Raw genomic sequence first — 233,157 nt, 5'->3', positions numbered from 1 at the left:
GCCTGTGCATCATCTTTCTGTTTTAATTCTTCATGCTATTGTAGCTGTAGGCTGTGATCATAATTGGGATTCCATTGTACTTACACAAACATCAGTAAGTGTTATTTCTTCTGTGAATGCCCAGTTTATGAAGACCATTAATTTGGGTCAGGAAGAGAAAGGCAATTTAAAAACATCTCCCTCTGCATTTATTTGTTAAAATCTTGTCTTTAACTATTGATTTTGCTATGTTTTGATGTAGTTACTGAGTTTTGTTAACTCTCCCTCACCCTCTGTTTTTGTCTGATTAGTTTCTGTAGCTGTTGTTCCTTCCTCTTGTGTTTCTTCTTCTCTCATAGAAAGACAGCAAGTTTAAAATACTCTGTTGCATCTTTTAAGATGCAGTAGCAGCGTAGAGCAATTTTATTTTATAAGGCACAGATTTGCATAACACTTGACAAATGGTCTGCCTAAGGGCTTGAAGTGTTACTGCTGAATTCAGTGGGAGGCTTTTCATTACTGCCAGTGTGTTCCGGAGCAGACCCTAAGTGCCTGGTACAGAGAGCAGCGGGGTATGAATGCATGCATGGGCTCAAAGATCTTACATAGCAAGAGGTATGTGGGAGTACAAAGGTTATGGCAACAGTAGCTCAAAGCCCTCTAATTTATCTAGGTGACTTCGGAATGGTGATGCAGATTAGTACTAGCTTGCTTCTGATGTTAACACTTACACTGAAGCACGTGTGTGTTTCCAGTTTGCAATCATACCATGTATTGATTTAGGCACCAAACACCGTTGACTACGGCAGGTCTGAGAGCTGTAATGGTGGTTTTCCCGATCTGCATGAGTGACAGGATTTTCCTGGCATGCAACCAGGGAAGACTGTGCTTGTTGAAAGGCAATATGGAAAAAACTACCCAGTAGGGAGCACATGCATCTTTTTGTCCACTTTTCTAAAAGCGTAGACAATGTGGAATAAACTTTTTTGTAAGAGGCCACTGGGCTGCCAGGCTGTGTCCGAGCCATGCAGTACTAGTATTTTCTGGCTTTTTCTCTTTCATTGTGTAACATGTTTGTGTATGTATGTGTGTATATATATACTTATTCATATAATACATGTATATATGCATGTATTGAAAGAGAGCAGAGAAGGTTGAGAATTTGTGGTGAAACTGCATTATATTCCATGCTGCACTGTGATAAAAGGAGATCAGTGATGCGGGCCAGCTTAGACCCAAGGGAGAACTCCTTTTCATACCGAGTGTGATGTTGCATAACATGCTATGTAGGAACAAAACCATCAGGCAGTATCTTGGAGTTCTTTCAGGGCTGCCAGGTGATTGTGGGCATCCAGCCCAAAGTTGATGTGCAGTCATAGCCATTCCAGAGTACTTGGGGAAAAACGGAAACCTGATGTCGTGCCTTCCTCTCTTCCCACAACTGGAAACCAAATTATACCGTATTCAGCTGTAAAGAAACTTCTTTCTGAACTTTGTAGGGTTCAGAAAAGTTCTAAAGCATGTGTATAATAAGATCATTGGAATATAAATATGGCTTAATAATGACAGTCAATTCTTTGAATACTTGGGTATATCAATAATTTGTAACCTGAAATAGGAATTATCATATCTTCAATCTACTTTACTGTAATCTTTGCTGACTTGAGCACTGTTTTTCCATGTTGAGACTTGTGCAATGTGGAGAAAAAAGCTTGCTCATAAAGAGTAGCTAAAATATTTTGTAATAAATAGTGACATTGCCTCTGTGTTTACCTGTCTAGAAAATGCATGCTCTCAAAGAGTTTGAAAATAGAAAAATTAAATTCTAAACATGGGTTTCCATAGTTCTGTGGAAATTGATCATAAAACTTGCATGACATGATAAAATAAAAATAGGGGGGGTTGCTAGCTTTTGTATATTATTAGTGTCTATGTAAAAAGGGCTGATATATATATGTATGGATACGTGATAAAAAATAGATTATATCAGAAAATTACCCGTGTTTCTCCATGCATTTTCTGGGAAAGATGAAAAACAAGGATGATTATTGCTTATTTTTGTTTAGGTCTAACTGTCTTTTCAAGAAGAGGTACAATTACATAAAGAAGTGGCTGCACTTCACTGTGGTGTCGTCTTTTCTGTGAAGATGTAAAAATGGACCGACTAGTCCTGTGGTATGTTATTACTGGCAAAAAGCAAACAAGAGCAGTAAGCATCACTGAATAAAAATAGCATCTCTGGTTAGAGAAATGTTAAATGTCGTAGAAAGTGACTTCTGGAATCTGCATTCCAAGCATTTTCTTTTAGGCACTGAGATTTCAGTCTTGCTAGGTTTTGCACTTTTGTGGCCTGGAAAGGACTGAAGAGTCATACAAGGTTTTTGTTTACAAGAAATCTCTCAAGTCACCGAGAAAACTACTCCAAAATGGCCTTCATTCAGAATGGTCATGTCAGAACAGGTCTATTCTGATGAACTTTTGCAATACCTTAAAGGAATATAAACCAGGATGTTAACAGTTTAAATAAGATAAATGCACAAGTATTATGGTAGATATAAAAAGCAAAATTAGTCTTCTGTTAATAGTAAATAAAGCTAATCATTGGAGTGAAAGCTTGCCTTTATTTATTTGCTGGTTCTGCTATCCAAGGGTCTGACTGTTACTCTTTTACATCCAGAGACACTTGAATCATCCCCTGAGCTTGTCTAAGGTGAACTGCTTCAGTATTGTGGTCAGTGGGCTGATGGAAGCAGTCCTGTAGCTGTTGTTGGTTTATTTGCTATCTGCAATAAACATTTCACTTAAAGATCTTCCCTTCATAATATTTAAAAAAAACCAAGCCAGATTTGCAAAAATAATTAAATTGAAAAGGTTTGCTTCTTCCAGAAGTAATGAAGCTGCTAAATGAAGGAAGCAAGCAAAAAGCAGAAGAGAGGAAAAAGTGAAAATGCTACAGAAGTGAGTTGTAGGATAAAGGCCTGTGATGTTTATTTTTTTTTATTACACTCAGACATAGCACAAGACTGTCTAGGGCAGGAAGTAATTTATTTGGTAATATCTGCTAGCTGGTATAGTTCATAAAAACACAAGAGAACTAGGAAAATGGTATCCAGTCTGCAGCAATTAGAAACAATCAGATGACTGGCACCCAGACTGCAAATAAGTTGTACCTGTCTGAATAGGCTGGAGCATGGTGGCACCCAGGAGGTAATACATGTGTGGGTAAGCCAGAATAAGCTGATTTTCAGCAATGAGTAGTAGCGGTAAGCTTTAGGACCAGACTAGTCTTGGTCTGTGGAAAAGTGCATATAAACACTAGTGATGATCCTGGGGAAGGGAGAAGCAGCCTATTTTGATTGCAACTTCCTCTTGTTGAAGAGCGGCTTAGCCTTACCAAATCAACCTTGAAAACTATAAATCATCAAATAACTGGGAGTCACCCTTACAGCACCAGACTCATGGTATCATGTATCTAATATTTGACAATATGTTTGATAAATGATTGATCTTCAGCTGTTAGGAGTTGAGCATAAAAAAAAAAAAAAAAAAAAGATTGTTTGAAATTTTGAGCCTCATCTGTGTCTCATCCCTCATCAGGGTGATCTCTGCTTTGCTGTTAAGAGTGGTTGTGGCAGGGGCAAGAGCTGTATTTTTTTAAATACATAAAGCTGTAAAGACTTATCATTTCCTTGTCTTGGCACCTGCAATTCTAATGCCCTTCTGTAGATATCTGGTGAGATAATCACCTACATCTCTGTTAAGTGTAGGGATTGAGAAATAGAGTAGAGCTGTAACTAACTGTTGCAAAACTGAGACTATCCATATCAGTTAAATTAGGCTCTTCATGAATGCAGCTGTGGCTACTTTGCTTGGAAAAGGCAGCCAGAGAGAGAAAGATGTGAAGGGTAGTGCCTGCCATTTTTTTTTTTTTTTGGCAGTTTCAGCACAGGCCTGGGTCATTTTTGCCGCTTCAAAAACTGCTTCTGCTTGCTTAAAGAGTTGTAGGAACAAACCCAAGAATCCTCCACTTCTTCTTTTGAGAAACTGCACCGAGTTACTTCTCCCCTACTTTCTGTTTCTGACTTTGGATTTTCCATTCACTTCTGCACAGTGAATCCAAGTCTGTCACTGCCTGGAAAAGTGGTTGCGCCACTGAGCTATTATCGAAAATTGCTACTACTTTTTCCAGCTGTGCTACAAAAACAATGAACAGTCCTTCTTTGGCTATTCATAGAACTGTGGGCACTCAGGATTGTGAGAGGAGACCTGGACTGTGCATATTCTAGACAGAGCAAGGAATTAAGATGTAAGTGTGGTGGCAAGTTTCCTCTAAGATAACTAGCTGGTTGTCATCCTTCACGCCTGCAGTTTTGGATAAGCTTTGCCTGAATGCCTGCTTCTCCCCAGACATTGCATGGGAAGCATTGGTACTCAACTTTGAGATTTGGATTCCATCCAGGGAACCACAGGCCTGAAAGAGAGACGTGTCAATGTGCCATTCCTGGGTATCTAGGTTTCTTACTGAATCCAGTGATGTCAAAAGAAGATCTATAATACAGTCTTTTTTTGGTGGAATGATCTGGGACATCTTTGAAGTGGCTGTTTAAGGCAGATATTCTGTTGAGTATAGTCCTCAGTGAAGGTTTCGTTGCATAGCATTTTGTCCATCTGTTCTGTGATTTGTTTTTATTTTTAATTTTTTTTATGATATGAAAGAAGCTAAAATTACTTTGGAATTTGTTCCTATTCCTTGCTGCTTGCCTAAGGAGGAAAGTGAAGTGAAACTTCATGACATCAATAGGAATTTCATGGATTGGCGTGCTTTCTTTTCCAGTTAACATCTGAAGAGTTGGGATTTTTCCTCATGTCTTTTTTTCCCAATCCTTTCAATGCCAACTGAAAATAAAGGTTTTTATTACAAACATTTGCTGGGTAACCACAAAAATTAAAGGAATTGCTTGTATTTGGCAGCAATTTCCACATGTTGCTGCTAGCAGTAATGGTAACTGTTTCAGCTTGCTTTTATTTTTCATGCTTTTTTAGGACAAAAGCTTTGAACTTCTCATCCCATTTCCAAGAGTGTTCTGTGTTAATGAGAACATTTCCTCAGAAACAAATGTAACCATGCAGATTATGAGATTATCTTTGAGATCTGTTATAAATATCTTTGATCCATATTTTTAAACTATCTTAAAGAAAAACAAAAAGCTGCAGAGATGCAAAAGTGAAGCAGCTTTGAACTTTTTATAACAAATGTTAAGATTATACCTATACACTCAAAATTATACCTATACACTCAAAAGACAGCACAGCTTTTTCTGTGGTCCAGTTAATAAATATGCTTGCAATTTGAAATTCTTAAAACTTATTTTTATTCAAGAAAGGTGACTTTTAAAAAAGAAGTTATGCAAGCACTATAATTTCTGTTTGTGTAAACTTGATTTAATGATTTTGTGCAATGGTCTGTTGTAGATAGTTCTGCTGCTGTCATTTATATCTGTGTTTCCTTCAATAGGCTTTCTCACTAATTTCTTATGAATTCTATTATTTAATAGGAATTTCGAGTACTTTGCTTGGTTGCAGGAAGTAATTTAAAAAAAAAAAAAAAGTGTCCCTGTCCTGTAAACCTTGCAATTTGAGAAAAATGTGAAGGTGGTACCTGTTCAGAAGTTGATATTAACAATTGCTGTATTACAGTATTCAAATTAATATTTTAAATATCTATAGTGTTTTTCATCCCAAAGCCAATTTACAAAATGTGTGTGTCAGGTGTGATCAACTAGATGGTTTAATGCCTTGGTGATATCTCTAAATGACATATTGCATGCAAATGAAAGAGCTCCAGAAAGCTGTCTTGCAGTGCACCTTGTCTGCTGTGGGTATTTCTAGTTTACTTATCTGGATAACAGTTTCTATATTAAATATGTTGTGTATTATGTAGAATGCCAGGGAAAACTGTCGTAATTATCCTGGGGAGAGGTATTATACACAAATGTAGTCACTTATGAGATGAAGACTTATACAGGACCTTATTTCACAAGTGTGAAGGAGTTTACTTTTATGTTTAGATGTCTTGGAGGCAAAGATAACAGAGTGTGATAGAATAGCATGACCATCCTTCTTTTTTTCACAAGAACTGGAATTATGCTTTGGTGTATTGGTAGAGATTGACACTGATTGATTGGGGCATCTGGTGCTTTGTTTTGGGAGGAAAAGCACTGTGCTTGAAAGGAATCCATGTCACGATTTCACCTAGAGTCTATGATCAAAAGAAAAACACAAGATGTTTCACGGGCATCTTCCAAGTTATAGCCACATGTTGTAATCTTGCTTCATCTGTCTGCGATAGCAATGAAAGATAAATTGGAGTGTGTCATAAATTGCACTTTGACTTGGAGAGGACAACAGGCAGCTGGCTAGTGTAGAGTTGATGTCCAAGGACACTAGGGACCCAATCCAGCTGCATAAACATAGATATCAGTATGATATTAAATGCCACAGAGAACATTGTCTGTTATCTAGCTGCTGATTCAAGAGGGACGTGGTTGTCCTGAATGTCCAGTGACATACTTCCCAAATCTGTGTAGATTATTTCGGACTTCATAGGGCATCTCAAATAGCACCAGGTGCTTATGATGAGATGACCAAATTGTGTCTCATAAGATGGTTGCAAGAAGGACAGCTCACCCAAGAATGTTGTTTGGATAAAAAGCATATGATTCCCATCCCATGTTTCCTTTGCTTGAGTCCAGAGCAAGTAAGACAAATCACAGAGGGGAAAATGTAGGAGATAGACCTGCCAGGTAGGTGTCAAAAAGTAATGTTCTCTGGTTTTTGTCCTTGATTTCAGCTCAAGTAAACACAGGGTATCGTGGAAGTTTGCAATGGCCCTCAAGAAACATCACTGTAGATAAATCAATCCCAATGGTATTTTAATTCTTAGGACTGAAATATAGAGATCCAGTGTTATTTTTCCTCTCTAAAATGGGAATTGCTAAACTATGACTTAGAGTCTCTCTTTCTCTCTTGAAGGCAGATTATAGAATTTTCTGCAGATCCAGAATTTGGTTTTCTTCCTGTCAGTCAGTTATCTATCTTAGCAGTTACTAATCCTTACCTTTGGAACTTTGTTTTGATTTAATACGCAGGAATAACACTTTTTTTCCTGAAGTAATTTTTCTTTTTTTTTTTTCCCCCTGATAAAAACCATGAAAACATAGTATGATGCTGCAGTTCCTCTTCAGTGAAGTAATTAGACCAGTTGTAAGAATCATCCTTGAAATTGGCCTCTGCAAACTATTCTCAGTCAACAGAAGTGGTTCTCTAAGTCTTTATTTCCATTCAGGCTGGTTATGGTCTTGACTTCCCTGTGAGCAGAAATAATTCTATATTAAATTGATGCATGCCATGTGCTTTTTGCATAACTTGCAGAACTTGGTTTTCTTCTTGAATTTTCTGACTGTGACTAGATTCATATTGCAATCACTGGCTGTAGATTTGTCCTAATTTACTAGATTACGCAAGTGTCTATATCAGATACTTTCTTCCAGTATAGGTACTCACAGACACTGATCACACCATCTCTCAATTTATTTTTTCAGTGAGGTAAACAGATTGGGATCCTTATGTTTCTCTAGCTTAGGCAGGATTTTTATGAGTGTGTCGGGTTTTGTTTTCTTTTTTTTTTTTTTTTCTTGCTGTTTCTATGACATCCTTTGCAATATGGTGGGATGAAATAAAAGAGAAGTATGCTGAGGCAGTGAAGAGGGGGAAGGGCTAGAAGCACAAACAGTGTCTAAATTAGTGGAATGAAAACGCCTGGAGAACGCGATCTGTGTTATATCTGAGCTATTACTTCAATTCTGAAATTAAATTATGTTGGCTTGGAACTACATTCTTTCCACTTCCCTGTTCTGCACCTTTGGGGGATTTATAGACCTGTTGAGCTCAGTCAGTTTGCACATCATCCTCATTTAGCTGTTGTTTCGTTCCAGAATCAATATTAAAACATGGTGCTTAAAAATGTTGCTCTGTGAGATGGGCATAATGCTGTATGATAGAAGCAGCTGAGTACATCATGGAAGTAATAACTCCAAGGGTCTTATCTTAGACTATATCTGCTGCTTGTCTTGATAAAACTATTTGAGTGTGACATTAAATTACAGTTATGTCCATTCTACCTTGTGTTTGGAGTTGTGGAAGGAAGAGGAAACGTGGTTTTTCAGGTGCTTCTTGCATTTCTCCAGTCCCATGCCAGCCAGTATGAGATGATATGAGAGATGCAGCCTGAGGTGCTCCTGCTAAGATGAAGCAGCCAAAACTCCTTGTGGTCGTGATGTCACTGATAGGAAGGCTCCATACTGATGCTGGTACAGCGTCATGTGTAATGCATACTCCTGTCCTCGCCCAGCATTTGAGAGCATTGCAACCATTCCTTAGGCATCAAGTGTGAAAGCAGGTATGTTGAAAATAATTTTTATGTACTTTGAGAACATGCATTCCATATATAGTGCACTGGGTAGCTGATGTACCTGTTTTGCTGCAAATGAATTTTCTGCAAATCAAACGAATATTTAGCTCTTTTACTTCATTTTAACTTGCAGGCAATGCTAGAGTCCTCAATACTAGTTTCTGTCTTTATCAGTTGCAGTCTTTACAACTCCCTGCTTTAAGCAAAACCTTTTTAACCTATTTCTTGGGTCAGGGCTGAGATAAAATAAAACATTCAAAAATGCTTTTTCATAATGAGATCATTCAGCTCCCAAAGTGGAACAAGCACACCTTCGAAATTGTGTGTTTGGAAGAAATACCTGGGGGAACCAAATGCATGGAGACAGTCAACCCAGTTGTATTAACATAAATGGCTCATGTACTGCTAGTTTTGACATTCTATAATCCCAGTCTTAATTGGAACTGTTTGGCTTCCTCATGGGAGCAGAGACTTGCTCATGTGCAAGAAATGTGGAATCAGGACTTAGTAAGTGCAAAGTATCACCTGGTGAGCTTGAGAAAAAGTGGATGAGTTGCCAAAGCTATTATCCAAGAATTAAATTTAAGAAACAAAACAACTCCCAAGCAAGTAATCTACCAACAAAGACTTTCTAAGAAGAAGCAATATATGGAAAGCTTTTGAAGTTACCCAGGAACCAGAGTTTTCAGTAAGCAGAGGAGGTTTAGCTACATGTCAGCAGAGTGCTGAAATCCATGTAGTTCACCAAATCTAGCTGTTCATTCTTTTCCCATTTCAGTAAGTCTGTGCAACTTTGAATACAGCAGTGTCTATCCAAGAGAATTATTTGGCCCAACTCTTCTAAATCCTACCTTAGGGAACATATTATTGCCATGGTAACATGGTCAAAGCTTCTACTGTTAGTTAAGTTCAAGATAGGAAACCATATTCTTTCAAAATGTATATTTGGAGCAAAACTTATTAAAATCATTAATATTTATACAGCAGATAATATCGTCAGACAGACTGGACACCATCTGTCACAGTCTGATTTTATTTTATGGTTGTAGCAGAGTGAACTGACAGTGTAGATATTTTCACAGAAGTCAGCTGGAAGCATGTCATGGTTTTCAGGCAAACCTGTGAAATGTTGTAAACAGTGGTTGTGTATTCATGTTATGTAAATGGAGGAAGTACTAATTTGGGGGAGAGGTCAATTGCTGTTTATTTCCATCCTGAAACAAGTTTGAATTCTGTGTAGTGCTCTATTGTACTGGAATAATTGATAATTGTCAATATCCCATTGATACATATCTTATGTATCTCTGCAGGGAAAATTGAACATTAAATGATTCGCTCTGGAAAAATTCCTGAATACAGGAAATGGCAATTTTTAAAATTAAAGAAGACACAAGCAGTTTTTGTTTTTACCTTCAGATGGTGATTTAAAATTATGATTGTTTTCTTTTCCATAGTAAGCATTCAGTTTATAGCACCTTTAGCATTTTATGTAATATTTTATGTCATTAGGATAATAAAACACCCATGATATATAATTCTGAATAAATTTTAGTGCATTTTAGGGTCTATTCATTTTTTAGAATTTTACAGGACATTCAACCCTTGACAGTAGACAGACCAGTGAGAGTGAGGTTTCAAAAATGGTGGTAGTATTGTGTGTTGAAATAGTTTTCTTGATATGTGAGTCACTGAATAAGTACTAAAATATTTTTCACTAAATATGCAGTAATTGAAGTTACAGATGAAATAGTTTAATGCACAGTAAGAAGGTCCTGTTTCTCTAACACTTGTATGTGTGAGAGACGACTTGTAAAAACGGGTCCTGAAAGAAACGGGCCTGTGAGAAACAAAGACTAAGAAAAACAGCCTGAGAAAGAGATAAAGGATAGTGGGGGGAGTGGAGGCCCTCCGAGCTAAGGAATGTCTCAAACACTCGCAAGTAATGAAACTACAGCCACAAGGTGGATGGTGTGGAGGTCGAAGCTGATGAGGCTGCCCCAATAACAGAGGATGCGGCTGGAGGGGGGAGTCCTGTGGAGACAGGATGGCTCTGCTCTGGTGCACCTGGTCAAGTTCCAAGGGGCATCTGTCTGGTGAATGCCCTTTGCTTCATTATCCACGAAATGCATGTTAAAGTTCACACCCTCAATATGCTAACGAAGATTAACAAGATCATGCTAATTACATCATCCCATGAAACACCTTACCCCTCCCCATCCATGGGATACGTAGGTATGTGGGTCGACCCAGGGGACGGACCCAAGGAAAGTGGATATAATTTGAGGGGGGCAAGGAGGAGGGGTGGTTTGGAGAGTGCAGTGAAGTGAAGAAGACGGCTGCCTCCTGGAACCCTCGCTGGCAGGATCGACGCAGGAACCCAGACCGGTGATCTCTATTCCTCTATTCCCTCCATCTCCTTCCTTTCCTTTTTCCCCTTTTCCTTCACTACCATTAAGCAATGCAAGGCATACTGTATTGCTTGCCACAACTCGTTATATACTCAGTCAATTATCGCGTGTCCAATTAGTACCTTGTGGGAAGTTAATAAATGTTTGGACTTTGAGACTTGTCTCACCGTTTTCCACTCCGTTGGGGATTTACAAATCTAAGTCACTTGTCTCCCTCGTCTGAGCAGGACAGGACAGTATGCTTTAAGTTATTAATTAAGTTCATTCCCTTTGTTGAAGTACTTAGCAGTCCAGTTTTTTACATCTAACTCACTGCCTGGTGAGGTATATGTGCATCCTTCTGTTTGATATTTATGGGCTTTGAATCAGGACTTCCTTTTTCTAATTATGATGAGTGTAAAGACTTGAACCCTTTTAATTTGTGTATTCATATGCGTGCATGCATGTGCATATTTCTCTTTGTTAGTGCCTGTCTTATTGCTGCTTAATGTAAATCTGCTAAGATTTGTTTTATCCTATATAAGATCTTGTTTTAGAAATGTACAGGTAATGAATAGCGTTCTTGACTTGAAGAACCATTTTTTCCACATATAAAACATGTTTTTAATTTCTAAAATAATATATTTCCATAAAATACCAGAGTAGTTTTCTGATTTTGCAGTTGTTTTTATGATGTACAAGCAGGTGATCAGTGTAACTCCTTAGGTTACTCTCTGTCTTTTACAAATTCTTCTGATGCATCTATTATGCTGATTCACTTAAAATCTTCCTTGTGAAAAAAAGAATCAAGTGAACTTGTCCAACAGACATGCCCAGCCTTGTGATATTCTTGCCTGTTCTCAGTTACCAGACTTTGTCTCCAGCTACACTTTATAACTGCAGCAGCTCTTTATCGGTCAGGCCACATGGAGTCATTGTTTAGATTGTGCTTTTCAATGGCAGAATTAACCAGAAAGAGGACATGATACCAGTTATAGTTATTTCGCCAACTCAGTTTAGTTCTGTTACATTTGTCCATCTGTATAACAAAGTTAAAGAAATCTTGAGATTAAAATATATTTTTCTTCATGGTATAGTGGTGAAGAGATAGTAGAAGAAAAGGGGGTGAAAGAGGGGTGTTAGGAGTATGTGCAGCTCCCTCAACTTTTCCAAGAGACTCTGTTGGCCATTAATGTAATAATCATGTGGAAAATGTAAGAGCTTTAAAGGCATCTTGATGGAGAAGAGAACAAAATCCAAGATCATTCTTTCTTTTGACTGAGATAAAGTTCAGGTCAACCTTCACCAGTAATTATTCTTGAGAATAAGATCACATAAAATCAGTGAAGACATTGCAAATTTTTTGATTTTATTAAAACTAGCTGAGAAGTTCAGTACAATGGAGGGTTGTACTGCAGACAAATGAGAGCTGCAAAAAAAGGTTTGTATATTGAGTCCTCAAGCTTGAAAAATAACTTTGGAACAAGGGAACTCTTGGATGAGATGTACAGTGGGCATATACCTGGGGAGAACAGCAGTGGCATAGTGACTCTGGGTTCCAGCATCTGTAGATAGCCTATCACACCTCTTCACTGTTCCACTTGACAGTGCAACATTACATCAGACTGGAATCATAGAAAGCTATGGCTGAAAGTGATGTTGAGAAATCACTTAATTCTAGCTTTAGCACTGTGTTGGGTGGAAGAATTTGTTCAGAGATTGGTTTGTTGCTTTATGCCTTAAAACATGAAGGTGCATGCTTACTAGGATTTTATTTTAGTGGTCTTAATTTAACGCAATCCATTTAGCCATTGAGAAGAATATGACCTCTGTAAGGCAGATAGAGCTGAATGGGGTGTGTAGCAGCTCCTAAATCATCACAGTTTGCAACCCAGTGCATTAGGCCATTGCCAATTTTAGATTACTTTAACATGCCAGATTGTGAACTGTGGCAATTCAGGAGTTGCTACATTCAGCCATCCATGCAGCAGGCTCTGGGAGGAATAACATAAACTGCTTCAGAAATTCCAGTTTAGTCCTGGACCTCACATGGATTAGCAGTGAGTCACAGAGTACTTCCACAGCAGGCAGAGCTAGTACTTTGGTAGTTACTGGTCCCCTTGTAGGACCACTTCAGAAGATTCATATGAAATTCTGTGATTCTGTGAAAACTTTTACTGATAAGTACAGGGTCACAGCCATTTTCCTCCACCTGTTAAAAGCAGTGCTTAATTCTTTAAAAGAGTGCCTATATGTATTTTTCATCCTTTTTTTTTTGTATTTTTTTTAAACTAAACGACATCAGCAAACAAGGATTTGGAAATGCAGATGGACCAGAATCTCAATTTGACATTGTTATTTTTGGTTTTAAGACTGATCTCTTTTTATTTGTACAAATATAGGACTGAATATGAGCAACTCCTAACATAATTGTTCTCCTAATCTCAGTGCTCCCAGTCTGTCTCATGAAAATCAGTGACAGGTACAGTCTAGTGTTCATCACCTGGGCTACAAATTGTATGTACTTTTTTTCGAATTCACATTTAAAGTAAAACAAGATGTTTTGTACTAAGAAAGGCCAACACTAACGAGTGCTTTAGAGACACAAAGGGGGCATACAAGACCTTAGCTGAAATAAATTTAATTGGTTCATGGTGACCTTTGTAGCTGTCTTCATGTTGTAAACATCTGCTTCAGTCCGGTTCATCTTAAATTTAGACCATCCCCACTTCTAGTCTTACCTATCATGGAGAAGTTTTGGTGTTTTTAATGACAATGTGAAAACTGTTTAAATATTTTTTTGTTTTGCCAATCTTGTGATGAGGGTTTAGGTTGGGGGGTTTTGTTTCAATATCTTGTAGTTACTGCTGATTGTGGTTTCTGATACGTATCTTGCAGCTCCTTTACTTATCCCTACTCTCCTCACCACTCAAAAAAAGAAGTGTAGTAAACTAGATTTCTGAAGCTTACCCAGTCAACTAAGGCCAACTGTAGGAGTTTCAATAAGGCCAAATGCCAGGTGCTGCACTTGGGCCACAACAACCCCCAGCAGTGCTACAGGCTTGGGGAGGAGTGGCTGGAGAGCTGCCAGTCAGAGAGGGACCTGGCGGTGTTGATTGACAGCCGGCTGAACATGAGCCAGCAGTGTGCCCAGGTGGCCAAGAAGGCCAATGGCATCCTGGCTTGTATCAGCAATAGGGTGGCCAGCAGGGACAGGGAAGGGATTTTGCCCCTGTAGTCGGCACTGGTGAGGCCACCCCTCTATGACTGGGTTCAGTTTTGGGCCCCTCACTCCAAAAAGGCCATTGAATGACTCAAGCGTGTCCAGAGAAGGGCAATGAAGCTGGTGCAGGGTCTGGAGCACAGGTCTGATGGGGAGTGGCTGAGGGAACTGGGGGGGGTTAGTCTGGAGAAGAGGAGGCTGAGGGGAGACCTCATCGCCCTCTACAACTCCCTGAAAGGAGGGTGCAGAGAGCTGGGGATGAGTCTCTTGACCCAAGGAACAAGCGTCAGAACAAGAGGGAATGGCCTCAAGCTGCACCAGGGCAGGGTTAGACTGGCTCTTAGGAAGTATTTCTTTGCAGAAGGGGTTGTTGGGCGTTGGAATGGGCTGCCCAGGGAGGTGGTGGAGTCCCCGTCCCTGGAGGGGTTGAAGAGTCGGGTTGACCCAGCGCTGAGGGATCTGGTGGAGTTGGGAATGGTCAGTGTGAGGTTCATGGTTGGACTGGAGGATCTTCAAGGGCTTTTCCAACCAAGATGATTCTGGGATTCTGTGATTCTGTGAAATATGCTATGGTTACTGGGGCCAGTTAATTGACACACTAAAACTGCCTGACTTATAGCTTAAGTCTGCTGTGCAGGTGTTTGCAAACTCCAGTGGAGGTTGTTTCCTGCTGCCCTTCATGCCTCCTCAGGACACTGGTGACACTGGCAGGACATTCTTCGAGCACATAATGTCTCTATGCATTCTTCTTCACTACGCTCCATCCAGTCCTCTTGTAGTATAAGGTGGACCTTGGGCAGAACTTTCTGTGGTGATTGCTAGCTTGTGATAGAGCTATTAAGTAAATTAAAAAAAAAAAAAAAAAAGACAACAGTGTGGGAAAGTTGGAACTATATAATTTTTCCTCACCAGAGAACTGGTTCAGGCTTTCATGCATATATATATGTACGCACAAATGATACACAGATCAAGATGAAAACCTTCACTTCAAAAAATAGATGTCAATAACAGAACATGCAGAAGAAACAGGCTAATTGTCCTGGTTTAGCCAGGATAGGGTTAAGTTTCCTCAGCAGTGGGGGGGGGAGCTCTAGCCAGGTTATTCATATATCATGCGGACGTCACATCCTGGCGCCGAAGCGAGATGGGTCGGTTAACACGTGTGTTATGCCATCGCATTTCTCACTGCTGTATTGGTAGATATTTTGCTCTGTTCATTGTTATTACTGTTACTGTTATTGTTATTGTTGTTGTTTGCTGCGTTGCTGTTGCACTGTTGTATTAAACCTCTCCTTATCTCAGCCCGGGGCTTTGTATTTCACTCCCTTTGTGGGGGAGGGGCAGCGGCCACGTGGTCTCAGACCCTGGCAGGAACTAAACCACCACACTAATGAAGAAAGGAGGGTGGAGGAACATGGTATAGTTAAGAGAAGAATGGGTAACCTGTAGCTCAGGGGCCCAACACAGCCAAAGGATGGCTTCACTTCATCCATTTTATGTTAAACATTTTAAGTGTTTATGGATCATGTCTGTGCTGGGTTTGAGTGGTGGAGTTTTTGATAGTGGAGGAGGGGCTACAGTGGTGGTCCCTGTGAGAAGCTTCTCAGAGCTCCCCCAGCTCCAAGTCAGACCTGCCTCTGGCCAAGGACGAGCCAATTAGCAATGGTGGCTGTGCCTCTGCGATAACATATTTAAGAAGGGGAACCTGAGGGGGTTGGGGACTTTGAGGAGGTTTGCGAGAAGGACACCTGTGGAAACACCGAGGTCAGTGGAAGGAAGGAGGAAGAGGGGGAGGTGCACCAGAGTAGAGACCCCCCCTGTATCCCATGGTGAGACGGCAGGGCTGCCCTCCCATGGGAATCACTGGAGGAGCAGAGATTTACCTGCGGCCTGGGGAGGACCCCTGGACTCTGTGGGAAGAAGCAGCCCCCGCTGTTGTAGCTTGGAGCTGGCAAGACTGCAACACGTGGAGGTGACCCACGCCGGAGTATCTCGAGAAGAATGTATCCCATGAGAGGGATGCCCCATGAAGCAGGGGGAAGAATGCAGAATAGTGCTTCCCCTCACCTTGGAGGAAGAAGTGGTGGACTGACTGCATCCCCATCCCCTGCCCCTGCACCACTGGGGTGGAGGAGGTAGAGACATCAGGAACAAAGTTGAGTGGGGGAAGAAGGGAAGGGTGAGGGGAAGGTGTTTTTAAGATATGGTAAAGCTTCTCACTGTCCCATTCTGTCTGTTGAGTGTCGTTTTTAGTGTTTTGAATTAAAGTGATGTCCTTTTTTGTTCCCCTAAGGAGCCTGTCTTTTGCTTGTGACCATAATGGGTGAGTGACCCCTCCCTGCCCTTATCTCCATTCCAGAGCCTTTTGCTTCATTTTTCTCCTTCCCAGCATGGGGGGAAAGGGTGAGTGAATGGCTGCGTGGTGCTTTGTTCCTGGCTGGGCCTAAACCACAATAATGTTATATGTCAGTGTACAGCCTTGCTAAATGCACTTGGATGGCCCTCAGAAAGGCAACAGTTACCCAACCCCAGTTAGATGATGTCTGTGCTAGAGTTCCAGGTTACACAGGACTGTGTTTGGCTCTGGCCATGGTAGAGACTGCGGAATATTCAGACCACTGGCAGGAAAGCTGCAGTGAGTTCCTTGGAGCTCTTCTTGACCAGTGTAATTGATAAGCTGAATGAAATGGTTTGTTTTCCAAAGGTATTCCAGAAAGATTGAATTTCACCATAATATTTCTGGCTAGCTCTTATCCCAGCCTAAATCTGATGGAAGTCTAGTTCAGTGTACTTTGCTGTTTAATGTCAGAAGAGAGGAGACATCCTGCAGTTTGATGTATGCAGAAGAAATGTCTGCATAACTTTTAAACCTGAGGACATCAGAAGTCGTGACCTGGTTCTGTGCTGGTTCTGTGAGCTCAAAATGCGATAGTGCCTCTGTGCAATGGGACCTTTTAGAAGTGGCAAGATTTTAGTCTGAGGATTTAGGGCATTCTAGTAGTGGTCACAACGTACTGCTAATGGGGAGATCTCTAGTGGTTCCTTGGGCTTCTGAGGCGCTCTATTTTCAGACCTGCATTGCTTGTTCATGCGAGCAATAGCTGCATGAAGAGCTGTGTTCAATAGCTATGAAGGAGATGTGTTGGGGCTTTTTTAAGACACACATCCCCCGAAACTTAAATGATTTTCAAATATGTGGCTTTTTGTTTAGGGTGATGGACATTTATGCCTTTGTATAGCAAATAATGTAAACAAAAGAGCAGATCTACACTGCTGTTACTACCTCCTCTCTGTCCTGACTAGCTCCCTGATGCTGCAGATGCCTCAGCTGCTGCTGCTGGTAAGTGCTACAGAAGCCTATTCAGCTTCCCTTTGCAGTCTGCCCTGTCCCCTGATTCACCAGGAGATACGGTTAGCTGTGGCTGCAGATTAGACTTTTCTCTTCTCTCCCTCCCCCTGCGAGACCTCTGTGTGCTTTGACGTCATGTGTGCTCCTTTCAGTTGCCATAGCAGCCCCATTCCCCAAGCTCCCTGCCTGTCTCCTCTGGTAGGTTCCACAATGGTACAGCCAGCATCACGCTGCACAATGGTTTCCAGGCAGTGAAAGAGCGTGATTCAGCAAGCCACTCTTTTTTTCCTCTCTTTTATTTCATTATTATCAGATATTTTGCCTCCCCTTTTTCTGTTCTGCTCTATCCTCTCCCCCAGGCTTTTATTTAATTCTTTAACGGAAAACGGTGATTTACCTCGAATCCAACTGCCCATCTTTTTATTTTTTATTATTGTTATAAATAGCCCATCTTTTCCTCGGCTCTGTTTGGAATGTGATTTTAAAAATATCACCTAAAGTCGCAGTTTGGGGGAAAGGTTTCTGGACGAGGAGAATAGCTCGCAAGCACGGAATGGTAGGTGGTTGACGCTAATATTCTATGACTAACTGCTTTTGCAGGGTGGGGTGATGAATATTGATTGTTGTTTAAAAAAAAAATAAATGGGAGAGAGAGACAGGTTAATGAAGTAAACTGCTAACCAAACAAGAAGGCTGCAGCTGTACATTTTGTGGCCAGAGAACCACCGTTTTCCTGTGTTTGCTGTGCATGAGCTTTTCTGTTTGGGCACTTTAGGTGACCAGTGGTTGTGAGAGCAGTGCAGAGGCACATCATGGAGTGTGATAGTGCTTTACCAGCTGGCTCATGTAAACAGTAGTTTATACTCAGCCTCATCACCTCTAACACTGCTTGGGGGCTTTTGGGGGAAGGAGGTGTCTTGGCTTGCTATTCAGTAGAAATGAGTGCATTACTTAGGTTATATAGTCCATACAGAGCCATATAATATTTGAATTTATAACAGTAAAGAAGAGAGAATAATAGTAAACTAGAAGATCCAGAGGACAGAGGTCTTGGCCTTTTGCAAAGTGGTTGAATGCCAAAAAAAGAAAAAACTGTGTATGGGGAGAAGTGAGTGTTTTTGATAAACTGTGTTGGATGTGGAGATGGGAGTTGTTTATAAGAAAGTGGTCTTTTAAGGTAATCATCACTCTTCTGCATCACTCTCAGATGCAAGTGAACAACTTGGCCCGTTGGGTCTTCCAGAACCACCAAGAGCTTTTAGGAGAAGTGTTTACAGCGCGCTACAGCCAGTTATTTTGCAAAAGAGAGTTAACAATCTGTAGATACTGCAGTGAAATCAATGTTGCTTTGCAGGGAAATCCTCTGGCAGAAAAGCTACAGGAAGAAATGTTGGTTTTGTTTTTTACTGCAGAGAGGTCTTATCAGAAATAATACAAATTTGACTTGGATAATTAAGTGTTACAGCATTGTTTAATAAGCAGGCGGTGCTTCCAGTGAACCATGATGGGCATGTTTCACACCATTCATGTACTGAGTGACTGTAAGCTTGTTTACATGGGCTCTTTTTGCTGCATAGCTTCATGATATCCTCAATGCAGCCTTCCCCTCCTCTGACATGTTCACTGTGAGTTTTGCCAGAGATTTGTTTAAAGGTAGACCAACACTATATGAAAATACAGATTTTGAAGAAAATGATGGCATAGAGTAGAAATTTTTTTAGGAGGAAAATGCAAATGAGTATATTGTAGATGATCAGGAGAAGCCCGAAATCATCTTGCTGGAGGACACAATGCTTCTCATGCAAGGCCAGCTTCAGAAAAAGAGAAAGGTTAAGATAGCATAGGATGCTGTTGGTACTGCACAGGACTGTTTGTCTTTACCCACATACAAGCTGTCTTTGGTTCCTGTGCCTTGGGGAAAGTGGAGTGCACCAAACCTCTGATATTTTAACCCTCTTTCAGAACACTGCTCTGTAGTCACTAACCAGGGACACTCTGGAGTACTATTTTCTTCTGCGGGGCTTCTGCCGTGTGCTCACTCTTCCTGCCAGGAAAGGCGTCATAGAAATACCTTTTCAACTGGTTCATATAAGGACTTTTTCTTTTAGGGTCGCAGATGTGAATGACAAAGGTGTTTTGACCTCAGCCATTAAACAATATTCTTTCTCTCTGATTCTCAGTAAACTGCACTCTTGAGCAATGCTCTCTCCTCCTGTTTAAAAATATGCGTAATTTGTCAGGGTCCTGTTGTAATTATGATTTTGTTGAGGAGTATTAAAATTACAGGGATGTTCGTAAATAGGATAAGGGCAAAAATTGCTTAATGTGAAAAATAAGTTGCCTTCAGCTGCCTGTCTGCCTGCTTGATATTTGAAAATGTACCTCTCATTTTTAGAAATCTACGTGTGCACTAAAGAGGCTTTTTATGAGCTAGACCTTGGGGATGAGCGTTTTCTTGTAGTTTTTTTCTCTTTTTTTCCCCACTGTCAGTGGTTGGCATGTTTGCAGCCATTATTTAGAGATTTAATAGTACTGGATCAATAATTACGAGAAAAAATATTTTCCAGCGGTGCTACAGTACCAGATCTAGCTTGTGAAAGCAAAGGGAGAGCTATAAAAATTTCCTTACCACGGTACTGGAGACTGTCATAAAGCTCACTTGTAGTTTGCAGTCCGCTGCAAAACTCATGCAATTTAAGGGAGAGCTAAAGCAGGCCCAAAGGAGGAGGGTTTTAGCATTGCTTTGGCAGATGACACAGTAATTTTATTAAGATTTGGAAGGCAGAAAAGCTGCATTTAGAGAAAGGCCCCTAGCTTTAAAATTGGTTATCACTTAAACTGTTGTTCAGTAGAAGCTACCCGGTTCTTTGGACAATTCCTGAATAACAGAAAATATCACCAGCTTGTTGATAAATTTTCAAAACAAAGAAAGTTTTTAATTTTTCTTTTAATGTCAAGCATTATAGCCCCTCCCATTCCACTGGTTGCATTTTGAGCTTATAATATCACTACTAGAAATCATGACCTAAAAGCATAGTGATTGCAATATCACCACAGCTGCTGCTCTGTTGTGTCATCAGGAGAAAAGGAGAGAGACTTCACTAGACCACAATACTGAATATAAATATAACCTGTCTTCCAATGCTGATATTCTGCTACCCGTTTCTATGATTCTTGCATGCTTACTGTTTTGAAGGCCACTTGCAGGAAAAATTAACCCTCATAAAAGGGCACCTGTTAAAAGAAAAAAATGCTGCATTTGCTGCTATTTATTTATTTATTTATTTATTGCAGCACCATCTATGGAGGCAAACATAAGAAAAAAACTCTTTCACAGAAAAAAAAATTATACTCCAAGTAACCATCTAAAACTGATGGTCTAAAAATGAAAGCAACATACAACTTTAATTAGTGTGAAATACCAGGTGTTAGGGCTATGTTACCTTACTCTTACGTTGTGATAGTGAAATTAAAGTATAGATCAAAAGCAGTACAGGGGATGGGACAGAATTTAATGGCCCCCTGTCCACTGTTTGCAAAAGTTACACAGCTTTCCTTGAGTTGCTATACTGTGTTTTAGCCTGATAGTCGTAGCTTTTTTAGCAAGATTTAGAATCAGTCTTGGTGAGTTGTTAGAAGAAAAAGACAGGAAATTAAAGTCCTTATTCTTTCCAGTCTTGTTTGTTTGTTATATGGTGAGATTTTTAATAAAGGATTTGGTACATGAACTCACTAGTGGCAGTAGAATGTTCTCATCAGCTTCATCTCTACAGAATGGATGTGAAGTCATGAGCTTTTATGTATCCTTAGGTTATCCCAGACTATGCCTGGAGCATAGGACAGAGTCAGAGCCCTTGTTACAGCAAGAAAAAGAAAAAGCAGCTGTTGTATTTTTAGGCTTCCAAGTTTTTCTTCTGCCCAAGTTAAGAAAGAAGTTGATGACCGCATGAGTGCAGACTCTTGTTCCCATCACAGCAGTGACATGGGAAATTTTGGGTGTTTTAGTCTACCAGGACTGCTGTCAGCTTTTTACATTGTAATAAACAGTAAAAGTTGGAGATCCAGAAGAGCCTTCCAGTCAAGTCAATAGCTGCTTCACCAGGATTCTACACTAAGAGGTCAGACAACCCAGGAAATTGGGAACTACTATTTGAAGTGGGATTTCAGGGTGCCTGAGTATGTGCAACTCTTGCCGCAGTTCAGTGAAGTATAGAGGGCCCTCTCTGGTTAAGCAGTTGCTTTCTCATAAGGATTTTTAATCTTCTATACTTAGTACAAAGTTTTAGTCCTCTTCTGAGCTATTTGAAAATATGTTGTGAAACAGTGGTAAGAAAATGTTGCCCAACCCTTCTGCTTAATATTAGTCACCTAATTTTGTTCAGTGGTTAGACACCGGAGTGGTACATGCTTGATTGTTCCTCCTCTCATTCACTGTCTTAATACCACAACATTTGCTTTTTACCACATTTCTTGAGGTTGTCTCTAAGTTTCTTAAGTGCAAGCACCTTGTCAGTTGAACATATTTTGTCACATGTTTTGTTGTTTGTTTTTAAGAGGATGCTAATTTGATAAACAACAGGAACTCACAGGCCTTTTATGCCTATATGTATCCTTATCACAATTTTTAAAGCTGTTCATAACGTCACGAGTCAAATTTAATTTCAATCCCCAGGTATTAATGACTGCGTACAAATTTCAACTTGTTATAGTGAAAGTTTGTTCTCTTCCTTATTCCAAAGAAAAATGTGAAGATCTGACCTGAAAAAGATAGGATAGAAACAGAAACAATTATTTTAGAAGTTTTATGATTTTAGAGCCATCTGTTGCAATTTGAACAGTCTAGAACGTGAGTTCTTGTGCCTGCCTTGGTTTTTATCTTCTTTCTTTTTTTCTTTGGGAAAATAACTGTGACACCTCTCTCCCATTTAAACAACACTTTGTTCTGCATTATTTTCTATCTCTAGCTGTTCTTCTTCACATGCAAGAAGGAAAATTTATGGTACAGATACTACCTGTAACTGTATGCATTACGGTGCTATTGGAGGAAAATCTTAAGTCTTTGTTATACGATGTTCAAATACTGACATTCCAGGCTTTCTTTACTTTTCTTTACTTTTTCTGTGTCTATCAGACTTGAAAAATAAACCCTAAATATTTCTTCCTCTTTTTTTGTGCTTAGGGCTAGTGTTAGAAACCTGTACCAGCAGCAGGCCAGACTCAAATATCAGCTATGGCAACCCATGCATGAAGTTGATGCGTTTGAACTATTTCCTATAGATGAGACATAGCACATGCTGTGGTGAGTCAACAATGTATTATTTTATTAAATCGTACTCTTTGGCAAAAAAATGATAGTGCTTAATGCCAAAGTGCATGCTGATTTTTTTTGTTATTTTATTTTATTGGGGGGGACATTAAAATTACAACTTCTAGTAATTTTTAGTGCACATGAGCGTAATGCTCTTCTTATAAATACTTTTATCAAGTGTATCATTTCTTCATTGTACAAGTAGTTATCAGATGGAGCACATTGGGAATATGGTTTTGGTAAAAGTGTGAAGATAATGAAATAATAAAAAGCAAAATCCTGCATATGCAGTGTTCTGGGCTGGATATATTCACTATTTTACACCAATTTTTGTAACTAATGTTTTGCGTCTCTTTAGTTTGGGGTGGGGGAGAGAAAAGGATGTTTTACCTCTCTTTGAGATGACTGAAGAAGACTGTGAGGAATCCCGACTGAATTTTTGAACATATATCTCTTTAATCTTGGACAGGAAAATAAATTTTGAGAATAGTGATGAAAAGCAAATATCCTTTTAAAAAATACCCTGTAGCTTTAACTACGTGTAAGTCTACTAATTTTGATCCTGATAATTTCTTTAAGATGGCTTTGATGTATCTTTGGGAGATGAGGAATTGGTTTTAGATGTCCTATGTAATCACGACAGAATTATTGTGAAATCTTGTAACTCTTGAAGGTAACTAATTTTCTGTTCAAAACAAGCTTTTTTTTTTTCCTTAATACTACCTAGATGTTTGTCAGCTGCAGTCACCATAACCAGCATAAACTGCAAGCAAACAGCTTTAAAAAGAAGCCACAGATACAAGTTGATCTGTCGACTTCAAGCAGATCTTGTGTGATTTGGCCTTTACCAGTGGCCAGTGTCAAACCTTATTCCTGTCGCTATTGTACAAATAAGGTGTAGATCCAGGTCACTGAAGTGTTTCTACTGTTTCGTTAGAAGACAGAACTCTGTAGGTCAGGCAGAGGTGGAAACACATAGTACGTACTGACTGGTGGGCAGTAGTGATGTATGGCTAACACAACAGTAATTAAATGAGTCCTCTGATGGCACTTGGTAGGGCTGCTGAAAAAACTTGAACAGTGTCAGTGAAATGAGAGAGAAAGTAGCAGAAAGCCTACTAGTCCGTTGAAAAAATCTGCGTTCTGTTAAAGCTGAAAGGGTTTCCTAAGGAGAGAAACCATACATTGGAGATGAATAGTGATTTGTGGCATGAAGAGTCCCAGTCTGGATGCTCGTGTCCTTGACTTGTGGACATCCAGTGGAAGCAAAACATTTATGTAGAACTTAAAACCCTCCCTGTATTACTACTATGATATTTCTAACTTCTTATAGCTTTTAAGGCCTACTGTATTTGTCCTAAGGCAATTCTTGTTAGCAAGACAGACTACATCTTGGTTTAATATGTGGACTCTAAAAACTGTGACACTTAACCTTTCTTATAGGAATGGTTCTGGGTGAGTTTTGAATTCATGATGAAGCCCAAAACCATATGACCATTTTTTAATATTTTTTTAATTTTAATTTCTATGTTTAAGAGCACATAGGTAACCTGCTAGTTGTGGATAATAAGAGTTTTAAATAAACTGGCAACAGCAAAGTATTTATGGTAGTTGATAGTGTTGTGCAAATAAAGGATTTTGTTAACATGTCCGTAATGAACAGTAGCTAAAGAAAAGTTGCACAGAATTTTGATGGTGTTGTGTACATGTTAATACGGTTAGCCCATAGTTGTGGCAGTTTAGTTTCTCTCACCATTAACATTTTAAAAATTGCTTATAGGTAGAAAAATCTCTTTGAAGAAACTGGGTGAGAATAATCGCCACTCTTAGCAACTTTACATTTAGTAGTATATGCAGTGTTAATCTTGGAATACAATGACACTGCTGTCTACAAGCAGTGTGACTTGATCATTTGTCCCTCAGGTCACCAAGATGTCTTTGTCCTAACATTGTAGCTATTGATATTGCTGTGTGGTATTTGAAATATGCACCAATGGCTCCGTTCAGTGTACTTCATCTCTGAGTTCAATGCACATCTAAGTCATGTCCTTCAGCTTTGTTCTTCCCAATTTAGATTTTAGGATGGGTAATCAGTACAAATAGCAGGTTTTCAGAAGCGGTATATGATATGAATCAAAAGAACTCGGAGATGTCATAGGTGGAGAATTTTCCTCCCAACTGGCATAATTTTAACAGACAAAAATAGTTAAACATTTTCAACAGAAATTAAGGAATTCAAGGTCTTGTTCTGAAGCTACAGTTCCACAGAAAATGCCTGTAGGTGTCTTCAGGCATATAATACAATCCTTTAGCATGTATTTAAAGTTTTAGGGAATTAAAGAATTAGGCATACAGTCCTGTAAACATATGTGGAGCAAATATAATTTGAAATTTGAGGCCTTGATGTGCAAATGCTTATGCTTTCTGTGCGGACTCTCTCCAGTTAATATTGGTTGTTAAGGCATACAAATCACTTTGAATGTACAACTGTATTTTGCATTCAGCCATTTCTGTTTATGAAAATACAAGCTTTACAGCAGTGGAACTGGTATGTGAAATCAGAAACCAGGTCTAAAACTCAGCATATAACTGTCAAAGTTAAATTAACTGTCAATCAACTTTTTAAAATGGTCTGGAAAAGTAGCATTTGGAGAACAAAAATACTTACCAATATTAAGCACAAAAAAGACCAGGTAATGAAAAAACTTAGGATATTTTGTTTAACATGAAAATAAGTTTAATGCTATGGGTGATGGGAGTTTTGTAAAGTTGAGTTAGTAATTTTGGTAGAAATCATGTGAGAGAGAGGTTTTGATATATCTATGCAGATGAACAAAGCACCTGGGATAAAGTAGTTTTATTTTTTTTTAAGCATTTATAGAAAGATCCTTAAATGTTTCTTGTTTAGAAAGTCTTGGCTTGGTATCTTGCAACTAGAGTTGCATATTTTTATGAAACATTATGTTGGTTTCTCTTATGTTCATCCCTGTTTAAGTGCTAAGTGCACAAGAGAAATTTTAAACTCCATCTAGTCAAGTATAGCTCCAGTGAGTTTAGTACAGTTATACCAGACTTGTAACAGAGGAGCTCAGACCACAATTTTCTCTGAGAAACCTGTGTTCTGCTCCTCTGCCTTCTTTAATAGAAAAAGCCTATTTACATTAAATTTGCTGCATATGATACATGTAAAAACTTCTTATCTGTTATTGATGGTGGCGATGTAATGAGGAATATTTTTCCCATTTGAGAACTGTTGCCTTAGCATATTTTCAAACGCTGTTTGATCAACTACATACAAAGGTTTTCCAGAAGTGATCTTTAAATGTCAACACTTTAACTGTTCACCTTCCCAACTCCTCAAGGAGGCTGGATTTTTTCCAGAAAGTGCTGAGATCTTCACTTTGAATGACAGGCTTTTCAGTGGAACCACTTGATCAACTTTTATTTTAATAAACTTCACTGGAAAAGTCCATAAAAGGGAATTTTCCTACCTTTGCATTTCTTCTTGTTGATTTTTTTTGATTTTATGTTTTTTGAGTGGGTTTTTTTGGTCTCCTCAGAATATTGTTTTGCAGGATGTTTTCACTCCCTTTTAAAATCAGATAGCATTATTTTTTATGCTGTTACTTCTCATTCTGATTCATATCCCTTCTCCCTTCATCCTTGGTTTGTCTTTACTGATCCCTGCAGCATGTAAGATTAGTATTTTAATTAAATGATACTGAAATGTAGCATTGTCAACTCTTGGTTTGGGGTTTTTAATGCTCTAGGCTCAGTGTCACATACATATGAGAAACTATGAGCTTTCTTTTAATAAAAAGTAGGCTTTTTGTCCTTATTTCTGAAAAAAAATGAAGCTGGAGTATGTGAAAGCTTGAGACTTCAAAAATGTATAACCCTCCCACCAAAATTTTTCCCTAGCAGTACCTCTGAATTTTGGGGGCATATGACATGGTTCTTAGATGTTTGGGATTGATAGTTTTAAAAAATTATTTTTAAAGTTAGTTGGAGAGTGAAGATTTGCTATCTTTCTGAATGCTTGTAAATACACGGACATAGCTCTGTGCTGTAACTATGTCTATTCCTCCAGTAGCCTGGATTGGTGTAGGAAAAGTCAAGCTATTTGCGCATTTGAACAGTGAAAATGAAATTATTCTAAAAAATTCAAGTGCAGATGTCTGTCTATGGGGGATCTCCAGTTGCTTAATTTCACTCTGAAATACTGATGGATCAAATGCTTTTATTCTGCCATGTGTCAGTCTGTGCTTATTGAAAAGGAGTGAACTTACTTTACGAGCTTAGTACTTCCCTGCGTCAGGTGTGACCTGTGAATGTATCACAAAGAATATTTGTATCTGTTGTATTTTTTGAGTTGCTGATGGAAAAAATAACTCTGTGCCACCTGGCAAGCTAGTTCAGTATTTGGCAGGCTCCCCTCCCAACCTCCTGGAAAACATCCAGGACTATTGCAGTGGAATATGGGAGTAGAATGTCAGACAAATATCTTCTGAATCTTTGAGTAGTTTTTCAGTGTGATCCCTATGAGTTGTATTAAAATAATTTTAATAGCCTGCAGAAGAATGAATGGAAATGCCAAATCAATAACAAAAAACACAGAGAATGGTGCCAGCAGAAGGGTGGAAAAGAGACCAAGACAGCATTAAATTCAGCGATGTTAATGGGTATGGCATACGAACCCATGCTATATAAAGTGGTGGAAAGTATCTTGTAACCACATGGGGAAATATTTTTCCTGCTTCCTCTTCTAAACTTGTCAGTGTTGTGTGTTGACTCTGTGCCTATTTCTTTGTGTACTCTTCTTAGTAAAAGAGCCTTATTACAATCTGTCAACAGGAGCAGAACCTGAACACACCGTCTAATACTGTCAGCTTTTCCTCTGCTCACATTCTCTCAGCTGTTGTGTGTATCAGAAAGAATGGGGAGCATTCACTCTGTGAGTGAAGAGTTACAGCTCTTGTAGAGAGAAGCATCCACAGTACCGACAGCATCAGCGATCACATTCAGGTTCACTGCACTAGGGTTTAGGTCAAGTTGTTCCAAGGCAGCAGTATGCAGGCATCAGGCTAGCTGCTTTAAGCTCCTGGGGCAGTCATTTCCTAGATATAAAAAAGGAGTAAAACAAGTGAGAGAGATACATACAGGGTTATCGATGCAATGCAGCAAGTATGACGTTAACGGCATGATCCTTCTCTCTTAACTGTTGTGTGTTGGAATGGAGCGTGGCAGACAAGTGAAAGGACAAAGGCAAATATGCATAATGGAGGACTATCCAGAAGGGTTAGGTGATCCAGAGGTTATTTAAACTGTACATTCGCAGCCTCATCTACAGCACTTGAAGTATCCTTGTCGCTTTGGATGAGGACCGCTGTGCGGTAGCAGGTTGGCAAGAAGAGAGTGAACACTGCAGGCATGGTGCAGTACTTGTGCGTTCTTAATACGCTCTAAATTCCTGGCAAAATTAATAACAGCAACTCACCTGTGATGAGTTTGAGGAAATGAAATTATTAAATAGGCATTCTTGAGCTGCTGGATGTTGAATAGCTCTGGCTTTGTTTTATAAAAATCAGAATTGTTCAGGCTTACAGCTTTTAATCACTATAAAGAAGATTAAGAATATAAGAACAGCCAGTAGTTTCACAGGAAAAATCAATTTAGAAAAGACTTCTGTCCTCAGTGGCCATTAGCTAAATATTTGGTGAAGAAAAGTGAGAACAAGATAAGCAACGATTAATGTTTCTCTTGTTGTGTCCTCCCATATTCTAGAAGTCAGACTTTTTAAGACAGAAATTGTTTCTTTGTGTTAAAAATTCTGCTTCCTAACTCAATATTTTCTGCCCATTTTGTGTTTTATGACCTCTTTTCTAGGTGCTCAATATGAAGAAGTAGTTCTGGCTGCATTGCAAATGCTGGGTTTTTGTTTGTGAGTTTTTTTGGTGTTTGTTTTTTGGTTTTGGGGTTTTTTTTAAGTGATGTCAGGTGTAGATATTAGGACTATCCCAGAAGAAAAAAAAATTATTCTTGTGTGAACCCACTGTAAGACTGCCGGGTTTTCGAAAGTACTATGAAGATGTAATAGCATCTCAATAAGAAGTTCTGATTCATAGCAGATAAGCAATCATTGCTAAAGCTCATGTTTATACAGCAGACTCTGGAGTAATTTATCGTGCACGTAGCTTTGTGTTAACATGGCTACTATCCCAAGCTAGTTTGTCTAGATCAATGCACATCTGATACAGAGACTTCCTAATCTGCTTCCTTATTGTCTTTGTTTCCAGAAAAATGTAACAGCAGCTGGGTATTCAGCTGGGAGGGTTACTTTCCTTGAAGCAGTGTATGGGGTGGGCTGAGCAGGTGTCAGTGCTCTCTGTTCTGGCCTGCCAACACTGCATGGAAGGGGAGAAGGATGGGAGGATTTTCTTGCTTTATAAACTGTTAGGATAGAAATAGAGCCCACAAGCGAAAACAGGGAGGGATTAGTTACCCTATGTTTCACAGAGTGGACATGAAGGTTTTTCTTGGTTGCACATCAGAACTAGATCACATAATGACTTATAATGGTATTCAAATGTTCCTGTCCCTGTACCCTCAAAGCAAATTTGTCTCTGAACCTAAGTGGTTACTGTTGTTGGGTTTTCACCGTTTAACTTCACTGATTCATGCCTCGTTCAAATACTGTATATATAATTTACCTCAGAAAAGTCAGAGTTAGTGTTTAAAGATTGACTCATATCCTTAAATAGGAACATTTAAAAAAAAAAAAAAAAAAGGCAAGCAAAAAAGAAAAATACATTTTAATGCTTTTCTTGAAACTAAAAAACCCAAAAAATCCTCTCTGAGCTGTTCCTGGAAAAGATCTGCATGGCTTAAACGTGCATCATAATGCTACTTAAATGCCTGCATTAATTTTATGTTAGATTTCAGTCATCAGTGTGTAGATAGATGTTTTTATGGAATTATGAATGCTTGATTTGCTGTTGTACTTAAAATTAATTTCATTATCTGTCAAGCTGCATAAAGAGAATCTGGTGGATGTCTTCCATGACAGAATAACGTCAAAAAAATACCTACATGTTTGTACAAAAGGCAATGATCTATAAATCCTTTCATAAAACCAGTGATTTCAAGGTGGTATGTACTCTTCAGTCTAACAAACCTGTAGTACAATTCTCTGCTTTTCTTTTGAGGATCTGACAAAAATACAGACAAGGATACCTGGTTGCTTTTTTAGGTAGCTGTGGCAATTGTTAATTGAGCTTACATGCATAGGCTCAAATCTATATAATTACACTGATTGCAGCAAGAATGGGACAATTTACACCAGTTGAGATTTGCATTCTGTAGGTTTGATTTAACGTTCCTTTTTAAGTGGCACTTGGTTTGCAGAAAATTTCTTCTCTGATTTGGTGGAGACTGAGTTTCTGGACTACAGACTTTCCTTCCACTTCACCCAAGCTTCATTTCTGAGCTTTTATGTGTCATTAATGTGGAAAAAAATATCTCTGGCTGTCAACATTACATGTGGCTGAAACTGTCGTATGTGGAACAGTATTGTCAAAACTGAAGTACTCAAAAACCTTAAGTGAAATGTGTAGACTCAGAAGCTGTTTGATTTTCATTTTCTGAGCTTGTAGGCTACCTTTGGGTCTCATTGTTAAGGTTTTCTCTGAAAACTAAAGGGGTGTAAAAACCTAAGATAAGCTCCAGGAAACAAACCAACTAATAGGAAAATTACAGCAAAAGTTTTTGGTGTCAGCAGTGGTGGGATAAATTTTGCAGCAAATTTTGTTGGAAACAGTTATGTGTGGATCAACTGCCCAGCATCCTTAACAGGTAGAATCTGACTTGGGAAATACTACTTTTTTTATTTTTTAAATAGTTGTCAAGATGCCCTCAAAGAGCTATCAAAAGTTAAAATTATAAAACGAAATATAGTTCTTTCCATATAAGGAAGCTTTCTGACACATTTTATTGTATCTTGAAGGTGGGCAGTTGGAAGGAGAATTTGCTGCGGGTTGCATCTCCCACAATCAGTTTAGATGCACATTGCTCCAAATCTTTTTCCACCTGAAACTTAGTATGGACTTGGCTAGCTGGCTCAGGAGTTTGTTCATCTGAATGGTCTGGACACCAGATAGTCCATACCAATTAACCAATGAAGTAGAACTTGGTGGGGTCATGGAAACAGAACGGACAAAGACAATCTAGATGCATCCCTTGTGCTGTGCAGTTTTTTGTCATAGTTCTGAGGCTATGAGGCTTTCATTAGTTGTTTGTTCTTTTTCATCAATGAATGAAAGAAACATTAAAATGTGGCTCAAATTTTGAATGGTATCAGAAGCATAGGCTTTTTGACACAAGATTCTGGTGGTATTAAGGAAAAGAAGGTAAAGCCACATGTCCCTCTCTTTCTCTTTTTCTTAAACCCCTTTTGCAGTAGTGATGAGCATCTCATACTGTCCTGTGTATTTGTCAGTGATACTGTTATCTGAGCTAGTTATGCTGCAGCTTTTCTTAAGGGTTTAGCTAATACACAGGGCCAGATGCTCTTCTTCATGGATCAAAAGTTTCAGTAAATGGAGAGAACTGCAAAGAAGAGAGCTATAATCAAGTTAGGCTTTAGTGGCCTTCAAATAACAGCTCAGTCATGGTATTCAAGTTTTCAGTGTATCAAGTCCACCTGAATTGATAATCCTTGCGCAAGTACTACTGTTTTATTCCCCACTGTAAGAGTACTTTTGGACTAATGATTAATTTATATGTAAGCTCTGTATAACACAACTGGCAAATATCAGAATAGATCAAAGCAGACTTTGAGCTGGTTCAAGCTAGAATTAGTTGGGTGTTTTCAAAGGAGCAATGTTGAATTGTGGCAGGAGAGAACATGATCCAATAGTGAAGGTAGATGCTTCTTTAACTAACAGGATGAAGGCAATAGTGGCAGTTTTTAAAATGACAATATTATACATAAAATTACTTCATAGAGACAATTGAGCACATAAACAGTAGCCCATCATACATGACAATGATTTGATTTTTTTTTTTAATAGGACAGAGAGAAAAAAAATAATATATACTAAATCTTCTGTCAGGATTTGACTGTCAGCAATAAAGTTCAAATTGGGGTGTAAGTGGTGATGACTACAATAAGTTTGAACTCTGTCCTCACACCTGGAAATATCATAGAGAACCTTTCTGGTGCTCAGTGAGCTGCATTTAATCATCTGCAGGCATAAATCAGTTTAATTAGCAAGTCTACTCTTCTCTGGTGAGAGAGTACTCCACCTGGAGTGCTGCATCCAACTCGGGAGTCCTCAGTACAAGACAGACATGGACCTGTTGAAGCAGGTCCTGAGGAGGCCACAAAAATGATCAGATGGATGGAACACCTCTCCTGTGAGGACAGGCTGAGAGAATTGAGATTGTTTAGCCTGGAAAAGAGAAGGCTCTGGGGAGACGTTATAGAGGCCTTCCTGTATTTAAAGGGATCTTATAAGAAAGATGGGGATAAACTTTTTAGTAGGGCCTGTAGCGATAGGACAGGGGTTAATGGTTTTAAACTAAAAGAGAATAGATACAGACTAGATATAAGGAAGACATTTTTTATGATGAGGGTAGTGAAACACTGGGACAGGTTGCCCAGAGAAACAAACTGGAAACACTGAAGGTCAGTTTGGACAGGGCTTTGAGCAACACGGTCTAGCTGAAGATGTCCCTGCTCATTGCAGGGGGGGTGGACTAGATGGCCTTTAAAGGTCCCTTCCAACTCAAACCATCCTATGATTCTATGAAATCTACATGGCTAAGTAGATAAACTGGGTACAAACCATTATCCCTGAAGTAGGACTATGCTATTTCACAGCAGTTGTCTTTGTTGAGCAACCTCACCCAGCAGCTGCATGCTTATGCCCTTCTCCAGTAATGCCTCGTACAGAGCTTTTGTCATCAAGCCTCAGGTTTTTGTTAACTGACCTGCTGGGTTACAAAGCTCAGTTGAAGTTTCTCCTGATCTTGCAAAGTGAGTTACTTCTATTCCACTGCCTACTCTGTTTCTTGCCGCTCTAGATAAACACTGCTGCTTTGCCTACTTTGCAATTTAAGCACTTGTATTAGAATACACATAATTTTCACAACTAATGCAGTTCTTTTACATGCTATTTAGTTGTTTTAGTCTAATGCCTTTCATCTTTTTTCCAAGATACTCTTTTTGCATGGTAAAGGTGAAAGTTAGAATCTTTGATAATGGTGAAGCACAAATGTCTTAGCCTTCTGTACATTTTTATAGCAATAAACTTGTCTTCACTTACTTATCCACTTCTTTTTAACAGAAGTGTCTTCTAAATATACTTTGGGGAGATGAAGGGAAAAAAAAGCAACGCCAAAACAGAGAAAATGTGGCCTTTCTACTAGTTATCTCCTTTCCTCTGCTTTCTGCAGAAGTCAGCAGAACTCTTGTTTTTGATCCCATCCAGAGCTCTTCGGAGGGGTGAAGAGAGGGAAGCTTTCTTTTTTATTTCAGCCATCAGGAGTACCAGTATTTTGTCTTAGACCTTGCTTCTGAAATAAATTCCAGAATCAAGTTATTCTTATTGTTGTGTCTTACCGATAAAACCATTGCACCTCCTCTGCTGCTGTCTTGCACCCATCACCTCTGTTCCTTTCCAGTGTCCGCACTTTCCTCTTAGAATGAGTTGCTTTTTAGTTTCATCCTTTGCTGGTTCTGTGTTAGAAACTGTCCTTGAAAAGGTTTATGCATATTTCCAAAAACAGATGCTCAAAGTAATACTGTGTGGAATGCTCTGAAGAACAGCAGCATGATTTTGGGTTAGATCTGCAGGCTCGTTTTGTGTCTAGTGCAGCTCAAGGTGATAAGTGTGATGTTAAAAACTTTAAAGAAAATTAAATGAATTCTTCAACATAATACCATGAAAATTCACCTCCATGAGAAAAATTCAGATTCGAGATATAGAGCAAGTTCAGACTAGCAAGTCTATATCTTGAAAAGCTTGGCTGTAATGAGACTGTCTAGTAGCCATGCTGGAAATGAAACAGACTTCCTTGCCTGAGATGCTCCTTTACTCAATCAGTAAATCCTAAATTCATTGCGTAGCATAATCTGTGAAAGACTGAAATTTTTCTTGCCACTGTCCAGTGTAGAAATCAGTAACTCTTTCAGTTAGTTCAGTGGGCACCGTGTCTCTGGCTGGGGAACAGAGACAACAAAAATGCAGTGTACCTGTGTTTTGCATGATTTCTTTTGCTGATTTTTTTTTTCCATATGAGGCACTTGCTTTTGACACTTCAAATTTATGTTGTTTATTTTCAATCCTTATGTCCTAATGCAAAGCTTCAACTTGGAGTTAAGAGTTTTCTGAGGGAGAGTGTGTCATAAATGCTTTCTGTTTGTCCATGAAAGGAATGTCTCTGTCCTCCAGGAATTTTGTGATGTAGCACTGAGCTGCAGTTTGGAAAGACTGAGTATTGCTGCTCCAAAGCATATGTAAAGATAACTAGCAGGCTCGACAGCTAAATGAAGGCAGAATGGGAATAGATGTAGCAAGGTTGAGGCAGAATGAGTTTTAAACAAAGTAAGACCTAAATTTAACAATGCTGTTGTTATGTTGGATTTATATCTGTTACATCATTGCAGTTAATGGCACATGAAGAGGTTTGTAATGTTGATTACACCTAAACCCATGGAGAGCTTTTTCATGTTGATTACACCTCCACCTGATATTGTTTACAGTAGCTTTAATGAATATATAACTAGCCATAAACCCCCAAATTTTAATTTATATTCATGGTGAACGGTATTGGTGTATCTCCTGGTAGATTTCATGGCTGTACATTAATAAAACTTTCTGCTCTTTATTGCCATGTATGAAAATAAAAAATGGTGTCAAGAGAGATCTAAGTCATTATTTGATCTTCAATACTGAGTAATACTGCAGACGGATAATGTGAAATTCATGTCTAGAGTCACTTTACTCCTACAGTAAAAAGAAATATTTGGGTTCAAAGCTGCTGCTAGGCTAGTAAGTCATCAGAATGAATAAGATTTTCAATATAGTTTTGGTATTATGAGTTTATGTTAAATATTGCTCTGTAATAAGTGATGCAAGCAACATTTTCTTTCAGTTAGGGTGAGGCCCAAGATACATCTGTCTACTTATCAAAATGCTGCAAATAAACTGCTCAAATGTACCATCAGAGAATGACGTTTCTTTGATATTACACTTCTTTTCTGGCACTTAGTGCTTATACTCAGTTGTGGTTTTTTTCATGTTAATGAAAAATTTAATGATGTCTTCCCCATAACACATAAAATGGGGAGGTAAAAAAGAAAAAAACAAACCAACAAACAAACCAAAACCAAGCTATGCTGGGGTTTATTGTTATTTCCTTTCGTGAGATATAAAATGCAGTAAATTTGTGGAATACTAAGCTATTTCCTCAGGACAAAAAATTTGACCTTTTTGTGCATGTGGTATTTTGCACTATTTTCCATGATACAGAATTTTATGGCTTAATTCACTAGCACAGTGCATCATCAGCATTTCTTATTTGCATTGACTTGTCAGTCCTGTGTTTTCCAATAAATAGAACATATAGTAAATCATAGCTGGCTTTTGAGACTTAAAATTAAGTCAGTGAATTAATTGATTTGTCCTTGCAAAGGCATGTTTGCAAAGTACCACGTCTGGTATTGTAATGTAACCCCAGGAATAAAAACAAGAAGAAGAGAAAAGGAAGCTGGTGCAGAGCAAAGATAATGGCAACAACTTTTACATGGGTGTTCTTAGAGTCCAGAACAAGGTAGTTTTGATGCTGTACGTGACATACTGCAATTTTTTTGCAGGAGACTTTCATATAATCAGTGAGGTTTTGTTAAACATTTGATAAGTCTAGCTGACAAGTGTGCTACGCTTGTAGAACCAGGGGTCTAGAAACATGGAGGACAATGTAAAGGGTGTTTGCATAAGAGGACAGAAAAAAAGCCTCCTGCTAATATGTTATTAAGCCTTTGTCATGGAAGTTGTTTGGTAGGACAAGCTAGTGCCATGGGAAAATCTGCCAATGGAACCAAGTACAATTACTTACCAGCATTTGAAATATTATTCAAATTACAACTTCAAGCTGTCAATAAAGTTTGGAGTAGGGAAGCAGAAGTAGGAGTCTGACACTGTTTGTGATTCAAAATGAGCAAAACCTTTGTCTTCGACAAAGTTGTCTGGAAGATGGGGAAATTGCCATGAGGACATCATTGGTTGCATGCAGGAAGGAAGACCAAGCAAACCAGTGAATATCCTTGTGGCTCTCTGAAGTAGTTGCTCTTGGAATATCACCAGGGGGAGGTGACAAGGTACAACTGCAAAAAGAACCAGGCACAGTTGGGTTCTTAATTGCAAGTTTTCCTGGTCACATCCGCAGCAGCACTTTGTTATAACTGTGACATCGTAAGCATTCACTAGTCTGTCAGAGACCTCTTGGTACTAAGGCTTTACTGTTGCAACTGTCCTCATTTTCCCTTTGTCTAGAAGCCATCAAGGCCGTTCTGTCAAATCATTTAGATGGATTTACTCTCCCATCTTTCCATTTTCCCTTTCCCATCTGGTGCTTGGGGAGGGGTGCTGTGGGTGGCATGTGAGGTGATGCTCCAAGAGCACTGCAGAGGGGAGGGGTTAGTGGTGACAATATCTGCTGTGTGCTTGTTCCAGGGCAAGGTCCAACCACACCTGAGTGCCATTGCATCTCATGACCATGATTGACAGAAGTCTCTTGATTTTACCGACAGTTTTCTTACTGCTGTGTAAATCTAGAGAGGTGTATTTCCTTTTAAACCTTGATTTTTAAGTTTACAAAATTTAATTTAGATGAAATATTCCTGTTGGCATCAGGGAAGAATGGACGACTCCTTCAGTTTTGCTCAGATCCTGTTTGTTGATACAGACATTTGGCTTGGGTTAATGTTGGACGACAACCGTTCATGCATCTCTTTATCTCAAGACAGGGGTTTTGCTGGATATCAATTTTGATTTTTTTTTTTTGTTGCTTCACACACTGCCTCCCCACACCCCTCCCCAGCATGAAGTGTTTATTTTCTTTTCATGTGACTATTTCTGAAAACCGCCATTGCCTTCTCAAAGAGATACTAATTCTGGGCAGGGAGTAGCATGAACACACAACTGTAGAGGAGCCTGTTTAAAGATGTTAATTGTTGTAGTGTCAAATACCCTCTTTTTGAAAGATTTGTGAGCAGTGCCTCATTTAAACAGACTTTGTGGCTATTTACCTCTTCTGATGAGCCTCTGAAGTACAAGCAGGTGGTAGGGCAGGGGGAAATGGAGTAAGAAAGTCGGCTTTTCTGTTTATTGTCTGAAAATGAGCCTGGAGTTCTGTCTTTATTTGCATACATTGTATAAGTGACAGAGCTTAAGCTCATAGATCATATTTGCAGAAGATTTGGGAGTGAGAATTTGAAGAGATACTTGTTTTGACAAGTATGTTATGTCAGGTAAAAGGAAGTTATTTTGCTCAATTCTTTCCTTACAAAACCTGTACTATCTTCAGTATCATATACTTTTGTAAATCCTAAGTTGTCTTCTAAGCAAGCCACTTAAAGGATTTTATATTGTTGTTTGATTAAAGGATGAGATGTGTTGCCTAGGATTTATGTATAACATTGCAAGAGAATCTTACTACAAATTTTAAGTTATCTTGGTAACTTGGTGAATTGATCTTGGTAAATTAACCTATTTTCCAGGTTAGGAGTTGTGCCAGTGACAATCACATGCATAGGTTAAATTAGTATATAGCAGGCAAAATAGTTTTGTATGGAGGCTATTTTTTAAAATCAAGACTGCAGGGATGGCATGTCACCAAGTAAGGTAGTGGGTATTGTTTCTTGATTGATTAGACACTAAATCTAATTTGCATGTTGCCTCTTCTTAGCTTTAACGTGGAAAACAAATGTAGGATTTAGAAAACTGGGGATTAACGATAACAAGATGCATATAAAATCATCTTGTACTGTTTCAAGAGTAAGTGAGCAATTGCTGGCTTGCGATTCAGAGTTAATATTTCTAATATGTTTATGTCAACAGTTTTATAATTAAGCTTCACTTAAAATTACAATAATAATTTCATTTTCCATTCAAGCATAACAAAGCACTTAAACAAGCATTAATAAACCTCATATCAACTTAGAAAAATAAGTATTACTGCCCCTATTTTACAGCTGGGTAAACATAATTGAGAGTAAGGGATTTGCTCTAGTGACAAATACTGCAAAGGGTAGTTCCTGAACACTCCTCCAACTGTGTGGACCATAGTGGTAAAGTGCAGATAGCTGGTAGGTCCTTAACTATTAAGGTTTAATAACAAAAAATGAGCTCAACAATGTTTAATGTAGATGAAAACTCTGTGTAATTAACATGCATTGTGGCAGAAAGCATGGGTCTGAGATTTTGAGGGAAAAGGCAAGAACTTGGTCTTTTGGTTGATCTGTCTTCTTTTCTGAGGTCTTCTACTCAGTAGTTTCTTTTCTGAACAGGCTTTTGTGCCCTTCTGACACATAAATGTAGACCCTTGAACTTGAGCTGTGTGAAGGCCCAAGACAGGCTTGCAGATCTGCAGTGCATCCCCCTCTGGGAGGACAGAGGTCTCCTCTCTGTGCTCTCTGCTCCCGTGGAAGTTAAGAGCCAAGGAGCACGGCCTGTAGTGGATGACTGTCCTGGTTTTGGCCAAGACGGAGTTAACACTCCTTGGACTGGGAAGAAGCAGAGCTGGAGGGCCGGGCTTGAATTGATCACTGGAGTATTCCATATCATGTGACATCATGCTCAGTATATAATAGAGGCACGTTCTCTCTCATTTCCACTTCCGATCGGTGCAGCGGGATCTTTGGTGTGGTCAGGTTCGCTGCTGGGGGCGGGCTGTGTACCGGTTGCCAGTGTATCACCCGTACGGACTTCCTATTGTTCCTGTTGTTTTGTTACTATTACTAAACTGAGTTTCTTTATTCAACCTACGAATTCTCCTTTTTTTTGTCCCTCCCCTATTTCATGGGGAAGGGGGGGGAAGTAAGCGACTGGTTGTGTGGTGATTGGCTACCGGCCGAGTTCAAACCACAACAATGACCACAAAAGCAATTCCTGAGCCTTTGCTGGCCAAAACATCATGGTCCATCTGTTATTACACAGCTCACCTCTTCAGGGAGGAATACCTTGAATCTTGGCCGGGATATAGCACTTTGATCCAGCCCTTCACAAAACACTCAGCCCAAGCTGGATTTGAAGGACTTCATGTGTTCTCTCAGCTCCTTGAAGTATTTCCAGTTTCTTCTGAGCAAAGATTTTGTACATAACCTCTCCACAATATTTTTCTGTGCTCGAGGCATATGTCACTGAGTCGGGTGTAAACAGGAAAACAAAGCAGTCTAACATCAGTTGCATGTTAGCACAAGGAAAATTTTATATTGGGAAGTAGATAGGTGGACCTCATCAGGATGCATTTAATGAATAAACAAACCTAACAGAGTAAAATTGCTGGACTAAATAAAAGCTGACCTTGCGTGTTTTGGGGTTTTTTAGTGTAAATTCACAGGAAACATATATAACCAACCACTTCCAGAAACATATCCTAACCTGCACCACAGCAGGAACTGCAGAATAAATAATTACAGATTCCTCAATGGAAGGCATGTCACAGCAGGCAAGGAATAGAAAACCTTCCTTCCTTCAGAAGAAAAAAATTAAATCACACAGTGAGAAAGTAGAAGGAAAAAAAATAATGAAAAAACTGGAAGCAAACCAACATAGATAGTGATGAAGCCACCTGGAAATTAAAAGCCCACCTCTTCGGGAGAGGGAGAATTTCAGTGTGGCCAAAGACTGCTGATGTCTTCTGACTTAAATTACACTCTGGTGTTGCTTACTCATGTTTTTCACAAGTGTCATCACAGTACTTACATAGTATGTTCAAAGTTCACAAATACAGAAGTCAATGTCATTCACACTGAGCAACAGCTTACGTCCCTGTGGCTGAAAAGGCACTTCCCCATATAACAGCCTGTACATTGTTGTATAGTATATATAAATCTGCCTATATATATTGTAAATTCAAGACTACAAATTTATAGGTGAAACATTTTGACATGACTGAGAAAGCTGTATTTCCTGAGAGGTAATTTAGATGTGAGAACATAAGTATTTTTGACAAGTATTTAACTTTCATGCGCATTAGGACTTCAAGTACTTACCACATCTAAGCAGTATTTGGCCCTAAATCAATTATTAAATAGAATTTGTTTGCTCAAAGCCAAGAAAGCCAACTGTACCCCGGGCTGCATCAAGAGAAGTGTGACTAGCAGGTCGAGGGAGGGGATTCTCCCCCTCTACTATGCTCTCATGAGACCCCCCTGCAGTGCTGTGTCCAGCTCTGGGGGCACCAACATCAGAAGGACACAGGCCTACTCGAGCAGGTCCAGAGGAGGCCACGAAGATGCTCAGGGGGCTGGAGCACCTCCCCTGTGAGGACAGGCTGAGAGAGTTGGGGGGGTTCAGCTGGAGAAGAGAAGGCTCTGGGGAGACGTTAGAGCGGCCTTCCAGTACTGAAAGGGGCTACAGGAGAGGGGGGAGGGACTCTATCAGGGACTGTAGGGATAGTATGAGGTAGGGAGGGGTAACAGTTTTAAACTGAAAGAGGGCAGAGTTAGATTAGATATGAGGAAGAAATTCTTCCCTGTGAGGGTGATGAGGCCCTGGCACAGGTTGCCCAGAGAAGCTGTGGCTGCCCCCTCCCTGGAAGGGTTCAAGGCCAGGTTGGATGGGGCTTTGGGCAACCTGGGCTAGTAGAAGGTGTCCCTGCCCATGGCAGAGGAATGGGAGCTAGATGATCTTTAAGGTCCCTTCCAATCATTCTATGATTATTAGTCTGCAGTTAATTTTTTAACTTTGATTTGGAAAGAACAGTATCCATCAACTATTGAATTCTTGTTATGGAAAAAAGTATTCAGCTGCATCCTGTTCTTACTGGCTGCTTTACTGTTGCTGTCAACAGCATTTCTGGATCCAGTACTACCCACAGGACTAAAAAAAGAGAGCGCTCAATTTACCAGGATAATTGTATGCATGCTTAATTTTAAGTAACCGAATCATCCTGACAAATCTAACTTTAAGCAGTTGAACGGTGCCTTAATCATACTATTCAGGTTACATTAGGTTTGAATGCAGAAAAACATAATTACAACACAGCAAAAAAAAAGTTTCCATAGACAGAAATCACAGTTTTCTCTCCAGTATATGTCTTTGACAACCTCCCACACGCACAGTTGTATTTACATCATAGTTTTCTTCAACCCTAGCAATATCAGCATGTTTGTTGGCTAAAGCTTGTACTTTCTAACTGTCATTGCTTCCCAGTATTACAGACCAAGAGTGAAATAAAAGGCGTAAGTCTGAAACAGAGCTCTCATTATTAGATACCAGACAGCTATAATCCCATCTGTGTAGATCTACAGCTAGGATCTAGGTCATGTGAAATACTCCCTCCCGCCAGCCAGAAGCCCTGTAATGATTATTCATGATTAATTTTAAAGAGAGCACTGCAATATACTGCTAAGTGAATGTATTCATATTTTTAGAATCCCTCCCACTGAACAGCATTTCAAGCAGCCATTATTATAACAGTCCTGACAACTCCCTGATTAGTTCTCATCCATGTGTCTCAGGTATTATTAACATGTAACTGGTCAGAGCTCAATCTTTACTACTCTCTGACTCCCTTTCTTCATGCAGTGCACAAGTGAAGCTGTCACATGTGTCATACTGTCAAGCTAGAATGCATAACCTATTTCCACTTGTTGATTTGTTTACTGACAATTCTTATGTAAAGTGCATCTCTAAAGATGGTGGTAAGACGGTGGTGGCAGTTTTAATTGATGGTGCAAATGTCAGTTCTTGCTTCTGCTGTTCTTTAAGTATGAATAAGTGTGCTATGTATATGTCAGCACAGTGTTAGGTGTTTCCTGTTCACGTAGCCCTGATACTCTGCTGATGTCTCAATTTGCTGTGACTGTAGTGCTGGGCGCCAGTGGCCATTATGTGTAGGCACAGTCTTGACTGTAGAAGGTGACTTGGCTCTCCTGTCAGGAGTATTTGTCCTGCTCTTCCTTGTTGCTAAGCTCTTGTCATGTAGCGGTTGCTGCAGTGGTCAAACCAGGTTTCATCTCGCATACTCTGTAATTGAATCTTCTGAAATACTCCTTACAATTTCAGATTTAGAAATGGCTTCGAATTTACTGGCTGGGTTCTGTCAGATAAGAGTAGGTGTTCCATGCATTTGTTTTCTTTCATCACAAACTAGATTTTACCTGGACTTACCTTAAAATTTTCTGCTTGGGCCTTTGCCATCTTTAGCTTCAGACTTTGCCTGAACTGATGCTTTTACCATGTCATCAGTTACTACATGAATGCTGGCAACACCTTCAGGTTTTTCTGTGTTCACTAGCAAAAATACTTTGTCAGCTGATTTGATTGCCAAAAATAAGTAAATGGAAATCTTTCTCTGCCCCCACCCCTTCAGACTACATGGTTCAGACAGCTGATTATCTGATCTGATTTGTTAGTATCCGTATGGATTACTAAGTATGTTTTTAGCAATTTGGCTGTACTGAATGTCTGGTATGAGGACTGAGGAATGCTGTCTGGGGATAGCTTTGTTAAGACATCTGAAATCAAGGTGAATCATATTCTTGCTATGTTTCTCTCAAGTTTTTGTCAGGCTATCATCCTATAGAGTGGCTTTGTTCATTTCAGCTGTGAGTCCCTCCTTTTAGCAGATCTGAGCACACAGCTCCCTACATCTACCATTGCAAAGAACACATCCACGTATGATAGTGGTGAACTCGGCAATTAATGTTTTTGTTGGGCTTATTCAAAAACTCTTGTACTTCATCAAAATTTCTGGATATCGTGTAATCAGCTCTTTTTTGGTGTTGAGCATCTTTGTTTATAGTAAGCTTATAATGCATGCTAGCTTTAATTTTATATATTTATCCAGTTGATATTAAAATATAAGCAGGGAGAAGAGTGGCCTTCCTCTTGATTATAATTTCTAATGAAGGATTTCACCAGCAACTCTTCCTTGATCTCCATATATTAACAACACAACATTCAGGTAGTTTTTAAATACCTTTGATACCTTTTTCAAATGTAGGGTAGTAGATGAATTTTAGCTGCAGTACCAAACTTGAAGTGCATAGGTATACTTTTTTCATACTGAACAAAGTACAGTTGCATTCCAGTCTTCCATTCCACAAGCAGGTTTCCTTCCCCAGCTGTATGGTTCAGAAATGAGACCTGATACACAGGAGTGTACCCAGGGAGCCTACTTAATAGTTTGCATTGTCTAGGGGGAGCATATTTGCAGTTTGGGGGTTTTGTGCAAAGGTTTTCCACATCCTAAGAGTGTGCCTTTGTCGGTGTGGAGGTTGAGGCATCTACAGATAGCTTGTGGTCTGTTTGCCCTCTTAAATTGTAGTTTGGAAACCATAGTACTGTGTAATTACTCTTAATCTGTGATACCTTATACACAAGAACAGCTTGATCACATCTGAGTTCAGCAAAAAATTTGTAGGTCTCATATGGGTAAAATTTTTGGCTATTTGTGTGGGAGAAGAGACGTTTAATTTTCTGCATTTTTGCTGTTACTTCTAATACTGAGCATATTCTTGGTGGCTCTGTACAATTACAGAGTCTTTTCAATTTGTGTGACCTGTTGTTCTATGCTTACTTTCACTGGTCCAGTTCCTCCTTCCCTTACCTTGAAACTGCTTTTGTGCAGCTGGCTACACAGGCTGGTCAACATGAGACCTTTGGGTTCTTGTGACTTAAGGCAGGCTCTGCAATTACACATTGCTTTTTGCACCTTAATGCAGGAACTTTCAATACATCTTCTTTTTATTTAGTTAACCATTGCACCATAACTGTAGTTCTTTTTAATTCTGAAGAGTTTTTATTTTTATAAGGCTAAGCTATTCTTTTCTTACCTGCAGACATACCCAGAACTAGTTAAAAACAAGCATTAAGTACCTTTATATCCTGAAGAAAAGAAATCTCTCTCTACTGGTGTGCCTTCCAGTATCAGGCTTCCTCTTGATAACTTTACAGATAACGGCAGAGACAAACGTTGTGACAGACAGAAATATTCCAAGTAAATTTAAATATTTCTGTATTGTATACATCTGGTAATGGTGGGCATCTTAGTTCAAACGGTAATGTGTTGTAATTGTTCCAGCTGTTGCTTGACCAGGATAGCAGGTTGCAGTGTATTCTTCCTCTGCCTTTGTGTCCAGCATGGAAGTCAGTCATAAACATAAAGTTACAGTACATTTAGACTAGTTCATTGATAGAAGAGATGATTATACCTACTGTTGCCCACAAATGCATGTCCTTTATGCAAGAGAAACATCTCCTTACCCTTACTACTCAGGAGTTGCGTTGCAAGCTGTATGTAATAATATAAACAAGCTGTATTTAAATATAGAGATATGGTGCTTATTTCCTTGATTCTTAGATGCTCATACTGTCTATCGGTAGTGTAAGTCGCTCTGAGCTGAAGCTACCATTTAGGTCTCATTTCTCGGATAGGTCCTTTCTTTTGGCTGCTGGGTCAGACAGTGGAATAGGCTGCCCAGGGAGGGGGTGGAGTCACCATCCCTGCATGTGTTTAAGGGTCGTTTGGATGAGATGTTGGGGGATATGGTGTAGGGGAGAACTTTGTAGAGTAGAGCTGATGGTTGGACTCGATGATCCCAAGGGTCTTGTCCAACCTGAATGATTCTGTGACTTCCTCACAGGGTAAAGTGTTTTGTTCTGTCAGTCTGCAGTAAGAAACCTTTTTTTCCTACATTTGAAGCTACTCTAGTCACCACCATCCATTTTGTTTTCATGCTTGATGGGTTCATTGCAAATGGTAAAGAAAACCTCACTTTCTGGCTTTACCATTTCAAGGAGTTGCCAGAAGGAATGGAGAGACTAAATTTTTGTCGTCGCTTGCTTTATGCACACACACAAAAAAGAGTAAGTGTATTATCGCCATGCTTTTTCTGTTTGTTGTACCTGGGTCATTCAAAATAGAAAAGTGTGTGGAATGAGAAATGATTGATCAGCAGGCAAATATTAGGACAAAGCAGATAAAACAATGCGTTTAAGCTTGTGGAGGAGTGTTGATTCTAAAAATGAGTTTTAGGCACAAAGGCCAATATGAAGAAAACTGACAAAAATCCCACAGCAGTCGACTGTGCATTTGTAAATTCATAAAAATAGCAGCTGCTGGACCAGCTAGGTTCTCTGGTTCTGTCTCTCTCCTTTCCTGTGAGAGGATAAGAGGAAGAAAATGGGAATTGCATTACGTTTCCTGTTCCTGTTTATTTCAGATCTGGGAAGGGCTTCTGCTTTACTCTAGTAATTGGGTTATATACTGCAGGAGGCAAACAAATTTGCATGATTAATAGTCTATTTTGACAAATTATGTATTTCTGAAAAGTATATGGAGCATGCTGCGTTTTAATGTTGAAATAACCAGAGTTTGGTTTACTCATCTATAAATATGCTTCTCTGCTGTCATGTAGAATGTGCATAAATCACATTTCAAACATGAGATAATCATCATCAGTCAGTAAAAAAGATATTTCCATGGCAACAGTTGCTAAATTAAACAGTGCATCAGTACCTCCTCCCTATTTTTGTCCAGAAACCAACCTGATTTTAGCTCAGGTAACACGTACCTTACCGATGAGTAAGAAAAAAGTCATACCTTTTACAAAATAGTAAATTCAGCATTGCCTGGGTAAAGTTATTAGGGCAAAAATTAGGAATAATTAATTACTGTTGACAGTACTGGGCATCAGCCTTTTACATCTGCACTTATGTAACTCTACATGAGCCCTATCAAACACTTAGTATGGTCTTTCCACACACCCAGTGGAGTTGCTGTAACTGTATTTTGAAAGCTCTGGAAAAATCATCTGGCCTGGATGAAAAACTGACCAGTCTTCCCAGCTTCTGCTTGAAAGAAAAGAAATAAATGTGGAAGTGATGGCACTTCCCATGGCTTTATGGTCTTTCTTCCTTTTCTTTATATAGATCCAGGAAAATTACTGTTGTAAGGAATAAACTGACATTGTTCAGCAGACATTTGGAGGTTATTACTCCTACATGTGGCAGGTAACATGAGAGTGAGCATAAGGATTACCGGATCATGGACACTGGCATTCTGGGCTGATGTGAGGGCTGCTCCTTTGATACCATCCTTGATGGGAAATTGTAAGAGAGACAGAGGCAGGTCATGAGGGACCTTTACAGGAGCAGACAGGTGGCTCACCTGTGATAGATCAAAGATGATGTATATTAAGGTCATAATACAAAAAACATCTATGGAGTTACCTTGTGATGCTCCCAAATTGAAGACAGCTGCTAAGGAGCCTGCAGAGGGGGATGGATTACCAGCCCTTTTTAGCGCTGGTTGTTAGGGCAGCAGCCCCCAGGGCCTGGACCTGTTAGGGGAACATCCCAGAACCTCATTCACCTGGCACACTTGCCTGTGCCTGAAAGCTGCAAGGAGGGATGGCGCATTCTGCTGCCTAATTTCTTCTGTGTCTTCTTTGGATCATTTGTTCCACCTTTCACAGTAGTCATTGTATGTGAAAGTTAAATTAGTTGTGCACAGTGTCTCAGCTGCTTTTTCACTGTCACCAGAACAGTCCTGATTTTCTTTAGTTCCTTCACCAGTTTAATTACAAAGAGAATGGGAACCTCAAGCAGAATCATAGCTGATACTTCTGTTTACCTTGGTTCCCTCCTTTCAAATCAACAGAACTTCAAAGGAATGAGACCAGCACTGTGCAAACAGGGAGTCATTTTATGATGTGTCTGCAGGTTCACAGGGCAGAGACAGAGCTTGCTTGAGAGTGTTATTTATGCTTTTATCATTGTTGTGTTATTGAATGTGCCTTCTAGAGCAAATACATAGGTGGATTTATAAACCCTTTGGAAAGTTAAGTGTAATGCCAGTTAGTTCAGTTTGTGTCCCAGGTCCGTGTGATTTCAGTGTGTTCAGAAGAGGCTTCCTCAGAACACACTTGGGTGGATTTTCACTGCAGCTAAATGGAGAGAAAACCTTATAATTTGAGAAGAAGAAGAAATTTTAGAGGTTTGCAGAGAGAAATGGAGTTTGTAGGTTCTTGTCCTAAATTTACAATGACTTGGGGCATGTGGTGAATGTTTTCCTCTTCCTGTTCTTATGAATGTCATGGCAGGAACTTATATAATATTAGCTGGTGAAAAGAGCTTTGTATTGGGTTTGTTTGGCAATGTTTTGGTAGCGGGGGTGTGTGTGGGGTGGTGGTCACAGGGACGGTTTCTGTGTGAAGCTGCTAGAAGCTGCCCCTATGTCCAATAGAGCCAATGCCAGCTGGCTCCAAGATGGACCTGAGCCCATCAGTGACAGTGGTAGTGCCTCTAGGATAATGTATTTAAGAAGGGGAAAAAACCCCTCTGTGACACCAGTAGCAGACAGAAGAGAGAGGAGTGAGAGAGAATACGTGAGAGAAATGACTCTGCAGACACCAAGGTCAGTGAAGAAGGAGGGGGAGGAGGTTCTCCAGGTGCCAGAGCAGAGATTCCCCTGCAGCCCATGGTGAAGACCATGGTGAGGCAGGCTGTCCCCTGCAGCCTGTGGAGGTCCACGGGGGCGCAGATCCCCACCTGCAGCTCATGGAGGATCCCACACTGAAGCAAGTGGGTGCCTGAAGGAGGCTGTGACCCCATGGGAAGCCCACGCTGGAGCAGGCTCCTGGCAGGACCTGTGGCCCCTTGGAGAGAGAGGAGCCCACGCTGGAGCAGGCTCCTGGCAGGAGTTGTGACCCCATGGGGAATCCAGGCTGGAGCAGTTTGTGAAAAACTGCAGCCCTTGGGAAGGATTCACGTTGGAGAAGTTTGTGGAGAACTCTGTCTTCTGGTAGGGACCCCATCCTGGAGCGGAGGAACAGTGTGAGGAGTCCTCCCATGAGGAGGAAGGACCGTCAGAGACAGTGTGTGATAAGCTGACCGCAACCCTTATTCTCCATACCCCTGCACTGCTGAGTGGGGAGGAGGTAGAGAATTTGTGAGTAAAAAGTTGAGCCTGGGAAGAAGGGAGGGGTGGGGGGAAGGTGTTTTAAGATTTAGTTTTTATTTCTCAGTGTCTTACTCTGATTTGATCGGTAATAAAGTAAATTAATTTTCCCCAAGTCTAGTCTGTTTTGCCCATGACAATAATTGCTGCGTGATCTCTCCCTGTCCTTATCTTGACCCACAAGCCTTTTGTTGTAGTTTCTCTCCCCTGTCCAGCTGAGGAGGGGGAGTGATGGAGTGTCTTTGGTGGGCACCTGGTATCCAGCCAGGGTCAGCCCACTACAAGCTTCCAGTCTGTGTCTTCAGATATTAATTTACTAGTTCCTCTTAGTAGAGTGGGGACACATCAATATTTCAACAGATTATATTAACATGCTGCGAATCATGAAAAAGAAATATCAGGATTTGGGGCATCTATGCATTAATTTATTGATAACTTATTTTTTAGTGGTGTGTATTAATGGGAAAGAGAAAATACCAAAGGACAGAGATCATTAGACTTGCATGATGAAGTATTCTCAAAAAGTTTTTCTTCACTGGGATACTGGACAGTGTAAGAAGGATCATGAGTAATTTTCAAATGGAATCAAATGAAAGAGGATTATATGAGTCAATGTGTTTCATATCCAGGTACTGTATGAGGAAAATGACCCCTTCCTTTTGATTCCTTTTGCTTTGCTTGAATTCTTTGTCCTACCATCCTGAGAAATCCACTTCTTCTCTGTTTTTCTTTCTCGCTTAGGTCCTCTGTGTTTCTTTTGGTTCTGAGGTTAGCTTTTCACTCTCTTAATCCTCTCAAAGCAGTTTGCAGTTGTTTCTTCCTCACATCAAGAACCACCAGACATCTTGTTTTCTGGGTGCAGGCAGTCTGTGTGAAGCAGTTAGAGAACTCAACTCTGCTGCTTTTGGCCTGGCTGTGAGCAGACATTGGACTCGGTCTGTATGTCTTGTATAGGATAGCAGTATTACCCGCAGGGTTGGTATTTTATGAGGTTCCTCAATAAAAGGCTATTAAGTAGTTTTGCAGAAAGATATTGAAGATAAGTGGGAAGATTTGGGTTTTTGGTTATACAAATTACAAAAATTTGAGACAAACCCCTCAACAGTTCTGTCTCTTTATATTATGTGTGTGTTTCTTAATTAACACTTCTTTTATACATTTTGGTATTTGTGTATTTGTTGTTTGGTTTTGGTGGGATTTTTTTTCTTTGAAGTGCTTGTCAGTAGGAATTTCTCTCAGGAGGTTAAATAAGTGTGGTGGTTTAGCCCCTGCCGGGGTCTGAGACCACGCGGCCGCTGCCCCTCCCCCACAAAGGGAGTGAAATACAAAGCCCCAAGACTGAAATAAGGAAAGGTTTAATACAACAGTGCAATAGCAACACAACAAACAACAACAATAACAATAACAGTAATAGTGATAGCAATGAACAGAGCAAAATAGCTACCAAATACAGTAGTGGAAAGCACGATGTACAAAACCACGAGTGCACCACGCTCCCGCGCCAGGAAAAAATGTGACCTGCCAGGATGTGACGTCTGCATGGTATCTGAATAACCCGGCTAGAGCTCCCCCCCACTGCTGGGGAAACTTAACCCTATCCTGGTTAAACCAGGACATAATCCACCCCTTTATTCTATACCATGTGCGTCACATCCAGCTGCCACTTAGCAATTAGCATTGACAAAGAAAAATTAACAAAAGCACAGTATAACTCACGGTGTGTTTTCACCCACAATCAAGTCCCCTTGTGGCACGCATCGGACCTCTCCATCCTTCTGCATCACCCACCAGGTGCACCCAGGTCCTTGAGCAAAAACAATCCCGTGGATGGGTTTGCCTTTGCCCGGCGCAGGACTAACCCAGACCATTTTTCCCAGCAGGTCCCTCATGCGCACCACAGGGACTCTATCCCCGTCCACAACACGTGGAAGTTTTGACTGAGCCGGGCCAGCTCGACTGGCAGATCCTCTTGTGTTGACTAACCAAGTGGCCTTTGTCAGATGTGTGTCCCAGTGTTTGAAGGTTCCACCCCCCATTGCTCTCAATGTAGTTTTTAACAGTCCATTGTAGCGCTCGATCTTCCCGGAGGCTGGTGCGTGGTAGGGGATGTGGTAGACCCACTCGATGCCGTGTTCTTCTGCCCAGGCATCTATGAGGTTATTTCGGAAGTGAGTCCCGTTGTCCGACTCAATCCTCTCTGGGGTGCCGTGTCGCCACAGGACTCGCTCTTCAAGGCCCAGGATGGTATTTCGGGCGGTGGCGTGGGACACTGGATAAGTTTCGAGCCACCCAGTGGTTGCTTCCACCATTGTGAGCACATGGCGCTTGCCTCGGCGGGTCTGTGGCAGTGTGATGTAGTCGATCTGCCAGGCCTCTCCATACTTATATTTCATCCATCGATCTTCATTCCGCTGGGGCTTCACCCGTTTGGCTTGTTTGATTGCAGCACACGTCTCACATCCGTGGATGATCTCTGCGATGGTGTCAATGGTGAGGTCCACCCCTCGATCTCGAGCCCACCTCTATGTTGCATTTCTGCCTTGGTGGCCCGAGGTCTCATGGGCCCACCGGGCTATGAACAGTTCACCTTTACGCTGCCAGTCCAAGTCCACCTGAGCCACCTCAATCTTAGCAGCTTGGTCCGCCTGCTGGTTATGCTGATGTTCATCAGTGGCTCGACTCTTGGGTATATGGGCGTCCACATGGCGCACCTTCACAACGAGGTTCTCCACCCGGGCTGCAATGTCCTGCCATACTTCAGCGGCCCAGATGGGTTTGCCCTTGCGTTGCCAGTTGTTCTGTTTCCATTGCTGCAACCACATCCACAGGGCACTTGCCATCACCCACGAGTCAGTGTAGATATAGAGCCTCGGCCACTTTTCTCGCTCAGCAATCTCCAAAGCCAATTGGATGGCTTTCACCTCTGCGAACTGGCTCGATTCACCTTGTCCCTCAACAGCTTCAGTGGTTTCTCGTGTGGGATGCCACACTGCAGCCTTCCATTGTCGGTGTTTTCCCACAATGCGGCAAGACCCATCAGTGAACAGGGCATATTGTTTTTCTTCCTCTGGCAGCTCGTTATATGGTGGGGCCTCCTCAGCACGTTTCACCTCTTGTTCTGGTGACATCCCAGCATCTTTGCTCTCTGGCCAGTTCATGATCATTTCCACTAATCCTGGGGGGGTCGCGGTTCCCTATTCGAGCCCGTTGTGTTATCAACGCAACCCATTTACTCCACGTGGCATCTGTTGCATGATGTGTGGAGGGAGCCTTTCCTTTGAACATCCATCCCAGCACCGGCAGTCGAGGTGCCAGGAGGAGCTGTGTCTCAGTGCCGACCACTTCTGAGGCAGCTCGAATTCCTTCGTACGCTGCCAGTATCTCCTTCTCAGTCAGGGTATAGTTAGCTTCAGAGCCTTTGTATCCCCGGCTCCAAAAGCCTAGAGGTCGGCCTCGGGATTCCCCATCTGCTCTCTGCCAAAGGCTCCAGGAAAGGCCATTCTCCCCGGCTGCGGTGTAGAGCACGTTCTTAATCTCCTGCCCTGTCCGGACTGGCCCGAGAGCCACTGCCTGGGTAATCTCCTGCTTAATTTGTTCAAAGGCTTGTTGTTGCTCTGGGCCCCATTTTAAATCGTTCTTCTTGCGGGTTACGTGGTAGAGAGGGCTCACAATCAGGCTGTAGTTTGGGATGTGCATCCTCCAGAACCCCACAGCGCCCAGGAAAGACTGAGTCTCTTTTTTGGTGGTTGGTGGGGCCATGGCTGTTATCTTGTTTATCACCTCCATTGGGATGTGGCGACGCCCATCTTGCCATTTTATTCCTAGGAACTGAATCTCCCTTCCAGGCCCCTTAACCTTCTGTTGCTTGATGGCAAAACCAGCCTTCAGAAGGATTTCAATTACCTTCTTTCCTTTCTCAAAGACTTCCTCAGCTGTGTCCCCCCATACAATGATATCATCAATGAACTGCAGGTGTTCCGGAGCCCCACCTTTCTCCAGTGCAGTATGGACCAGTCTATGGCAAATGGTGGAGCTGTGTTTCCACCCCTGGGGCAATCGATTCCAGGTGTACTGGATACCCCTCCAAGTGAACGCAAACTGTGGCCTGCACTCTGGTGATATTGGAATGGAGAAAAACGCGTTAGCGATGTCAATCGTGGCGTACCACTTGGCTGCCTTCGACTCCAGCTCATACTGGAGCTCTAGCATGTCTGGCACTGCAGCACTCATCGCTGGCGTAACTTCATTCAGGCCGCGGTAGTCCACGGTCAGTCTCCATTCGCCATTAGGTTTTCTCACTGGCCATATAGGGCTGTTGAAAGGTGAGTGAGTCTTGCTGATCACCTCCTGGCTTTCTAGTCGACGGATCAGCTGATGGATGGGGACTAGAGAATCTCGGTTAGTACGGTACTGCCGCCGGTGCACCGTCTTGGTAGCAATTGGCACTCGCTGCTCTTCGACCTTAAGCGACCCCACCACCAAGGGGTCCTCTGAGAGGCCGGGTAAAGTGGACAATTGCTCAACCTCCTCCAGGGCAGCTATACCAAAGGCCCACCGGTACCCTTTTGGGTCTTTAAAGTACCCTCTCCTGAGGTAATCTATACCTAGGATGCACGGGGCATCTGGGCCAGTCACAATGGGGTGCTTATGCCAGTCCTTCCCAGTTAAGCTTACTTCAGCTTCTAATAGGGTCAGCTGTTGGGACCCCCCTGTCACTCCAGAGATGCAGATGGATTCAACCCCACTGTGGCTTGATGGCATCAAGGTGCACTGTGTGCCAGTGTCTACCAAGGCCTTATATTCTTGTGGTTCTGATGTGCCAGGCCATCGGATCCACACCTTCCAGTAAATCCGATTATCCCTTTCCTCCACCTGGCTGGAGGCAGGGCCCCCTCTAATCCTGCTCACCATCACTCACTTGATCTAAGAGTGACTCCTGCAGGAATGATTTCCTGGTCCCCTCAAGAGGGTCAAGCATACTGTTGGCCATTCTATTCTGTCTGGGGGGTTTCTGACTAGACACTGGAGCTGCATCTCTCTTGGAAGACTCCCCTTTCATGGTGGTCTTCCCTTTCAGTTGCTGTACTCGTGCAGCTAGGGCGGAAGTGGGCTGTCCATGCCACCTTCTCATGTTCTCCCCATTGTCGCGGAGGAAGAACCACAGGGTGCCCCGTGGTGTGTACCTTCTACCGCCCTTCTCTTGGGTGGGGAAACGCCTGCTTCTAATGGCTGAGACATTGGCCTGTGCAGGCGGAACATAGGACATGTCCTGTTCCATTTTCTGGAGCCTCTGAGACAGTTCCTCTACGGCTGAAACCAAAGCATGTTGGGACGAAGGGAGACTTCCCTCATAGTGCCGGAGCTGCATAGTCACTTCATCCACTGTCTGATTGTCTCGCTACCAGGATGCTGCTGCTAATGCTTTGGAATGTCCCTCTGGTCCACTTTGCAGGAACTTCCGCCACATCAGCTGTGTACAAGGGACCTGATCTGGATCCAATGGTGACTGCTCATCATTCAGATCACCATAGATCATATCAAACACAGCCATTTCCCTGAGGTTTTGGATGCCTTTCTCCATGTCGGTCCATTTGCCTAACCGACATAGAGAATCATCCTTGTAGGGGTACCTCTCCCTCACAGCGAGCAGGAGTCGCTTCCAAAGGCTGAGGGTTTAAGCCTGTTTCCCTATTGCCTTGTCAATACCAGCCTGCTTGGCTAAATGTCCCACCTGCTTGGCCTCTCTCCCCTCCAATTCCAAACCAGCAGCTCCAGTATCCCAGCACCGGAGCAACCAGGTGCAAATTTGCTCGCCTGCAATGCAGCTGTAATCCTTCCGCATATCTCGCAACTCACTGAGGGATAGAGATCGAATGATTACCTCCGGCTCTTCCTCCTGCTCTCGTGATGGGCCTGGTTCATTATCACCCTGTGCACTGCGAGGGGATTTTTTGGTATATTTGGTTTTCCGTATCGGGGCAACTGATACTGGCACTGCTTGTCCCTCCGGCTCAGCTGCTGTGCTGGTGGAGGCGACCGGTATTGGCGCTGCCTGTCCCCCTGGCCCAGCTGCTGTACCAGCAGGCTCACTTTCAGACCCTGCAGCTCTTTCGCCCCCTTGAGGGCAGTGAACAGTGTTAAAGATGACACGGTAAGCATGGGCAAGCCCCCAGCACATCGCAAGGATTTGTGTCTCCCGGGGTTTGTCAGATTGGCAGCACACCTTTTCCAAACACTCCACCAGTTTATCAGGACTCTGCACTTGTTCGACAGTGAGATCCCAAAGCATTGGGGGTGACCACTTACTCAGGCACTTGCCCATCTTCTCCCACACACCTTGCCATTTATAACTATCTGCCCCCGGGGCAGGTTTCCGGGTGGTGCTATTGTTGGAGAAGTACCGCATGGCCCAAAACAAGATCAGGCAGACATTTAGAAAGCATTGTGCCGCGAACACAGTGGCCAGGAGGCTCCAGGGATAGCTAAAACTCTCAAAAACTGAGAGAATCTCCTCCCCTGGCTCACCCATAGAGGGGGTGAGACCCCAAACAAAAGACCAGGCAACAAACAGGTAGCGGTGCACCCCCACAAGCAGCGAAACGAGCCCATTATAAGCAGACAGTAACCAGTAGAGCAAAATACAGCCCTTGCCACATTTTCCACCGACAATAAATGCCACTACTAGGAGCACAGAGTGGATATGAGGATTAATCCAGCCCCACCACGCAAGCAAATTGCCCAGCATTGCAAACATTTCTTATCAAATAATACAAGTAAAACAGAAAAATTACACCTAACAGATTGCTCTAACACACTTCTCCTTTTGTCCTTATTTCAGTCTTCTCCAGCCCCGCGTTGGGCGCCAAAGTTGTGGTGGTTTAGCCCCTGCCAGGGTCTGAGACCACGTGGCCGCTGTCCCTCCCCCACAAAGGGAGTGAAATACAAAGCCCCAAGACTGAAATAAGGAAAGGTTTAATACAACAATGCAATAGCAACACAACAAACAACAACAATAACAATAACAGTAATAGTGATAGCAATGAACAGAGCAAAATAGCTACCAAATACAGCAGTGGAAAGCACGATGTACAAAACCACGAGTGCACCACGCTCCCGCGCCAGGAAAAAATGTGACCTGCCAGGATGTGACGTCCGCATGGTATCTGAATAACCCGGCTAGAGCTCCCCCCCACTGCTGGGGAAACTTAACCCTATCCTGGTTAAACCAGGACAATAAGAAACTTGAGTTTTGTTTCCATGCACAGTTAACATCATCTTTCTGCTGTACGGCACTAAGTGATTACGGTTCTCCAGGATGGTTTCCTTTTAGTATATATTAACTGCTTTTGCTATAATGAAGCAAAACCTCTGAAAAGGAAGAAGCAGTTTCTAACAACAGGAAATATTTTGCTTTTCACTCTATCTCATCACTAGCATGAACTATTTTAAATTTTGAACCAAAATTTGCAAAGAAGAGATCAGAAAGGCAGAGAATAAATTGATACTTTTTCTTTCCATTTTGTTCCTCAGGTATAAGCTAGAGTGACATATTTTGAATGTCTCTACACTGAAAGAGGAAAGTGCTTACTCTTTGCTATTCTCTAAAATATTTCCTATCTACAATGCCTTTCCAAACTATCAACCCTCTCAGTATCTCTTTTTTTGGCTTGTAATGCACAACTTTGCATGGTGTCATCCCATCAGCATTCTGTTTTGTTTCACCTCCTTTATAGCTTTTTCATGTGATCCAGTCCATTTTGTGCCTCCCTTCATCCTAAACTGGAAAATTGGGGACTGAAGAGTGAATGGCAGAGGCGGACCACGCTTATTCCTGCAGCATTAGGAGGACTGACAGGAAGCTGAAGTCTGCATTGTCTCAGATCTGTCTCAGGCAACTGTTAGGTAGGCAAAGGTGGAGAATGTAGACACTAAGGCATTCAGAAATCTCTTGGTTCCCTTCGGGGGCAGTTGGAGATGTAGAGTTGGACTTCCTTATGGGAGTCAAGTGAGGAATGGTTTGGTTACTACAGAACAACTTGGAAGGAAGAAAACTGTCACATGTTGTGGGTTTTAAAATCCTGTGTGCTCCTGACCAAAATGGGACTGTTACCAGACTGTCTGATGTATGATAACTTCTGAAACTAGCAGAATGTTAGCATGTCTTAATTTATTTTACAGCTGCTTTTTTTTTTTTCAGCTGAGAAGTAATACTAAATTTAGCCATTGTTGCTCTTTATTAAGAAAATGAAATGAAAAGTCTCAGCTGCTTTTAACTGCTCACTGCATCTCTAAAACAGCTAATTTTCTGACTCCATCTGACTCTGTATGTAATCAGTTGCGCTTAATCTGCTGTGTATGAGAAGAGTTTAATGAAGTTTATCTTGGCAGGAAGAAAGTCTGTTAATATGGATATTCTGAGTTCGGGCGTTGTGCATCTGTGTCCTTATACATTTCCTCAGAAATCCAAGAACAAACAATTGTGTAAGGCTACTGTTTCCCAGGGAGTACGTTTTCCTTCCATACTGAGCCTGTCCATGTTTTCTGACAGCTGGGTGCTCCATTGGATTAAATTTTAAGAGGCTGCTTTTCATTATTAAGCTTAGAGAATCGGGGACACTGATGATAGCTTAATCAGTGTTATAATTAAACAAACACAAATAGCCTGGTCTTGAGGTTCCTGAAAATAATTATGTGGAGCTATTTCAGGTTTAGATGCACTAATTGAGTTTGGGATGACTTGACCATTTGTTGGTTTTACCAACACTTTGAGAAAAGTGACTTTTTTTGGTGTGCTTTTTGGGTTTTTTGCCTGCTGAGGCTGTGCCTCAAGTTATGTGCAGAGTTCACTGACATATTCAGCAGTATTAGGAGCTTCAGGTAGAGTTGTCAAGTAATTTAAAACTCCAATTCCCTGTCTCCATGGGGCACATCACTGGGAAATCAGTCACGTGCTTCCTACCATTTCTTTGCTCCCAGACTACTTCAAACAGGTCTTTAATTGCCCAACGGACTTTGTGCTGGTTGCCTGTCTGCAGGTGGTGTAGGTATCCAAGGGTTGCATGAAGTAGATGAAAAAATGCCATTCTGTCTGTCCTGTTATAAAATATGGATTCTTCTTTTTCCCTTATTCAGTCTAACTGAAATGAGGGCTGAGGGAACTGGGGTTGTTTAGTCTGGAGAAGAGGAGGCTGAGGGGAGACCTCATCGCCCTCTACAACTCCCTGAAAGGAGGGTGCAGAGAGGGGGGATGAGTCTCTTGACCCAAGGAACAAGCGCCAGGACAAGAGGGAATGGCCTCAAGCTGTGCCAGGGCAGGGTTAGACTGGCTCTTAGGGAGTATTTCTTTGCAGAAGGGGTTGTTGGGCGTTGGAATGGGCTGCCCAGGGCAGGGGGGAGTCCCCATCCCTGGAGGGGTTGAAGAGTCAGGCTGACCCCGCACTGAGGGATCTGGTGGAGTTGGGAATGGTCAGTGTGAGGTTAATGGTTGGACTGGAGGATCTTCAAGGACTTTTCCAACCTAGACAGTTCTGTGATTCTGAGGACTCTTGAGGCAAAAGAGCGTGCAGGCAGAACAGCAGAAAGAATTGGTGTCTGGCAGTATGGCTTAGTGATCTCCAAACTGCTACAACTAGAGATGCAGCATCAATACTATCAAAGTACTGTTCTTGACTGTATTGCTTTTGTTTCTCATCTGTCCATTTCACTTTCTCTGACCAGTAAAGCCAATAACTTGCTCTCCTGTTTTAATTGATGCTTGAAGATTATGCCAGAGTTTACACTGGGCATTGGGTTTGGCTTAATTTCTGAAATCTCTTTCAGTCTGTAGACTGAAGACAGGAAAAGGAGTGAAGTAACTAAAGATATGGGAAAGGTCAAGAAGTGTTCTTGAGGGGAAAAAGAAAAGAAAGTGCAGAAGTGAGAAGGGTGTGGTCAGGAAGAGACATACTGAATGAAGAAATGAGAAGAGGACATTCTGGGCAGTAGGGGAAAAAAAAAGTGAAGTGTGAAACAGCAGTGGACAGAATAGAAAAGGAGGAGGCAATATGGCTAGAAGTAGCAGAAAAAGAAGCAGTAAAAGGCATAGTAAAGAAACAAAATGAGAGAAAATGAGGTGCAGAGGAAAAAAGATACTTGAAAGAAGGCATGCATTGAATTCAATGTGAAGGCAGCAAGCCAGTTTAGGAATGGAATTAAGGGGGAGTAAAATTGGTGAAGGATACCACCCCCTCTTTGAATTGTGTGCTTCCCCACAAGACAATTTTCTTTAAACATTTCAGAAGGATGATCCCCTTTGCCTCCTTTGTCTTCCTGTGGCATCTTCAGGTCAGCCTCAGTTTGTCTTCCATGCACTAATTCCTCACTTCGGTTGTTTACAGTCCCTCTCAGGCTCTAGAAGAACCGCAGCTGTTGCCAGCAATTGAAGAGAGTTAGTGGTTGCTTTGTGTGAGCATTACAGCTTTAGAGTTTTCTCCTTCTACCTTGCAAGAATTAAACCACTTTTGATTAGGGTAGAAGTGAGCTGCTGTTGACTACTTTTATAACTCCCAAGGCAGTCATTACTTGCTGTTGGAGAAATATGTCTTTATGATAACAATGGTCAGCAGTGATTTTTATCTTTGGCTTTTGTAAAAGTAAGCATACTAAAACTGGGCTGTCTAAAATCCTGCTTTATGTCCCTTTTTTCTTTGCACTTTCACCCCCTTCTTGGTATTTGTCAAGAGACATGCTTCTTTGAGGCAGTAACTGACAGCACAGGTGACAGAAATGTGTTTTGCCAGTCCCTCTGAAAGTGTGTATTTGTTGTGAAGACCTCATTCATATTCTTGTCACTGGTGTAATGTTCAAATACTGTGAAATGCCTCTGAGTGAGACCTGACCTCTTGGCCTGATGCTGATACTATGCTCTGTACAGTGCCTCTAAGTATTGTTTGCCTCTGCAAGGTTTAATGATGAGCAGAAGATGAAGTAGCTACGCATACACCTGTGTTTTATGTAATTAACACCTGCTCTCATATGTGTTTGTTTATTTTTTACTCCAGAGACAGGAGTCAATGAAACCACATATGTGATTAATAGAAGGATCGTTATTGTGTGTGATATATTTGTTTCTGAATTCAATGTCTCAAGACCAAAAAATAAAGAAAAATTAAGTTATTGCAAAAAGTAAACAAGACCAAAAGATCTGAAGAATTTTGGATTTAACTTCTGGACATAAATTAGGTCTTTTCTTGCCATGGGAAAGGTAAGACCTTTATTCCAGTGTCTTCTGTAAACTTTTTGCAAGACTTTGTGCCCTTTGTGTGACACAGCTGGTGACGACTCTTACTAAAGGCAGTTGATAGACTGACCACTAGTGTGATAGATAATAAAAGTTCTCTTAGTTTTTAACAGAGACTGTTATTTATTGTCCATATTGTTACCGTTATTAATGGTGTTATTGAGATGATGACTTCCAGACTGTGTCCTGTTAAAAAGTCTGCACAGAGGTACTATTTTTGGTCATTAAACAGAGGGAACAGCAGTTTAAACTACTTCTTGCACATCTCTGTCAAAAGCACTGAGGCCTTCCATGTAACTTCCCAAGTATGATTTTTACTTTGAGGTACAAAATGCAATTTACACACAATTTAAACTATTATGTTTATGTTGGGTATTTAGCCAAATTGTAATAGTTTGATAAACAATTTCTAATCATTTTCCTGATGAAACAAATGGGGTTATTTGTTTAGTTTGTAATGGATACATCTTGACATTCTCTGGTGGGTAAGGCAGAGCTTATCTCCAGTTCTGGTCATTAGAGACCCTGGGGCACATTTCCAAAAACATCTTAGCAAGTGTTAGAACAGGCAGCACCTTTTTTTGTTGTACACGCTGTTTTAATCTTCAAGCCATTTCTGCAGCAACAATTGTTTTTTCAGTATGAAAACATTCCTTCTCATCAGTGATTCTTCTGATGATCTGTAAGCTCAAAACTATTCCCTGCATAGTTCTGTAAACTCCATACTTAATAATTTTTTGCAAAGGATAGTGCATGAAAGGATTGGAATCCTCAGAGTCCAGAGCATGCTGGGCTATGCGTTCTGTTGTGGTTTGACGATAGATTCACATCTCAGAAACCTGTATTAGCAAGCGTTTTTTATTTGTTTGCTAAGCATTGCAACACTGATGCAATATGAGATACTGAGGCTCTCCACATGCCCTGAAGGAACACTCACATTTTTCTGAGTGGAGAGAACTTTGGTGGTGTTTCAACATGTGGTGTTATTGTGCATGAAAAACATCTGGTATATGAAGCAGAACCAACCTTTCACTTCTGTTTGAAATAATTTCAGCATGTAAAATGGCCTGCTGAACTGAAACCTAATCAGACTGCTCAGTCCCTTGTCATAGATCAGAACCACAAGTTTAATCAGAAGTTTAGATAGTTCAGGGTCTAAGCTGAAGAAAATCATCCATATTATGTTGAGGATAGGTGGTTATCGATATGAGAAGACTTGCCATACCATTAAAATGATCAGCAACAGTTGCACTGTCACTGGAAAATGTTCAGAGTTAATTTCAAACTGAAATCCCAGAGCTTTCATCTGAACACCTGCTGTTTAGAATTGGAATATGAAACATTAACTGTGATTGCTTCCCCTCCCCCATCCCACCTCAAAAGGCACCCAAAACTGAGCAGCTGTTGCTCCTTAAATTAGGATTATGTTTAACATTAGTTTAAAAACAGTAATACTAGGGACATGCCTATACTGCATATGGAATTCCTAGGGTTCACTCTTTATAACAAGGTGAAATTACAGTCTGCTGCTAGATGAATGAGTAAATAGAAGTAATTTCTTGTGAAACACATTCTGTGAGAAATGAGAACACTGGCTGTTTTGCAGTAAAGTTGAGCAAAGTTACAGCTCACTGTGAGGGACAGGAGAAGAGGCAAGAAATGTTGCTTTTGTTCCAAATGAAAAGGCTAGTTTTATGTAGACTTCCATCTTCAAAGCACCACATACGTTCAATGAGTATGACTAGATAAATTTATGTAGTATACGTATAGCTGGTATACATGCTAGATATTGGAGAATAATGTGGGCTTCAGAAAGAAGTGCTCTTGATTTAGGAAATGTAAAGAACAGTGTGAACAGGGCTCTGGTTTTGCCGTGGCATATGAGATCCTTCCTTTTTTAACTCTTTGATGGGATTTGGGCATGTGTAGAAGGCTTTGAAGAGGAGGGTGATAAAGTGTGATTTTTACTTTTTTTTGTACAAGAAACTGAGATGGTGTTCATTTAGTTGCCCAAGGTATTTCGTACTTTAGATTATTTTCCCATATTTTCAGTTTGTAAAATACAGATGAGTAAGATGGAAGTTTTATGAAGTCCTTAGCAATAAATGGGCATAAAATGTTATGATGTAATCTTTTGTATTGATGTTAGATACTTTTCTGTTTCTGTTAAACTTTCTTGATAACATTGGCTACTTCACTGCACAATTGTGATAGTGAAAAGACACACAGTCTGTATTCTGGTTTCTTTTATACCTTTGTATATCTGGCCTTATTTACTGTGATGAAAGCTAAGACTTTATCAAGTTAGTCTTTGAGGAAATGAGAAAAGAATTAGCCCTGGATCTTTCTGGCTTTTATTATAGTCCAGGTTTTTTTCCATCAGATTCAGGTCACTGGGTCATTGGGTGAGGAAAAAAGGGAAAGAAGGAGGATCTTTATTTTCTACCTTTATACACAATGGTTAAAGCACTTCTATATTATTTTTTTTTTTTAGGTCAAATAATTTTTCTTTTTCCTATTATCTGTAAATGGCACTAGTTGCATACAGGTGTTTAGGAAGCCTCACAGCAATTTAATGAGACATATAGAAAATTACCTTTAAAACAGAGATGCAGAAATTAGAACAAGATTCTGTAGGATTCCACTGATTTGGAGTACTTCTCACTTTCGAGTTCCTAATGAAAGAATACTTCTGAGCAGATTTTCTGAGGAGCTGATTGTGCACTGGATTTGTGAACTTTCTACTAGTCCTAGATTTCTGCTCTCACAAACAGTTCATGTAGTCAGAGCTTGACATAGGATGTTTGAATGGTGTGCTGAAGAGAATTACTGTGAAATTAGCTGTCCCCTGTGAATTGTATTCTTTTTCATACCATCAGAAATATGGTGGTAAGAACACAGATGGTATTGTTGCCTGAAATCTGAGGTGTTGTAAAACCCCTCAGCCTTGGAAGAGTTGAGCAGTTAGACACAGGACAGCATCAATGTCAGCCAGCACAGTGAGCAGATAACTATCCTGTGCCATTTCTCTGTGTGTTTCCTGTAATGCTTATTGCATTTTATTTTGACTATTTTATCTGACTGTTCCCAATATCCATGTGGATATTGTGATTTATGGTTGATATTTCCAGCCTCGTTTACTGTGAGTAGAATACCCTTGTTGAGAAATGAACATACAACAATAATTACAACAATAATCTGGGTACTCCCAGATAACTACAATTTTTACATTGCGTGTGCAGGGAAAAGCAATCTCCTGGATTGTTGGATCATTTAATCTCTGAACATGTTGAATTCTGTTAAAAAAAGGTACTGGTTGGGTCATTTGTATTTCAAACTGTTCTACTGCACTTTATTTCCACCAATATATCATCTTTTCAAATGCATCTGTTTGTAGAAGGTCTTTGTCATAGACTGTATTTCACACATAAGAAGTGATTGAAGATTGTTTTTTGAAGTCCCATTCCTGTTTTCCTTAACATGGTACAACACACATATTGTACATGACAGATCCACCTCATCTGACTTCTGTTTATTAATACGTTCCTATGGTGAGAAATAATTTCTATCTCTCCTTTCTCAGTTCTGGATGAAGCTTGTTTCTACCTTAGTTAATGTTTTAAAAATAATATTCTACAGGATAATGCCCATTGTCACATAAGAAGATGAAATGGGAAATAGCTTAGTGTCTGTATTAATTTTGTTTTATTTCACTATCAGTGCTTCTCAGTTTCTTTAATACAGTGGAATTTGTGGGGCAGCTTACTAAGATAAATTGGGATTAATTTACTGTAGATTTTAACATGCCCATTCATCTATAAGCTGACCTTTTATTTCAAGATTTCCCTATATTTGCAATGGCTTAATCTTTCTTTATCCAGATTAAGGCTATGGTCTGCTTGCATTATGGCATCCTGGCAATACAAAGATACCATATATTAGTCAAATAAACACATTCGTATCTACTGTTATCATCAGCTTTGATTTAGAATTGGTTTGCTGTAGTGTGTAAAAACTGAAAATACCACTTAAAAGTGACTTGTGTGCAATTCCAAAATTCCATGGATGGTGGTTTTGTATTTATTACTGAGAATAGGCATTTGGATATTGTCAACAGCAGGAAGGAGGAAGACTACAAGTATTGTAATAAAAACTTTTTGGCAGTTGACTGGTTAAAAGTTTTCATATAGATAGGCTGATTTATCCCAGATAACAATCAGATAGGCAGTGTTCTGTTAGATATGAATATTATTCATATGTTTTTTTTCCCCATAGAACAGCTGATGATATTTTAAAGACAGCCACACCGTGATTGCCTACGGCCCTTCCAAATGAGGCTTTCTGTGTTGTACCAGCAAAGTAATGCTATCTATTGTACAGAAAACAAACAGAAGAATAAAGAAACAAGACCAGCCTGGGATGTTTGCTCTCCATTTGCTTTTGCAAATGTTTGTGTTGATTCTATGGAAAGAAGTATGGCCTGAAGCTAAAGGAGGAAGAAAGTTCTCACTGGATGTTAAGAAATCACTCCCAAAAGGAAGAGCAATTAGTAAAATAAACAAGGTGGTCACAGAGGCATCATTACTGCAAGTAAACCATAGCTTTCCACATAAAGATTGACAAGGTGCCACACAAAGAATACAGGCTGGACTCTACTAGCTAGGGTGTGCTGTGCCTGTAATTTTACCACACAGATTAATTGTTTTCAGTGAAGTTGCCCTAGATAGTTGCAAAATGACAGGACCGCATTCTGAAATCACACCAGTCTGTCAAATTCAGTTACTTTCTCAGATTATTCAGTGAATCTTCTCTCCTATAATGTGCCTTATGCCATTACAGTTTAACTAATTGTAAAATTAAATCTCCATACAAAGTGAGTAATTTCAGGTCAGGAATGGACTGTTGCTCTGGTTTTAGTGTACCACTGTCCTTGAACAGTGCACTCTAGCAAGTTCCTAAGCATGTAAGAAATGCCATGAAAATTAATGTAATAACTGTTATCTTTGAAGTTTAAATTATTCTGCTGAATCAGGACAATGCAGACAAAGAAAAGAATCTTTGGAATAGGAGGTACATTTTCTTTTCTGGGCATTATATTATAGGCATACTAATATATGCATGTAATAGGTACCTTGGATCGTTTCTTATTAGGAAACAGAGAGAGAAGGGTAGAATTTCTTGTAGTAGTAGTAGCGCGAATGTTTGCTATAGAAACAGAAATGGCTGAAATAGGTAATGGTCTTTTTGCAAGTAGAAGGTAAATATAACTTGTGCCAGCATTGCCAAGTTGTTTGTTGCATGTGTTTCTACATAACGTCTGGTATTCTGATTTTAGAATTCTAAAAAATAAGGTTTCTAAAATACTAGAATCAGATTCTAGTATTTTAGAAACATTATCAAATATATTACATGTTCTCATTGTTTTTAATACTTAAAGTACTATGGTGTAATAATTACATTATCATGTCTCAAGGATTCTGTTACTCTAGGTATGTTCAGTCTTTTTGGAAAACACCAGAAAATTTTGCAGTGTATGATCAGAGGTTGAAACAGTTTCATTCAAAACGTTTCCTTTCATATTCAGCGAGGTAGTTGCCTTAAACTGTTAAAATGTTTTGGTTTAGTGAGTGCAGGGTCTGAGCTTCAGAAAAGACACTACCAAAATAGCATTCAAACTTTATTAGAAAACTACAGGTACTAGCTTCAGTGGGGAACCCTGCTACAGTCTGCCTTGCCTCCATAGGACTCAGTAGGAGAGGATGCAAGAAACATTCATCTTGTTGATACATGTGGAAGGAGATCTAACAAATATCTCAAAGTTGAGTCACTCAAAATATTCAGTCAAAGGTAGCTGAAGGTGTGTTATCAGCATAAACTTTGTCACTAGAATTATGAGGTATGGGACATGGCTGATGGGACAAGATCTCTGCAAAGCCAGGTTTGCTGTCCTTGCAGCTGATGGAGTGTTGAGGAAGGGGAGCATAGAGAGCAGGGACTACAGAAATTGCTTCTATAGTAGCTCCAACTCCATATATGCTAACTTTTATCAAGTAGCAATGGGAAATCTGTCTCTTTAGGGCTTGTGTACAAATGTATTAGGCAGAGTTGTCAACGAGCGTGTGCTGTGCCCGGAACCATGATGTTGTAAGTAGTTGCTTATTCTGCCTACACCAAAGTTCAGGCCTGAACTTAACACCCAAATTTCCTTTGGTCAGCTTTTGCTGAAATGTGAGATATATAAACTCGTTTTGTGTGAACTTAAGTCAGTCCTTAAAATGCTGACCACTGTTTAGTAAGATTCCATATTTTGGGGCAGTGGAGATTTCCTTGGGACAGAAATATGATAAAAAATGAGAAATAGTAAAGGAAGAACAGTGGTAAAGTGGCAGAGAAGTAGAAACAGAGTTTTATTTTTGTTTACAATGGTGAATAACATGTCCTTGTATAAAGAATTTTTTTTTTTTTTTTTTGAGACTAGAACTTGAAATCTTAGGACAACCACTGAAATAATGAAAGGACCATTTTGAAAGGACATTCTGAAAATAAGTAGTATCCTTTGCATTCCTTCAATACCTTGAAAACCAGTCAATTTCTGCTTATATTCCTGTTAACTAACAAGCAATTTATTTTTTGATACATTGAAAACATCCTTGTGCTTTAACCCCAGTGAAAAAACACCTTAATAACTGTATTATGACTCTCTGTTGTTTGAGTATGAAAGATCATTTACGGAATTCAATTAAAGAGAAAGAACCAACAACTCCTGTAAACTCATTACAATAAAGATGGAATCATTAGGGACATGATCAGATATCATAATGTGGATCTAGGAGACTGGTTGACAAGCTTTCAAGTTTTCAGTACAAGTAGAAATGTCATCAAGAAAGTATATCTGCCCACATTTCTAATGGACTTAAGAGAATGTAGGGAGAATGTCAGGAAGAAGGAACAGTTGCATGAGGAGGATCTGCTACAGGAACATAGCCTGTAGTAAAGTCAGACCAATTAATTCTTTAAAACAACCACCAAGACCCATCAAAAGGTGATTACAAGATGGGCTGTAGTCTGAGAAAAGGAAAATATATTGCCATTTCATTTTTAATATTTCAACTCAAACTATGTGTAAGCACACTGAACAACAAGAAGAAAAAAAAATTTTTTTTGAAGGAAGACTCTCTATTTGTGCTTTTCTCATTTATTCTACATTTTGGACGTTTGACATGGGTTTTAATATATACACATATTAGGATGATCAGACAGTTTCCGTTGTAATATGCTGCAAGATAATGTCCCTCTTCTTCCATCCCTACTCCCTTGTTACGGCTTTTCACAGATATTTCTTCTCAATGGATCATACTGCTTTACTGCTATGGAAAATTCTTTCTGTGGTCATCCTACAGTTTTCTGCAATTCACTGTTGTCTGTCCAATAATTGTGCTACAATAATATATCTGAGTACCTGGTATGGGACGCTGATAAACTCACACTGGCTTTTTGTAGACCAGAGTATAATATACAAAAATAGCAAAATAGTGTGTTGCATCTGTGGTCTGGTTTCTGGAACAAGAGTATCTGTAGTTCACGTTCCATTCCCTAAACCATGACTTATTACATGCTTTGACTGATGGGTAATAACAATCTCAAAGAAGGAGGAAGCCCAAAAGTCCATGTTTGAGAATATGTCCCAAGGCTCAAAGTAGTAATTTGTTCTGTGTCAAGTGGAGCTCAGCTTTAAGGGGTTACTAAATTATGACCATTTCAGTTGGTTTGATGTGCATTTAGACTGTTTGAGTGCCATTTTGAAGGTTACATTTGTTATGGGGCCTTCAGGCCACTTCCAATATTAACTAACAGATTATGACACCAGTAGGGTTCATCTAATTTAAAACAATATATCATGTAAAAAATTGTCCAACCCTCTTATGAAACTGGTAAATTTGTGTAAAACAGGGTCTTTGGCATTTTGTTTTGCAAGGGAATTATCCCCCTATACTATCCTCACCTTCATTAAATTACAATCATAGTAGAAGGGCCATTATAGGCAAATATATTAAAACCTCTGCCTTCCTGATGATGTTTTTCATACCAAGTATTCTTTTTTCACCTTAGGGAAGGTGAAAATTCACCTGAAAGATTAATGTCATGAATGCAGTCTGGGGTCATACATGGGTTTGGCATGCTAGCAAAACCCATCGTTTCTCTAACATGCATGATGCGTGCAGAAAGGTGATTGACTTACTCTTTTTATTTTTCTCCTAATTAGATTGCTTTCTAATAGCTTCACATAATATTGTAAAAGAGTGAAGGAACAGATTGACTAGCATTGAGCTTGTCCTAACATTCGCAAGCATTGAGAAGAGGGCCAAGAAAAAGCTTGTCTATCCTAGATGTATTTTCTCCCCTAAACAAGAAGAGATAACGAAGTACGCTTCCTCCCATGTTGTTTGGGTTAAAATGTGAAGTTCCTTGGCCTGATATAACAAACTGTAGTTTGAAAAGTGAAATAACAGTCAGTATTATCCCTTTCATATTTATTTAAGCCTACAGAAGGTTTTTTATTGGCTTAAGGCACCGAAAAATGTCCCAAGAACATCCATGTTCTAGAAACAAAGTTTTAAGTTTATAAAGTCACTTCGATTATCAGCTGCTTAGTGCTGATATTCTGCTGCAGTGCTGTATTTGCAGAATACGAGCAACATTATCTGTGCTGCACAAGACACAAATATAAAGGGAATTTCTGCTCCAATGAACTCCTATCCCAGAAAGCAGACACAAAGAAGGGCTTGATTTGTTGTGCATCCCAGAGAAAGGAGGTGATTGTAGCTATAATTCCATGTCATTAAATAATTTCTGGAAGGTTTCCCTTTGTGTTTTCAGTTTTTAGTGATTTTTTTTGGCAGCTGCCATTCACAAAATATTTGGCAGCATCTCAGGGTTTTCAAAGTGGTTTTGATAACCTGGGGCAGGGAGCAGAAAAGAATTCACTTTTTCTGGAGCAAGTTACAGCTTCTTCTTACTTTGATAGTTTCTTGCTTCTAATAGTCACACTGAAATCAGTGAGAATTTCCTTGCTTGATGACTCAGATTTTTTACTATAGTCTCTGTTCTTAAACTTCAGATGTTAAGGACATCTTTCAATTCAGTGTCCAGATTCTATTAAAGTTGAAGGACAAACAGTTCACTGAAAGAAGTTCCTTTTTTCTACTTGTACAGAATTGTGCTTTCACTGCTTTTGACAATCCTATAGTGACAACTGCACGCTTGTGACTACTCTTTGCTGTAGAGTTTGTGGTAGGAACAACGGAAGATAAATATAAGCTCAAAGGACAAAGGTGCAATTGGCTCTCTGTCTAGATTGCTGGTAAAAAATAATGCTGCTTCATAAAAATGAATTCTTGGAAAAAAGCCTGTGATATGGGTATACTGAGTCTCTCTGGATAGGAAGAGTCAGTATGGACAATTTTTTCTCTAAGGTTTTTATTGTCTATGAAGTTATTAAAACAATTAGGAAGTTAAAATCTGCATGATAAAGCTGACAATCTTTAAATGAGTCACTAAATAATGTCTTAATTGTTTTATGTTTCATATATGAAGGACTCGGGATCTCAACGGGGCTCACCAATGGACAGAAAGGTGTTAAAATTCAGTGAGCAAATCTGTGCTTGTTGAGTGTGGCGGTTGCTGGAAGTTTCTAGTCATAGAGGAGATGAGATAAAACTAAAAAGAAAACCCCCATAGGAATGGTAGGAGTTTACTTGTAATGTGAATGGATATTCCTCACTCTTCTGTACTGCAGCAAGCTGAAATAATCCAAAATTATGTGCTCTGAAAAAAGCTAACAGTCTAGGAAAAGCTGTAGCACACAAGGAAACAGAAGGTGATCACAAACCAGAGTTAAGAAAAGAAAAAGCTTTTTCAGAGGGAAGGGTATAGATTCAAGTACATATATCTAAAACACCAAAACATGCAGTAGTTAGTAAAGGGATATTACTTTTTCTTCCAAAGATTATAGAGGCATTTTCCAGAAAGTTTTCTGGTTTATATAAATTTGTTGACACATCAGCACGTCCAGAATAGGTAATTTTGAACAGGTTCACACTGTATGATGCCAAAAGTTCCTCTATAGTTCATAGAAGCACACAGAAAAGGGTGGGAAAATGCTTGAAATACAAAATGCTATCTCACTAGCTTTAATAGAAACACACAAAAAGTAGAAGCACAGTGAGAAATATTGTAAGAAAAGAAATGCATAATTTGGGAGCTGGAGATGTAGACAACACAAAGGTGTCGTTTCTGGAAAACATGCCTATACCATGAGGAAAGCTGCTCTTTAAAAAGAAATACCCAATGTGTGTGCTCTTTTTACGTGACCTTCAAAATCAGGTGACACTGTAACAATAAAGAAAAAAGTCTGGAGAAGAGGCATGTTCTTGGGCAGCATGTCGTGAGCAGACTGGCTGTACTGGGCACCACCGTGTGGCAGTGACAGAAGCAAATGGGGTATGGAGCTTGGTGTTCAGAGAGATTGTGTGCTGTTTAGCAAGAGGGAAGAGGAAAGAAATGGAAACCACAGAAAGCTTTCTGTAGTCTGGCAGCGTATCCATTTCTTGTGATGAGAAAATGAAGAGTTACCAGTAGGATGCGGTAGGTTAGCACATTCAGCAAATTTGAAAGGAATAGAGACAAACGTTCTCTCAGGGTTTGGCAAACAGTCAGGGTTGAGAGGTGGGGAAGGGGACACAGGGTTCTAAAGAACCCTTTTGTTTGCTTCATTAAATTTTGGAAGAGAGATTTGCTTTGTTGGTGGTAGATGCTCAAGAGACATTCTCTTGGGAAAAGAAACACCAAAACTATTTACCCCCTCTGTTTTGTGGAAGAAAGGATTTTAATTTTTTTATTTTGACTTTTTTTTGGTCTACCAGTTCACTGAGAGCTTGACATTTATCAGTATGAGAACACTAACAACTTGTTGACCTAATCTTTCACTGTATTTGTGTTTTCAGGCTGTGTGATGATGTTACAGGCTATAGCTCTGGCTGACAGGCAGCTCACATCAACCAAAGTATCTGATATGAAGGCAGTAGCTAGGGAAATCTTGCTTATTGCGACCTTCAGCTTGTTAAACCATTTGGTTTAGTGAGTTGGGAACTCTGGCAGTGAATTTGTACAGGCTTTTGGGGTGAGGAGAAATGGGAGTAAGCCAGACAGCCCCAAACAACACCTGAAAGGTGCCTCATTTTTTTCTCAGCAAAGCACTGACCTGCCCTTTTGATTGTTGTAGCAAAAATAGGAGTCTTAACGTGATTAATAGCAATAATAATTATATGATAATAAAGCATTAAAAAATGAAATGTATAGATCCATTGTTGATTCAACCAATACGTATTTTCAGCTTTCTAGTTGCCATTGCCATTGTCTGTTTCATGTTTGTTCTTTATTATCGTGCTATGTATTGCCATTTTGGATAAACAGCTCTCCAGGGCATAGATCCTGTCTTTTCGGATGCGACTGCTCTACAAAGAACTGCTCATACTGCAATTGCCACAAAAAGCTACGCCTGCCTTCAGCTGCAATGAAGCAGTAACTGAGCTTTCCAGCTGAAGCATTTAGTACTTGCTCTGAAAGCTGTGAAAGTGTGTGGTGCTATGCCATGGCAATAGCTTACGTCTTGTTCAACTGTTGTATTGTGTTGTATCCTTAATAACAAATTCAGTGAAAGATACAGCTAGTTATCCAGACAAATAACAGATTTTATTGCTAATATTCATAAAAGTAAATAACTCCAGTTAACCCACAGGTAGCTTTAGATGGCAGGCTGGATATATTGTAGGTGATAGAGTGGGACATTATAATCAGTCCTAGAAATCATAACATCGGGAGCGTGGGTGATGAATGTGTTCAGCAATAGCTCATTTCTGACTCTCTCTTAAAATTGCTTAGGACCAGGCTGAGCCTCTAAACCGCACTGGTGGTAGTGAGGTTAGAGCATTAACAGCTGATGCTCCTGGTTTTATCACCGAAGGTTACCTGCTGTGTGTATCATTGGTAGATGACTACCATGGTTGTGACTGTTACTTTACCTGTTGTCTTTGATTTTTTGCAGAAGGGTAGATGTATTTGCCCAAACAGCATTCTGCTCTGAGCAAGCCACTGCTGTAGTGGTCTGCTCCTTATAATCCAGACTGGCAACTGTGCCAAACATCTTGGCAGTACTTCAGAATGATAACGTTTGTGTTTAAGGAAGGTGATGCATTGTGAAAGCTGTCATGTTATGTTGTACTGATGGAGGAGCCAGCTGGAATTACTGAGACAGAACTCTCTTCAGTCACTGTAACCTGTGATTTCTGAACTGAAAAGCATTTTTTTTTAAGCCAGTGAAAATGCATCTTTAGAAACTGTGTAGAAAAACACGCTAAAAATACTATAAATACTGCACATTGAATATTGCATACATAGCGATCTCTGTCTCAATATGTCAACTGCAAGCATACATATGAATGAAGTTTTGTCCAGGAAGATAAATCCATGAAAAAAAGATGTAAAAAGTAACTGACTAATGTTTAACTAAGGTGCATGGTATCTGGGTCAACCAACTAAATTTCTGACTGACCTGCCTCTTCCTACTGAATGCAACCTAAAATAAAATTATTGGCTGAAGAAAACAATCTGATTATAGCCTTGAAACTTCAGCGTTACCACATTTCTTAGCAGCATTTATTATTTGGGGCTCATTGCTGTGCTAGTGTAGTTTATGCAGAGGAAATAATTGGCTTATGGGAAGTAATGGAATGGGATACAGCAAGGAACTGTTTGGATCTGATCAAGCCATCATACTGTGTGTCACCTGCTCATCATTACCATAGGACTTGTTGCTAAAGTCAATTTAGAGTTGCAAAATCACAAGTTGGCAGCCTTGTCCTTCAGGCCATTCTTTCATATGTTCCAATCTGATTTATGTTGGTATGTATTGAGAGGCCGTAATCAGGTGGCACAGTTGAATGTGGTGTGATGGGCCTTTGGTAATGTTTAAAGTGAGGTAGGTAACTAATTCTAATTTCATTGTGTCTTGCTTGCCCTCAAGTCCCAGACAGATGAGAATTAGATGAGGAAATGGAATCAGGGGCATGATGGAGCTTGTCTGCGACTGTCCACCCTAATGTTTCCTATGTAGTTTTAATGAGCTAATGTGCTATGCAGTTGCGGTTAGTAAGAGCTAACACCAGACATGGCTCTCCCTTGGGAAGTATGAGCTAGCTGCATGAGCAGTGAGTGTGTCAAGAGGCAAATCTTGTAGCAGTCACCGGTTTTACAGAACTCCAGTGCAGTCCTATGTCATTTCCTTGCTTTTTTAACTTTCTAGAAGGTGTGGTATAGTAACAGGTATGATTTTCTTACTAATGTCTATAATACATACTTTAACCTTGAGTCTTTTGAAAACTACTCCAGATGTAGTAGACAAACAGGTAGCTTAGCTGTGTTTTGGTGGGTGTTTTTCTTTCTCTCTTGAAAAAATATAGAGAACTTTCAAACATACTTTGATTGTGAGTTGTTATTTCTCAGGCACGTCAGGTATTGTCTTAGAGAGGCTCTCGAACAAAGAGCAGCTACATGGAAATACAACCTTGCTCTGTAGTGCTTTGCTTCTGATTGTGCTTGAAGCCTCACTCATTGTTCCAAGTAGTAAGAATCTAATCTTGTTTAGCATGTACAAGGTCACAGCACACCTACAAAAGAAGTCCCTGAATCAGTCAGTATTCACGTGTTACCACATACCTCAAAGAGGTAAAGAGTAACCACATCAAGAGATGATGAGAACCAGACAGTGAAAGGAACTCAGAGGAGACTGGGATTATGGTCCAAGGTAAAATGAAATATGAACCAGTAATTTCACTTTGATATTTCAGTTTTTAGATATTGTGCTGCTTTTCTTATGCAAAATAACTTTTCAAAGGGTGGAAGAGGAGACAGAGCTTCAAGAGCTCTATTGTTCATTCACATTTCTCTACCTATGCTTCATGCAGATCTTGACACCAAGAGGGTGAGGTAGTATTTAACTATGTCTGATAGTCTGAGCCCTGCAACAGCTTTTATAGTTACATTATTACATTCTCAAGTTATTAAAAAAATCTTAAGAAAGATTCCTTTGAGATTGTGAAAGGGGCTTAGAAATGCAAGTTTGAAAATCATCAGTGGCAGACCTTTTTATCTGACTTGTATATGGTTTGTTTGTGGTGGGGCTGGGTTTTTTTTTTGGAGATGCTAGGTGAGTGATGTTGAGTGGGCTTTGCTTCAGATGTCCAGCAACAAAAAACTTACTTGGTGAATCTAACTTAGTGTCTTGTTTTGGGGACATCAAAGGCAGCTGTACATGATGCTGTTTCTTATAATCTCATCTATGTAGCCGCTGTGCTTTTCCACACTTGTGGGTGCAGCATCTGCTCTCAGTAATGTTTTTAAACTTTTTGTACCATTTAATTTTGCATTTTAAACTCTAGAACCCTGGTAGCAGAAAAGGCATGTATATATAAATTAAAATCATAATATCTATTTGTGATATAGTTAAAGATATATCTCATGTAATAAATAAGATTATATAATATACTTCATTAAAGTGTGTGACTTTATTGTGCAACACAAACTTAATGAAAGATGAGTCTGTGGTCTTTACATGACTTGAGAGTTAAGGGCTTAAAAAAAAAAAAAAGAAATTACCAAATAACAAACAGTTCACCATAAAAACGTGAGTATTAGCTACCTGCTTTTGGCAGCAGCGTACAATCAGGGGAGGATGGAGACTCACCAAGTGGCTTTGCCCTTGTTGTTGCTGCCCAGAGAAGTGCGCCAGCTGCTTCCACAGTAGTAGGACTCAGACTGCATCTATTCACTGTGTCACAAGAGGAACTGTGAGTGCCAGGGTTGAACAACATTGTCCATTCCGCTATGGCATTGGTTCTTTCCTCTAGTCATTAACTAGGCCAATGGCCCAGTGCTGCAGCTTTGTCAGTAATGTCACAGTGATTTATGTTAAGATGTTAATAACTAGTAGTTTCTAATTTATTTTCATTTGCTTTGTATTATGCAGCTTTGACTAATATGTGGCTCGTTGCTCTTGGATATTACAGAATATTAGAGTGGCGATAACTTGTCTTAAAATTACAAAATTGCTTAAGCACATCTATCAGGGAACTAGAATGCTGTAGACTAATTACTTCACTGAATCTGGACTGTAAAACATAACTGAAAGGTATTAGGTTGGCACTGTAAATATGAGGCCTTTACTGCAAACTAGAACACCATTTAATGAAATAATTCAAAGCCCAGTGAAATCAGTAGAAAGGTATCTATTGAATACACCAGCTCAGTACCAGACAAAGTGTGACCTGCAGTCATTTTTTAAAGATTGTGAATGTGTTATATAATCAGAAATGAAGTTACTGAACTGGCACAAAAAATGATTCCGCCTATATCAATCATAGAAAGATTCTCTGTTACAAGATTAAGAAATTTTGTATTTTATATAAATAAATATCCAAAGACAAAATGACACTGATATTCAGGGAAGGCAGGGGTCAACAATTGCTGTCAGTATCTGAATGTACAGGAAGATTTATCTTGTCTTTGTTCCACTGCTAGCTTGTTCTTGCTGAGTGTGAATGCCTTTCGGAAGATATATGTAAGTCTTCTCCAGGCTGAGACTATAGATGTTAATTTCTTGCCTTTTATTTACTACCTTCTGGCTCTTGTTTGTTTGAAAATTTAGTTTCACAGTGACCCATTTTGTACTTTCTCTACTAAGCATGTTAAACTGTAGCCTCTATTAAAACCTGAAGTAATTGTAGAGCCTATTCCTTTTGGCTATCTTGAGATGAGTTGGGTCTAGCCTCATACTTCTACTGCTTACCTTTGTATATGTTTAGTTGCAGTTCTTTCATTCTATTAGACTCTGTTGTCTTGGAGCTTTTGTTCACAGTATCTTTTGTTTTGATAGAAAATAAATGTAGCCTTACAGATACATTTGCATCCATACAGATTCATATGGCAAATATTTTATCTCATTAGGCAATGTTGTAATGTTGCGACGTTACTGTCCATTTCTGTTGACTAGCCAGCCTTTTTGGTATTACTAAGACTAAAATACTACAACACTGATCCGTCTTTTTTCCCCATTTTCTCCTGTGTCTAGTCACTGCAGATATCATTTAATTTTCCAGATTTGTTATTTGTGGATCTTACTTTGCCTATTTTCATTTCTTTGTTTCTTTTATTATTTTTACTAGTTACTATCTTAATATTTATCTTTTCCTATTTTTAACACAATTATCAGTTACGTAAACTATTTATCTATACATGACGTTCAGGAAAAAACAAATTATTTTGAAGTATCTATATGCTTTAGGTAGACTGTGTGATGTACAGAACTCACCCTTTCCTTTATTTAATTTTTGTTTAATGTAAATCAGCTTAATTTAAATTAGTTTAAATTATCTAACTTGGGTGCTGAGAAAGGTGGAGTCCCAGCAGTAGGGAACTGTTGTGGTTTGAGCCCAGAGGGCAACTGAGCACCACACAGCCATTCACTCACCCCTTCCCGCTCTGGACTGGGAAGGCGAAGATGAAACAAAAGGCTCAGGAATCAAGGTAAGGACAGAGAGGGATGACTCACCCATTATGTTCATGGGTAAAAGACAGACTCATTAGGGGAAGAAAAAGAACATCAATTTAATTCAGATGCTAACAAAACCAACACTTAACAGACAGAGTGGGACAGTGAGAAGCATTGCCATATCTTAAAAAAACCTTCCCCTACCCCTCCCTTCTTCCCTGGCTCAGTTTTGTTCCCGATTTCTCTCCCTCCTCCCCCACAGCGGTGCAGGGGGCAGGGGATGGGGTTTACAGTCACTCCTGCTGCTTCTTCCACCTAGGGGGGGACTGTGGGTGGGGGAAAATCCGCACATTCTTCCCCTGTTCCACGTGGCTCCTCTTTCATGGGAGACAGTCCTCCATGAATGTTCTCTGGTGTGAGTCCTTCCCATGGGATGCAGCCATTCCTGGGCTGCTCCAGCATGGGTTCCCACCATGGGCTGCAGTCCTCCCAGCACCAAGCTACAACAGCAGGGGATGCTTCTTCCCTCAGAGTCCCGGCCTTCTTTGAGCACAGACATCTGCTTTGGTGTGGGGTCCTCCATGGGCTGCAGGTGGGCATCGGCTTCACCAGTGACTTCCATGGGTGTTGGGGGAGGAGCCCTGCCCTCCCAACACGGGATACAGGGGGGCTCTCTGCTTCAGTGTACCTCCTCCCCTTCCTCCTCCTTCCTTCCACTGACCTCGGTGTTTGCATAGGTGTCCTTCTCATAACTCCTCCTCACCAGGCCCAACCCCCTCTCAGGTTCCCCTTTTTAAGTACTTTATCACAGAGATGCAGCCACCATCACTAATTGGCTCATCCTTGGCCAGAGACAGGTCCAATGTGGAGTTGAAGGAGCTTTGAGAAGCTTCTCACAGGGGCCACCACTGTAGCCCCCTCCCCTGTTACCAAAAACCCCACCACACGAACCCAACACAGGTACTCACTATGAACTGCAGCAAAAATGTGTTTATGCCCAGCTGTTGTTGCTCATCATCATGTTACTGTGTTAACAATGCCCAAGATGGCTTGTTCAAAACTTGTGTGCTCTACATACTTAAGCTGAAGCCACAGCACTCTGAACATACTAATGATTTAATGCAAGAATGCTAAACCTATTTTGGAACTCAGGCTTGCTTTCAATATTGCAACAGATAGTGTGAGACCTGGCTTTAGACATTGGATTCATGATACAAGTTTGGGTTTCCCTGAGACCTGAAAGCATTTGAATTTAGTGTCCAGGTCCAGTACAAGACAGAGAAAAGATCCAAGCTATCAAACCCTGCCTTTTCAAAAGGAGTTGGCTCTCATGTCCTTATTCATCTGTCGTTAAACTTCACAATGTCCTCCTGTGTGACACATACAATTGCAGCAATGGCAGTGTGCAGCCAGAATTTTAATGAAGGGTTTGTTTTTTGTTTTGTTTTGAACTTTTTGATGAGCTCAAGTGCATCAAGAATGTGCATACCTGACAGTACAAAGAGGTAAAGGACAAAGCCCCGTGCTTGCTCTCTGTCAGAGAGGTTTTTAAATATATTGCCATCTGATGTGCTTCATTTGACTGTAGAGGTGGAAGAGCTGTAGATTCATTTCTAGCATGAGTGATCGAGCAGTATGCAGGGAGAAGTAGCTGTACTAAATCCAAGAATGGCATTAAAATAGCTACCCCTCTGAATTTGAGAAAAATGTTAACTGAATTCTTCCTGTGTACCTTAATAAATTTGCAAAGAGTGCATTTGTGATCCATTTCTTTATGGAAAGGTTACTGAGCCAATTACGATAGTTATTTTTGCCTGCCTACAGAACTCCTTATACTTGATATTGCGTAGTAGGTAAAGAAACGAGAATTTCTGGTTAATATGGATACATTTTTCAACTTACTGTCTCTATGTTGCCAAAAGCTATGGTCCTTTCAGAGGTAGTGGTGTGTCTATACTTTGCTTCAGGTAACAGTTGCATATGTGTCTAGTGTCTGAAGACATTAATGGTTTGTTTTCCATGCATATGCTTTGTCTGATGAGAAATATGCTGGCTATTGAGGGATTCTTTTGTCTTTTTCTGCATTGCAGTTTGAAATACAGCTTATGTTCCTGTAGACACTAAGAATTTGCACTCAAGGAGGGATTGGATAATACCCACTGTACAGAGAAAGCTGATAGAATCTTGGTGAAAACTCCTGTGTAATCTCAATAGAAGAGGACAATGTAAAGATGAACTCAACAAATTATTAAAACTATCTTTGTGAAAGGTAGTCTGCTTTCACATTGAACCTACTCTTGAATGGGGCTTTGAGTAACCTGATCTAATGAAAGATGTCCCTGCCCACAGCAGGGGGAATGGGCTAGATGGTCTTTAGAGGTCCCTTTCCACCCAAACCATTCTAGGATTCTCAAATTCTTGCCTAAATATTTAGCATTAATTCTGATCACCAGGTTTCCCATTATTAGCTACTTGGATACTTGGATACTTGACTTGGGTCAGCATTTGAGAGAAGAATTAACCAGAGAACGTGTAAGTTGTATTCCAGTCAGTTGTTGCAACATCAAGTATCCCAGCAAGTATCAGGGTTTAGGCATGGCCATTGTGTGAGGTCCCTAACCCTGGCAACACCATGATGCAGTGGAAACTTTTGTACAAGACTGCGTCTGCAGGACAGTATTTCTGGATATTCTAATGGACATAAATTTGATTGCTTACAATATTCAGGCAGAATTTGTTTGATAACACTTTCATTGTTCTTGTTAAATATTATTTATCTTTGTCTTTTATTTATTTGGGGTTTGATATTGTAATAGGTGTATTATACAATACACAATATGATACTCTTGTAATAATACTGTTATGACAATAGTGTGGTAAACAAGATCTTGAAGTTCAACACTTCGTAATATCTGAAAAGTTGTCTAGAGAGACTGGAATGACATTTCTTATTATTGAAAATATGTCTCACATTTTTCATGCAGGTCTTTGCACTTTTTCAGTGTTCTGTGTCATTTTGTCACATTTACATAAGAATAATTACATTGAAATCTCTTGTTACACAGTGTCTCTGATACACTGGAGTAATTTCTGACAAATAAAATGCTCTCCTATAAGACAGTGCTCTACAGTTCCTCCTTCTCATATGCAATTTTTTTCAGATTAAGCCAAGAAGATTTCAGTAGAGTGCGCACGTGCACACACGCTTTGCTTGTTTGAATTCATAAGGGCTGCAATAGACATTGCTTTTAAAAAACATGTTTTAAAAATATTTAAAAACATATTATAAAAACATTTTTTAAATGTTTTTAAAAACATTTGCACTGCAGAGCTCATGGTTGCAGTGTAGATGAGATTTTGTCTCTATTTTGGCTCTGCATTATTCCAAGCTAACCCTTAATTAATGCTGCAGACTTTCATTTTGGTGGTAACTTTCTCAGCAGATTAGTTGCACACCCTACTTGCATGCCTTTGTTTGGATTCTTCACTTACTCTGTCCTTTACTTTAACAATCATGATAAAGAAACTCTTGTATAGTGAAAAATTTCATTTTTCATTTATCCTTTACTAGCAGTGATTGATACCAGTCACCAATGACTGCTTTTCCTTCCACTGAAATAACTGGTAGAGTTTCCTTTAAATACTGATATTATAGGAAGGAATCTTTTCAAGACAAGAATTTATAGCTGCAGGTTGGTTAAATAACCATATGCCTAGGTCTGTCTTTCATTTGCAAAGTGGATTTTTCTCTCCGTGCACTCATAAATCATAAGTTGAAGTCTCAAAAAATTATTGGATATCTTTTTTTTTTTTTAAAATGCAGAATCTTTGTTCTTGTTTTTCATCTTTTGAGGCTGTTGAGTGTGTTCTCTGCTGTCTTTCTGCAACTGTGAGGGAGAGAAAATTATTTTAAATGAAAGTTAAAATTCTTAATCTGAAACTTTAAAAAGAGCAACAGATACCGTTGGACTTTGTGATAAGAGTTGTCAGCAGTAGCAGCAAAGGTGATAGGCAAAGGGTGGTCATATTGGACAGTGGCTCATATCCTTTTGAGAACAGCACACACCTGAAGTTGGAAGGGCTACACCATGCTGTGGATTTATGCAAATGAGTAAAACATTTCTGTTGCTGAGGATTATTTATAATGACCACAAAACTCTGCTTCTCTACTGGTGGTGTTTGGTTTTAAAATTGGCCTTCCATTACATCTTTGGAATCTCTCCAGAAAAGACTTGTGGTAAATTTTGTGGACTTGCGATGGTCACGTTCCTTTTCTCCGTTTTCCCTCTCCTAACTCAAAGTAGACTTCTTATAAATTCAGTTCCTATCCCGTCAACAGTGACAGCTGCTTTGTGCTCTGCTGACTCTGCAAGTCTTTGAGAAGTTCTGCTTCAGAAATTGTCTTTTCCATTCCCAGTCATGGAAGTGCTCCTACTGTCGAGCTGATGTAGTGTACATGTCATTTTATTTTTAGCTTCATTGAAATGCAGCCGGGACTAGGCATGAATCCACTAAAAGGTCTTGGAAATGGAAATGTCTTTCTGTGATTGGTTTAATGGGCCTTTCTGATTGAGAATTGGAGGTGTCCATCTTGCTTTGATGAGCTTTTTAAACATCCAATTCATTGTTGCTGGTGCTGTGAATTTCATCTGTACAACGCCTCTTTCAACATATGGACTGATAAACTGCATCCTGCTTAACAGTAAGATAGAGATTTTTTTACATCGTGGCTGAATGCTCTTCAGGATTGATTAACTATTGAACAGCACATGCTGGCTAGTCTAGAAAAGGATCTGATGATCTTCTCTAATGATTCAAGTCAAAAAAAGCCCCAACTCCCCAAAATCCCAGACATTTCACTATGTGCTTAGTGCTTCACTTTCAAATGTCAGTTTGACAGCAAATACTGCCTGATTTTTAAGTATGAAGCAATTCTACTAAATGAATTAGGCTTAATTTGTAAACTCACTGAAATAATAGAATCAGTCGAGAACTAATGTCCTGTCTGTAATGCAATAAAATTGTTTCACTGGTAGTATATGGCTGTTACTTTTGGGGAAACTATGTTCTACTACAGGACAAATGGATGCATTTGTCACAGAAGAATGGTTACTTGTCATCCACCCTTCTGTGACTGACTGACTGACTGGGTTGTTCTGCAGTCATGTGGGAATAATATCCCACAAATGTGAATTTATTTTACTCTCAGTGTATCTTTGAGGTAGGAGCTGCTGCTTGAAATGAAGCACCAGCATTCTTATTGAGAGGCTTTCAGACATTATTTGGATTATACAGAGACAAAGGAGCTACAATTATGATAATACATGTTTTAAACGAGACAGAGGCAAGTGATAAAATAAAACTTCATGTTTCAAAAGGCAGTGTCTGGTTTAGAGAGAGTAATCTCTCTTAAAGAAAAAATCCCCGAAGAAGTGAAGGGGAGAGAAATTATTCTGAAACATGTCTCCGAATTAATGAAATTGCTAAGTAGCAAAATACAGTGACACATTTTTGATGAAAGCATTCTGCCTTGGAAGGAGAAGGGTCTTGTAAGCTGTTGCTCATTGTGGCATGTTTCATTGCTACCTGCGTGACTTTCCTAAGGTCTACGAGATGTTAACAGACATAATGATTTCTTTTGCATGCCTGCATCTGTTTAGTAAGAGTGGTATCATCTTAAAAAGATTATAGGAGTTAACAGTAGCAGTGCAAAGCTGCGAAGATTATCTCTGTGGCTGAGGTTTGCTTGGCGTGTACATCCCTTGTACTAGCTGCAAAATAAAATACTTCTTGTGTTGGAGATTTCCTACAAGTAGGACATCACATGATCCCAGGACGTAAATAACCTGTCCTGCTTGGATCCTGTTGTAAGGTCTAAAATATAAACCTTAAGTTTCTTATATGGTGGATATGAAATAGTGCTATGAATTTTCACCCTTGCTGAGCTCGACAGTGTGCAATGGTTGTTTCACTCATCTTGTTCCAGGTCTGTGATTCATCTCTGGTGAACCTAAGCCAGTGGTGTTCTATTGCCAAATCTTCTGACAGTCCCTCATGAGGTACGCACTGAGCAACACTAGTGTCACTTCATGGAAGCTGGGCCTTGAAAATGCTGTGGGGAGTGTTAAGGGCCATCTCCATACAAAGGAAATGTGCTGCAGTAAGGTGCTCTTTCAGCTGCCATGTGTTTTCTTGTATCTTCCAGAGATGCTCTGTGAGCTCTCAGAGTAGGCACCTATCCCATGTTGAGCAGAAATTGATAGTAACTATGATTACTTTTGAAGTGACACTGGTAATTTAAAAACAAAACGAAACCAACACCCCCACTCCCACTTCAAGCAAACCAACCATAAACAGTTACTGGTTATAGTCCATGTCTGACAGACTTTCAAAATCCAGGGGTAAATGACCATGCAAAGGCATTTACTCTCAGAGTTTTTAAACCCAGTGCAAATGTGGTGGAAAAGTGCTTTGGGTCAGAAGATCAAGTCTTGTTGGCTGTAGTTTCTCTGCTTGTTGTGAAGCAGACAAGAAAACTCCTTGACTTTAATGAAACATTGAGCTCTTCTGTTCGGGTTGCTTAGACCTGTTTCATCAGATTACAGTAATTCAAATGCAGTGGCTGTTTAAAATTATATTTGGCGTGTGTAAAGCAACTGACACAAGAGTATACTAAACATACAGGCTCTTCATTAACAGATAAAACTCTCAAAGTTTTATAGAGGGCATATACTGGTTCATCATGAAGGTGAGCATACCCCTGCTTAACCTTTCTACCAGAGGTTAATTTGGCCCAGAGTATATAAATTTTCTGTGAATCCTTTTATATCTTTGTAAGCCTAGCATTCTGTTGAGCACTGTTCTTCTGATGCTACAGATATTATTCTTTGCAAACAGGAACTACTCCACAGAATGAAAAGTAAATTTGCAAGGGCATGTTCCATGGCGAAGAACAAGTTATGAAAATATCTGTCAGAAATAATTACAGTTGATCCTGATGTTGGGCAGGAATATAGACTGGATAATTTACTGGTGTCTCCTTTAGCAGTATTTTCTATATATCTGTTACCAGGAATTCCAGAGTTTAACTCAAAATGGTGGGAAAAGCATAAAAGCATTTGTAAGGAAAAAAGGAAAGGAAAGGTTATTAATCTTCTATTCTTGGCTTTTCACAGTGGTTTATGACATGGGCTTACTCTTCCATGACAGTGTAGAAAGCAGAGCATGCTTGTGGATACTGTTTTTAAAGATGTGGAGGCTCTTGAATGTACAAATGCTCCCTTGTTTTTCACTGACACCTAAGGATGTCTTAAAGGCCTCAAACAGCTGTTTGTAAATCATATGTGGCATACAGTACAACGCTTTGTAGAAGACAAAGGGCATATGGAGGTAAATACACCGTATAGTGGTCTGAAGTGCTTATTTTGCCAAGTTGTCTGTAGGTTAAGCAGCCTGTAGAATAAGTTAATGGGAGAAGTTGCAGAGCTGTTGGTTGCCATTGCCCTCCGCTCCCCCATTCTCTAGATTATAAAATTTGTTACAATTGTTCAGGACAGAAAGGCAAAAGTGGAAGATTGAATGTATAGTTGGCAGGCCCAAAAAAAAAGTTAGGCTGGTAAACAGCTATTGTAATTTCATGAGTCAGGTAGAAATTGAAGTGTTGATATTGTTCTTAAAGAGCGGATAAAAATACATCTTTCTAACGTACTCTTTCCTCACGGATATGCAGTTGATAAGATTTTATTGATTGCTTTGGTTAAAATTCTACTCTTGAGTATTTCAACACTGATGTTTTGGGGGTTTTAATTTACCTTTCCTCAGAAGGTTTATTTATTTCTCCAAATAAGGAATTTTCCCTTTCCTGTAAGCCTTCACTACTGTGCAGAAAGAACATCCAGGATGTGGACTCCTTATTCTTGTGTAATGGCACATTTAAGGAATAATGTATGGCTTGTTTATTTGCCTTTTGGACTATTCTCTATACCCAAAGGTCCACAGCTACAGAAATGTTCTCTACCTGGAGCTGAACAGGACATTGCAGTCACTGACTATCGCAATGCACTGTAGTGACCTCCAGGCTTTTTTAATCCAACAGAGTATACCAATGGGTGAAAGTACTGACCTTAGAAAGGCTGCAGAGGGTTTGAAAGAAAACAGCTAGTTTATTGAGAGAAAACGGAACACTCGTTGTCCCTTGCTCATGGTATCTGTGCTATTTTGAATTGGAGCATGGTAAAATGGAAGATGAGCTAACTGTCCCGACTCAGACCCAGACTTTCTTAACCCTGCATATCTTTAACTCCTTTGACAGCTGTCTTCCACTGGGACAGAGGTGAAACTTCACCAGGCTGTATTTGTTGAGCAGTAGTGGCCAGATTTGCAGCTCTCCCCGGGAAGACCTCAGAACAATTACAAGTGTGTCATCTGGACAAAATGTTAAACTTCACTGTCAGACTATCCAATCCCTGGTAAGGCATCTGGAGCCACCTAATTACTGATGAAAACAAGCTTAATAAAAAGGAAAATCCCTGCAAAAGAAGTGAAGTACTAAGAGATGTTACATGTTTGTGAAATGTTTATATTACACTGTGATGAATATACTGTAAAAATGGAGACAAAGTAATAGGAAGAGAATCACGACAGGAAAAGAAACATGTTCTAAAGGTGTTCTGTAGTTTGTTGTTTGTAGTATGTCTCCTGTGAGGGAGAACTGACTGTGACAAAAGACTTAATTTATGAAAAATGCCTGTGAGTGTTATGACAGAGCTGGTTTTTATTTGACCAGTCAATGAACATTTAAAAAAAACACTGAATGAATATGACATTTTGCATGATAGCTCTAAGCCTGGACAGCTTGTGGGTGAGGTAGGCTGTATACTGTAGACCTGACCTGTTTAGCTGTGTATCTTACAGTGAAGTTTCACCTCTAAATCTAACTCCAATATTACTTCCCTTCCATGAGCATGACCGTGCAGCTGTGGATCCTATGCAAAGCCTTATGCACATGTTTATCTCTGTGGTCTAGAGGACATTGCACACAATGATATTTCCTTTAGGCCTGTACTTAAATTTTTGCAAAATCAAGATCTTAATACACTTATAATACTCTTTTCTATGTAGCACAGATGTGCAGTATTATAGTATAAATAGAATATAATAATAGTGTAAATGATAATATAAAAGATGAGTTAGCAGTACCCAGCACAATGTGACTGTTCATCTTCAAGTGCCCGTACATTAATATGCTAACAATGATTAATCATGATAATGTGCTAAAACACTAACAAGGACTAAAAATAGTTCTGTATGACATTCTGTGTTAAATTCATTTGCTAAGCAATGCTGAGAACAGCTGCAGAAAATCACAAAGCATTCTTGTATCTTAAGTAGCTGCTTTTTTTTTTTTTCTCTCACTTGGTGAGTGGTTTTCTTGTTTTAACTTGGTTTGTTGGGTTTGGTTTTTTTTTTTTTTTACTTTGATAAATTTCGAGATAAAATGTGACTGGGTGAACTTAGATTCCTAAGTACTAGCCCTGCTGAAGCTATAACTGTGGCCTGCATGTTGAGTGAATGCATGGGATATAGGAAAAAAGGATACATTTCCATTCTTGGGTCCCCAGTATGTAATTTTAAGATGATCTGCCATTAAGCAATGCTTGAGTGATACTGGAGAGGAGACGTTAATGCTCTTCCAGCTGTTCTGCCTGGCATCATTCCCAGATCAGCATGGGAACACTGGTGCAGAGCCTGTACCAGGAATTAATTTTGTTGGAAGCAGCTTTGTTATAATAACATCCAGGTCTGTTCATACCCCTCTACATGAGGTAGAGAATTGACACAATTTCCTGTGAATCTGTGTCATAGAAGAGTTGATGGCAGCCCAAAATGCAAGACAGAGTGAACCTGTGCTTAGTAAGAAGTTCCTGTTCTGTCTAGATTAGTACAAGCAAAAGCCTTTGTTCCCTTTTCACTTCATGTCTAGTGAAACATCGCTCAGTATCAGGGTTTTCTAACAGCTCCAGCAGCAAACCAACAAGCAACAAGCATCACTGAAATGGTGAGGCTGACAGTTTATGGCTAATGGGGGGAGGATCTAGGCTGAAGCATGCAGGCTCCATGCCTCCACAGAAGTAATTTCTTTTATATTTTTGATAGGATGTATGTGCTTAATACAAAACAAAAATAGTCTTTCTGAGACTGTGTTGGGTTTGTGTGTGTGCTGGGGGTTTTGGTAGCAGGGGAGGGGGCTACAACTTCTTGAAGCTCCCCTGGCTCCAAGTCTGACCCGCCTCTGGCCAAGGCCGAGCCAATTAGCGACGGTGGCTGCGCCTCTGTGATAAGATATTTAAGAAGGGGAACCTGGAAGGAGGAGTGGGAGTTGTGAGAAGGAGACGTGAGTGAGACACCTCTGTGAACACTGAGGTCAGTGGAAGAAAGGAGGAGGACGGGGAGGTGTGCCGGAGCAGAGACCCTCCTGCAGCCCGTGGTGAGAGGGCCAGCTGTGCCCTGCACCCATGGAGGTCACCGGTGGAGCAGATGCCACCTGCAGCCCGGGGAGGACCCCACGCTGGAGCAGGGGGCTGCGCCCGGAGAAGACCAGACTCTGTGAGAAGCCTGCACTGGAGCAGTTTGTTACTGGGAGGACTGTGACACATGGGAGGGACCCACGCTGGAGCAGTTTTTGAAGAACTGCAGCCCATTGGAAGGACTCACGTAGGAGGAAGTTGGTGGAGGACTGTCTCCTGTGAGAGGGACCCCATGCTGGAGAAGGGGAAGAGTGTGAGGAGGAGTCTGAGGAGGAAGGAGCAGCAGAGACAACAGCTGACAAGCTGACCACAATCCCCATCCCCTGCTCCCTGTGCTGCTGCAGGGGAGGAGGGAGAGAAAAATCAGGAGCAAAGCTGAGCCTGGGAAGAAGGGAGGGGTGGAGGGAAGAGGTTTTTAAGAAGTGGTTGTATTTCTCACTGTCCTACTCTTATTGGAAAATTAAGTGGTGGTGGTGGTAGTGTTTGAATTAAATTGATGTTCTTTTTCTTCCCCTAAAGAGTCAGTCTTTTGCCTGTGACCATAACAGGGAAATCATCCCTCCCTCTCTTTATCTTGATTTCTGAGTCTTTTATTTTTTCCTTCTCATTCCTGAGGGGGAAGGAGTGAGCAAGCAGCTGTGTGGTGCTCAGTTGTCATTTTGGTTTAAACCATGACAGAGACCATAGTCTCTGTTGGCTAGGTGTACAGGGCTTAAATTTCCAAGGGAGTCATTGTTTACATAGTTTAGGTACAAGAAAGGACACCTATGTTCTCACCACACACATGTTTCAGAATATTTTTAAATGTGCAGAATGTGTGCAAACTCTTTATGCTTTACATCTCAGGATAAATAACACAGTTCAGCAGAGGAACATCTCCAATACACTATGTTGGATACTGAAATTATGCCAGTTGGATACTGAAATTATGCCATTCACAAACATATATATTTCATGTATCTAGTCTGCCAAGCCTGTTCCATTCAGTTTATAATTTTTCATTGTTTCTTGAGGTGTAAAATTACATGATTAGAATGTAACACTATTCCCTGAATCTTCTTTTTTTTCAAAGATAGCAGCTTCAGCTGTAAATTACAAAGGCACGTCACCTGCAGATAAAATGTTGCTGTAAATTAGAAAGCCTGAGAGGTTGTCAGAGGGAGCTGAAATCAGACACAGTTTTTGAATAGGAGGACTGAGGTAGCATCAGTCTAGTATGTCGCAACTCCCAGTAATCTGCTGAAATTATTCTCTCTTGTTATTTCAGAGAATGTTTCGTTTAAATTATGTAGTGTGGGGTACTAGCCCCTGTACAAGCAAAGTACAGGCAGCTGGCACAAAGGATTAATTTTGATGCTTTTTTTTTTTTTATTGCATAGATAGAGCCCTGTAAGTTAGAGAAACAGGCTAGAATCATGAGAAGGAGAATAGGACATTTTCTCTGCTATTCTGTTGTGGTCAATACATGGCATTTCTGCTGATTGAGTTTCAGTTTGGAAAAGTGTCTAAATCATTTTATTTATGTTGTGTTACTGCACATATCTATATATATTTATGGAAAATCAGTAAAGGTATAAAAATGCCTGTTTTCAATTTGAACTTGTTTTGTTTAAATTAGGGATGAAATGTTTTAATAACACTGTGTCTCACCAGTTGTCTACTGCAGTGAATTGTTGGACTCATTAAACATCCTAGAGGACAAGATGTCTGTAAACTCACTCAAATTAATTAATGAACACTTAAACTACCAAAACGTGTTTTTCTAGCTCCTGATTCTAACTTTCAAAAGTTATTTGAAGTTGAGGGATGAACAGACAAACTTTTTTCCAGTAGGAAAACAAGATAAAACTTTCAGTCTGCATGGCAATGATTGGTATCCTGCTTGGCAATGTCTGCAAAGAGGACAGTTTACCCAGATGCTGCCGCAGTCTGTCCAGCTTACGGCGCGTTAGCAGGCACCTACAGGTAGCCTTCACTGAAACTGCAGCGGTTCAATGGGTCATCTTTCAGGTGGGCTTTATTGTCATATTTCACCCAGGAAGGGTGAAAACTGCACTTGTACACTTCACATAAGGGTTTGTTTGGTAAGAACAAACGGCAGCTGGAGACAAAGTTTGGAACAAGAAAACAGCACTGATGGTTAGACATATTTCAGGCATCTTATGGTAACCAGTGTGGCCAGTTTTTACTTGGTGTTGTAAATATCATAAAGTATTATTATATTAAAGATCTCGTGACCATGCAGTTGGGCTCTAATAAAAGTGGAATTTTTCTTCAGTGTATGTGTTACCATTTTAAAAAGCTGTGGCGTACAGTTAGAACTCTACTTTTAATCAGAATTGTGACGGTCAGCTCAGGCCAAAAAAAGCAAAAAGACCTGTTTACTATTAGCCCCAACTATAAAAAGTAAACAAAACAAAAACTCCAGACACCAAACAAAAACCAAAACAACATGTGGAAGTAGCAACTGGTTTGGTAAACAACGCATTCTGGAAAATTTATATTCAAACTAATGGGCTGTCTAGGTTAAAAATAAATTTTTTTAAAATCCAGCATTGTAAAATACTTCTTGTGAGGTTAGGATCTGGTGTAAGATTTTCTTTTGTTTGTTTTTTTTTAAGGCTACAGTTTGTGTATTGGTAGTTGTAGGTACTTAAATAACAAAAAATCTAAGCCCTACCCTGGAGAAAAAAGTATTGAGAACAAAGATGATCAGGGGGAGGTATGGGATGACAGATGAAAAGTGTTTGTACTGATGCAGAGAGGTAAGAGGAGGGAGGTTACTTTTATAGCTCCACTTACAAGAGCTTTAAACGCTCATCGTGCTTCAGAAATGTCATGTTCCTTTTCCTATTTCCCACCATCATTCACAAATTTCTGCCCAACACAATTTAAAACTCAAAAGAACATCAAGTCCATTATTATTCATGCATCCATTTGATTTCACACCAAAATCCAGAAATATGTCCCAGAAAAAAAAACATGTTAGAAAGTCAAAAAAGAAAAAAAGATGATGCAAAAAATCCTAGATGTTACAGAGAAGTATATCAGTTTATTCAGCTGCTCATTTCTACACTCCAAAATGTTTGGATTCAAAAATGAAATACAAAAAAAGAAAACACTTGGCTATGCAAGTAAAACTGGATTTTGTTCCTTTGTTTCTGGGGCAGCTGTCAAAAGGATGGGTTACAGTGAAACCCAGTCTTCCTTAACTTTTGTTTTGTTTAGGAATTTGACCCATTCTATTTATATTAGCTTTCAGTGGTGCTTTCAGCAGGTGGATTAAAACCAGGTACCCAGGCCACTGTTCCTGACTGAGTGGACATGTCATTCATTTTGCCTTGGTTTTATTATCTGTCAAATGTGTGTGGAAGAGCTCTTGAGGAGTGTTGTAAACCTGTTTTTGTAAAACATCTAGCTCCTAGTTTTGCTGTACTGGGGGGGGGGACACCCTAGAAGGTGGAGTTTTTATCATCAGTTTTCCTTCCTGTGGAGTGTCACTGAACCTGTGTCTTCAATTACCTAGAAAATACACGAACTATGCACATTATTCCAAAGGCTGTTTGTAGCATAGGGTGTGGAAAGTATGCTCTGATCTGTAGTCTACAGGAGGCTGGATACCATGTGCAGCCAATTTCTCTTCTAAATTAGGTGTTTTTTGTGGACAGTGAGTCATTTTTGTATGGAGGAGCTTCACAGAATTCATTGCATGTTGCAGTAGCTCATGCTACTGCTTTAAAATGGAGGAGTCAATCAGCAGTCTCACAGCATTCCTTGCAAGTGGTGTCAGGTCAGTTGGATTTAAGTTGGTTTGTCTTATATGCAGCTGCGATGGGAGCTGGAAATTATATCAGAAAATACTTAGGGACAGGCATGTCTGATTCACTGGGCATCTGCTCTTGTTTAGGAAGCAGGGCTCAAACTTATTGATGATACAGGCAATTAGTGTCCTTCAGTCCATTTTTTCCAGCTTGGCATTGAAAAGTAGACAGCAGAGCTGTCTGCTTATACTTATATTCTGGACACATGGCCTTTGTGAGGTTCAAGAGAACAAGAAATCATGGAATTTCCTAACCTTCTGCAAATAGGAACAGAAAGAGGCAGTCTATCTTAAAATGCTTTATCAAGGGAGTAATGGCAAAGGTTCATGTGCAGGCACAAAAGAATACTTCTTACTCCACCTGGGTCATCACAGCAGACGCAGCCACTTGCCTCAGAGAAGGGCAGATACCTCAATGTAAGCACCTCCTGGGCAAGACTGGAATCCCAGACAGCCAGCGGGACCATCCCAGAGGGGATGTAGCAGACACAGTAAACAGTGGCTTCAGAGGAAACATACTTTAACTGACTTTAAACTATCTAGTTCAAATTCCAATTGCAAATTAGGGATAACAGCATAGAGCTTTGTTCAGGCCAACCAACCAGGTATTTATATATGAATTTTTTTCATGAATATTTACAAAAAGTGTTAATAGGTTGAGCTGCTAGCCCATGGTATTTTCCAAGTAGGTACTGAAAGGTTGTTATTGATACTTTCTAGCTGGATTGCAGCGTAGAAATAAATCAATATGAGGGTAAATGGCAAGATGAGGGTAAAATGAGGGGGTAAATGGCAAGAATATGATAAATATTAAAAAATTAGGATTGGTGCATATTATTGGTAGTGTTGACATCTCAGCTGTCAGGTCTGTGCAATTAGCAGCAATAAAAGCAGCTGCTAGTGATGGATGCTCTTATCACAGGTACCTGAAACTTTAAACTTCATTCACTGCTTCATGTAGTCATGTCCATTATGAATTGGAAACAATGATTTCTGGAAGTTCTCCTTAGTTTATTTCTTAATTCATGTTTCAGTATTTCCTCAAATAGTCTTCTCTTCAGATAGTTTCTTTTGGAAGCGATTATTGCATTTTATGATGTGACCTAGAAACTCTACTTCTTCTGGCATATCGTATGTCTTTTCCTGCTTCTAATAGTTTCTGTCTTTTTCTTGTTGGCTGGACGCTTTGCTAAAATTGCCTGAAACACCAGTCTTTTTTTCAGAAAAGCAGCCATGATATTCACTGCCTTTCTAAGAAGAAAAATAATTATTTTATTCATAGGTTAGGGGAAAGGGTTTGAGGGAATTTATGAACTCACACCTTTTGTTCACCTCAGGACTGAAACAAATTGTCTTAAAGTATTCATGTGGACGAATCTCGTTCTGTGGATAAAAAGTTTAAATGGATTTCCGCTCCCCCTGCCCCAATTTGGTAAACTGCTTTTGTATAACTTAAGCAAAAATACTACACTTGACCTTGGGAAGAGGAAGCGCATTATAGCATTTACAAGATGGTGATCAAGCCACAGGCTGTCAACTGGTTAGTCTTGTCCTGTTCATTTTGTCATATTGCTGTAAATTAAATGTTGCTGTATTCTTTTTCTAATGTATTTCCAATTACCGTGTAAATGGTTACTTTTTTTCTTTCTTTTTTTTTTTTTTTTCTTTTTTAAGGGATAGACACAACAGTGTCTAAAATGTGCCTGGCAATGTTGATTTACTGTTTTATGTTGTGTGATCCTAAGCTCTTTCTGTCAAACAGTGTAGCTTTGGAGTGAAAGGCTGTGACCAGACTGCCAGCTCTTGGATGGCACAAGCACCTCACAGACCTCTCCAGCAGAGGATCAGGTCTTTTTGAAGCAGGCTACATATGAGCATGTATTTTTTTGAATTTTGAGGACTTAGACTTAGAAGTACATTTAGGAGATAATAGTAACTACAGCTGATCGAATAAAATGTTGGTAGAAGACTTTTCATTACAAAAAGCACTTTAAACAGAATAGAAATATTTATGGGGTGGGGGGAGGAAATTAAAGAAAATTGATCAAAGACTTAATATTTCAATTCATTTGTGTTTTCCTGTACTCTAAGGAATATTTTTTTTTAGGCTTTTTGGCTTGAAATTTTGACTATTAAGGTTTTCTTTCTAGGTTAGAAATATTTTTTTAAAGTGTTGGATGTATCCCAGATTGGAAAATGCAGTTCCAATGGCGCTATTAGTAGTGTGGGAACTTGAGCTTACTAAAAGGAGTATCAGTCCATCAGGTCTGAGACATTTGTCTGCTAATGTTTCAGAAAAGTATTCATATATTTTATATGTATGTATATATATAAAATTATATATATGTATTTTAAATATGTTTTTAATAATATTCATACCTGCTGAGAAGTCTAGAAGATAGAAGCTGAGTAAGAGTAAAATTAGGCAAGGTGCTGTTAGCTTCTGCCTAGCTCAGGAAAGATTTACATTTGTGGTTAAAGTGTAACAGCACTAGGAGGTGAATCCAGAAACCCTTAATTTTGCTGGACTGTTGCTCATTCAAGTCGCAATTGCTTTCCTGTGGTATATATTCCTTGCCTGCTGCAAGAAAAGAGCTAAGTGTAATTATGACTTTTCTGAAACATCCATTGTCCGGTAACAGAAAACAATCTCCTGTTGAGCCCTTGAGGCTCAACCTTGAGGTGCCACTGAAACACATGTTAAAAACCTGAAACCTTAATCTAGAACTCTAGAGCCCTGGCATATGACTGAGTTCTCAATTTTTCATTCATGTTTACATTTTTAGTTTAGGAGAGCGAATACCAGTGCTCCAGTGGAATCGTGCAAGGGTTGTGTTATGCTTTATGAGCACAGGCCTCCACTGCAGCTAATGTGAAGATGCACTGTCCCCATGGGAGTTCTAGGAAGCACTTATGCTTTGGACACACACTAAAGTGCTGAGATTTTCCTAGAACAACAAGGGCATGTGGGTTTATATTTGCCTTAAGAGCTTTTTCTTCTTTAGATGGCCATGTGCATTACACACACATGTATGGGATGTGATTATTATTACTGCTATGCAATACTGATCTACTGGCATGTGTGCATGAAGCTTTACAAGATGTGTAGTGTTTATACTCTCCAAGCTTGTAGTCTAACTGGGATGAGTACCAGGCAAATGGGCTAATGATTTATGGGGAGTATAATTAATCGAGTGTGAAGGGCTGGATAAAACAGAGTATTTACATTGCTATTTTGTGTGACCCTAAAGAAAGCTTGAAACTATGGACATCAGAAGGTGTTCTAGCTGTGGGGAAGCTCTGGTAGTTGAGTCACAGCTGAAGAAGAAGTCAAAAACATTAGAAGACCAAGCTATGGATTGCAGCATTTTTGGAAAAATACATAGGAAGCTACTAAATGGGAGAGCTTGAGAATTACTCTTACGCTTACATTTAGGCAGTCAAAAGTAGGATAATGTTGTGTTCTTGTACTACTTAAGTACTTTAGTAAAAGTAACTTGTGTAAAATACATGTTAAGTCTGATCATGGCAATGTTATCACTTTGCGGTACCCAGATCTTCCAGTCCAGACTCCTTCAAAGTAATACAACGGTTTCTCATTTAAGTTATTCTTTAGTCCTTCTCTCTCTTGCTGCCTGGCAGTACTCACTGCAGAGTTCTGGTTGCAAAGATATTCTCAAGGATGCTCAGCTTGTTCTTGCTAGGATATACCATATCTTATTAATGACAGTGTTTTGGGGAGAGGAGATAAGTCCTCAATCCATCTGGTGTGCCCAGGCAAATTAAACTTGTTCCTGTGCTATCCTTAACCCCCTTGGCTTACTGAATCAGACACCCATATTTGTTCCTATTCACCCCTTTGCCCAGCTCTGAGAGGAGCTGGGATACATGAAAGAATACAGTTCTTGGTGTCATTTCACATTTGACTTCTATTCAGTACCTGTGAAAATCTTGATTTCATATGAAGTGTTTGCCGTTGCATGTTTCCATTGATTTTGAAAGCCTTTTATCCCTGTCTGAACTCTGGTTCCTCATTCCTTCAGTTAAGGATTTCTGAAAACTTTTGACATCTACCTGACAATTGGAGAGGCAGACAAGTACCTGTTTGCCTAAAATATCTGCACTGTACCTCTGCTTTAATGCACTTACAGCGTTTCTCTGTAACTGTGGAGGTGCCCATGCTTTTAAATGGTGCTCTGTGCCTCTTGTCTGGCAGGATCAATTCCAAATTGTTGTTTACCCATAACAGGGAGTCCTTCCCTACAGTCAGAAAGATGTATGAGCCAGTGTCTCTGTCTTGGTGGTGATGAGGAGGGAGAAATTATGAAACAGCCTGTTTTGCTTTCCATTTTCTCTTTTCCCAAACTGTTTGTCAAGAAAATGGCCCAGTTTGCCTCTTTAGCTTCTTTTTTCTTACCAAAGTTCTAAGAGAAGCTCTTGTTTGGTTAAAAGGAGCATGCTAGAAGGGCACCTCTGCCCTTACACCTTCAGCTTAGCAGTGATGTGAAGAACAGTTTTTACATTGTTACAGAAATCTTGATATGCTGCCTTCCATTTCAGTACTGTAGAGACTTTCATGTTGGTGTATTAGTTCACCTCCATGAATCACTTTCTCTCTTCCTTTCTCTTTGGTTGTTTTAACAAATGGCTTATGAAAAACTGCATTTAAGATTTTTCCATTTGGAATGGGTGACACATTTTTCTGAATAGATAGTGTCTGATGTAAAATGTTAATGCCCAAGTCCATCAAATCACTGAATCTTTTGCCACTCAGCAAAGCAGGACCAAACATGTCTTTACGCTCTGTCCACATTCTGTTGTGTATCTCCAAGGATATGATGTGATGATCTGATGTGATGAAAACTCAGGGGGAGAGAGAGAGAGAATGATTTCCTTTCAAAAAGTGAAATTGGGAAATATAAGTAGAAAAATAGCTCTGCTATTACAACTAGAGAATGACATGATGGCCCGTGAAAATGCAATATCTTTCAAGCTGTGATGTTTTTATTTACTACAAAAAGATAACCACTACAGGAAAGTATTTTGCAGCAGAGTTATCTTTTTTCAGTGTTGTTGTTTTAACTCCACCTGAGTTGTTTTGTGCCACTTGGCATAGGAAAGTAGACTAAATTTGGCACATATGATTCCTGCTGGCCATTTTGCACCTGGGAAAAGAACCAAAGCTAGGATTATTTTCATGCACAGTTCTGAGTGGGCTACACCCCAGCTGTCTGAAGTCCCTGACCATTGAAATAAGCTGCTGGGCCCTCTGTGGGGGTCAGTGTTCTGTGGGGTAATATTTGAAGTGAGCCAGCATGTCAGGCTAACGGAGACTGGCCATGGGATTCGAGAAAGTCTACACTCCTCCTCATTATCTCTTGTCCCTGTCCCTTTATTTAATCCATGACAGCCTGTTAAAAATGGAAGAACCTTGAAACAGAGAGAGATTCTAAATACATGTCCTGAAATGGCAGAGGCTTGAAAAGGCTGCTGTAGTACATACAACAGAGACGCAAAGTTTCTGTTGCAGCAAAGACAGAACATGGGAGTGCTCTAGCTGTCTTGTTTGTATCTTCTTCTCATGGTCTCTTACAGAAGATTCATAGGTAAGTATAATCATATAGGACATTACTTCCACAATAGGCCTCAAATAGGAGGAGCCTAATCGAACTCCTAAACCAGAACATCTTACCTGCTGTAACCACTAGCTGTTATAAACCTGGATAGCCTTGCTTTTCATGTAAGACTCGGTGTACTTTCTGCAACAATAAATCAGTTCCTTGGTCTAAAAAGAGATGTACGTGAAGTGCTTCTACTTATCGTCTTTGAAATTCCCACCCTCTGACTTTGATAAAAGTCACTTTGTTCCAATGCTACAGAACAAAGAAAACATAGAAAAAAATGTACTTTCTTGTGACAGTTAACCTTTGTGTTTTAACACACCATTCCTTGTTTTACTTGTATACAAGAACCTAGCAGGAACATGACTTGGTTTTAATCATTCCCTACCTGTCCAGTCTGAGCTCACAAAACTAAATTTTTGTCTAATGTGCTAGTCTGTGGTCATCTGTATAACAGGTAACTAACAATAACCTTCACATTTCTGTATCTTTGCATTAACCAGCTACTGTATTTCTGGTTTTACTTATGGGAAGAAAACAAATGCCACTGTTGCAGCAACACCACTCCACAGCTTTCTTTGAAATAGTTCTTCTCTCAGTGTTTTGTCAGACCCTAGAACTTTAATTGTATTCACTGGATATATAATTATCATTATTATTCCTTGTAGTAATGGATAGTTTTATTTCTTTTTGTTTTATTTTTGGTCTAGCTGCTAAATACAGTAAGCTAAGTTTTTTGCAAATCACATTAAGTTGGGCATCAGTGAAAGCGTAGGTGCTGTGCTTCAGTTTTTGTGTAGTTAAGGGCTTGATTAATGTAATGGCCAAATCTGATGTAGCACTTAAGGAGAAATGCCTGTTTGGAGAAAGGAAAACAAACCTATATGGGATTAGTAGGACATAGTGATTGTAGTATCAGCGTACACGTGCTACATCTAATGCGTGCCAAGGAAGCTGAAGAAAAAAACGTGCAGTTGCGTGCATCAGCTTGTAAGCTGAAAATCATTCTGTGTTACTATTTTATTTATCACAAAGCCAATTACCCTTTGAAAACTTTTACCCAGCATTAACTGCAGCTAGACTGGAGCAAGGAAACACCCACTTTTGCTGGGTTTGTACCCTGCCTAACTCTAAGGGAGTCTTGGTTTCTTTAACCTTTCTGCACTAGCATGACATACACTCTAAACAGCAGCAGTGTAGGTAAATGGATATAGTCCAGCAGCAGGCAAATTGTTGTTTCCAGTCTCGCATCATTTTAGATTTAATTATTCATCAGAAACACAGGACCTCTTCTTAGTCCATTAAGAATTTTTTCTCATATATTTAGAGTTCTAAGCAACGAAGCCCAGAACGTATAAAAATATTTTCTGTGTTTTCTTAAACAAGATGCAACTGCCTTTTGATATTAACAATTTGCAGTGATTTTGCAGTAAATCCCGCTTGCATCCCTGAGATGAGTAGTTCTAGTAGTATTTTTGTTATGGGAGTAATTAAAATTTACAAATGTTAAAGCTTAAGAGGGGGAAAAGCTTTTTAGAAGGGAAGGAATCTGGATTTTAGTTGTTGGAGAAATAAGCTGGTTTGCAGCTGCTGAATCTACAGTGTAATCTGCTCATGGCCACAGGCTTGTACTGCAGAACTAAGCCTCTTACATTTTTTAGAGTAATAGTATTTTTAGTTGTGTAGCTACTGTATTAGTATGTAAATACAAACCAAGGCAGGGTTTGAGCATCCTGACTTTTCAAACAACTGAAGAAACTGTCCCTGCTTTGAGAAGAGAGGTTGGATAATAGATTTCCCTTCCAATGTGAGTGATTCTGTGATTCTGTTACTGAATAACTGTGAGGTGTAAATTGGCCGGCTCAGTTCAGTGGCCAATTACACAGTTCTTTTAAAGTTATGGGCATTTCAGTTGAGCAAGTTGTTCCATAGTCCTAAACAGCTTTTCATATCTCCATCACACAAACTTTGACATAGGAAAGATGAGCATTGGTAGACTGAAATATAATTTTGTATCAAATAAATAAAAGCATGGCTAAATATTAATTTGCTTACCTAATTTGTTCCTCTTAAGTCACCAAAACCATAAATTTTTCCTCTAAATTGAATGAAACTCCCATAGAAATGGCTGTTTACTCTACCATAGTGCCACAAAATGAAGGTACCCTGAAACAAGATTTGTACCTAGAACTAAGTGCCCTGGCCTTTCATACATTTATCCTGAAGTTAGAGTTCTGCTTTTGACTAAGATAGTAATTCTTTTTACATGCACCTTTCATTAATGGGATGCTTAACTTCCATAACAGAGCAGCATATTAAGAATGAGACCCAATAACATACAGTTCAATGTATTAGAAATTGTCAAAACTGTTAGAATATATAATTTAGTAAAATCTATTAATTTTATTGATACTGCTTGATTCAGACAGTAATTGAGTATTTTTCTCTATGTGTTCTATAGAATATATATCATTTCCATCAGTCATACAGTGCCAGGGCCATCTGTGTGGAAGGCAAATTTAACTGAATTTGAATTAGGTTTGGAGGTTGTGCTCTGACTTGGGAGTGTATTAAAAATAGTTCTGATGTGATTCATTACATACCTTCAGGCAGTTTTACCACTGACATTTATCTAAGGAACATCTTTTTATTGATTTTTTTTTTTTAATAGAGGAAAACAAATTTCTGAGAGGGCAGAATTTTTCACTCAACTGTGCTGAGATGGTTACCTTAATTTTTTGTCTTTTTTTTTCCCCCAGAAAGAGAAAGCAGATTAAAACCAAGTCCCAGATTAGAAAAAATGCAGCAAAAAAAAAAAATTTTGCTTCTACCATTGTGGTAAAGGTTGTTATCTTATGGTAGGCAAGCAGTGAGTGTTTTACTGTGCTCAGCTCTCACCAGTTAGATTTTCTTCATTTTTTTGGTGACAATAGTAGCCATGGTCTTGCACACTTACCACTGGACATTCATCCTGTGCAAATTCAGAGTTGCTTCCAACATCAGAGTCTAATTTAATAGCCCTAGGAAGTGGCTAGTTTTTATTTTCTCATTGAATTTGCATCAGAGAATGAATATATTCAGTTACAAATGAAAAGATTGTATGGGAGATTATAGGATTATCATAAACTTTGACTAATTAATCTGATGCAGCATCACACAGGAGCAAGTTCTTTTGCTGATAGTGCCTGTTTGTAAAAGTATTATTTAGGTATGTGATATCTTGGACTGTTATAACTTGGGTATTTACACCAGGTATTGTTAAGTGTGAAAATCTGACTCATAATAATTGATTTGAGAATATACAGGAAGCTGGTAGCAAGGCCAGATTTGGAGCTCATTTGTTCCTGTTTTCTGCATGTGAGCTGTGATCATCAGGAAAACCTGCTTATCAGTCCCCTGTCTTTTAAGTTTGTATGCTCTTTTTCCTTTCATATATGTTTCCTCCAAAAGCCTTTTCAGTGCTATTCCTAAATTTTTTCTTTACCACTCTCTTCCAGCAGTTCAGTTTTAGAGCTGCTTGTATGATTCTTGTGAATTTTTATATGCCATCACTTCTCATCCCAGTGGAAGATGATCTGTTTCTGCTCGGATTTAACCTTAATAATTACCCTGTTCACGCCATTGCTTTCCCAGTTATTCTAAGACTAATTAAAATGAGAGCATAGACACAACAGTGAAACACTCTTTCTCAGTGAAGCACTCTCTTTGTCTATTATTAATCCACTTGAAAATTTCAGTTCGTATTTATCCTCTGTCAGGTCTTGGAGCTTTTTGCCAAGCAGTGGGTGTCATTGAAGCTGATATTGAAAATGCCCTGTTGTTGCAGTTCTCTAAATCAGATGTGGAAAAAAAAAAAAAGTTCTATAAAAATTGCTGATAAGTCTGAAGGTCTGATCTTTGAAGATCAATTTGATAGGATATTTGGACATATATATCCCAATCATAACTGGCAGCAATTATAGGAAAAAATTGGGCAAATTGCAGCCCTTCATTCTTGATCCAGCATGTTAAAGAAGACAAAGTCGACATACGAAATTTCGTAGGAGCCTGTGGATCAGAAATTACCATTCTCTCCCAGTATACTCTCTCACACTATGTGACTTTGGTCATGTCCTCATTATTTCATGCATTCGGGATATGAAGATGCTAAATGGAAAGATGCAGTATATTGACAATATTCTGTAACTTCTTTATTGTTCTTCTTGTTGTTTATACAGAGCAGAATAGACAAATTTCAGTAAAGGAAAAATATAGTTACAGGAATGAGACCATTGCTCAAGGTTTCAGAGAATTGATAAGCTACTGTGATGAGAGTGTATCTTTCCAGATGAAGGGGAGAGGAATTCCAGTACTGGAAATGCATGAAATGATTCAAACTCATTTTCAAAACAGGAAGTATTAATAATTCATAAATGTTAATCTTTGAACATTAGTGTTTTTCAAGAAAGTTTTTAAGTGACAGCTGAATTGATAAATTGCTCCCTCTCACTGAAATGGGACAGGATTATTTTTTTTTAAATAACTTTAAATGATTGTGCTATTTCATTCATTTTTTTCATGCTCTGAATCTTTCTATTCATGAATGAAATACAATGAGGCAGCAATAAATACTTTAATTAGCCCTTCGTAGCACAAGTGTAGAACTACATGCCTGTGAAGATAGGGAGCGTGTTCACTGTACCCGTCGTGCACATGTGATGTATTCAGATGGTAGTATCTAATAAACAAATGCTGGATTTGTCTCTTGATATGAATATATATAGTTTCCCCTTATTATTGAGATTATCACGCTTCACGGGACTAGGAACAGATTATAGCATATTCCTGGGTGATGTCCTGTGATTCTGTTAAAGCCTTCCAGTTTACAGCCATACTGTGTGAGATTTAAATCTAGTGATGTTTTAGATACAAATAGTTCTGTCTATGATATCTTCAGCTGCCATTTGATTTCTATTTAAATTGGAGCTCATAGTTTTTAATTTTTTTTTTCACATAGGGTTATTTTTTTAAATTAGGATTTGAAGGAATTGTTTCCAATTCATTTTGTTGTAGGACGTGTAAATACCTCTCAGAGCACAGCTTCAGGAGCGTGGAAGGTGGTGAGAACACTACCAGGGCTAGTTTGGGACCTGATTCATTTCAACTGCAGCAACACTAGTTTAAATACATGTCAAACAGCTGCTGCAGCATTTCTCATCAAGAACCCTGTTTCAACCCTGGATCAGCGTTTTTGACACAGATGATTTTGCTGTGGGGTGAGGTGAGGAGTCCTGCCTATCTAGACTGTAATGAAGAGAGCAGTATCACAGCAGGGCAGCTGGCTCCTTTGTCTCTCTGAATTAAAAAGTTATACGGAACTTTCCTGAGACTCCGTATTTGTCTTCCGAATTGTCACAAAAAAGCTTTAAATATGCTTTGACAAGCCAAGGCAATATCCATTAAGCATGAGGGATTTTCTTGTTGATTAGGAGACATAGAAATAAGAAGCCATCATGGAGGTATTTTCTGAAAAGAAAATGACTGTGATGCTTTCTCCAGACAAGAGACCTTGTTAAGTGTCAGCGAGAGAAGCAGCTTAGAGGCTGGGTGCAAGTGCTGAGGCTCTTCTCAAACCAGTACAGGAACAGTTCAGGCCCCTCAGGCTCAAAGTTTGCATCTCTTGGACCTAAAGCAGGCACAGGCTCTCCATTCATGATCCAGAAGCCAATTATGTGAACAACAGTGCAGTCTGGGAAGGAAAACAAGGCTCCCTAGGCCAAAAGACTGGTTGTCAAATTGCTCAGACATTCAGTGGGTAACAACATCATATAGCTTTGATGGTGAGGAAGGAATTCAAGGACGAGCAGAAAGAGTTGCTGCAGGAGGCTATATTTGAGAACTATAGTTATTATTGGTTTTCTAGTCTGCTTTGTCTACTGTCATTGCACAGTTTCCTCACTGCTCTCAGTAATTATACTAATAGTATTGATTTAATCCTTTCAGTCTTCAAAGAGCTATTTGAATAGTAATGAGATAATCCTTCTGACTCCTGGAGAGAAAGATAAACATTATTAAAAATAAACAGTCCTCTCCAGAAAAGAGAGATTTAGTAGCAGCACTGAGGGGAAGGGAAAGTTCATGCCTGAAATTGAGACATGTCAGTAGCCCATGTTCTGTTTGGAAGAATAGCTTTTGAGAAGGGAGGAGGAGTAGCGTGAAGAAGAGGAGGATGTCGAAGCAGCAGGCCAGGTAGAGGCCAAGCCTCAGTGCTATCATCACAGTGCCAGGCAGCAGTTCATGTAGAGGCTGTGCCACTGGACAGCTCAGAGGATTTTCAGGATTTTCTTACTCTTGTTTTCATGTCTACTTTCGTCCTCTTATTTTAGTGCTTCTTAGTTCTGTCTTGCCTGAAAGTAGATCATATATTTGCTGCTGAGACTTGTATGTTTTTATGGGTTCTGGCACTGAACCTGATGAAAATTTGAGATCCAGTTATGGTGTTGGTGTTTCATAGACAAGTTTTCTCCCTGTGATGCTACTGCCATCTCTGGCTTCCTAGCTGGATGCCAGCTTGGGTTATTACAAGGTGTTTTGTTGTATCAGCACTGTTCCATTCTCCCAGTTCTTCCCAGCCTGGGTGATTTTGCTCAAGGATGAAAAGATAAAGTGTCAGAAGTAGGGTAAAGAAATATTGGATGCTTATGCTCTCACCTAAAGCTCAAATCCCTAGTGAGTGAAGCTATTTGTCAGTAGCTTCTTGTTCTATAACTGCTTTATGTTGTGATACAATTATCTCAGCATCAGGTCAGGTCTTTATTTGTTTTACACTGACACTTCTTCAGTGTCTCTAGTCATGCGGTGTCAGCTAACACCAGAGAAGGTATGATCAAGGGTATTTACACAGTTGAGTATAAATGTATTTTCTGCATGAAGAAATTAGAAGTTACATACATGTTTGATTATTTACAGGGCACTGAAGGGAATCTCATACGAATTCATTATATGAAGACATACACTATGTAAAGCATGAACTCAAGTCTGTTTTGCGCTGGGTATACAGTCTTATAGACCTCTGTGCTATTGTCATGGTTTGAGCTCAGAATGCAACTGAGCACCATGCAGCTGTTCACTCACCCCTTCCCCCTCAGAACTGGTAAGGAAAACATGAAGCAAAAGGCTCAGGAATCGAGACAAGGACAGGGAGGGATGACTCACCCATTATAGTCACAGGCAAGAGACAGACCATTAGGGGAAGAAAAAAGAATATAAATTTAATTCAGACCCTAAAACCAGCAACACTTAATAGACAGAGTAGGACTGTGAGAAGCATTACATCTTAAAAACACCTTTCCCCCCCCCTCCCTTCTTCCCAGACTCAGCTTTGCTCCTGATTTCCCTACCTCCTCCCCTAGCAGCACAGGGGGTCAGGGGATGGGGGGGTGCGGTCAGTCCCGCTGCTTCTTCCCCCTCAGGAGGAGGACTCCTCACATTCTTTCCCTGCTCTAGCGTGATTCCCCTCTCACAGGACACAGTCCTCCAGGAACTTTCTGTGACTTGAATCCTTCCCATGGGCTACAGCTCTTCCCAAGCTGCTCAGGTGTGGGTCACCCCCACGTGTTCCAGTCCTCCCAGTGCTGAACTACAACAGCGGGGGCTTCTTCTCTCAGAGTCCCGGCCTTCTCCAGGTACAGGCACCTGCTCTGTCGTGGGGTCCTCCATGGGCTGCAGGTGGCATCTGCTCCACCGGTGACTTCCATGGGCTGCAGCGGGGTCTCTGTTCTAGTACATCTCCCCCTCCTCCTCCTTCCTTTCACTGACCTCGGTGTTCACACAGATGTTCTCCTTGCAACTCCTCCTCACAACTCCCACTCCTCCTCCCAGATTCCCCTTCTTAAATACATTATCTGAGAGGCATGGCCACCATCACTAATTGACTCATCCTTGGCCAGAGGTGGGTCTGACTTGGAGCTGGGGGGAGCTTTGAGAAGCTTCTCACAGGGGCCACCACTGTAACCCCCTCCCCCACTACCAAACCTCCACCACACACAAACCCAACACAGTGACAGAAAGCTATTATCATTCCTGGTGTACAGTTGGAGGATCTCAGCTCTCTAGTGATTCATTTGATATATCTTATGTACAGAGGAATAGGAGTATTGATCTAGGCCATGAAAACATATTATACTTCTATTATTTTATAAGCAGTAACTGCATACAAGGACAACATAATAAATTGTAAAATGTATTCCAGTTCATAAAATTCACCAGTCTATTGCTCTGCCCAGGGTGGCTATTAACATTGCAGTCACTCCTGTGAAAAGCTGGGGAGCTGTGTATGACTAGTAATGCATATATAATACAAAGTGTGTCTTCTCAGTAGACCCTCACAGCAAATTCAGTGAGGAACCAAATTTCCCCAATTCCCTTCCTTTCTTCACTTTCTACCATTAGACTCCATCCTGAATGTGGTATGTTTTGACTAATGATGTTTCAGTCATTGATTATTATAAAATATCATCCAGCCAATAGGATTTCATGGTGTATATATCTGCAACATGAGAGTGTAATTATCTACTGGCTTTCCAGAAATCACCGGCAATATGACTAATGTTAAAAGCTTTTTTTATATCTTTCTTTCTCCTTCTCGTTTTAATATAAACCCTCTGTGGCATGTGAAGCTCTGGTAATGACTCACCGGGCAATGAGGCAGCAATCTCAGACACAGTAACGTGATGTAGAAAAGGTCATACACTTGCTTTCATAACAGGATTATTCATTCATTCATTAAAAATTGAACACATGCAGGAGCATGTGATGCATTCAAGTTGGCAAGTATTGGTGAATACTTTCTTGTAGTTTCTTAAGTCCTGATCAGTTTGTGCAAGATGAAGTTACTCCAATTTTCACCTGAAGTAATTACATTTTCACCTGAAGTTAGTTAATTGTTCCTATTGAAGACAAGTGCTGTAAGGAGGCACATAGCACTTCAGAATCATGGCTATCTCTTAATGGAGTGATGGTTCTATTTTTTTTGTTTTTAAGTCTTTGTAATGAGCTTATATTTAAAAGAGAAACATGAAGTTCTATACTATTTATCTCTTTTTACCTAAAAGTTGCTGGATTTTTAATTGGATTGTTAAAAGTTTTGGGGGTTTTTTGAAGTGGAGTCATGCAGAAAAATCAATGTGCTCCAAGTCTTGTGACCTAGCTACCTGTTTCAACCTGATGGCATTACTGTGGGTTTTTTTTAATTGATGTCCCATGCTAGAATGCAGCTAGGAAAGAATTAGTTAGTCAGAGCTGAATGTGGTGCTATGGAATTAACTTAAAACAGCTGTAATAGGGTACACAGGGAGGCCTATTGAGTCCAGTGTATGGGTCCCTTGGCCAGTATCAGATGCCTGTGAAAGAATCTAAAAATATAGTGAGCATATAGGGTTGTCTTGAGTCAGAGGTGATTTTTTTGAGGTTAATAACCTTCAGCAGATTCCTTCTTATGTGAATTTGCCTAATCATACTAGGGCTTACATTGACTTCTGACATACACAGCAACATGAGGCAGGGAGTTTCACAGTCTGACAAAACAGAGTATGAAGAATTCTCTGCTATTGCTGATTCTGAATCTGTTGTCTGATAATTTAATTGGTTGCCACATACTTCTTTTATTTAAAAAAAAAAAAAAAAAAAACCAAACAGGGAAGAATGTGTTTTCCTTTTCACTTTTCAGTATACCACTCATTTTATGCATCTCCAGCATATCTCCATCCAGACAGCTCATTTCTAGGCTAAAAATAATTCTCAGTCTGCAGTTGTTTCATGTAAGGAATCTGCATGTGTTTTGGACCCTTCTTATTGCCCCTTTGAGTAACTTTTCTAGTTGTAAGATGTTAAGATGAGAACCAGAACTACATGTAATATTCATAAAGTGGTTGTGCCATGAATTTAGAAAGTGGTGTAATTAGTCTTTCCATTTCTATAACTTTCCTAACATTTGTCAACTTAGGACGTGTTTTTTTCCTCCCCATAATAGCTGTCTCCCATTCCCACATTGTTTAGAACGTTATTGACCTGATTTTTATTTTTGCTGATGTAGGAATATACAAGTGACATGATATACTTTGAGGTAATGGCATCAGTTACTGTAAAATTTTACAGCTGTAACCAAGTCATATTTGAGTTCATAACCTTGATGAGCATCAGAAATAATTTAGAGCCTATTTACAGTTCAATGTTCTAACTGATTTCTGTTGTTCATGAGCTGGGTAGCACCTCAGGTTGGTTTTATAATCCAAACGTAGATATAGCAGCATTGTACTTATACACCAGCAGACATACAAGATTTCTATGTTTGCTTTTCTTTAATTGCAGGTATTTATGAGCCGCCATTTCTTTTATTATTGTGGTGAACCTACTCTGGATGTGAAGATTGCCTTTTGTCAGGTGTGTGTTCCTTACAGGTAAAACAAGGTACAGTATATACTTGTACTTCATTTTTGCAGTTGGTGCCATAATAAAAGAGAAAATAGAAGTGAATTTCAGCAGCTTACTGCAAGTAGCTGCTTATAAGAATTAGAGTAAATATAAAAAATAGAAGAATGCATCATAAAAATTACTTTTCTGTTTATTTTGAAGTTTATTTTGTAGTTTGCTCATAATTATTTTTAATTTTGTTTTGCTAAAATGACAGTTAATGTTCTGAGACTCTTTATTTAGGTAAAAATAATAGCAGAGTTTGCAAACAGAACAAATGTTGGCTGTACTTCCCATAAACTTAATGATGAGTAACATAACTGTACGTACACAGATGCTTTCACAGAAATATGTAAATTAAAACTATATTATATCTTAGCCTCTGTGCCTGAGACAGAGCCTTTCACATTGTAGCCCATGACTACAATTTTCTGTCCCTTAGTCTATCTTTACTAGAAGTGCAGTGAAGGTAATTAAAATTGTGGAGTTTGTCTTGTCTCCAGTTGAACACCATGTGCTATGCAGGTTCTGGAGTCACAATACTGGCCTATAGCCAATTCTGTATTTCTGAACTACCCTTGAAATTGTTTGGTCACAATGCTTGGAAGTCTACAAGGCTACAAAGAGAAAAGTGTACTGATTTGTCCAGTTTTGGGGTTTCTTGGTTAGATTAAGTTAGTTAACATATCTGTATATACATCACAAATCTGTGTGCATGTTTTTCCATCATGAATGAAAGATGACTTTTTTGTTCACTTCCCAGTAGTGTTTTGTGTGAGAATTCTGTCTCTTCATAGCTTTTTTGGTCAGACAGGACACCAGTAGTCTAACTAGCTGGAGGGACATTAGGGACATTCTCCATTTTTTGAAGGGTGAGAGCAATGCTGCATTCTTAGAAATGGAATTATGGTAAACACTGTTTTTTTCCCTTTATATTACTTATGGGGTCCAAGTAAGTGAAAGTATAATTCTAAAAAAGAAAGGGCTATTGCTTGTGTGTAAGCATTTAATACAAAACTGACAGTTGTTGGATGGTTTGGTTTGTGGTTTTTTAACTCAGGAGTGCTAAATATTTGTTCTGCTGAGAAGATTGGCTCGGCACTTCAGGTCTAGGCTGGATCTTGGCTATTCAGTTTGATAATCTGTATAATTGCGTCTCTGTCCTTTTTATCTCCTGTTCTTCATGTGCATATGTTTATCTAACTGTCTTAATTCTTCCACTGTTTTTGAGAGAAGAAAGCATTTGTCGAACATCGTCTTTTTGTAATTTTTTGACAGAGTTCACTTGCAAAAAAAAATTTCAAAATATTTTGCAAATATTGAAAAAAAGGGTTTTTTCCTCAGATTGTATGAAAAAGACATTATTGATGAAAAAGTTACTTTCACTGTACAGAATACAGTGTTTTGTACAACTCTACTTGACGACTTTCTTGTCACTTTTACTTAGACCAAAGCAGAGCTGTGCAGAAGCATTTCTATTTCACACATGCAAAGGAAAGGTGCTCTTAATCACTATTTTTTGTGTTCGGTGCTCCTTTAGTCTTGGCATCAATCAGTGCATCATCATGTATAGCAAATGCTTTCTGTCACTGTGCTCCAGGTGCTTGATTTAGTGGAAACATGTCACTATATTTTTTCCTTTACTCTTACTCTGACTTAATAAAAGGTGTTCAGAGGCACATGCAGAATCAAACATATTTACAATGTTTTTGTTGAAGTATATATGATTAAATCAACAGCATTTTGGATGACTTTTTATCACTGAATGAAACTGATTCGTGTTTAACAGCTACAGCAGGTACCCAAAGAGGAGTCATTCAATAAATACATAAAAAAGTTACTATCCTGACATTGCAGGAAACAGAATTCTATCCTTCAAGCTCTTATCACACAAAACCTTTTCAAGATCTTCAGATTTTCAGATTTATTCTCCTGAGGATAAAAGCTGGTTCAGGCTTCATGTTAATTTATTCTCTCCATAAAGATAGGCCCTGATCCAAATAACAGTTAAGCACATAGTTAGCATTAAGTACAAAAACAGGCTCTAAAGTAAGTCTTTTGTGGCAATTAAGACCTTAGCTGTCATGGATGCTGTTCATTTGTATTGCATGGGGCGGGATGTGGGTTATATCTGTATCCTGGTTATATCTGGTCCAAACAGCCAGATCTTTATTTAGAGACTTTTCAACAGTCCCCAGGTAGTACTACTGTTTATTCCCCTCTCATTCATAATGCCAATGTGGAAATCAAATGCCCTGTTATTTACTAGTAATTCTGCTCTAAGTGTAAAGTTTGTTTGTACCTTTGGGAAACTTCTACCTGCTGAATCAGTAAATAGAAGACATTCAGGAACAACTGTTCACAAAAGACAATGTGACAGCAGAATGTTTATTATCAGTGAGAGGTAGATACTGCCACTCAGATCTTGAGGTGTCTACAAGTAAAAAGGATTCCAGCAGACAAGAGACCACAAAAATACAGTTTCCACTGAACATACATCAACTCAATAATTTTTTCATGTAGTTCAACACAAAAATTGTTTCTACTATATAAGCATGCAACAGATATCAGAAGAAGTCAGCGTGGTATAGTTTAATCCTGCCCTGTTGACCTGTTAAGATGAGAGCCTCTAGTGATGGTGTACTAAAATAGAGAATTTTCCCAATGGACTATTGCAATTTTGTGATTTGTGTTTACCACACAGAAGTCCTGCTCACACTTGGAACTTGTACATCACTGCAGACTTTCTACAAAATATAGAGTTGTGCTGAAGTGTCTTTTATAAATGTACAATATTGAAGAGTACTCCAGTGATTGTTAGTACAGCAGACATATTTTTCCTGTAATAAATATTTTGTGGCGATTTCTCTCTCATGGCCTAAAAGCTTTATGTGCTAGGAAGGAAAGTGACATATACCTAATGGTTGTCTTGACACAGAACTTATGTCATTGAGTATACTAGTTTTATATGATGAAATGCTAATTCAGCAGAAATAGAATCTTAAGGATTTCCAATTTATGGAAAAAAGAAAAGCCCTTCCTGAGAAATACTCAGTAACGTAGGTGGGGTAAGTATGCATTTTCCCTCCCCCAACCCTGTCTGCAGTATAAAAATACTTAAGTCTGGCATTACTGTACATTGCTCGCCAAATCATGTTGTGAAACGGCCATCTTTTTTAAAGGCTGAGGAAAAGGACATCTGCTTTTCTATCATAACAGGAGGGTAGGACAAGAAGATTTCTTTTTTAGGCTTATAGAATTTAATCAGACTTTTGTAAGGCTGATATCACCAACAAGTTTTGTCTGTAGGACCCTACGCATTCTTAGTGAAGTACAACATAATACAGAGTAGTATATTCTGAGTGGAATAGGTCATTAAAGTTTCAGTGCTTAATAATACCTAACAACGTCTAAAGGATACTGACTGCTTCATCCATGTTTTCCTTCATTCAGTTTTTCAATAATTTTTTTTAATCAGCACCAAGACGTGTACAGCCTGTCAGAATTCTTAAGTTTTCTAAACCACAGCTGAATAGAATACCTTTATTTAGAATACAATACAATGATTTTTTTTTACTTGGAGCAGTAGTCCTGATTTTTTTTGTCTTTGAAAAACACATCTTTATTATTAGAATTTGTATGTCACAGTATTTCCATAGAGCTGCAACAATTAATTTTTTGAACAGAAAAGCTGGACATGGGATTACTGAGATGAAATACCGGGGACCTGGCCATGCACGTTAAGAAAACATTTAATGTGAATCAGGAACATAGATTCACATGCTAATTCTTTGGTACAACATCACCACTAGTCTTTATGGCCCAGTTTAAACAATTTCATGTCCCAGAAAGAGTATGTCAGTGTTTTTGCATACTGACATTGGAACTGGTGCTGTACTGAAGCCACCAAAAGAAAACTTTAGAATGAAATTTTAGTTTGCATTTCAAGGGTATTTTTGCAAACTTCTATTCAATTTGTGCTTTTAAAAACCCAAAAAAACAAAAAAACCAAAAAGATTTTAAAAGCTTTAATTTCTCTCTAGACATATTTTTTTTTTCACTATATTCTGCTAACTTGCTTTATTTCCACAGTCATGCTTACGTGTCTTGAACAAAATGTGTATAGACTTCCTAGATGCAATATTGCATCAATGACCATTTAAAAATCACATGATTTTGGAAATCTTTTCATTTTACACACAGAAAAGATCAGCTTAATTGCATTGTTCTCCACTGATTGGTTGATTTATCTGGTCTGGTTTTTAATTTTATCCTAACTTGGATAAACCACTTTAATTACAACTAATGCTTTAATCGGATTGGATGGAGTTACTACTTTGACCAAGCTGTCTTGTTGCAGAATGTCCTATAATTATGCCTTCTATCCAATGGGAGATTAATTAGTATTCATAAGCCATCGACAAGCAGTGACCTGTATCTTAGATTTCTAGGACTGAAATGACACTTCACAGTATCAAGAGCTGTCTATTTCTAACAAAAGGTGTGATTAAGTTATTCAGCTCCTTATAGTCTACTTATAAAAGGGGAAATCTTTTCATTAGTTATCGTCTTCAGAGTGAATACTGTAATTATATAATTATACTGAGAAATTAATTTTTTTTAATACTTCATCTGTACTGTTGTTACATGCTGCTTCTTTACCCTTCTTTTTAAAAGAAGCCATGATGTGCATTGAGGCATAGCATTTTGTGTAGTCAGTCTTCTTGCTGCCCTGCTTGTGTACTAGAAGAAAGCTTCTTAAACAATACCCAGCATTTCAGTGTAATTCCAGTTTCCTGATAAGTATAAACCATTTGAAATAGACTGTATTATCAATATATGCAATAAGTAAAGAGGAGCTGTTAATTCCATCTTGGCTCTTCTATGCTCTTACCACACTATGCTTCTATGTTCCTTTCACTACTGTTGATAAATTCAGTGTGCTTCTCATTTCTTAGTGTTGTGATATTTTGGGCAACTTTTAGTGAACCCATTTCTCTTTCCTATCTTAATTGTATCTTGTTTCTTCCCATGTTATTGCTTCTTTTTCAAATCTAGGGCCTCAGAACAAACTGATTAATACAAACTGCAGTGTTTCCTCTCCTCTCATTTCTCCTGTGAGTTAGATGTGGCTGCTGCTATCACTTTCCTCTGATTTGGACACAGTTCCATGTGTGTCTTTGCTAGCTTCCTTTCTCTGGAGTTGTGCCTGAATGAGATGTTTCCAAACATCTTTACTGTAGCTTTCTCACCTACTCTTAAATCTTTGTTTCCTGTATTTTTGACTATGTTTTCCATTTGGATCACTGATTAAGTTCATGTTCATAAAGAAACCTCACTCTCAAGGAATCTTTTCTCTCTGTTTCTTGATCAGTCTTCTCATCCTTACCTTCTTTGTTACGATGAGTTGGATGTTAACTGTGTCAGTGTTGAATTCTTTGGGCATCAGGGGAATAAGGAATCATTTTGAACTAGTTGTTTTGCTGTGCAGATACTCACATATTGCTCATCTTTTAGAAGTCTGGTCTGGAGTGAAGCAGACACCTTTGGGTCACAGTGACTTCTGAGCAACATGTGATACCACAGTTACACATGAACTACAAAAATGTTGTGCCTGTAAGAAAGAAGCATTCAAAAGTAGTTAAAGCCTGCTGAACATGTGGAGGACCAGTGAAGAATATGTAAATAGTGTTTTGCTTTGTATTTTGAGTAAACACCCATGAAAGGGAAACAGAAGGCTACTTCTTGTGTAATCAGAACTAGGTAAGAGCCAGTTCTGAAGCTGCTAGGTTTTTGGTATCTCAAGAGAGATTTAAACAAGAACAGTTTGTTGAAAACCAAAACAAAAAAAAACCAAAAAAACCTCCCAAACCCCAAGCAACACTTGTGAATATCATACTCCATCTAATAAGATGTTTTAATATGATGTTTTAAAATAGAGTGAACAAAGTGTCATGGTTTAAACTCAGCTAGCAGCCAAATACCATGGAGCTGCTCGCTCACCCTCTCCTGCCTGGGGGAAGGGGGAGAGAATTGGAGGGATAAAGGTAAGGAGACTCGTAGGTTGACATAAAAACAGTTTAATAGTTGAAATAAAATAAAACAATAACAATAATAGAAAGTACAAATGGGTAATGCACAGGGCGATTGCTCACCACCTGACGACTGATACCCAGCCTGTTCCCAGCTAGTGATCCTGAAGTACCAAGATCCCACAGTCGCAATCCCGGCAGTGAGAGCCCCAGCTTCCCAGCTGACCTTCCTTTATATACTGAGCATGACGTTACATGATATGGAATATTTCTTGGACCAGTTTGGGTCCGTTGCTCTGGCTGTACTCCCTCCCAGCTTCTTGTACACCTGCACATGGGCAGAACATGGGGAGCTGGAGAGTTCTTGACCTCTCAGAAACAACTGAAAACATCAGTGTATTATCAGCATTCTTCTTATACCAAAACACAGCACTATTCTAGCTAAGAAAAATTAACTCTATCTCAACTGAAACCAGGACAGTATCCACACCTTAGAGCATACCATTTACATTATGCTCAGGTTCCATGTTTCTCGATACATTCTAACTAATCACCACTCCTTTCCCTGGTCTTTGATGTATACACAGAGATATTATTCCCTTAGTCTGTGGGCCATCCCTCCTGAGTGTATAGTGAGTTCATTTTGTCCATAACTTTGGATTCCATCTGTCATGATGGTCTTCTAAGGCAGAAGGGGTGATGTTGGTTCAGTCAGCGGAGTCAGCAGGGGAATGATGTGCAGTCTCTGCTACATTTGGAGCTCATAGCTGATGTATCTGGCACGGTCTGTGCTCACAGTCCGCAGGTCGAAGATGATCTTGAGGGAGTTGCTGGGCACCAATTGCTGAAATCAGTCCTGACTCTATCAAAGTTCTTTTTTTTAATATTAATGTGATGCCATTAGTATAATATGTATCAACTGTAGCAATGACGATATGCAATAACAGGGTGATTTAGCAATTAACATCATACAGTTCAATTCATCATCTATTTTAATCTAAAATCAAATCCCCTTGAGGCACACATCGGACTTCTCCATCCTTCTGCATTATCCACCAAGTGCACCCGGGTCCTCGGCCAAAAGTAATCCCATGTATGGGTTTACTTTTACCTGAGACAGGAACAACCAGACTGTCTTCCCCAGCATATTTCTAACGTGCACTACAGGGACTTTATCCCCATCTACAGTATGTAGAATGTTTGACTGGGCAGGGCCAGTGTGGTTGGCAGATCCTCTAGTACTGACTAGGTGGCTTTTGCTAAATGCATGTCCTGATGTTTGAAAGTTCCACCCCCCATTGCTCTCAGTCTAGTTTTCAGCAATCCATTGTATCGCTCAATTTTCCCAGAGGCTGGTGCATGACAGGGGATGTGGTATACCCACTCAATGACATGTTCTTTGGCCCAAGCGTCTATGAGACTGTTTCAGAAATGAGTCCCATTATCTGACTCAATTCTTTCTGGGGTACTCTGCTGCCACAAGACTTGCTTTTCAAGTCCCCGAATAGTGTTCAGGGTGGTGGCATGGGGCATGGCATATGTTTCCAACCGTCCGGTTGCTGCTTCCACCATACAGGTCAGTACGTAGCATTTCTGTGCTGTATTTGTGAGAGCATGATATAATCAATCTGTCAGGACTCTCTGTAATTATATTTTAACCATCATCCTCCACACCAAAGAAGTTTTAAATGTTTGGCTTGCTTGATCACAGCATATGTCTCACATTCGTGCATAACCTCTGCAATAGTGTTCATGGTTAAGTCCACCCCTCAATCACGAGCCCATCAATATTTTCACTGATGGCCTGAAGAGTCATGGGCCCAGAGAGCCATAAATTTTTCACCCTTATGTTGCCAGTCCAGATCTACTTAAGCCACCTTAATCTTAGCAGCTTGATCCACCTGTTGGTTGTTCTGATGCTCTTCAGCGGCCTGGCTCTTTGGTACATGAGCATCTATATGACATACTTTCACAACCAGGTTCTCTACCTGAGCAGCAATATCTTGCCATAATTCAGCAGCCCAGATGGGTTTACCTCTGTGCTGCCAGTTGCTCTGTTTCCATGATGTAACCACCCTCACAGGACATTTGCCACCATCCACAAGTCATTGTAGAGATAGAGCACTGGCCACCTTTCTTGCTCAGCAATATCTAAGGCCAGCGGGATTCACCTTCTCCTTCAGCAGCTTCTGCAACCCGTTGTGTGGGGCTCCATACAGCAGCCTTCCACCTTTGATGTTTCCCTACAGTGCTACAGAACCCGTCGGTAAACGGGGCGTATCATTTCTCATTATCTGGTAGTTTACTATATGCTGGGGCCTTTTCAGCACACTTCACCTCTTCTTCTGGTGTCATTCTGAAGCCTTTGCCTTCTGGCAAATTTGTGATCGCTTCCAATATTCGTGGGTGGCTGGGGGTCCCTATTTGAGACTGCTGTGTGAGCAGTGCAACCCACTTACTCCATGTGGCATCAGTTGCATGGTGTGTAGAGGGGACACTCCCTTTGAACATCCAGCCCAGCACTGGCAGTCGGGGCACCAGGAGGAGCTGTGCTTCAGTCCCGATCACCTCTGAAGCACCTCAGACCCCTTCATATGCTGCCAATATCTCCTTTTCAGCTGGAGTATAGTGGTCCTTGGATCCTCTGTATCCCCGACTCCAAAACCCCAAGGTCGGCCTTGGGTGTCCCCTGGTGCTCCCTGCCAGAGACTCCAGGTAGGGCCATTCTCCCCAGTTGCAGTGTAAAGCATATTTTTAACATCTTGTCCTACCCGAAATGGACCAAGGGCTACTGCATGAACTATTTCCTGTTTAATATGTTCAAGGGCTTGTTGTTGCTCCAGGTCCCATATAAAATCATTCTTTTTCTGGGTCACTTGATAGGCAGGGCTCGCGATCTGACTGCAATTTGGAATGTGCAGTCTCCAGAAACCCACAATGCCCAAGAAAGCTTGCATTTCCTTTTTGCTAGTCAGCAGGGACAGAGCTGTTATTTTATTAATCACATCCATCGGAATCTGATGACATTCATCTTGCCATTTTATTCCTAAAACCTGAATCTCCTGTGCAGGTCCCTTGACCTTACCCCACTTTATGGTGTAACTGGTTCTCAGAAGGATTTGGACTATTTTCTCCCCTTTCTCAAAAAATTCTTCTGCTGTATTATCCCATACAATGATGTCATCAATGTATTGCAGGTGTCTGGAGCTTCACCCTGTTCCATTGCAGTCTGGATCAGCCCATGGCAAATGGTGGGGCTGTGTTTCCACTCCTGGGGCAGTCAGTTCCAGGGGTATTGGACACCCTTCCAAATAAAAGCAAACTGTGGCCTGCACTCTGCTGCCAAAGCGATTGAGAAAAATGCATTAGTGATATCAATCGTGGCGTACCATTTGGCTGCCTTTGACTCCAGTTCATATTGAAGCTCTAGCATGTCTGGCATGGCAGCACTCAGCGGTGGCGTGACATCATTCAGGCCTACTGTCTACTGTCAATCTCCATTCTTCAATAGATTTTCATACCGGCCATATGGGGCTCTTAAAGTGTGAGTGAGTCTTGATGATCACTTCTTGGCTCTATGATCACTCCTCGCCTCTATAGTCTACGAATCAAGTTATGGATAGGAATTACGGAGTCTTGGCTGATGCAATACTGCCACTGGTGCACTGTTGTGGTAACGATTGGCACCTGTTATTCTTCAACCCTCAGCAATCCAACAACAGAAGGGTGCTCTGAGATACCCGGCAACACAGACAGCTGTTTAATTCCTTCTGTTTCCAAGGCAGCTATACCGAAAGCCCACCGATACCCTTTTGGGTCCTTGAAATACATTCTCCTGAGATAATCTATGCCAAGAATGCATGGAGCTTCTGGGCCAGTTACAGTGGGGTGCTTTTGCCACTCATTCCCAGTTAGGCTCACCTCAGCCTCCAACACATCTGCTGAGAGGTCCCATCACTCCTGAAATACAAATGGGTTCTGTCCCTTTAAAATTTGATAGCATTAGGGTACACTGCGCACTGGTGTCCGCTAGAGCCTTATACTGCTGGGGGTCTGATGTGCCAAGCCGTTGAATCCACACAGTCCAATAAACTTGATTGTCCCTGTCCTCTGCCTGGCTGGAGGCAGGGCCCCTCTAATATTAGTCATAGTATTCGTTATCAAAGAATGGGTTAGTGTGGTGTGCGCAGGTGTCAGTCTCATCTTGGTTACGCCTCATGAATATGAATCAGAACTACTTCTCATAGGATCGGGAGCAAAGTCAACCCTTCTGCTCTGTTTGGGCAACTGATTACTGGAAACTGGAGCAGCATATCTCCTGAAAGAACTCTGATTTGTAGCTGGTCTTCCTTCCAACTCATGTACCCACTCTTCTAGGTGGTAGGTAGGTTTTCCATCCCATTTTCTCACGTCTTCTCCATGGTCACTCAGGCAATACCACAGTTTGCCTTGTGGTGTGTACCGGTTCTCTCGAGTAGGGAAATGCTTGCTCCTAATAGCTGAGATCCTAGTCCGTGCAGGTGGGGAGTAGGACATGTCCTCTTTGAATTGCTGAAATTCTCGGGATAATTTCTTGGCTAATAGGTCTGGCAACCTCTCCACAACCGTGACAAGGGAGGAAGAGAGACTTCCTGTTTCTGGAGTGGGCAAGCCAATTCATCTACCATTGGTCCTTCTTCATCTCTCCAATCCATTACTGCTAATGCATTGGCATATGATGATGGTGTGCTCTGTACAAACTTCCACCACATGGGCTGGGTGCATTGGACTTCATCTGGATCTGTGGGTAGCCATGCATTGTCTGGATCATAATAAACCCTCTCCCGCATGGCTAGTTCCCTCAACTATTTGGTACCTCTCTCCATGGTGGTCCACTTACTTGGATGACATATAACATCTTCCTTGAAGGTATACCTTTCCTTCACACCTGACAGGAGTCATCTCCAGAGGCTGAGGGCTTGTGTCTTTCTTCTAATCGCCTTGTTGATGCCCCCTTCCCTAGACAAGGATCCCAGCTGCCTGGTCTCCAAACCCTCTAATTCCGTACTACTGGCCCCACTATCCCAGAAATCCTTTCACTTGTCTCAAAGCTCACTCAGGGATAGGGATCAGGTGATTACTGGTTCTGGCTCCTCCTCCTGTTCTCGTGATGGTCCTGGTTGGTTCATCATCATCCTTTACAATGTGAGGTGATTTTTTTGTGTGTATTTCTTCTTATGTATAGGAGCAACTGACACCGTCACATGTTGATCCTCTGGTTCAGCTAAAGTGCCTGTCCTCGGGGTTGGAGTGGCTGCAGTACCTGTTGCAGGGGTTGGAGAGACTGCAGTGCCTGTTGTGGGGGTTGGAGTGCCTTCAGTGTCTGTTATGGGGATTGGAGTGGCTGCAGCGCCTGTCCTTTTGTTATCAGATCCAAATACCCTCTCTTCCCCTTATGAGTACTGAATAGTGTTGAACAGGGCTCAGGTAGCCCCAGCACATTGCAGTGATCTGTGTCTCTCTGGAATTACCAGAGTGACAGCATATTTTTCCATATATTTTACTAGTTTTTCAGAATTCTGCACTTGTTCAGAGGTGAAGTTCCAAAATATTGGAGGGGCCCACTGTCCTAGATACTTGCCCACGCTATCCCACACCCCAGGACACAAAGCAAATATAGTGAAAAGATCAATGATTTATTGATCAAGTTTGAATTATTTGCAGGGGTCAGTTGGCTACTTGAAAGCTGACTTCATAAAGGAAGATAGATTGTGTCTGGAGACTAGGACAAGACTGCTGGAGAGAGATTTTAAAAAGGCAGACAATTAACCTGTTAAAAAAAAAAAAAAAAAGGGCAGAGAATTCACCTGTTAAAAATCCCACTCAAAACACTGGGTGACTATTGCAATCCTTACAGGATGGGAATGAGATAGAAGAATGGGGAACTGTGGCGTGATGTGTCTGATAAGAAAAACCTATAATACTACACCCAAACACACACACCCAAGATGAAAAAAATATTTTTTGTAGGAGATTTGATCACTATTTATGGACTTTTGAGTTCAGGGAGAGCCAGAATAAGTGAGAAGCCTGGCTTTATGGTGAGAAAAATAGATAATATTTCTGCCAGAAATGTGGCATATACAGAATACACAATGAATTAAGTAGGTCTTCTATGCAAAGATACTTTGTGTTTCTCAAGTGACAGCTTCTGTGACCATCCAAATTTACAGAGCAAAACCTATGACCATTAAACCCAAAGCAGAGGGTTCAGTAAATGTCTGTTCATCCCAGAATTCTGGCACTTGAATCTTCTGAGAAAATTACAGCTGTACAAGTGGGAGAATAGCCATTAAATTAATAACTTGTTGTTGACTTAGCAGATGCATACAGGTGAGCAGGGCTTGCCTGTATGTACATTGTCAGAGCTGGCAAGAAGACTCTGAGGATTTTACCATGCTTCAGAATTTCAATTTGTATAGTCTCAGCAACTGACTTTTAAGGTCAAATTGTAGCTTTAAGATACTATCTTTTCGGATCCTGAGGGAATCGAAGGCATCCACCTCTGAAATGTGTTGTCCTCCATACCAGTCTTTTTGTCTGAGGTGGGGTGGGGGAGCCATTGTGATTGCTAGCTCAGAACATCCTCTCTTTTGCACCCTGCTTATCTCCGGGCGCTGAGCCAACTGCAAATTAGGAGTCAGCCTTTCAGGCTTCCATCTATTTCTTTTCCTTGCCTGCATTCACACGTGTGGAGTCATTTAGTTGTTTGCAGTAGCCTTGAATCATAGCACTCTTCAAAGTGGATGTGTTCCCCATGGTATTTCTGCGTGCAGAGGAAAAGCTACTAATATTGAGGTAAACTTTCCCCTCAGTTGATGTCTACTAACAGATGCGAAGGAGAGCAATTTAGATTAAGCTTCCATTAGCATGGTTTGTATTTATAAAAGCTAAGATGTATGAGATACTGAGCTGTAAGAAATTGTGATATTTTAGGCTCACCAGTAATAGGAGGAATGGTGTTCAGAAACAAAGTTCTGTCAGTGAAATATGATACGTATAGTTCTTTTATGAGGTAGAAATGGACAAATAGAATCACAGTACCATGAAATGCATGCAGGAAATTCCTTCTGGGCAGTAAGTAACCACTGATCTTTAAATAAAATGGGATATCAGAAAACAATTCACCTCATAATACAGAAAATAACATCATTTTGTTTCCGTTGTGCTTTGCAAGACTGTCTTTTGCTCTCTATGCTGTGAAATAAAAAAAAAAAAAAAAAAGGGAAAGAATACAACTTGTGGCTGTGTGTGAGGCAGTAAGTTATTTGAGTTTCACCAGATTTTTAAATAATTGTTCTTGAAAAGCAAAATATATGTTCACTAAGCATTTAGTAATGGTAAGTATCTTTTTCCTTCATCTCAAATACTTGAGTCTTGACAGTTCATTTTCTTTCCTCCTCCCTAATTGTTGGGATATTAAGGAAATATCATTACAGATATGGCTATGTGTTTAAATGACCCAACAAGGATAGCTGTGTTTTCAGGTCTGAAAAACTTTTACTTTTCTTACTCTTAAATTTCTCATTATGGAGGAAAGAGAATGGCATTAGGTCTATGTTAGAAGTTTTCTATTAGACACTGGAAAGAGAAAATAATGGTGTGTGCATTCCTGTATATGTGAAATGAAAATCAAATTCCAGTCAGTGTTGAAGCAATGTAATTCCATTGTCCAAATATTTATGGAAACGAAGAACAAATGGCACTCCAATGCACCCTTTGCCTCTGAGGAAAGTCTTTCATGTTACACAGAGGTCTGAGAAACTATTTTGTTCAAAGTGAAAATGGTGGAGAAATTTGCTTTTGTTTCACACCTGCAATGTTTACTATTACTTTGGGGCCCCAGTATTGTAGCTTGCCCAAGTTCATTCAAAGTTCACCTGAAAATTTATTAACTCAGTGGAATTCACTTTTCTATACAGGGCTTATGCAGCTTTACTACGATATCTTAAGAAGTAAACCTGATTGTCATGTGTATGTATACCCTCCCTTTCCCCAGCTAATTCCTAATGAAGTGCTAATTCCTAGTTTCTTAAGATGTCATTATCAATCAAATTTGAAAGAAGTTTTTGTTTTAGGTGTGTATACAGAAGGGTGTATATTGGAAATTCCTAGCCCTGTGTTCCTTTCTGCTGTCAGATAATCAAAGTTTTAACTTAAGCTGCCAGTATGGAACTTGTAAGCATTATACAGTAAAACCTGAATATGAAATAGTGTAGATGGGGGGTGGGGGAAAGGGGATATTAACTGCTATACCAACACCAAGGCTTCCGGAAGGAGTTTGAGTGAGCACTGAGAATGTAACAAAACAAGACCAAAATGTGGTGTGTAGGTTTTTTTAAGATCAGCAGTGTGGATTTGAAGACTTTGAGAAGAACGTTTTAATCAGGGTTTGAAACTAAAACTAACATTGACATGCTCTATTAAGAGCACGAATTTCCTTGTTAATGGGAAAAGCTTTTTTAGCTTAATTTTAGAGTGAAATGAAACTGCCATTTCCTTGTCCTCATTTAGGAGGTGGCTGTTGGATCAACTTGGAGATGGTTCATTATTTGATTATGTATCATCTTGGTTTGGGGATCTGATCAAATGTGATTAATCCAATAATGCTATTAATTCATTGATTTAAGGATTTGATTTAAATTACAATTATGACAAGGATAGTTATATCATTCATCTCCTGGTCCTTATGAAAATAAGCAGTACTTCGGGCTTAAGCAGTAGGCTTACTATATTTTAACTTGGCTTATTTAGGCTTTGGTAAAAAGCAGCAAAATATAGATAGTAGGGTTTTTTGTATTTTTTCAGCAGTGTGGGTGTAAAGGGAGGAGGCAAATTCCTGGAGACTCTTTGGCATGTCCACAAAGCTGAAGTGTTTGTCACTTAGAGAAGGCATTCTGCTTGGAGTGAACCTTAAACTAAATCAGGCTGTCTTGAATTTTACAAGTAATTCTTGGTGTTGATATTGTCTATTAAAGCTTCTTATAGCTCACTAATTTTTAAGTAGACTTTGAGAAAAATATTAATCCAAAAAGAAAAAAAAATCCATGAAAAGTAAAACAGTTTTTACTCACACACAGTTAGGAGTGGATTGTCATAGGAATGGTTTGTGTTATGCAGAGGAGAGCTGCTCATCAGGACACTTGTGTGTTCTGATCTGGTCTTACCAGTTGTGGTCTTCTGTTGATCAACATCACTTTAATTGGTGTTGAAATGGCTGAAGCAATTGTATACTTTAATTATCCATACAACTGAGATACTACAGAGTGGTTCTTCTGAGCTGTTTTAATTAATTTTTAAGACATTCCTGGACTTAAAAAAACTACCTGTTGGAACTGCAGTAGTTCAGAAATCCCACTGTAGGCAGCATGGGATTCCTGAGGCCAGCAGTTCAAGTAATTTTGATGTGCACAGGATTCTAAATGTAGAGTGTCAAAGTATCTTTTCCCACGTAGCTCCATACCACATGATGAACTGTCGGGCAGCTCGGGAGTGAGGATGCAAACAATTGATGGCAGGCCTGGCTCACCCAAGCCTTCACACAGTTATCTGGCTTGTTAAAAGAAGTCGCTGTATCTGTACTTCCAGAGGAGCTAGCTACGAGTCAGGCTCCCTAAGGATTGCAATTTTTATGCTGACACTCTATATAACAGTGGTTTCAGAGTAACGGGTGTTAATGCTGAATATCATCTGCATTGTTCTGATAATGACATCAGAAAAAAGCATGCTGCAAATGTGTTTGTCTAGCCAGAGGGAGCTGTGCTTATTTCCTGTCTATCAGGAGCATATTATTAAAATAAAGCCTCTTCATTCCAGGTCTGGTATGAATATCTGATCTAGCCAAATTTATGCATCTCTCTTCACGTAATGGAAGGAGTTTTAAGAGTAAGGCTACACAGCGCGAATCAGATGCAGTCTGTCTTTCTTCAGATGAGAAAAATTCAAACCTCTTTGGGAGTAATTTCACTCTCTGTAAGCTTGAATTTAGCACTGTGTCAGTGTCCATAAATCTCTCACTTTCTGTGTTTGGAAAAAAAAAAAAAAAAGACCTCTGCCCTGTGTCTGATTAACATGTAAATGTAATGTTTCTAATTGCTCTTCTGAAATGAGATTTTCTGTTTGAATGAACAGCTACATTTATTAAAATGTTTCAAAGTCTCTAAATGAGGTGGTTAGAATTAACCAATGCTGTCCAGTGACAATAGGCCTTCCAGTGAGATAACAGACAGAAAAAGAGTATTAATCATCCTACGGCAAATCTGAGAATCCAAGTTCTCAGCAAGGTCACTTATCCGTTTTTAATGACCAGCTTCGTGCAAGATTAGAATGATGTCCTTTGAAACTGAAAAAATATCATTCTCCAAACTGACTTTACTTTTTTTCCCTGCTCCACCAAAATTCAACTTAGTGGTCCATAGTCACATGACATGGTTGATTATTCAGATTTTTTGGGGACAGCAGTTTACAATAGAGCAAATAAGAAAATTTAGAAGCTGCATTTGTGAGCACTGAAGATAAATGCACAGTCAGAGAGGGGCATGTTTGATTTTTGCCTCTCCTTATACAAGAGATTTGGAAAAGTCTTGACTTCCCTAAGTGAATTGTCAACTACTTGAGGACAGATCTGTTGTAATATGTTGAATGTTTGCATCCTGTGCTCAACATCATGTAGCACAGAATTCTAAATTACAACCACTAAATTCTGATTTTTATCTCAAATATATACTTTGCTCCATAGTCTTCAGGGAACTGATCTCACTAGTAGTCATAAAATGGTTATAAAGCAACTGTCTGCATAGTAATTCTACAAATTTGGGTGAAGTTACAGCTCTGCAGTGCCAGCTTCGGTGCAAGCACAAAAAGTTTACAGTAACTTGTCTCTGTGTTATGAAAATTAGCCTTTGCTTAGGACTAATGCATTTGTCAGGTCACAAGAACCCAGAACTTGGGAAGATCTCCTGAGCTGCTGAATACTCTTCATGATACTGAGCCATGTCAGGTCATAGTTCGTCTCATAAACTGCTCTGTCTCTTTTGCAACTCCTGTTGAAAGGTTCTCAAGGCCTTTATCATATGCTCAGGGAAAGTTTTAGCGCTCCTGTGGATAGAGTAAATAAGCCTATCTGACCAGTGATGAAGAGCCTAATTCCTATGTGTCTTGTCCCGCTTCTACACTGATGTAAATCTTCTCATTTTAAAATATTGCAATACAAATGAGGCAAAATCAGCATGAACACGTAACCCAGTAGTCGTAAAGCAGCAGTAATGGCAAGCAGAGGCCAATAATAGAGAGTAACCGTGTCACAAACATCATCTGAGGAATTCACTAGCTTTCTTTAATCAGTGACTTTTTATGGTTACTTCCTGGGTGAAAGACGGTTTGATACAGTCTTTAAGAGAGCATTTGAGAATTCATGTAGATCTATGGCAATGAGACTAAAATGACAAGAATTTGTATTGGAAAATCAGGCTGACTGTGTTTTATCAGTATTCTGATGTTTTACCAGCCTTGGTTTCTGTGTTTTTTTCACTCCCTCCCCCCTTCCCTTCTTCTGTACAACAGGGATTTGGGAAACAAGTGGATGTGTCATATATTGCCAAACATTACAACATGAGCAAAAGCAAAGTTGACAACCAGTTCTACAGCGTGGAAGTAGGTGACTCAACCTTCACAGTTCTCAAACGCTACCAGAACTTGAAACCTATTGGCTCTGGGGCTCAGGGAATAGTTTGGTAAGTATCAGCAGTTTCTCTTATGCTTTTGAATAGTATTTGCCTTTTGCATTTCTTCACAGTTCGCTACCCACAGACATAGTCTAAAATTGCAGAAATAACAGTCAGGCAACAGACATCCTGAGGCAGAAGGAGCCTAGTGGTTTGCTAATAAATTCTCCTGCTGGTGAGAATGATAGCACTAGGTTTGTTTTGCCACATAGCAAAATGTAACTAGCAAGAAAGTGGGAGAAAGATCTTAATCATAATTGACAACTGTGGCACTACTTCCAGAGGCAGCACAAACCCTGTAATTTTAGTCTTTGTACAGTAAAAGTCACTGAGAGCAATATAAAAGCTTGTCACATCCCAAAGCATTCTCGAGTATTCAGAATGGAGCCTTCCGAACTGAGGTAACTGCTAATGTTTCCTTTATTTCTTAAAAGAGACGTTGCATTGATGCGAATAACACAAACAAAAGACACAAATTCAGTAGCTCTCCTAAATAATACAAAAGACTTATGGAATTTGAAATTATTATGTTCAGAAATTGTGGTTGGTTTTTGCCTCTGCATTTTTAGAGATGGCTCTTAAATTTCAGTGGCTTCTATATATATGTCTCTGTGCAGGCTGTTTGATTGTTACCTGTTTGATTACGAGGCATTAGGGTAGCTAACACAATCTTTTGTCTATGACTTGATCAGAGATGAAGTCTAATTCCATCTGTCATCTTTATCACTGTTCTTTTCTGACTTTGATGTACTGTGCGTTACCTTACGGTTGGAGGCAGTGGTAAAGCAACAGGTTCCTTTAATCTAGGGGCAAGTGGGCTTCCATGGATCACTGACACTATAATTGACAGTGTAATGACAATTAGCAACACATGCTCATCTCAGTGTGACACCTCCAATGTTTAGTATACTTTGAAGCCACACAAGTCCAAAGATTGATCTAAATGATCAAGTACTTTATTTCATACCTTAAATACAAAAGCACTACAGCTTAGTTTAAAATCAGCTTTGGGAAAGAAACACACTTGTGTTGAGTACCGTTAATGTTCATTTTGCACTATTTGTCCACTTCCATATATAGCAACAGATGTTTTTTCTTCCTACCTACTATCCTCTATTTGTTTGAGAGAAAAATCAGATTTTGTTGAACCTCTCTGTGACTGAATTGCTGTAATGATCAATTATGAGCAGCAAAAAAACATAGAAGTTAAGCTAAATAAAATCAATAACATCCTGTGAATTTGTCTTTCATACTAAGAGTTGACAGGCAAAAATTAAGAATGCCTTAGGAAAGAAAATCGAATCAGAAAACAAGCAAGTTCAAGTGAAAGTTAACACAAATCCCCTAAAATGGCTAAGCAGCATGGAGAGGCCATAAAAGGCCTTTTACTGTTTGATGATACAAATATATCATGTAATCTATCATTACATGATAGATATGGAAGATAATGAACATTTTTGCTTAGTATGTGTTATGTTGTAATCTACCTGTCATGAGGCATAATTTACCAGAAAACATTAACATACTATTAGAAAAGCATGAAGAATCAATGGTGAAGTGATAAATTAATTTTAAAAAAGAGAGATAAATATATATGTAGTTTAGCTAAGGGAAGACAATACATGATTAAAAAAAAATCAGTTGTGTAAGTTTCTACTTGTGTAATAATAATAATTACACAGTAATAATAAGTCTACATAGTAAATTTAAATAGTGTTAAGTTTCTACTCTAGAAACTTGCACTATTTAGAAACTATCAGTATTTTGATGGATATAGGGTTGCATCTAGAAAAAGCAGATTAATTTAAAGGAAAAAATCTGCTGAAAAACTGCCTATTTGTGGAGTGCTGCTGGCTCTGGTGGGGGAGGTATTTTGCCCTGCTCATCTTGTTCTTTCGCAAAGAATAGCCATGAGGAGTGCCTCTATGAAAACAGTGGGTAAAACCTAGGTCGTAGTTTCTTTTAGATCTAGTGGCTCTATTTATACTTAATGACTTCTTGTTTGAGAAGCATAACAGATCTGGGGTGCAATTATGTCTCTTAGTGCCAGAACTAGCAGAAGGGCCTGATGGGTGATTTCTGATTGTTCCGTCTAGCAAGGGCAGACACGGGTAGGATAGCTCAGAGGGGTTTAAGCTCAGACTTCTCAACTCTTTATGGAGTGATAGAGTGTTATTGGTAAATGCTAACTACCCTTTCAGGACTGAGCTGCTGCCAGCAGTTGCAGCCAGTGGCCTGCTTCTTGACTAGTCTAAATTTTTGCAGCTTGGCAAGTAGAGTCTATGCTGTCTTCCCCATGCTGGAAGAGCTGAACAGCTGATGACTTTTCTGCTTTGTCTAGTACTTGGCCACACAACTGTAATTGCCACATCTTGAGAAAGAGGGATCTATTTAATAACAGATTTTTCAATAATATGACATCGAATCTCTCAGTACCAATCAGGTGCAAGATTCTCCATGCCAAGGACTGCCTCAGTACCAACTTCAGGACCAAACTCCACTTGCTAGCAACAGCTTCCCTCTTAACTTTGATGTGAGATCCCCCCATGCCCAGCATGCTGGTTGCCTTAGCACCTTGCCATATAAACTTGGACAGGCAAACTCTCTGCAGCCCAAGAGGTAATTGTAGAGGCAGAGGGAAGTGAAAGACAGACATGATATTTTTCAGGCTGCTCTGGAAGCTGGTGTTGCACAGAGTACTGAAATCTTTCTCATACAGTTCTACAAATAGATGTCAACATAAGCAGGAGAATTTCAGTGGAAAACAGTTCATGTCATGGAGCAGAAGACCAGGAAAGTGGTTATGAAAGAAGTTGAGACCTGATTTCACTTGATTATTCTGAAAATTACATCAAAGACAAAATCATTTTCTTGATATGGAAGCATTAAACATATGAAGGTCTGCAGGGGATAATAATTTATTAAACTATGTGAAAAAGATAAAGCCATATGATGTGAGTGTTAGTTACAATTGCCATTGTGCCCATGTGAAATAATTATAAACTCAGTGAGAAAGTGGTATTGGCTGTAGACATAGTGCATTCAGTGTCTTCGGAAATTAATTGTGGGAGCTTTCAATGGGATTTGTGTTAACTATGTTCATAAAATTATTTTTGCCAGCAGAAAGAAAGGAAAAGCTGCTTTGAATCTTTTGATCATGGAAGTTCCTCTTCACTCTGCAAAAACTACTCTTAATGCAAGTGTAGGCTGCTTGCTCACTGTACATCACACTGACATCTGTGAGAAAGACTATATAGGGTGTGTTTGCATAACATTATCATGTTGTTACAGGCATGATGACAATGGGACATAGCTGAAACAGAGCTTGTTGTTTATTAGACCAAGGTGCAGTTGTAAAAACTATACAGGCTTTTAACCGCACAAGTTGATCTTCAAGTCTGTGATAGAAATAGAAAACGTCAAAGGTAAAATGAGTTGCAAACAGTTTTCTGAGTTTAATTAGATACGTGCCACTTAAACCACTGAGAAAAGAGGTAGTTGACACCCCTCTGCAATGTTAGAAGGGAGCTGACAACTACAAGGGGGAGAGAGACTTCTTCCAAGCCTGCAGGTATGGATGGTTTAGATGAGGGTAGAGGGAGAGGAATTCTCATGTTCCATAAAATCAACAGAAATATGCTGATGTTGGAGTGGGTGTTTCTTTGTGTTTTAAATTAGTGCTTTTTGCCTGGAAGCAAGGCAATTGATCTGCAGGTTTTCTGCTGTGGTTTGCAAACTATCATTTTTTTATATTGCCTGTGATGTTTTTGATGCTGCCTGTGATGCCTAGAAAAATGATGTTGCACAGGAGTATTTCAAAAGCAATTTGAAGAGGCTATGATAGCTTCTGAATTTATGATGGAAGCAAGGGGAAGTCTAGTTTGCCATGGCAGGTAGTGAAGACAACACTTACAGGCTTGAGGATACAAGTAATTAAAATCTTAGAAGCAGCTTATGAAGACACTTGGCTTGGTTTATGACCACAGTGGTGCCTATACCTGTGTGCATTATCAGGAGAAACTTGTCTGGGTGTGTATCAAATAGATGAGTCTGATGATGTCTTTCAGCTGAAATCCTGAATGTTTTTTCTTGTTCTTTTCTGGAGAGTGAAGACAGGCTTTCATGCTGTATGATGTTGGACTGTGGTCTAAGGACATGTCAGCTGGACTAGGGGAGTGTTAGCTGGGAAGTGCTTTATGATATCTAGCTTATGCAAGAAATTTTTGTGTCTTGGAGTAGTGTTGGCGGGGGGGGGGGGGGGGGGGCGCAGTATGGGAGCAGGAATGATGGTTTGAGGATATTTTGAAGAGTCCTGGTAGCTCTTCAGTGAACATCTAAAATTAGAAAAATATATCATCTGCAGATATAGAGGAGACTATAAATATATTCTTGAAGTAGTAAATTGGGCAATTTGTTGTGTGTGTTTTTCTTGGAATTAGTGATTTGATTACATCTTTGAGCCTGAATATGAAGGAGATGGTAGAGTCTTTTTGTGTTCCCTGAAACAGGTAGAGTCAGCAAGTTAACTGATAGCTTGCTGTGTTACCTAAGGTTCTCCTTTGCTGATTTCATTGTAATTTGGTGGTTGAATCTCAAGGAGTACAGAGTTCTTTCAAATCAGCATGTTGTGATCATCAGCATGATGGTCCTTGTTGTGGCTTAACTGCTGATTCTTTCCCTAAAGTAATCATAGAACCACAGAATTATTTAGGTTGGAAAAGACCCTTAAGATCATCAAGTCCAAACGTTAACCCAGCGCTCTCCACCACTAAACTATGTCCCTAAGTGCCATGTCTACATGTCTTTTAAATACGTCCAGGGATGATGACAACCACTTCCCATAGTGTTCAGAGGTGAGAGGAGGAATGCAACAGATATTGCCCACTATAAGATGTCCAGTATGAAGGTTTTTTTGCTGCCGTTCTCCTTGGAACTATCATAGGGAAGTGTCCTGTTGTGTCATGATACTGGTAATGGAAGATCTGTTAAGATGGGTTTGGCTAAAACTTCCTCTAATTCTCCATATATTCATGTATTATATATACTAAGACAATTATTATAAGGAAACCTCTTCCATTCCATAAAATTTTGGTAGAGGTCTGTGAAGATATGAACATAGTCAATCAATAGAACCACTTAAAAATAGATTTTAATTTAATATGACTACCTTCTGTGTGGAATGTGCCTGTAAATGATGAAGAGGATCAGATCTTTCAGTTTGCAAAAATGCTTGAGCTCTTTTGTATGCTGGCTATCCTTCAGTTCTGGTTTTGTGTAGCACAATTGACTCCTGGTCTGAGCACAAGGTTCTAAAGTGATATCTCAATGAGAATAATGGTAAAAAAACATAGAAAAGAGGAGCTGACACTTCTGAGCATAATCAATTCTTGGCCTACACTGATCAGAGAAGATGCTTTTGATCAGGTCTATGCTTTTGCTATGGTGCAGTAGAAAAGAGACAGAGAATAGTGGACATCTCAGTGTCTTACAGTCAATGCACAACCTTATTTGTATTGTTTAGCTGGACACCGGCGTATTAAAGTTCTTGAGAGATCGATGTATTTCTCCATCCTGATCCTGCTATCCCAGTAATATTGTTTCGGTTTCTTTGTGCCAATGAATTGAAATACTGTATTCCTTGATAGAGGTCAATGTTTCCACTCGTATAAACTGGCAGAGTTCCACTGAAGTTCAGAGGTGTTCTCGCTGATGGATAGATCACTAATTTTCCTCAGAAGAGGAGAACAAAGAATACATGTCATTCAGAGGAAAAATGAAGTGAACCATGTACCCAAATATACCTAGAATTTCAGTGGCCCTGAAGGGAGCATCAGTGTTAATGTTGTCACTCCCAGTCTATCCTGTGAATCAGTACTGAGCTTATGTTGTGAGTTCAGTTACTTGCATTTCAGTTACCCACTCACACCTCGCAGACTTTTTGGGCTTAACGTTCTGTCAGCTGGCACTGCAGATTTATCCTGTTCTGTTAAAGATTCTCCAAATTGTATCCATTAGTTGAGCTTGTGTTCTCTTTCTCGTGCTGTTGTGTGCTTTGCTGACGTGCTTTGACACTCCGCTCCTGAGGAGGCTTTTGAAGACAACCTTTAGAGAGTTATACAAGTCTTTTGTGTGAGAGCAATGTAGAAAATAGCTGTCAGTTTGTGTACTGTACTGTTAGTGAAATAAGCATGTCAATTTAAACAAACTCTTTGATGTTTCCATCATCTCATATAATGGCAATGAGATTTTTTTTTTTCCTCCTGAGAACAAGTGGTTTAAACTATAGCCAGAACTTTTTTTCACTTTGGGAAGTTCTTAAATGTTGAAATACTGTAACTAAACTCACAGCGAGCTTCAAGCCTCACTCATTTGTACATTGCAGGATTTTTCTCCAACCACCAATTTGCATTCCCATTGTTGTATTATTTAGATTTTCTAGTGCAACATTGCTCTGAAATGCCAAAAATTTAATTACATGTATTCAGTTAGCCATTGATCACCATCTGATGTACATCTGGAACAGCACATTCTGGTTTGTTGTTCTGATATATCTATTCCTTGATTCTTCAGAAAAAGAAAAATTTCCCAATTGTATTTGGAATCTGGATCACCAGCACGTGAATTTTAAGGTGCTGAGAGACCCCCAGCAGGAACAGCAAAGATTGATTATCTCTGTGAATCTGAGCTCCAGAATATTGAGCAAAGGTGCTTATCTAAGTTGATCAGATTCATGTTTCTTAAGGTGATGTTATTAGAATTTGCATAGTAACGTGTACTCAGAGACAGCTTGCTTGGATATGGAGTGAGAGGAGGAGACAATGTCTTGCAATGCTCTTGCTAATGATTTAAAAAGAACTTAACTTGGATGTGGAGGAAAATGCCATTAGGATCATAAAGAACAGCTACCATATGTCAAACTACACATAACACATCTGAAAAATGAGATAATTGTCTTCAAGAATAAGCAGCTTCTATTCCATGTTTGCTTTGATCCTTACAACTTCTTCTATCTACTACTATTATCCTTAATATAAGTGGGAAAGAAGCAAAAAAAAGAGATACATCCAGTAGCAGTGTATGAAGGCATCCGAGGCAGGATGAAGACCCATTTTTATGTGACAGGGGTATGTGAGATGTAATGTTCGAGCAAGAATTATTGTTCTATCATTTTTTTTAAAGGTCTGATGTAAATAGTTTACAAAAAATATTTCTGAAATTTTTTTGTAATGTCCTTTTTCTGACTGCAGAAATTCCTAGTAGGCAGGAACTCACCATGTATTTCACGTTTGTTTTCTCAACTTTCATTTCCCTTTGCTAAGACACAGAATTCTAAAATGTAATTTAGGTTCTGGTAATCACAAACAATATGTAATAAAACATGCCACAGTATGCTCTCCTAGCAAAGAGATTGGGGTGTCTGTCTCTGAAATATTCAGACTGCCTATATTTCTGACTTTTTTCTTTTTTTCTCCTTAAAGAACCTGTAAAGTTCCCATGACTACAATAGTTAAGCAGGCAAAATCTATTCCAAATATTCTCTCTGCAAGTTTATGAAAAGAAAAAAGTAAATAAGTTGGTGTAGAAAATATCTCTGTGCAACATGTTTTTGTGAACCCTGACAGCAATACTCACTTTACTAAATAAACTACAGTGCTGTAAAGGCGCTGTCAGGCTCGTCTGAGAGCACTAACACCCATGATTTTCAGTTGGATCAGTACAGCTCTTAGGTATAGAGCAGGTTTGTTCTTAGCCATGACTGTATAAGCATCTATGATCCTGTTAGAGCCATTAAGAAATGTATCAGCTGTTTGTAAATTCTGTGGCTGCAGAGAAGTAACTGATGTTTGTGTAACTTAAGCTGTTTCTGTGTTCGCTGATTAAAAATTCAATTTAATTTACACTTTTCGCTATCAGGCAGTAACATTTTATAACTCCCTTTATAGGTGTCAGATACCTATCTGCTCCTACCCCATCAAAAACTTCATTTTGGTCACTGCCAGATCTTCCTTTTCTCACATTTGTTCTATCTCACTCCTACACTGCGACATATCGGACAGATTTTTTTCAAGATTGTCCTTGCTTCTCCTGTTGTGTCAAGTTGTCTGCCTGGAATTCAGTCACAGACAAATTTCAGTTCAAGGAGGAAATCAGGGTTGGAATTAACTACTGTCAGTGCATTAAAGCCATTGCTTAACTGAGTTCAGACTTATCCTTTTATTTCATTTACTTGAAATCCTGTCACTACTGAAACTAAGACTGTTGCATCATCATCACTGATTACCATGTGTTTAACACGAGAGCAATTACACTAAACACTTTTGTTGTCTCTTAGGGACAAGGGGTTTCTGCTCTGATAGGAGAATAGCTGTGACCATATGGAATCAGGTAGGGCTATAGGACAGAGCACAGAGCATCCAAATAAAAGGGCAGGTATCAAAACAAAGAAGCAATGGAACCAGAGATAGAAAAAACAGAGCCAGTCTGGAAGGAAATGCAGCTCAGATAATTCAATTTTCTTTGTCAGCATGTATTGTTGATATTTATTCTCTGATATTAATGTGGTCCACACATTTTCACAGTGCTTTACAGGAAGTAAAAAGTGCTTAGACAATCATAAAACCAGTGACAGCAAAAAAAATTGGAATATAATAGAAGTTGTGCAAAATAGAAAGACAATATGAAATGAGATTTTGTATGAAGCCTAGGTGAAGTTTTTGAACAATATCTGGCATGACATGAGTGGGAAAACTCACCAGCATGAGCAAGAGTTGGTGATAGAGAGTGAGGCAGTTAGGAAGGGAAGCAGAAAGGAGACTCAAAGGCAGGAGTAAAAGGAAGTGGCAAACAGGACGTCAAGGGCGGGGGGGCGGGGGGTGTGTGGTGTGTGTGTTGATTGGTTGGTTTTTTTTTTTTGCTTTCGTGTAACACTTTTCCATCCAAGATTGGTTGGTGCTCATTTACAAAACTTTGTAGCTCTGGGGTCACTAATTCAACACAAGTCACAGAAGGGAGTAGAGTTTCTAATTCAAACAAAAATCTTGTTTTAAAATGTTGTCAGAGGATCTATATGTTGAAATTTCTGGTGTAACAGGGCAACTCGAAAACTTAAGTAATTTTCAATTTTGTTCCTGTTGAACAAAGGCATTTTGGCTTGTTGTACAGCAGGTAAAACATTTGGTACCCTTACAAACCATCAGTTTTACCTGCTAGCCTCTTACCTGTGTCAAGAGATGTCCCTCAGCGTGAGAGACTGTAGATACAGAATTACCCCAATTGGATGAGAGAGTGCTGAATGAGTTAGAGCAACCTGGGTTGGTTGAGTTAGTGTCAGGGTAGGGGCAGGTTGTGGACTAGCCCTTTGGCTGGGGGAGTAAAGGTGACATATGTGACAGCATTGGCTTTCTTCCCTGCCAGAACAGCACCAAGAGATATTTCAGTATCTCCGATCTTACGTTTCTGTCTGCTTAGAATAGCCTTGCAGAGATGCAGAAATTAACTTTGGGAAACTAGAATTTGAGTAGCCTTTTAGGGTTAACCTTTTTACACTGACTATTTTTCCCTTCCAAGATTACTACATTGCAGATGATGACTTGCTAACAATACATTTTTAGTGCTTGGTTGAATTTTGATTTTTAATCAGTTGAGAAATGCAGCAAGAAAGGTTGTGAAAGAATGTTTCTTTTTCCCCAAACTGACAGCTTTTGTTCTCTTTGTCAGTCAAGCCAGCAAGTCTTTTAAATTATGACTGTGAGATGGCTATGGAAGATAGTAGCTGTTTTCTGTTTCAGTTTGTAGATCCAAAAATAACAGATTTATCATGTGACTGACAGTTTGAATGTGCTAGGTACTCCGCTTCTGCCAGGTGCACAGGCTCTGCCTCGGTGTCCGTATTTCCCCAGTAAATTGCTGTTAAATGAGGAAACTGGACTTTTTCTGGCTTTGCTGCTTAATACAACTTGAAAACTGTCCAAAGTTTATATATCCTCCTGACAGTTCAGAGCACTGAATGTGAGATCTCTTTGCCAGATTCAGTGTCTTATACTCATTCTCCAAATGCTGGGCAAACATTTACTCAATATGGTTTAACTACAAATCACGCTTTCACTTCCTTTGCCCATGTATTTTCTGCCACTGAATATTGATAGGGACCCCCAGCTCTGATCCATTTTTCAGATTTTTGCCTTGCTCTGGCTTTGGCAAATCCTTGAGCATACAAAGAGTGAGTAGTGTAGCACACTTTGGAAACCACAAGATTGTCATCTCTTATATGTCACACACATCAGGAAAAGCATTTTGGCCTAGAGCCCTTTTAAAGTAGAATGAAAAAAACTTGGCTTCTTTCGCTGACCAGGTTGGATTTCCTAGGCTGGCAGTTAACAAAAATTATTGTCAGCTAGCAGACTATATAGTGAGTTAGTGACAAGAGGAATGCAGAACCAGAAACTACTGGTTTTACAGTTCTGTTCAGAAAAGGATTCTACAACTGAGTCACTTTCAGAGCCAAGTATAAAGCATTAGCAGAGTATATACAGATGAGAAGTATGTAAACATATTTTATATTCATCATCCTCGTGAATATTTTAGTCCCCAGGCAAACTTAAATGGCACCCATTATGAGAGGCATGCCAGGTGATGTGTGAACAGTGTAGCTGTTTCCACATTGCCTTTCCTACCATATCCCTGCACCGTCTTTGTGAATGAGGATGGCTATGGGAAAAGAGTTTATCTTGCATCAATATACAGAACTCATCAGTGGATTCCAAAATGGTTCTTGTTAGGATATCACCAGCTCATGTAATTAGAAAGATAACTAAATTGAGGTTCAAGCTGCCAATGAGAGAGTCACAGAGGCATTTTTGTACAACTTGAGCCAAAAGGGCATAACCTTGTGCATCTGAGTTGTCAGCTCAGATGAGAGATTTTGGTCTGTCCAAGGTGTGGAGATTCTATATACACAGGCTTGTGGTTTGTAGCGGTGATGGAGCTGGAGAGGATAGTCACCTTTAAGAACTAATAGAGGTTTTGATGGAAGAGCACTTTAATATGAGCAAATTTGATACTTTCATGTGTATAACTCTTTTAAAAGAAGATATCAGCAGAGCAGGTTCAGCCTGGTAATAGAAGAATTTGTCAGCAAGTAATATAGAGGGCAAATTTTACTGCAGACCTTCCTTTTTCTTAATAGATTTCAGCCTGTGATTCCTCCTTTTCCCAGCAGTTTGCCAAGTGTGTAGCTTCTTTTGCCACATAGTGAATTATTTCGTTATTTTACAGTTTTACCCAGTAGTATAATTGGAAAAATTATAATATAGCACATTTGGACCCACCAGCGACAGATGTTTAGTGAACTTTTATTGTAAATAAGTTTACTAAAAACAAGCGTTCCAGCCTTTTTTTTCTGTGCAAGTTCTTTTTACCTTCTCTTATGTATGATGGGTCGATCAGCTTCCTTCAGACCACTCATCTGAAAGTTTGGTGGATAAGAGCTGTCTTAGCATGACTAAATTGCAAAATAGATTTCACAGCAAAGTTTTCAAATCTAGTTGCCCTTAGAAATACCAATTCGTTGTGCTTCCCAGTTTATCTTTGTTGGAAAGGGCTGTTTGGCTTTGACATTTCAGGTAATGACTATGGTACTTTAAACAGTATAAGTAATATGGATCAAAAATTGGACTGCAAATGTCACTGATAAGAAAATGATACTATTCTTATCCTTTATAGGTGACAGTAAAGGGACTGGATGAGTTGTGGGCTTAGACTTTGTGTTTGCTTTTTTAAGAATAAACATGAGTGCATTTGGATCTCTGAAGAAGTTCTTTAAGATCATTAATATTTAGGCATACACTGTCACAGATCTGACTGGGGAAAGATTCCTGTTGAAGTAGTTTCTTCTAGCTGTGGCGAAGATTCATCTGTTTGACTCCCATTTCAGTAAGCACAGTTACAACTGATCATATGAGCAGTTCTTATTTAATTTTTTGGTCATTTCCATACATTTTCAGACAGAAATGTGTGTAGAGCTCTTTAAATCACCTTTTCTTGTTTAATGTATGGATAACCAGAGAGCTTTGGTCTGATTTCTGAAAAATCATATTTCCATTTAACCAGGGCCTTTAGAGACCTGTATTTTGGAAGGTGGGAAATAGAATAAATATGTTGCAATGAAGTGAAGAAACCTGTATTAAAATGCTACAGGAATAATTTCAGTGACGCTATGATGAAATGATAGAGGAGACGTGAAAATTTTTTAGACAAAATGTGCCACATATCACTTCCCTGTTCTAAAATATTTAATATCTATATGTGAAATCCATAATATGAATTGGGTAATAAACTTCTTCATTTTCAGAGGACTTTATTTCAGTATCAGCACTGTAAGTCTTACAAGCAAAGTTTGAGAGAAAGCGTTTTCTAGTGCAGTATACTAAATGAAGCGTATTGTGCAAGCAGAGAGCAAGACATGGATTTTCTGTTTTTAACTGGATTTTGCCTGCCATAAAGTATGTGCACGCTGAATGGTGGGTCTGATTCTCTAAGATTTTTCCCTGATTAAACACTGAAATATAAAATAGAACCAGACATTTTGAACTTTTGCCTTAAAATCATCCAATTATAATGGTACATCTTTGAAGTTTAAGTGCTACAGAATTCACTATATCATCTTGACAACAATGTTGAACTCTCAATCAAGGACTAGGATGATAATCCCAAACAATGCAAACACTTCTGTCCTCTCTCACATTACTTCATTCCGACATAGGATAAGAGGTCACGTGTTGAATATTTGGCAGTGAGTTACCTTGCTTTGACTGCAATGTTCCCAAAGGCTCGAAGAGGGGACTTGCTCCCGTTTAAAATGTGCTGAGGTGACAGCTTAGTTGGACCTTTCTGTTTGTCTTTGCTACTTAGGTTTCATTTCATCGTGGCATGTGAAGGGGCTCCAAAGACATGAGCTGGACCACCTTGCTAGCAAGGTATTTGCTGTGGCAGGATGCCTGTGTTTGATGACTCTGATGCACTTCGGCACGTGCAGTCTTTGCTGACCCATGCAGTGCAGGAAGGAATGTTTTGAGCTCAATCAGTAATCTCTGCTGTGATGAGGAAGTTCACAGGAGGTCTGGGGCGCTGATTTATTTATTCTGTGAAACATCCATGGCGCTAGTAAAAAAGCAAATGATGACTTGTGTTGCAGTTGGGGAGGCAGCTTGATTGTATTTCCTAATCCAACTGTTACCAGCTGATTGCAAGAAGCTGCGAGCTGATGAAAACTCAAAACAAATAGCTGGAACCATACATGGTAACAGGAAAAGTGCAGCAGTCATCCATTGTGAAACTGTATTGGTTGTCTTAAGCATCAGCTCTGAATACTGTCTCAGAGGCCACAGAATTTCTCTGCATTTTGAAGAGAAATAGACCTGATCTGAAGTGTAGAGTAGCCATTCCTGACAACAGGTCTGCAATTCTTCATTAGGGTCATATTGGTTATTTTCTGGGTTTTCAGCCCACAGGCTTGGTTCCAAGCCTAATAAGGACATTTAAAGGCTCTTGTTCATTACAGTGGCCTTTGACTTGTACTGTTTAGGTGAAGCTGTTTCTGCATGTTGCTGCATGTATGGAATTCTTTTCTTTTAGCCTCTTTTAATGGAAAACATTCACTATTTTAAAAGATATTTTCTGGAGAAAGTTTTCACTCTAAAAATAGTGATTTTTTTTCTGTTTAAAAGTAATTATTGAAGAGAGGAATATGCACTGTTTGTGAATAGAAATGTATCAAAGCCTGCCTTTGGAAACTCTGAAGTTACATGACAAAAGGAGAAAGAAAAAAAAAAAAAAAAGGTCTAACTTCATTCTAAAAAGGTCTAATGAGAAGGTCTAACTTCATTCTAAAATTCGGACTGATAAGTGAGGTCAACATAAAAAACAAACAAAAAAACCCACACAAAAAATGCTACCAAAATACATTTTAAAATTTGCTTAAAGCAAAATAACTTTTTTACTCCTTTTTGTTAGAATGCTTGCCTGAAATGGGACCTTAGGTAGAGAGAAGAAAAAGCACTTGAAATATTTTATGGTTAAAGTTTCATAAACCACTTTTACAGAAACTTTGCTTGATGCAGGAAAAAGAGATTTGGCTCTTGTCGTTCCTAAAAATGACTTCTTCAGAAAGTGCAGTAGTGATAGTTATCTGAAACCAAGGGCAGGGAGTTTGAAGTCAGAGAAATTACTGTAAAAAGGATTTATATATAGAATCATCTATGCTTTTCATTTTATGTATATGTGTATATACATTTAGATGTGTATCTGTGTGCATATATAGAATGTGTCCCACTCCATATATCAGTGGTGATTGTTGAGGATGACCTATCATTAGCACTCTTGTTAAACGTGATTTTCAAGGTTACCAATCCTCTCCACTGAATGAGATCTCAGCCCTAAATAACCAGGGTATTACAAATACACAGATCAGTGATTTGTTTAACAAGATCAGTTTCAGCTTTCTTCCTTCTTGCTGTGCTGGGATGAAGGAAATAAGGCAAAATGCTAATGTCAGTGGCAAAACTACCTTACTTAGAAGGATCAAGTAATGCAGATATAAACAGCAGTGATTTATAATAAACAGAGATGGTCTTTCTGGAGGAAGGAAAAAATGACCGAAGTTTATCACTTTAGAAAGTAGTTTTTCAGAAAGATTTGAATACTATATTTGTCACAGTATATATATATGTAGGGATGGGTAAGAAAGAGGAATGTTTAGTGTCCCTTGGATGTCTACAACATTCAGTGAAGAGATTTTCTTAATATAGAAAGCTGGCGAGATTGCCAAGAGTCTCCATTTCCCTCCTGGGAGGCTAGAGGCTGGGAGCTTCCCTCCTGTTTTGGGCTTCTATTCCATCACCTGAGAGTTAATAATATTACTTTAATGAAGCCGTGGCTTGAGAAAGGGTAAGCATCTTGAAATGAATGTGTGTGCCCCATCCGAAGAATCTTGAAACTAAAGACTATAAGAAATTACCATTTGTTATCCTAGGAACCTGGCTTTAAAAGTTGATTTAAAAAATATGTGTTTTCTGTGGTTTTGGGAGTCTATTCTGGGGCAGAATATAATGGAATTGATAAATGTTAAGTTTCATTGTTGATTAAAAGAGTTACTCCTGTATGGGAAGAAGTTTAAGTATTTACTTGGTGTCTATTGAACTAGAAACTTGGACATGGAACTAGAATGCTTTTCTTTGCTTTTTGAAATAGGTATAAAAATGAATGCCTGGTCCTTCAAGTGTATGATAACAGAGCATTGCTCATTGATCATTACAGTCTGAACTCACACCCAATATTAGTGGTAAATGATGATCTGGGATCGTGTAAATCTGACTAGAATGAGTTTCATTTATTTCCTTTTTTTTTTTTTCTCCCTGCTGAAGTCAGCAAAGAGTCTTGTTAAACAGCTGAAATTACATATATCTCCTGGTAGTCATGAATTCATATTCACATCTGGCTAAAATTTTTTATCTCTGCTAAATAGGTTTGTTTCAAATTATTTACAGTTCACAAAGGCATTTTTAACACTAACATTTATCTCGCCAAATTAGCTGTAAACAGAATTTATAGGAAAGAGTTTATTTACTACATTCTCTGTCTGTACAGCTGCCAGAGATATGGTAGTGGAGGATTTTTCTGAGCTCATGTTGCAGTAAACAATCATGTCAAGACCAGGGGTGAATTAAAGTCTTTGCTATAAAAATAGGACAACTATATACATTAAAAAAAAAAAAAAAATCATGGTTTAGCAAGAGGTGTTATGATACAGTTTCCAAAGAAGCATAGGCTTTTAGATGCAATTCCAGTCTCTAATTGGAGATTGACTTTCACGCTCAGCCTTTTCATAGCAGTTCACAGACACTCATTACTCTCTCTCTCTTATTCCTGCTCCCTTGAGTCACCTGTTTATACAGCCACTCTTCTGCCAGTGATTGAAGTTTGTCTTAAGAAGGCTGATATATCATCAGTACTAACCTTGGTGTTCCAAGGTAAGGATTTTGTGTAGCAAGCACCAGAGAGAGGACCTACATGTGGTATCTGTAATTTCATTGTAGTAAAATGCATAGTTGGCTGTCTGTAAACAAAAGCTTCTCTCTGGTGAATAGACAAAAACATCAGTGCTATTAATTTATTCCGTGCAATGAATTTACGTATTGACTTCTTGAAGTAGTTGGACACCTTCCATTTGATAGAAGACAATGATAGAACTGCAGTCAAGATCCTTGTATCTCAAAGTAAATATCCCTGTAAAAAGGATTACTTTAGTTGTTCTATTTTCCTCCATGGTATGTAAAGGACTGGGAATGGATCATAAAAACCAAAGGCTTAAGAAGCCTTTGGTTTTCTGGTTTTAAATTGATGCTTTTTTACACCTTGTTTTGACAGAGAGAGAAAATTCAGAAAAGCAAATAAAGATCAAAAACTGGAGAAAAAAGGTTGCTGAGACAAACATTCAGTGTTACTGTTTTCTAACTCCTAGTCAGTGATTTTATGATGTAACTGATGAGATTAAAATGTGAGAAAAGATTATTTAAATGATCCAAAGTACTCTTACATAGCTCTGATGAGTCTCATGTAGGCTTTTCTTCTTAAAAGAAGTTGGGTGATGAAATAATATGGATTAGCTGAGAGATTTGTCTGCTGAAGTATATTTGTAATATATGTTCATGAACGATAGAGACAAAACATTTAACTGTTGAAAGATCATGGTTTTTAAATCCTATGGCTTTGCATTTTATTTGTTCAACACTTTTTAATGGAATTAAGGGTTATTTTAGTTGTGGTCTTTATGACGCCCTGTTGTGGCTGAACTAAATGAGAATGAAAGACAAAATTCCGACAGTTGCTACAGGAGATTTGCATTCTGCTACATACTATTAGGCTATAAATCACACATCTTGTTCCTCCTAACATAAGGTTTAATTGAGTGAAATTCTCTGCCCAGAATGAAGTCAAGTCAGACTGGATCTTTGATAGCCTTATCACCTAAGCTACTTCATATATGTTTTAACTAGTGACTGCAATATCTTTGTGCATGTGCCTAGCATGATATTAGCTGGGTCATAAAAGTTATATGCGTTATTCATGAATAAGAGAAGAATGAATTGTTATCAAATGACAGAATGGATGATGTTGGAGAGCACCTGGTCCAACTCACCAGTTCAAAGCAGAGTCAATTAGACCAGGACCACTGGAAGAGTCCGGCTCCATCTTTTTTACTCCTCCCAGCAGATACTTAAGAACAGTGGTAAGATCCCCCTTGAGGCTTCTCTTCTCCAGGCTAAACAACCCCAGCTCACTCAGCCTCTCCTTGTATGACAGACATTGCAGTCCTTAATCACCTTCATGGCTTATCAGTGGAATTGCTCCAGTACATCCCTATCTTTTTTGTACTGGGGAGCCTGGAGCTGGACCCAGCACTCCAGATGTGGCCTTTCCTTGACCTGCTAGCAATGGTCTTCCTAAATGCAGCCCCGGATGCTGTTGTCCTTCTTAGCCACGAGGGCACATTGCTGACTCATGTTCAGCTTGTTGTCCACCAGGACACACGGGTCCTTCTCTGCAAAGCTTCTTCCACGACTGTTGGCCCCCAAGCGTGTAATGGTGCCTGGGGTTATTCCTCCCCAGGCATTTCACAGTGTTGATAAATTGGGTAGATTCAGTATTTATTTTTACTTTTTTTTGTAAATTAACATTTTGATCTGAAATAGTTTCCCTATGAAAATGTTAAAATGGAACTACCTGACAGTTTCAGAATACCTGCAAGGGCTGCCATGTGAATTTTTTTTTTTCCCCTCTGAACATATTCGTGGAGAAAATCGCACCATCCTGCCCCTGATTTCAACAGTGGACTAAAGCATATTTTGCAAAACACCTCATCACCTTTAGCAAACAATTATTCTTATTTTTGGGATGTATTTGGTGTGTTATTTATGCAGGAGTATTGTAATTGAAATATTTCTTGTTTTTCTCCACCTGTGCAGTTTCCAAGACATACATTGCCAACACTTTTTTGCTTATTTAGAACACCTGTATGCTTTTGTTGGCTTTGTGACTAAGCTTCTGATGTTCGCATGTTTTCTGCTCTGTACTTGGTCAGTAAGACTCTGTAAGTGAATGTCAGCTAATGTCTACAATAAGCAGGAATTAATAAGAAAAAATGTTACAGGATTTTGAATATTTACTTTGATGCTTAAAAAGGTCATTATTTTTAGAACAACTAGTGGTTTGGTTGATTTATCTTTAGGAAAATACATCGTTGCTCTTCATGGAGTAGCAGAAAACTTGTGTCACGTCTTTCCTCATTCTTGGTAAACGAGAAAATCAGGAAGAGGGTCTGAGGACTGTCCATTTGGGAACGTTTTTAAGAATTAGTGTGCTTTGTGAAATGTGGAAGTCAAAATGTATATAGTTAGATTTGAACCACCAAAATAAGTGGTTCAAATTCATAGGAGGTGAAGATTATCAAAATAACTGAAGGTTGTACAAAACATTTAAGAGTTTAAGGAGAATTTTAGGAGTCCAGTTTTAAAACCCACTTTGCAAACCAGAGCCTGCATTTCTTCCTGTTTTCAAAATTTTTAACTAAGAATATGTAACAAATTTTTTCAGTATCAGAAGGAAATGGTAAAGAAATTTTGTGAAATGGTTCTGTTTCTAGGTATGTTATTGGAATTGGATTATATGGCCTCAAAGAATGATTAAATAACTTGATTCCATTAGAAATATCATAAGGAAAATACAAACTTCATTCTAGATAAAAGTGGGCAATTGTTCATTGAGCCAGTTGGAGAAGGTGTCCTTAATCGTGACAGAAAAAGCAAAAGCCTCTCCGCTGTATCCAATGCACAGAGAGTTGCTTTATGAAACAACTTTTTGTCTCATCCAGTTTTTATTGTATTTTTATTTGAAGTTACTTAATTTAGTTTTTTCCACCCCTTGAAAATAAATGTTAATTTCCTATGGAACTGGAGTTCGGAAGTAGTGATGCATGCTGTCTTCTGCTGATGTGGTACATGTTTCCTTTTGATGTTTTCTTTCTTCTCACTAGAAATTCTCTAGAAATTGTGGAAAAAGTGGAAAAAAAGGCAATAGTAGACTTGACGCTCAGGAATTTACCATGAGAAATGCAGGATATCCTTTAAGATGCATAACCTCTGTGTTTGTAATTACTGCAGTGCTGCATATGATGCCGTCCTTGACAGAAACGTGGCCATTAAGAAGCTCAGCAGACCATTTCAGAACCAAACTCATGCCAAGCGAGCTTACAGGGAGTTGGTCCTCATGAAGTGTGTGAATCATAAAAATGTAAGTTTTCAACAGGTAACGGGAGAAGTGGTATGTATATTGGTTTGTTAGAAAGAAAATTGTTTTGTTGGGTGCCTTTTTAAAACAGAAGAAATGAGGAGTAAATTTTGCTCGGGGGATACAGTCTTTCTGGTATTATATACCCACATGAGAGAGTGAGGATCTTCCATGTGCTTAATTAAAGGCTATGGTAAATGGGGGTGCTGCTAGTAGGGTTACGGTTGTAGAAGGGTTAAGAGCAGAATATGTTCTTGTCAACTCCTTATCCAGAAATGCATAAGTGGTTGTTGGAATCCTGGCTCCACCCTCTCGTCACTGAGATTTGTCTCAAAAGCAGTGTCTCTTGAGTTGGAGTACCCATGCACAAGCGTCACTCCTTGTTCTGCACTTCATCTGAAACCTAGTCATATAAATGTATTGTATAGGTTGTACAAGATGAGGGGTCGTCATGGTGAAGGTTGTTGCAAAACTACAGAAGAAAAAGGTTGTTGCAAAACTACAGAAGAAAATTAAGAACCAAAAGCACTTTTCCATTCTCATGTATTTGTGTGTAAGCTAACGTTGTGGAGCCAGGGCCTCTGAAGCCTCAACACATTGTGCCATTCCTTCTAATCACAGTGTTCGTGTTGAAATAAACAGCACTAGCAGGTTCTAGACTTTCCTTCTTCTTACACCTACCGTATAACATTTAGGATCCATAACGAATGAAAATATTCCTACACTGCAGCAAAAGAGCTATTCTACAGCTGTATGTTTATTGTAACCATCTATCTAGTAGTTAGAACTATCTGCCTGACACTGCATGAGCTTGCTTTTTTTGTAGTAGGATTTTGTATGTAGGATTGCCCCATTGCGTGGTCAAGGGATAATTAAATCCCAAGGATTTAAACTTCCTACAATTCCTTGATTTCTGCTGCAGCATGGTGCCATACCTGTGTGCCCCTTCCTTTTCATTAGGAGTTAATTTTTCAGTTTGTGACATGTTTACGGTTGCCTCAGATACTGCAGTGACTCTTTCTCCTCATGTAAAACATAAATGAGCTTGAAGATTGTGATGTAAGGTGACATTTGACACTTGTTCTCAGTCATAAATTCACATGGAACGAAAAAGGACTGACCTTAAAATAGCAAACAGCAGGACTTGTCCTGCTGCCCCACTTCGGGGCATTGACTTATCCTTTAATTTCTGCTGTGTTGATCAGGACTGTACCTGTCTCTTCCCTATTGACTCGGATGGAAACTACCCTCAGTCAGAGTAATGCACGGGGCTTTGAAAATGCAGGGATGAGTGAGTAGTAGGGACAATGATGCATTCTCACTTCATGTTTTTAACGGACTGAAAAGAGCGGAGGGCAGCAGGAACGATATTAATTTTAAACACAGAATTTTTAAAATGCTGCATAAGAGCTGATAAGAGCATCACATTGGTTGGGTCAGAGTTTTAATCTGTCTATACAGAGAAGTGGAAAGGAAGGAAAGGATTGTAAAGGCACCTGTGTGGAGGCACCAATCAGTCAGAATATGTGGAGTGGACAGAAAGAATTTTGAACCATTCCTGTTAGAAAGCCTAGAGAGTTGATGGAGATGGGGAGGGAGACTGTCAGATGTTGTCTTCATGGTGATATCACGCTGATATATCTTCTCCCTCTGTTGTCCACATAGAAGGAAATCACAGGAAATTCAGGTCCCTGAGGTCATGTTTTTCCTCCATGCTCTTTCACACATTCTTATCAGTGTCTTCCAACAGCCCAGCCAATTTAAAAAAAAAAAACAAACCAACCAACCAAACAAACAAAACCCAAACAGTAAAAAAGGAGTTGCAGTGTGCAAGATGTCTTTGCCCAGAATGTATCTACCATTTTAAACTTCTTCTACCAAAAAGTGGTGCCTCTCATGATGAAATTTGTGTCAGAGTGTGTATGTGCCCTCAAAGGAATTGAGGCCGTGTCAGAGAGAAGGAAGGACTTCTGTTTATTTTTAATAAGATGGTCCTTGATTATTTGTCCCTTCAGATGATTGTTCTTCATATTATAAGAAATTTCTGGCTGTACCACAAGGACTGCTATGCTAGATTGAGCCTACAGTTGGTCTTTAAACATATAACTTCAAAATTCAGAACACTGTCTCACCCTCAGCATTTTCTTTTGTCACTGATCATCACTAATCTTTCTCTCAGAAACCATTTCAAGTGCATCTAGAAGAAATCTTAGTGATCTGTGGTATTTTATTTTGAATGTTGTCAACTTTTCACTGATCCATAAAGTGAGAAGCGTTAGTATAAATTGAGCAATGAAAAAACAGAGTTTATCCTTTAACACACACTTCAAAATGTGTTCAACTGCTTACATTTATCACTTATTTTCATCCTTTTGTCTTACTTTTCTTTTCAGATTATCAGTTTATTAAATGTCTTCACACCACAGAAATCTCTGGAGGAGTTCCAGGATGTGTAAGTAACACAGACAGTAATTAAACTAAAGCTTTTGAGATGTGGGGGGCATTATAGTGTACCTTGAACACAACAACTCAGCAAAATACAAAGGTTATAAGCCTTCTAAAAAAAGATCATATGTAGTCTACAACGTGGGTAGACAGATATTCTGCATTCCCATATTGAGAGCACTTTTGACACTTAGAAGGTGTCAAATACCAGGTTTCCTAAGTGCTGTAATAGTGTGCACGTCCTGCTGGTGTCTCTTCTTCAGAAGGTTAGTGTGTTTGCATTTGCCTTCACGTGCAGAGGAAGGGGTTTGAGTAGTTAAAAGGGCCTGCTTTTGTGTTACTAGTTTGCTTGGCAAATGATGGTTGTTATGTGACTCCCTGATGTGTGTGAGGTTTTGAATTGCAGCGCTTCATTCGGAAATAATTTCCCATAAGATTTATGTGAAACATTTCCTCATTTCATATTTGTTTTGATACGACCTTTAACTGAGTAAAATTACTTGTCTGGGGAACTAGTGCTAGGTGTAGAGGACAACTAGCATCTCTGCTGAACACTGCTCTATTGCACAGGCACTATTGTGTGTAGCATGAACCCTCCCTGACTGAAATTTTAAATACTCAGTGTTTTATATAGTTGTACTCTTTTTATATTTCAGTCTTTCCCATATTCCATATACATTATATGGAAATATCTTCCCATTCTGTACTCTAATATTAGTAATGATAACAGATAGCAATGGCTGAAGTCAGTCAACTACTGTTCTGGTTACGGGATTTCTGCATAATATTGTCACTGCAGACTTGTGCAGAGCAGAGGAGGTAACTAGTGCTGGAGAGAAGACAAGGCATGCAGCTCACGTTGAAATGGACAGCTCGTGTTTTCCCCAAAGTCTGAGAGTGCTTTAATGTAATGTTACAGTTATCAATCAGCTGTGCTTGTGAGATATCTCATAAGAAATGTGTGTTTAACTTATTAACTTACGGCTAAAGGGGACTGGCTTAACATGCTGCTGAGGTTGTCAGTGAAGCTTATTTATCAGAAGCACAAGACCAAATAGTTGTAATGAGAATTGTGTGAAGTCATGCAATCTTAGGAGGATTTTTTGAGACATTTCGCATGGGGATGCATATTTTAGCTTCTCAGACATCTCTACTACTCTCCGATTCCTACATGTACGGTGGTAGCTGTTTCCCATAATGGTCAAAGGTCCATTTGGTGCTTGTGGCTCTTCTGTTTTCTGCACGTGCTTCCTGTTTGCCCATGTAGGGTACAGTCTCTGTCACGGGGAATGCACCAAGAAAGGGCCAGCAATCCACCTGTTTTGCTGGGATGCTAAAAGAGTGGTGTCTCTGCAGTGAGATGGTGCCGTGAGAAACAAACACCACAATGGTACCGTTGTGAGTGCACCCAGTCTTCAGCTGTGTTACTCCCAGTCATCAGAAATAAAGTGAATTTTGAAGCAAGAAGAGACATTGTTACTTCTTTGAAATGATGCCGTGGTTCCTCTTCAACACAGACAATAACCCTATGACTTTGCTTTTTCATTCAGTTACCTGGTAATGGAGTTAATGGATGCCAATCTGTGCCAGGTCATTCAGATGGAGCTAGACCATGAGCGAATGTCTTATCTACTGTACCAAATGCTCTGTGGTATCAAGCATCTTCACTCTGCAGGAATTATTCACAGGGTAAGGGGCCTTTGATTTAAAACTTAAGGCAGCATATGACATCATCACGAAGACTTTAGAAACCACTTGAGTTTCTTGTGTACTGTGGATCAAAGCCCTATCTCACAGTAAAATGACTATAAACTTACAAGTCATAGTCCATCCCCTTAGCAGAGTAGCTTCATGCTTGTGTTAGGAATGAGATTATTTGTGAACTTAATCAGACACAAAGGTAATGTGATTATTAAAAATAAATACTAAACAAATAATAAGCACTGGAAATCATCAGAGTGATTATGATCTCTGAAACATGTAGATAGATGTTATTTCTCCTGAAAATGCAGCTGGCTACATCTACCACGCATGACATTGAAAGGCTGTGAATTGAGGTTGAAGAGTGCTCCAGGATCCACAGAGGTCAGGGCATATGGAACTGGCATTTGCCATCATTTATGTGTGCTAAATCAAATTAAAAGACTGCTAAATCTCTATCAAACACATCCTCTCATTTTGCTTTTCCACGTCAGAGTGCTGTGTCTGGTAAGGATGCGGTACCTGGCTGTGAATGCCAGAGGTAGCACTGTGTGTGATTGTTGACAACAGAAGGAGTCATTCGTGTGACTGTGAGCAGGAGGCAATTCTGAATGGATTGAAAATATCCTGAGTTAACTTCTTTACTGAACTGTGCTTTTACTAATTTGGGATTTCCAGCTGGGAAAAACAAACAAACAAACAAACAAACCCAAACAAAAACCAAACAAACAAAACAAAACAAAACAAAACAAAAAACAAAAAAAACCCCAACCCAAATAAAAAAAATGTTTCTCTTCCATTACAAGAGGAAGAAAAAAAGGGCTGATAAAATGGGTTACAAAGTTGATGTTGCTTTACAATATACAAAGGTCTTCTTTCTTGGCATGTTGTATGTTTAGCAAAGGATGATAGATTTGGCTTCCACATAGTCATCCAGCAGAGGATGAGTTGAATTATTATAAATGAAGCATTAAGATATCTCCACACGTACAGTTGGAATGTCTCTATTAGGCTCACAGCATTAAAAAATATATATACTCAAAATGGTACTCTAATACTAACCTTAGTTTCTTGAACTGCTAAATGCAATTAATTTAACACCCTCAGGCTTGTGCTATCCAGGTAAAGCCCCAAGTATGCCAAGTTACAACATCTTCCGGATGAGTTTGCTAGAGAACAGTAGCAAGGTTTTGCTGTGTGTTTACAAGTATTTCTGATAGTCAGAAGAGTCCATATCACAGCTGTGCCTGGCTTGATGAAGGACAGTCATGTCTTTTCACTATCTTTTGCAGGATTTAAAACCAAGTAATATTGTGGTAAAATCTGACTGCACGTTGAAGATTTTGGATTTTGGACTGGCCAGGACTGCAGGCACTAGCTTCATGATGACTCCGTATGTGGTGACACGTTACTACAGAGCACCAGAGGTCATCTTGGGAATGGGCTACAAGGAGAACGGTAGGGCTGCAATTTCATGGCAAGTACAGTGCGACCTGAAGTGTATGGTCTGCATCTACAACTGTAAGGGGCACCAGAAGGAGAAAAGGAAAAACGTAATGGGAAATGACATCTTGAATTTAAAAGGCAGGTCATTTAGAGCAGTTTATTACTTGGGCACTGCAGCTACGGAATGTATTTGGGATGCAGTGTTGGTGAGTTTATCGGTGTGGGATTGCCGAGTAATGAGAAACTTGTTCTTAGTTACGGTTGAACTGATCAAATATAATTAGCTCTTTCTGACCAGAATGTCTTTGTCTCCTGTGGTTGTGGAACAGTGTGGGAACCACTGGAATTGCTGAATAGTGATGTGTTCTAAATTTGAGTCTGGGTCTCTGAATTGTTTGAGGGAAGAAGAAGAGGTATGAGCTGAAATAAGTAATCCTAGTCCTTCCAGAATTTCTCCAAATCCAGAGCTAGATCTGAATTTCAGGAATAGTTTCTGTCTTTATGATAGGTTTAACTAAAGTCCCAGGTTTTGCTGACAGGTTTCATGTGGCCAAGATCTAGGTATAAATTTCGCAGCTTGAGTCTTTTTTTAATGGAAAGTCGAGTTGGAGAGAAGAGGAAAAAGCTGAAGCTAAAAACCCATGCATCTCATATGCGTGTAATCTCCCTAGATGTAAATAGGATTTTGCTCTGAACATTCTGTGAGGGATCGGATACCTCTTGGTCCCTGGAAAGATTGTGAAAAGCAGGTGGGGGTGCTCACTATAGAGAAGACGGTAAGGAAGAATTCACATTTTGCAGGGGATGAAGGGAAAACTTTATAAGTGATTTTCGTTTTGTAACAAAACTGGGAACTGCATCTGAGTGCCAGGTAGACCAGACGGAAAAGGAGGGAATACAACACATAGTGGAGAAAAATCTGCTATGACTCAGATTCTGCTGTCAAAAGCTACCACTTCTCTGTTTGACAATGAGACTTTTTGATGACAAATACAGCAAATGTCAAAACCAGGAATTTATTAAAAACTCTCCTACTCAATTTACTTTGAAGAGGTTAGCTAACCTGTAGGAGAACTTTTACTAACAGCCAACTGCATCCTGTAAAGGGCAGTGAAACTGATTTTGGGAGCCAATTCCATGACTTAAGCATGAATAGAGGCATGTTCACACAACCTCTTCCAAAATTAACAAGTCTCTGCATGAATTATTTGTAATGTTTATGAATTTACAGAACACTTTTTAATATGAAAGTCTAAAAAGCAAAGAATTATTAAGCAGAGTCTAAGCATGCAGAATAATTTCTGAAAAATGAATAAACTTCCTTAAAGTATTTTATAATTGATATTTTTGATAAGTGCCTTTAGAAATCTGAACTACGCTCAGCACATTTTAGATAGTTCCTTAGCCAATATCCAGAGTTCCTTCTATCGTTAAATGAATTATTTTGAGTTTTTTTTTTTCTCTCCAGACATTTAGTAGATGATTACTATTGTTGTTATTGTCCCTGAAAGGACAGAGAAAGCACTTGCTTTTCACATGATTAAAATCGCACCAAGAAAAAGTTAGACACACTTTTGCGATGAAGTACACAGCTGGGAAGGTACTAAGAATGTTTGCCACATCCAAAAGTCCTGATGAAATGCCCATTGAAGTTAACATAGAGACTTCCTTTTACTTCTCTGGGCAATGAATCCGGCTCAAGATGAATGATCTCATCTTACTTGTACAAAACGAAAATAAAATAAACAGAGAAAGAAAACAAAATATTTGAAAATGAAGGTCAGCTGTCTGAGGAGCTGGTCTGCTTGGAGGCTCTAATCCAGCTCCCAAGGAAGTCAACAGAAAGGCTTGTTCTTTGCTTCCCTGCTCTGGCCTATGCCATTACTGAAGCTCCCCTAGTATTTTTTCCTCTTACTCTGTACACTGCCTGTATAAGGACTGTTCACTGCTTTCATTTTCTTTCTGCACTTGGTTGGCTAAAGATGCATAATTATCACCAGTTTGCTGCACTTCTGTGGAAGGTCCCAACACCGTCACTATGAAGAAAACTCTGCCACTGCCTCAGGCATGCTTTTGCTGTCCCATGCCCCTGACACCTGTACCCTCCTTTTCCCAAATGAAACATTTCACCTTTATTTTGTTTTTACCAAGAAATGAGTTGTTTGTTTCTCTGGTTTGTTTTGGATTGCTTTTGAAGGATAAAAAGGGGGAAGAAAAAGAGGAGAAACCGGTTGTGTAGGTCAAACATGACCACAAAATGAGGATTCAAAACTGAGGAACATGTAGTCTTTTAAAGCATTTGAAAGCAGGTTTTTCCCCCTTTACATGGAATATGGGTCTTTTCTTTCTGTGCATGCTGTGTCACTACCTATCTAGCCTTTTTGCTTGTAAGACTTAAAGAGAAAAAAACCCCACAACCCCACCCAAGCCAAGCAGCTAACGTAACTATGCATATTGCATCTAAAAGCTGAAGGCAGGATCAGGAAGGTAAAAAATGCTCTTAGTCTTGTTGGTACTTGTCCTGCAGAGTGTTTGTTTTAGCATTTATTTTGAGTACCTATGCAGTAAAAAGCAGAGTCCACACAGGTCAAACTCTCCAGTCCTTTCCAGTCTGTACGTAGGTACAGAGAGATACATAGAGATAGGTGCCTAGAGATAAGACAGATCCTGAAGCAGGAGTTTTAAATAACCCTTAAGGGTGGTATTTATCCATATAGCCTTTACTCGTGTGAGCAGTTCCATTTGGAACCTCTTGTATACTGCTGCAGAGATTCAGTCCTGCAGGCCTACAAACTGCCTGGCTGCAGGTGGGATTTATTCCGGATGATTGTTGTCTGGGTTTGGGTTTTTTGCTTTTGTTCTTTTCTTAAAAAAAAAAAAAAAAAAAGTTGTGTTTTCACCGTAAACTCAGTGTGTACCATGGGTCTGTGCACTTGATCTTTACTTCCTAGCTGTGGGCCTTTTCCCAAAAATGTTGATTTTCCACCATTGTAACTAACTACTGTTGAGCTCACTGACACAGCTTTTACTTATTTATTTTAGCTTTTAGTGAGACATGAAAAAAAACCCCAACAAAACCACAAAACAAACTGAACTGTTCTGATCAACCTGCTCTTTTTCCCCTCCTTTAAGAGTGAAATGTCGTAGTTAACTTTGCTTTTTTTTCCTCCTTCTTCACTTCCCTGTCTCTGCTGTTCTAGTGGATATATGGTCTGTGGGATGCATTATGGGAGAAATGGTTCGCCACAAAATCCTCTTTCCAGGAAGGGACTGTATCCTTGTGCCATTTGCTGCAGCTTCACCTATTATTTGTTCCTCTCCTCCACCCCATACCTTTTACCATATAATGACTATACCAGGACTGTAAAGATAAAAGCAAAAAGTTGAATCCCAGAGGTATGAGTAAATGAAAACAGCGCACTACTAATATGAACAAAATTGAAAATGAAAAACAGATGCACAGAATTATTTCAGTCAAATAAGCTACTTTATTTTAAAACCTGTAATCATTCCATTTTATGTAGTCTTTATGTCATACTAATAAGCAATATAGAAAACAGGCATCATGATTGCAAATTGGATACTTATTATTTACTTATTATTCTTCAAAGGAAAAATAAGGAGAAAAAAAAAAATCCTAACTTGGCCCATCTGGTTCCTGTAAATCTGTTTTTCTACTTTTATGTTTTGGAAATAGTGACTTCATAACATTTGTGGTGACATCATAATCTTTTGCTTGCTAATGCATCATGGATTTGGATTCATCTCAATGCTGTATGGGCTCAGAGTTGAGTCAATACAACATTTTTTTTCTTTAAAACAAAATGAAGAATTTGACTCACCCAGTTTAAGGCAACCGTTTATCTGCTGTGGTTTCCAAATTGGCCTGAAATCAGATTCTCTTGATTTAAAAATGGACTTTCCTTTACTTGCATGAAGTCTGTGTCATTAATTAAACTGTATTTCCCTCCCATCTTGTTCTTGTCTTGAGTGATATTATTTTTACCACTTCCAAGGTGGTGAAAGCAATATTAGAAAATGAAAACAAAAGAGGAGGTGTTTACTTAGGCTTTGGTTTATCACAGGTTAAGCCAGGCAACCTGCCCGCAATGGCTGGGAAGTGTAAGTAGTGTGTATTTTACCCATCAGAATAAAACGCAGCAACATAGCATGTTTTCCACTCTCAGAAACAAAAAGGCATATTATTTTCAGCAGGTTGGCAGAAAGACACCATAAAAATCTGGCATCAGCAGACACTGGCAGTTGGTGTGGAGAAAACCCAGCTTTTACAGACATGTAGTCATGGAAGTAATTATTTTTTTGCTGACTCTTGAGTGATTCCTGTAGTGTTTATCAGAGTCAGGTCCTGACTGTCCTACTTTCACAGCTCTGTCAACTCTCTGACAACAGAGCTCTTTCTGGTAGCCAGGTGAAGATGCAGTTCTATTTTACGAGCAAGTAGATGGGGAAACTGCAGGTACCTCCTGTTTGCTGAGGAGGAAACAGCAACACTGTACTGGCTTCCAGTCTTCCAGGAATATGGACTGGAAAGTTATCGGATGCAAAACACGACAATGAAGTCGTGAATGAATGGAGGGATTTTGTTATTACTGGATAGCTTTGAGATGTCACTCCGTAGGTGCTGAGCTTTTCCTGCAGCAGGTGGAGTAGGCTACACACCCACCTTTTGCTGTAATCTGAATGTCCAGAGCAGCTGCCAGCATTCACGAGACCTGTAATTCAGTGTGATAGTCACACCATGTTTCAGTGGTAACAACACCTCAGAAACACCATCATAACTCGTCCTCCAAATACTGTGCTCTTTTCCTCTTTCTTTTTTCTTTTAATGTACAAGAAAAAAACTAAACAATCTGTAGCATAGTTGAGGTTCGGTTGTAAGTACTGAGGAAATTTCTGTTTAATCTATTTGGAGAGAAGTCTGATTGAGTTTTTAGTTGATAAGTAACTAGAATACAGAAAAAAACTATTTCAGTGTAAAAATGTAGCACCATGGTTAGTGGGCTACTCTCCTTTTTCAACAACAAATGATAATTAAGAGTCATGTTCTTCTGCCCATTTCCAGAAAAAATAAAAGCTATATCATTTAAACAGCATAGGTTTTTAAAAAAATCATTCAAACATGAGAATTACTTTGTTTCTGTCTGGCTGTGACAACAAGCTCTTATGACATGTCTTATTCAGGGATAGCAGCAGAATATTTTTAAAATACATTTTAACATTTCAGTATCAGTTAAAAATAGCAACTGAATTTTTGAACAAATGCAGAAAACGTTGTGTAAATTGTAGGACAGTCCCACTTTTTAAATCATTGGAAATCCCATACCCTGAAATGCACTGTATGTGGGCTAGGTCATAACTGCTACCATGTCTTAGTGGAGGGTTTATTCAGGTGAGTTAGAAGCTTAAAAAAAAAAAAGAAAGAAAAGCAGAAGCAAAATAAAAATAAAAAACAAACATAAAAAAGAAAAAGAAAATGGAATCTGTACATTCATTTTTGTGGTGGTTTAGCCCCTGCTGGGGTCTGAGACCACGCGGCCGCTGCCCCTCCCCCACAAAGGGAGTGAAATACAAAGCCCCAAGACTGAAATAAGGAAAGGTTTAATACAACAATGCAATAGCAACACAACCAACAACAACAATAACAATAACAGTAATAGTGATAGCAATTAACAGAGCAAAATAGCTACCAAATACAGCAGTGGGAAGCACGATGTACAAGACCACGAGTGCACCACGCTCCCACGCCAGCAAAAATGTGACCTGCCAGGATGTGACGTCTGCATGGTATCTGAATAACCCGGCTAGAGCTCCCCCCCACTGCTGGGGAAACTTAACCCTATCCTGGTTAAACCAGGACATAATCCACCCCTTTATTCTATACCATGTGCGTCACATCCAGTTGCCACTTAGCAATTAGCATTGACAAAGAAAAAATTAACAAAATCACAGTATAACTCACGGTGTGTTTTCACCCACAATCAAGTCCCCTTGTGGCACGCATCGGACCTCTCCATCCTTCTGCATCACCCACCAGGTGCACCCAGGTCCTTGAGCAAAAACAATCCCGTGGATGGGTTTGCCTTTGCCCGGTGCAGGACTAACCCAGACCATTTTTCCCAGCAGGTCCCTCATGCGCACCACAGGGACTCTATCCCCGTCCACAACACGTGGAAGTTTTGACTGAGCCGGGCCAGCTCGACTGGCAGATCCTCTTGTGTTGACTAACCAAGTGGCCTTTGTCAGATGTGTGTCCCAGTGTTTGAAGGTTCCACCCCCCATTGCTCTCAATGTAGTTTTTAACAGTCCATTGTAGCGCTCGATCTTCCCGGAGGCTGGTGCGTGGTAGGGGATGTGGTAGACCCACTCGATGCCGTGTTCTTCTGCCCAGGCATCTATGAGGTTATTTTGAAAGTGAGTCCCGTTGTCCGACTCAATCCTCTCTGGGGTGCCGTGTCGCCACAGGACTCGCTCTTCAAGGCCCAGGATGGTATTTCGGGCGGTGACGTGGGACACTGGATAAGTTTCGAGCCACCCAGTGGTTGCTTCCACCATTGTGAGCACATGGCGCTTGCCTCGGCGGGTCTGTGGCAGTGTGATGTAGTCGATCTGCCAGGCCTCTCCATACTTATATTTCATCCATTGATCTTCATTCCGCTGGGGCTTCACCCGTTTGGCTTGTTTGATTGCAGCACACGTCTCACATCCGTGGATGATCTCTGCGATGGTGTCAATGGTGAGGTCCACCCCTCGATCTCGAGCCCACCTCTATGTTGCATTTCTGCCTTGGTGGCCCGAGGTCTCATGGGCCCACCGGGCTATGAACAGTTCACCTTTACGCTGCCAGTCCAAGTCCACCTGAGCCACCTCAATCTTAGCAGCTTGGTCCGCCTGCTGGTTATGCTGATGTTCATCAGTGGCTCGACTCTTGGGTATATGGGCGTCCACATGGCGCACCTTCACAACGAGGTTCTCCACCCGGGCTGCAATGTCCTGCCATACTTCAGCGGCCCAGATGGGTTTGCCCTTGCGTTGCCAGTTGTTCTGTTTCCATTGCTGCAACCACATCCACAGGGCACTTGCCATCACCCACGAGTCAGTGTAGATATAGAGCCTCGGCCACTTTTCTCGCTCAGCAATCTCCAAAGCCAATTGGATGGCTTTCACCTCTGTGAACTGGCTCGATTCACCTTGTCCCTCAACAGCTTCAGTGGTTTCTCGTGTGGGATGCCACACTGCAGCCTTCCATCGTCGATGTTTTCCCACAATGCGGCAAGACCCATCAGTGAACAGGGCATATTGTTTTTCTTCCTCTGGCAGCTCGTTATACGGTGGGGCCTCCTCAGCACGTTTCACCTCTTGTTCTGGTGACATCCCAGCATCTTTGCTCTCTGGCCAGTTCATGATCATTTCCACTAATCCTGGGGGGGTCGCGGTTCCCTATTCGAGCCCGTTGTGTTATCAACGCAACCCATTTACTCCACGTGACATCTGTTGCATGATGTGTGGAGGGAGCCTTTCCTTTGAACATCCATCCCAGCACCGGCAGTCGAGGTGCCAGGAGGAGCTGTGTCTCAGTGCCGACCACTTCTGAGGCAGCTCGAATTCCTTCGTACGCTGCCAGTATCTCCTTCTCAGTCAGGGTATAGTTAGCTTCAGAGCCTTTGTATCCCCGGCTCCAAAAGCCTAGAGGCCGGCCTCGGGATTCCTCATCTGCTCTTTGCCAAAGGCTCCAGGAAGGGCCATTCTCCCCGGCTGCGGTGTAGAGCACGTTCTTAATCTCCTGCCCTGTCCGGACTGGCCCGAGAGCCACTGCCTGGGTAATCTTCTGCTTAATTTGTTCAAAGGCTTGTTGTTGCTCTGGGCCCCATTTTAAATCGTTCTTCTTGCGGGTTACGTGGTAGAGAGGGCTCACAATCAGGCTGTAGTTTGGGATGTGCATCCTCCAGAACCCCACAGCGCCCAGGAAAGACTGAGTCTCTTTTTTGGTGGTTGGTGGGGCCATGGCTGTTATCTTGTTTATCACCTCCATTGGGATGTGGCGACGCCCATCTTGCCATTTTATTCCTAGGAACTGAATCTCCCTTCCAGGCCCCTTAACCTTCTGTTGCTTGATGGCAAAACCAGCCTTCAGAAGGATTTCAATTACCTTCTTTCCTTTCTCAAAGACTTCCTCAGCTGTGTCCCCCCATACAATGATATCATCAATGAACTGCAGGTGTTCCGGAGCCCCACCTTTCTCCAGTGCAGTATGGACCAGTCTATGGCAAATGGTGGAGCTGTGTTTCCACCCCTGGGGCAATCGATTCCAGGTGTACTGGATACCCCTCCAAGTGAACGCAAACTGTGGCCTGCACTCTGGTGATATTGGAATGGAGAAAAACGCGTTAGCGATGTCAATAGTGGCGTACCACTTGGCTGCCTTCGACTCCAGCTCATACTGGAGCTCTAGCATGTCCGGCACTGCAGCACTCATCGCTGGCGTAACTTCATTCAGGCCACGGTAGTCCACGGTCAGTCTCCATTCGCCATTAGGTTTTCTCACTGGCCATATAGGGCTGTTGAAAGGTGAGTGAGTCTTGCTGATCACCTCCTGGCTTTCTAGTCGACGGATCAGCTGATGGATGGGGACCAGGGAATCTCGGTTAGTACGGTACTGCCGCCGGTGCACCGTCTTGGTAGCAATTGGCACTCGCTGCTCTTCAACCTTAAGCGACCCCACCACCGAGGGGTCCTCTGAGAGGCCGGGTAAAGTGGACAATTGCTCAACCTCCTCCAGGGCAGCTATACCAAAGGCCCACCGGTACCCTTTTGGGTCTTTAAAGTACCCTCTCCTGAGGTAGTCTATACCTAGGATGCACGGGGCATCTGGGCCAGTCACAATGGGGTGCTTATGCCAGTCCTTCCCAGTTAAGCTTACTTCAGCTTCGAATAGGGTCAGTTGTTGGGACCCCCCTGTCACTCTGGAGATGCAGATGGATTCAACCCCACTGTGGCTTGATGGCATCAAGGTGCACTGTGCGCCAGTGTCTACCAAGGCCTTATATTCTTGTGGTTCTGATGTGCCAGGCCATCGGATCCACACCTTCCAGTAAATCCGATTATCCCTTTCCTCCACCTGGCTGGAGGCAGGGCCCCTCTAATCCTGCTCACCATCACTCACTTGATCTAAGAGTGACTCCTGCAGGAATGATTTCCTGGTCCCCTCAAGAGGGTCAAGCATACTGTTGGCCATTCTATTCTGTCTGGGGGGTTTCTGACTAGACACTGGAGCTGCATCTCTCTTGGAAGACTCCCCTTTCATGGTGGTCTTCCCTTTCAGTTGCTGTACTCGTGCAGCTAGGGCGGAAGTGGGCTGTCCATGCCACCTTCTCATGTTCTCCCCATTGTCGCGGAGGAAGAACCACAGGGTGCCCCGTGGTGTGTACCTTCTACTGCCCTTCTCTTGGGTGGGGAAACGCCTGCTTCTAATAGCTGAGACATCGGCCCGTGCAGGCGGAACATAGGACATGTCCTGTTCCATTTTCTGGAGCCTCTGAGACAGTTCCTCTACGGCTGAAACCAAAGCATGTTGGGACGAAGGGAGACTTCCCTCATAGTGCCGGAGCTGCATAGTCACTTCATCCACTGTCTGATTGTCTCGCTACCAGGATGCTGCTGCTAATGCTTTGGAATGTCCCTCTGGTCCACTTTGCAGGAACTTCCGCCACATCAGCTGTGTACAAGGGACCTGATCTGGATCCAATGGTGACTGCTCATCATTCAGATCACCATAGATCATATCAAACACAGCCATTTCCCTGAGGTTTTGGATGCCTTTCTCCATGTCGGTCCATTTGCCTAACCGACATAGAGAATCATCCTTGTAGGGGTACCTCTCCCTCACAGCAAGCAGGAGGCGCTTCCAAAGGCTGAGGGTTTGAGCCTGTTTCCCTATTGCCTTGTCAATACCAGCCTGCTTGGCTAAAGGTCCCACCTCCTTGGCCTCTCTCCCCACCAATTCCAAACCAGCAGCTCCAGTATCCCAGCACCGGAGCAACCAGGTGCAAATTTGCTCGCCTGCAATGCGGCTGTAATCCTTCCGCGTATCTCGCAACTCACTGAGGGATAAGAGATCGGATGGTTACCTCCGGCTCTTCCTCCTGCTCTCGTGATGGGCCTGGTTCATTATCACCCTGTGCACTGCGAGGGGATTTTTTGGTATATTTGGTTTTCCGTATCGGGGCAACTGATATTGGTACTGCTTGTCCCTCCGGCTCAGCTGCTGTGCTGGTGGAGGCGACCGGTACTGGCGCTGCCTGTCCCCCTGGCCCAGCTGCTGTACCAGCAGGCTCACTTTCAGACCCTGCAGCTCTTTCACCCCCTTGAGGGCAGTGAACAGTGTTAAAGATGACACGGTAAGCATGGGCAAGCCCCCAGCACATCGCAAGGATTTGTGTCTCCCGGGGTTTGTCAGATTGGCAGCACACCTTTTCCAAACACTCCACCAGTTTATCAGGACTCTGCACTTGTTCGGCAGTGAGATCCCAAAGCATTGGGGGTGACCATTTACTCAGGCACTTGCCCATCTTCTCCCACACACCTTGCCATTTATAACTATCTGCCCCCGGGGCAGGTTTCCGGGTGGTGCTACTGTTGGAGAAATACCGCATGGCCCAAAACAAGATCTGGCAGGCATTTAGAAAGCATTGTGCTGCAAACACACTAGCCTGGATGCTCCAGGGATAGCTGAAACTCTCAAAAACCGAGAGAATCTCTTCCCCTGGCTCACCCATAGAGGGGCTGAGACCCCAAACAAAAGACCAGGCAGCAAACAGGTAGCGGTGCACCCCCACAAGCAGCGAAACGAGCCCATTATAAGCAGACAGTAACCAGTATAGCAAAATAAAGCCCTTGCCACATTTTCCACCGACAATAAATGCCAGTACTAGGAGCACAGAGTGGACATGAAGATTAATCCAGCCCCACCACGCAAGCAAATTGCCCAGCTTTGCAAACATTTCTTATCAAACAATACAAGTAAAACAGAAAAATTGCACCTAACAGATTGCTCTAACACACTTCTCCTTTTGTCCTTATTTCAGTCTTCTCCAGCCCCACGCTGGGCGCCAAAAGTTGTGGTGGTTTAGCCCCTGCTGGGGTCTGAGACCACGCGGCCGCTGCCCCTCCCCCACAAAGGGAGTGAAATACAAAGCCCCAAGACTGAAATAAGGAAAGGTTTAATACAACAATGCAATAGCAACACAACCAACAACAACAACAACAATAACAGTAATAGTGATAGCAATTAACAGAGCAAAATAGCTACCAAATACAGCAGTTTGAAGCACGATGTACAAAACCACGAGTGCACCGTGCTCCTGCGCCAGGAAAATGTGACCTGCCAGGATGTGACATCGGCATGGTATCTGAATAACCCGGCTAGAGCTCCCCCCCACTGCTGGGGAAACTTAACCCTATCCTGGTTAAACCAGGACAATTTTCAAGTCAATACTCATTTGTTAACCTGTTTGACCCCATGAATAAGAGTTTTTTAGTGTTAGAAAGACTAGTTTGTGTATGGGTCCATATTATTTCGCCTCCCTCCATGGCTGTTGATGAGCACATTTAGTTTGCTTCCTAAATACAGGAAGAGCTGGAGAAGCATTTATGCAGTTGCAGGTAAACTTCACAGAATGATATTACAATAAAGCTTCCCCTTAAGGCCTTCCAGAAGTGGGTTTTCTAGCTGAAACAGGCAAATCTGTCTAGAAACTAAAAATTTCAGTTCTTTTAGTTATTCAGGAGAATGTCTACTGTGTGCGCTTGCTATCAATATAAGGACCTTACTCGTTTCTAGCCTGGCGTAAGAACATTCATGCATGTCACAACATACATCTAAGAAAAATTTCACAGCTGCTGCCAAGTTTTATGGAAAGAAAAATTTTTAAAAGTTAATCTTAACTAAACCATTGCACCAAATTACCATTGCACTTAGGTCCTGCTGACTTTAAATGAAATTTCATTTTTAAAGCCTTCGTGGAAATTAAAACACGGAGAAGATTAATTTCTGATCATCTCAACTACATAAAAAAGAAACTCTCTCTAAGTTACTATAAAAAAACTCTGAAATCTGTATAGACTACAGGTACCAGCATATGATAACTGTCCAGGTTAGTATAAATGTAAGTTATGCATTTGCAAAAAATATAAAGATTTCTTAACTTTATTAAAATGCTCTCTGAACACATATTCATTTAACTGCTATTTTCATTAGCAAAAAGCCAAACAATATTTGAAAATGATTGATCTGTGATTATTGCTGAGGTATTTAATCTAATTGACCTAGTAGGACGCTTGAGATACAGCAGGGCTAGAGAATTGGTCCATTCAAGTGTTGTCAGTTTGTGATGAGCCAGTTGGTTTTCAGAAAAATAAGAACACCCTCAAGCCTCCTGGAGAGTACTGGGTAGAAACTGCATAGCAGATACCGTTGTTCCTTGTAACTCACCTAAAGCAGTCATTTCAGAAAACTGTCAGGGAAACTTCTTTGTTGGGTCAGACCCTCATGAGAAGAAATCCACCTTTTGGTCGATTTCCAGACCAAAATACTCCTGGCAAGTTCTGGTAGGATTTTGTAGCCCACTTTTGAGCTTCTCTCTCAGTCATTCTTCAATGCTTATTCCACTCTTGTCTCAGTTAAATCAGAAAGAGTGTGAGCAACTAAAAACTGCCCAGACTCTTGAATGCCATTGGAAATATGTTGGAAAACTCCATGACTTTCCCCAGAGCTGTGTTCAGCTCTACCTAGTAATGTCTTCAAAATCTCCTAAGATTTCAATTTAAGGATTGGGAATGTATTTCTGTATAATTTTTTTTAAGAGAAGGGAAAATGGTCTGAATGCCTTAAAGTGAGATAGATTTGTTAGGATCTGAGCTGCTGAGGCCACAGTGATGTCCCACAGGCATACATGACTTAGTGGGGAAATAAAGCAATCAAAGAGCATTTCTCTTCAGTAGTGGGGAGGCGTGTAAAGGATGGTACTCTGTCTAGCAAGTTCATGTGTGAGTCCTTCAGCAGATCAAAGGGGAAACAGTGGTTTAGTCATAGGAATATTTTGTGATAACACCCAAGTGTCTTAAGTTTGGAGGCCTGGATTATAGTGGTGAATATGGAAAACAGAGTTCCTACTGCAAACAGCTTAGAGTCTAAGACAGTCATTAAGATAGCAAGAGAGGAAAAAACCCAAACTCATACTGTGTAGCTCTGAGCATCCAAAATGTATTGCGAAGAGAAGTCAGCATTAACAGATTAATTTAATGTTTCCTGTAGCCAGATTTTCAAAAATCCCTTTATCTGCAGCTGTCTTTGAGAGTAGTGAGATTAAAAGATGCTCTCTAACATCTGACAGAGTATTTTATTGTATTTTCCCAGGAATTTATATGGAAAAAAATTGCTTGCCTTAGGGAAAAAAATTTGAATCAAGAAAGTCTTTTAGGAAAAGATGTTGCCTTTCCACCACTCATTAGCAGAATTTATCTTTGCATTTGAAATATGATCTGTGTTTATCAGTGGATATAATCCTAGTGTTTCGGGGGGGTTTTTTAAACTTCAGTATAATAAACATCTGCACTTTTTCTTTTGTGTAGTCTGTTGTTTCTCATGTTCCCAGTAGCATTTTCTTAAGGCTTGTTTTGTCTTTGAAAAAAGCAAAACCAAAACCAACACCAACAATTAGCATCAGGACTATTTAAGGGACTGTTAAAAATGGCTGGTCTGGCAGTCCAGGTTGGATCAGCTGGTACACATTAGCCTACTGCTTAAGTGTCTGTTAGCTACAATGGCATTGACGGCTACATTTGGATTTTGTTCAGCTGGATGATTCCTCCCTATACATACAGTATTTGGTTCTGGACTCAGGATTTTTCTGAGTATATAGCAAGTGTTTGAGTTATGATGATTTTATTGGGGGAGGTTTGTTTATATGAGATGAGGTCTGTCTCAAAGAGACTTCAACGTAGCTGTGAAGATGATTTGGCTGTTGCCATTCTTCTCTTTCTTTTTTAGTTCAGGCCTAGTGCAATTTGCACTCAGTATAAGAGTTCCATCCTGTCTGTGATCTGTGTGGTGTTTGGAGTGGATCCCAGCCGCTACAATGAAGATGATCCATTGCTCGTTTCCCAACGCTCACCTTAAAGATTTTTAGCATGGGTCTGAGTGTGCAGTTTCAAAAGTGGCCAAGTGTTGAGGTGTAGATATGTGCTACACCCACTGTTGCCTCATATGAATTTCAGCCGAGGCAAGTTACTTGCCTTTTCAGGCACTGATGAAAATTGAATGGTCTCAGATGTCTTTGGGTTGTTTTTTTTTTTTTTTCCCCCTTTCTATGCTTTTTATCAGCTTTTGCTTGATGGCAACTGTACTAATTTGAGTTGAGTTTCACCGGTACAGTTAAGCAGAGAATTTAGAACTTGTAGACAAAACAGAGAGTACTGAAGTGTCTTCTGTCAAGAGCATGTCGGTATTTAGTTGTGATCAAGGTAGAGGACTGGAACACACTCAAAATCACATATCATTTATCAGATGTGAAAATATGTAAGTACACTTAAATGATATGCTAATTTGTTTGTATTGTAGCAGGAGAGACTACCTGTTGGATTCCTGCTGGAAGAGGTAAAATGAGTGTACCTGGAAAGAGATGCTTCAAAGTCAAAATTTAAATTAAGATAAAAAGAGGGTCTGAAGCTAGCAACTGCAGGATCTGCAAAACATGTTTTAAATGTTACTGTCTGTTAGATGCTGTGTAGCGTGTTTCACATTCCTTGGCAAGACTCTCTGTAGGTCTCTCTTACTGCAATGATTTTTTATGTAGTTATATTCAAAAGAAAATGGGAGATAGGAAAGGACATGAGTCATTCCTCGTGCCTCTACTCATTCTTGAGCTTGCATCTCAGGATTCCCATGGCCTTTTCTTAATATACATGTACCTTTTAATATTCTGTGACAACCCTTCCAGTCCCTCTGCAAGCTCTGCTGTTCTGAAAGGGACAGTGCAACATGAGTTCCCAAGGAAAAACAATAGTTTTTCAGCACTTGTTTGGCACTGCAACCTAAGAGCCAACCTCTGAGGAAGAGCACAGATGTGCGATTCATACTTCATTCTGCATTTTTCCAGGTGGGCCAGGCTCTGGCACCTGTCTGTCTACTGCAGATCAGTTTTGTCTATGCCAAATGAAGGTGAGCATCTGCTAGTCTGAATCCCAGAGAGTGATGGCTCAGCTTGTCGTAAAAAGGCACGATGCATATCAGTTGGAACTCACGGAAATTTTTTTAAGAAAGAGGAAAATAAATACGTTGGTTTGAAGCATCACACTTGTGATGTTTGTGGCAACTCCCTTTTGGTTCCATCTAGAATCTGTCAGAAGAGTAGTTGTACTCTACAGTGATTTTGCAGCTTCAGTTGCAGGTAGTAAATTAGAAGTCAATAATACAATATTCAAACACTTTGGAACCTGTCGTGGTTTAACCCCAACCAGCAACTGAGCCCCACACAGGATGGGGGAGAGAATTGGAAGAGTAAAAGTGAGAAAACTCGTGGGTTGAGATAAAGACAGTTTAATAGGTAAAGCAAAAGCTGTGCGCACAAGCAAAGCAAAACTAGGAATTCATTCACCACTTCCCATTGGCAGGCAGGTGTTCAGCCATCTCCAGGAAAGCAGGGCTCCACCACGTGTAACAGTGACGCAGGAAGACAAATACCATCACTCCAAACGTCCCCCTATTCCTTTTTCTTCCTTCAACTTTATATGCTGAGCATGACATCGTATGGTATGGAAAATCCTTTTGGTCAGTTGGGCTTAGCTGACCCAGCTGTGTCACCTCCCATCTTCTTGTGCACCCCCAGCCTGCAGAAAAGGCCGTGACTCTGTGTAAGCACTGCTCGGCGATAACTAAAACATCCCCTGCATTGTCAACACTCATTTCAGCACAAATCCAAAACACAGCCCCATCCTAGCAACTGTGAAGAAAATTAACTCTATCCCAGCCAAAACCAGCACATTCTCCACCCCTTATTCCATACCATTTACATGATGTTCAGGACCCACATTATCCAGTACATCCTCATTACCCACCATCCCCATTCCCACCCTTTGATATAATACACAGATAGCATTCCCCTAGTCTATGGACCACCCCTGTAAAATGTCCACAAATGCCCACAAAATGTCCACTAAGTTCATTTAGTCCATTATTTTGGGCTCCGTTTGTTATGGTGGTCGCTCAGGACAGGAGAGGTGGTGTGTTGGGTGGAATTACTGGGCACCAAAGCCTGCTCAGGTCGGGTCACTGCTGCATTTACCCTGGTTCTTGTAAGGCTTGTCTTCCATTGGTTCAGGTGGTTCCTGCTATGGTAGTTCCTGTAACATGCAACTCAGATCATGTGTTACAACAATTTAAAGGTATTTCCACTACAATCTCCATCCCTGACCCCTTTGGACCAGACCATTGGGTTTAACATTGCAATGAACTCCTTCCCTTGCCCGTGCTCCAGCTTGGATTTATCCCCAGACTACAGTCCCGTAGCGGTGTACCTACTCCAAGGGGAGCCTTATCAATGAGCCACAATCTCTCCAGGGATATACTTGCTGCAGCACAAGACTTATCCACAGCCACAGTCACTTTGAGTTCCAGTGTGGCCTTCTCCATGGGCCACAATGCCTTCAGAGATGAACCTGCTCCAGCGTGGCCCTACCCTGGCTGCAGTCCCTCCCAGGGTGTACCTGCTCTGTTGTGGACTTATCCATGGCCACACACTTTGAGGTGGTCCAGCATGACCTCACGCACAGCCACCGATGCTTCAAGGTGTGCCTGCTGCAGCATGGACTTATCCACAGCTACAGATGCTTTGAGATGCACCTCCTCCAGTGTGGACTTATCCTTGGGCCACGCAAACATAACCATGGCCACAGATGCTTTGAGATGTACCTGCTCTGGCGTGGGCTTACCCATGGCCACAGATGCTTCTGGGTGTCCTGCTCCTGAGTGGACTCATCCACGGGTCACAGTCCCTTCAACTCAAGTTCCAGCCTGTCCAGTACAGCAGTGCAGAAGCACCAGCGATGCCCTGGCCATCTGCCAGCCCAGGCGCATCGCCACTGTGGTTTTCAGAAGGTTCCCAGGCACAGCAGAGTAATATGATCAACAGTACAGCGCTATGGCAAGCAACGAAAGCAAAAGGCAGACACAAATGAACACAAAACTAACATAGAATGAGGCAAGCAAGCCCCATGACAAACACAGGAGCCTGCCAATGAATAGCTAAGCAGCAATAACAGCTATAAATTCCATCTAGCACATTCCAATCAAACCTGTCGTTATCTTGAACCCTTCCAGCCCCATGCTGGGCACCAAAAAGGGCTGTCGTGGTTTAAACCCAGCCGGCAGCCAAGCACCATGCAGCTGCTCATTCACCCTCCCCTGCCTGGAGGATGGGGGAGGAAATTGGAGAGGTAAAGGTAAGGAAATTTGTAGGTTGAGATGAAAACAGTTTAACAATTGAAATAAAATAGACCAATAATAAAAATTACAAATGGGTAGTGCACAATGCAATTGCTTACCACCCACCGACTGATGCTCAGCCTGTTCCCAGCTAGCGATCCCAGAGAAGAGATGATTCCGAAAACTGCAATCCCGGAAGCAAGAGCCCCAGCTTCCCAGCCAACCCTCATTTATATACTAAGCATGACATTATATGATATAGAATATTTCATTGCCAATTTGTCCTTTTTTTATTGCATAGAAATAACAGAAAAGAAACAGTAAAAACAAGCTACAGTGTCCAACACAGACCGCTGTATTTTTCTTCCTGAAAATTCAAGTAAGGGTGTAGAAATAGTTCATCAGAGCAGGCCTCTGCAAATCTGCAGGAGCATTCAACAACAGAGATGGAGGTAAAGGGAGGTCCTACACAGCTAGGTGTCTTTCCATTTTAGGAGGATTTGGAGAAAGAAGCTCACTGTGTTGTGACAGGCATGCTCAGTTGCCTTGAAATTTTACTAGACTTTGCACCTCAGCCACTGGGAAACAGCATTGTGTGCTAAATATTTTGGCCTACACTTACACAAATAAAATCAGGTATCATGGGTTGCTTCATAAATATGTCTATCATAGTCTTCCCAAGTCAGTTTTGAAGACATGATCATCTCTTTTCAGCTTGCAGAGCTAAAACCGGAGCTATTATGAATGTGAATGTTTGGCATTCTCATTAATGCTCTGGTCAGAGACAGAAAGTGTGAACTAGCCCATGAGATTGGGAAAGGTAACAAAGCTCATTCAGCTGTGCCTGCATCTCTGGTCTCCAGAGTTTCCTGTGGCATGCATTTCATGAATTTTAATTTGAATGTCATGTTTTTCACTGAGTGAAAACCAGAGCTTACTGAGTGTAGGTCTGAAGAACCACCTCAGTAGGAGTTTTAGCAAGGGCAGTTTCCTTATGGGCTCTCTTTCATTGCATTTTGTCAAGTGCCGGAGAACCTGTAGTTTGGCAGAAGGAGACTGCAGGGCCATTATGACGGAGTGAGGAAGGAAACAAACTGTGGTGTCTTCAGTATTAGAGTGACACCCGGGCTTTTTCCAGTTCATCCAGCATGGTAGGAGCAGCCTTCTGCAGAAACAGAAAAAAAAAAAATTGCATCCACAGCCAAGTTACAAGGGAAGTGTCCATGGAAGGTTAGCCTGGATCCTTTCCGTATAGAAACATCTTTGACTAGTTCTATAGTTCCTGACCCTTCTGCACCTTTGCTGAAGGGAATCTGAAACCTGGAAGGATGAGCAAGCACTCATTTGGGTCAGGAAGTATGTGAGACTAAAGCACGAAGAGGAACAGATGGATGTCTTATTGATGTTCTTCCATTCTAACTCTCCCTTCTCTCTTCACCATCTCTTCTGGTCACCTTCCCTCTCAAGGGCTGTGTTTGGGGGACCAGGTTTGGGGGACGGGGGGCATGCATGTGTGGCAACAGAGCAATTTCTGTTCAGCCTTCCCAAACTCTATTCAAGCCCCCGGGGAGATTTTGGAAGTTCCTGTGGAAGACAGATGATTCCCCATATGTTTTCCAAGACAGCAAATAACACAATCACTATAGAGGGTATTTGTTCACTGTTCGGCATGGAATCAGAACCAGGAGATGGACCAGAGGTTAAGATTTGCTGTATAAGTGAAATACTTCCTTTTTTGAGGAAAACACTTGCACGTTGTTTGTGGTGGGCTATGCCAGGGAGATATTTGGTGTCCTTGGAAAACTCGCTCATATTTTGAAGTATATGTACACACTCAAGAATGCATTTCAGAGCCGCTCTGTGTAATAATCTGGTTTGTAGAAATTTTGAACAAATTAAAAAATCCCCTACTCTTAGTAATCTAGGACACAGGTATTCTAATGGAGAAGGAGCTTCTCATCAAGGGCTACCCAAATCTCAGCAATTTCACTTCAGAGAGTCATGAAAAGCTCTAGGTTTAATTCCTTAACACTGTTTCATGTGATCCTAAAACATCAAGGCAAATTGCTGCTAAACTGAAGTTTTACCTAGAGTTACACAGAGGTCTCTGTGACTATAAATTAGCCTGCATTTGATTAAGGCTTAGGGATATTCCATGTGTTGTTGGAGCATTGCCAGTCTCTGTGAATATCTTGCATTTGGAAAAAACCTTGAACCAAATGTGAATTTTCAGTGCTTTGGAGTTGAGTGCGAATGTTCAGAGGTTGTGGTTTTTTTGTTTTTCTGATGCTTGTACAACCAAAATTACTCAGACTACATCTGGGTGGATGTTGGACCAAATGAAACTGAGGACCGAGGCTTAGGTTTCTGTACTGCAGTCCCTTATGGAGCTTTGCACGAGCCTCAGTGCCTTAACTGGGACTTCTGACAGCTGCTGCTGTATATGCTGAAAATCCTAACCTCCAACTAACTACTCTTCTTAAACATGTAGTGAAACTCTGGGTTCCAATTTGACTTATTTCTCATTGGCTCAGGAGAGGAAAAAGAGGCAGCAGTCAAGAAGGCACAGGTTTTTTCTCTTTGGACATTGGTCGTATTCAGATGTTCATCTTTTCTTCTTCTGATTTGGAAATTTTCAAAGAGCTTCCCTCCCAAAACCTCAGGAGTAGAGGAGAATAATCATCTCTGCTTTACACAGTTCACAGTTTAGTCAGTCACTAGTTCAACTTCTGTGTGTGTGCTCTTGAGAACAGCATAGAGCAGTAATGTCAGAAGGCAGCTTCTGAAAATAAAAAGGAATTAATAACAGATGAACAAACAACTGCTTGCTCTACCTTTTCCTGATATTTTGCATGCCATTTAGCTTGTGATGAAAACAGCAGTAATTTGCATCTCTGGGTTTGCTTATTGCTTCCAAACAAGTAGCCTTTTATTTATCTATTTGTTTGTTTATTGATGTATTTATTATGTAGTGATGAAGCTTTTCATATGCTAAATAAAGCAACAGGGAATCTTAGACCCAGGCATGTAAAGATTTTCACAGATAGGACATTTGCCTTCAAAGTCAAATCCACTTTAAACTGTTGCTCAATATGAAATTATAAGAGTAAATTTAACTAAGCAGCACAATGCTTTCATTTTTTTTCCACAGTTTCTGGCCCTGAGAGACCAGTCTGCCCCTTTTCTTGCTTCCATGCCCTATGACTTATCATAGAGCAAGGACAGCAGAGGTAATGCGGTTTCATGGTATTGGTATGGGGGAAAAAAACACCTTAATCCCGTACTGGATATAAGGAATCTGATTTTCATCTCGTGTTCCAGTGTAAATTGTTGTTAGCTTTGTTTGACCCAGCTGAACTGCTCTTCTCTGTACGAGGTAAACAGTTCATGGGTTTGCTCTGAATTTCAACACAGAAGGTACAGCTTAGTGCTTCTGTGTCTCAACTGTCCTATTTAGAAATCACCATTTCCTACCATGGCAAATGGAAATCTTATGAGATTCTCAAGACTGTTATTATGGACTGCTGGCTTCACTGAGATTCAGTGGAAGTGAGCCAATGGTCTCTAAAGCAAGCATTATTGGAGTCCAATGATCTCAACAAATTCTATTCATACTCCTGAATAGGAGGTGGATATGTCTTCACAAGGATCCAAGTTCCTTTTGTGGTTTCTGGCAGTTCAGCTTGTGAAAATATGCATGGATCTCTGGTAACTGAAAGGATAAAGGAAAAGCAATTTGCATATCCTCATTGATTACAGAGGCCAGCATTCATTTACAATTTAAAGCAGTATAAACCTAGGTAATGAATGCAAATGAAAACTTAAAAAAGCCAAAATTAATTGGTAAATTTTAATTACAAAGTTGTATTATGACACAGTAGCCAGCCTTGGGTCTCACTTGGTTTTCTGTATTTAATAGTATTGTCTTTCATCCACTCTGGGGTAAAGAAAACTGTTGGAGTCAATTTTTCTCAGCCCTGCTACGTTGTCACAAAACTGCAGAAAAGCATCTGCAGAGAGCGAAAGGCAGGTCTGTGTCTGCGGTGTGGGCTGCAGGCTCTGTGCTATAGCATGATTGGATAAGTCTTCTCATTTATTTGTTGTTCTGTTCCTGTTTTCTTGTTTACCTTCATTTCATTTTTGTTTTCAGTTGACATGTGGTCAGTAGGGTGCATCATGGGAGAAATGATTAAAGGTGCTGTGTTGTTTCCTGGCACTGATCGTATCCTTCCTAGCAGCCGTTTTGGCCTCAGTAGGTACTTCCAACCCTTTCCCCTTCAGCCCCTTCCCGCTAGACTAGTGCTGTCATTTGTACTCTACCTAAAGAGTTCGGTTAAGTCCTGCTGCAAAATCCTTGGAAACCAAAATGTCAATAAACCATTACTACCTCTCAGTAAAAGCCTTAGGTGGAAACCACAGCAAGTGTAGTATAAGGAGATGGAAAATAATGTCCTACGTGGTTCATCAGAATCACTTTCTGCAGCCAGTGACCACTTGTTCTTAGTTTTGTTGTTATAAATGTCTCTTTATTAATTGGCAGGGGGTGTGGGGTGTTTCATAAATTGCAGGGTTTTTAAGTTCAGGTTGTAGCATGGTAGGCACAACACACTGTTTACCTCAGGATGACATGTAAGAGGTTCTGTATTTTAGGAAGAAATAAGGTATGATTAACTTGGACATGACTTTTAGAAATGCTTATTTCTTCACTTGTTTGCTCTGCAAGTAGTACTGAAGTAGGAAAGTAGGAAATGGCTTCAGTTTGGGGACAACTTCTGGTTCCCAAGACTAAAATTATCACTTAACTTTGTAGCAATTTGATGACTCAAAAGGTTGCGAATTTCCTTGGAAACTGTTGTAGTGGACTTCAGTCTGTCATGCTTTATTTAAGTACGTGTAGCTTTTATGTGAAAGTAGAATGTATTTTTGACATCAATAAGAAGTGATTTATAGATAAAGGCATTAAATCAGTGGACAAGCGGTCCAAGCAGACTAGGTTTTCCTTAGAGACCATTCTGCATTCAGGACTGAGGCAACCATAATTCTTACTTTATTTGATGCTTTATTAAAGCTTTGATATATACACTCCACTATTTATCAGATTGTGAAAGTGGTTTCTTCTTGTGCACATCAACTGAGCTCTGTGCATGCTTGGTCTAACTCCAGCGATTCATGGTCCATAGGATTACACAAATGAGAAATGGAGGTGACCTGTGTACAAGTTTTCCTTCTAATTTAAACAGAGGAGTTTCCAGGCATTATTCATTTTTATGTAACTTTCCCTGAATGTGTGTGCGTGTACACTTATATACAGGTCTGTGTGTTTATACATGTTTACTAAAACAGTTTAGCACTTCACTTTTGGCCTCATTCACACTTTAAAGGGTTCAATATTTTAATTAAAATGTGGAAAAAGTAATATCTGGAGAGCATTAAAGAAAGGAAGGTAGGCAATGATGTCATTAATATTTTCACAGCATTGTCTAGGAAGATTCTGATTTGTGTTTTGGCCAAAATGTTGGATGAGAATATGCATACTGAAATGAATGGTAAAATTCCCATGCATTTTCATATGATCTGGAGCACATCTCATCTGCATATGTGAAAGTAAACCTTTCCCTTCTATGTGTTAATGTAAAGCATTAGGACCTATTTGTGCTCCATGAAGATTTGGCCCAGGCTGTGCTTGTGTTTTCTGCGAATATGGAGTGAGAAATTGAAGTGTGGGGGTTAGCATAGTTCAGCGTTGTAGTCGGAACTGGTTTTATGTTAATAGACTTAACGTTTTGTAAGATATCGTTTGAAGAAATCCCCAAGTAAGTACAAAAGAATTGAACATGTCTTACATAGCACTTCAAAAACTGGTTTCTTTGACACAGCTGCATATTTGTTAAAAAGAAATCATTCAAAGCCTCTATAATTAAACCATTATGTGCTGTTTATAATTGCAATAACCCCACAGAAATTGGCACTACCAGCTGCTGATTTGTTTGGGATTTTTCTGTAATTGAGTTCACATTCTTCATTTGTATTTATAATACGTTGCTAAATTTGCACTGTGTTTTATGTACCGCTCTGCTTTTCTTCTGCTGTTCCATGAGTGCTGATTCTGTGAACAGAAGACGATGCTGCTGCTTTCTTTCAGGCGGCTGAGCACCTCTCATGAAAGCCACCTCTCCTCCAAATCCATTCCCCTCCCTCTCCCCTGCTGCTGAGCAGACGCTGTCAGGGGTTCGGCACTTCTTGCTCCTGTGCCCGTCTGTACAGCTGAAAACCAGTCAGAAAGTTGCAAGGGCAGACCCAGCCTGCTGAGACTGATGACCTCTTGGCAGCTTCTTCCTTAAATCTGCATAGAAAATGCTTAGTGCTTCTATAAAAATGATTATTTCTTCAGATGTGCGATGGAGTTGGGCAGCTGTATAATTCCATCAGCAGGGACTGTGAGCCCTAAGAGCTTGAGGGCAGCATACTTAAGGATGTATTTAAATACAGAGGAGGAAGAGTAATTAGAAATGTTTCTTTAAAAAAATCCCTTCCTCTTCAACATAAAATGGGTGTAAAATGGGTTACGACTGGCAATGTACCCAAATTTGTTATCAGTAATTTTTTCTTCACAGACTGTGCTTCATTTCACAACCACACTGTGATTTGAAGAGAGTATTTAATACTAATTTGTGTCAATTTTTATGCATAAATGTGAAAAGCAGTTTTGAGACTGGAAGATTGAATATTCATGAGAAATGCACTGTCAGTCATATGCTTGACAGATAGTGCCATCCAGAGGGACCTGGACAGGCTGGAGAGGTGGGTCTGTGCAAACCTCATGGAGTTCAACAAGGCCAAGTGCAAGGTCCTGCCCATGGGTCGGGGCAATCCCAAGCACAGATGCAGGCTGGGCAAGGAGTGGATGGAGAGCAGCCCCAAGGAGAAGGACTTGGGGGTGTTGGTGGATGGAAAACTGACTGTGAGTCAGCAATGTGAGCTGGCAGCCCAGAAAGCCAACCATGTCCTGGGCTGCATCCAGAGAGGCGTGACCAGCAGGGCGAGGAGAGGATTTTCCCTCTCTACTCTGTTCTCATGAGACCCCCCTGCAGTGCTGTGTCCAGCTCTGGGGACACCAACATCAGAAGGACACAGACCCGCTTGTGTGGGGCCAGAGAAGGCCACAAAGATGTTCAGGGGGCTGGAGCACCTCCCCTGTGAGGACAGGCTGAGAGAGTTGGGGGGGTTCAGCTGGAGAAGAGAAGACTCTGGGGAGACCTTAGAGCGGCCTCCCTGAGTACTGAAAGGGGCTACAGGAAAGATGAGGAGGGACTCTTGATGGGGGGTGTAGAGATAGGATGAGGGGGGACAGTTTTAAACTGGAAGAGGGGAGATTTAGATTAGCTATGAGGAAGAAATTTTTCCCTATGAGGGTGGTGAGACACTGGCACAGGTTGCCCAGAGAAGCTGTGGCTGCCCCCTCCCTGGAAGGGTTCAAGGCCAGTTTGGACGGGGCTTTGGGCAACCTGGGCTAGTGGAAGGTGTCCCTGCCCGTGACAGGGGGGGTGGAACTGGATGGTCTTTAAGGTCCCTTCCAACCCAAACCATTCTGTTATTCTATGATGATTTGACTGCAAAATTTACTATTTGCCTTTTTCCAGTGGTTAAGGAATATAGGTTGTTTGATACTGTGTCTGTTCACAGAATAAATTGTCCATTTGACAATTAACTGAAAGAGCTTCTGTAGCAAAACAGAGCCTTCTTACATGGTCATGGAAAATTCACAAGCAGAAAAAGAGGAAATGCCTTTGAGTAAGTGCAGAGTGGAGTGCTTAGCTAGGCTGCAGCTCTGTTCCACTCCTGTAACCCATTTGAATTCGCTGAACTCACTTGGGTGGAGCTGAGAACTGATTCCAACTCTATTCTTTTTTAAACTCCAATTGTGAGTGAATGTTTTGCAGTGTCCAGAATCCTCATGGTCTTTATTGATCCTTGAAATTCTACTATTTCTCTACCATTTTTACTGTATGCATGTGATGCAGTTAATTGCAAGCTAAAGCTTTTTTTTTTTTTTTTTTGATGTTATATGAAACTTCCTTTCAAGGTTGACAGCAGTAGTTCTGCTTCCAGAGAAACTTATCATGAAGCTTGGATATACTTGTGCCTCAAGCAAGGAGAAAACAGCAACATGGTTTGTTGTGTTGCCTCATGACTGTACTTTTGAGTTGTCTCTTGTTCCATGTGTTCTTCACAACATTTTATGAGGGAGACTGTTACTCTTTTCTCACCACTGTGTAAATGATCTGAAGGAGTTAAGAAGGTGCCTTAGTCCTCTGGTGAGCTGTTAAAGCAAAAACATGGAATTTTTCTGAGGTTTTTTTAAACTGTTGAATGCATTTTCGAGAGACAAGAAAGAATGTGCCTTTAAATTTTGTACTTGGAAATGCTTAGGGAGACAAGTATATATTCAGTAGAGAGATGTAAGGTTAGTCTGATGTCAGCTTCTCTTAGTATAAATCACAGATGGCCATACAAGCTATCACTTAGAGAGCCTTACGGAGATTACAACTGCAATCACGTTATGTACGTCGCAAAGATAGGGGTATAGGGTTTTTCTGCACAGTTTTTATGATCATCGTGCATCCAGCTGTACATGTTACAAAGACAGAAGTGTGCCACAACAGAAGGTTCTGTAAACCTCGAAACAGGCTGGACTACTACGAGTAGATACTGCAGTGGTGAGGAGGTGTCTACAAGGGAAATAGTAATACTTATCCAAGAGCAAGACTGGAGTCCTGTGCTGCGAGATATCTGGACAGTCCACTAAGCACTGATTTGCTTGCTACTGCGTAAGCAAAGACGCTGAGCAACTGAATGAAGTGCCAGCTAAAAACAAAAACAGCAGTTGAAAATTTTAGTGAAGGTGTCATCACAGATATTCATTCAAAGGGTTAATGACAGCTACACAACAAACACTGCTGTCTCCTCTCTTCCAAATGACCAGTGGTAATCTGAAGTAATTTTATTTTTGTGCCACGTTATTTTTATTATCACCACATTTTCTATTATAGCATGTAAATATCAAGTACTATTCTTACAGTTGCAAAATATTTTCTGTTACAGCCTAATTTTTACAAATGTCCCATTCTTCTCAAAGCATTTACCTTGGCACAGCAAATGCTCTATACTTGCTGCCTTGTCAGATGCTAGCGTTTGCAGTTACAGCTGTGTGTTTTTTGTAAACTGTTGACATCAGTATGTAAATTACAGGACTGTGGAAAAAAGTATGTATCTGACACTGATGTCTCCCACAGTGAAGTTTGATTAGTTTGGTTTTTATTAACGGATTTCTTTTTTAAATAGGTCCAATTTTTTAAAAAAAGAAATATAGTTGAGCTATCAACTTTACAGTTGGTGTGACAATTTGGTGTTGGGGAGGGAAATACAAAGCTGCTTATTGTAATTATTATAATTTTGAAAAGTTAGGAGCATCAAAACTTTGTACCCAAAGCAATGCAGTTTGTTTTCATTGGTGGAACATGCACATTTAAGGAGAAAACTATCAGAAAGGTGGTTCCCTTAATATTTGGAGATTAAAAAGAGGTGAACTCACTCTGTCTGTCTGTTATGAAGGAAGAGCTCCAATTCCATTCTGTTTTCGTTGTGCCTACCTTAACAAAAGCAAGATTTGACATGCTCTAGTCCTAACCGTCTTCAGAAGAAGGACGATTAGCCAGAAAGAGCAAATCCTGCTCCAGTGCAGTAAAGCTAGTGCGGATGTGCTGCTGAACAGGTGAAGAAAGTGGAGTCCAGTATGCTGGGTAGGGAAGCATGATTCCCCACCATCACCACCACCATCCAGCCCAATTCCAAAAGCTCTGTTATAAACAGGCATGTTGGCAGAATTAGAGTTTTCCACATCTCAGTCCACAGATACTGCTGGAGAGGGTCCACAGATACTGTTGGAGAGGATTTTAGGAAGAGGCTTTTCTATCACAGCCACACCTTGGAGTAGCATGCAAGAGCAATGATCAGCCTCTGGTGATCGGTTGGCTGTTAAGATTTGCAACGGGAGATTTTTTTCTCCCCCCCCTCTGTCAGGAAAAGAAACATGAACAATTACATTAATTTATTGTTAAAGTTTAAAGGCTGATCACTGACAAGTTTCTGACTACCAGGGAAGAATGAATGGGCTTATCTATACATGCATCATAGTATGTTGGTTTTTGTATTGCAGTAGAACTAAAACATCCTACTGCAAACAGCATCTCTTCCTGCATAAACCTTGTTTGTTGGACATAAGAAAATATAATCCTTCACTCAAAAAAAAGATGATTTACACAGAGCATGAGAAGGAAAAAGAAAAATGATTGCCATTTTGAGGCTACCTAGTTTAAGTACAAAGAGAACAATATGTGGTCTAAATTTCATTTTTTAATCATGCTATTAATTTGTGCAACTGTAGAAATGCTTTTAATATTTTTTGATTGAGACAGAGAAGTATTGTAAGTTTTCCCTTATAGCTTGTTAAGTTTTCCCTTATAGCCAAGCTCCATTTCCTTGGCTGTTTGAGTATTTACAGAAATGTAATTTAAGTGAAGTCGCAGGCCAACTGAAGGAACAAAAAGGTGGTCCTTAATTCACACTTCTGAAATATTGCATCACATTGCATCAATGGGAACAGAAATAAAAGTAACAATAACCTTTCAGCCTGTACCTCTAATAGATGACTTCACTGTGAAATCTTGTTTTTCCAATAGAAATACTTTATTGTGCATTCAAAATATTATTTTCCCATTTTGTGCATTTGCTTTAGAAGAACACATCTCTTAATCTGCAGTTCAGATTCTGGTTATTTTCCAAGTAAATAACCAAGTATTTAGAAAGCAAAGGAGAACAATCTTTAAGACAGTCTTAGAGTGAAAAGAAAAAAGGTGGTTGGGAAGCTTGAGGTAACCTGAGGCCTCACTCAGTGATAAATCTTCATTCAAAAGATATGCATTTTAGAACTATTTTCTTAAATAAGCTTCTTTTCTGTAACACTGTATGGCTGTCTTAATGTTAGTAAAAATGCCACAATATTAGTGCCAGGGACAAACCAAAAATCCAGGTTAGATCTCTTCTTCTGTCTTAAGTCATACAAATGCTATTGTGTCTAGTTGACACATTTTCCTTGATCCTGTTTGGGGCAAGGGACAGTTGAGGTGATTCAAATAGCTTTAAAGCAGACATTTCATCATTTTCCAGAGTTTTGGGTTGTAGTTCTTTTAAACTTCCAGTCTGTCCGGCATTTTGCTTAATTTCAAGGGTCTTCTGTTAGCAGAAGTTTTTCTTTTTTTTTTTTTTTTCTTTTTTTTTTTTCACTCAAATACAGATTAATAATTTTTGGCCTGGGAAATTTCTGTCAGAGTTACATGATCATTAACTCGTAGCACCATTTTTTCAGTTGGTGTGCAAATAATATCTATAGTCACAATCACTCATTGGTTAGTGTAAACTACAGTAGGTTTTGATTCACATTAGGACTGTTCAATAGTAACATTTGTTTTCTGCAGAATTGCTGAAGTTAATCCTGACTGCCAGCTAGAGAAAGCTTCCTCTCTTTGCTTCAATAAGTAGACTTCAGACTTTTTTCAAAACTTGTATTTTTTAATCTTGTACTGTGACGGGTACAACCTCTCATTGTCAGGTGCAGCACAAATGCATTACAACTGGTAACTGTATAAAACATAACAATGAAATGGAGCCAGACCAGTATTCAGCAAGAACATTACTACATTCTTGTATGTTTTCATGTATTGGACCTCCATTTGCTGGTATCCAGCGCTAGTAAGGCCTAGGTCAGTGGAGAAAAAATACTAGAGTGAAAATGAGTGTCTATTTGACTGAAAAATGGTCTGTCTCCACCTGCTGGGCATGGTTTTACTACTGCTATTATTAGGACAAAAACAGGTCCTGAGTGCTCCATCATGTCAGTTTGCGTGTGTGTGTGTATAGACATAAAGAGCAAATTAATATATTTTATTTAATGGTTTTGGCAGATTTTGAACAACATAAGTCAGAAATAATAAAGAAGCATGATTATCCATTCAGATCATTCAGTTACTCAAAACCAGTCCCTGAAGTTGCTGTGACATAAAGCCTGATATTTTTGGCCCTTGGTGCAAGCCAGGGCTGCAAAAGCTCCAGTGCTGTCCTGCAGATCAAGGCTAGTCAAGAAGTGGAACACGGTGGCTCTGCCAGCTTCCTTGGCTTTGGCTGTCATCTTTGCACCGATGACTCATGAAGCTTCTTCCATCTCTTAAAATCTTCCAGTTGTGGGTGGAGGCTGCTTGTCTGTTGTCTCTTAGTGAGAGCCTTTCCGTCAGCTTAAAATAAATGTATGCAGCGGGAACTGGCCTGTTGTCTGAGGATTGTCCTTGTAGGCCCACCATGCAGGTCCAATTCTGGGATCTTTTTTTTTTTAACTTTTTCCCTTATCACACATATCTACAGCGTCTTAACACATTTTCCCTCTCAACGTGTCCAAGTTCCACAACATTTTGTAATCCCAAAGATCTCTGTCTTTTTGGCCTTCATTAAATGCCTGAGATGATTAACCTGCTCTGTACAAGCCTCTGACATGTGCTTTGAAGCAAGTCCTGTGTTAGCCCTCCCTGTTTATCAAATGGCCATCACTCGATCTGCACAGGTAATGCTTCCTGTGGTGCTTATAGAGCTTGGCTTTCTCACCCATTTAGCTTCTCTTGGCACAACTAACAGCACCTTCATTTCTCTATTCTGTTCTTCTCTGCAAAGCATTTACACACTCTATTTTCCTCAGAAAGACCTGCTTCTGACATAGCCCAGCCAGAAAACAATGAGGTGTGTTAACTTAAATACAAGTTTAAAATGTCAAAACATGTTATTTTCTAATCAAATGTTTAATGAAATGTTCAGGCTATGCTTTGAGCAACTATAGTCTTGGATTGTTGTTGCAATTCTTTAGTTTTCTGTTGAGAAGAAGATATTTTTCATGAACAACACAAGATACATACAACCTATGGAGTGTGTGTGTGGAGGAGTTATTCTACATAAATCTTTGATTTAGTTTAAAAAATAAAAGAAAAATCTTCACAAACCACTGCTATTTCTAGCAACCTTTTCCAGTTGAAATTAAAACCATTCAAAACACTGTTTCAGCATTCTTAAAGCATATGCTTAAATTGTTTTAATTTCTTTAAACACTTTTGATTAGTAAAGCTGCAATTTTTAATTTATTTGATTTTTGTTCAAATAAGACAGTTCAGGTGAACCCAAATTAAACCTGTCTTGAATTTTCAAGGTATGTAAAAATACTAAATTTCCATTTCTCTAAACTAAAATACTTTTTTGAAAATCTGAAATTGCTGCTGCACCAAAGAGATGTTTTTGCCTGACTTTTTTTCTTTTTTTTCTTTTTATCTTCATTCCATTGTCCTGATTTCTTTCCTAGATTGTGAAGAACTGTCTTTAGTATTTGGGAAACTCCTCCACACTTATGACACTCATGACAATAGTGTCTTAGAATAATAATTTTTAAAAAATAATCAGTGTGCTGACATGCTTTGAATGTTTATCTTTTAAAAGCTTTTTAGTTCCAGTATGTTTTTGACACAACTCTCTTCATCACATTTCTTAGCATCAGTGTACCCATGGCTGTATGTACTCTTCCTTTTTTTTTATGTTGTCATCAGATTCTTACCACTGTGGATTAGACAGTGTGATGTAGAGATTGTACTGATGTTATAGACATTTGCTTAATAATTTTTCTTTTTTTTGGCACAGTAAGGCTTGTGAACATGGCTGGAAGAGCTACATAACATCTATCAGAAGCCTAACTGTTATCTCAAGAAAACTAAAAAAAATCAACGCCAAAACAAAAAAAAAAAGCTCAGTACAAATTTCCTGTAATACAATTTCAAGCATAAGAGTCTGTTTCTTATTAGTCAATAACAGTTTAGCAATGTAGCTGTCACATTTGCAGTTAAAGAGAAACATCTGTCTACCGATACCCGAGGCATCATTTGTCTATAGAAAATGAGTCCCAGTGCATTCTTATAAAATCAAACAAATTGCTTTTGAGGAGTTCCTAGTTGGGTGGTTTTAGCAAAATTAGCACCCGTGAAGTTACTGGAGAGAGTACAAGCACGAAGCAGATGAGTTGAAGGTGACTTCTGTCCCGTGCAGAACTCCTTGGAGCCATCTGGGTCTCACTCTCCACAAACCGAACAGACAGGGCAGGTGAACACATTCTTCCCTGCTGTGCCTGTGTAGCCAAGGTGACATAGAGGCATGTAAAAAAAGGGAGTGCAAGTCACTGGATTGCAAGTTAAAAATAAAAACGGTAACAAGTGTTGATTCGAAGAGAGGAAGCTGTGTATTTTCTCATGGTGGTGGTGGTTTTAGGATTGCACAATGCCCTCAAGTATGTATAGTTGTGAGAGAGAGTTTTGCCCTTTACAGGCTGTAGGTCCTGGAGGCATAATGATGAACAAGACAGTGACTGTAAAGATGTTATGGAGGGAGGTAAACACCTCTGAGGATTCCCACAGAATACTCAAACAGAAATGTCAGGACACTACACTGGGGGTTGCATTTTGTTTTCCTTAACTACTGACATTCAGATATTGATCAGTGGAATAAAGTTATTGAGCAGCTGGGAACACCCTGTCCAGAATTCATGAAGAAGCTGCAGCCGACAGTACGGAACTACGTTGAGAACAGACCCAAGTATGCTGGCCTCACGTTCCCCAAACTTTTTCCAGACTCTCTCTTCCCAGCTGACTCGGAACACAACAAACTCAAAGGTATGTCTGACAAAGGGACATGGTTCACATGTCCACAGCTGCAATGCAGTGAGGGTTTTTTTCAATTTTTATTCTCTAGTTATCTTCCTTTTAATGCAGTTAGTTGCAGAGATGAATGAGTGCATGAGTTTTCTTCAGCTGAGAGGCAGACTTTGGAAATGATTTTTGGAGACCCTGGTGCTTGGGCAGCTAAGGGAACATACATTATCCCTGATGTGTTGAACATATCCCCATGGTGTTCTGTGTGATGTTTCTGTATCATGAGAACTGAGGTGTTTCTTTGCTCTCATTCTTAAACTTGCAACACAACAGAACAGTAGTACTTTCACTGGAAGATCTCAGCACTCGCACTGTTTTGTTTTAGGTGGAAAATATCTGTTCAACCAGATGCCTGCCTCATAGGTCTACCTTTACTAGACAATAGAAAGATACTAGCAACATCAGTCAAAATGGTCTTGATGTGAGGTTTAATATCTGATATGGGTGAATTTCTTCTTTTGAAAATGCTGTGGGTCAGTTTGGATATGTGAAGTAGAACACTAACTTAATTACAGTGCTGTAAAATATAAGTTGCAGTGATTTTAATCATATATTGAAGTCTTGTTTTGCTTGAACAGGGCATTGACTTTTAATTGGAGTGAGTGATTAATGTGTGTTTAGTATAGAAAGAATTTCTCATCACAGCTCTGGAACCCCTGCGAACTTGTGCTCTGTATCAGTTCTGTACCATCTGAGTACTGGGGCTGCTTACTACAGTGCCATGTAATGGTTTTCAATTGCTTGCAATTTGCATGTCATTACGTTACCCAGATTGCTTTTCCAATTAACAACTGTTTCATAGCAAGGTTGCTGTCTCAGCTCTGGAAGCAAAGTGAAAAGTCTGAGCAGATGCTTTTGGATATGTGGAATTCTATACTCCTACTACAATAAACCTGAATAATGGTATTTTCTTGGGTTTGGAGTTAATGAATAGAAATGACTGTCAAACAGTGGTGTTATCTCTTGGGTACAGGAAGCACATGAATTTGAGCATACTGAATGCCAGTTTTTAAGATAAAGTCACAGAACAAGAAACAGTGCATTAAAAAAATTCTGCTTGTGCATCACTGTATCATCCCATGCCCTGCCTAGACATTTCACCATAACATAATGTTAATGATTTAATTTGATATTACTTTTACTCACCCATGTCTGATGAGATACCTAATAATATTTTTGCTATTACATCTCTTGACATTCTTTTTCCTTTCATTTTCTTTTTCACTTACACAGGGAATAATTTTGAGCATGAAAGAGCTTAGAACACTACATTGATAGTAATACTAGAAATATATGTTATTATAATTCTTTTACATGGGTTTAAATGGTATTATATTTGTTACAAACTCTAAACTAGAAACAATTTGGGTAACAGAAGAATGAGCTTGTGGCCTGATAGGCACAATGGGCTATATTATCAGGTAAAATAAATTAGTGTTGCAACATAAAACTCAGTGTATATATAAGGCTGTGCATTTTTGTAATGCAGGATGATGTGTACCACTGATTTAAAATTTATTATGCGGGAGAAACAAGACTTAAGCAGTTCCAAGGCACTTCCATACTGTTATGTGTTGACCCCAGGCTACAGATTTGATATTATTGACTGGTACCCATGCCTCACTAAAATAGTTAATGCCTCCCAGCAGGCTAGGTGAAAAACTTTAAAACATGCAGAAAAGTTTGGATGGTTTTCTGAGCCACCTTAAGAGTACTGGTAAGTTTCAGGCTTTGATTTAGTAATGCCATGATTTTAGACTTCATTATGCAAGCTTTTGTTTTCTGATCCTGGCAATAATACAGATACCTCAAGCACATTTTTCTTGGGTATATTATTCAGGGCTCCATGTGGAATCTGTATACAACATGTAAAATCTCATCAAAGCTTGTTAGAGGACTTATGGTAATGCAGCCCTCACGTTGGCACCTTCTGACCTAAAACGATTCCTGAACTGTTCCTCTACAAGGGGCAGAAGTACATACAAACAATCTCTAAAAGGGTTGTGTTACTGTTACTTTCCTAACCCAATTAACCCTCCTCTGGAGGCAGTGATTGTTTTGTACTAATACTATGTTTATCTGATTTCATTGTTCTAGCCAGCCAAGCCAGGGACCTTTTATCAAAGATGCTAGTCATCGATCCGGCCAAGCGAATATCAGTAGATGAAGCCTTACAGCATCCATACATTAATGTCTGGTATGACCCAGCAGAAGTGGAGGCGGTAAGTGAGGTGTGACTACTTACTTCAGACTGCTAAATGCAGATATGATTCATAGATTCCTGTTGCTTTACAGCAGCTTGATAACGAGCATGCTATAAAGAAACAATGTTGTGGCTGTGGTGGTTTTTGGATTTACGTGAAATGAGATCTGTAGGGACAGGATATCTCTCTCTGTTAGATTAACTGACAAAAGATGGGAGAAGCAAAAACACCTCAAGCATATGAAGCCATTTGCTGCTTTCTTCTAGACACCATGAAGAAAAGATTTTTAATCCAGTAGCTCACCTGTTTTTTCTACCTATATAAATCAGTCTGGCAAAAGATACTATCTTTCCCTCTAAACCTTTCCTTGTGAAAAACAGCAATCATCACTTCCTATGTTTGTGTTGAAGGATCTATGTGGAAAGGAGGAGAATTAAACAAAACAATACAAAAACCTGAAGTCGGGATTCAGAAAAATCTTAGCAGGACATAAATTATTCCTCCACTGACATGGTATAATAGGTATAGGTATAAATTCAGATGTTCTCTGTAGTATTATGTATGAAATGTATGAAAACAGAGCTCAATATTTCAACAGGTTTAGAAATCTTACTTAACCACAAGAGAAAATTAAGACCCTGAACCTTGCAAAAGTAAATCCCTGCTGTTTAGCCGTATGCTCCAATTCAGTGTGTGTTCTTGAAAGTGCAGTAAATTTCAAAAGTAGACATAATGCACAAAACCCCATCAAATTTCAAGTGCACAGGATTTTTGCAGAGTATGTTACTTAGGAGTACTTTATAGGGAATGGTTCTGCTACTTAGAGAGCCTTTAGTTTCTGTGTCCTGTTTAGTTTTCTTCAAGAAAGAAGATTATCAGTCTGAAGTGTAAACATTTGATACCCTGCAATATTTCACCCCCTGGCATGTTTCACATCACTCTTGAAGATCTCATTCCATTGTTAGATACCTTTGTTGCATTCCCATGCATTTCTTAACTCGGTTTTATGGAACTACTCTGATGTCAGAACTTAGATCGGGGTCTCTCTTTAGATGTGCTTTGCCTGTGAATTTAACCGTGGAGAGCCACTTCTGATGCAGAACAGGAAGGGAATTTGGTACAGTGAATATTTCGATGTAATGATTTGACCAATTTCCAAATGTATGCTCTTAGTTTTATTTCAGATGGAAGCAGAGGTTGAATTTTTGTCATAATGAGGTTGCCGTTTTAGAAGGAAAAACTTGCCACACACATCTAGAATTACACCTGATATTGAACCTCATATTACTGTCCTCTTATGCAGACAGAGATCAGGGGTACAACTATGGCTGACGAGACAATGGTTTAATTTCTGATTGTACTATAGAGTCCTCACATGATCTAGAACAAACCACATCCTTTCTCTGGATCATGACTGTAAAACAGGAGTAATAATTATTCATTTTGCCTGCCAGGTGAATTGGCTGAAATCTAATGAGCCCAGTAGCTCTCAAAAGCCTGCAGTAATTACATTCTAGTTCACTGAGGCATTCGTCTCTCACATGCACCTCCTATCACCATAGATACCTGTACAAATGTGGTGCCACACGCTACCAAATCACATTCCTTGCATTTTCAGTACTGGCTGCATTTCATTGCTCAGTGAATGACTACAGAAGGTGTAAAGCAGTGGAAAACCAAACTGTTGTTGCTCCCATAGCACCTCAAAGAACAGAGGACGTCCTGTGAGGAAGGAACAGCGCCTTTAAATGTTCATCTTCAAATGCTCAGTGTTGTCCCAGTTATTTGTAGTTGGCATCTTTGTTCGAATTGCATCTTTTTAGATAACCCTCTGTGCTCTTCACCCACCTGGTTCTTTGCACAGTTACTGCATAGTTAACATGAGCTGAACGTCAGAGTCCCCCGCTGCTTTTCAGGTCTCTCTTAGCTTCAAAGTTCTCTTCCAAAACATGCTATATCTTGTCAGTAATATACTATAGAATCATACTAATATTTTTGTCAGGAGTACTTTGACAGTGAAGTGTTATTGAATTGCTTTGACACCAATCACTCTATGGTACAGAGATCCTTCTTCTCTTGGGATCACAGCAGGTTAAAAACCAGGAAGATTCAGGTTGTGTGCAGTGTCACCTAAATAGAAGAACATGGGATTAATAAATATTCACTGTATTTTGTCAGACTGCTAGGAATTCTAGAAAGAGCCTGGCTTCACTTAACACTCATTATTTTTCCAATCTCATTTTCAGAGAGAAAGTTAAACTCGAGGACTTTCTTTCCACGATTAACAGTTTATTAAATTCTAAATTTCCATCTGTTCATGCTGACACACCTTCAGTGGCTAGCTGTGAATCATTTACTAATTATTTTCTGAAGCAAACTTAATTCAGCTGGATTTTCTCTGCCTCTTGATTCAGCTGTTGAAGTGCACTCAGTCCGTGTTTTTCATCAGCATCCTGATGATTGAGTAAGTTTCTCAAACAGATTTGTGGGAGATTGGTGACTTTCTGTTCTTTCTCAGAAGAGTGTCCTGAGGTTCTGGGACTGCTACTCACTGGCAGTGCCTCTACCAGGATTAGTTGCTGCTTCACTGGAGAGAAAGTTTTACTTGTGCATCCATGTTATAACTTGCTACATCTGGTTTAATGTTTGATGTCTAATTGGCTGTTAGTTCTTTACAAGACACCAAGGTACCTGTATGTGATAAACTTGTTTGTTGGTAACATGAGTGATTTAGTGCTTCAAGCACGAAGTAACTTGTTTCCTCTTGGCTGTGTCCATCTGTGTGTGACCTCAGACCAGGGGAATCTAGTGTAACATCCAGAATACCTTTTGGAGTATCTTGTAACATTGTGCTGACATCCGATATCTTAAATGATTACAGTTTTGTGCAGTAGTTTACATTATGCTGTAAGCCCCGGGCTCTGAATCATGCCAATTCCCTTGTCCTACTTCTGTCTTCCTTGTTGCAATTTTGTATTATTAAGGGTATTCTGTGATTCTGTATTGGATAAAGAATTACTATCACAAGAGTCTTTGCATCTCTCTCAAATAAATACTTCATCTGCCTTGTTACAGTTGCAGAACAGTTAGGAACAAATTCAGTAAACATTTCCTAATGCCACATGTTAAGCATGTTGTGGGCAATGGGGAAATGACTGTTGTCTCATGTATTTTTGTTAGATCTTGCCAACTTTGTAGCAGGGGTGGGAGTTGGTACTCATCTTAAAACGTCCAACAAATGAGCTCTTTGAGAGTAGGTACTTTTGCTGATTTATTTAATAATCCCACTCTGTGAATTGGTCTATACTGAACTAAACCACAGAAGTTATAATAGGTTACAGCTGCATGGAGAAATAGTATTTGAATGACATGTAAAAACCTAAAAATGGTTTCTGGCTCATTAATGTTACTTTTAAAAAACAAACAACCAACCAAACCTCAGGGACATCAGTACGAAGAACAGATTGCAGTCTGATTCTTCCAGGTTGTGTACATTTTAAGTTTCCCATTCCAACTTGAATGGAACAAGTAATCTTTCCCTGTCTTGGCAAGCTATTTTATTAATGTGTGCTATGAAACAACTGCACTAGCACATTTCATCAGTGACTTTTCTAATGGATATCTGGATCTAGCCTATCTATCTAGAATTTTGGAATGTGGAAACGGAATTTACATCTGCCACTGCATCTCAGTTCTGCAGCTGAAACTGTTTCTTGATGTAAACCAGAAGATGATTCTAGATCAGAGCACAGTGTGGTGTGTTTAAATTCTCACACCTCTAGTCTAGGTCCTTTTTGTTCACAAACTATGCTGTAGTTTGTGAAGCTTATAAAAATGCCTCAGGGGAAAGGTAGAGAAATATGTACTGATCATTAACCGTTTCACTGAATGCAGTTAAGAGTTTGTCCCAGTGTGGTCTCAACTTTTTGTGCCTACCTATCTTAGCTGTGTTTGGGAGCCAGCTTTTATAAATGAAGGACAAAAGCAAATGAAAGACTACAGTCTAAATAGTTTTTTCAAACCATTTAGCCCCATTTTTCCTTATGATTATTCATGTGCAGATTTAGGTTCTGTGTTCATGATTGGAATAGGCTGACAAAAGGTTTACACAAATGTATATCAGCCTAAGGTGAGTCTATTACTATAAAGTTTCTGTTCTCAGTGTGTAATACGTTGCATTAAATTATTTGTGTTCCCTGTCTGGAATATTTCCAACCCAAGGAAGAAGTGGTGATATTTTCCCTTTTCATGACAGTCTTGCAAACTTACAGAATAGTAAAGCAATGGAAAGAGATTGAGTCGGTGTGGAGCACAGTAGCCATTCTTACTCAAACTCATGTCCTTTGCAACATTTGTTCAACTCTTCTCTGTCTCTTAAAGGTATTGTCTCATATTTTGATTATCAGGAGACCGGGCTATTCTAACGCTTTGCTGCTTCAGTTAGCTGATAAACCAGTTTATGGATTTTCCATTTGAACTCTCCGAGTATTCAGTTTTACTCCTATTTTCTATTCTCTTTGCTTATTTCACATTGAAAATCAGAAGTGCTATTTTTACTATGCTGGCCATTTTTGAAGCATTTGTCCCCTGGTATCTTTACCCCAAGATGATCTTTCATTAAAACAGGTTTTAGGTAGGCATTTGTGTTTTGTATTATGCTAGAAATGCCACAGTTAGTCAGCATCAGGTTTGGTCCTTTTCTTTCAACCTCTTTTTGTAGATTTTCCTTGAGGTAATCATGAGCCTTAGCAGTTTGCAATTGCTTGCATCTGCATTTTACAAACATACTGTTTTGGAGTCTGTGAATTAATTTTGTTACAATTGCATTTAGAGAGTCTGGCTTCTCAGCTGGTCTCATCCAAGTTGTGTAAATTGTTTTTTCCTGTTTGAGAACAAAGCTTTAGAGACAGAAATTTAAGAAAACCCTGGTCGTCTTTGACTCAATAAAAGCTCATCACTTCAATTCTCTGTTGTCTGGATTCTGACCCAAGCTGAATTACATCGCTCTGGGTGTGATGAACAGGCAGATCAGAACTCCTCTGTCAGGCAGAAAGATCAGGAGCACTTTACAGAACTTACTAGGTACTGCAGTGTTCTTCATCTTTCCCCTCTTCCTTTATGCAAGGGAGTACATTGTATTTGGGGATGAACCTATCTATTAGATTTCAAGTAATAGCTCTGTTGATCCCTGGCAAAGGGAGAAGAAAAACCATAAGCCAGATTTTACATTCTGTCTTTTTATAGCACAGACAACAGGTACTAACCACAGTTTTTGTTTTGCCTTGTCTCTTCCTAGATGAGCACTTCACCCCACTAGCTCACAGCTTCAGGAATTTGCATCTATTTCATGGGCTAGGTGCCAGCAGGTACAATAGGAGCCTTAGCTATTGACTGCAGAGTGGGCAGGCAAGGCTGGAGTGGAGGGAGGAGTGTGAGAGAGGATGGACTAGCAAAGACAAATATTCTGCCACTTCCTTAGGGAAAGTTTGCAGAGGACCAGCTGGCATCTTAATGAATTCTCCTTTAGGATTTGCAGCATGATAAGGCTTTGTGAAGCAGCCCTGCTTTTCCACAGATTGTCCTGCAAATGTGCAGGCCAGGGAACCTGACAAGAGAACAATAGGAAAGTAAGTGATGGAGATGCTTTTGGTCACTTGCATTGTGCTTAACTTCCCACTATTTTTCCTGATTACCCTGCTGGGACTTAGAAACCTGCACTGTGTTGCATCTGCCCACGTTCACTGCACTCTCTCTTTTGTAGCTCTTGATAAGCACTTTTCCATAGGGTGAGATATTTCATCATGTGACTAGAAGTTTGGTAGTGGAATGTTGGGGTTTTTTTGAGTCCTTCTCCCATAGTGTGTAACATGAGGCAGGATTCCATCCACTATCAATAACCCTGTACAGTAGGGGTAACACAGAAATTAGATATGGAGGTATTAAACAAGATGGTGTTTTCAATCAGTATAGCATTGGGGGGAATTTAGTTAACTTACTGTCTAGTTAGGTTACTCCTTCTCCCCAGTACATGGCTTTATCAAAAGCAGCTAGGCATCTGTTGTACGGTATTCATTTGGTTCAGAGGCCTAAGAGGACAGGTAACTAAAAGCATTTAATGTGACAGGAATTTTGATGTGAGCTGTTGCAATATCACAATGTGTCAGTGTGTGCTGGAGTAGACCACGAAGAGCACTGAAGACAGTTCTGGAAGTAAGCAGAGAATTTGGTGTCAAAGTTTAACCTGGAGGTAGCGACCCTCTACATCTGCCCCGATTTACAGCATTATGAATGTGAGGGGAACAGATAAAATAGCCCTGTCCAGTTAAAACGTAGAGTAGTGACACAGTTACGGTCCCTTTTTATAAGTCTATTAAAAGTTCATGGTCTTTTGCAGGCTGTATGGGGGCAGTAAAACTATTATGTCTCATTTTAATGGACAAAGACTATAACAAAAATGGAAAGTGGTAGGAATGCAATACCCTTTCTCCTCTGATGTGTAACAGCATTAAACTCTCTGCTTGGCCTTAAATGCCATGTTGTGATTCCCTGACACAGAGAGGAAGACGACATATTATTAGATGTGGTACTTGCTATTCACTAACAGCAGGAGGTTACAGAAACAGTGCTGTGACTCCCACAGACTTCTGCATAAAGACAAACCACATCCAGAGCCCTCAATAGCTCCGTCACAGTCATCATATTTACATTTAGAAACAGGCCTTGCACAGTTTTTAAGCTTACCTGTGGAGTGAGTGGGAAAGTTAGAGTTTGGATTTAGAGGAAATTCTTATGTCTAACACACTAACCTAGTTAGCCAGCTTCTTTTGAGCCCACTCAGCTTGCCACAGTATCTTTGATAATAAAGTTACAGTGTTAGGTTCTTCAGAGCATACATCATTGCTCTGAAATTAACTTGAATAGTGTTATTCACAGTTAAGATAATTTCCGTATTCAACCAATTATAACTAAAATACTTGGGTTTTAAAAATACTAAAACATACAGATAATGTGTGTTTATGACTGTGTGGAATTCCCAAGACTTGAGGAACTGCTGAAATCTTTTATCAAACTTCATACTTAATTTATATGTAGGGAAACCAGAGTCCAAAGGGGAAAAGTATTATTTACTAACATTATACAGGAAATCTATTGTAAAATCAGAATAGGAACCTATAGACCTTAATTTTCTGTTTTGTATTTCAGTTAAAGTTTCCTTCTTCCTGTATGTTACATGCAGAAACTGTCTTAGTTTCACTTTTAAACAAATATTACGTTTATTACTCTCATGTTATGAGAGTTTTTATCCCAAAATGTTTAAATTGTTTGTGAACAGAATGGATTCCTAGACATGTGCTATAGAATAGCTTCGGCTTGCCACCTGCGTGGGTCTGAAATCAAATTTCAGAACACTTGTGCTGGCTGTTCTCTAGGACTATGCTGGCTTGAGCTGTCTGGTCTCCAGTCTAATTTCTTCTATACTGTTGGCATTAGGAATAATTATGAATGGGAGAGGTACCTACTTATCAGTATCAAAATCACATTCTTATGCAAGACTTTGGCTGCTTTCTATTCCTCCCCTTAATTTTTCAATGATTACGCTACTTGATAAAAAATAAACCAAGTATTTTTTGGCCACAAAGATTTGCTTGCACATTTCTGGAAGATGCTATCTTAGAAGAATTTTTGCTGCTTACAGGCAATTGTTTAGGACTTAATCTTGCATATTTTTTCTTCACCTATAAATGACTTTGTTTTGAAGCCTTTTGAATATCTGTCTGATCTCATATTGGTTCCTACTTGGGAACAGTATTGTTCCATTCCATAGAAACAAATATAGTAGCAAAATGTGCCATAGATTATTATCTGATGTCTTCTGTTAATTGGTTTCAAAATTCATCTTTTACTGTACCTGTATTTATTTCTTGTTATCTGACATATGCCATCCATTAGAAGAGAGATTTCTTAGAAAACAGAAAGATCAGATGTTAAAAATATTCCTATTAAGCATTTCTCTATGCTGACAGAATTTTGCAACAGTAATAGATTTTGTGGGGCTTTACTCACTGTAACTCACACTGCTTTCGTTAGTGGTTTTATTTTCATAGGGTCTATATTTCACTGTGGTATCTCTGCATCTAGGACCACGCACTGAGGGGCTGACCTGTGAATTATCATTACTTTTTCTGTGCATGCCAACCTCTGTGTTACCTTTTATTAATAAGATGCTGTTTCCTACAACGCTTATGAAGAGAGCTTGGTTTGCAGTTCTCAGTCTGAGGTCCCATCCAGGATAGAAACTACTGCTGTATTGTCTTAGTCCTTTATAAACTATCTATGAGCAGCTGTTAAATACAATCTGTTCAAATGAATTTCAAGTTTCATAGTTTGTCATAAGAAAAAAAAAAATCACCCATCTCTTATTTTACCTGTAAGTGCTGAACATCCATGATGATGGAGAAGTGCTTCTGGAGAGCTCTGTGACCTTGGCAAGCAACACTTCAAAGAAGGTGTCACCTTCACTACATGTGACACTTCATGGCAAAATCAAGGCTGTCAGGCTGTGTGTCTTTTCTGGTATTCTTTTTTCTTGCTCAGCCCCCTGTGTATAGATGTATTATCTAAACTCTTTGGTGATCTGCCACAGGGTTTTTTAGCAATCAGTTACAGGGTTTGGTTTTCTGCTTAGAGGCCGATGGCGCACATCTGTTGTCTCACAAAAGAAGTTTGCAGCTCTACTTTGTATACAAGCATGGGTATCTCTTCTAGTCAGCAACATCCATCCATTTGTAGCTGATTAATTATGGAAGCTGAACACAGCTTCTGCAGCAATCTTTGTTAATGACAGTGAGAAGTAGTGCTTAGAGAAAAAAAGAGGCATTTCTTTTCTTCTTTTTCTTTTCCAAACCTATCTAAAGCTTTTTCCAGCTTGCTGTTGTATATATCTGCAAGCTGTTCAGTCATGTGTGTGCAGCCAAGTAATCTTGACTCCTGCTGCATGGTATCCTTACAGTCCAGCTGTTCAGAAACAGCTCAGACCACAGTTTCTTTGATGCATACACACTTTGTGTGGGATTTTCCAAAAGGCTCTACAAAGAGTCCAAGGAACAAATGGGCACACAAGCATCTCTTCTTCCATATCTGTAGTTAAGACGATGCCCAGCCCACTGTGGAGTCCCTGGGCAATACCAGGTGAAATCCGAGGCCCTTGGCACTTTCCTCTATAGCTAAAAGAGAATTCAGGTCTCTGGTGACAGCACATTGGTGTACTTTGGCTTGCACTGCAAAAATAAATACATAAATGGTACCGGTTAGACAATCTAGGTTGTATCAAAACACAAAGGAATTTTTATACTCACTGGTTATGAGGATCTAACCAATTGTTTAGCCTCACACCACTGATCTTTACAGCCTCCACTGCCTCTGTTATTTGTATATTGCTAATTCTATCGTTGCCTTGTATGTTGCTCCACAACTACTGCTCCAGACCCTGCGAGGCTGGGAACAGATGCAGAAGCAAGCCTTGCTCCTGCCAAGCTTTCTAAAAACAGCTCATCCTAAGGTCTTCACTGTGCTGGCACTATCTGCAGAGGGGGAGAAAGAGATGGCAGGATTTATTTGAGTGTGAGCTCCAGCCCTTTCCCTTTGCTTTCTAGCAGTGGCATACAAACAAATCCGTGTTGCTTTGAGAAAGTGAGAATACATCAGCCTCAACATATGTTTTGCTTTTTTCCTTAGTGAAAAGCTTTTCCTCCCTCGATATTAGAAAGGTATTTAACAAATCCAGTAGTCTCCTGATGTTTATCTGACCACATGAAAAAACCCATCTTTTGTGTGTTTTGCTTTTTTATTTTTTTTAGAAAAATGTCCGTCTTCTGGGGTTTTTTGTAATTTTTGTTGTATTCAATGAATGTTAAATTTAATGCAGAAATATTTTTAAAATCCATTTGCAAAATGTAAAAGCCAAGAACCACTAAAACAACAAGGTATTAATATCTTCAAGAAAAATATAATTCATTCCTCCTCTTCCGCATCCAAAAATATATTCTATTCTTTGTTATTGGTGCCAATGCAATTGCTTACAAATCAATCTGATTTGGGGAGAAAATGGCTACCTGAAACTGAAGCTAGATGCTGCCACCCATAGGCTTAATCCACACTCTGCTTTGATTTAATGCTAGTTTAACTATACTTTTTCTGAAACCTGTACAAACTAAACCATATAACTCTCAGTTGGGATGTGCTGATTTATCAGGATGTCTACAATACTGCAGCTGTATCCACATAGAAAATTAATAATGATGAACTCAGTCGTTTTTAAAGGCATTTGAGTTAGGCAGCAAAGTTATTTTTAGGCCAACCTTTGCACCGAGACTGAAATCGGGTGCCCAGGAGGACCCAGTGATGGCAGTTGCTTTGTCTGCTCTATTGCTGTGACAATACTTGTGTTAAAAACCTCTCTTCCTCCCTCTAGTTTTAGAAACTGGTTTAAAAAAACCCAAAACAAAGAAGTTAGCAGAAAATGGGTGGTCAGCCTGGAGGGGATTATCTAGGTTGATAACAAAGCTTTGTGGTTCTCATTAGGATTAATGAGGATCCTGGGAAAACAAATTCATTCCTGAAACAGTTGAAGTATTCACAGTTCAGTTCTGTGCCTTGAATCAATGAAAATAAGACATAAGGACTCATTTCTTGTCTCAGGGAACTTAGATTGGAAAGCTTCGCTTCTCCCAGCGCGAGAGAGCTGGCCTGGCCTCTCAGCAGAGCTCCACTCACCTGAGTTCTGCACAGGCTCCAGAGGTTATAGATCTTGCCTGTGTGAAGAGGAGGGATTTATTCATGTCATTATCACGCTGAATATTTGTTACCCTCGGCTCTCACATTCCTGCCGAGAGCCATGTTTTATAGCTGTGGGTTCTGCTAGCTCACAAATAAAGGTCTGCAGTATAAACACTGGTACAGAAGTAGAACATGGTGCAGGTGCAGTTCCTGATATCCTGTGGTGTGTGAAGTACAGACTTTGGTTGCTCTCCCTTGATAATCTTCACAGCAAAACAGGAGTTTGGTAACAAATGAGATTATTCTGGGCTCTCTCTCTGGAAAATGTCTGTGTTTTAAGAATGTGTTAATCTAGGAAATAATCACTGCTGCTTTTCTTGTTGCCTGTTAGCCAGTTACGCCTGCTTAAGACATAGCTGAAATAAATTAGAAGAGACATAAGCCAAAGATATTGTGCTTGTGTGAACTGAGGACAGGAATATGCATTGGATCACTTGTTCCTTTTGATTCTGTAATTTGTGTTTGGGAATTGAAGTAGTGAAGGAATCTATCCTCTTACTTCTGGGTGGGGGAGAAGTATCCCTGTTTTTCTCTGGAAAATGTAAAAAGAGTGTTTACGCTTGCTAGAAGCAATTTTACCCACAGCCTGTGCTTTTTGTAAGCCCCTCCCTGAAGCTTTTAGAAAGAAAGGTACTTGCAGGATATTTTTGTCCAACTTGGTTTACCTACTTTCCTTCTACCTGACAGAGAAGCAGTGGGTCTGTCACTGTGATTCAGACTCAGCCAAATGCCTCCCCTACTGCTACCATAAAAGCCAAGAGCCAGCGCCTGTAAGTCTCCTGTGAATTCCTAGCCCCCCTGGGTTTCCTTGTCTTCTCCAGCTTTCTCTGCTTCCCCCCCCGAAAGGAAATGCATGCTGGCCAAGTGACTGAGCAGTAGTCCAGCAGGCTCAGCTGAAGGAGCAGAGCTTACTTGCCCCATCCCACCAGTCAGTGGTGAGGCTCACCTGCACTCTTCAGTTCCCAGCAGAAACAGGGAGTCCCCACAGAGATTGCATTGATTTTGGTTGAATCTATCTTAAGCTTCAGGACTGACTGGAAGGGACCGAGAAGTGTTGTCATGCTGAGTAAGAGAACAGCTGCATTAGTTTTGGACTCAGACTTCTTGTGTGGTTGTGTCTTACCTTGCTGACATAGCGAAACCTCAGGTAACCCTGCCGAGGCCTGGCACTCACTTTAACTCATGGCATGTGTTTCAGGTTCTCTCTCGGCACCTTCTCAGGTATGAGACTTGGCAATCCAGGACTTCACCTAATTCCCCTGTCTTTAGCCCGGATACAAATGTCACTCTGCAGGAACTTCTCTTTTCAGTGGACTTGTCCAGTTCAGCTATCATAATTTTCCTGGTCCATATTATGACACTGACCTATTACTTTCTCAGTTGTATCTGTAGCATGCAAACAGCTTAACAAACTGATGGTGTTAAGAGTCTTGAGAGCAAATTCTCAACTTCTTAGTGAATCAGAAAACAACTTGGTGAAAGTGCATTTAATAGTAGGATGTTTTGAAAGGGACACAATGGCCGAGTGACCAAGATGAAAGTTAGAGGAAATACTTATGAGCGAGAAAAGTACCATAGATCTCGTTTCCATCTTCATTAGATATCCTTACCTCGGATGCTGAAGCTTCTTGGTAGAAGGAAGGAGGAGAGAGTCCTCTGCCTTGCCTGGCTGCTGGATTTGGCAGCTAGCATCAGGAAAGACAATGAACACATGGCTTAGTTGTCCAATGAAAGCAGGTATTCAGGATCTCAGAAACTCTAGTTGCCTTTGTCTCAGTAAATTCCAGGATCTGCTACTTCTGTGACATTCTCATCAACTAAAAAATACAATTAAAAAAAAAAAAGAAAACTCTCTGGTCTAAGCAGTTACTTAAAAATACACATACTGGAAAGCTTGGGAAATTGGAACATGGATCAGAAATTCTGGCAGGGAGATTTACTTCAGAATTAGAGTTACTCTGAAAAGTTTTCATAGCAGCAAGTATGATGTCTAAAGGGCAACTTAAAAATTAATATAGTAATATTACTAATTAATCAGGATTGGTATTTGTCTGGTACTCTGACAGTACTTTCTCCGCCACTGCAAACAATCTGTGTGCGGAGTTTTTGGGCTCGGTATAAACACAATGGCACTGGTGTCCTGGGTTCTATTTCAACTGCAGTTATGCCTCTCGTTTAAAAGAGGAAAAGGGGGAAGTATATTGATTTCTTCTACATAAAGAGTTGAATTCCAGAAGTGTTAATTCCTTTAATACTCAAATGTGTTTCATGTGGTTTTGCACATACAGAATGGATAGCAAAGAGGGAGAAGAGAATTTATCTTTACTTAAATAATTACTTCTAATTATTTACAATGTAACAGACAATCAACTAAATAGCTTTGTTTCTCTCCTGCAGCCTCCTCCTCAGATATATGATAAACAGCTGGACGAAAGGGAACATACAATTGAGGAATGGAAAGGTAATCTCAGTTTAGAATTATATGGGAAGGGGTACTTCAGTGGCAAAATGGCCACGTCCCACCACCAAGTGTGTCTGTGTAAAACTAAAAGAATTCCTTTGACATGAAGAATTGTCACTAGCCCTATGAACTGATGCTTTGGCAGGGAAAATATAAGAAATGTCCTGAGGACTATCATTATGTGATTATCTACACAGGTTAATGTTAACACAGGAGATGCAGATTCCAATGCTTCATTCAAGGATATCATCTGGAGAACAGAATACTGTTCAGCAGGATGATGCATGAGAATTTTACCCACAGTAAAAAGCACTGTGTTACTTCATTCCTAGATAGTGCAGAATTAAACAATTCATGTGTTCTAGTTTAACCATATTTTCTCAATTCAGCTCCAAGAAGAGGAGAGGAAGGGAATGGAAGAGAGAGGTCTTAGGCAAGTAGAACTGTCAGACTCGTAAAGACAAGACAGGGCAGACCTCAGGAGCTCATGGGAGGGCTACGACGCTGTGTTTCATGATAGCTGTTTTGTTCCTGACCACAGGCACTGGCTTCTGTTTGTAACTGTTACAATTCTGCTTTCTAGAACTCATCTACAAAGAAGTTATGAATTCTGAAGAAAAGACTAAAAATGGCGTAGTAAAAGGACAGCCTTCTCCTTCAGGTACTCAGCCCCATTGAATAACTTTGATGTGCTTTCTGTACTGACAAAAAGAGAATGGAGATAGCTGAAGCACTTGGGCTATGCTTGCAGTTACATAGATCAATTAAAAAGTTTTTATGAAATCCAGTGCTTCTAGTGGGTTGACCTTGATTAATTGCGCTCCAGCGTCATATTAATACTTAAAAATTGGTCTGTCCTGGTATTTTCTATGGAAAGATCTGTGGTTAGAGATTATATTCCTGTGGGTGGGGAGGCTTATCTCACACTGTTATTATACTGCTTATGGATGGATAACTGAACTAATACTAGTTGATATAAGCAAAGTTGGTGTAAGCAAAATTGGTGATGTTAGCACGCATCCATCTATTGGAAACACAACACTGCACCCCCCCATGTAAGCATCTGGTACCTACTCTGCTAGTTTGTCCTTTCAGAAGTCTGATAACATTACAATAGCTTGCTGACAAGCTTGGTTGACACTTCAATGAGAAGGGAAAGTTGTCTTCAAACAGACATTCTTAAAGTCCTGTCACAAAAAAATCACAATTGAATTTTATCTGAGGAAAATTCACATCAGCGGCCTTTTCACAGAAATGCAAACTGTGGCTGCCCGTACACAGAAATATCTATTTGTGAAGGGACGCTTTCACTGGCAGGCTTGAAGTGCCCAGATTTTGAGCACGGTGTTCCAGTAGCATTTATAGGTAAAACTACCTTCTGCAGAGCCTTTCCTCAGAGTAAAATCATTTAATTCAGTGTTCTCTACATATTTTCAGAGAGATATTTTTTTGCATTCTCATTTTTCACTTGCTGCTGAGCTAACCTAATGTTAGAACAAGAATGAATCATTAGTAACTGAGAGGACAAGGGAGAACATGGCAACAATGAAGGAAGTTAATAGAGTGCTGGATGGTAATATTAAGAGTGTTAGCACTAATTTTTACTAACTGGATTTTGACATCGATGAAGTAAGATGTTGAAAACAATCCATTGCATTCTTGCCGAGTAACAAACAAAGTATAGGACTTGCAGACTTAATTTACTGAACTACTGTACCACGACAGAAAAGAAATCTGGGGCCCTGACAAGTACCTGATAATCCCCATTCTTAAATCTCTCTCCCCTACAGAATGGTGGTTGCAGTCTAATTTATGATCAAGAAACACACTGTAGTTGCTGCTTTCAGGAATTAACTATCAAGGGATTTCTTTATGTGTTCTGTTTTTCCTATGTGGAAGTTTTTATTGTTTATATAAAACATTTCCAAACGTACAAAATTGCCATTTTTTACCTGCCTTTCTTTTGCTGTTCCCCTTTCACTGTTTTTGGATTGTTAGGCACCAACAACTACAGCAACTATTTAAAAATTGCTCTGAGATGAGGCTGTTTTACGAAACAATAGATTTCCTGCTTTTCACCACTTTGTGCACCTGACTTAATTTTTTTCAACTGAATGAAATACTGAAAGAATGAGGTAATATGAGTCACCAGTTCTGAGCATGAGGGAAATGAGGGAGACTACACGCACATTGCTTGTTGGTTGGTGCTCTTGGCAAGAATTCAGAAGGTCAGGATCTGGCACTCTATCAATAATCATAGCAAGCAAGCTGGAGATGAGTTTTCATGCTTACTTGATCAGAGCTTTTGGGGTGACAGCTGAAGTTGACAGCACCAAGGATAACAGTTGCCCACTGATAGTGCAGACTACTTAGAGTGCCTGTGTATCAGAGCGTTAGTCACTTAGTGCTTCCTCTTGTCCTGTAAAGAATTAGTTCATACAACATACAAACTTGAAACATGGGGCTTGGGGGGAACCTCAAGTGCCCCCCACACTCATGTCTAACAAACAAAATCAACTGTGTCTAAAACTATTCCCAAGAGATACTTCTGCTGCCTGCTCAAAAAAACCTCTGTAGGCTACCTTGTTTATTTTCAAAAGGCTTTTAGTATTGTCTTGCCTCAATCTTTTTTTGCTGGAGTTTAATTCTGTTATTTCTTGTTCTGCCTTCAGGGAACATGGAGAACAGTTTCCTTCATCTTTCTTTCTGGCAGCTTTTAGCTCACGTAAATTCTATTATCGATCTCTACTCAGTCTTCCTTTGAACTTTACTACCCACATCTTTCAATCTTACTGCTTTTCTCTACACTTTATCTAGTTGACTTGTACCTTTCATAGATCACAGTGTCTGAACCTATCTGTTTAAGGCACTAGTAATGATGAATTGAGTGGAAAGGTTTGCATGGAGGTGTGCATGTGTGTTATATAAATATGTAAGCAACATGTGCAAACAACATATGCATGTCCACATGCACACATAAACTGAATTTAATCTTAGATGGCAGGTTTTGCTTTTCTGTTCTTTCTATGCCACAGAATTGCTAAATGGTTCTGTTTTATTTATACATTCAGATGCTGTACCCCTTACCAACATGCTCACTATTCAAAGGGCTCACGCCATATCATTACTTGGCTGGGAGTGGAACTCAGCCACAACAATACATGTGAGAAACAACCACTGAATTTAATCACCCTTCGGGATTGTTGACTAATTCACATCCTTATAACATGAAGATACATACCTTTCATATACCTATATCGTCTCCAAAATACACACATTTCTATATGGCTATCACACATATATATGTGCATCTTCTGTTGAGGTGTCCTTCTGGGTTTCACGGAAGATGTATTATTTATTTCAAATTGCTTGCTTTACCAAGAAGTGCAGTAGAACTTTTCACAAGCAGTCTCAGGGCTCTTCTGCTTGGTCATTTCTGAAGCAGAGAAGCAAAGGATATAAATTGTTTTATGCAAAGATATGGTAGGAATTTACCAATACTGTTTTCTATTTGGTTAATGCATTAAAAAAAGTGTTTCGGACTAGTATTATCAAACAGCAGATATTTCTGTTACATAAAAAATTTAATACAAGGCCATAGATTATTTAGATAAGTTCTCTCCTAAGTAAATAACCTTGCAGCTATTTGCAGATTTTCTCTGCTCTGACACTGCATACTGTCTAACCTCCTCTCACACTCTCCCCTAGTCTTCACTACCCAGCTATAGTTTCATATCTAACATTCTCAACTGTCTTCTAATTTCTGGATACTGAATATAATATTATATATATATAAAATACTATATTCAGTATCCCAAATATAATATATATATATATAAACGAATATAATAGTGCTGATCTTAGTGCAGCTTATTCTTAGCAGTTCCCTTTCTTGCTGAAAAGTGCTCTTTTACTTTTCCCTTCCTGCCTTTTAGTTGCTGTCTGATTTGGCCAGTTTTGTTCCTATCACCCAAGAACTACTGGATACCTTTAGTAGCCCACTTTGTCATGTGCAGAGCCTAAATTAAGCAGCCGATGGACTTGCCAAGCATTGCAACGTTGGATATCAAGAGTTACTAATTACATGACTTATAAGAAGCTGTGCAAATCCTGAAGACAGACACGAGGCTTTTTTTGGAAACAGCAAAAGCTGCAGTTCTTTCAGTTTTTTCCCCCCGCCATATGTACCACTTTGCAGCTGAAGTCTTAAAAGCACTTCCATAGGTGCTAATTAAATAGGGCTTCACAGGAGCCTTCTGAGGAAGGAATCCCTGTTTTACAGCAGGGTAGCTGATGTGTGGCTTAGAAGAGTAGCTGTCAAGTCAATGGCAGAGCCAGGAACAGACCCCAGGAACTGTTTCTCACCTGCTCTAACCTGTGGCTCTTTTCCTCGACCCTGCAGCCACCGAGAAGCTTCCTGCCAAACAGCAAATTCATTAATGGGGGTCTTTTTCTCTTTTGAATGCACCTCTGTCATTTCTGCATGTTCACCTGGCACCCATCCCTTTAGGAACAAGTTGTTGTAGCACCAGGCAGGTGCTGAGCGTAGCAAATGAAGCATTACTGATTGACTAGGACAGCTTTTGGTTGAGTTTCTGAGTGTTGCTGTGTAAGTTCTGCTTTCTGCTGCTGAATTCTTTAATTCTGTCATTTAGGTTTGGTGTGGGTTTTTGGTTTTGTGGGTATTTTGTGAGTCTGGGTGCTTTGAGGCTGCAACAGTAACTGTCAGGTCTGTGTGCTGTGTCACACGGAATTGTGCTGAAATCTAGGAACAACCATATAAATGCACTTACCAGAAAATTATGGGCTGCACTGATACTTGCTGAAATGAACATAGCAGGGTTTATTGAATTCAGTGGTGATGAATCAGACAGAGCATAACAAAATCTTCACCTATACAATTCTGCAGCTATTTCTTCAGCTATTATGCCTAGCTAAGCTGATCGCACATTCATCAAAGAAAGCTGCATAGCAACAGTTTGGTCAAAAATTGATTGAACCTACTGGAATTCTTTTCATTTGATTCCTGGGACAGTATCTATGACTTAAAGGCAGGCTTCTGTCCAGCACTGTAAAAATTTAGAAAGGTAATATATTGTTTAGTCATTGATATAATTAAATGCAGTCATATTTTTACTATATTTAAATGTGTTTGTTATGACTGATTAGTATTTTCATAAAATGCCACATGGTTTAATAACATGTAAACATGAAGTAACAGTATTGTACTGGATGATTACTGATCAATATGAATGAGGCACGTGTAAATAACTTAGGAAAACAAATCTCCTGTCAGAAAAGATGGATGATTGCTGTCTGAAGTCACCAGTGAGATGTCATTGAGATTGCTCTTTTTGCAGCATTTACAAAATTACCTATTTTATTTTCCAAACATATCAAGATGATAAACTAATTTAAGTGTTTTTCTGATGCCAGAGTGTCTTTGTACTACTACAACAGCAGAAAGCAGTTCCCATCAGGAGCTCTGAACGTGAACGTATCTGTCTCTGTTTTGTGCATATTTATAGCAATGTGTATACAGGGAAGAAAAAGTTGAGGGAAACAGAAGAGTGGTTGGAGGTATGATATGGTGGCTTGTTTTCTCAAAGTAATGTTTTTATTGCAAACTGGAAAGGGACAGAAATCCTCTCTTTTGCCCATATCATCATGTATTTTGCCTAGGCTGCATAGATGGCTATTAATTTCTGTATTAAGGATATATGAGTTTTGTAATTTTACTAGGTGTGTTTTATTAGGTGTGTTCTCTGGCTTTCCAAGGCAATAGATGTTAATTTCTGTCCATTTTGAGGAAATGAAAATCTGTAACAGTCAGCTGAGAAAACTTCTTGGCCATAAGAATGAAATAGCATCTATCTGCAGAACAAAGATCTGTGTGTCATGGTGACTAGCAACGACTTCCAGCTGTGCAATATCATGCAAAATCACATATTTTATTGTCATTAATATTTAATGAAAATTAATGTATCCCTCTCAAACTGCAGACAGTGTTAATTTTGGTGGAAACAAAATGTTGCCTGAAAGTTCAGTGGAAAAATTGCCTATCAAACTGTTGTTTGCTGCTCTGAGAACTTACGTATGAGCTGAGGTTAATGGGCAGACTGATGGTTGAGCAGCCACAGATGCACAATTAAGTACATTCTTCACATGGCTCTGTATTTATCACAGTTATCGGCATTTATAGGACTGATAGTTTCTGATAATATTCAAAGATGTGATACATCATAGAATCACAGAATGGTTTGGGTTGGAAGGGACCTTAAAGACCATCCAGTTCCACCCCCCCTGTCACGGGCAGGGACACCTTCCACTAGCCCAGGTTGCCCAAAGCCCCATCCAAACTGGCCTTGAACCCTTCCAGGGAGGGGGCAGCCACAGCTTCTCTGGGCAACCTGTGCCAGTGTCTCACATTCATAAATCTCCCCTCTTTCAGTTTAAAGCCGTTACCCCTCATCCTATTCCTACACTCCCTGATCAAGAGTCCCTCCCACCTTTCCTGTAGCCCCTTTCAGTACTCAGGGAGGCTGCTCTAAGGTCTCCCCAGAGCCTTCTCTTCTCCAGCTAACCCCCCCCCAACTCTCTCAGCCTGTCCTCACAGGGGAGGTGCTCCAGCCCCCTGAGCATCTTTGTGGCCTTCTCTGGCCCCACACGAGCGGGTCTGTGTCCTTCTGATGTTAGTGCCCCCAGAGATGGACACAGCACTGCAGGGGGATCTCATGAGAGCGGAGCAGAGGGGAAGAATCCCCTCCCTCGCCCTGCTGGCCACACTTCTCTGGATGCAGCCCAGGACACGGTTGGCTTTCTGGGCTGCGAGTGCACATTGCTGGCTCATAGTCAGTTTACCATCCACCAACACCCCCAAGTCCTTCTCCTTGGGGCTGCTCTCAATCCACTCTTTGCCCAGCCTGTATCTGTGCTTGGGATTGCCCCGACCCATGTGAAGGACCTTACACTTGGCCTTGTTGAACTCTATGACATTTGCACAGTCCCACCTCTGCAGCCTGTCCATGTCCCTCTGGATGGCACATCCCTTCTCTCCAGAGTGTGACCGCACCACACAGCTTGGTGTTGTCAGCAAACTTGCTGAGGGTTCAGTTAATGATAATCTCATGAAGGTACATCCTTTGTTTCACAAAGTCAAAGTGATTTTTTGGATAATATCTGGTACTATTGTCATTTTACAGAGGACAGGTCAACTTGGATGCACAAAAATACTGCCAAAACTGAAATCCTGGGCTTAGTCACCTAGTCGTTAACTAAGAAGAAGAAATCAGCCGTATCTGCATTGCCACTATATGATTTGATGCCACCCATTCTACTAAACTATTTACAAAAAACCTGGGATTTTATGAGAGAGTATGGAGGATTGGGTTGGTTTTTTTAATCATCTTGTTGGTGCCTGTGTAATCCTAGCAGGTATTGGATGGTTGGGTGTTTTGTAACTCTAAGAAGGCTAGGAAGAAGTGGAGTAATAGACACAGCATGAGCTATACCTCCTAAGTCAGGCTGTGAGGGAAGGAATTTCCTGCTAACGTATTTGATATTATCCAATGTCTAAAGTTGGTATGACTAATGTTTGCCATTGTTTAAAGTGGTCTGTGTACTTACATGCCTGTTGCCACAGGGTGAGTATCGTTTCCTTTTTAAACTGTGAGAAGTTCTGGGGTTTCAGGTTTAATCACATTGGTGTTCGTTTTCGTAGCACAGGTGCAGCAGTGAACAGCAGTGAAAGCCTCCCTCCATCCTCATCTGTCAATGACATCTCATCCATGTCCACGGATCAAACTCTGGCGTCTGACACGGACAGCAGCCTGGAAGCTTCTGCGGGACCCCTCGGTTGTTGCAGGTGACTAGCCGCCTGCCTGCGAAACCCAGCGTTCTTCAGAGGATGATGTAATTTAAGAGGAAAAATTAACAGGAGTTAAGAGATGAAGAGAAATAAAGTACAAAGATTTAAACAAAACAAACAAAAAAAAATCTTTTCAGCCTGCTTCTCCTACAGAGTTATGTAATGCAGCTAAGCTCAAGTGTATATTTAACTTATAGTTGCTCTGCTTTGGTCTTCTTCCAATGATGCTTACTAGGGGGGAAAAAAAAAAAGGAACTGAAAAATCCTTTTTTTTACCCCCTCCCCATAAGATGTAAAATTAATGGCTGCAAAACCAGCAATCTGCAACTGTCCTTTTCACACTGGCATGACAAGGTGTGCAGTAGCCACTCTCAAACACAGGAGTGTGCATCTGCCTTCACTCTCTTTGTTTTAGCATCCTGCCCAGTGAGGCAGATAGGGATGTACACGCATTTTTGTTCATGTACGAATAGCACATAAACACACGTGCCAGTAGAATTCTGGCAGTGTATGCAGCTGTGTAGCTATTGGAACAGGCACATCTGCATACATAGTTAGTGTGCACTCAACTAAATGGCCCATTTCAGGTGAACTGCATAACTATATACGTGATATTACCAGTATATATTCTGTTTGTTTGCTCACTGATGAGGCTGCGTATCTTGTATGAGGATTTGTGGAAGTGTAAATAACCACATCGAATTGTGGCTCCCTCAGATACTTGAAGATGTAGCACCAAAATTTCTGCTGAGAGTTGTATATATATTTTGAAATAATAACCAGTTTGTATTGAAAGAAGAAGCCACGGAGCTTCATAGAAAAATGTTTGTTTGTGAATGTTAAGACTTATTGTTCTGATTTTTAGAGCAGATACGCCAAGCTAAGACCAGGTTAGAAGGAAGCACAGGTATCTTTGCAAGCTACAGGGAACAAGAATGAAGGGGTTTTATGCATGTCTAAGCCCAGAAAGATTTATGTCAGTAAGCAATTTTTCCTGACAAGGTTAAGTGAGTTATCATCTTAGTTCATAGATAGGCTCGCTATTCTGAATTACATGTATGCTTGTATGTTAGGGGGTACGACAGGGTTGGGGAACGGGCAGATTATGATCAAAAGGACATGCAACAACTTGTTTTTATTTTATGTCTAGGTCTTTATTAAGTTACATAGAGAAAAGCTATTTGCAGCCCCGCTCCCTCTCAGTCTGTGTTTGTGGCTTAGAGGTTGTTTTCCCTTTAAATCATTTCCTTGCAGGGTTCTCTGCTACCAAGAGAACAGGCCTTCTCTAGGTGCTTTTGGTTGTTCATTTGCTTGTGACAAATCATCTGACTCCCCAGGAAGTTTTATCAGCTGTGTTACATGGAAAAGAACCACAGAGTGCATAGGTCTAGTATTCCTATATTTGCAGTAATAGCAGAGGATATCAATCAGCTAGTGCACTGGGCTGAAGGGGTTGTAATCAGGGGTCTTGGGCAGGTTTGACAAGTTCCAAAGAACCCAACAGTGACTGAATATCAATTTGATTTTACGTAGGATTCCCAGTGGTAAGTAACAGCAAGTGTTTTTACCAGAGAATGGCAAAACTCCACACAGAATTTCAGAACAACTGAATATTTTTCCATCCAAAACAGCAATTAGCATTTTCCACTGCAAGGTCATCACTACCTGAGTTGGACATTAACTACAATCTGAGTCATCTCTCCTCTTACCAAAGCGTGCCATGTAAACTGAAATGAGCTAAATCATACTCTAATACTTTCCCAAATGTCAGAGAGAAACTGTTTAGAATATATTACTGGATATTTTAAATTCCCTAATTCTTAGGTATTCAAAGTTCTACCCAAATAGGACTGTTCTATTAGGTGGCTTGCAAGCCTGCCATTCTGGGGTGGAAAAAAAATTGAGTATCAAGTCAGATTTTGGTCAAAAGGAGGAAAGCAAAGAAAAAAAATTCTCTCCAGGGTGGGGAGGAGGGGAGGTAAAATTAAATGGATATAAAATAATTTCAGACTTGGTAGGTCTGAGCTGTCTCAGAATTGCTGTAGGAAATGTTTCTTTTCCCCAGGTATATTTTTGGTAGGTATTTATGGAAAGTTTTTTGATAATTAAATTAGGTTGATAATGTTCTAAAAACTCAGAGCAGTGATTGTAAAAGCAATAATTTACTACTGCTAAAAATATTTAGCAATATTCTCTCTTAAGCCATGAAATATAAAGTAATTGTGATGTAACTCTCACTTCAAAGCCGATGATCATAAACGTATGAAAGGTAAACACCAATGCCCTGTAGGTATGAAGGCAATAACACCAAGGGTGACTTCTTAGCAATAATAAAATGTATCACCTCCAGATTTAATTCATCATAGATATATATTAATAATATTCAGGTAATTAGTATCTGCTTTACATTCCTTAGTGTGCACCACTTGGGTGTGTTATTTAAACAAAACAAAAAAAAGTGTCTCAAAGAGGCAAAGCTGTATGTAAGAGAAACTGCAAAAATACCACAAGTATAGATCATAGAAACTTGGAATAATCACAGCTCATTGACAGTGATATTAGGGAGATGCGGCATAGGCAGTAGCAGAAAAGTCATTTATAGTAGACAGATGCTTACAGATCTCCCACGTTTCATGTATTGAAATCAAACAACATGCTCTCAGTTCCATGGTATAATTCAGTCTTGTTTGGGTTCGTGAGTGCTGCGTAGATAACCAGTCACCACAGAAGATGTCGTAGTGATCAGTGCTAAATGAACCCACAACACAGAAGTTATATAGCTTTATTCCCAGAAGCCCTGATTCCACTAAGCACCAGTGCTTGTACAAACATTTAATGGAGACTATAGGGATGCATTCACAATTTTAACTAGCATGTGCTTTTGTCCTTTGCTCAGCAGCGATTGACATCAGCATGTGCTTAAGTGCCTTGCTGAAATGGGGCCTAAAAGAATTACTGCATCTCTTTTTGTCCTCAAATTAGTTAAGTCTCCTTTATGAGAAGCTCTGTCTGGGGGAGGACACTTGGGGCTGTCCACATTGGACACTACAAAAAAGCCATCAATGAAGAAAAGCAATAGTTCTTTACAGTTCTGGTCCTTGTATGTCCAAACTGAAGTAGTGACCATCAAACAGGAATAGTATTCTTTGTCTTCTTTGTGTCAGGAAGTTGGTGCTGTCAGCTGATACCTTACAAGAATGCATGTACTCTTGAATAAAAGACTCAAGTGAGGATGTTCTGTAGCTGTGTTAAGATAAACAAAATTTTTCTTTATGATTCCAGAAGTTTTGATACCCTTCTCTTCAAGTCTATTCCCCTTTTTTCCAGTATTCTGTTCAGTTTGCTAATGATAGATGCTTTTCTTATTTTTCTTGCCAGTGATCTTTTAAATCTACCTCTGTTTAAAATGTTACTAAATAGTACTTGAGCAACAATTTTCACCTTATTCTCTGAGGTTTGCAGTTATAAGCATAATTGCCACCAGTACAGACATGTAGGAAATTGGGAAGCCAGAGATCCATGACAGATGTTCCAAGGTATTTAGGCACTAAAGACGCAATCAGAGAGGCCGTGCCAGAAGTAACATATCCTCCATCAGCATGAGTGGCAGCTGGACACCTTGGTATTTTTGAAAATATGCCTAAGAGCCTATTGGTATCTTATGTGCCTGAATACCCGCAGAATGTCCCAAGTGGCTTACTTAAGTCATGTAGATAGCCATCAGCAGGTGAGGAAAATGGCAGAAGCATCTTAACTGTCAGTAGCTGCTCAGAGCACTAGCTGCAAAAAATAGCATTGAGAAGGTAGAGAGGAAAGTTGCTGCAAAACATTCCTGCTTTATTTTCAGATGGAGTACTTCTGAACAGTATGAAAAACCAAAAAAGAAAAAAAAAAGTCAGAATTGCTCTTAAAAGACCCTTCCTCCATTTTTCTTCTCACTGATGAGTTTAAATGAGGATGAGGTATTGATTTACTTCAAGTTGATGCAAGGTTATGCACGTTTTCAATCCAAAATTTTCTGTAATTTTTGAAATCAGTCTTCAGATACTGACTTGATAGCTGGAATAGTATCTTGTGAGTTTTGATGGTATTTCATTAGAATGTAATAATCTTTGGAGAGTTCAGATATTTGAGTTGGTCACACACTGATTTATGCAAATCAGACTGTGGTTGATAATCCACCCATACTATCTAGAATTCCATGGCACAGATACAGTCAGGAATCTTAGCAAGCTTACATTATACAAAGTGGAGTTTAAATTGGAATGCAAGTACGGTAACATGTCAAAAAAAAGCTACCAAAAACCTGATCAGGTACTTCCCTAATGCACTGATGATTTTTCCTCTGGAAATCACCAGTTTCTGCATGATATTGGCCTCCAGAGATTACACAAGACAGATGATCGTGTCACTGTATCACTCTTCTAAACTTATAACCAAGAATCAATTCATATATACGGTTTTCTCTTCATATAAATTGCTTTAGCTTCAAGCTTTGGGCTAACGATACTGAAGAAATTACACTTGTTGCAGTGCCTTTAGGAAGTTTTCCAAAGCAGTGCTACTTAACTGATTTGGATTGTATTCTAATGTTTGTCAGTGAGCACCAGTGATTTCTTTTCCACCAACATATTTTCTCATGAAAAATATGCTAACAGTCAATTTTAGAATTGCCTGAGAGAGTCAGTTTCAGCATTTCTCCCAAATATTAAAAAAAAAGGAAAATGCATTTTAGGTATCCTGAAATCATTGTAAAATGTAATTGGAATATTTTAATTTAAAATAAGTTTTAATAGCCAATGTTAGCTTATTTATATCACAAACTTTGCAGTATTTCAAAGTACCAAAAATTATTTTCGTTTTGGTTCTATCTATATTTCTTTCTTCATGCTTACTGAGATTTTAAAATTGTGTGTGAATTCAAATGTGCAAAAACAAAACAAAAAAAAGGCATTTTGCAACAAACTCTGTGTGCTTCGAGGGAGAGCAATATGAAAGAAAACCTGCAGGGAAGAATTAGGCTTTTCTTTTAATAGTCTGGCAAAAAAGTGTGAGTTAGAGATTCACTTTAAATTTAGGCTTTTGTTTTTTCTTTCCTTTCATATGTGTGTGTAGGAAAGAGAGGGAGTGCATATAGATGTGATTTTTAGAACTTGTGTTCTATTCATAATTGATCCACGTTCTCAGTGTGGATAAAGAATGCAATTGTAACTTAATCACACATCTTCAAGAATCTGACGGTTGTGCCTATTTGAACTTCCACCACTTTACAAAGGACATGGTTAACTAATTGCAAGCTCAAGCTGATCTTTTTCACACACACACAGAAAATTATTGTGCAGTAGGTTTGAATATTCCACAAATATGTAATGTCTTAATTAGTAAGATGCTTGGGGGAGGCAGGGGAATGATGAAAGTGTCATCTTCACCGATGAGCTGGAAAACAGACCTGTCCAGTGGAATTTAGTGGAATCAGCTTAGTGTATTAGGAACTTGCCAGTGTGGTCTGATTTTTTTTTTTCTTTTCTTTTTGTTTTTTTAAATTAACTATTGATTGCAGGAGGTGAACTGTTTAATTTAATTTCTGTTCAGGCTCATTGACCCATGGCGAGTTTGAGTTTTAAAGAGGGTCTGAGTCGACAAAAGAATGTTGAAAAACTTTAACTGAGGCTAATGGTGCCTTTTTACCTGAGAGCAAAAAGCTGAAAAGCACATATTGAAGGAAGACACAGTCAATTTGGGAAATAAATGTATGCCTACCATGCTTATCATTTCAGATAGGTAAGCCTGTCTCTTTTGCTAATTTTCACTGAACAGGGCCATTCTTGTCTTCTGGAAAGCAAGATATTTATAATGTAAATAGTTGTATTGATTTTTTTTCCTTCCTCTGTAACTAATCTGTAATAATCCAACACACTATTTCTGTTAAATCTTTTACAATAAGGCCGTTGTATGCCTAAATATGGTTGACCTCTGACCTTTTCCTACATCAGTCACATGCTGAAAAGGAGGGTGCTGGAGGTTTCAGTGTACATATAGAATCATGTATATTTAGTAAATTGAGTAAGTGGGACTTATGGCCAGTATACATTAAGCCACAACAGTAACAAAGCTCCAGATCTTAACTAGCAAAAACAACTGTTCACCTTGCCATGTCCATCCTGTAATAAGATCTAAGTTGCACCTGCCTGTAGTTCTGCATGATCAGACTTCAAAGTATAATTAACAAGATCTGTAATGTATCAGTGTTGATAAACGTAGATGTAAAAAAAAAAAAAAGAAAAAAGAAAAAACTTGACCAACAAAAGAAAATCAACAACAGCAACAGTTCAGTATCAAGACTGGAAGATGAGACATGTCCGATTTTGTTGCGCAGTTATAGCTGAAAAGAACCACCGTGGTGTCAGTCAGCATAAATGGACTGCAGTAGTGACATTTGTTACGGAACCAACCTTATTTCCATATTGTTTTGTTCCTACCCTGTTTTCCTTTGACCAGCTGTTGTTCCCTGTGTGTAGTACAGGGGAGAACAGGGCCTCAGCCATCAGTGTTTTATGGGTCAATGTCGCATCAATGATTTTTGATTTCTGTTCGTTTAGCAATTACTGAACTAAGATGGGAATCTTGTGTTCTCCCATATGTCAAAAGGAATCCTGTCAGAGCTTCCTCATGAGGATACTCTTCTCACTGCTGTCTTGACTCCTGTCAGCTGAATGACTTTGCAGTGTTCCCAGTAAACAGCACAACACAGCAAACCATATTGACCGAGGGCTTCATTACATGTGTGTTGTGCATCTGTCCTTTCACGGGGGCTCAAAGTCATGCAGGGACAGGACTCAATTGAAATATGGTATGTACTCTATGCATGACGCCTATATTACACCTTTATGACCTTATAGTGGTAAAAATGCTGATCTTTACAGATGTGGATTTGGACCATCTTTTCTTTGGAGGAAAGTTGTAGTGAACCTCGGTCCTTATCCCACAAACCACTCGCTCCTATCCAGAGCAGCTAAGTGGACGTTCAAGCGGTGCGAGGGCCTTCTGGGGGGCCGTGCACAGGGGTGAATTTCATGCTGTTTGAATGTGATCTTGCCAAAAAGCCTGTATGACTAGCAGGGGAGACTGTGACTGTTCTATAAGGAGTGTTTGTGTTGTTCACTTTAAAACAAGCTTTGCTAATTAAAATAGTGTGTTCTGGAGTCCTATTTGAATGGCATGAAGGGTATCAATGAAGAAGATACAAAGTATGCTCGCACAACTCTCCTGGCTTCTTGTTTCTTTTCTTTCAGCCCTGGCTAGAGAACACAGATAAAGCTATAAACATGTGGAAGTTGCCAGGATTACAAAATCCAGTTAATGCTGCTTCTGATGTGCTTCATAGGCTTAATCCTAAATACCACCATTCATTTAAGAAGCATTTACAGCGCTACAGAAATGTAAAGGGATCTTAATGTATATGAGAGTCAGACTTTTTTTCTTTAAGAAGCTAAAGAGTTTATTCCCCTGGTTGAGTGCCTAAAAATATTGGGGGAAAAAATAACCATATGACTGGACAGAATAAAGAAAACTGCCAATTAAAAGCTAGTCCTCTCCCATCTCTTGCCCTGTTAAAAATGTAAATCAAAATCAAGCTGCCAACAACAACAACAACAACAACAACAAAAACAAACCACCATACCAAATGCAGTTACTATTTGGGGACTGATTTTTCACAAAGTTGAACACACTTCAAGTGAAAAAAGAACAAAAAGGGGAGAGGTGCTGCCTTTTGGAAAACATTGCTGTTTCTCAATTCTTGCACCAGCTATCTGTGCCCATTATATTTCCAAGCAAGTCAAACCATAACACACAAATGTTTTATGTTTGGATTATTTATGTGTAGAGATGAAAAGAAAAATCACAAACAGCCTTCTGTTGAAACAATTTGAAGGGGGGAGCTATAGAAAAGAATGAAATAAAACACCTTGTAAGCACTGTAAAGAAAGAAATTCTTACAGTTCTTGGCACTTAAATGCCATCTCAAACATACTGTGCAGAGCTGGTACTCTTGCTCTGACTTGCTAAAACAGGACAATTTTCAAGCTCTATTCCTCTCTCAGTTTGTAGATGCAGAGACTGGCTAAACTACAACATATAATACAAACCTCTGATTCACAGTGGCTTGAGAGTTTGAACTTTGTGATTCTCACTGAAAAATGGGAAGGATAGGGACCAGCTTTTTTGCTTTACTGGGTACCTTTTGAGACAATTGAAGATTCATCTTTTTTTGAGAGGTTTGCCCTTTTCAGGAGTCAGAATTTTTATGACCATATTTCTGTGATTTACACATCATTAAATCCAGATCTGAAGTTGTAACTGTGATTTAGCTTCAAATACCCCAGGGTCCTAAATTCCAGAAAATCTGAAGTTGTATTTGAACAGGATGGGTCTATCTGTAATGCTCCTTGGTATTGAATGAAAGTACCTTTTGTAGCAACAGACCAGCCTTGGAATTCTTCTTCGGTCAGCTTGGGTGATGGCCTAGACATCTGTTTGGTAAGGGGGAGTATGGGCTGATCAGCTGTAGCAAACCCATGGAATCGTCTGAGCTGAAGCAGAGTTGAAGGAAGGAGATCAGAGCGCCTCTGGAAAACTTCCCCTCCCTCTCAGCTTGAGGCAGACAAATGGGATGAAGGTCAGTGAACAACCTTTGTGTTCAAACGGATAAACATCCACTGTGGTGTTGTGAGACCCATTTAAAGGCACTGAGACCGGTTCACGGTCCCCTTACAGGCCCTTCTGATTGGCGTTTGGGAGTCACTTTCTAGTTTGATAGCAGAGCTGGAAGTTTCACTTCTGTGGAACCTCTGCTGGAGGTTGTTCAGTTTTGGCTGTGTTTCTATGTGCGTGCTGATGCTTAGAAAACAACAATTGTGCAGGCTCTATTCACTGCCTTGTGCTGGGACTCTCTTCAAGTACCTACAGATAAAGACTGAGATTATCTTGTTTTACAACATGCCCTCCCAAACCCTCTGTATAGCTTGGAGCCTGAATGGCAAATCTGCTGTGCTTCCAAGAAAACATGATTTTTGGTATAGTGTAAGGAGCCAGGGAGGAAGTTTAGCTGGTTAAATTAATACTGATTTCCTAATGTATTTTGTCTTACTCTGAAATTGACTGCTGGGAAGGAGTAAGTGCTGTTTGCCTCCTGATGTTTCCATATGATGTTCTGTCCACATTCCAGGAGCATTTATATATGGAATCGTAATTAGGGTGCTAGAAAAAATAGCTCTCTTTCTGAATATGTCTATTTAATGGATAGACTGGGGTTTTTGTTAAGTCCCATTATGGGAAGTGGCTGACTGTTGCTGTCTGGAAGATTTTAGCCTTTTTTGCGTGATAAGCCTGGAACTAACAATGGGGGCATTTAATGTTTCTCTAGACTAAATTTGAACTGTGTGGAACTATTCCCACCTCTACTTTACATCTAACATTGGAGAATAAGGGGAATTAACTTTGATTCTTACAAACTCACAAGACAGAAATTACAAAAAAGTAGCTGCTGCAACAAAATACCCCCTTCTTTCTTCAGAACAATTAATGGTTTAATGTGTGGATGAGGTAAAAAGCTGTATAATGACCCCTTCCTGCTGTTAACCCTAGCTACGTAAAGATGTGTCTGATATCACAAGATTAAGCTCTGTTAGTGATTAAGAAATTCATGGCAGATACTACAAAAATGTCTTTAAGTCTTGATTTGTTATCAACAAATGTTCAGAAAGATTACCTCTGGAATTTTTTGTCTTGGAAGGCATGTTTATGCCTGTGTTTTGGTGGATCTGTCCTTGCCATTCTATAGATGATATTCCTGCCCCTGGACTAGTCTTACCTTTTCAGTTCAGTTGCATATTAGAAAGGAAAGGATATGTTTTAAGTGTTCTCATCAGAATGCTAAATCACAGCTAGAATAAATGTTCAGTTTTGGTTTTCTTTTTTTTTTTTGTATGAGTAATTTTCCCTAAGTACTTTAATAGAAAAAGTAAAAGTCCTGGAGGTATGTCACCACAGGGTGCTGTTAAATGTGCCCACCCCACACCTGTTTTCCAGAGAGCACTCTGCCTTTCAGGGAAAGATTTATGGATGTAGGTGTTCAGGGGGGAATGGAGACCCTTTCTTAATGTCAGCCTCAGTCCAGAATTAACAGGGTTTGAACACAGATAAATTCAGAGTATGTACAAAAGTTCTCTTCAGTAAAATTGGAAGTACTCTAGAGCCCAGCACGTAACTGAGTGAACTGAAGGATGAAGCTCTGGTTTTAAAATTGGTGAACATTATGAGAAATAGTCCAGGAATCAAACCTCACGTCTGAATACCACTGAATTTCAGAGTTCCAAGCAGTAAGAACATTGTCCAAATTCTTCTTCAAAAGCCTAATGCCATGGCACACATCAGAATGCATAACTCTCTTCTCTGAGCAGGAGTCCTCTGATATTTTTAGTATATGTCTTTCTGAAATGTCAGTTAGTTGAAGAATTATTGTGATTCTCTGCATAAAGGAAACCACTAATTTTTGGCAATGTGCAGACCTCTCATCATTTTTTTTTTTTTTTACCAGAAAGGAGAAAAGTAACATCTCCTTGAAGAACACTGCAACACAATACCATGCTGCTGACTGCAGGTGGGTCAGCAGGAGAACGCTGGCCAGGTTTCAGCACAGTTGTTTTACATCAGTTTTAGCTTTCTGACTCCCTTTTGTCACGAGCACAAGACAGGGTTAGTGGACATGGCAATGAAATTACAGCATGTATTGCTAAAATAATTAACTTGCCAACAGTGTTCTGTGATTTCTGAAATATATGAAGGGAGTTTTAATTTCCCTTTTTGGCCGTAATTAGCAGCATGAGCAAATTGACAGGATAACCAAGCTGTCCATCAGTTTTAGCATTGTTTTTTAAGCAGTTAGCACATAGACAAAGGTGAACACTCACATGTATTGCAAAAATTCACTGCCACTATTATGTAACACTGAACCCAGAGGGACTGTGATTCCACATTAAACTTCCACTGTGTTGCAACCAGTTCACGGGACCATCCAGTAACTGGGGAGAAAAAAAAAAAAAAAAAAAAAAAATTAGAGTGTCCAGTGCAATGAGGTTTTTTTAAAGCTGACGGAGGAAGGCAACCATGGTTATTTCAGCTCCTGCTCTGTGTTAGATCAGGTCCCTTACCTCAGGTTAATGTTGCACTCCTTTCACTCCTCTGAACGTGGTATTGCAGAGCTGTATAGACACAGCTCCCTTCAGCAAGGAAGCCGTACCATACAGGCGAGGAGTGCCACCTAAAGGCAAAAACGTGCTGAAGGCTCCAGCAGGAGCAAAATTGAGCGAACACTTCAGCCTGTAAATCATCTGCTTGCTGCATTTCTTCTCCAGCCAGACTGACCCTGGACAGTTCATCGTGTACTTGATAGTCTGGAGCACTTCTTGGACAAAGCATAATTCTACATTTTCAGTAAGTTTTCGTTAACTTTTCTTCATTTTCTAATAAATTTTGTGTATGAGTATGTGTAAATCGCTCCCCTGTAGTGCAGGGGATGAGAAGAAAGACGGTCAAATGAGCAGAATTGAGGGGTAGATGATGATGGTGCTAAACCAATTGGGGGTGTGGGTAGATTTGGCCACAGTCAATCTTTTCAAAACTATTTGGAGTCCTGCAAATAAAAGGCCACAAAGAGTTTAGGCAATTATCTTTTATGAATTTTCAACTGTCTGGTCTGTGTCCTACTTGAAATTACATAGTGAAAACTTCTTCCAACAGAGCATACGTCCAAATAGACATGCTATGTAAGCAGATTTCTCTTCCCTTTAGACAGCTCAGACAGCAGTACAATTGGACAACACTATCATGCTGGGAAATTGCTTTAAGTTCTTTTCTCTGCAAATCTCTGCTCTAGTCATTTTCTCTTTTTATGTCCACTATAACAGAAAGGCATTCTCTGAACCATACATTAAATATGCCTTCCTTCAATTTCTGGTAATATTAAAAACAAGATGGAGCTTTCTGACTTACCATAGTACCTTCTGAAATCTGTGCAGAACTTTTTTCTGGTTAAATGACTATATTTAACACAAAGCAATTCCCAAGCAGGAAGACGTTGCCAATCTCTGTTTCCTGTTCTCTGAGGACTTCTCTTTGGTGGACTCTGCCCTGATGCTATATGGGCTCTCTCCAGCCATTCCACCTAGACTTAGTGAGGTAGGATAGATTTTTAAAAAAGGCATGTAGTAAAACTGGAAAAAAAGTAATTACACATCTGTAACGGTAACAGTTTCCTAAAAAAAATATTGCCATGGTATATGAAACTGTCATTGACTCTCTCTCCTGTGTTTCTTGCTTTGGAGACTGATGAGTCTTATGTCCAGTGTGGTATGTAATGTGGTTAACATCTGCCTTGTTATCCAAGAACATAGAATCATAGGATGGTTTGGGTTGGAAGGGACCTTTAAAGGCCATCTAGTCCACCCCCCCTGCAATGAGCAGGGACATCTTCACCCAGACCAAGTTGCTCAGAGCTCCATCCAGCCTGACCTTGAATGTTTCCAGGGATGGGGCATCTACCACCTCTCTGGGCAACCTGTGCCAGTGTTTCACGACCCTCATCGTAAACGATTTCTTCCTTCTATCTATCTGAATCTACACTCTTCTAGTTTAAAGCCATCATCCCTTGTCCTGTCCCAACAGGCCCTATGAAAAAGTTTGTCCCCATCTTTCCTGTAGCCCCTTTCAGTACTGGAAGGCTGCAATAAGGTCTCCCTGGAGCCTTCTCTTCTCCGGACTGAAAAACCCCAACTCTCTCAGCCTGTCCTCATAACAGAGGTGGTTCCACCCATCTGATCATTTTCGTGCCCTCCTCTGGATCTGCTCCAACAGGTTCATGTCTTTCCTGTGCTGAGGTCTCCAGAGCTGGATGCAGCACTGCAGGTGGGATCTCACCAGTACCACCAAACTATAGAGAGATCAACTTTGTCATAATATTAATTAGTCCTTATCTCTATAACAACTTCTTTAGCAGTGGTAACAGTCAGCAGTGGCAGACTGAAGTTGAAAGAAAACACATGACTACTGTGAGTAATACCGCTTTAGGCTGAACTTTCCTTTAGATCTATACAATTGAACCTGATGCTCCCACACAGAGCAAACATAACATTTTAGAAAACATTCATCTTAGCAAGTGATGCAGTTTGTATCTTCTGTTTTTATATCTCTAGTGCATTTATTTATTAGGGGCTACTCCATCAGCTCAGGAAATGAGCTCTTTTAAAGATAATAGCATTCAGTAATTACCACATCTCTCATTTCACCATGTCAGAGAAGCCGCTTAAAATGATGATTATATTACATTCCTGCTACATTGCCTGTAAGAAGTGTATTACAAGCAAGGAAAAAAATGTTACAGCATCAACATCGCAATCTTGCTGTGAGGAGCTAATGACTTTGCACTTCATAGTGAAGTGCATGCAGGAAATTAATATTTTCATTGATTTGACGGCATAGGTGATGCACAGTTAATATGCAGGGAGCAGCTACACAATATTGTAAGTGCACACAAGAGAGGTATTTTTTCTTCACAAAAGAGCATTAACTGGCAGAGCAGTCAGAGCAATAACAACATAGCAACTAACTGAAAAACTGCAGTTAATTCACCAAGCTAAATGGAAAATATTTTCTTACCAAATTTTTTGTAAAACAGAATCCAGTAAAGCCTGTCTTAGGCAATGAGTTTCTACCAGGTGCTTCTTCAAGTATGAATTACCTACTATGTGTGCTATCTGTGTGTAAGTCATATCACAATGCTTAGTATGTTCAAAGACCAGTTAGGAAAGCAAAAATAACAGCAGTTGATTTAAATTAGTGTGGTGTTTTGGGGAAATATCCCTGGAAACATTTTGGCACAATAGATTTTTCATTTTTTTGTTACAACACAACACTGAAATATGGCCATAGACTTGCCCCCAGGTCACTGCAATGCAGAGGATATTTTACATTCTTTTCTTTTTATTCTTTTAACTACTGAGGTGTACAGTTGTCTCAATAGTAGTAACAAATTAATCTAGCATGGTGGCTTTTTTTTGCAATTACTCAAGTCTTTATGTGAGAACGCATTGGATAGTTTTAGGAGTTTTTATGTTGAAAGAAAATAAAGCAGGTTGTTAAGAATGTGGGATGATTGTTTCAGCCAAGCTGTGCGAATAACCAACACTAATGAACTGATACGCTACCCGACTGCTGAGCAGCTGGATGAAACAGCTCTGACACTGTAAGTCACAGTTCTGTTGTTGATGCCATGTTCAGCATTTTGAACTGATGAACGAACGCCTGACAGCCATGCTGGTTACAGTCATCACTCTTTTAGGAAATACCATGTTTAACGAGCACAGTAGAACAAAGCAACACCTGCTAATTGGAAACCGTCTCCCTGTAGGCAAATGGTTGTAGATAATACCAAATTCACCTTCAGCCCAGGTCAGAAGTCGCTGTTGGCACGTCAGGCTTTTGGAACCTTGTGTAAGATTACCCCTGAAACACTCCCCCACACGCATGTGCATCAGGGTCGAGAAGAACAGAGAGCTGGAGATGGTCAGCACGTTGTTCCACTGCGTGAATACAGGCGTGCTGATTCTGCACTGCACAGAAGCAGTGGGCTGCCCAACATTCCTCTCCATGCTGGGAGGACCTCTCCATTTCTGCACGGTGTTCTGAGAGCAATTGCTGGCTTGGGGTTTGTGGCCTTTGATGTCAAATAATTTGACTTGTAGGTTTTGCTTCAGTTGGCACATGATGTTTTCCCTGAGGTTCAGTAATGCGAACTGGAATGTTTATTGTCACACAGGCTAGGAACTAGTCTTTGATTTGCCCATGGGAGGCCTCTTCTAACTAACTCACATGGCTCTGACCTACACATTCAGATAGTTTGAAATTTAAAAGACTAAGGCAGGCAGCTCCTAAGGCTGGGAAAGAAAATTACTATTCTTCAACTCAGCAGGACTTAAAATAGCAATTCAAAGAACTAATGTGGTGGTGATAAAAGTATGGGTGGTGTGCTTTTATCCTTTGAAGTACCCTTTAAAGTTTAACCCTTTCCCTCCATGTTCTTGACACACTCAAATCTCATCCTTCCCTTTCAGGACAAAAACACTGTAGGAGCAGAGTTTACTAATGTGATACATTACAGTCTCCTCCTCATCTCGGTCACGGATGCCACAGCAGCGTAGAGTTAAGACCTCAATGAGAAAGGGAGACTCAGGTACTTGCTGCAGTCAGACCCCATGTGTACATTCTCCTTCACTAACAACACTCACCAGGTCCAAGGCTGTAACCCTTGTTCAAGCAAAAACTCCTCCTTTGCTGTCTAAGAGATTTAGCTGAATGAGGAGGTCAGAATCAAGGTCAAACCTTATATACAGATGGAGGCAAAGAAAGAAACTGTTTAACTGCTGAGACTAAATGTAATTATTTTCTGTAAAATAACTGAATAAATAGCAGCTCAAGCAGTTTTGGCTCATTTTTCTTTTGTACTGATTGTGACTGATTTTGTTCTGGTGTGAGGAGGAGTTAAATGCGCAGTTTCTCTACAGCAGTGCAGTCTAAGAGTCTGACAGCCCCATCCCCTTCTCTGCTCCCTGAACTTCAACTCTAACTGCCACCAGACTTTTCAGAAAAGTATCGTAATTTCAGGAAATGACTTACCTATGTCTCCTATCCTGAACTAACTATATTTTTTTAGAAGGAAGAACCAAAAAGAAGCTCAAGATTTTAAAGTTCCTCTGTATGAATAACTAATGTATGTGATTGAAAATAAAAGGAAGTCTTTGAAATCAGAACTGTAGTGTGAACTGCTTCATACACTTTCACCTCTCAAACCCTGCTTTTGAAGAGTATTATTATTATCAGATGCAATGCAGTCATGTTTGGCAATTGCCCTCTGGAGAACAGCAAAACAAGTAAAAAATCTTTGCCTTGCAATTTAGAGATACTAGATGTAGTTAGTTTCTGTATGGTGGTAAACATTTGACATAAAATTTTCAGCCACTTCCTTGACAAGAGAATTAAAGATTGAATAAGGTACTGAACTAGAAAACAATTTACTGCCAGCATTAATTCTGTGGGTTGTTTTTTTTCCTAATACTTTGGTATTCAGAAATGATATAAAAATGTTAGCTATACTTACTTTACCACTTTGATTGCAGCTGTTTCTCTAACAATTCAAATCCATTTACAACCACAGCATTTTCTCCAGACATTGTTCATAAATACTTTTTATACAAAGCTGTACCTTTACTCAATGAGAGATTGAATTAGAATGGAAATAGGAAGTTACTCTGATTTTTTAAAAAAAGTGAAGCGCTTTACATGTTTTATATTGGCCATTTTTATCTTACATTTTTGGTTAGGATACTAGACATAAATGAAATGTCTAACATTTCCAACAGTGTTCTGAAGTTTCACCACCACTAGGATATTTTTTCCAAGCGATAAAAATTAACTCACGTTTTATGGAGGGAAATCTGAAACTCATCCTATATTGACATTAGATTTTTATAAAATTATTTACATCTTTAATCAAGGACAGATCCACTGGCACAAACAGCACCACCACAGTGTATGCTATTGTTTTAATAATTAACTTTTTTTTTTTTTGGCTGTTGGGATGTCCATTTTGTTATCTACAGTGTGCTCCTGTTTCATGTGTTATGAGTGCTGCCATACATTGAGGTTGGCCACTTCCATAAATGCTACAGCTCTTTTGTGACCAGTAGCACCCTGTGATTCATCAGTTGTCTTAGTAGAAGTGCTACAAATCAGCACTTCTGTGAGCACACCTTAAACAAGCTGTAAATTCAGTTTCCTGTGTTTGGAGCTAAACTTCACAGGATGGCTACATCTCCACTTAAAACCATGTGCAGAAAACCAGTCATCTCCCTCTTCCCCATCTGGTTTTATCAGAAATGAAAGATTATTAAAGGTGTCACAAATGACAACACTAAGATGTCCATTAAGGAACTTCTGTTACGCTGATGATGCAAATTTTTTATTATCCCACACACAGTCTGAATTAAAATTTGTCTGGGCCTCCCTGTATTTAAGAATCTGTGAAGCCAGATATTAATTATCAGTTATAAAAAGAATAGCTTGCATTCCTACAGAATGGAGAAATAGAGGTAAGAGATTGTTATTGTTTAACTCATCTATGAATGCTAAAGCATGCAGGAGATAGCGAGACTGAAGGTAAATTTAATTACAAAGAGAGTAAAAGATGATACAGAGAAAATACATGTATAATAATATTGTGTATAAATCATTCCAGAGTTTCAGCCACACTCATCTGTTTATTTAAATAGCATTACAGCCCCATAGATTCTGGAGAGAAACATGCTATGCCACAAAGCTGTCTGTTCTGGTGTTTTGAAGGAGTCAAAGGTTTTGGTTATAGCATCCATGCTAGTGGTGTGCCAGCTGTGCCAAGAAGGCATTGCTCCACTGCAAGTACCTAAAGCATATTGTATGAAATATAAAACAGGCTTAACACCCAAGCATGCAGATGGCAAAATATTAGACTAAAAGACTGAGTAGCATGCTAATTTCAAGTGCATTTCTTAGACAATCTGATTTTGTTCATTATTTGCTTTACCAATGAAAGAAAAGATGTCCAGGGTGAAAAGGGAGCTACTTTTTTTTTTTTTTTTCAGAGCAGAACAGTTGTGCATCAGACTGCAGGCTGCAAGGAATACACTGCAGTTCTGCAGCATTGCCAAGATAACATCAACAAAATCAGCTGAGTTTCAGATTTGTTTTCTTGAACAGTTAAGTCACTTGACTTAAAAGTGCTGTGGAACAGTCTGTGGTCTGCAGTAAAGTGTGTTTCTGAGACAGAAGACATCTACAGTCTTAAGCCAGTTGCAAGTGGGCAGTACACTAAAATACCTGCTTTTGGATCACTGTTTTGCTAATATTCTGTAATAGAAAGCATTCCAACAGTGTTGTAAAAATTATCCTCTGGACCCCTTCTTGGATAATAGTTATACAACTAATGGTAACAAGCTCTACTCCGAGCTTTAGCAGGCAGTTAATCAGTGCAGCTCCATTGACTTCAGTGTATTTATGGCAATATCAGTAAATGATCTTACTTGCAACATCTCTCTTCACAGAAAAACCACACTGCATTCCATTTTCTAAAACAAAATAATTCTTGTTACGCTTCCTATGCTTCATACTGTATTTGAATGTCGGAAGTATTAGTTAGGAAGACAGCAAATGACACTGGCATTGGAGTAGACTAATGCACTTAAACAAAACTGATTTAAAATGAGATTTTCTAGGTATAATATAAAGTGGATGATGTACTGTCCTGGTTTAGCCAGGATAGGGTTAAGTTTCCCCAGCAGTAGGGGGGAAGCTCTAGCCGGGTTATTCATATATCATACTGACGTCACATCCTGGCGCGAGCGCGGGAAGAATCGGTGATTGCGTGGGTTGGTGCAGCCGGTTCTCTCACTGCTGTATCGGTATATACTTTGCTCTGTTCATTGTTATCACTGTTATTCTTATTGTTATTGTTTGTTGTGTTGCTGTTGCTCTGTTGTATTAAACCTTTCCTTATCTCAGCCCCGGGGCTTTGTATTTCACTCCCTTTGTGAGGGAGGGGCAGCGGCCGCGTGGTCTCAGACCCTGGCAGGGATTAAACCACCACATGTACCGTTGGTGAAAGCAACTCCTGCTAGAGCAGGACAGAAAAGAGATGGAAAGAGATGAGCCAGTGGGTGGAAACACAGAGTATATTTCAAGTCAAAGGGTGAAACAAGTCTGTAGAGAATTACAAACACATAAGCAGCAAGTTTTAGTTGGGCACAGAAATGGCCAAGAAGGCAACCAAGAATGAAGTCATCTCATCCCCACTCCTGGAGCAAGAGTGGTTGTGCCACAGAATTCTGACCTCCCTGAATCTGGAAATTCTTAGGGAAGCTGCAAGAAATGAGTGTGTATATAGGACCGTCAGAGCAGAGTCTAAGTGCAGGATAGCATCAGACAGGCAAGACAGGAAACTACCATGTGCTACTGCAAAGGATAAGTTTGTTTTCTGAAGCGTTTAAGTCCCAAAAGCAGATCACATTGTCACTGCATGTGGGACATCAACTGTGAGTCAGTTATCTCCAGAGAAATCTCCTGTACCATGTCAATTTACACCAGGTAAGAAAACTGAAGGTGTAGTGATACAACAGAAAACCCCTGCTCTAGACTGGAGTGGGTCAAAGTGGAAGCTAAGGTGTACAACTCAGATGACTGCTGATTTGTCGATGGCTCACAGCTATGGTATTTTTTAAATTCTGAAGACCCCCCCTACTGAGGTTTTTTTTTTATTTCCACACAAGAAACGCAAGGACAACTCTTAACTAAAAAGGATTTGAGAAGAAAAAATACCCACCCACATGGTGGAACTTTGAAAGGAATTCCTCCTTTTTTGCCTTTTCCAAATTACATCATAAGACTGCTCTGGTCCTCTCCTGTTTCCTTTTTGTAAGTACTTTTCTTCTGAATACCATTTTATGCCTAGTGATACTCAGAGAACTCCAGTTTAGGGCCCAACAAGCAAGAAAATCTTGTTTTTTCTTAATTGCAAGGTATATCTGCTTTTAGCCCCCAAATTTGAGTTGTCTACTCATGGAAGAGCAACCACAGCATTTGACTTGGGTGTGCAGTCACTTAGTCTGCTTGAATAATTCCAAAGACTGAATAACCAAACTACACTTGGTTTGAACAAACATGAGCCATCCGCAGGCTCATGTTTATTTACACACACTACTGATCGGACCACTTAAAAAATAAGTTCACGATTTACATGCAGAGAAGTCACAAATCAGAGGGCAGACTTCTCCAGCTAAATACTTCAGAAGCTTTTGAGCTAATGTAGCTTCAATTCTCAGCCTTGTTCCACCTACCAGGTAAGTTTGCTCGACACAGACTAGCCTACTGTTAAAAAGAAGATAGTTGATTCATATTAAAACCAAGTGATGTAATGTATGCTTCTCTTTAGAAGAAAGAAAAACGACAATGTAATAATGGAACTTGTCAGGCTTATATAAAATACACTGCTCATATTGGTATAAGGCAGCCATACCAGCAGCAAATATAAATCTTAAAGACTATTTTTAAAAATACTAATATATTTCCCCAGGAAGTGTGAAAAGATAAGTTCTTCAAATTTTCAGTGATGTCCAGATAAATTAATTTTCCATAATTCATGTTTTTACTCCCACTCTTACACAGCCCCAAAAATGTAGTTATTTTCCTCTGGTGACTTCATATCTAATGTATTCCTATGGCTATCTAGCAATGATAAATTCATTCAGATTAAAATAGGAAATGAAAAATACATTCTTTCATGTTTTGTTTCCTGCATGTGCATAACGTATGGTTAAGTTTGCTTGTTTAAATCTCTGCCTGATAACAATGGTTCTATTTAAAAGTTGTAAAGGAAATAATTGACACCAAATAGTTTCCTGTAATAGAAAAGCGACCTCTCCCCAAACGCATTCAGCTAAGGGTTTGGGCCAGCATCTGATCCAACAGTACATGCTAAACCCCCTTATCTTAAGCTTCATTTTAAACTGTCATACAAATCAGGTAAGTTAGAGATAGACTGGGGTCCACTGCATTTGTGTGCATTCCCCTGATTTTTTATATATTTTTTTCAAAACAGGAGATTAATAGAGGGTGCTAGACACCCTCGATTAATTTTCTTTCACCTTGTTTTTTTTTCTCCTTTATCTTCCTAATAGTTACATGAAAGCCGGCCAGCTTCTGCGCCTGTGTATGAGGCTTCCAAGTCAAGAATCTCCATGCGTTTTTAAATTATAATGACTCCCTAAAACCCTTAAAATACTAGCATTTTCCAGATTGACAGGCAAATACTGTTCAATGGGCAAGCCTCACAGAATTACAGGTATATCTAGATTAGGCTTCTTCAATTTTCCCAGTTCATCCCTGGCTAAATACAGTCCTGTCACACAGAAGGATGTGCCCATTCAGTCTCGGGGGGGGGGCGAGCTGTCAAAGTCATGACAGCTCACACCTTGCTTTTACTGACTGCAGACCCTTTGACACTGGACAACTGCTGTCTCCCACATAGGTATGGAGCTCCAGTTCTCCAAAATCCTTGGTGCTGGTTCTTTAAAGGACCATTCACTATTGATGGTCTGTAAAAAGGGCAGAGAGTGTCCCTACTAAGGAAGAACAATCTCTGAACACTTAAATGAAAAGTTCACAGCTGGGGAGATATGAAGGAAAAAGTAGAGCATCCACAGGCAGAAAAACAAAATACTGGGTAGTCAGAAAAAACAAGAGTCATTACAGAGATGGGCTATCTCTATGCAAGTCTATAGATGGAGAAGGGTCAGTTTTTCCTTAACAAGACACAAACATTCCGTAACAAGAAAATGTACTACTGCTCTGTTTCCAAGCCCAGAAATAAGTCTGCTGTTCTTGAAGCTGTCAGGATACTTCTCTATGCAGTTTTGTACATGAGGCTCAGAAAATATGTTGTGGAAAAATACATACCACTATTTTTCTCTGTAAATAATGGCAGTTTCGCAATTCTGACCTCAGGTAGACATACTATGATATGTATCACAGGGGTCTAAGTGTTATTTGTAGTTGTGCAATAGTATAATCCAAGCAATAGGAGCACTCCGTTAATGACAACCTCTATACATTTTTTTTCCTCCAGCTTTAACTGGTAATGTGGTTACAATTTGCTGTCATGGCATGTTGTACGATTTGAATATACCCCTTCGACATATTTTGCATTCATGGTAAGTGTGCCTTCCCTGAGGCACTATTATTTTCTATTTCCATGCAATGGGATAAATTACTGAGAGACGTGGACAACACAATCAAATTCGAGAGCAAGAACCAGAGAAAAATTACACATTTTCTACTTAAATGGGAATTAAACACTTTTAAAAGCTTCTTTGAGGTCTATCATTTTAGCATGAGATTATTCTTTGTACCAGTGGTAATAAAGTACAGACAATGTCTCCCTGGTGGCTCTGTTTTCTCCTCACTCAAGTGTCATGGCACAGATTGTGCTGTCCAGACACACAGAAGACGCTTGAATTAGCTGACTCTCCTATTCCCAACTCTACACCTCTCATGGATGTACCCGCCCCCAAAGCTGCTGCGACTGTGGCAGACAAGCACTGTGCCTCCAGCCCTGTTACCAAATAAAAGTCTGTCTGAGAGCCCCCTGACATGCTCCTCAGCCTGTCACACCACCCCACGCTCTGACCCTGGTGACACAGCTCTGCACTCCTGCCACAGGCTTCACACCCAGCCCTCCCAGGAACATCTCCCTCCACGGGCCCCCAGCACACAACCAGCTCAGCCCCAGCCACTCCAATTCCAGCTAGGTGCTCCAACCTTTGCAATGCACATCCAGTTCCTTGGCTACCTACCTATCTAGCCCCAGCAGCTCTTGCTTTCAATCAGCAATCTTTACACGGAGAGGAAAGGAGGCAGAAGGAGCAGCTAAGGCCTGAATTCTCCTTACCTGTTCAGGGTGCACGTGCTGTCTTGGATGCATGATACAAGAATGTTTGGTGGTTTTGCTGGTGTACAACCTCTGTCTCTGTTCACCGATGATATCGTGCCGTGGGCTGCTGTGGTTCACTGGGGAAAGAGCTCACGAATTTCATGATGCTCTGAAAAGGAAGGTACCACCACATGCTGTTGCATTGGTCTACTCTGTGTTGGTATTTCTCCTATTAATGGATTCAGCCATCACCATGTGATTAATGATGATGACTGACTGTAATTGACATAGTAAGATGCATTCCGTGAGTGCAAAGTAGTTGGATTGTAATTAGTCATGTGATAAGTATATATGGTACATTTTATGCTTGGGTTCTTAAAAATACAAGCTGCCAAACAAAGAGAATGAGGTACACTTTATTTGATTTTTAGGTGGCACAGGTAAATTAGTTAAAGTCATGTCAAGCCAAAGAGTTGCAACCTCAGAACAATGGATGTTACTCAAAGGATCAGAACATTCTTACACTCTGACTGCACTTGTACACACTAAATTCTGTTGCAAATGTAGCCTGAAATGCTCCTTGTGTGCAATGCCCTGTAATTTCTAAACATGCTGAGTAGAGATTATATTTAAAAGCCTAAACTAGTGGTTCCACTATAAGGAAGTATTTTACAAAGGCCTTTGAAATTCAAATAAGATAGTCTCCTACTTAACAATCTCTACAGTTGCAGGGAGAAAAGGACATGTTTTGAATTCAAAATAGTACAGGACATACTATGAAAGGTAGTGAAGTGAAAATAGATGAATAAATATTGCTATGTGTAACCAGAAGAAATCCTTCCAGAGACTAAGAAAGGGTCTGATTCCTTCTGGCTTCTGGACTACCAGCTCTTCGGTAGGAAGCATGGGACTGGAAGTCAAAACTTCCAGTACTTTGCACCAAGTTTCCTGCGTAACCCTGAATATATCAGGTCATGCCTCAGTTCTTCCTTCTTTGAAATGTGAATAATATTACCTTTCCATATGTGTTGTGAGATTTAGCGTATCAGTATAGCAACCTGTTTTGAAAGCTTCAAGAAGCAGGAGTTACAGACGTCAAAATATTATCAGGCATGGAATGACATATGAAAATATATAATTGGGATTACAAAACCAGAATGGAAAATTAAGCACTTCATTAACACTTGACCCAAATTGTCAAGCGTTCCCTTTATAGGGATTAAACAATGACCTGACTTTTAGAAGTGAGAAATGCTTCCAGGGGCATGTTTCTATTGCAAACTGTTTTCCATCTCTGCTTATTCTAAAAGTAATTTATGACCAGGGAATACCAAAGAAATTTCTCTTTGGGCTAATGACTGTTCTAAATTCTGTTAAGATTTTCAGTTCTGAAAATATATAGTATGACAATACAAAAAAGACTGTCCAACATACTGCTTCATCTGCCTCATACTTCAACAATTTCCAGTTAACAATGCAATACAATGTTATTAAGAGAAGCAATGTGAAGTGTTAAATAGATGTGTCCAAAAATAATTATATAATTATATTAATCAGTATCGTTCTTTTAATCGGCAAAGTAAAAGCGAAACTTCTAGAGATATTCACATGCAATTCTCACAGAAGTCAGCTAGAGTGGCTGGCATATGTATTACTGAAGATAAAATTTACCGGGATAGACGGATGCCGCTTACTCTGTGTGAGGAGTTTTCTTCAAAAAGAAGCTTCTTTTTTTTTTTTTGTTTTAAAGACACTTGATTTAAAATCCATGAAAGCAAAACTAATTAGTAAAGAATTACAAAAAAAATAACATTACCATGAAAGCCTGGTGATAGTAAGCAATTAAGAAAGCAAGATAGAGTGCATGAATGTACAAGCATGTACCAGATATTCCAATAAAATTAAAAAAGTAACCCACTTCAGTGGGCATAACTGTGTGAAAAGGTTGTAATTTCTGGGATGGAACGCAGTCCTTTTAGTTTAACAAAATACATTTTGTTCGATTAGGTAAAAAACTATAATCAGATATCTTAGCACGTATCTTTTTAAAAATTCAGTTTTGTACAAGAACTTTAAAAAGTATATTAAAATAATCCTTATTCTTACATAAGAACAGAGAGGTATTTCTTAGGAAAAAAGCAGCTTTTTTTGGTCAAATTAATTCACAGCTTTTTATGGCAAATATGAGTAGAAATGTAAATTACAGTAATTTACAGAATAAGAAGGGTAAACAATAATTGTCCCCTATAGAGTCAGATTATGGTCACTGTAACATCATTGTAAATCTGGAGTAATTCCACAGATTTCAATGTAATTACTCTGGATTTACTCTGGTGGAAATCTTGTAGAGAATTATATCCTTAAGTGATTTACAGACAGATACAGGAGATTTTGGGAGTATGGAAATAAATTCTAGCACCATTAATGGGAGTACAACATTTCTAAGGCATTAGAAATTAGTGTTTTCTTAGTTTTGTTTTCTTTTGACTCTTTGATAGTTCTTTTAGTAGGTTCTACAGGGATTCTACTTCATCAACTCTGCGATTCACTCTTTTCCTGGCGTCCATCTTCAGCTTTTTTTTGCTGGTTGTTTCAAAGCATTTAATGATTCGATGGACATATCATTACCTCTTCATCCATGGATATTTAAATCTTTACCGAGATATTTCATCAGCTGTAATGTCAGCCATCTCTTCATGTATGCTTTACTGCTACCAAAACATGCAATAACCCAGGTTTTGTCCCTGAAAAGACAGCACTGTGAATATAACATAAAGAAAATACTAAGCACAATTTCCATGATCAGAGAGTTTTTATTATACTGTTGCTACCATCAGTGTACCCGAGTGAATGTTATCAATGACAGAAACTGCAAAAAATTCTCTTAGATGTCAACAAAGAGAATCAGTGGTAAAAAAGCCCTGGAAAAAAGTTGGGTTAACTCGGTTTGTATTTATTTTAGTGGTTTTGCCACCTTCTACGAAAAGTACTGCAACTAAGATATTCAGTTCCCATCCCTTCCAATTAGTTTAAATTCATGCATCTAAATATGCACATACTTGCTAGTCAAAAATAGCAAAATTGTGCAATCCTTAAGGATTAGGATAAAAAAGCTAGTTTCCAGTCATTTCTATCGAAAAGTGAGAGTTGATTAAGCAGGAAAAGGTATGTGAGTAGCTTTAGGAATTTCAACAGCTCTGGAAGCGTAATAAAATACTGCACTAGCTGTAAATTCTGGATTAAATTGTTTGCCTGCAGATACTTGCTTATGGCAACTGTCATTGTGCAACTTTCATTGCACGCCATTAAACACAGAAATAAAGGATGACCCCCAAATTATAGAATTTACCAATAGATAAGCAGAATTTCTTGTTGATATGTGAGTATTGAAGATCACTGCAACACACCAGGCTGTCATTTGTAGAAGTCAGAGCCTTCTCCGTTTAAGGGAACTATGAAGCTCTTACTGTGTGTGGCAAAAGTCGTACTAGCGCTTGCACACAGGATGACGCTAAGTTGTGTTGCAGCAGCAGAGCAATGAATTCTTTGAAGATAAACACAATGCTTTTAGATGTCAGAGAGCTACAACAAAGGAATATTCAAAATCCAAACTGTCTGCCTGGCCTTTAAAATTTGGTCAGACAAGAGTCATCAATTATGGAATTATAGAAACACTACAATTTTGGAAAAATTCTCTCTTCTCCATGCCCCCCCCCCCCCCCCCCAGCAACTTGTCTAGACTTTGGTCTGTCCCTCCACACAATCTAGCTACTGTTGATGTGAGAGCCTTTTCTTCAAAACAGGCTGTAGTCTGGGACAGCCTTTGTGTATTTCTCAGCCTCGGTGACCCTTCATCTCATTTCAAATCTCAAATAAAAACAACTCCTTTTCTCCTACTCTCTCTATACATTTTAATGTCTCTCTTCCGCTGCTCTGATTTAACTCTTGACAGTAATACTCCCAAACAAAACCGTCATTAAGATAGACTCCAAAGTTAAATGCAGAAAGGACCTGTTTGAACAAGTAGTTTCTGTCTAGGCAAGACTGTTCTGTACTGTATATTTACTACTATTTCAACCAGTCTGGTTTTAAGTATCTAAAGCTAATTAGCTCCTGTAAATTAGATTTTCTTGACATTTATCCTCAAGAGCTGTAAGTCTTACTGTACAAAATATTTTCCTAGTAAAATCTCTAATTTTTTTCTGTTTTACGTGGTACATATGTAACTATACTCCCAAATGTGTTTCAGGCCTCTTTTCTGCAACCGTACCAATATATTGCCAACAAGCACACTTTAAACCTCACTGGCATTAGCCTACCAGATGCATTTCAGTGCAGAAGGGGACCAAAAATACCTGCTTCCTCTCACTGGCATTCAGCTTCATCAAATGTTTGTAGGCAGTGTTCTCCCTGTCCCTTGATTGTCATTTAGCCAAAGAACATAAAACGGCTCATAGTTCTAAAGGGATTTGTGAATCAAGCTGCCAAACTTCAGACACCACTCACTGGGTACTTTTTGAAAATAAGGTCCCTGTTTGGGCACCAAAACTGAGAGACACCCAAAATTAATTGTCGCTTTTGAAAATCCCAGACAGTTGCTGTATTAAGTCTTAATCTTTCTCAGAGATTTAATCTTTGTGGTAGCTATTTCTCTTTGCTGCTTCTTTCTGAGCAACTCACATAATTTCCTTAGCATCTTTTAGATCACATAAGGACAACACCTAATACTCTAATATAGCCTAACCTAAAAAGAAGGTGCTTTGTGGGCCAAGAACTTGTGTGTGAAGTGCCCCAAGATGCAGTTATGTTGTTTGGGGTTTTTTTTTATGGTTTTCCTTAGTCTCAGGGTGTGAATAGTCAGACTTAATCTTCTTCTAAACTGACCTTTACATGTACAATGCAGCATGCCACACAATTTTTGACTCCTCAGTTACTCATAAGCATGAGATTAAGGGAGGATTCTAGTTTATGTACAGGTTTTGTCCTAATATGCAGTCAAGGTGTAGCCAGACATGCATCCCAAACCAGGAATTTGGAGATGCTCTTGAATCCCCCAGTTTACACATAGAGGCACACCTGTTTGTTAAGGAAGTTTCAACAAGAACAGTAGATAATGTCATTTGGCTTTTGTTTTTTTCCTAAGCAAAGTTACACTACAGTAAGCAAAAGCGATGAGTAAATGATGAAAGATTTTGATGGTGGAGTAATTGAAGTATATATATTTGCCAGACACTCTCTGCGGAGGAAAATTTAAAGTTGGTAAGTCTGGTTAGTGTGGAAACTTCCTCTGAACAGCTAAGGAAAAAGTTACACTCAGGTATCCATTAAATTAAGCACTGGCATGTCAATCTTTGCAGTAAACGTGTGTTGTGTTCACGATAAATGGCAGAAGTACCACACTGACAAAAGTCATTTCATTTTTCCACAGTGGAGGCAGTCCAAGACACCAGTCTGTGCACAATGAGTTATGCCTTTCTTTTAGTCAGCTATGTAAGAAGTTTCTAAAGTTATGACAATGTTTTTCCCTGTATTTGCATCCTTGTAAAATGCACAGTAGGTGAAGATAGAAATTACATTTTTCATTGATCTTAAGCTCCAAGTTTCCTTGTTGAAGATGTTTAATTTAAAAAAAAAAAATCAGTCTAATGAGATAATTATTAAGGCATTCACATACATTTACAAGGCTAAGGAAAATGCTGTCCCAAACAGATGCTCATTAGTAGAATGAAGAACAAGGAACTAAATCTTCTTTAGAGAAAAGTAAATTACAATCAAATTTGCAGTCTTTTAAGAGAGGTGACTTTTTGGGGAGGAGACTTCTATATTCAGAGGCATATTCTAGCACAAGAAGACAATATTGCCTTATTATGTAGATTGGGTTTTAAGACATCTGTAAGTCCTGTTTTACTCATTCTGTTTACTTGAACTAATAATGTATCTTTGCA

The 233,157-nt window shown here is 39.8% G+C and overlaps 1 protein-coding gene and 1 long non-coding RNA gene across 12 annotated transcripts; one reads left to right on the top strand and one right to left on the bottom strand.

The window, feature by feature from the left end:
- Positions 1 to 17,609: 17,609 nt before the first annotated feature.
- Positions 17,610 to 211,906, top strand: MAPK10 (mitogen-activated protein kinase 10). 11 transcript variants are annotated; one of them, XM_074823878.1, is made up of 16 exons: positions 17,610 to 17,964; positions 22,588 to 22,707; positions 81,778 to 81,850; positions 84,103 to 84,259; positions 106,106 to 106,177; positions 123,841 to 124,010; positions 143,216 to 143,345; positions 145,736 to 145,794; positions 147,338 to 147,476; positions 148,781 to 148,946; positions 152,135 to 152,206; positions 181,056 to 181,238; positions 183,375 to 183,499; positions 196,715 to 196,778; positions 197,362 to 197,439; positions 204,504 to 211,906. In XM_074823878.1, exons 5-16 carry the CDS (start codon positions 106,112 to 106,114, stop codon positions 204,644 to 204,646), a joined length of 1,395 nt encoding a protein of 464 aa, XP_074679979.1. In that variant the 5' UTR covers positions 17,610 to 17,964; positions 22,588 to 22,707; positions 81,778 to 81,850; positions 84,103 to 84,259; positions 106,106 to 106,111; the 3' UTR covers positions 204,647 to 211,906. The 11 variants fall into 11 exon arrangements, with proteins under 11 accessions (XP_074679979.1, XP_074679978.1, XP_074679982.1 ...); XM_074823877.1 differs by lacking the exon at positions 81,778 to 81,850; XM_074823881.1 differs by lacking the exons at positions 81,778 to 81,850; positions 84,103 to 84,259; positions 152,135 to 152,206 and adding an exon at positions 170,582 to 170,653.
- On the bottom strand, positions 192,632 to 204,530 carry LOC141923209 (uncharacterized). Its single transcript, XR_012623231.1, has 4 exons — positions 204,405 to 204,530; positions 200,020 to 200,214; positions 195,928 to 196,134; positions 192,632 to 192,759 (listed from the first exon to the last, which is right to left on the bottom strand). It is a non-coding gene; the product is annotated as an uncharacterized LOC141923209 (long non-coding RNA).
- Positions 211,907 to 233,157: the final 21,251 nt, after the last annotated feature.

This window comes from Strix aluco, chromosome 4 (assembly GCF_031877795.1).
Source record: "Strix aluco isolate bStrAlu1 chromosome 4, bStrAlu1.hap1, whole genome shotgun sequence".
NCBI lineage: Eukaryota > Metazoa > Chordata > Aves > Strigiformes > Strigidae > Strix > Strix aluco.
This window is presented reverse-complemented; position numbering and strand designations above follow the sequence as displayed.

Excerpts from the sequence above, each read along its gene's own strand:
- MAPK10 (XM_074823881.1), top strand. The coding sequence starts at position 106,112 with ATGAGCCGCCATTTCTTTTATTATTGTGGTGAACCTACTCTGGATGTG. Across the intron at positions 183,500-196,714 it reads ACCCAGCAGAAGTGGAGGCG|CCTCCTCCTCAGATATATGA; the intron begins GTAAGTGAGGTG and ends TCTCTCCTGCAG. Across the intron at positions 196,779-197,361 it reads TACAATTGAGGAATGGAAAG|AACTCATCTACAAAGAAGTT; the intron begins GTAATCTCAGTT and ends TCTGCTTTCTAG.